Source organism: Megalobrama amblycephala, linkage group LG16, assembly GCF_018812025.1.
Source record: "Megalobrama amblycephala isolate DHTTF-2021 linkage group LG16, ASM1881202v1, whole genome shotgun sequence".
Lineage (NCBI taxonomy): Eukaryota > Metazoa > Chordata > Actinopteri > Cypriniformes > Xenocyprididae > Megalobrama > Megalobrama amblycephala.
In genome coordinates this window covers 6,782,231-7,070,588 of record NC_063059.1, presented here as the reverse complement: position 1 = coordinate 7,070,588, position 288,358 = coordinate 6,782,231, and the positions used below count along the sequence as shown (strand labels likewise).

The window sequence follows — 288,358 nt, the reverse complement described above, 5'->3', positions numbered from 1 at the left end:
AGGGGCGCCGCCAGGAATTTTAGGCCCCATGACAAAAAAATCTAATTGGGCCCCCTCTGCGCAGCTGTTGTCACCACATCTCTAGGACCTAACTGTCCCATCAAAAGCTTTACATAACTCTAATCAAAGGCTTGCAACTGTCTTGCTTCTTGTAGTTCAATACTAGTACCAGGGCTGGACTGAGGCTGATTTTCATGCCGTTAAGTAAATTTAATGCTATTAAATCCTGTCATCATTTACTCACTCTCATGTTGTTCCAAACCTGTATGACTTTCTCTCTTCTGTAAAACACAAAAGAAGATATTCTGAAGAATGTTGTCAACCAAACCATTTTGGTTAAGCTACCCTTGACTCCAATTATTTTATTTTTTGTTGTAAGGAACCCCCCATCGGCCCAAAAACGGAGTCCGACGGCGTTGGGCGAAGGTTAACGCGTGCATGCCTTTTCAGCGTCTCTGTGAAGCTCACTTAATTTCACTCGTTTAATCTGACTCCAATTTCAAATGATTCTTATTCTAAGGGTTGTGTCTCCAATTAGAAATTAATCATTTGTTATGTATTAATTTAGATATTTGATTATTCTGAGTATCTCTTATTTTCAATTATTCTTTCATTACGGACCCATATCACTTAGAAAAGTCACTTCGGCCGTTTTAGTTCTTTTCACGATCACAAACTCGCCAGTTCTGGTCTTAGTCAGAGGGTGCAGAGTTTACTAATGCATTTGAGTCGAACCGCCACATGCTTGTTCATACAAAAACACAGTTTTCTTAGTCACGATACTGCAACTTGCTAAGCCAGTTGATAAACAAAAATCAAAAGGTCCCATGATGTGCAACATGCTCCTTTCATTGAGCCTTTAGTTTTAATCCATCCTGACGCAGATTTGTGGAAATACGGACTCCAATAATCTACCGGTCATAATGATTTCAGAAGAATCCAGAGTAAATCAAATATAACATTTTATTTGTCAAGTAAAAATGGATCATGCCAATTACATTACAATTAGACAATTAGAAGCCAATTCAGAAATAATAAATGCATAACATCGATTACTCAAAGAAATGCATATATACACAGGGATGGTGTATATAACCCTTCTGTAACCAGGGTTCTGGTTACAGAAGGTCCCCCCTGACTGCTTTGCACTTTACCTTTTATACCAGACCAGAACAAAAGGGTTGTAAATATTTACTACACCAACACCTGTTTTGGGGGAGAGAGGAATGGGTTTTCACAAAAGGCACCACCCAAAAGAGGACAGAATTTTCCTAAGTTTTTAATCTTCTTCATAATACCATTGACTGCTGTGAAATTGAGACCAGTTTACCAATCGCACTGAGACAAATTAAATGATACCACACATGAAAAGGGAAAAACAATAGATACACAAGTTACATTATACATAGAATATAAATTTTCAGTGACTTGAGTCAGGGGGAAGGAGAGTTTGTGTGTGTGTGTGTGTGTGTGTGTGGGGGGGGGGGTGGTCCTATGCTATTCTTTTAAGATCTTCTCTCCAGATACACTTTATTGCTTTATTGCAGGATGCTTGATCTCAGTTTTCGTTTAGCAGGAAAATTAAGCCTTACATGTTATACAGAAAGAAAGTAATTCATGTTTGTAATGACATTAGGGTGAGTAAATTAAGACATTTTGGGTTGAACTACTCCTTTAAAACAATAACATTTTTAAAGAGTTAACACCTAATTTATGTAAGACACTGATATCTATCTTTCATGATGCTCTCATTGAAATAACATTTTACTTAGGACTATTAAAAATGTCATAAAACATATTTAAAGAAATAAAAAGCTTTGTCCTTATCCCATGGGATACAGGCTTTAGAACTGTTTTGTTATTATCCTTTAATTGCCCTTTTAACTGTAAGATCATGGTAGACAGAGCACAGGTAAAACCATGCTTCTTATTACCTTGGGTATATGGTTTCTAAAATAAATAATAAACTGTAGATTGTGTAATAAAATATTGTAAGCACAGAAAATACGAAAACAGTCTTTATGAAAGAAAGTGATTTATATTCCGCAATATTAAACATAAGTAGGCCTAATAATAGCAACATTTTTAATAAATACATTTCTGCCAAAACACCATATTTCTTCACTGGTAGTAGCTGCAAGGTAAATTACTATAAAGGTGGTGGTTTTGGATTGACAAGCTTGTAGTTGTGTGTATTGGCGTTTTCCAATTTACCTCGTCATGTCTTTACATGGTCGCAGCTGTTTTCAGCTAGATTCACCACCGAACCTGTAATGTTCCCATATCACACAACTGTTTTAAACACAATTCTGAGACAAATCTGAAAGGATCAAGGGTGCAAGGGTACATGACGGGTGGTTCCGGCCTGTTGTTTTGGACATGCTCTAGTGAGTTTGAGAGAAGAAATGATCGATTGTACAAGTATCATGCAATTCCGCTCCAGTTTATGTGTGTTGGCACAGCTGATATGGATGGATTCCTGTCGATTAGACGCCTCATTGTTCTCTTCGCACTCATCATTTGAACCTGAAATCTGCTCAAACCTGGTCAGTGACTTCCCGCTTACTCTCTCTACACACACACACACACACACACGTTCAATCAAATGCGCGCACATTAATTCATGCATCCCTTTTTATATTTAAAGCGTTTGTTTCTTTGTTTTTCCCTCTTTTTGCATCAGTTTATTTTGAAGATATATTTGTTTTGGTAAATGCTCATTACGTTTTGTTTAATGATGTAATTTTCTTTTTTTTACATGTGGGAAAAATGCAGTTTTGGGCATGCGGATGTGGAAAGAAACGTTCTTATCTGGTGACATGTTTTGGAACCTTCATTGTACTGTCATATCGTATGATTTGTGAGTGACTGAAAGAAGAGAAACTCTACTTGCTTGATAGTCACCAACTATTCAAAACTGAGTTAACGTTGTATTTAAGCTATTTCTCTTTACCAGACTCAGATGAACATTGTTGCTCCTTTCTATGCAAATTTGTCACCATGTCGGTGTTTATTATTATTATTATTATTTATTTATTTATTTATTTTTCTTTTCTTTTCTTTCTCTCTTCTTTATATAATTAAATGAAATTAACTTGAGAATTGGAGTTTGTTTATTGTAACTGGTGGCTTTAGAGCTTTCTGGGGAAATATTTAAATTTGACAGTCTTTGCTGTCTGGCGCCCGAACAAAAAAAAAATATTTGAGGTTTAAAGTGTACAGCTGGGTGTCGCCACCGTTACAAGTTTCACAAATCTGAACTCTTATAAAGCACTTCAATTGCATTTAGTTATTAGTGATAAATTCCATTACCATCAGCAGTCCACCTACTGTGAGTCTTACTGACTAAAGCAAACTGGCTTTATCTTCCAGTCATAAATACTGGTATAGCGAAGTATAACCAAAATAAGTATAATATAAGTATTACCAGCAGACAGAGAGCCGATAGATGTGATACATATCAATGAACAGTACAAAATAACATAAAAATGCAACTTACCAACATTTATTCTGTTCTTAAAACAAAACAAATAAATAAACAAACACAGCAATAAACAAAGAAATGAAAAACAATAAACATAAGAATAAATAAAAATTGCCATTACTCTATTAAAAGTAAGTGACATTTTGTTTCAGTAGAGAGTTTAATATAATGTTTTACAAAAATTTGAAAAAGTTGCACAACACTCTCTCCAGTAACTGTGATGACTTGAAACAACTTATTCAACCGGTTGATGAACAATAAGAATTTTTAGTTTGACTTCCTCTCAGTGCTAACAGCTGATCTAATCACAGTGTGACGTAATCACACAATTTTACTGTCTTTTTCTTTAGCATGAACTGAACTGAATCAACACTGAACTGACTTGTGCTGAATAATGACACTATTGTCTTTTTAGAGCTGATTTACAGCAGAATTTGAATTTGTCTTATATTGGATGAAGTTTGCATCATTGATTCAGTTATTTTTCTGTTTATGACTGTGATCAATATTATATGAAGTGCTATATAAATAATGATGACTTCACTTAACTTGTCAACAATAAAACAAGAGATCACTGGAAGAGAACAATAAAAACAATACAAATAATATGCATTATGAATGTTCATTATGAATCCATTATTATCATTTTAAATAACTCGTTGTTTGAAAGTTTATCCAAACAAGAAGTTTCTCTAGCTGTTAAACTGAATTAAGTGGGGAAATAGGTATTAGTCAAATTATCTCTAGTTCAGCCTTTGGTCCATGTCTGTCAGATTTGAAGTCATCTACATGATAGTTTAAATAGATTTATTCATTTAAAATTGAGCATAGGAAGAAAATAACTGTACCATATCCCCAAATGACCATTCATGCTGAAGGGAAGAAGGAAAAAATGCATAAAAGGGTTAAGATGACAAGAAGAAATAAAACATGCTTCTATATTAAATTACCTTCAGCTTCCACCAGTAACCGTCCATCTTTTTTTGGTCCTTTCTGAATGTGCAGGTCATCACCCATCCGCTCTACAGCAGCACCACATTCACCAATGACATTGCGTTGTTGAAACTTGCGTCTCCAGTTGTCTTCACTCCCCGTATCTCTCCTGTATGTCTGGCTCCATCAACCATCAACATCCTGCCTGGAACCCGCTGCTTCACCACTGGATGGGGCAGAACTGCCATCACATGTAAGCTGCCTGTTAGACATGGACAAATTGTAAAAATTACTCTTGTATATTATTATTTTTTTTCCCTTCACATGAATTTGAACAGCCTTTCTGATGTTTCCTTCTCTTTTGTCAGCGAGTCTTCCAATCCTGCAGCAGACAGGTCTACCCATCATGAGTCCTGCTGTGTGCAGGCAGATCTGGGGTCAGAGCAGAATCACTGATGCCATGATCTGTGCTGGAGCCTCTGGATCCTCATCTTGCCAGGTATATGAAGACGGACCAAGACAAAAACATTCCCATATCAATGTTGCTGCTGTTTCAATCTCAAATGTGTGTTTGTGTCTGTGTGTTTCCCACAGGGTGATTCTGGTGGTCCTCTGGTGTGTGAGAGTAACGGAGTCTGGAGTCTGGTGGGGTCTGTGTCCTGGGGCACCAGCATTTGTAGCACTGCTTACCCAGTAGTATACGCCCGCATCTCCCAACTGCGCTCCTGGATCGACAAGACTATCGCTTCCAACTAGAGCGCCGGTCTGAGCATTTACCCTTCAAAGGAGGCAAAAGCAGATTTTAATCATTAATCTGTATTACAGTTGGTCTTTGATGGTATTTTGTTTATGACTTTTTGTCTTGTGTCAGTCTGGGCTCCAGTGACCTGTCTGTTATGTGACTGTTTTTTTTTTTAGCTTCATGTTACATGTTACGGTTTTATACAAATATTGACAAATTTGCAATAAAATGAAATTAATACAATAAATTGAAATGAGGAGTGTAATCATTTGTCTGAATTTAAAACATAAATTTCCATAATCCACATACAGTACTGCAAACAAAATTAAATGTTTTCATTTAATGTAAGTAGTTTTAAAATATATATTTAATTTGCAATTAAAAAAAAAACAAAACAAAAAAAAAACAACAAGGAACAAATGACAGACAACAATGTTGCAATATTTGGTTATCAGATGTTCTCACCTGTACAGACAAATTATTTGCCAAAGGTAATGAAATGCAGATGATGTTCTCTCACCACCAAACATACTTGATAAAGCCACAAAAATTCCTTCTGATCACATGATGTTGATGTTGAAAATTTACTTTGGTATTTACTTTTGTATACATGTCCAGATGACACAGATCAATCAGTTTAATTTCTCTATCCATGGTGCTGAAACCTGTGTGATGTCTTGTATCATTCAGAAGCCAAAGAGATCCAGATATAAACTGGAGAGAAACCTGTTGAAAAGGTTCCATTAGAATGTGACAAACATGTTCCATATTCTTATTCAGACAGTCACTAAAATTTAAATCACAGCACAAGTCATGCTGTCTTATGTAATGCTAAATAATTCTGATTGCTAACAGATTTAGCTGAACTTTTATGAGCTCAACTTTTATGACTGTCTGTTATTCTACTGTTAGTGGATGACTTAGTAATACTCTGTTTTTCAGATTTATAAAATTAGCTTATGGCATAGTGTATCGTCATTTATAAATGACAAAGAGAAAATTGCATTTAAAATACAATAATAATATTTAAAAAAAAAAAAAAAAAAAAAAAAAACACTTTAGTTTTATTGTGACATCCCCTTCAGCCAATAAAATTAAAATATATGTGTCGTGTGCTTCACATTTTTGACAACAAGGATGTGAAGGAGACATGAGCACGTGTTACTGTAGGTCACATGCTGCCAAGGCTTCATTGTGAGAACATTTTAGACTAGGAAATACATATAAATTCAATTCTTCATCCAAATGTGTTTTCTAAAGTTTTTGATCATTTGTAATGCACATTTTGTAAATTCATTAACTCAAATTCCAAAAATTCTGTGTTATGCATAAATGACAAAGTCATTTGAGGGGATAGATTTGTTTCTATATAGCTGCTCTATTGTTCATTACTGGCCGTCAGTATAATAGTCTTTTCGCTTGTGTTTTAGGTTGATGTTAGTAAGTTTTATAGAAGACAGAGAGGAAACGCTGTACCTTTTCCAGAAAGTATTGATGATAGTGATGGCAGTGCATCAGAAAATAAGGTTGTAATAAGAAAGGAAGAAGTTGAAGATGGAGGAGGATAGAAGCAGTGAGGGTGATGGCAGAGATGAAGAATATAAGCCATAGATTGTTGTGAAAGTCAAGATATTTGGTACATTTTCCTATGCCAGTTTGGAAGATGTGATCCAGAGGTCAGGAAAGATGTCACTGCCTACTGGCCTCACTGCACTGACAAACAAATGCTCCTAAAATGATGACTAAACAGGTCAAAATCGAGCTTCATGTGGAAAGTGTGGGCTACACTGAAAAAGAAGAGTCTTGTTGATTTTCACTTGTGCTATAATCATTGATTTGGACAAGAAAGAAAAAAAAAATGTTAAAGATTGTTTTAGGTTTTTTTGAATCACTAAGATAAGGTTTCACTATTTTCCAGCCAGTGAAGTTGCATCTGAATTTGTGTCAAGTTTTTGACATTTTCACATGCAAGTTCCAAATGAAATATGGTAGCACAAGATGAAATGGAATCTTATTAAAGCTTTTTAATGTTTTTTTGTTTGTTTGTTTGTTTGTTTTGTTTTGTTTTTGTTTGTTTGTTTGTAATATCCAACCTCAGTAGAAGAAAATGTGTTTTGCAATACAACATGAAAATAATAAGTACTTATTTCTGATGTAAGTACATAGTAGTTAAAGACACGTAATATAAAGTGTGATCAAATTTTAATAAAATACAAAGAGGCATAAGGAATACAAAATCAGCCATAAAATGAGCAAGATATCATGCACAACTAGACTGTACAGTAATTATACAGATTATTAATGTTTATTATAAACTTTTACATAAGGATCAAGTTTACAAATCTTAGCAACAAATCAAAACAAGAATTAGAACGTGTTTGGAACAAGATGAGCCAGATTATCTTGCTGTTTTTTTTGTTTTTTGTTTTTTTTGTTTCCCCCCACAGTTCTGGTAATTGTATTAATGTTTTAAAAGCAGTTTTCCTTTTTCTAAGCAGACATATTTTCTGTCAATTTTTCAGAAGTGTGATTGAATGAAACAACGAAGGAGGCTTTTTCACATTTCTCAGGGGTTATGTAAAACATCTCACATATTCTATATGTTTAGGCTTCATTTGGAATTTGATTTAGCTGAAATAATGAGTTTCACAAATCTGAACTCTTATAAAGCACTTCAGTTGCATTTAGTTATTAGTGATAAATTCCATTACCATCAGAGTCTTACTGACTAAAGCAAACTGGCTTTATCTTCCAGTCATAAATACTGTATAGCGAAGTATAACCAAAATAAGTATAATATAAGTATTGCCAGTGGACAGAGAGCCAATAGATGTGATACATATCAATGATCAGTACAAAATGACCTATTTCATGAGTTCATGTGCCCATATAATCTTAGCGTAAGTAGTAAAGAGATTTGGCTTGCTGTCTGCTATAGAGGGGCTTGGAAAGGATGTTCTACTCGAGCTCCGATTGCCCCCTATAATAGGCAAAAAATAGTACAAAAGGAGGAGAAGGGGAGGAGGAGGGATGCCGAAAGAACTAACAACAGGAAGAGGTAAGATGCTGGTTTTATACCTTGGTATCAATTGGAAGATTAGATGGACGTACTCCTCCCGAAATTACGTTTATTAACTTCACAAATGCAACTTGCCAACAATTATTCTGTTTTTAAAACAAGACAAATAAATAAACAAACAAACAAACATACCAATAAAGAAAGAAATGAAAAAACAAAAAAAAACAAAAAAACATGGATAAATAAAAATTGCCATTACTGTATTAAACGTATGTGACAATTATTATTATTATTATTATTATTATTATCAGCAGAGAGTTTAATATAATATTTTCCAAGTAAATGTAAGGGAAGTTGCAGAGAAACACACAGTTGCACAACTCTCTCCGGTAACTGTGATGACTTGAAACTTATTCAACCGGTTGATGAACAATAAGAATTTTTAGTTTGACTTCCTCTCAGTTCTAACAGCTGATCTAATCACAGTGTGACGTAATCACACAATTTTACTTTCTTTCTCTTCAGCATCACTGCCTTAAATGTCTTGCCAGGTTGATTAAGGAATTTGTAACCGGTCAAAAACTTCATATTAATTTACTGTGAGTAAATACTATTTTTATTATTCACTTCACTTACGGAGACACTTTACATTCAATAAAGAAAAGCTCACAACAAACATCCACAAAAACTCTTTCCCATCAAAAAAATTTCACAACAATGACAGAGGAAGTATGATGCTTTTCAAAGGAACAGTCGTCATAAACACCTTCAGGTGCAGATGCAGATTGTCTCCAGCGATAACAGATGTCAACATTCCTCAGCTCTCAGGTCATTTGAGCTGCTGGGATGGACCTCGATCACTTCCCAGATTTAGCAGCTGCTGTAAATGATATAAAAGCAAGAGAGAGCACCTACAGATACAACAGTGAGACATCACAAGCTCATCATGATCTTCACCATCACCTGCCTTGCCCTGGTGGCCTCTGCTCTGGGTAAGTGTCTTCTTTAGAAGTTTGCAAGAAAATTGATGGGTGAATATATATATATATATATATATATATATATATATATATATATATATATATATTTACAAATTACAAAACCTAAATAAAGAGCTTCATTCTTGTGTCATGAACTTCTGTTCTTCATCAACAGGTTGTGGAGTGCCGGCGATTAAGCCACAGACGATTGGCAGCAGGATTGTGAACGGACAGAATGCCATCTCTGGTTCTTGGCCCTGGCAGGTCTCTCTCCAGGTAACTGTGTATTGGCCAGCTTTTATCATGCATTTGCTTGATTTGTTCAAAGAGTATATGTCATGTTTTCAATGCTTTTACCTCTGAAACAGCTACCCAACGGATTCCACTTCTGCGGTGGATCCCTGATCAACCAGAACTGGGTTCTCACTGCTGCTCACTGCGCTGTCACGTAAGAGTCTTCAATCTGACAAACGTTACATAAAATAGCGTTTAATAGATGCTGTTGCTCTTGTCTTTTTACAGTTAGTTTTGTCTTTATCTCTCTCTTTTTAGCGTCGGCTATCATCGTGTCATTCTTGGAGAACATGATCGTGGCTCCAATGTTGAACCCATCCAGGTCAAACTTGTTTCCAAGGTAAAAATGTTGAATGATTTCAGAAATTAATATCAAAATGGGAGATCAACTCATATATTTAAGTGTTCAATAACTGAACACTTTTTAATTGTTGCTTAATTTCTGCTTTTTCACACAACTGAATTGAACTGAATCAACACTGAACTGACTTGAGCTGAATAAAGACACTATTGTCTTTTTAGAGCTGATTTACAGCAGAATTTGAATTTGTCTTATATTGGATGAAGTTTGCATCATTGATTCAATTATTTTTCTGTTTATGACTGTGATCAATATTACATGAAGTGCTATATAAATAATGGTGACTTCACTTAACTTGACAATAATAAAACAAGAGATCACTGGAAGAGAACAATAAAAACAATACAAATAATATGCATTATGAATGTTCATTATGAATCCATTATTATCATTTTAAATAACTCGTTGTTTGAAAGTTTTTCCAAACAAGAAGTTTCTCTAGCTGTTAAATTGAATTAAGTGGGGAAATAGGTATTAGTCAAATTATCTCTAGTTCAGCTTTTGGTCCAGCTTTGAAGTCATCTACATGATAGTTTAAATAGATTTATGCATTTAAAATTGAGCATAGGAAAGAAAATAACTGTACCATATTCCCAAATGACCATTCATGCTGAAGGGAAGAAGGAAAACATGCATAAAAGAGTTAAGATGACAAGAAGAATAAAATATGCTTCTATATTAAATTACCTTCAGCTTCCACCAGTAACCATCCATCTTTTTTGGTCCTTTCTGAATGTGCAGGTCATCACCCATCCGCTCTACAGCAGCACCACATTCACCAATGACATTGCGTTGTTGAAACTTGCGTCTCCAGTTGTCTTCACTCCCCGTATCTCTCCTGTATGTCTGGCTCCATCAACCATCAACATCCTGCCTGGAACCCGCTGCTTCACCACAGGATGGGGCAGAACTGCCATCACATGTAAGCTGCCTGTTAGACATGGACAAATTGTAAAAAATACTCTTGTATATAATTATTTTTTTTTCCCTTCACATGAATTTGAACAGCCTTTCTGATGTTTCTTTCTCTTTTTTCAGCGAGTCCTATGATCCTGCAGCAGACAGGTCTGCCCATCATGAGTCCTGCTGTGTGCAGGCAGATCTGGGGTCAGAGCAGAATCACTGATGCCATGATCTGTGCTGGAGCCTCTGGATCCTCATCTTGCCAGGTATATGAAGACGGATCAAGACAAAAACATTCCCATATCAATGTTGCTGCTGTTTCAATCTCAAATGTGTGTTTGTGTCTGTGTGTTTCCCACAGGGTGATTCTGGTGGTCCTCTGGTGTGTGAGAGTAACGGAGTCTGGAGTCTGGTGGGGTCTGTGTCCTGGGGCACCAGCATTTGTAGCACTGCTTACCCAGTAGTATACGCCCGCATCTCCCAACTGCGCTCCTGGATCGACAAGACTATCACTTCCAACTAGAGCGCCGGTCTGAGCATTTACCCTTCAAAGGAGGCAAAAGCAGATTTTAATCATTAATCTGTATTACAGTTGGTCTTTGATGATATTTTGTTTATGACATTTTGTCTTGTGTCAGTCTGGGTTCCAGTGACCTGTCTGTTATGTTACTGTCTTTTTTTTTTAGCTTCATGTTACATGTTACGGTTTTATACAAATATTGACAAATTTTCAATAAAATGAAATGAATACAATAAATTGAAATGAGGAGTGTAATCATTTGTCTGAACTTAAATTACCATAATCCACATACAGTACTACAAACAAAATGAAATGTTTTGCTTTAATGTAAGTAGTTTTAAAATTTATATTTAATTTGCAATTTAAAAAAAAAAAGTTCCACTTTCACAGGAACAAATGACAGACAACAATGTTGCAATATTTGGTTATCAGATGTTCTCACCTGTACAGACAAATTATTTGCCAAAGGTAATGAAATGCAGATGATGTTCTCTCAACACCAAACATACTTGATAAAGCCACAAAAATTCCTTCTGATCACATGATGTTGATGTTGAAAATTGACTTTGGTATTTACTTTTGTATACATGTCCAGATGACACAGATCAATCTGTTTAATTTCTCTATCCATGGTGCTGAAACCTGTGTGATGTCTTGTATCATTCAGAAGCCAAAGAGATCCAGATACAAACTGGAGTGAAACCTGTTGAAAAGGTTCCATTAGAATGTGACAAACATGTTCCATATTCTTATTCAGACAGTCACTAAAATTTAAATCACAGCACAAGTCATGCTGTCTTATGTAATGCTAAATAATTCTGATTGCTAACAGATTTAGCTGAACTTTTATGAGCTCAACTTTTATGACTGTCTGTTATTCTACTGTAAGTGGATGACTTAGTAATACTCTGTTTTTCAGATTTATAAAATTAGCTTATGGCATAGTGTATCGTCATTTATAAATGACAAAGAGAAAATTGCATTTAAAATACAATAATAATATTTAAAAAAAAAAAAAAAAAACACTTTAGTGTTATTGTGACATCCCCTTCAGCCAATAAAATTAAAATCTATGTGTCGTGTGCTTCACATTTTTGACAACAAGGATGTGAAGGAGACATGAGCATGTGTTACTGTAGGTCACATGCTGCCAAGGCTTCATTGTGAGATCATTTTAGACTAGGAAATACATATAAATTCTGTAAATTCTGTGTGTTATGCATAAATGACAAAGTCCTTTGAGGGGATAGATTTTTCTAGCTGCTCTATTGTTCATTACTGGCCGTCAGTATAATAGTCTTTTTGCTTGTGTTTTAGGTTGATGTTAGTAAGTTTTACAGAAGACAGAGAGGAAAAACTGTATATTTTCCAGAAAGTATTGATAATAGTGATGGCAGTGCATCAGAAAATAAGGTTGCAGTAAGAAAGGAAGAAGTTGAAGATGGAGGAGGATAGAAGCAGTGAGGGTGATGGCAGAGATGAAGAATATAAACCATAGATTGTTGTGAAAGTCAAGATATTTGGTACATTTTCCTATGCCAGTTTGGAAGATGTGATCCATACTACAACCAGAGGTCAGGAAAGATGTCACTGCCTACTGGCCTCACTGCACTGACAAACAAATGCTCCTAAAATGATGACTAAACAGGTCAAAATCGAGCTTCATGTGGAAAGTGTGGGCTACACTGAAAAAGAAGAGTCTTGTTGATTTTCACTTGTGCTACAATCATTGATTTGTACAGGAAAGAAAAAAATGTTAAAGATTGTTTTAGGTTTTTTTGAATCAATAAGATAAGGTTTCACTATTTTCCAGATAGTGAAGTTGCATCTGAATTTGTGTCAATTTTTTTGACATTTTCACATGCAAGTTCCAAATGAAATATGGTAGCACAAGATTAAATGGAACATTATTAAAGCTTTTTAATGTTTTTTGAAACACTTAGACCTTTTCACTACTTATCAGATAAATGCATTTGAATGAGTGTGAAGTTTCAGAAAATTTGCCAAAAATAACTTACCCTAATAGGACAATGTCAGTTATAAATGATGAAATCCTCAAAAAAGATCAAATGTCCGATGCAGGAAATTAATTTTGGAAAACGATTTTAGCCTTAAATATATGTAAATTATAAGGTAATTGATTTTTTTCTAACTGTGATTTCAAAATTAGTCCCATAGAGGGTAAGATTCAAAAAGATTTTTAGGGGAGACAAAAGGATTTTGCAATTTTACAGATACGTGACCATTGTCAACAGTATAAAATGACTTTGATGGGGGGGGGGGGGGGGAATTACATTCTGATTAGCTTTGTTTAAAGTCAAACTGTTAATTTTGATGTACAGAATGAGCAGAAGCTGGAACATTATGACAGTAAATAAAGATATGTAAAGTTTGGCGTCTCCACTGGTGACAGAAACTCAATTATTTCCAGCAAGCTGCAGTGTTTTTAATTAAGTTCCTTCCTTGAGAATCTTCCTCATACAAAACCATATCATCCTTCTTTTCAAAGCTAAACATTTAAAGACGTGTAACATGTGAGGACATCATTGTTGTCTTGCATTGTTTTCACAGAACATCAATGAATAATAGATGGAACTGATTAAAACTGAAACTAAAACCACTTTTAGCTGCACATGTATTTTAAGATTAATGATCTGTGAGGAGCTCGAAATAATTAGGCTATTATATTTTGTGCCATGTGAAATAAAACAGTAGTTTTGTGTAGACTTGCAAACTGTTCTTCACTGTCATTGATGTCAACAGTTACAATTATACACAGACAGACTCAAACACACTGATCGCTGACTCCATCAGGTTTAAAATAATGTAACTTGAGAGCACTTTATATTAGGTGTCTTTAACTACCATACTAATATTTAAATTAATCATTTGATAGAATGCACTTATTGTATACATGTTTTTATTTTATAAAAAAAAATCCTGCATATAAGCATATCAATAAATACATTATTGACCCTTCCCCTACCTCTTAACTCACCCAGGTTTAACTACCAATACCACCAAACCAGATCCTAACCTTACCGGTATCCAACCTCAGTAGAAGAAAATGTGTTTTTCAATAAAACAACAACATAAGAACATTTTACTTATTTTCGATGCAAGTACATAGACCAATTTTATAAAATAAAGAGGCATAAGGAATACAAATATCAACCATAAAATGAGCAAGATATCATGCACAACTAAAATGTACAGTAATTATACTGTTACAGGACAGAGGATATTGGAGACAACAGGAAACTGGTAGGTGGTGTTTATTGGACAACAGCAGAAACAAACAGTGAAGCAGGTGAGCGAGATTGCAGATGAAGTCTTGTGCTGGTGATACTGGGTTGATGGATACAGTCCTTAGAGTTGCAGAAATGATAAATGGGAGACACATACTCACAAAACCTACAGGAACACAGGGAACAAAGGAGACAAAGGAGACGTTGGAGATAACATTAGGGTCCTTTTGCAGAACGAGAACAGACAGTGAACTGAAGTGAGTGAGAGTGGACTGAGCTGAGCTGTGGTGATGAGGAGATGACTTGCAGGTGTGGGTGATGGCTGAGTGGTGGAGTGAGTGCAGGTGTGAACCAGGGAGGATCATGGGAAATGGAGTCCGGGAATGACTGGAACTGTGACATATACAGATTATTAATGTTTATTATAAACTTTTACATAATGATCAATTAAAAAAAAAAATACCCTGCCACTTCTGGCAACTCATGAACTTTAAGAAAGGAAGTTTACAAATCTTATCAACAAATCAAGAGCAGAATCAGAACATGTTTGGAACAAGATGAGCCAGATTATCGTGCTTTTTTTCACAGTTCACAGACTTATATAACTTGTAACTTCTCTTGTATATTATACTATCTCTGTCTGCTCCATCTGGTTGATCATGTGTTGTATACTGACTATATACTTGTATACATTTGTGTTCATGTTATCTATCAACTTTATGTAAAGCGTCCTTGGATCATTGAAAGGCAGAATATAAATAAAATGTTTTATTATTATTATCATGGTAATTGTCTAAATGTCTAAATGTTCTAAAAGCAGTTTTCCTTTTTCTAAGCAGACATATTTTCTATCACTTTCTCAGAAGTGTGATTGAATGAAACAATGAAGGAGGCTTTTTCACATGTTTCTCAGTGATTATGTAAAATATCTCACAAATTCTACATGTTTAATCTTTATTTGGATTTTGATTTAGCTGAAATCATAATGAGTTTGTAGCAGAGCAGCGGGTAATCCTGTTTTCGTTTTCCTGTAATGGAGGCATGTTAATAAGGAGCGCAGCATATAAAAAGAGGAAAATAGTGCACCTAGGAGGCGTTGTTCCTGGTATCCTGCACGGAAGGTAACGCGATGACGTGTGAGGCAATGAGTGACGTACGTGACGGGTGGTTCCGGCCTGTTGTTTTGGACATGCTCTAGTGAGTTTGAGAGAAGAAATGATCGATTGTACAAGTATCATGCAATTCCGCTTCAGTTTATGTGTGTTGGCACAGCTGATATGGATGGATTCCTGTCGATTAGACGCCTCATTGTTCTCTTCGCACTCATCATTTGAACCTGAAATCTGCTCAAACCTGGTCAGTGACTTCCCGCTTGCTCTCTAGACAAACACACACACACACACACACACACACACACACACACACGTTCAATCAAATGCGCGCACATTAATTCATGCATCCCTTTTTATATTTAAAGCGTTTGTTTCTTTGTTTTTCCCTCTTTTTGCATCAGTTTATTTTGAAGATATATTTGTTTTGGTAAATGCTCATTACGTTTTGTTTAATGACGTAATTTTCTTTTCTTTACATGTGGGAAAATACAGTTTTGGGCATGCGGATGTGGAAAGAAATGTTCTTATCTGGTGACATGTTTTGGAACTTTCATTGTACTGTCATATCGTATGATTTGTGAGTGACTGAAAGAAGAGAAACTCTACGTGCTTGATAGTCACAACTATTCAAAACTGAGTTAACATTGTATTTAAGCTGTTTCTCTTTACCGGACTCAGATGAACATTGTTGCTCCTTTCTATGCAAATTTGTCACCATGTCGGTGTTTATTATTATTATTATTATTATTATTTATTTGTTTTTTTTTTCTTTTCTTTTTTTTTCTTTCTCTCTTCTTTATATAATTAAATGAAATTAACTTGAGAATTGGAGTTTGTTTATTGTAACTGGTGGCTTTAGAGCTATCTGGGGAAATATTTAAATTTGACAGTCTTTGCTGTCTGGCGCCCGAACAAAAAAATATATTTGAGGTTTAAAGTGTACAGCTGGGTGTCGCCACCGTTACAGAAGTGGCGCCCGAACAGGGACCTAAAACCTTAAATTCAAAGAGACTTTATGTAACAATGTTCGTAAGTAAGGAGGGAAGAGGACAGGGTCGGCAGGTGACTACTGGCTGTTTATTGACACCAAAATAATAAAGTCACAAAAACAGTGCAAACAGGCACCAAAAACAATCAACTTAATCGTCAGACTTCACTCCAGCAGCAGACAGACATCCAGGAGTGGGGAAACAGCCAGTAGTCCTTCTCTCTCTCGCCGGCTCCTGTTTCTCCTGGCGTTAAATACTCTCTCCACGCCAATTACTGAAACAAGAGACAGGTGTTTAATATTTGCGTCTAATCCACTCAGACACCGCGCGTCTCCTCCCTCTCTCTCCCGCTGCAGACTCCGCTGAACCACGCCCCCCCTGCCACACTTTACTTGATCGAACTCGGAGGATTCAAACATTTGTTTTTGTTTTTTTTCCCTTTGCCTTTACTTGCATTTCTATTTTGAATTGTATTTCATGTTATTTTCTTGCTGAAGTGTTTGTGAAAAAAAAAAAAAAAAAAAAAAAAAAAAAACTTTGCTGGTGATAAAATAAGCATTTACTGGGTCAATCTTTGTGCTGAACGTAACTGTTGTTGTATACCTTCTGCCATCCTTTAAAAAAATATTGTAATTTGTTTTGCTTTGTTGTTTTGGTGCCCCTGTTGCAAAGGAATTGGCCCATACATATTAGACATCATTCACTGATTTTATTTTTCTTTTTGCATTACATTACTGATTTACTGATTTTACACACACTACAAAATGGCCACTACCCCACTTTCTCCATCAGCTTCTGTGGTCATTGATCCGCCAGACATAGCAACTCCGGTCTGGCCGCCTCCACAACCCAGACTTCCAACTCATGTTCCCAACTTCCAATCTACACCCACACAGTTCAGCAGTCCCCAACCAAGGTCTCAGGTGCACTTTGCCACCATGTCTCCAGGTGTCACTGCTCCGCTCCACCCGGATCCAATGCAACTTTGCACATCTTCTGAAGCCACATCGCCTTCCTTAGTGTCACAGCGTGGACTGCCTGGATATCTTCCCACACCTGGAAGAGAAATTTATCAGCTCACTTCTCATGTACAAGGGAACTGGGATTATTTGTTTAGTTGTTTGAAACGGCAGGATAAAGCTGTGAAAGAACTTACCCAAGAAGTTACAAAAACCACGTCCTTGCATGATGCTCAGTTAGTAACCCTGTCTGCAAAAATGGAGTCTAACCATCAGTATTTGCTGAACAGGATAACTTCACACAAACGTGATGAAGAAGAAAGCACAGATCAACTGATTAAAGCCACGAAGACAATGGTCACGGGAGAGCTCCAGAAAAGTGAAAGTACTTTAATTTCAGAAGTTCGTTTTATGATTGAACAAGCTCAACTTGAGTTGCAGAAGGACATTCGAGCGGCACAGGACAGCTCTCAAAAGGACTGTCAACAGTTGTCCAAAGGGATTAAAGACTGTAGCACTCAACTGAATGCTTTGAGCAACCACTTCAAAGACCTGCAACTGGAAATGGGTAATTATTTCAAATCATCCAAAAAAGAAGTGGCTGATCAGCTAACTGGTGAATCAGTACCTCCACCAACTGCTCCATCTTCATTTTCACCATCAGTGTCTCCATCTCTAGTGCACCAGTCACCTGCTGTTAAGAGTGACCATTTAAAGCTAACTTTTCCAACCTTTGAAAGCTCATCTGATGATTCTGATCCACTGTTATACTTAACACGCTGTCAGGATTTCTTGGCCTTGCACCCCTTAGATGACATTGATATTCTGGCCACCTTCCGTACTGTTCTTTATGGCACTGCTCATGATTGGTGGGAGGTTGCTCGAACTTCTATTACCTCCTGGAGTGAATTTAAAGCTGCTTTCCTTTCAGCTTTCCTTTCCGAAGACTATGAAGATGAGCTAGCAGAGCGAGTTCGAACCAAAACACAGGGAGAAAAGGAATAAATCAGAGATTTTGCTTTCACTTATAGAGCTTTATGTAAACGTTGGAAACCCACTCTGGCAGAGAGCGAGTTGGTGAAAATGATTCTCAAGAACATCAAACCTTACCTCGCAAGTCAACTCCGTAGTCGGGTAAGCACAGTGGATGAGTTGGTGAAATTGGGCCTTCAGCTGGAAAAAGATCATGCACAACAGTTGTATTATGAAGGACGTTTAACCTCCTCTACTCCACAGAGATCTACCTCTAATCGACCTGCTGAAAAACCTCCAGTCCAGTGTTGGAGATGTAAGGGACTACACCCTCCTGGAAACTGTCCGCTCTATTCCACCCTTCAGTCTATGCATCCTTCTGGTCAGCATCTACCCACTGGAAACAAGCGGTTTACTCAACCTCAAAAGTCAGGGGGACCACCTTCTAATAATGCCATGTCTATTACTTTTTCTTCACAGACACCCACCAAGTTTGAAATGTTCACTCCCACTGCTTCCAACCAGTGTGTCTTCCTGCCACAACAGTTAGTCGTACCCATTACTATTGAATTCTGGACAGGAAAGGCCATCATAGATACGGAGCAAGCTACACTCTTCTACACTCATTGGCAGATTATTTTGCTTGTTTTAAGGAAAAACGTGCTTAATTTTGATTTATTTTTCCTGAAAACAAGAAAATAATTTGTACTTGTCAAGAAAATGCTTCTTGATTTAAGAACTTTAAGATATTTTGACTAGAAACAAGACAAAAACTCTAAGTAAGAACAGCATTTTTTGCAGTGTAATCGCTAATTGCCCATCAGTTTACTCTGGGCAATGTATGGTAACAGTTTTTTGTTTTGTTTAGGAATCTGAAACTGCTGTCTTTGTTATGCATGGCTATAGTGATTGTGTTATCAGCATGCTCACGTTTTTTTTTTTTTTTTTTTCTCTACAGATGTGACAATGAAAATATCCAAGCACCTGTTCCACAGAGAGCTAAGGCAAACAACAGGCAATCCACTCTGTCATGGAAAACACAGACGGATGTTGATATGGTTCCACATACGCTGCGATTCCTGCCCGCCCGTGAAACTGGACCACAACTGAGCTCTGCTGAGTCACATTCTCCAATGAGTCTGTTCAAACTCTTTTTTTCGGAAAGAGTCCATCAGATGGATTCGGGATGGACCTCTTGTATTTGTGAAGTGGATGGACACACAAGAGGTATCTGTCTGTTCTACCATCCATTCTGCTCATTCAGGAGACTCTGTGCAGAGGAGGGTGAAATCACAAGGAACATGGAGGACAAAGACATTTCCATGTCCTGCACCTGTGACTGCATACAACAAACACATGGGGGGCGCTGACCTGTCTGATCAGCTGATTCAGTACTGCACAAAACCATGAAGTGGTACAGAAAGATCTTTCTGCACTTCTTGGATATTGCTGCTACCAACTCTTTCATTCTGCACAAAGAGCTACATGGTAACATGTCCCATAAAGAGTTCATGGAGCAACCTGTCACAGAGCTCTGTAGTGTGTCACAGAAAGCAGCACCAAAACGGACCAGCAGTGACCATGTACCAGTTCCCGGAGCTGAGCTGACCTCCGATGGCAGGAATGTTGCAACGGTTGGTCGCCAGAACTGTGTGCATTGCAAAGAAGTGCGTGGCAAAAAACAACTAACACCTTGGAAATGCCAGGCATGTGGTGTTCACTTATGTCTTCAGTTGAACAGGAACTGTTTTCAAGAGTGGAACAAAGATGAGTGACTGTGTTCAGATGTGTGCGCTCTGTTGACCACCGCACCACTGACCATTGAGCTGGCAAAGAACATAACTGTCCCTGTCCCCTCCATCCTGGACATTTTTCCTGCATGAGCAGCTCTTACAGCTCTTACAATGGGCCAAACCACCCATCCTAGACTGTAGATTGTCTTCCACTAAATGTTATTTTATGGTAAAAATATAGTTTGTGTGTTACATAGGTATAAGTAGAATTATATAGGTTATATATTTCTTTGTTTCATGCACTACACTACCAGTCAAAAGTTTGTACACATTTTTAATTTTTTGAAAGTCTCTTATGCTTATCATGCTCAATAAAGCTGAATTTTCAGCATCATTACTTCAGTCTCCAATGTCACATTATTTATTCAGGCTGCCTCACAGCATTCCACTTTGATGGGCCGTTAGCCACTGGGGGAGTGTCCTTTGTCTCCCCTGGTGTGAATCACATAAATATTCATGGCCATCACCACTCCCACGCATACAGCAGTGCTGACACAAAAACTGACTTAGAAAATTCAAATCATTATATTGTTGTTTGTGTTAAAGTGTTCAGAATAATCTTTACATAATTGCGTAGTAAAAATTCTAGCCTACAAGCTTGATAACTCAAAAGTCTTATGAACAACTATTCAGAATATGTTTTATGGCCTTATTGCAAGGAGATTTTTTTTCCCCCAAAACTTACTAACCACACATAATCTTTATTTTTTTTAAAATGCAAACATGTATATCTATATTGCTCACATATTATTGTAGCAGAGTTTGTGCTGAATACAGCAAAATTACATGTTGGGCAATAGTATGATATAAGTAGCTGAAATAAGCACAAATGTCAGAGCATGTCAAAACATCTCAAGGGCCCCAGAATCACTCAGACCTCTGGGGGTTAAGAGGGAAAATATGCTTCGTTTACATTGACGACATCATTATATACTCGCCCTCCCTGACACAGCATTTCCATGACCTCCAAACTGTCTTGTCCCGACTACAGTCTGCAGGCTTGATAATTAATCTGAAAAAAAAGCATTTTTTGTCTCCAAGACATGTGGTTAGTGTCAGAGCCATCTCGGCAGATTCCAGCAAAGTCGAAGCTATTAGAACTTATCCTGTGCCTAAGAATCTAAAAGAAGTTCAACGTTTTCTTGGGTTAGCAGGGTGGTATCACCGCTTCGTACCTCATTTTTCCCAGATTGCTGACCCTATCAGTGCCTTAAAGAAAAAAGGACATAAATTTGAGTGGACACTCCAGTGCCAGCAAGCCTTCGAACAGTTAAAAGCCTGTCTGACTTCGCCACCTATCCTGGGTCACCCTGATCTCAAATGCCCACATTGTATACACAGATGCCAGTGATACTGGATTAGGAGCCGTGCTAACCCAGCGGAAAGAACCAAGTCAGGAAGAGGTAATTGCTTATGCTAGTCGGGCCTTAACCAAAGCCGAAATTCATTACTCTACCACTGAAAAAGAATGCCTCGCTATGGTCTGGGCTTTAGAGAAGTGGCAACATTATCTAGAACCAAAACTGTTCACCATTGTTACTGACCATTCAGCACTGCAGTGGGTGATGAATTCCACCAGGACAACAAGCCGTCTAATCCGCTGGGCTCTTCGCTTACAAAAATTTGACTTTGTGGTAGAGTACCGAAAAGGCAAACTTAACGTTGCACCAGATGCTTTGTCTCGGATGCATGTCAAGCCAGAATGCTGCTTGTTCTCTACCTGCAAAGATAATCTGGAACTGCCCGTTTCTCTCGATGTCCTCTGGGAAGAATAGCACCAGGACCCTGAGATCACAAAAATTTTTCAGTCAATGGCAGAAACTGACTATGCTTTGAAGGATAAATATGAAGTGGTAGAGGACAAATTATATCACATCACTCACCTGTCTGAAAGCCAAGCCCATTACCGAGTGTACGTTCCCCGTAGCTTGGTTCCTCTTGCTCTTCAGTACTATCACTCGCATCCGTTAAGTGGTCACATGGGAATCTACAAAACATACAAGAGGTTACACAATGTTGCTTACTGGCCTGGAATGTGGAAAAAAAAAAAACCTGCGGGAAAAATTCAGCAAGTTACCACCACACAACCAAATCACATGATTGGTGTTGACATTATGGGACCCTTACCTCGTAGTACTCACCAGCACGAATATCTTCTTGTCTTTGTAGATTACTACTCACGGTGGGTTGAGATGTTTCCTATGCGGAATGCTACAGCACAAACCATTGCGGATCTCCTCCGAAAAGAAGTTCTAACCCGATGGGGGGTTCCTGATTTCCTCTTGTCAGATCGTGGATCTCAGTTTGTGTCAGCTGTCTTCAAAGAAATGTGTGCAAAATGGAGTGTGACTCAAAGGATGACTACTGCTTATCACCCTCAAACAAACATGACAGAATGTGTGAATCGTACCCTCAAGCAAATGATCTCTGCATATGTTGATGATAACCATAAAAAATGGGACCAACACTTACCAGAACTGAGGTTTGCAATTAACTCAGCTGTCCAAGAATCTATTGGAATGTCACGCGCCGAACTCCACCTAGGTAGGAAATTGTATGGACCAATGGATAAGCTGCTGCTGCAAGGCTCCAACCTTTGTCCCACCGAACCTTCATACGATCTGGTGAAACACCTGAATCAACTAAAATCAAGAGCGAAGGAGTGCTGTAAGAAAGCTCAGTTACGACAACTCAGGAGTTACAACAAAAATAGGAAAAGGACCGTGTATGGGTGAGGAATTTCCCACAGTCTAGTGCAGTTCACAGTTTCAGTGCCAAACTATCTTTTTCGGTGCTTTCTGAATGTGCAGGTCATCACCCATCCGCTCTACAGCACCAACACATTCACCAATGACATTGCTTTGCTGAAACTTGCGTCTCCAGTTGTCTTCACTCCCCGTATCTCTCCTGTATGTCTGGCTCCATCAACCATCAACATCCTGCCTGGAACCCGCTGCTTCACCACTGGATGGGGCAGAACTGCCATCACAAGTAAGTCGCCTCTTAGACGAGGACAAATTTTAAAAATTACTCTTGTATATTATTATCTTTTGCCCTTTACATGAATTTGAACAGCTTTTCTGATGTTTCCTTCTCTTTTTTCAGCGAGTCCTATGATCCTGCAGCAGACAGGTCTGCCCATCATGAGTCCTGCTGTGTGCAGGCAGATCTGGGGTCAGAGCAGAATCACTGATGCCATGATCTGTGCTGGAGCTTCTGGATCCTCATCTTGCCATGTATATAAAGACAGATCAAGACAAACACATTCCCATATTAATGTTGCTGCTGTTTCAATCTCAAATGTGTGTTTGTGTCTGTGTGTTTCCCACAGGGTGATTCTGGTGGTCCTCTGGTGTGTGAGAGTAAAGGAGTCTGGAGTCTGGTGGGGTCTGTGTCCTGGGGCACCAGCACTTGTAGCACTGTTTACCCAGTAATATACGCCCGCATCTCCCAACTGCGCTCCTGGATCGACAAGACTATCGCTTCCAACTAGAGCGCCAGTCTGAGCATTTACCCTTCAAAGGAGGCAAAAATAGATTTTAATCATTAATCTGTATTACAGTTAGTCTTTGTTCAAGGTCTTTTTGATTATGACTTTTGGTCTTGTTTCAGTCTGGGCTCCAGTCACCTGTCTGTTATGTTACTGTTTTGTTTTAGCTTCGTGTTACGTTACAGTTTTATACAAATATTGACAAATGTTCAATAAAATGAAATGTTTAAAATAAATTGAAATTTACCATGATCCACATACAGTACTGAAAACAAAATGAAATGTTTCCCTTTAATGTAAGTAGTTTTAAATAATGCTAAATAATTCTGACTGCAGATTTAGCTGCACTTTTATGAGCTCTACTTTTATGACTGTCTGTTATTCTACTGTAAGTGGATGACTTAGTAATACTATTTTTATTCTATGATTTATAAAATTAGCTTATGGCATAGTGTATCGTCATTTATAAATGACAAAGAGAAAATTGCATTTAAAATACGATAATAATATTCTACACAAAAAAAAAAAAAAAAAATATTATCATATGACATCCTCTTCAGCCAATAAAATTAAAATCGATGTGTCATGTGCTTCACATTTTTGACAACAAGGATGTGAAGGAGACATGAGCACGTGTTACTGTAGGTCACATGCTGCCAAGGCTTTATTGTGAGTTCATTTTAGACTAAGAAATACATATAAATTCAATTGTTCATCCAAATGTGTTTTCTAAAGTCTTTGATCATTTGTAATGCACATTTTGTAAATTCAATAATGCATAAATGAGTCTTGTTGATTTTCACTTGTGCTACAGTTATTGATTTGGACAAGAAAGAAAAAAATTTAAAGATTGTTTTAAAGTTTTTTTTTTTTTTTTTTTTTTTTTTTTTTGAAACACTAAGACAAGGTTTCACTATTGTTAAGGCAGTGAAGTTGCATCTGAATTTGTGTCAAGTTTGACATTTTCACATGCAAGCTCCAAATGAAATATGGTAGCACAAGATGAAATGTAACGTTATCAAAGCTTTTTAATGTTTTTTGTTTTGTTTTGTTTTTTAAACACTAAGACCTTTTCACTACTTTTCAGATAGTAAAAATGCATTTGAATGAGTGTGAAGTTTCAGGCAATTTGCCCAAAATAATTTACACTAATAGGACAATGTCAGTTATAAATGACGAGATCCTAAAAAAAAGGTCAAAGGTCAGATGTAAAAAATTAATTTTAGAAAACGATTTTTGCCTTAAATATATGTAAATTATAAAGTCATTGATTTTTTCTAATTATGATTTCAGAATTAGTCCCATAGAGGGATAGGTTCAAAAAGATTTTTAGGGGGGACAAAAGGATTTATCAATTTTACAGACAAGGACCATTGTCAATAATATACAGTGGTGCTCAGAATTATTGGCACCCTTGGTAAATATGATCAAAGATGACTGTAAAAATAAATCTGCATTGTTTATCCTTTTGATCTTTTAATTCATAAAATGAGTAAAAATCTAACCTTTCATTGAAGGAAATAATCACATTATGAAATAAATGTTTTTCTCCAAAACATGTTGCCCACAATTATTAGCACCCCTAGAATTTTTTATGAGTAAAATATCTCTGAAGTATATTCCATTCATATTTACATTTTTAGCACACCAGGGTGATCATAAACATGAAATTGTCCAGCCATGATTTCCTGTTCCACAGGAGTATAACATGAGGAAACACAAAGGCCAAATTCCCTTAATCATTCATCACAATGAGTAAAACCAAAGAATATAGTTATGATGTGCAGCAAAAGATTGCTGAGCTTCACAATATAGAAATAGCTGTAAGAAATAGCTAAAGCATTGAAAATCCCCATTTCCACTATCAGGGCAATAATTAAGAAGTTCCAATTAACTAAAGATGTTACAAATCTGCCTGGAAGAGGACATGTGTCTAAATTGTCCTAATGTGCGGTGAGGAGGAGAGTTTGAGTGGCCAAAGACTTTCCAAGGATCACAGTTGGAGAATTGCAGAGATTAGTTGAGTCTTGAGTCTCAGAAAGCAATAATAAAAAAAAAAAAATATCAAACAGCACCTACATCCCCACAAGTTGTTCAGGAGGTTTTCAAGAAAAATCCTCTGCTCTCATCCAGAAACAATCTCCAGTATATTAAGTTGTCAGACATGATTGGAACTTCAAATGGGACCGGCTTCTATGGTCAGATGAAACTAAAAAAAAAAAAAAGAGCTTTTTGGCAGCAAACCCACCAGATGGGTTTGGTGCACACATGGATATAAAGTACCCTTATGTCCACGGTTAAATATACTGCTGGATCTTTAATGTTGTGGGCCTATTTTTCTGCTGGAAGTCCTGGACATCTTGTTCAGATATATGGTATCATGGATTCTACCAAATATCAACAGATAAAAAATCAAAACCTGACCGCTTCTGCTAGAAATCCTATAATCAGCCATGGTTGGATCTTCCATCAGGACAATGATCCAAAACAAACATCAGAACCAACACAAAAATGTGTCACTAAGCACAAAATGAAGCTTCTGCCATGGTCTTCCCAGTTCCTTGACCTGAGCCCTAAAGAAAATGAGTGAAGTGAACTGAAGAGAAGAGAAGAAGCACCAACATGGAGCCGGGAATCTGAAGGTTCTGGAGAGATTCTGCATGAAGGAATGTTCTCTGATCTCTTGTCAGGTGTTCTCCAAACTCATCAGGCATTATAGAAGACGAATCAGAACTGTTTTCTTGGCAAAAGGAGGTTGCAAAAACTATTGAATAAAAGGGTGCCAATAAATGTGGCCAACGTGTTTTGGATATAAACATTATTTCATAATGTGACTTTCCCCCCACTTTCAATTCTTTTTCTTCAATGAAAGGTTAGATTTTTGCTAATTTATGAATTAAAGATCAAAAGGATAAACAATGCAGATTTATTTTTACAACAATCTTTGATCATATTTACCAAGGGTGCCAATAATTCTGACCACCACTGTGAAATGCCTTTGAGGGGGAAAATTACATTTTGATTAGCTTTGTTTAAAGTCAAACTGTTCATTTTGATGTACAGAATGAGCAGAAGCTGGAACATTATGACATTAAATAAAGATATGTAAAGTTTGGTGTCTCCACAGGTAACAGAAACTCAATGATGTCCAGCAAGCTTCAATGTATTTAATTAATTAATTTAATTCTGTGTAGACTTGCAAACTGAACATGAAGTCAAGTCATTGTCATTTATATAGCGCTTTTCACAATACATATTGTTTCAAAGCAGCTTCACAGTGACAATAGGAAAATTCTTATAGAGCTAAAGTTTTGGATTGAATCACTTCCGTTGTAAAAATTGGTAATTACTACTTTAGGGGCCGCCTAATTTCCTACTGAAAACTGAATACATTTAATGCATTCTTGCCGTTCATTTACGTGTTTAGTCTATAGGTTTTGCGTGTTTTTTTTGTTTTTTTTTAAAAAAGTGATATTTGCCAAATTACTTTACTGGTCAGCATAATACAGAAAAATTAGTTGTGTCCGCGGATCTATGCGAACTGGAAAACATTTTGATAACGTTTTATCTATACATAGGGAAAGGAAAGGTAAATGGGCCTTCGCAGGGGATAGATTAGTTGAAACGTCAGGGCTGTGTTATCATCATGTCTAGATGCAGGTCCTTCATCTCAGCTGGATACGGCCTGGATCTGGCAGGCTGCGGCAAACCTCAGGATAAACAGAGAGAGACTAATATTAGCGTAGACGCCATTCTCCTTATGATGTAGCGAGTAGAGATGAACAAGATTTTGACCAGAATGTATCCAGAAACGGAAACTGAATCAGATTTAATCGTTTTGAACAGAAACGCTCATTTGAAATGGCCATTAACCGGTTAATAACGTTATTTTTTTGTTCTGTTTAATATTTTGATTTGGCAGTCAACCAATCACGAATTCAAATAGTACAGCCTATGCAAATGTGACGCTGATGCATCCAACGTGAGTGAAATGCCCGCGCTCACGCTCTAAAGTGAGATGCCCGCGCTGACATGCTCAGGCTCAGCTGTCAAGTCATCATAGGTTAGGTAAGTTACAATGGCAATGCCCTGGCATTACATAGGGAAAGGAAAGGGAAATGGGCCTTCGCAGGGGATAGATTAGTTGAAACGTCAGGGCTGTGTTATCATCATGTCTAGATGCAGGTCCTTCATCTCATCTGGATACGGCCTGGATCTGGCAGGCTGCAGCAAACCTCAGGATAAACAGAGAGAGACTAATATTAGCGTAGACGCCATTCTCCTTATGATGTAGCGAGCAGAGATGTTCCGATACCCCTTTTCCATTCCCGATACCGATTCCGATACCTGAGCTCAGGGTATCGGCCGATACCGAGTACTGATCCGATACCTGGGTGCAGGGCTCTGAACCGGTTCAAAGAACGAAAAACGAAAACCGGAAACGAACGAGATTTTGACCAGAACGTATCCAGAAACGGAAACTGAATCAGATTTAATCGTTTTGAACAGAAACGCTCATTTGAAATGGCCATTAACCGGTTAATAACGTTATTTTTTTGTTCTGTTTAATATTTTGATTTGGCAGTCAACCAATCACGAATTCAAATAGTACAGCCTATGCAAATGTGACGCTGATGCATCCAACGTGAGTGAAATGCCCACGCTCACGCTCTAAAGTGAGATGCCCGCGCTGACATGCTCAGGCTCAGCTGTCAAGTCATCATAGGTTAGGTAAGTTACAATGGCAATGCCCTGGCATTAGTTTTTCCAATGATATGTCACCATTAAGGCCTACATTTAAGTGAAAATTAATGTCAAGTAGGCTAATATGCAGCTTGTTGTGCATTTTGAAACCAACGAAAATTACAGGATATCTAGAACATGAATTCACACAACGCCACATCACGCACATGCAGCGGTTCGGTGAACGGAGAAAACAGAATAAATCTGTAGGCTTACATAACACATATACAATAAAAGGGAATATTTAGGCCTATAGGCTACGCAAAATATTTCACCATATAATTAGGTCTACATATTAACAAATCGAAAGTGGTTCATTGTGGCGCACTCCAACGATCTAGGAAAGGAAACAGACATTCTTCTTGTTTTTGTTATTTAAATGTCTTTTGTAAATGTATGAATTATGTCTGGCTTTTAAATTACGACCATAAACCATAAATTACGGAGTACAGTTTAGGGAAAAAAAACGTTCCAGTGGTCGCGCCGGGGCCTCATGTGCGCACACACAAATTCTTGCATTGCTTACTTGATATCGCAGCTGTTAAATATTAAAATAAAATACAATTAACCAAACATATAAAACTTTAAACTGCTCAATTCAATTCTGTAATACATTCTGCCATCCTGGGACCACCGCCTGACTGTGCTGTTGTGAAGGATGTTGTCGATAATGCGAGTGAAGTACAAAGCTTACATAATAAATAGCCTAATAGTTTAGCATTCGTCTCGAAAATGGAAACAGTGCCGAATGAGAAAGGAAGGCTTCAGATTCACTTTAAATGAATTCATTTAGCATCTTATTTAGTTTTATTTCTAATAAATAACTCTGTTTTTCACTTCTTCACTGCTCTAAACAGTGGTTGCTTATGGCAACACAGCACAACTTCCTGTGTTTGCATTCTGAGCCATGAAGAAGAATCGATTTACAATTTGCTGCGTTAAGCAAAGATAGCGGGCACAACTAGATGTTGTTTAAGAAAATGGTATCGGATCGGTACAGGAGTTTAATTACTCGCCGATACCGATGCTAGAATTTTTTCTGGTATCGGTGGTATTTCCGATACTAGTATCGGAATCGGAACAACCCTAGTAGCGAGTACATCAGGTGTTATGGGAAGTGTTCCCGGTTCCTGCTGACCTAATCTATGCAGCCTAACAATTTACATGATTTGAATTATAGAAGTAGATAATGGTTTATGTGTATCCAAGTTTAAACAGATGTGTTTTTAGTCTAGACTTATACTGATAGAGTGTGTCTGCTTCCCGAACAGTGATAGGAAGACTGTTCCAAAGTTTAGGTGCTAAATAGGAAAAGCATCTACTGCCTGCAGTTGATTTTGATATTCTAGGTATTATCAACTGTTCAGAATTCTGAGATCGCAATACACGTATTGGACTATAATGCATTAAGAGCTCACGCAGGTACTGGGGAGCTAAACCATTTAGTACTTTATAGGTAAAGATTTTAAAATCTATACTATGTTTAATAGGGAACCAATGCAGTGTTGAGAGAACCAGGCTAATATGGTCATACTTTCTGGTTCTAGTAAGAACTCTAGCAGCTGTGTTTTGGACCAGCTGTAGTTTGTTTAACAGGCGAGCAGAACAACCACTCAGTAGAGCGTTACAGTAATCTAGCCTTGAGGTCATAAACTCATGAACTAACTGTTCCGCATTTGTCATTGAGAGCATATGTCATAGGTTAGATATATTTCTAAGATGGAAGAATGCGGTTTTACAGATGCTAGAAACATGGCTTTCAAGTGAAAGATTGGTATCAAAGAGCACACCCAAGTTCCTAACTGACAACAAAGACTTAACAGAGCAGCCATCAAGTGTTAGACAGTATTCTAGGTTATTGCGTGAAGAAGTCTTTGATCCAAAAATTATAATCTCTGTATTTTTCTGAATTTAGTAGTAAGAAATTACAGGTCATCCACTGGTCATCAATTTATGTCAGCTATGCATTCTTTTAATTTTGTGAATTGGTAAGTTTCATCAGGGCGCGAAATATAGAGCAGTGAAAACTAACGCTATGCTTCCTAATGATATCTCCCAAGGGTAGCATTTACAGAATGAAAAGCAAATGTCCTAGTACTGAGCCTTGCGGTACTCCGTATTGAACTTGTGATCGATATGACATCTCTTTGTTTACTACTACAAACTGATAACGGTCAGATAAGTAAGATTTGAACCATGCCAATGCAAATCCACTAATGCCAACATAATTTTAAAGTCTGTTCAAAAGAATATTGTAGTCGATAGTGTCAAAAGCAGCCCTGAGATCTAGGAACACTAATAAAGAGATACAACCACGATCTGATGATTAGAGCAAATCATTTGTAACTCTAATGAGAGCATTCTCAGTACTATGGTACGTTCTAAATCCTCACTGTAATCCCTCACGTATACCATTGCTTTCTAAAAAGGAACATAGTTGTGATGAAACTGCCTTTTCTAGTATTTTTGACAGAAAAGGTAGATTCAAGATCAGCCTAACTAATTAATAACTAATAACTAACTAGATTAACTAATTCTCTAGGATCAAGTTGTGTTTTTTTAATAAGAGGTTTAATAATAGCAGGCTTAAAAGTTTTCAGTATGTATCCTAGTGATAAAGATTAATTAATGATATTAAGAAGAGGATCTATGACCTCTGGAAGCATCTCTTTCAATAGCTTAGTTGGCATAGGGTCTAACAAACATGTTGTTGATTTAGATGATTTAATAAGTTTAGAGAATTCTTCCTCCCCTATAGCAACGAATGAATGGAATTTTTCCTCAGGGACACTACAGTGCACTGTCTGACGCGATACTGTAGTAGATGGTTGCATGGTTATAATTTTCTCTCTAATACTGTCAATCTTACAAGTGAAGAAGTTCATAAAGTCATTACTGCTGTGCTGTTTGGAAACATCAGAAGTCGAAGCTCCTTTTCTCGTTAATTTAGCCACTGTATCAAATAAATACCTAGGGTTGTGTTTGTTTTCTTCTAAGAGATTTGAAAAATAAGTAGATCTAGCATTTTTTAAGGCCTTTCTGTACTCAATCATTCTTTCTCTCCATGAAATGCAAAAAACTTCTAGTTTTGTTTTCTTCCAGCTGCGCTCCATTTTTTTGGCAGCTCTCTTGAGAGCCCGAGTGTGCACGTTGTACCACGCCGTTGTATCAGTTTCCTTAATCTTCTTTTAGTGCAGAGGAGCAACTGCATCTAATGTTCTGGAAAAGACAGAGTCAATAGTTCCCTTTCGAGAACAGTCTCTCGACATGGCGTCAGAAGCTGACGCATTGGGGACTCCCTTCTCTCCTAATCCTTCCTGAAATCCTATTGCACAATGCCAGTGAAGTTGCAACTCTCACTGGCCAATGCCAGCCAAGACGGCGAAGGGGGGCGGTACCCGCCACTATATAATGTGCCGTCCTGGCGGCATAAGCTCAGAATCTTCCTTTTCACGATCAACGGATTACGATTTAGACTACAAGACAGCTGTGGAGAAGACGCGAGTAGACGGATTACCCTCTTGGCGTTCCAGCATGTCTAACGTTTGCACGCTGTGTTCGGGGCCCATCGAGGCTCCGGACACCCACGAGTACTGCATTCTGTGCCTGGGACTCGCCCATGCAGAAGCAGCACTCGCCGGGTCGGGCTGCCCGCACTGCGAGGATCTCCCAGTGCGGGTGCTGAGGACTCGGAGGAGCATCGCCCTTGGTGAATGTCCTAGGCAACGTCCCACTGCCGCCGATGAGTCGCTGGTGGGACAGCCGCATAGGGGCGATGACGGGGGAATGAGGTGTGATTCACCACCTGTTTACTTCACCGAAGAGAGTCTTCGACCCGCCCCCGGCACGTCGGAGATGGTTTTGTTCGGCACGGCGAGGGATGACGATCCCGACGAGGCCATGTCCCTAACGGCGTCCGAGAAGGACTGGACAGACCACCTCCTGGAGGAGCGCTCTGAGCCGGAGGAGCAGGTGGCGTTTCAAGACGAGCTCGTCAGGATTCTTACTAGGGCCGTGAGTGATCTCGGTCTGGAATGGGATTCCCCCGACGAGCCAGCGAAGAGCAAACTGGATTCTTGGTTCCTTCACTTGGGCCGCCGAGCCGCCGCTCCAAGGAAGCGAGCCCCTTTCTTTCCAGACCTGCACGAGGAGGTCGCTAGGACCTGGGCCGCGCCCCACTCGGCTCGCGCCCACGCCAGCGGCTCGGAGATATTCACCAAAGTTGATGGCACTGAAGCCCGTGGTTATACGTGCATTCCGCCAGTCGAGGAATCTATCGCAGCGCACCTCTGCCCCTCGTCAGTTTCCCAGAAAGCAGGCGCTATGTTGCCGTCAAGACCCTGCCGTATGACCGCGCATATCGCTGAAAAGGCGTACGCCGCTTCAGGTGAAGCAGTTTCAGCACTTCACACGATGCCGGTGCTTCAGGTTTTCCAGGCTCAGCTCCTGAAAACTCTGGACGAGGGTGAGGCGGACCCCGAGGCGTTTAAGGATCTGCGCGCTGCGACTGATTTTGCCCTGAAGGCAACGAAGAAAACGGCCCAGGCGATCGGACGAAGCATGGGCTTCATGGTTGTGCTCCACCGTCATTTGTGGCTGACTCTTACAGAATTAAAGGATGCAGACAGGAAGGCGCTGCTCAACGCTCCTTTATCTCCCTCCGGCCTCTTTGGGGACGCCATGGAAGCGATTGCAGAGCGTTTCTCTGAAGCGCAAAAGCGTTCCAGGGCGATGAGTCATTTCCTCCCACGCCGGGCGCCCACGCCGCCTCCAGCGCGCAGCAGATCTTCTTCTGCTTCAAACAGGCCGCTGAAGCGAGTTACCTCTGCTCCCGCCCCTTCGGCGCCGGACCCGGAGCCTGCTGCACGCACCAAAACACCCTGGCAGAGACCGCCGAAGTCGAGTCACGGCTTTAAGAAAGGTGGCCGCCCCAGGACTGCTCCTAGTTCTTCGGAGCAGAAACCTCGTTCCTGACGGGAGAGTGCAGAGGAGGAGGGCGCTGAGCGGCGAACCCGCTGCGAAGCGTCCGAGGTGTTCTCAGGAAGTCCCCTTGGCAGTTGCAGGTGACTACGAGAATGTTTCTGTTGTTCATGGTCAAAATGTAATAAAGGCTGTTACAACCTCGCAAAAAGAGCTTTTTTCTCCTCCTCTAGCAACGGCAGCTTCTCGCACTCTATGCTCAGGCGAGTTGCTGCAGATACAATCGGGCTCGCAGCTCCCCCGTGTAATCGGCGACGCTCGCGCTCTGTTGGTGAATGTAGGTCCTCCGCCGCAGCGGAGCACCCGTGTCAATTCTCACGTACACAATTCGCCGCCTCTTAAAGCGCCCATTTGTCAAGAGAGCTGTCAGCGCACTACCCCAGTTTACAGCGGCATTGTCCAGAATACAGAAGGCGGGGCGCCCCGTCCTCTGTGCCAATTTGCAAGCGCTTGGCGGGCTGTTCCGGGTATTTCGGATTGGGTGCGGAACGTAATAGAGAACGGCTATACTTTACAGTTTCGGCGCAGACCGCTCCGTTTCAATGGCGTGGTTATGTCGACAGTGCCGGCTCACAACAAGTCAGTGCTGAGGCAAGAAGTTCTCAATCTCCTCGCAAAGCGCGCGATAGAAGTGGTCCCGCCAAGAGAGAGAGAGCGGGTTCTACAGCCGCTATTTTGTCGTTCCAAAGAAAGGCGGTGGCCTCCGTCCAACAGCGGCGCAGACATGCTGTCGAGGGACGGGATCCCTCAAGGAGAATGGAGATTGAACCCCGGGACAGTGAGACTGATCTGGGAACAATTCAGGAAGGCGGAAGTGGACTTATTCGTGACGGAGGAGAACATGCATTGTCCTCTGTTCTTTTCTCTGTCGCGGTCTCCCCTGGGAGGGGATGCACTGACGATGCCATGGCCGAATGCTCGCCTTTATGCATTTCCCCCGATGAAGATTTTGTCACAAGTGCTGCACAAGATCAGGGAGGAGAAAGCGTCGGTGCTTCTAATCGCCCCGTACTGGCCGAACAGACCGTGGTTTCCCGATCTGCTAGAACTGTTAACGGCTCCCCCGTGGATGATTCCACTGAGACGAGACCTCCTGTCGCAAGCGGGCGGGTCAATTTGGCACCCCAACCCCGAATGGTGGAAACTTCATGTGTGGGTAGTGCAAGGGAGCCGCTAGATCCGAGCGTTCTGTCCCGCCGTGTTATGGACACGATTACAGAGGCGCGAGCCCCTTCTACAAGGCGCCTGTACGCTTCTAAATGGGCAGTATTTGTGAAATGGTGCGAACTGAATGGTCTCGAACCGGGAAACTGTCCCGTCTCAGGCATTCTGGATTTCTTACAACAGCGGTTGGACGGCGGCAGTATGCCTTCCACTCTTAAAGTCTATGTGGCAGCTATTTCAGCTTTTCATGCCGTTATCGATGGGCGGACACGATCTAGTGGTAAAATTTTTGAGGGATGCAAGACGACTAAGACCCTCTCGCCCCCCCACGGTGCCGTCATGGGATTTAGCTCTTGTACTCGAAGCGTTGACGCGGCCGCCTTTTGAGCCGCTCATGTCAGTCGGCTTAAAGGAGCTCTCACTTAAAACCGCGCTGCTACTCGCCCTCGCTTCAGTAAAACGCGTGGGGGATTTGCAAGCGCTTTCTATTAACGCTGATTGCTTGCAGTTTGGGCCAGATGATTGTAACGTCACACTCAAACCGAGGTTGGGCTACGTGCCTAAATCGCTGTCAACGCCGTTCAGAGCACAAGTGATAACTCTTTCGGCTTTCACCCAGGAGTCAGCGGATAACGCCCCTCATCAGGAGTTATGCCCAGTGCGAGCTTTGCGAGTTTACATTGACCGCACGGCTCAGTTCAGGCTCTCTGAGCAGCTGTTTGTCTGTTTCGGCAGCAGTACCAAAGGACGTCCCGTCTCTAAGCAGCGGCTATCGCATTGGGTGGTTGATGCGATCACTTTGGCCTATTCTAACCAAGGAATGGAATGGCCTATCGGCATCAGAGCGCATTCAACGAGGGCGATTGCATCCTCGTGGGCATGGACTAAAGGCGTCACCATCAAAGACATTTGTATGGCGGCGGGCTGGTCGTCGCAGAATACCTTCGCCAGGTTTTACAATTTGGACGTGTGTTCTCTAGCCTCACAAGTCCTGGCGTTGAATACAACTCGTATTCTACCTGCAGTTCCCACCCACTAGCTGAGGCTGGTGGTTTCAACTAGGTCGTATAAGTGAATCTGGGGCGGAGCCAGCGCCACACCCAGTCTGTGGCACTCTCCCCTTCATATCGGCAGAGCGAGCTGTATGATGCACGATGTTGCCTCGTACGTTACGCCACCATAAACGGCCTGGAATATGGGACACAGTGCCAGCAATTCGTCTATGTCCTCGCAATGAGCACGGGCTCGCTGATGAATTCTCTCATGTTATACCGTCGCCAGCAGCAGCAGCTGCTCGTTGACTGTATGTTCTTATTGCTGTGCCCGGCCTGGCCGCCCACTTGCTTCATTACCCTGTATGTAGCCTGTATATTATTCTTGAATGCATACGATGTTACATGGGTAAATACGTTATAAGCATTTCGTAGGTGTGTACTTTGGGGATTATTTTTTTATTAATTTATATAGCATTATATAGTGGCGGGTACCGCCCCCCTTCGCCGTCTTGGCTGGCATTGGTCAGTGAGAGTTGCAAATTCACTGGCGTTGTGCAATAGGATTTCAGGAAGGATTAGGAGAGAAGGTCAGCTTCTGACGCCATGTCTCGTTCCCGTCTCTCAGGGAACCGAGGTTACCTTAGTAACCGGAGACATTTCTGTTGCAACATTGAGGTCTTCTAAGCTGTCTGGTGTGCTAAGGTGAGGAAACTGATAGGAAAATTATTTATTAAGCAATCTTTAGTGGTAGAAGTGATGGTTCTACCATATTTATGGCTGGGTGGCGGTTTTACAGCCTTGGCTAAATGTAGTATACATGAGACTAAATAATGATCTGAGATGTCATCGCTCTACTGCAGAATTTCAACGGCATCAATATCGATTCCATGTGACAATATTAGATCTAAAGTATGATTACGACAATGAGTGGGTCCTGACACATGTTGTCTAACTCCAATAGAGTTTAGAATGTCTATAAATGCCAATCCGAATGCATCTTTTGTAGTTTGTTTGTTTTTTGTTTGTTTGTTTTCGGAAATCCTGCATAGTGCACCTTTAAAGTCAGCATGAAATAGTAATTTACCTTATTTTCTAAACAAAAGTTATTGATCTTATTGCAAACTATTAATGTATACATTTCTTTGTTTCTTTTTATCTTGTCATTCTTAATCAAAATGACATAACTCAATAAGCCAGACTTCTATATATCAAATATAGAAGAAAAGATCAATCACTTACTTTAGTTTAAATGGATAGTTTGCCCAAAAATTAAAATTCTGTCATTATTTGCTCATCCTTACATCATTCTTAAACTGTGTGTCTTCTGTGGAAGACAAAACACATTGAGAAAATTTGGGGTCTAAAACAACTCTGAACCAAACTGACTTGCACATTTCATTTTATGGAAAAAATATTTGTCAAAACATCTTGTCCTGTATTCTACACAGAAGACAGACCAAAGTGTCATGTCGTTCCAAACCCGTAAGACCTTCGTTCATCTTCGGAACACAAATTAAGATATTTTTGATGAAATTCGAGATCTTTCTGATTACCCTATACACCGCAACATCATAAATGTCAAGGCCAAGAAAGGTACTAAAGACACCATAAAAATAGTCCATGTGACTACAGATGTTCAACCTTAATGTTGTGAAGTGACGAGAATACTTTTTGTGTGCAAAGGCAAAACAAAATAACGACTTTATTAAACAACTTCTCTTCCCTGTCAGTCTCCTATGCTGTTGACATAGTAAACACAGTGTGGCACTTCCGGGTTCTACGTCAGAACAGCAGCTTATTATTGGCCAACACTGTACACATGAGCCCCACAATGCATATCTACATGGATACTAAAATCACCAACAAAAAGGAATTTATCTGCAGCCAGTACTAACTCCGATAAAAAAAATCAGCAAATTCTTTGATAAAGTCTGTATGGTGCCCTGGTGGCCTGTATATAAGGAATTATATTTGAACAACTTTTGAGTAATACTGAAGATATTACTATAAATTACAGCAACACCTCCCCCTTTGCCTTTCTGATGAGGATTGTGTCGATAATCATAACCTTGAGGACTAGACTCATTTAAAGTAATGTAATCATCTGGTTTTAGCCAGTTCTGTCAAACACAACAAATCTAGATTATTGTCTGTGATAATATTTAAAATAAGTGCTTTTGAAGAAAGGGATCTAATATTCAGCAACCCAAGCTTTATTATTTGTTTATCAGTATTATTTCTGTTTTTTATTTGTTGAACCTCAATTAAATTTTTACCCTTAAATGGGTTTGGAAGTATTTTGTATTAACTAATTCGGGGTACAGACACAGTCTCTATGTGATAATATCTAGGTGAAAGAGTTTCTGTGTTGGGATTTATCTGACTTCTGTGATGTGAGACGGCTAGCAGACGGTCGGTTTAGCCAGTATGTCTGCTTCCTGACCTGGGCCCCAGTTTGTTTCAGCTCTAAGAATATGTGCCATATTACTAGAGAGAAGAGCAGCCCCATCCCAGGAGGGATGAATACCATCTCTTTTCAACAGGTCAGGTCTGCCCCAAAAACTTTTTAAATTGTCTATGAATCCTATATTATTCTATATTATTGATACAATGCACTTATTGTATACACATTTTTACATTATACTTATATTAAAAAAAAAAAAAAAAAAAAAAAATCCTGCATGTAAGTTGTCATAGTTTCACTCAGATTGGACAGTCCCTTATCCTGACTCTAATCCTCCACCTGAGCCTCCTCCATTCATCTGCCGGCACGGGGTCACACCTTTCCGGGAGGGGGCATACTGTCACAGTTTCACTCAGTTTGGACTTAGTTTTCCTGCTTGCACCATTTCCCGCCACTAGGTTGTTGTCATGGTTTTTGATTTGAGTCATCACTGTAAGCTGTGTGTCATTAATCACCTCGTTTGCACATGTATTTAAGGTCCCTTGTTTCTGTTCACCATTGTCAGGTATCGTCCGTGTTACGAGTATGTGTGAAGCTCTTGGATTTACCTTTGGATTTATTAAAGACTGCATTCTCTCTTCATCATCGTGTTTGTATCTGATGTTTAACACAGCGTGTGTGACAGAATACCCGACCTAAAGTGATTTGCAGTGTGTTTTTGTGTTTTGTCTTTTGCGCGTGTCTTTTGTAGTGATGGGAAAACAAGGCTTTCTGAAGCATCTGAGACTCTCAATAAAATTGTGCCGAAAAACGGTTCATTACTCTAAGTTTTTAACACAGTATGCATTAGCGACATCTGATGGTCAGACTTGTTTTCTCCACCATATCTAAATAATCACGGAGCAGATCTACAGTTTGAAAAAGCACGTGACCAAAGCTTCGGAAGTCCGTGACATATGGAATCACTCTGGTCTTGAATCGGTTCTGTCTAATCTGATCTAATCTCATCTAAATCAATTTGTGACAATGAGACCACCACCCGTGTCATGTGTAACCTGGTCAACGTATTCACATATTGATCAATAATATAAAATATACAATGATGTGATCATAACTGATATGAGTAGTTAAAAAACATCTCAGGTTATGTATGTAACCATAGTTCCCCGAGAAAGGGAACGAGATGCTGCGTCTGATAGGATCACTTTGGGAACGCCCCCAGCATGATTGCATCTGATGCACGTCTGTCAACTAGTCCAATGGCGAGAGTGAATGTAACGGGCGGGTGACATCACGACCAGGAAAGGATAAATACACATCCGGCCAGACTGGCTTCAACTTCAATTGCCGAAGCAAATCGATCACAGGGATGCAGGAAGTATGGCAACTTGACGCAGTGTCTCGTTCCCTTTCTCAGGGAACTATGGTTACATACGTAACCTGAGACAATCCCTTTCGAGGGAATTCGCGCTGCGTATGATAGGATCGCAGGGCGACCTCTGTTGTGCTGAGGAACATTGGTCAGAACCTTAGGGATATAACCCGGTTTAGGGTAAAGGAACGCTTTGACCATCCCTGGTGCAAATTCAAGGCATGTAGCTAGGCCCTTAAGGTCTCCTACTCACTTAAGAGAAGAAATGGCAAGAAGTAAAACAATCTTCAGTGTCAGAAGCTTTTTCTGAGACGGATTCAAGTGGCTCAAACAGATCTGTAGATAAACCTTCTAAAACAATAGCCAAATCCCAAGCAGGGAATCTAGTGCTTGTTGCAGGCTTCAGCCTCTGGGTGCTATGAAGGAAACAAGTCATCAATGGGTTTTTCCCCACAGTGGTACCATCCACAGGGGCACGGTAAGCAGGGATAGAAGAAACGTACACTTTTAGTGTAGATATGGTTAAACCGGATGAGAAACGACTTTGTAAGAACTCTAGTACTGAACCGATAACCAAAGTGGACAGTGCGTCGTATCCTGCTTTGCTACTGTTCGGACACTCTTGCTTACAGCTCTGTGCTTTGCTCTATTGCTTTTATATTTTATCTCGTAATTTTAACTACAGCAAATCAGCACAGTGCTCAAACGACAAATCTTGGCACCAACAACTTTTTAACTGGAAGACTGCTACAAAAAAGGGAAATTTTTATCCGACCAGCCTCCCACTGACAGCAGCCATCAGCTTACATTCCGGTGTAAGGACTTAGCCTATTTATTAGCTCAATTTAATTGTTACAGGGAATAAGAATTGAATCAACTGTAAATGATTCACTGTAAATGATTCAGAATTAATATTTAACACTTCATCAATTATTCGTCCAGCGAAAATTGAGGTTAGAGTATTTGACCAATTCTGGATAAAATATTATTCTGCGGCCAACAGTAACAATATTTTATTATGATTATTGTTATTATTGTAATTATTATATTATAAGCAAGAGGTAACTTTGATCTTTGAGTTTAAGACAGTAATTTGATACACAGCACAAGAAACTCGTATATGTGAAAATCAAAACAAGATTTATTGACTACTTCTAATGATTACAGGAAACTAAGGCTAAACACACACACACACACACACACATACATACATGCACACACATTCGCGGAGTTGATGAGTTATGAAAAGTCCCAAGTTCAGTGCTAACTTAACTCATAACCTGAGGAAAATCACAAAAGCAGAGCTTTGGCTTGATTCTTTAGGTTTAAAGGAGTTTCACCAGTTTCCAGCAAGAGAGAGAGAAGTTTGCTTGTACCTGCGTTTGCTGTGACAGCTGAGGTAGTCGGGTTGTTCCGTGACTCGTGTACAGTGGAATCCCGTTCTGGATTGGCTGTCTTTCAGGTGACGTCTTCTCGGGAAAGCCCTGTGGGTTGCGCGGAAGCTTTGAAGGATGCTGCTGGCTGAGCGTCTGGCTTGAGCGGCTCTCTTCTTGGGAGACTTTGGTCAGATATTTCACGAAGTGTTTTGGAGTCTGGATGTGACGGCTGTCGAATGATCAGCGGCGCAGCTCGTGGTTGAAGTCGGGTGTTCGATGGAAAATCAGCCCCGGTCAATCAGTTATCAATGACCCATGCGACTTTTCCGCCGTGGTCAAAGTAGCGGTGTTTCGGCTACCGGCTTCTGACCGATTTCGAGCGATTTCTGACCGACTTCTGGCCTTTTCTGACTTCCAGCTTCTGACCCTGACCTTATTTCATATTTCTCAACTGACTGCCTTGTTCGGACAGCATAGTTTTAAAGGAGCAGTTCTGGCTCCATCCTTCAGATGCGATCCTCCAATGAGACGTTGCTACGGAGATTAGACACGCCTCGTCTATTGTCTATTGATCACATCGCGTGATCTCTGCAGAACATTCTCCTGTTTTATTAACAACTTTATAAAGTTTCTTAATATTTTCCTGATACTGAATTTCAATGTTTCATTCACACAGAATTACAGAGAATTATAAATTCTGCATTTAGAGCTCAAACACGACCCACTTCTTACACACATATTACTAGACTGACCTAATTAAAACAATGATTATAAGAGAAAGACGATGCATACAGGACTACAAACATATAAAGCATTGACTCCAACATATTAGTAATCACATCATAGCAAATGTTATTCTGGATATAGTTAATACTTTAAGTAATCGACAATTGTCCCTTTTGAGATTCAAGATTGAGTCCTAAGCATAGTTTAACTTTGACCGGAGTCATGGGTGACCGGGTCACGATGGACGGCCACACAAGGGAGGTATTGATAGGACAGATTTGTCTTTAAATCCGTTGATGGGTGTTTTCCTGTTCCGTCCGATAATACAAGAGGGTTTTGTGAGAGAATCAATAGATTTAATGTGATCAGATCCACGTGATGGGTTCTGATTAGTTTATTGCTGATGAGCAAAGAAGTCCTTTAGACAGAGTCCTTTGTTAAAAGAAGTCACGTCATCACTTCTGTAAAAGCTAGGTTTTTCCTGTCAGGAAATGGATCTTTTGGACCAAATGAAGCTTTGTTCAATCATGCCTCTGGCTGATAAAGTCATTTGGTAACGTCTGTCGAACGAGTCCCTACACCGGAGAAGGGAAAACACAGCTGCCTACATCCAAAAGGATTAGAAAAAATATGCCTCTTCTGGTTGAAGAATCTACCTGCTGCACAAACTGCCACAGACTTCTACAAAGGATTGCAGTTCTTGAAGCAAAGTTACTTGCGGGACCAGAGGTGGGTAGTAACGAAGTAAATTTACTTTGTTACATTTACTTGAGTAGTTTTTTGGAAAATTTGTACTTTTACTTGAGTACATTTGTAATGAAAAATCTGTAATTTTACTTAGCTACATTTGGCGACGTTCCCCTCGTTACTTTATTTTAAATGCAATACTGTACATGTTAAGAAATGCGTAGTTTATTCTAAGCACGCTGTCTCTTTTCATGAATGATGTCCCATTCACAAATTAATCGCTCTTTTGAATCGATTCTGTTCAAAGACTTGATCAAACAAGTTGGCAAAACTGACTAAATTGGTTCGCGAATCAGTTTGAATGATTTGTTCAGTTCCTGTATGCGCTGAATCGTCTGAAGCGGTTTCTCACTCGGAGCGTGGCAGTGGACCTACAGTCAATCAAAAGCAAATCTGCAAATGCATCAATTGTTTGCCAGCGACGAAGATCTTTATTAGTTGAACTGCGTATGCTGTCTGTGAACAATTCCACACAGGTATTGATTTCATTTGATTTCAATTCATAGTTCGCTTTGGGAAACGCACCCCTGGAGAAGGTTAGGTTATATATTGAGAGTGGATAGATCAGGGTCATCTTTTAACTGTGTGGCAAACTGATCTGCATTTGTCATGAAATTACTTAAATGCAATTTATTTTAATATAACATAATATATAATTACAACTTATTTATTGTTTTAAAAAAATATATATTATACTCTGGCCTCTCCCTGTTAATGTTTGTTATTTTATTGCATTAGTATTTTAATTTTATATAATTAAATAATTACCAAATTCAGTAAATTTTAATGGATTAACCAAACTTATTTATTGTTTTAAAAAATATATTATGCTCTGGCCTTAAATCTCAGTAATGGATTTAAATTAATTAATTTTAAATGGATTAAACAATCAAAACATACAAACAAAAAAGAATGAAGAAATCACCAAAGTCAATATATAGTTTTTAGACCTAACATTTTGCCACATTCTCTTTTTTGTTTTGTTTAATATATTAAAATTAAATGAATTTGGTAATTATTTAATTCATAAAATCATACAATCAGTAACTGTCCCATTTAACAATGTTTTGTAGGGACGGCACCCAAAATTATCAATTAATTCACTCCATAATCAGTATCATGTAACAATGTTTCAAATCTACATGTAAATGCTGTGTGACTTTTACGTGTTTTAATCATGGTTTTAATGTGCGTGCGCGTGATCATTCGAGTCGCATTTGAACTGGAGCGGAGAAAGTTGCCATGGAAACGGCGTGGCACCTCTCAACTGACAAGCAGCGAACCCCATCTCTCACTGTCGTTTTCACTACTTTCAGGTAAGTTTAGTCCCTATAATTACACAAATAGTACATAAAATATTCCTGACACTTTCTTTAATGTAAATGACTGGCTTCCGTTGAATATTTACTTTATATAAATGGTTTAGTGTCTTCGAAAAAGTTCGTTAGCATCTCAACCGTTAGGCTAACGTTAACTATAAGAGGTTAACTATAGACGTGAACTCGTTTAAGTTTGGGCTTTTAATCATATATCTTATGTGTAGATGAGAGATTTTGATAGATTTGTAAAGGTTTTGCTGGTAAGCTAATTAATGTAACCTAAAAGTATGCACTGTACCGTTAATCGGTGACGTCACGAATATAGGCCCTACAGAAGAACATGGTACTGTTTTCTGTGGTATATTGCTCAATGATTTTACATGGGTTTCACATTAAGTTACAGGTGTACATGGGGTGTAACATACAGGTTTGTCTGAGCTCAACTAAAATATGAGTAAAAGTGCAAAGAGGATTTGTGACTGTCACAAATAGTTTAGAGCCAATCACTGTAAAGCACTACACCTACAGTACAAAAGTGTGACACTTAAAGCCTCCATTCTGCAGTTCAACTTCTGGAAATGAAATTATATATATATATATATAAAATTTCTTTAAGTCTTTAAAAATATATTTTAGTAGTTTTTGATAACCAGTTAATTACATGAACTACTTGTCTTAATACTTATACATACATATAGGTCTACTTAATTTAACAAACAAGCTAATATTGCTTTGGTAAAATGTTTTTTTTTTTTTTTTGTAGTTCTTGTACATGTAGTTCTGTATTTCATATACATTTCCCTTTGGAACCCAGACTCGCACCAGGACCGGCTAATTGTACAATTTATGCTGGCGTGATTGTGGCCCTATTCTGGCAGTGTCGGCTCAGTTTCGGCACCCAAACTCGCGCCGGGACCGGCTAATTGTACAATTTATGCTGGCGTGATTGTGGCCCTATGCCGGCAGTGTCGGCTCAGTTTCGGCACCCGGACTCGGGCCAGTGTACTCGGGCCGATTCTGGCACGTCATTCATTCCCGTGTTTCACAAGAGTCCGGCAACCGCATCTGGGCCGAGTTATTTCTTCTGGCTTGCCGGTTCTGGGCCATTATTGGCCCACATCTTTTTGGCTACCTGGGTATTTAATATTTGAATCACAGCTTATATAGTGTTTTGACATCGACAACCCAAGTGCATTTTACCTCAAACTTGCGACTAGTTAACTTGCTGCAGTAGCAATCGCTTCTCGTGTCGACATTAACACGCTGACAAAGTTATATTCAGAATTAAAAATATTTTTATACCACTTTTTAATGTGTGTTTGTGTAAAGGTGTTCACGAGATACCAACCTTTCACGAACTTGCTCAACGTCGAACACTCGTTCTCATGGAGACGCGCTGTGCACTGACGGGAGGGGCTGTGTGTGCGCGCGCGTGTATGTGAGAGACGCAGGGAAAGGAAATGCAGCTGAACAATATTTGCTCTATGAAAGACATTGATAAAGACGAAAACTAAGGACATTTAATCTATAATTTTATTTTATTTTAGTTAGTTTTGCCAAACACACATTACAGTTTTAGTTAGTTATCGTTTTTTTGTAATGCCTCGTTTTTATTTTATTTCAGTTAACGACAATGTTTTTTCCCACCTAGTTTTCGTTTTTTCGTTCGTTTTCATTAACGATTATAACCTTGGTTCTTATTAATCAAATAGATGTAGTTATGTATTTCATATACATTTCCCTTTGGAAGCCTTTGGACCTGTGCCAGGAATGGCTAATTGTACAATTTATGCTGGCGTGATTGTGGCCCTATTCCGGCAGTGTCGGCTCAGTTTCAGCACCCAGACTTGTGCCGGGACCGGCTAATTGTACAATTTATGCTGGCGTGATTGTGGCCCTATTCCGGCAGTGTCGGCTCATTTTCGGCACCCGGACTCGGGCCAGTGTACTCGGGCCGATTCTGGCGCGTCATTCATTCCCGTGTTTCACAAGAGTCCGGCAACCGCATCTGGGCCGAGCTATTTCTTCTGGCTTGCCGGTTCTGGGCCATTATTGGCCCACATCTTTTTGGCTACCTGGGTAATGTTATGTCATTTGTTTACTCTTACACTGAATGTTTGCTGCTTCAATCCAAATGTGTTTGCATAGTTCACCCAAAATGAAAATTAATGTGAGAAAAAAATCAAGTTTACAGAGTTTTAGTGTCACTGAAGGTAAACCTGCATTGCTCATGGTGGTTAACGTTACCTCTCTTAACGTGCTCTTGCTGAATGGCAAGGATTGCAGTATGGACTATTGTACCTTTTGTATGTTTTCAGTTTTTTTTTTTTTTAACTGTATTTTATTTTTTATAACGAACAAGCTGCGATGTCACATTTCCGCTGCTGTGTTGTGTGTGTGTGAGGCGCGGGCGCGATCAAACAGCTGTCTTTGCAGGGGACTTGCCTCATCGTCATGGCAACGGTTCGTAGTCAGGTCAGATTACGTCAGAGTTGGTTGCCGTTTGTAACATGTTCATTCTGGTGAAAACCGACCCAGACCAACGCCAACACGGTATCACACCGATCCAACAAACTCCAACAGACGAGTTTGTTGCCGTTTGTCGGCGTTTGTCGTGCGGTGTGAATTGGCCTTTACACTGAATGTTTGCTGCTTCAATCCAGACGAGTAGGCTATTGTAAATTTAGTATAGGGTGTGAAAATTGTACAGCTGTGGTATTTGTATAGGGTGTGAATTCTGTATAGAAGATGTGTAGATTTTTGGTAGATTTTTTGGCAATTTTGTGGTGTCACACACACACTAAAAAAATTGAAAAGCTGTATTTAAAGTTTTTTTTTTTTTTTTTGTTATTTGTCATGTTCTTTTCTCAGATTGAGCTACCTGACAATCTGACAGAAATGTCTTGTTGTGGCTCAAAAATGGGTTGAATAGGCTACATGTGGTTCATGTATATCTTCTTTAGTCTGTTGGCTCTTTAGGTTTTTTACTGGCACACGTCACTTACACATTTTGCACTTACTGCGGAGTGTTGAGACTGTTTACATATTTGTGCCCATATGTACATTTTATGTACTGGTTTTATTTTTTAATGAATATTTTCTAAAATTATATGATGTTTTTGTTGAGTTATTATTACACAATACTTTTTCTGACCTTTTTGAATCTTGCCCCTGACAAATAACCCAAATTACAAAAAAAGACTAAAACTAACACTAAAACTAATAAAACTAAACTAAAACTAAGCATTTTCAAAAAATAAAAACTAAACTAAACTAGCAAACCCACTTTAAAAACTAATTAAAACTAAACTGAATTTGAAAACAAAAAGTCAAAATGAAATAAAAATAAAAACTAATGAAAAATGCAAAACTATAATAACCTTGATAAGAACTACAATAAACATTTTACCAAAGCAATATTAGCTTGTTTGCTAAATTATGTAGACCTATATATACGTATAAGTATTAAGACAAGTAGGTCATGTAATTAACTGGTTATCAAAAACTACTAAAATATATTTTTAAAGACTTAAAGAAATTATATATATATATATATATATATATATATATATATATATATATATATATATATACAGGTCCTTCTCAAAAATTAGCATATTGTGATAAAAGTTCATTATTTTCCATAATGTAATGATAAAAATTAAACTTTCATATATTTTAGATTCATTGCACACCAACTGAAATATTTCAGGTCTTTTATTGTTTTAATACTGATGATTTTGGCATACAGCTCATGAAAACCCAAAATTCCTATCTCAAAAAATTAGCATATTTGATCCGACCAATAAAAGAAAAGTGTTTTTAATACAAAAAAAGTCAACCTTCAAATAATTATGTTCAGTTATGCACTCAATACTTGGTCGGGAATCCTTTTGCAGAAATGACTGCTTCAATGCGGTGTGGCATGGAGGCAATCAGCCTGTGGCACTGCTGAGGTGTTATGGAGGCCCAGGATGCTTCGATAGCGGCCTTAAGCTCATCCAGAGTGTTGGGTCTTGCGTCTCTCAACTTTCTCTTCACAATATCCCACAGATTCTCTATGGGGTTCAGGTCAGGAGAGTTGGCAGGCCAATTGAGCACAGTAATACCATGGTCAGTAAACCATTTACCAGTGGTTTTGGCACTGTGAGCAGGTGCCAGGTCGTGCTGAAAAACGAAATCTTCATCTCCATAAAGCTTTTCAGCAGATGGAAGCATGAAGTGCTCCAAAATCTCCTGATAGCTAGCTGCATTGACCCTGCCCTTGATAAAACACAGTGGACCAACACCAGCAGCTGACATGGCACCCCAGACCATCACTGACTGGGGGTACTTGACACTGGACTTCAGGCATTTTGGCATTTCCTTCTCCCCAGTCTTCCTCCAGACTCTGGCACCTTGATTTCCGAATGACATGCAAAACTGAGCAACAGTCCAGTGCTGCTTCTCTGTAGCCCAGGTCAGGCGCTTCTGCCGCTGTTTCTGGTTCAAAAGTGGCTTGACCTGGGGAATGCGGCACCTGTAGCCCATTTCCTGCACACGCCTGTGCACGGTGGCTCTGGATGTTTCTACTCCAGACTCAGTCCACTGCTTCCGCAGGTCCCCAAGGTCTGGAATCGGTCCTTCTCCACAATCTTCCTCAGGGTCCGGTCATCTCTTCTCGTTGTGCAGCGTTTTTTGCCACACTTTTTCCTTCCCACAGACTTCCCACTGAGGTGCCTTGATACAGCACTCTGGGAACAGCCTATTCGTTCAGAAATTTCTTTCTGTGTCTTACCCTCTCGCTTGAGGGTGTCAATGATGGCCTTCTGGTCGGCAGTCTTACCCATGATTGCGGTTTTGAGTAATGAACCAGGCAGGGAGTTTTTAAAATCCTCAGGAATCTTTTGCAGGTGTTTAGAGTTAATTAGTTGATTCAGATGATTAGGTTAATAGCTCGTTTAGAGAACCTTTTCATGATATGCTAATTTTTTGAGATAGGAATTTTGGGTTTTCATGAGCTGTATGCCAAAATCATCAGTATTAAAACAATAAAAGACCTGAAATATTTCAGTTGGTGTGCAATGAATCTAAAATATATGAAAGTTTAATTTTTATCATTACATTATGGAAAATAATGAACCTTTATCACAATATGCTAATTTTTTGAGAAGGACCTGTATATATATATATAAACTTACTATGCAAATATTTTTCATTTCAAGAAGTTGAACTGCAGAATGGAGGCTTTAAGTGTCACACTTTTGTACTGTAGGTGTAGTGCTTTACAGTGATTGGCTCTAAACTATTTGTGACAGTCACAAATCCTCTTTGGAGATACTTCAACTCACATTTTAGATGAGCTCAGACAAACCTGTATGTTACACCCCATGTACACCTGTAACTTCATGTGAAACTCATGTAAAATCATTGAGCAATAAACCACAGAAAACAGTACCATGTTCTTCTGTAGGGCCTATAGCCATGTTTCCCAAAATGAAAACAATTAACTAATTCAAATTGAGCTTTTATTTCATTTCAAAATATGCACTGAAAATTGAGTGTTTAAAACATACAAAAGCAAATATTAAAATTACACACGAAGAAAAAAAAAAAACCTCAGATGTATAGGGTGTGTGTTTTTGGGTGCCATCACCTTGTTAGCTGGGGCAGTTACTGATTGTATGATTTTATTAATTAAATAAATTCAGTTAATTTTAATAGATTAAACAAAGCAAAAAAGAGAATGTGGCAAAACGTTATACAGCTTTAAAAACTATATATTGACTTTGGTGATTTCTTCATTCTTTTTTGTTTGTATGTTTTGATTGTTTAATCCATTAAAATCCATTACTGAATTTGGTAATTATTTAATAAAGTTAAAATACTAATGCAATAAAATAACAAACATTAACAGGGAGAGGCCAGAGCATAATATATATTTTTTTAAAACGATAAATAAGTTTTTAATTATGTATTATGTTATAATAAAACATATTGCATTTCAGTAATTTCATGACAAATGCAGATCAGTTTGCCACTTTGAAAAGGTATAGCCTCGATGTCCCAGTCCCTGATCTATCCACTCTCAATACACAACCTAACCATCTCCAGGTCTGTAATGGCAATATCGTATGCAAAATGAGGCCAGCACTATGGCCCATAATTGGCCTGAATGTGCCTAATGTGCCATTTGTCAACCACAATCGGGCCAGATCCACACAACCAAAGCCTGGCCAAATCTGGCAACCATTACTGGGCCAGAGCTGGCTCACTTCTGGCATGCCGGCGCCAGTACACAGCCGAGTGAGCCGACACTCAGCCGCAATTGGCCCGATTCCGCTGGCTACCTGGGGTGCTTCAATGTGATGACATAAAAAAGACAGCGTATTGCAAAATAATGGCAAGAAAACACGTCTTTCAATAAGCTGCATGACGGTTGCACACGCTCGCAGCTTGCCCAACGTAGTCAGCTTCATTAACAAATGACTCAAACCGGTTCTTTGGGAGTCAAAAACACAGCGCAGCCAAGTTCACTTACGAATTGTTTTCCATTTGTTCATGAATCGGAAAATTACTGCTTCTCAGCTAACTCAGAAGTCCTCGAATTTTCGTAATTTTTTGCGAGCTGATTCACCGACCGCCCGCTCAGCTTTCATCATGGATAAAGGTATTTTTGTCATCCGACGAAACGGTATCATGAAATCAATAAGATCCCGATCACAGAAACTAGTTAGGTAAGAATCTAAATGTATTTTAGCTTTTCTCGATTGCTAACACATTATAAGTGATTCAGTTGGCCCAGTTTCCCAAACCATTCGTTCAGTTCTCAAAACAAAGACACATTTCTCAAAGCGTTTAACAATGACAACATTAGGTAGCAAAACTGATGACACACACCTGTTAAAATCTGAGAGAGAGCTGAATTAATAATTTACAGGGGTTTTAAACTTACACAGTACCAGTACTTTAGATGAGGGAAATTTCACTATGTACAGTAAACTGTAGCACATTGTACACCCTCAAACTTGTGATTGTCAACTTTCTCTGTAGCCATTTGTTATACTGTATTTTGCAGAACTGAGAAATGACTGTCTTGTGTCAGAAGACCAATACACTGCTATAGTACCTTATATACTGTAATAAAATTTGGCCAAATGTGCAGAGGATGCTGAATTTAGTTTTACTGTAATTGACAGTATACTGTATTGTGGTGCATACCAAGTTCATACATATCTACTGCCAGATCAATTTACAATAGTAAAATGAAAAAAAAGAAAGAAAAAAATAATTGCTGTATTTTACTGTATCTGTAAATTTATTTTTGTATAGTGTAGTAGACAGTGAGCTGCAAAATAATTCCTGAATCCCAGTAAGTGGTATTTTTGTTACAGTGTTACATGAATTGATCTCACTAGTGTTCACTGGGCAGTGCAGTAGTCTGTGTATTTGTTAAGTTTTGTGTGTCATCTGAGGCCAAAGTTTGATTTTGTCAGACAAGAATAAGTTTTTGACTAAAACATTTTATTTTGACCTGGAAGTTTGAGGTTTGTACAAGTTGGTGCATAGTTTTGAGATTGTGTTTATAGTTGTGAGAAAATGTTGAATTGTTTCATTTCAACTAGATTAAAAAGTTTGAAAGACAAATTTATGCTGGCTTGTCATAAAGCCAACTTAAAGTCTTGTTTAAAAAACATAAATAGTTTGGTCAGTTAGGTCAGAATATAGATGTTCTGGGTGATTGCTAAAGTGTTGCTAGGTGGTTGCTAGGAGATTCTGTTGCTAGGCTCTTGCTGCAGTTGCTGGGGTGTTGCTAGAGTATGTAGTTGATAGGCTGTTCTGGGTGAACACACACAGACATTCCCACCTCTGTTAATAACAGAAACTCAAAAATTGTTTGCAAAAAACAAGTTTTTGTTGTTCTTTAACTTGCACTAAAACATGTGATTTATGCCATCAAAGTAACCTGTGTAATATATTAATAAAACTGCTCATCTCCTTTAGTGATACAAGGTCAGACTCATTTTAAATCTGTTGATGTTTTTCATATAGTGCCTTTACTTGGTGCCATGATGGATATTCAAATCTTGTTATTTATTTTGGTAATGCAATGTTTGTAAACACAATTGTGTATGTCAGGCCATAAATCTCCAAAAACTATGCATGGGCGCTTGCTTTGGTGTTGCCACCCCTCACAGACCTCATGTCACCCCTTTGCCACCCTATAAATAATTTTCTAGATCTGCCCCTGACGAGATGTCCAAACTGTGTGCACTTCATTCACGAGGTGAGGCGGATTTATGAGGTTTGACCATAGACTGTAAACAAACTGACAGTTTAAGGATCCAATGGTGTTACGGGGATTTAGCACAAGCTCTTTAAAATCCTTTTCATTCGTTAAATATTTGTAAAAACCCACATACAAGCGTAAAGGGTGACCTATATCATTTTTTTTTTAAATATTAAAACAAAAATTAGGAAATATAGATATAGGCTACAAGCTGTAGCATTTATTTATTGTTTTTTTTGTTTTGTTTTTTTTTGGCATTTTGGTAATTATCCACGGTACACAACAACCGTCATGGGCATAGTAGTGCTTTATGTTTGACTGAACAATTGTGTTTATTTGTTGTTCAATAAATATTATTTTATATAAATATGTCCATTAGTGTGTGATATGGATTGAATGAAAGTTACATTAATACGCCATTAGATGGCGGCAACACTTTATAGGTGAATGAGTCAGTGAGGCACAAGAGACTTTTAAATTGAAAGGAACTTTTGCAAAGGAAGTTGTTTTAGTGCTGTGGTCAAATGACAAATACAAGATCGCTTTCCTCAGCGGACATTCAAACGGATTTTTATAATGGATATAATAGTATGGACGTCGACTTGAAGAATGAATGTTATGCAATATATCAGACAGGTAATAGCCTACTCTCAGGCGATCTCTCTCTATCTCTCTCTCTCTAATACTGTACAAAATTCAATGAAGCTACTCAACGTTCCTTCGTTACTAGTTCTAAAGTGACGTTTTAGAATTAGTAATGGAGGCTTGGTCCAACTGTCAACTTGAGATTTGAATCCGTGGCGAAAGGAAGTAGTGCTGCACAAAAGAGGGTTTTAAAGACACTCCGTTGTTCTTCTTATTTATTTACACACTCGTGCCGTCGAACTGTTGTATAAACGCAATATCACACTCGTAGCCATGCGATATGGCTGTATATCAGCACGCTGTGATTAATCACAGCCGTGCTGATATACAGCCATATCGCACAGCTATTTGTGTGATATTGCTCATATATATATATATATATATATACAAAGTAAATTCATTGAATACTTTTTTACTCTTACTCAAGTAACTATTAGGATTATTACTTTCACTTTTACTTTGAGTAAATATTTCTATAAGTACTTGTACTTTTACTTGAGTACAGTTTTTGGATACTCTACCCACCTCTGTGTGGGACTACCAAACGGAACACACAACAGAGCTTCGTCATGGACGTCCTCAGCACACAGCCGGTGAGTCCCATGAATCTAATGCTCCTAAACAGGCCATACTGAGTGCCGTAACTGATCAACATAGTAATCGATGGCACAAACAGGGAGCGAGACCCAAAGGCACTCGAGACGTCAGATTGTCACGAGTATCACATATTGCAGTAGCATCCTCTACCCCAAACACTAGCTCCCTACCACCGCAAATACATCTGGAGAACAGATTTGAATTGTTAATGAATGTGGATGAGGAATCTCCAGACGTGATGAATGTGGATGAGGAATCCTCAAACATGATCGGACACAGATCAAATCAGCCAGCAGCTAACACCGATGCTAACTGCCGCTCTGCAAATCGACTAATCAGCAAATCGACTAAATCTGCAAATCGACTAATCATCCATGTCGGGAAGAATGATATTCAAAAAGAGCAGTCAGAACTCCTTAAAAGGGATTTCAATTAACTTTTTGAAATGCTTAGAAAACTAAAAGTTCAGTCATTCATCAGTGGACCACTCCCAGCAAGAGGAACAAATCGATTTACACGGTTGCTTGGGCTTAAACATCCGCTCACTTAAAAATAAATTAAAATAAATAAAATAATACTTCTAGTCAATGACTTAATAATCACAAACAACCTAGATTTTATGCTTCTAAATGAAACATGGCTTGAAGACAGTTGCAGTGCAACAATCCTGAATGAAACAGCCCCTCCTAACTTTACTTTTATGAGTGTCTGCAGAGCTGTTAGGAGAGGTGGAGGTGTAGCTGCTCTATTTAAAGATGTCTATCAATGCAAGCAAGTGTCATTTGGTGATTACTTGTCTTTCGAATACTTGGGTATTGTGTTAAAAGGTGCTCCTCACATTCTACTTATAATTATTTACAGGCCTCCAAAATACTCTCCATCCTTTGTGGAGGACTTTACAGAACTGTTATCAGCAATTTCCTTAGAGTTTGACTGTTTTGCTATTACTGGGGACTTTAACATCCACATAGAAAAAGCAAAATCCAATATGACAAAAGAAATCCTAACAGTTTTGAATACTTTTGATTTGATTCAGTACATGGACCCACACACAATTGTGGACACACTCTAGATTTAATTATCAGTAAGGGTCTAAACATTTCATCAATTGTCATTAAGGATGTAGCACTATCTGATAATTTCTGTATTTTCTTTGATATATTGATCTCTCCTAATGTTGAAGCTAGATCTATCTCGGTCAAAAAGCGATGCTTAAATGAGAATACTAGTGTACTGTTTATGAAGGCTATATCTTTAACACCAAGCATATCTGCAGACTCTGTTGATTTTCTCCTTGATTCTTTTAACTCAAAAGTACAGAAAGTTATTGATAACATTGCTCCTGTGAAAGTCAGGAAGAAGAGTGGCAGACAAAAAGCACCATGGAGAAACTCAACAGTAGTGCAAAATATGAAAAGACAATGCAGAAAAGCTGAGCGCATGTGGCGAAAGACAAAACTTGAAATCCACTATAACATCTATAAAGATAACCTTCATGCTTTCAATGTGGAACTAGGCAAAGCTAGACAGACCTTCTTCTCAAATATTATAAACGGAAACTTAAACAACACCCACACTCTTTTTGCTACTGTAGAGAGACTAACAAACCCCCCAAGTCAGATTCCCAGTGAAATGCTGTTAGACAACAAATGCTGTGAGTTTGCTTCCTTCTTCATTGAGAAAATTAATAATATCAGAAAGGCAATCAGCACATCCTTGAGCTGCACTGGGGTAAAACAGATCAGATCACAACCTCAGAAAGTAGCTATTATGTCTGATTTTAAAGCAATTAATAGTAACATTTTGGAAGATACAGTACAGCACCTTAAAACATCAACCTGCGCCCTTGACACACTTCCCACATCTTTTTTCAAAAGCGTGTTTAACTGTTTAGAAGCAGATCTCCTAGAAGTGGTAAACGCCTCACTTCTCTCTGGGTCTTTTCCAAAATTCCTGAAAACTGCAGTTGTTAAGCCCCTCCTGAAAAAGAGCAGTCTGGATAACACCATATTGAGCAACTACAGACCAATCTCAAATTTTCCTTTCATAGGCAAGATCATTGAAAAAGTTGTTTTCAATCAGCTGAACAAATTCTTATGCTTGAATGGATTCTTTGACAACTTTCAATCGGGTTTCCGACTGCATCACAGTACAGAGACAGCACTCATAAAGATAATAAATGATATTCGCCTAAACAATGAGAAAAGAACAAATTGCATATCACAGCTATGCAGATGACACCCAGATTTACCTAGCCCTATCACCTAACGACTACAGCCCCATTGACCCCCTGTGCCAATGCATTGATGACATTAAAAATTGGATGCCTAAACTTCCTTCAGTTAAACAAAGACAAAACTGAAGTCATTGCGTTTGGAAACAAAGATGAAGTTCTCAAAGTGAACACATACCTTCACTCTAGGGGTCAAACAACTAAAAATCAAGTCAGGAATCTTGGTGTGTGTGGCGAGGGGGGCGTGGTTTAGCGGGGTCTGCAACAGGAGGGAGCGTCTGGGGATGTGCGGTGATTGAACGGGTTGAATGTAAATCACAAACACCTGTTTCTCGTTCCAGTAATTGGCGTGGAGACAGGATAAAACGCCAGGAGAAGCAGGAGCGGGTGAGAGAGAGAGGGTCTGCTGACAGTCACACTAAGTGAGCCGTGCTCATCTGCTGGAGTGAAGCCCGTCCTCGGATGTGGAATTATTGAACTTTTTGTTTATGTGTTTGATATTTTTTCTGGCGAGAATAAAGACTGTCAGCAGCCAAAGCCGATCCCTGTCCTCTTCCTTCCCACCACACAAGAACCTTTACCACACTGGTGCCGAAACCCGGGAAGGAAGACGGAAGCCGCCGCCATGCAGGCAAACCCCGCCGCTGGAACGCCGTTTGCGGACCTCATTGCATCCCTTGCGGCCCTTCATCAAGAGCAACATCGGGCCCTGCTAGATCTCCGACATGATCAGGAGCGCCGCTTCGAGGCGATCGTCCAGGGCCAGCAGGAGGACCGTGAGAGGTTCCGGAGCTGGATAGACCGGGAGGTTCCCGCAGAGACCAGCGCGGCAGCTGCTGGCCCCTTCCAGCTGCCACTGCAGAAGATGGGCCCGCAAGATGACCCGGAGGCCTTCCTGGACCTGTTTGAAAAGTCTGCTGAGGTGTCAGGTTGGCCCCGGGACCAGTGGCCCATGCTTTCGGGCGAGTCGCAGGTGGCAGCACAGCAGCTGCCCATCCAGAACCTCCTGGTCTTCAACGACCTCAAGAGGGCCATCCTACAGCGGGTCGGCCGCTCCCCCGAACAGCATCGTCAGCGGTTCCGGTCTTTGGAGCTGGGGGAGGCGGGCCGGCCCTTCGTGTTGGCCCAACAGCTCCGGGACTCGTGCCGCAAATGGCTGATGGCCGACGGAGGCGACGTGGAGCAGATGATCGATCGCGTGGTGCTGGAACAGTTCACCACTCGGCTCCCGAAGAAGACCGCCGAGTGGGTCCAGTGCCACCGGCCCACGTCGCTGGATTCGGCCATCCAATTGGCGGAGGACCACTTGGTGGCGTGCCCAGGGGTCGGCGAACCCCTGCCATCTGTCTCTCTCTCTCCCTCTCTTCCTCCCCTCTCTCTCTCGAGACCTGTCCCTCTACCTAGGTCCCGTCCGCCCGGCCCGCCTCGTGTTCCGCCCCGGGGGCGGGGTGGAACGGATTCTCGGCAGTTCGTGGCGCCAAGAGCCCCGCCCCGGGGGGCGGGACTGTCCACCGCCGGGCAGGACCCCGCGCCTGCTTCTCCCCTCTCTCCACGCCAATCATTCGGCCCGTTCTCCGCCACTGGAGCGGCGGGCAGGTCTGGGCCGGCCTGTTGGCCTTGCGGGGACCCGGATCACTTCATAGACCGATGTCCAGTGATGGAGGTGGGGACATTGATCCGGGTCCCGGACGACCTGCAGGTCGCCCCCGGTCAAGCTGGTCAGTACCAGATACCAGTGAGTATCAAGGGGGTACATATCAGGCTTTGGTGGACTCAGGTTGTAACCAAACCTCCGTGCATCAAAGCCTGATTTCATCCGGGGCATTGGATACAGGCCGCATGGTTAAGGTACGGTGTGTGCACGGGGATATCGCGAGTTATCCGTTGGTGTCAGTCGGGATTCTATTTAGGGGTCAAAAGCATAGTGTGGAGGTGGCAGTTAATCCGCACCTCCGGCACCCGATAATTTTGGGGACGAATTGGCCCGCATTTAATAAATTATTGGGACATTTATGTTCGGGTGCCTCTTGGAGTAAATGTGCGCGGGGAAGGGAAGTGCGAGTGCAGGCGGGGGAGACTGACCGGGGACCAGTGGTGACTGCCTCAGGGGAACAGAGCGGGATCGGGAGACCCAGATTTACCTATCACGATGACACGCTGAAAAATGCGTTTGAGAGGGTCAGCACGATCGACGGTCAGCCTCTCCAGCCTGGACGACCACTGACTTATCCCTATTTTGCGATTATTAAAGATAGGTTGTATCGAGTGACCCAAGACACTCAGTCAAAAGAGGATACAACCCAGTTATTAGTACCAAAGAGCCGCAGGGAAATGCTTTTCCATGCGGCTCACTCTAACCCAATGGCTGGACACTTAGGACAAACAGCGACACTAAATCGCCTCATGGCCCGATTCTTTTGGCCGGGCATTCACGAGAACGTGCGCAGGTGGTGCGCGTCTTGTCGTGAATGTCAGCTGGTAAATCCTCCGGCCACTCCAAAAGCGCCTTTGCGCCCCCTTCCATTAATGCAGGTCCCCTTCGAACGAATTGGCATGGACCTCATTGGGCCATTAGAGCGATCAGCGAGAGGGCATCGTTTTGCATTAGTCATTGTGGATTATGCAACACGATATCCAGAAGCAGTGGCTCTCCGCAACATTTCCGCTAAGAGTGTTGCGGACGCCCTCTTCAGTTTTATCTCCCGAGTGGGGATTCCGAAAGAAATCCTCACTGATCAAGGCACGGCGTTTATGTCACGTACGCTACGCGAACTGTACGAATTATTGGGCATTAAATCGATTCGAACCAGCGTCTTTCACCCACAAACGGACGGGTTGGTCGAACGTTTTAATCGCACGCTTAAATCCATGATTCGTAAGTTCGTTCAAGAAGACGCCAAAAATTGGGATAAATGGTTGGAACCCCTGTTGTTCGCTGTGCGAGAGGTCCCGCAAGCCTCCACGGGGTTTTCCCCCTTTGAGCTTCTCTTTGGGCGCCACCCTCGCGGGGTGTTGGATGTCCTAAGAGAGTCTTGGGAGGACGGACCATCTCAATCGAAAAATGAAATTCAGTATGTGCTGGACTTGAGAACAAAACTCCACACTTTGGGGCGGCTGTCTATGGAGAATTTGTTACAAGGCCAGGACAGACAGTGCCGGTTGTATGACAGGGGAACTAATCTGCGTAAATTTGCACCGGGAGAGAAAGTACTCGTATTACTCCCCACGTCAAGCTCAAAATTACTGGCGAAGTGGCAAGGACCATTCGAGGTCACACGGCAAGTTGGTGATCTCGATTATGAAGTAATACGGTCCGATAGGAGAGGGGCACGTCAAATTTATCACCTCAACCTCCTGAAAAAGTGGAGTGAGGCGGAGTCAGTGATGCTGGCGACGGTGATTAGCGGAGAGGATGATCTCGGGCCAGAGGCGAATGTAAAAAAACAGTCCCTCGCTCTGGCCCCGGGGGGAGATCACCTTTCGCCCTCACAGCTCACTGATGTTTCCAAATTACAGGCTGAGTTTGCCGACGTGTTCTCTCCCCTACCGGGCCGTACTGACCTCATTCATCACCACATCGAGACAGAGCCGGGCGTGGTGATTCGCAGCCGGCCGTATAGGTTACCTGAACACAAAAAAAAAGTGGTTCAGGCAGAATTAGAGGCAATGCTTGAAATGGGGGTAATAAAGGAATCCAGCAGTAACTGGGCGAGCCCGATAGTTTTGGTTCCCAAAACGGACGGCTCAGTGCGGTTCTGTGTGGATTATCGCAAGGTGAATGCAGTGTCGAAATTCGACGCGTATCCAATGCCGCGTGTGGACGAATTGCTTGACCGGCTTGGTACAGCTCGCTTTTATTCGACACTGGACTTAACGAAAGGGTATTGGCAGATCCCCTTGTCTCCATTATCCAAAGAAAAGACCGCTTTCACGACGCCGTTTGGATTACACCAATTCGTTACGCTTCCGTTCGGGCTGTTCGGGGCACCGGCTACCTTTCAGCGACTCATGGATAAAATTCTCCGGCCCCATGGTGCATATGCGGCTGCCTATCTAGATTATATCATTATCTATAGTAATGACTGGCAGCGCCATATGCAGCATTTAAGGGCCGTCCTGAGATCGCTGAGAGGAGCTGGGCTCACGGCCAACCTGAAGAAGTGTGCAATTGGGCGCGTGGAGGTAAGGTATCTGGGCTTCCACTTGGGGCATGGGCAGGTGCGTCCCCAAATTGACAAGACAGCAGCGATTGCGACCTGTCCGCGCCCCAAGACCAAAAAGGAGGTTAGACAGTTCCTCGGGCTGGCGGGATATTATAGGAGGTTTGTACCTAATTATTCGGCCCTCACCAGCTCGTTGACTGATCTAACTAAAAAGGATGCACCAGATACGGTCCAGTGGACGGAGCTGTGCCAGCAGGCCTTTACCCAGGTAAAGGCTGCTTTATGTGGCGGGCCGTTACTTCATTCCCCTGATTTCTCTCTCCCCTTTTTGTTGCAGACAGACGCGTCGGACAGGGGGCTGGGTGCGGTCCTGTCCCAGGAGATAGAGGGTGAGGAGCGGCCGGTGCTGTACATTAGCCGCAAGCTCTCCAAGAGAGAAGCTAAGTACAGCACCGTGGAGAAAGAGTGTTTAGCCATCAGGTGGGCCGTCCTCACCCTCCGCTATTATCTCCTGGGGCGGGAGTTCACCCTCTGTTCGGACCATGCCCCTCTGCAGTGGCTCCACCGCATGAAGGACACCAACGCGCGGATCACTCGTTGGTATCTCGCTTTACAGCCTTTTAAATTCAAGGTGATTCACAGGCCGGGTGTTCAGATGGCTGTGGCCGACTTCCTCTCCAGAAATGGGGGGGGGGGGGCTGCAGGCCGGACGGCTCCCCGGCCTGAGTCGGGCGGTGGGGGTATGTGGCGAGGGGGGCGTGGTTTAGCGGGGTCTGCAACAGGAGGGAGCGTCTGGGGATGTGCGGTGATTGAACGGGTTGAATGTAAATCACAAACACCTGTTTCTCGTTCCAGTAATTGGCGTGGAGACAGGATAAAACGCCAGGAGAAGCAGGAGCGGGTGAGAGAGAGAGGGTCTGCTGACAGTCACACTAAGTGAGCCGTGCTCATCTGCTGGAGTGAAGCCCGTCCTCGGATGTGGAATTATTGAGTGTGCGTTGCACCGACTTTTTGTTTATGTGTTTGATATTTTTTCTGGCGAGAATAAAGACTGTCAGCAGCCAAAGCCGATCCCTGTCCTCTTCCTTCCCACCACACAAGAACCTTTACCACAGTGTGATTTTGGAGTCAGACCTGAGTTTCAATAGCCATGTAAAGACAATAACTAAATCAGCATATTATCATCTCAAAAATATTGCAAGAATTAGATGTTTTGTCTCCAATCAAGACTTAGAGAAACTTGTTCATGCTTTCATCACCAGCATTTCATTATTGCAATGGGCTCCTCACTGGCCTTCCAAAAAAGACCTTAAGACAGCTGCAGCTCGTACAAAACGCTGCTGCCAGGATTCTGAGCAGAACCAGAAAATATGAACAGATCACGCCAGTCCTCAGGTCCTTGCACTGGCTTCCAGTTGCATTTAGAATTGATTTTAAAGTACTGTTACTTGTTTATAAATCACTCAATGGCCTAGGACATCAATACATTGCAGATATGCTCACAGAATATAAACAGATCAATAGGATCACATCAGTTAGAAATACCAACGGTTCACTCAAAGCAAGGAGATTCTGTTTTAGCTGTTATGCCAGCCGCAGCTGGATACAGCTTCCAGAAAAGATCAGGTGTGCTCCAACAGTAGCCACATTCAAATCAAGACTCAAAACACATCTTTTTACCTATGCATTTGCTGACTGAGCACTGTGCTGTGTCCGAACTGTTTGTACTTTATTTTATACACACTATCTTTTTATTAGTTCAACTCTTTTTCTTATTTTTTTATTTATTTCATTTTTAATGCATTTTATGATTTTTTTTAATGTATTTTTATGTATCTTTTTATTTTCTGACATTTAATGCATTTTATGCTGTCTGGTTGAAAGAGCTGGGAGAATTAGAAAATAAGTTTTTTTTTAGTTATCCCTGGATGCAGCTCTGTGACCATTTTTTTTAGCTGTATAGTGTTAATCCAGGAATATTTGTCTGTAAGGGTACTGTTTTTTTTTTTTTCCATCAATCTCTTTATTGAATTTTAACATGAAATAGAACAAACAAAACTCCCCTTCACACATATATATATAAAAAAGAAAAGAATATATAATAATAATAATAATACAAAGACCAAAACATCAAGAATCAACAAAAATAAACAATGACAGACAACATAATAATTAAAAAAAAACAAAACAAAAAAAAAGCTTTAGCTGTGAGTAACGGTCCAAAGGGCTACTGCCCATTCATTTGCAGCAAAAATGCGGGTCACTAAGTTTACTGAGGATTATCTGGAAAGGTCAACTTCCCAACATATTCAAAAAAGGGGTCCCACGTCTTAAAAAATTTTCTTTGAGAGCCCCTTAACAAATGTCTAATTTTTTCGAGTTTGGCGAAGTACAGAACATCCCTAATCCAGTGAATATGCGATGGAGGTGTAGGAGACTTCCAATTCAAAAGTATCAAACGCCTTGCTAACAAACTAACAAAGGCTATGAACATCTTGAACTCTGCAGACAACGGTATTGTGACCGGAGTTACCCCGAAAAGTGCAGTGATAGCATCATCCACTATTCTCTTCCCTGTGACCTCACTCAAAGAATCAAAAATATTTTGCCAATAGGTTGTTAAAACAGGGCAAGACCAAAACATATGTATATGTGTTGCTGCTGCCTGGTGACATCGGTCACAAGTCGGGTCAATGTTATTAAACATCTTAGCGAGCCTGGTTTTAGTTAAATGAGTACGGTGTAAAATTTTACATTGGATCAGTCCATGTTTGGCGCAAACCGAGGAGTGGTGTACCTTGTCAAGAACATTCCCCCACATATCATCACTAAATGCAATCCCTAGATCCTCCTCCCATAGCGCTTTAATTGACGACAAAGAAACCAATCTAAGTGAGTGGATCTGAGCATAAATAAATGAAATCATACCCTTCAAAGCGGGCGCTGGTTTTAAAAAAATATCAAGGGATGTGTCAGAGGGCATAGAAGGAAACTGAGGGAACCTATGAGAAACAAAATTACGAATCTGCAAGTACCTAAAAAAGTGTTGATTTGGGAGGGAAAATTTTTTGGGACAACTGTTCAAATGAGGCAAAAGTGTTATCAATGTAGAGATCCTTAAATATTTTAATGCCCATATTAGACCAAATCTCAAATGCACGATCAATTAACGATGGAGGAAAGGAGTGATTAGCTGTTATTGGTGCCAAAGTAGAATATGTTTGAAGGCCAAAGGAACGTCTAAACTGATTCCAAATCTTTACAGTTGTCTTAATAATGACATTTTTAGTGTAATTTTTTATAGGTGATTTAATAGGTGAATGAGCCAAAGCTGAGAGTGAAACAGGTTTGCAGGAAAAATGCTCCATTCCCAACCAAACTGACGATAATAACTGTAAACCAGAATGTAACCAAAACTGAATTATTTTGAGATGAGCCGCCCAGTAATAAAACTTAAAGTTGGGTAGGGCCATTCCCCCTAGCTTCTTTGGGCTCTGTAAATATTGTTTACGTAATCTTGGTGGCCTCCCACTCCAAACAAAATCCGAAATAATGGCGTCTAATTTACGAAAAAAGGTTTGCGGAAGGAAAATTGGTACACACTGAAACAAGTATAGAAACCTGGGAAGGACATTCATCTTAATACTATTAATCCGAGCTGCTAGAGATAAGTTCAGCACTGACCAACGATTAAAGCTACTTTGTACTTGAGACAGAAGAGTAATGAAATTAGCGCGATAAAGATCCATGAATTTAGCAGTAACTTGAATCCCAAGATATCTTAACTCGTGCTGAGCAACTTTAAATGGCAGGGTGTGAAGTGGGTATTCACGTGCCGCCTTATTAAGAGGAAGCAGCTCACTCTTTCCTAAATTTAGCTTGTAACCAGATATGGCTCCAAAAGAACCAAAAACAGAAAGTGCAGCTGGGACTGACACAGAGAAGTCAGTAATGAATAAAAGAAGATCGTCTGCATATAGAGACACTTTCTGTTCTTGCCCACAACTCACAATACCTTTAATATGTGGGTCAGCACGAAGCGCAATAGAAAGAGGCTCAATTGCCACAGCGAATAAAAGAGGACTTAAGGGACACCCTTGCCGCGTTGAACGATAAAGAGGAAAGTAAGAGGACTGATTATTATTTGTCCTAACTGACGCCAAAGGAGATGAGTATAAAAGCTTCACCCAAGAAATGAAATTTTCCTTAAAGCCGAATTTCCCCAAAGTATGAAATAAGTATGCCCATTCCACACGATCGAAGGCCTTCTCCGCGTCTAACGATATAATTGCTTGCGGTGAGGTTGTTGACGGAAGATTATAAATAGTATTAAAAAGCCTTCTCAAATTGAAAAAAGAGTGCCTATTTTTAACAAACCCCGTTTGATCAGGAGAAATGATATCTGGAAGAACAGTTTCCAAACGAAGAGCAAGCATTTTGGATAAAATTTTGAAATCAACATTCAATAAACTAATTGGTCTATACGAAGAGCAACTAAGAGGGTCCTTGTCCTTCTTCAAAATAAGAGAAATCGAAGCCTGATTAAGCGTAGGGGGAAGTTTAGCCGTCAGAAAAGATTCATTAAACATATCAATCAGAACTGGAGCTAGTTTATTTTGAAAGCATCTGTAAAACTCTACAGGAAAGCCGTCTGGCCCTGGGCATTTGCCAGACTGCATCGCTTTAAGAGCACCCGAAAGTTCTTGGGCAGTTATTGGGATTTCTAATTGATCTGCCATGTCCGAATTAACCTGAGGGATTTCTAAATGGGAGAGGAAGCCATCAAAATCACACTTTTCCACATTTGTCTCTGATGTATATAATGAGGCATAATAAGCTCTAAATACATCATTTATTTTTTCTGGGTCTATCGTAGTGCCTGAAGATGTGGCAATTTCCGGAATCTGATGAGAGGAGATAGTCTGCCGTAATTGGTGTGCCAACATTCTACCAGCTTTGTCCCCCTGTTCAAAGTATGTACTGCTAGTCTTAAGTAACAGCTCAACAGCACGGTCCGCAGCCAATGTATTAAATTCTGACTGAGCTGTGAGGCGTTCCTTATACAACTCAGGAGTTGGAGAAGTGGCTAACGCTGCGTCCAATTGGGCAATGCGATTGGTTAGAGTGACCACTATCTCCCTCCTCCGCCTTCTATCATAATTCACGTAAGAGATTATTTGACCTCTAATGTAAGCTTTCAACGTCTCCCATAAGACAGACGCAGACACATCTGGGGTCCTGTTTGTACTCAAAAACAAATCAATTTGGCTGGATATCATATCAACAAATTTTTCGTCTGACAGTAAGCGCGTATTAAGACGCCAAGGGTAGTGTGATCGAACCAAGCCTTTAAACCTAATGTTGAGTACAACAGGGGAATGGTCTGAGATAACCATTGGTTCATATGAGCAAGAGGTAGAAGTGAGACATGGAAGAAATCTATTATCCAATAAGAGATAATCAATCCGAGTAAATGTACGATGCACAGGAGAGAAAAAGGAAAATGCTTTACTTGTAGGGTTAAAGAAACGCCAAGGATCTGAAATTGAAAAATTCACCATAAAGTCTTTTATAACTTTAGCCGAATTTGAAAGTGTTGCCGCTTTATTAGAGGAACGGTCAAGATCTGGGTTCAACCAACAATTAAAGTCCCCACCTAAAATGAGTAAGTGGGAGGACATGTCCGGAAGGGCAGAAAAAAGTTTCTTGAAAAACTCAGCATCATCCCAGTTTGGGGCATATACATTAACAAAAATCAGTTGGGTGCCGTATAAACTACCTGTAATAATCAAATATCTACCATTAGGATCAGACACCACTTTAGAACAAACAAAAGGAATTGATTTATGAAATAAAATGGCGACTCCCCTAGACTTGCTATAAAATGAAGAGAAATAGGACTGACCCACCCACCTACTTCTAATTTGAAAATGAGGAGTAGATTTTAAGTGTGTCTCTTGAAGATAAACAATCTGTGCTCCTAAGTTTTTGAGATGATTTAATACCTTAGTGCGTTTCACAGGGGAGTTCAGGCCTTTACAATTCCAGGACACCAGTTTGAGATCACCTCCATCAGTACTTAGGTTTACACTCGATTGGGCCATTCACCAAAAATAGGGCAGAAAAAGAATGTCAAGAAAAATGACAAATAAACCGTCAACACAGCTGAGTAAACTGGTAAAATAATTACAAAACCAATACAATAAAACCTTGGAAACACATGACAACCACAACAAAAATAGAACACAAACCTCCCCATCCCACCACACCACCCCATTGTTAGCATCTCCCCAAATGAGATACACACAAACCCAAACCTAACTAAAGGCACAGAACGCTCCATAATAGCTCTACGCTAAAAAAAGAATAGTGCTACCTGAAAGAAAATTGACTTAATAAATAAAGCTGAACAAATGTACCTATAGAGTAGTAAAGGTCACATACTCCAAATTAAGCCAGACAAATTGCTCTCGATACATTCAATGAAACCAAAACAACATAGCTTTTTACTGTTTAAGTATTAACAACTTATTCACCCAAAAAAAAAAAAAAAAAAAAAAAAAAAAAAAAAATTAAATTATATATGTATATACATATACATACACATAGCCATAAACAGCCGTAGATAACCCAGGGCCAGTATTACAGAACAAATGACCTAATACTATCTACCTGCAAGCATTAGACTGATCCTGTCATCACAATGTCCACTCTACTTACAGTTCTTTTTAACAAAGTCACTGGCCAAAGAGGGGTCTTCAAAACGCCACGAAGTGCCATCCGGCATAGTGATCTTAAGTGTGGCGGGGTATAGAAGCCCAAACTTGACCTCCGGAAAGGAGCGCAGACTGCGTTTCACCGCAGAAAAGGCAGAACGCTTCTTGGCAACAGAGGATGTAAAGTCTGGGAACACAGAGATCCGTTTGTCCTTGTAAAGGAGTGGAGAAGACTCGCCTGCTCGTCGTAGAATCGTGTTACGAACATGGAAAAAATGCACCCGCACGATAAAAGCCCGAGGTTGGGATCCGGCCGCTGGTTCGTTCCGCAGAGAGCGGTGAGCACGATCAAGTAGCGTTTTTTCTTCCAGTTCTAGTAGGTCCTGTAGCAAACCTGCAATAAAGTCAGTAGGACGAGGTCCTTCCATTCCCTCCGGTACACCAACCACACGAATATTATTTCTTCGAGATCTGCTTTCCAAGTCTTCGCACTTATCATCCAGACGAATCACCTGAGCGGATAACTTGGTGACGGTAGCCTCGAGTTCAATTATACGGGAGCTATGGTCGTTAGCAGCCTGCTCGAGATCTCGCACTGCTGCTTCATGAGAGTCTACTAATCGCTGAAGTGGTTCAATTGAAGCTTTCAATTCTCCTCTAACGGACGAGATCTCGGAGTGCAATCCAACAGCAACCGTGTCCATTTTAGAGAAAAGATCGTTCTTAAGCGCGTCCATCATGGCTTGTATTCTAGCATCCAAAGTGCTAGCCGCGCTGCTCTCCTGATCCGGTGTTTCGGAATCAAGCGGAGGCGGTGTTTTGCGGCCTCCTCTTTGGGTGTCCTGTTTCTGTCGAGTGTTTTTCATCTTGTAATGCCTCAGGTGAAATAATTAGTAAAAACTGTCTTCTAACTACAGTAAAAGCAATCGCAAAAAGTTATATTGAAAAAGGTACAACAAAATTAATATAAAAGTCAATTTCCCTCGGAGCTAGTGGAGGACACGTCTACTCTTCACCCTGCGCCATAGCGCCCCAGGGTACTGTTTAAATGCACAGCTGCCTGACAAATATTTTTATTTTTTTTAGAGTTATCCCTGGACGCAGCTCCATATAGACTCAGTCCAGGAAGATTTGTCTGCAGAGTTAGTCCAGGAAGATTTTTCTGTAAGGGTAATGTTTAAACATACAGCTACCTGACAAATATTTTAGTTATCCCTGGATGCAGCTTTGTTTAGAGTTAGTCCAGGAAGATTTGTCAGTAAGGCTACTGTTTAAACGCACAGCTACCTGACAAATATAAACAGTTATCCCTCTGCATGAGGAAGATCCATTTCCACTCTGACGGACAACAAAAAACTCCCTGAAACTTTCTAACTCTTCCATCCAGATAGCTAAATTCTCTGATTTTACTGTTATTTCTATTTCTTATGTGTTCCATTATTATGTATTTGGTTCTTCTTTATGTAAAGCACTTTGAATTACCATTGTGTATGAAATGTGCTACACAAATAAAATTGCCTTGCCTTGCCTTACAAACAGATCCACTTCCGCTTAACCATAAATCTCCCATATGAGCTTCACCACCTCTGGGTGAAGTCTCCATTCCCCTGGCCTCAGCCCCCTGTCTCGACAGGATGTCTGCTCTTATATTCTGGGTCCCTGGAATATAGATTGCTCTCAAGGAAAGCATCTTCCCCAGAGACCACAGGATGATCTGGTGCGCTAGTTTGCAGAGTGGGCGCAAACGCAGACCCCCCTGTCGATTTATATATGAAACCACCGATGTGTTGTGTGTCCAGACAAGCACATGATGTCCCCTCAAGTCTGGGAGGAAAAAATTTCAATGCATTTATGTGCCATGAAAGATGATGACTCCTCCAAAGACCTTGAGCTGAGCTGCCTTCCATTACCGCTCCCCAGCCTGTGAGAGAAGCGTCCGTAGTGAGAGTGACTCGACGACATTGAGCTCCTAACACTGGGCCCTGAGACAGGAACCAAATTTTCTCTTTCATATGACCAAGGCGTGGAGACATCGCTGTGTGATCTTGATCATACGAAGTGGGTTTCCCCTTGGGAAAAACCCTTTGGTCTTGAGCCACCACTGCAAGGGTCTCATGTACAGCAGGCCAAAAGCTATCACATTGGACGCAGCTGCCATCAGACCCAACAGTCTCTGAAACTGTTTTACAGTGACTGGCCTTGCTTTAGTTCTTTTATGGCAGCACCAAAACTGAATTTTGTAACCCCTTTCTATAATCTGCATGACCCAACATGTGATATTTGGAAGAGATTTCCATTCTGCCAGAAAATCTACTAAGGGAACCAGCCTCTCGAGGCTGGCCTCTGGTGTATTGAGAACACATGTTTCATGTAATTTTATCCTCCTCAGAGGATGCGAATGTGACGCAGTGTCTTGTGAGCTCTGCATCACTAATTCGCTGCGCCCCAAGGCACCATGGGTGGCGGGGTTGGCAGAACGGCTCCCTGAGGGCCACGAGGTGGGACGGGCACCCGTGTGGGGCTGCCCTCAGGAGTCTGACCCCTCTGGCTTCAGGATTTTTTCTGTGCAGCCTTCTTGGCCTGAAGCAAGACCCTCAGGTCTGCCTTTGGCTTCGAAGGCTTGGGCTGAGAGTGCCGTCCCAGCCCACTGTATCTCTGAGGTGGAGCACGAGAAGCAACACTCTCTTTTTGTTGCGCTCTATATGAGGAGCTATACGGCTGGGGCTACTCACGCCCAGCAACCTCAGAGGATGGATGGCGGCTCGGAAGATATTTCTTGAACACCTCCGCTTGCTTTTTTGACTCTTGAAACATGTAGACGACTGAGTTGACAGCATCGCCGAACAGGCCAGTTGGTGCAACCGGGGCGTCGAGGAGAAAGGCCCTGTCTTTCTCTTTAATATCAGACAGATTGAGCCACAGGTGTCTCTTGGTGTCTTCCATGATCTAGCTAACTCATCATGTAAATCAGGGTAGAAAGGAAGGCCCCTTGGTGGAGATGATTTATTAGATGGAAGGAAACGCTCATCTAACTTGCTTTTGGGATGAGCGCCCTGTTTCTCTGCTGGCCATTCAATATTTAACTTTGACACAGCACGAGTAATCATTTCCACCAGCTCCTCATATTCTGGGGAAAGAGATGGTGAGTCTTTTCCCCCAATATCGACGCTCAGCACATCCACCTCCTCAGAACTGGAGTGCTGAAACGACGAGCCCTCTCCCTGGGCGGAAGAAGCTTGCTTCCGACACCAGAGAGGGGGAGATGGATCTACCAGGTGAGGGCTGAGAAAGAACACTCATGCTCGTCTCAAGCCCCGCTGATAAATCCATTTGCGAACCCCATGACATCTCTCTCCGTGCTGCCTCAGCAGCAGTGGGTCCAGAGCCATGAGGAAAGGGAGAGGCGGGAGCGGAGCGTTCTAGAGGAAGCATCTCAAAATGCTCACATTCAGCCCCCTCGAAGGTTGAAAGAGCATGCTCCGCTCCCAAACACATGACACATAAATTGTATGTATCTATCCCCACCAGTAAGGAATCGGGGGCAAGGAGGAGCACACGGTTTAAATGCCTGGTTCACCATAATAGTGTGAAAGATATTGAGCTGTACTATATCAGGACAGACAACAAAAAATAAGACAGACAGTTTCACACAGATCGCTTTGCTGAGGCAGAAAAGCTGAAGCTGGATGTGTATTTATCCTTTCCTGGTCATGACGTCACTCGCCCGTGATGTTCACTCTCGTCATTGAACGTCTAGGTTACTAGTGTAACCCCCGTTCCCAGAAGGAGGGAACGGAGACGTTACGTCGATACTGACGTAATGGCGAGACCCCATTACGTCAGTATCAACGTAACGTCGAACGTGACTGACTGAATGGGAACTAGCTGACAGACGTGCATCATACACAATGACGCTGGGGGCATTCCCAAAGCGATTCTATTGGTTTTATTTCTTGTCAGTTTCCTCTTCAGTTCCCAACCATTTCTACCACCCAGTCATCACTGTCTCCCATCATCCCCTCTGTTCCACCTCAGAGGTACGGTTACACCGCTGGACTGCTGGGAGTCACCTCTTCCTGGGCTTCGGGGGCCTGTGGCCTCTGTGCGCTCCACTCCACTTCGACCCAACGCCCTGACTCCTACACCTGCGCTCCTTCCACCCTCAATGTCAGCAGTGACCATCGGGCATTCTGCCTTGCTGGACTCCCTCTGTACGTCGGCTCCGCCTCGGTCGGACATCGCACCACCTTCGCCACGGAGTAACGGGCCGTTCACTGCCCTCCGGCCCTCTACCCCTTCGGCTGCGGCTAGCTCCGACCTCTCTCAGGCTCCACCTCCGCCCTCGGTCGCTCCAGCTCAACATCAGCCCTCGAGATCTCTGCTTTCACCTCAGGGGTTCGTCGCTGCGGCTCCGTCGCAGTTGTCGAGGTCACCAATGTCCTGTTGCGTCATCGGCTATCTGACTACACGCGGGGCTTTACCTCCTACGTCGACATCGCCTCCTGCCATCGCCATGATGTCATTCAGCTGTCTTCCTCCATGACTCCTCCCTCCTGCGATGCCGCCGTGGAGCACAGCCCTGGTTGTGCACAGGGGTACCATGCCCCTGTTCAAGGCTGGATCACACCACCTGCACCACCCTGGAGTTTTCATTCAATCCCTTTCCCGGACTCTTGTCCTCTACCTGAGCCTCCTCCATTCATCTGCTGGCACGAGGTCGCGCCTTTCCGGGAGGGGGCATACTGTCACAGTTTCACTCAGTTTGGACTTTGTTTTCCTGCTTGCACCATTTCCCATTTCCATGTTACGAGTGTGTTTGAAGCACTTGTTTGGATTTATTAAAGACTCTTCATTATCGTGTTCGTATCTGATCTTTAATACAGCGTGTGTGACATATGTAAATCAATAAATACATTGTTGACCCTTCCCCTACCTCTTAACTCACCCTTAAACCTACCAATACCACCAAACTGGTCCCTAACCTTACCCGTATCCAACCTCAGTAGAAGAAAATGTGTTTTGCAATACAACATGAACACAATAAGTACATTGTACTTATTTTTGATGTAAGTACATAGTAGTTAAAGACACCTAATATAAAGTGTGACCAAGACTTCCGGTTGGAGCGGCGCCATGTAAAGACGTAGAGTTGTTGAGCTCCTCACAAGCAACTTCGTTTTATATAGCTCTTATTTTATGCTCTAGCATCCTAAAGCTGCCTTTGCGTGTTATTAAGGGCTTAACAATCGGTTTGAATCCAGTTTGAACCACTTTTGAAGCGAAATGAATTAGAGCCGGAGTAACTGCAGAGATGCAGAATCTGCTGCTAACAGTAATGCTAATGTCGAACTCCAAACTACTTCAAAGAAAGACGCAGCGAGCGACAACTATGTGGTTCTCCAAGCAATTAATTCACTCAAAGAGGACCTGATTGCGAAAATCGAAGAAAACGCTGCTGCTCAATCAGCTGAACTCTGCAGCCAAGTTGACCAGCTCCGGACCGAGTTACGCAATTTCGTGAAGCGTGTGTCAATGCCAGAGTGGAAGCAGCGGAGGAACGGGTGACCGGATTGGAGTCCGCGATGGGGGGATATTCGGACTCCATTACTACCCTTGAGAAGGAGTTTACTGTTATGAAAAAGAAGTTGGCCGTACTGAAAGAACGGAGTGAGGATCTGGAGGCGAGGTCACGCCGCTCAAACATTCACATTACAGGAGTAAAGGAGGGTCGAGAGCACGGCAAACGGATAACTGAGTTTGTGGCCGGTCTTTTGAAAGAGGCCCTCAACCTCGAGAAAACCCCACTCTTAGACCGAGCTCATCGCACCCTTCGCAGCAGACCAACTGACGACAATGAACCACCGCGCGCCTTTGTGGTGAGGTGTCATTATTTCTCTGAAAAAGAGGACATTCTGAAGAAAGCCATAGAAATGAAGTTAGTCACTACAGCCCACGGCGATCGAATACGGATCCTTCCTGATTTCACCCAGACGGTGAGCAAGCAGTGAGCAGCTTTCAATAAGGTGAGGAGTTTACTCCGCAACTGTGAAGGGGTTCGCTTTGGGCTGAGATACCCTGCAGTTTTGAGGATCACGACACGGGATGGAAAAGAGACAAGCTTCAAGGACCCAGTAAAAGCTAAAGATTTCATTTTGAAGAACCTGACTTGTAAGGACAAGTGACGATCGTGCATACACCATGCTGTCGGTTGGCTAAACATGAGCATCGGGTTAATGACTGTGTAGTTCAAGTTTAAATGCAGGTTATGTTACATTATTATGGTTACCCAATGTTAAATATTACTCTTAATTTTATCTTAAGGTTTGCGTATTATTTACTCTAAGTTTATATTCAGTCCTGGGTTACCAGTCGACGTTAAATGCTATAGTTAAGGGACACTACAAGCGAATGCATGTTTAAACATCGGCGTTTTAACTGCGGCTCAATGTATGCTAAGGATTTTGGTTTAAAGAGCCTGGCCGGCAGATGTACAGGTGATCAGCAGCCACGTGGCTAATGAAGATGGATGAGGAGGCACCGTTGCTTTGGTTACATTTAATACCAAATGCAAAACGGACAACTTTAACTGAATGACACTACTTCTAATACATTACCATTTTGTTCGTTTTTCTAATTATACTTGTAATATATGTTCAAGGTTATTATTTTCTGGGGTTCAGCTTTGAAAGTTTAACTACTAAGAGCCTTATAATGTTCTTTTTCTAAGTGAGTGCTCACATGGTAAGCTATTTGGGAGTAGGGTTAACTGGAAGAAGTTGCGGTTTCAAAGGAGTTAATAATATAATTTTGGTCAATGTCAGTCTTTTGTATTGTTGTGTATAATCATGCATATGTCGTCTGTGTGTTTAGGGACCCCTCACGTTGTTGTTTTTTTTTCTTCTTTTTTTTTTCTACCTTTTATTTTTCTTTCTTTCTTCACAAAACCATGGCCTTCTTAATACTGCTGATGAGCCAAAGGAGTCCTCTGGTGCAATTTCTGAGTACTTTATGCGATGACTTTCAGTAACATAGGTGGAGCTGAAACGAGGCTGGTCAGTTGGAATGTACGGGGGCTAAATCACCCAGTGAAACGGAACCAGGTATTCACCCACCTTAACAAACTGAAATCTGACATAGTATATTTACAAGAGACTCATTTGTTGAACAAGGACCATGCTAAACTTCACAGAGGAGGCTTTACACAAATATACCATTCTAATTTTAATAGTAAGAGTAGGGGGGTTGCTGTTATTATACATAGGAACGTACAGTTTGCTGTGGAGGCCACTGTGATGGATAAAAATGGCCGATATGTAATAATTCAAGGAAAACTATTTAACATGCCTGTGGTCCTGGCCAATGTGTATGCACCTAACTGGGATAATGTACAGTTTTTTAGTGATCTCTTTTCACTTTTACCCAATCTTGACACATATAATTTAATTTTAGGAGGAGATCTGAACTGTGTCTTACGCCCAACTCTGGATCGCTGTAGTTCCACGATTATTGTAGAAAGTAAATCAGCACAATGCATCAATTCATTTCTCCAGACATATGGTGTAAGTGACCCCTGGAGATTTAAGTATCCATCATCAAAACAGTTTTCTTTTTATTCACCGGTACATAAAACGTATTCCAGGATTGATTATTTTCTGTTGGACAGGAAACTACTTCCCCTAATGACAAAAGTCACGAGTATGACAGCATAGTTATTTCGGATCATAGTCCAATACTACTAAAGCTTCGTTTCCCAGGTAATGTAATCCCTCAGCGTATATGGTGCTTAAACTCAAGGCTTCTGGCAGATGATGATTTTGTTAAATTCATAGATGCTCAAATTGACTTCTTTCTCGAGACAAATGAATCCCCAGAGATAAGTTATAGTATTTTATGGGATTCTTTGAAAGCATTTGTGAGGGGGCAAATTATCTCATATCAAGCTAGTGCAAATAAAAAGAAATCAAAGCGGATTACATAAATAATAAATAAAATAAATACAATTGATCAATCACATTCTACATTGTCTTCTGATGACCTGCATAAGGAGAGACTCCTGTTACAAGCCGAATTTGATTCTCTGACTAGCGAGCACGCAGAAGATCTTTACTTGAAATCACGTCAGATTTATTATGAACATGGCGAGCGGGCTGGCAGGTTTTTGTGTTATCAATTGAAACAATCTGCAGCAGCAGGTTTTATTCCGGCAATTGGAGACAGTGAGGATAACATTATTACAGACCAGCAGGGTATTAATGATCAGTTTAAATCATTCTATGAGGCTCTATATACTTCTAAGGTGAATGACACTGAGCAAATAGAAGAGTTTTTCAACAACTTAGAGTTGCCATCAATTGATGAATCTGACAAATCCGCTCTGGAAGGCAATATAACGATTCTTGAGATTGACAGTGCAATTAAGAAACTAAAATCTGGAAAAGCGCCAGGCCCTGATGGCTACCCGGCCGAGTTTTATAAGAAATTTTCTGCCAAATTAACGCCTCTATTGAGTAAAGTATTTGAGGAGGTCCTTGATTCAAAGTCTCTTCCCCCGTCCATGATGCAGGCAACCATATCAGTCCTTCTTAAAAAGGATAAAGACCCACTTAAGTGTGAATCTTACCGCCCGATCAGTTTACTTTGCTGTGACTATAAGATCCTGACCAAGGTGCTGGCAACCAGAATAGAGCCAGTCATGAGTAAGATAATTCATCCTGATCAGACTAGCTTTATCGCTGGCAGACAGTTATCTAGTAATCTCCATCGTATATTTAATGTGATCTATTCACCCAAGGATAATACTATTCCAGAGATCCTAATATCCTTAGATGCTCATAAGGCGTTTGATAGAATTGAATATGATTATTTGTTTACAACACTTAGAAGGTTTGGCTTCGGTCCCATGTTCTGTTCATGGATCAAAATTCTATATACCAGGCCTCAAGCATTTATTCGAACAAATAATATAATATCTAAATGCTTTTCGCTTTCTAGGGGGACAAGGCAGGGATGCCCTCTGTCCCCCCTGCTTTTTGATGTAGCTATTGAAGCCCTTGCAATTATGCTAAGGAATACAGCTGGTTTGACTGGAATACAAAGGGAGGGACACATGCATAAACTTCTGCTCTATGCGGACGATCTCCTCCTCTTTTTGTCTATTCCAAATTGCTCTATACCGATTGCTCTTTCAATTATTTCAGATTTTGGGAGTGTTTTGGGATATAAAATTAATTTAACAAAGAGTCTTCTTTTCCCTATTAATGAAAGAGCACATCAAATGTCATTCCAATCTTTTCCATTTTCAGTAAGTCTCGACAAATTCCCCTATTTAGGTGTGAGTGAAACACGCAGGTATAAGGATCTATTCAATAGTCATTTTAAACCAGCATTAGACAAAGCTAAAAAGGACATGGTACGATGGTCAACCCTACCCTTATCTCTGGCTGGAAGGATAAATTCCATTAAAATGACAATTTTACCAAGGTTCCTATTTTTATTTCAGACAGTGCCAGTCTTTATTCCTAAATCATTTTTTAAGGATCTGAGTAATTGTATTTCTATGTTTGTTTGGGATAAAAAAAAATTCCCTGCATAAGGAAAGAATATCTGGAAAGGAAGAAGGAGGAGGGTGGATTGGCAATGCCAAATTTTTTGTATTATTACTGGGCAGCTAACCTTCATAAACTGACATTCTGGCTCTCTGATACGTCGAGTGATGAAGCTCCAGTTTGGTCACTTATGGAGCAACACGCATGTAACCCAGTATCATTGCATTCTCTGCTTTGTGCCCCAATACCCCTAAGCAAATGTTATTTGACGAATAACCCAATTATTCGTGGATCACTCAAAATATGGTCGCAGTTCAGACTTCACTTTAATAGTAAACAGGCTTTACCCTCTGCACCCATCCTATCGAACCCTATGTTTCCTCCCTCCCTTATAGATTCTGCATTTCAGTTATAGTCTAGAAATGGAGTCAAGCGTGTTAAGGACCTTTTCAAAGACGGCATGTTTATTTCATTTCAGCAGTTAAAAATAGATTTTGAGATCCCTCAATCCAATTTCTTTAGATTTACAAGAGTTTTGTCAACATTTCTCTCCTTCTTTGAACAAACCGAGCTGGATAGATGATCTTTAAACTCTTAGGGGTATGGTGTCTATCCTGTATGAGAACATCCAAAGAACTGCTTCCCCATCTCTCGATCGTATAAGGAGGCAATGGGAGGAGGAATTGGGATTGGAAATCTTAGATTCAGCTTGGCAGTGGGCAATAAAATTAGTGCACTCATTTTCAGTATGTATTAGACATGGGCTCTTGCAGTTTAAGGTGCTTCATAGGCTCCATCTGTCTAAGAGTAAGTTGGCTAAAATGTATCCAGGGTTAGACTCAAGTGCCCCAGTGCCACCCATACACACACACACACACACTTATTTATGTTATTTATTTATTTTATTAAATCTTTATTATTTATTTATTATTATTATTATTATTTTCTTCTTTTTGTTGCAGCCCTTTTTATCTTACTTTGGGTGTGTCTGTCCCCCCCTCCCCACCCCCCCCCACACACACACACACACACACTTATTCATGTTATTTATTTATTTTATTAAATCTTTATTATTTATTTATTATTATTATTATTATTTTCTTCTTTTTGGGTGTGTCTGTGTGGGTATGTGTTAGGATGTGGAATATGTATGTAGATCTGTATTAATGTTGTATGTATCTCTGTGTGGTAGTATCTGTTGCATAAGGAAAATCAATAAAAATATTGATATAATAATAAAGTGTGACCAATTTTAATAAAATCAAAAGAGGCATAAGGAATACAAAATCAGCCATAAGGTGAGCAAGATATCATGCACAACTAGACTGTACAATAATTATACAGATTATTAACATTTATTATAAACTTTTACATAACGATCAAGTTTACAAATCTTAGCAACAAATCAAAACAAGAATCGGAACGTGTTTGGAACAAGATGAGCCAGATTATCTTGCTGTTTTTTTTTTTTTTTTTTTCACGGTTCACAGAGTTATGGTAATTGTATAAATGTTTTAAAAGCAGTTTTCCTTTTTCCAAGCAGACATATTTTCTTTCGCTTTCTCAGAAGTGTGATTGAATGAAACAATGAAGGAGGCTTTTCACATGTTTCTCAGTGGTTATGTAAACTATCTCATTCTATATGTTTAGGCTTTATTTGGGTTTTAATTTAGCTTTTATAAAGCAAACCTGCTTTATTCTTCCGAAGTATAAATAAATAAGTGATCAGTACAAAATGACCTATAAATGCAACTTGCGATAGATGTGGTATATATAAGTGATCAGTACAAAATGAGCAATTAATGCAACTTGCCAACAATTATTCTGTTCTTAAAAAAAAAAAAAAAAAAAAAAAAAACATGCCAATAATCAACTAAATGAAATAATAATAAAAAAAACATTAGAATAAATAAAAATTGCCATTACTGTATTAAACATATTTATTTTTATTTTGTATCAGTAGAGAGTTTAATATAATGCTTTCCAAAAAGTAAATGTAAGTGAAGTGGCAGAAAAACACACTCTCTCCGGTAACTGTGATGACTTGAAACAACTTATTCAACCAGCTGATTAACAATAAGAATTTTCTTCCTCCTCCTCTCAGCTCTAATAGCTGATCTAATCACAGTGTAATGTAATCACATAATTTCACTCTCTTTCTCTTCAGCATCACTGGCTTAAACAACTTGCCAGGTTGATTAGGGAATTTGCAGCAGGTCAAAAACTTCATGGTAAAGCCACTAATTTACGGTAAGTATTTCAGAAATACTATTTTTATTATTCACTTCACTTACGGAAACACTTTACATACAATGAAGAAAACCTCACACAACAAACAACCACAAAAACTCTTTCCCATCAGAAAAATTTCACAACAATGACAGAGGAAGTATGATGCTTTTCAAAGAAACAGTCGTCATAAACACCTTCAGAAGGTGCAGATGCAGATTGTCTCCAGCGATAACAGATCTCAACATTCCTCAGCTCTCAGGTCATTTGAGCTGCTGGGATGGACCTCAATCACTGCCCAGATTTAGCAGCTGCTGTAAATGATATAAAAGCAAGAGAGAGCACCTACAGATACAACAGTGAGACATCACAAGCTCATCTACATCATGATCTTCACCATCACCTGCCTTGCCCTGGTGGCCTCTGCTCTGGGTAAGTGTCTTCTTTAGAAGTTTGCAAGAAAAGTGATGGGTGATTATATATATTTACAAAATGCAAAACCTAAATAAAGAGCTTCATTCTTGTGTCATGAACTTCTGTTCTTTATCAACAGGTTGTGGAGTGCCGGCGATTAAACCACAGACGATTGGCAGCAGGATTGTGAACGGACAGAATGCCATCTCTGGTTCTTGGCCCTGGCAGGTCTCTCTCCAGGTAACTGTGTATTGGTCAGCTTTTATTATGCATTTGACTGATTTGTTCAAAGAGTATATGTCATGTTTTCAATGCTTTTACCTCTGAAACAGCTACCCAACGGATTCCACTTCTGCGGTGGATCTCTCATCAACCAGAATTGGGTTCTCACTGCTGCTCACTGTGGTGTCGTGTAAGAGTCTTCGATCTGACAAACGTCACATTCAATAGTTCTTAATAGAAGCTGTTGCTCTTTACTATTTACAGTTAGTTTTGTCTTTATCTCTCTGTTTTTAGGGCCGGCTATCATCATGTCATTCTTGGAGAACATGATCGTGGCTCCAATGTTGAACCCATCCAAGTCAAACTCGTTTCCAAGGTAAAAATGTTGAAAGATTTCAGAGATGAATATCAAAATGAGAGATCAACTCATGCTATTTATTTAAGTGTTCAATAACTGAACGCTTTTTAATTTTTGCTTCATTTCTGCTTTTCCCACAACTGTTCACTGGAGTAGAACAATAAAAACAATAGAAATAAGATGCATTACAAATGTTCATTATGAATCTATTATTATCATTTTAAATAACTTGTTGTTTGAACATTTATCCAAACAAGAAGTTTTTTTAGCTGTTAAATTGAATGAAGTGGGGAAATAAGTATTACTAAAATTATCCTAATTCAGCTTTTGGTCCATGTCTGTCAGCTTTGAAGTCATCTACATGCTAGTTTTCTCCTAAAACTTGCCCAAACTGTTTTAAGCATTTAAAGTTGAGCATAGGAAAGCAAACAACTGTACCATATTCCCAAATGACCATTCATGCTGAAGGGAAGGAGGAAAAAATGCATAAAAGTGTTAAGACAATGAGAACAAATAAAACATGCTTATAATAGATTACCTTCTATAAAGTCAGCTTCCACCAGTAACCATCCATCTTTTTTGGTCCTTTCTGAATGTGCAGGTCATCACCCATCCGCTCTACAGCAGCACGACATTCAACAATGACATTGCGTTGCTGAAGCTTGCATCTCCAGTTGTATTCATTCCCCGTATCTCTCCTGTATGTCTGGCTCCATCAACTATCAACATCCTGCCTGGAACACGCTGCTTCACCACTGGATGGGGCAGAACTGCCACCACATGTAAGTCGCCTGTTGAAGTTGCCGAATTGCAAAAAATTACTTATCTGTCATTTCTGATATTTTCTTCTCTTTTTTCAGTGAGTCCTCTAACCCTACAGCAAACAGGTCTGCCCATCATGAGTCCTGCTGTGTGCAGGCTGATCTGGGGTCAGAGCAGAATCACTGATGCCATGATCTGTGCTGGAGCCTCTGGATCCTCATCTTGCCAGGTATATGAAGACAGATCAAGACAAACACATTCCCATATCAAATTTGCTGCTGTTTCAATCTCAAATGTGTGTTTTTGTCTGTGTGTTTCCCACAGGGTGATTCTGGTGGTCCTCTGGTGTGTGAGAGTAACGGAGTCTGGACTCTGGTGGGGTCTGTGTCCTGGGGCACCAGCACTTGTAACAGTCTTTACCCAGTAGTATACGCCCGCATCTCCCAACTGCGCTCCTGGATCGACAAGACTATCGCTTCCAACTAGAACACCAGTCTGAGCATTTACCCTTCAAAGGAGGCAAAAGTAGATTTTAATCATTAATCTGTATTGCAGTTGGTCCTTGTTGATGTTTTGTTTGTTTGTTTGTTTGTTTATGAATTTTGGTCTTGTGTCAGTCTGGGCTCCAGTGACCTGTCTGTTATATTACTGTTTTGTTTTTATATCATGTAACATGTTATGGTTTTATAGAAATAATGAAAGTTTGTCAATAAAATGAAATAAATGTAATGAAGAGAGTAATCATTTATTTGAACTTAAAACATGTTACTATAACAAAATATAGTACTGCAAACAAATTTAAATATAAAATGTTTTCCTTTAAAATAAGTAGTTTTAAAATATATATTTAAATTGCAATTAAAAAAAAACAGTAATCCACTTTCACAGGAACAAATAACAGACAACAGTGTTCAGACAACAAATATTTGCAAAAGGTTATGAAATGCATAACATTGACAAAGACAGCCACAAAAATTCCTTCTGATCACATGATCATGTTGAAAATCTTCTTTGGTATTCACTTTGTAGACATGTAGACACCTCTATCCATGGTGCTGAAACCTGTGTGATGTCTTGTATCAGAAGCCAAAGAGACCCAGATACATCAGAAACCTGTTGATAAGGTTCCATTAGAATGTGACAAACACTGGCTACGTTTACATTCACCAATTTTCATTAATCCGAATGAACTGAATCCGATTGCAGATCTGTTTACATGTACTCTAAACATTGTAATCTGATTCAAATATCCGTTTATATGTGTTTTATATACATTCCGATCAAAACTTTTGTGCATGCGCTCTGCATATGTGACGTCATATCAATCACACTTGCGGTAACCTGGGTTGCGTCAACAGACAATGATTATGTATCGACGATAGCCAGAGATATTGTCAAAAGCATCAAATCTTGGCAATTGCCTATTGAGAGGATTTGGTATTTCCAATTATTGTAGGCCTGTTACATTCTTCTAGTCTATTGTTATAACCATTAGGTTCGGCTTCTTTTATTATTAAATGAATATTATACTACGTGCTGTGAAGATAATAAAAGATTAGGCTATTAGCTATCTTTGAAAATGTTTTAAACTGTTTTTTTTTAGGTCTATTACACAATGAATTATATGCCTATAATTAAAATTATTAAAAAGGCTATAATATTTCCTAACACCGCAGTCATCAATGAAAATTAAGCACAGCTTTACATGGTAAAATTAAGCGTTTACATGGTAATTTTTTGCTGTTGGATTGGATTAGAAAAGGAATAAACCACCCCTTCCAATCCGATCGAAATTTCATTCGGATCAAGCTCAATCGGATCGATTAAGGTGTTTACATGAACGTCTTTCAATCCGATTGAGCCGTCAATCCGATTACAAATAGATTATTTGAGTGCATGTAAACATAACCAATGTTCCATATTCTTATTCAGACAATCATCTCAGATTACACATGTAACCATGATTCCCTGAGAACAGGGAACAAGATGCTCCGTCAAAAGCACTAGGGGAGCACCTCCACGTGAACTGGTGTCTGAAACACTTATCAAATCCCGACACTATCATATTGACCAGCGACTACCGTAATGGTGCATACAGTGTGACAGTACATAAGGTGCGCCTAGATAACGTGTCATCCGCTTAACATCTGAAGGGTGTGTAGGTGTTGTAAAACACAGGGTCGACAAAATGGAAGATGCAATTAAGGCCTTGTTGACCAGTCAGGCCAAACAGAGGGAGGAGCTAAGGAGCCCTTAGTGAGGCAGTTACGACCAAGTGCCAAGTCATGTCCAAACCCAGAGCCATGCTAGACCCAGGGCGGATCCTCACTAAGCAGACTCCAGAGGATGATGTGGAAGCCTACTTGGAAGTATTTGAAAAGACAGAAATCAGAGAGAAGGGGCCTGAATAAGATTGGGGTGCACTGTTGGCACCGTTTTTGACTGGGGAGGCCTAGAGGGCCTGTTAAGATCTGGCTATTAGAGATGCAGCTGATTATGGGAAGTTAAAGAAGGCCATCTTGGCCCATTATGGGCATAGCCTCCCTGCTCGTGCCCAGCGTTTTCATACATGGACTTTTGATCCAAACCAGCCAGTGAGACCTCAGATAGCCACCTTGACCGTTGCATTCGTTCCCTGCCAGCTGAGGCCAAGCGCTATGCTGTGCAAACAAGCCCCACTGATGTTGAGACTCTGATAGCGCTGTTGGAAAACCACCAAGTGACAATTTGAGGTAATGAAAGTTAATCGTCAGGATCCGCCCAGAATGGGCCGCCCCAGCACTAGAGGAGGGAGGCCACTGAAGAACCAGAATGATTCTCAGGTGACAAGGTCCGTAACACCAGCCCAGCGCCTGAACCAATCTCCCTGGCCATCCCTCAGCAACCAGAGCCCACAAAGGTTTTACTCATGTGGACAGGAAGGTCACCTCTCCTGGAGCTGCCCAGGAAAAGAAGAATCCATGCCCTCAGCAGACTCAGGTAGTAAGGCTTGCCACTATAGAACAACCTGTTGGACGCGCCAGGGGTCAACAGCTCCCCACATCCCTGTGAGACTGGCCAACTGAGACACAGAAGCCCTACTAGATTCAGGAAGTATGGTTACCTTAGTTCAGCCAGAATTTGCACTGGGCCAGAAATGTCCCCCCATTGTGGTGTCTTGCATTCATGGAGATCAGAAAAGTTACCCCACAGAGATGGTAACTCCCAGAGGAGTATGCACTTTCAAAGCTGGGGTGGTTGACTGCCTGCCAGTACCAGTCCTGGTAGGTAGGGACTGCCCAGTGTATGAGTGATACTGGCCTCTAGTCAACCGAAACCCCCCTGGAAGGCCTAAAAGTCAAGTAAAGCCAAGCTTCAAGAAACCCCAGCTCCTCCGGGCTTTTGCAGCACCCTCAGACCTGGAATCAGAGAGTGAATCAGTAATCCGCTGACAACCAGTTACTAGAGGGGGTAAGTGAACTAACCTATCCTCATTTTGCTGTTAAAAATACCTTACTATACCGGGTCATTAAGATTGAAGAAGAGGTTGTTGCACAGCTGTTGGTACCTAAACCCTATATCTCCAGAGTATTGTACTTGGCTCACTCCCACCTCCTGGGTGCCCACCTGGGTACAGAAAAACATATGAATGAATACTGAGGAGGTTTAAGATTATTGTAGACAGTGTGCAACCTGCCAGAAGACCAGCCCCACGGTAAACTATTGCAACCCATTGATTCCTTTACCCATTATCGATGTCCCCTTTCACAGAATTGCCATGGACATCCTGGGGCCACTGCCCAAATCTAGCAAGGGCCATCGATACCTGTTTCATGTCCAAAGTCCTGAAAGAGATGTGTAAACTGTTAAAGGTGAGCCAGATTTGTACCTCTACTTATCATCTTCAAACAGACGGCTTGGTTGAGATGTTTAATCAGACCTTAAATCAAATGTTGAGGAAACTGATTGAGGTGCATGGGAAAAACTGGGATTAGTTGCTGCCCTATGTTCTATTCTCCATTAAGGAAGTTCCACAGAGCTCCACAGGATTTTCACCGTTCAAACTTCTCTACGGACGAAGGCCCAGGGGGTTGATGGATATTGTCAAATAGGTTTGGGAGAACCAACCATCGCCACATCGCTCAGTGGTGGAACATGTGGAGCAGATGCACCAACGGATGACTCAGGTATGGCCAATTGTTAGAGAGCACATGTAACAGGCTCAAGAGGCCCAAGCACGAATCTACAACAGGAGGGCCCAACTAAGAGAGTTTCAACCAGGAGAAAAGGTCATGGTTTTGGTCCTCACCCACGAATACAAGTTTCTTGCCAACTGGCATGGGCCGTATGAAGTGGTTGTACGAGTAGGTCCAGTGAATTATAAGGTGAGGCAGCCCAGTCGGTGAAGGGTCCTCCAGACCTATCATGTGAATTTACTCAAGAAGTGGTGTGACCCAGAACGATGTCTACTCTCCACCCTGTCATCCGAAGTCTCCTCCCAAGTACCCATGGAAGTGGAAATGGGAGCCCAACTGACCCCAAACCAGAAACAAGACCTCCAGGAGTTGGAAATGTATTCTCTCTACTTCCAGGTCGGACCACAGTGGTGTACCATGACATAGTCACAGAACCTGGTAAAAAAAAAAAAAAGACTGAAGCCCTATCGCATTCCAGAAGCCCGAAGAGAAGCAATCCATGAGGAAGTAAGGAAGATGTTAGACTTAAACATCATTGAGGAGTCCAACAGTGCATGGTCAAGTCCAATTGTTTGGTCCCCAAGCCTGATGGCAGTGTAAGATTTTGTAATGATTTTAGAAAATTAAATGAAATATCATGCTTTGATGCTTATCCTATGCCCAGAGTTGATGAACTCATCGAGCGCCTGGGGCCAGCCCATTTTATATCTACCCTGGACCTGACTAAGGGGTACTGGCAGGTCCCCTTAACTCTTTCCCCACCAAACACAGAATTTTCCGGGTTTTATGAAAAAACACTTCCCCACCAAACACAGAATTTTCCGGGTATCCGTGTTTTAGGTGGTATATGGTAAGGAAGACCTGTGCGCATGCTCTGAAAGAGTACGGAACTTTTTGATCAAATAAACCGACTGTGATCGAGAATGTAGGTCAAAATATCTGACGGACATATGAAGAGGTATACGGCTGATCAAGTACTGGAGGTGTTGATGGACTCGGAGTCCGATCACTCCTTATTTGATCATTCTGAATCTGATCGGGACGAAGTAGTCAGTGAGAGAGATGCACATTTTGTCACAGAAAGTTCTAGTCATGGACGAGCAGCAGATAGATTGTTCACCCGTCGATCTGGACAAAGACAAAGTTCACCTGTGTGTCAAAGAGTGGACAGTGACAGTTCAGACTGTGATACTTCGGACAGTGAGTGGACGCATTCAAGGCCAATATCTCATTCGTCATTCCCAGGTGGCAGAACGCGTAGAGGTAAGACAAGATAAGAAAATATATGAGAAAGTGTTCTATCTTTATGCACATGTAATGCACAATGTTGGATAATATATATATATATATATATATATATATATATATATATATCTGTGTGTGTGTGTGTGTGTTTGTGTATCTATGTCTTTTTATTAAAAGTAATTCAAATTCATAATTATTTACAGGTAGAACACAGCGAGGCAGAGGCAGAGGCCGAATGCATTAATTACATCAACATGGTGCTGCTGGTGACCAAAAAGCAACCCCCAACCAGAGGATGCAGAGTTTGTGTACGTAAGGGGTTGCGGAAGGAGACCTTGTTCTACTGCAAAAGTTGTGGCGTCCCCTTACATCCTGGGAAATGTTACTCTGTGTACCACTCAAAAGCAAATTACAGTGCCTAAATTTAATATATTTTAGGTTTATTTATAATTATAATTTATTTTGGAAGGTTTTATATATGATGGAAACGACATCTGAATGTATTCTGCTTGAAAATGCACTTGTTTGATAAAAATGCCTTTTTCTAAGCTTTTTGTCCAGAATGTTGTTTTTAACAAAACCTATCTATGTTCAGGTGGCAATAATAAAAGAAAAAAAAGGTTTTTTTTTTTTGTTTAAAAGCAGAGGCTCAGATCTTTATTTCGGTGTGATATGTAGCATGTTCATATATTCATAGAACAAAATATTCTGTGGGCCATTAAAGTTTAGCGAAAATCGTCAAAAACCCTGGCGGTGACTGGCAACTTTAAAAAAAAAAATGCTGGCGGGGAAAGAGTTAACAGACCAGGCTAAAGAAAAGACTGCATTATCCACTCCTGAGGGGCTATTTCAGTACCGGGTTCTACCGTTTGGGGTCCATGGGGCACCCCCGACTTTCCAGAGAATGATGGACATGATCCTTCGACCCCATCAGGAATATGCAGCGGCCTACCTTGATGACATCGTAGTTCACAGTGCTGACTGGTCTTCCTACCTGAAAAGACTGAATGCTGTTCTAAAGGCCCTCCGGGAGGCAGGGTTAACAGCCAACCCCACAAAATGTAAGTTGGGATTGGAAAAAGCTGAATATCTTGGTTTCACCATAGGACGTGGTAATGTGAGGCCTCAGAAACGAAAGACAGATACAATTTCCCAGTGGCCTAGACCAGTAACCAAGAAACAAGTAAAAACATTCCTGGGTTTGGTTGGATATTACCGGCAATTTATCCCAAACTTTGCAACCCTTGCAGCCCCCCTGCATGACCTGACCAAAAACCACCTCCCTCACGATGTTGTCTGGTCTGCCGTTGCGGAAATGCCCTTTTCCTCTCTTAAGCTAGCCCTGGGTGGAAATCCGGTGTCGATAACCCCAGAATTCCAACAGCCTTTCATCGTCCCAACTGATGCCTCCGAAACGGGCTTAGGAGCAGTCCTCTCACAGCTGAGTAAGTTGGTCACCGTGATTTTGCCAAGTAAGACATGTTCCTGTAACAACATTCCTGTCCGAAAATTTAGTCCTAACCCTATTCCTACCCCTAAACCTAATCCAACCCATAACTTATCCCTAAAATCAGAGGGGGAAAATATATGAATAACACTGATCTAGAAGCACCTAACCCTGGTTGCAAGCCTAAACTTGACATAAATGGTAAACTTGTACCTCAAATCTGATTGATTGGTTGATTGGAATGTTGTTCCTGGATCAACAAAGATGTTGTACATGTAACATGTCGTACTTGGTGAAATCACATTCACCATTGTAAGATACTCAAAGTTGCGAGCCGCAGTGGTGACGGCAGTAGCGTGTAAGTGTTTTGCTTAACTCCCTCGGGTCGGCGGTCACGCCGGCGTGATCACCGCGGTTTTTTTCTAACCAGTGTGAAAGAGACTCAAAATACTCTGTCAATGTTGCACATACAATTAAGAGTTAGACACCATTTTAATCTGTGGAATGTCTTCTTTTATTTGTGTACACTCAGAGTAAAAACAAAATGTTGTGCTTTTTGTAAAATAAAGAAAACTAACATGATGCGTGATCTCTCGTCTCCCTCTGAACGAACTCCAATCTGATAGTTCTCAGAAAATTAACTGTAACTTAAATCTTGTAAGTCAAATCGAAAACAAATATTCTGTGTTTATGTAATCTGTATGAAAAGAGAGCCATGTCAAAGTCCGTGATTCAGCTCATTATCCGCTAATGCGGCCACGCCCATGGAGAGAGCGCTATTCAGACGCAAATTCAGTCAATACATGCATACATCGTCTCAATCGAGTATTTATTGTCTTGAAAAGTGTTTTGAATAGCCATAGTTAGCGATCTCTGGCCTCTGTTAGTTCGGTTAGTTCCTGGATTGCCTATTCTTCTTTAGCAGGCATTTGTGGACAAAAGGGGCAGAGCGCCCTCCGGCTGCAAGTATGAATTGAAAACACAGTATCCAGCGCTCATAGTAATGACAATAAATCCTGAATAAATATTACTCCTCTGTATAGAAAATTGACAAACATGAGAATCCATCAATATTTCTCCAAATGTGCATGCTTTTAAGCTAAAAGCCTGTATGAAATTCCATAGAGGTAACATAATTGTTCAGACACTTTGCATCACAGAAATACATTATATTTTAAAGAATATAATAGAATACCATTATTTTAAATTGTAATAATATTTCACAGTATTGCTGTTTTTTCTGTATGTTTGATTTACACCATGAGATTTGAGACATGATCAACAGAGGGTTTTTTCACAGCCTACCTGTCTGAAAGGCCTCATTATTTATGCAGGTCATTAGAGCTCTTTATGCGATTCTTTTGTCTTCTCAGGTGAGAATCACTCATTATTCATGATGATTCATGCCTCCACGCATACTGTGTTTCTTGACCAAAGATGTTTTAGAAAATTTCAATCTCTCTATTGTTTTATATGAACAAGCAGGCAGCATAATTTTTACCTCATTTTGAAGCAAAAACTCTAGTCTACAACCTCAAATACCCAGAAGTCTTGTGAACAAAGATTTAATATATATTTTTTGGCTTTATTTCAGTGACTTAAGTTTTTTGTTTTTTCAATAACCACGCATAAACGTTATTCCTTCAAAAACACAAACATGTACATACATGTTCCTCACATATTATTGTAGCCTAGTTTGTGCTGAATACAGTGTAATGACACTTTTTCCATTAATATGTTTATGAACAACTGAAAAAAGCACAAATGTCAGGGCATGTCAAAACTTCTCCAGGGCCCTAAAAATCCTCAGACCCCTGAGGGTTAATATCTGTTGTGGTCAGTTGCTTCGTTTATTATTTGCTGCTAGGAACGATTAATTTGTATCTGTGCCTGTCCTATTTTCTACCTTGACTATTATTGTATTTAATTGTACTTGTTAGAAATAACAGCCGTGCTTTGCAGAGTTTATTGGTGTTATTGCTTGTTTTTCACACTTAAACGCTGTGTTGTTGTAGCATTAGTTTCGATTTGACCCATTCACGGGCTTTAGGCTTTGCAGTGCTAATTTTCAAGGCGGGCTTAGCTGTCTTCAATCACGTGTTATTAAGCAGTATATTATTGCGTGTGCGCGCTGTCGTGGAAGCGTCAGCGGGAGCGTTCAGCCTCCTCGTGTGAAGACCGACTCGGGTAAAGACCTGCGACTCTACCTGCACGACTCCACCGAGCAACGACACCGGTAGGCACTTAAGTTTCTTCATTTCCTTATCCTCAGCATGTGCTTTCAACACATTCCTGTTGTCTCTCGGCAACGCTCCACTAACCCACGTAAAAGGCAGCGCAATGTTTCTAACCTGCGCCCTATTTACTCGTCTTCGAATACTAACACTCCTCTCTCTGTCTCTGTGGGTCTATGGAATTGTCAGTCAGCAGTTAACAAAGCTGACTTCATTCCAGCCTTTGCTACTAATTCTTCTCTCAATATCTTGGGCTTGACTGAGACCTGGATTCGTCCAGAAGACTCAGCAACCCCTGCTGCTCTCTCTAACAACTTCACTTTCTCTCATACCCCTTGCCAGTCTGGGAGGGGTGGGGGCACAGGTCTTCTCATTTCTGACAATTGGAAATATTCGGCTCATTCCTCTCTTTGCAATAACAATTCATTTGAGTTTCATGCATTTACAATCTCAATTCCTGTCAAAATTCATATTGTAGTAATTTATCGCCCCCCAGGCCAACTGGGTACCTTTGTAGAGGAACTGGACATGCTGCTGTCCTCATTCCCAGAGGATGGCAGCCCACTTGTAGTTTTTGGCGATTTCAACATTCATCTAGAGAAGCCTTATGCTTCAGAATTTCTCTCTCTTGTAGCCTCATTCGATCTCAGTCAGCTCAACACCACAAGTACACACAAATCTGGCAACCAGCTTGACCTCATTTACACACGCAACTGCATCACTGACAACATTTTGGTAAAACCTCTGCACATCTCCAATCATTTCTTCATTACTTTTAATCTACAACTCCCCATTTGTCCACCACCAACCCCTCTACCAGTTACCTTCAGACGAAACCTGTGCTCTCTTTCTTCTTCTCATCTTTCCTCTGCTGTTTCATCCTTCCCTCACCCACACAATTCTCATCTCTGGATGTGAATACAGCAACAGACACTTTATGTTCCACCTTAACTTCATCTCTTGATAGTATCTGTCCTCTGTCATCCAGGCCTGCACATGCTACTCCCTCTAATCCCTGGTTATCTGATGTTCTTCGTAAACATCGGACCAAACTCAGGGCTGCAGAGAGGAAATGGCACAAATCAAAAGACCAATCTGACCTAGGTAGCTACCAATCTCTGCTCTCATCATTTTATGCTGAAATTCATGGTGGTACTTCTTCCTATTTCCACAACAAAATCAACAGCGCTTCTAACACACGCACACTTTTCAAAACATTCAACTCTCTTCTCTGCCCCCCTCCACCACCACCCACCTCATCCCTAACTGCTGATAATTTTGCTAATTTGTTCACTGACAAAACATCTACCATCAGCAGTGAGTTCTCCGCTCCACACACACAGGAACTCAGACCAACCACACACACAGCCACACACCTCCTCTCTTCATTCTCCCCCCTCACTGAGACAGAAGTATCCAAACTTCTCCTCTCCAGCCATCCCACCACCTGCCCTCTAGATCCCATCCCCTCACATCTTCTACAAGCCATCGCTCCTACACTTTTACCAGCACTTACACACATTATCAACACATCTCTCCTCACTGGCACTTTCCCTAACACATTCAAGCAGGCTCGGGTAACCCCACTGCTTAAAACACCCACATTAAACACGTCTCTTGTAGACAGCTACAGACCAAGGTTATTATAGTTTTGCATTTTTCATTAGTTTTTATTTTTATTTCGTTTTGACTTTTTGTTTTCAAATTCAGTTTAGTTTTAATTAGTTTTTAAAGTGGGTTTGCTAGTTTAGTTTAGTTTTTATTTTTTGAAAATGCTTAGTTTAGTTTAGTTTTTATTAGTTTTAGTGTTAGTTTTAGTCTTTTTTTGTAATCTGGGTTATTTGTCGGGGGCAAGATTCAAAAAGGTCAGAAAAAGTATTGTGTAATAATAACATAAACATCAAACAACAAAAACATCATACAATTTTAGAAAATATTCATTCAAAAATAAAACCAGTACATAAAATGTACATACAGGTCCTTCTCAAAAAATTAGCATATTGTGATAAAGTTCATTATTTTCCATAATGTAATGATAAAAATTAAACTTTCATATATTTTAGATTCATTGCACACCAACTGAAATATTTCAGGTCTTTTATTGTTTTAATACTGATGATTTTGGCATACAGCTCATGAAAACCCAAAATTCCTATCTCAAAAAATTAGCATATTTCATCCGACCAATAAAAGAAAAGTGTTTTTAATACAAAAAAAGTCAACCTTCAAATAATTATGTTCAGTTATGCACTCAATACTTGGTCGGGAATCCTTTTGCAGAAATGACTGCTTCAATGCGGCGTGGCATGGAGGCAATCAGCCTGTGGCACTGCTGAGGTGTTATGGAGGCCCAGGATGCTTCGATAGCGGCCTTAAGCTCATCCAGAGTGTTGGGTCTTGCGTCTCTCAACTTTCTCTTCACAATATCCCACAGACTCTCTATGGGGTTCAGGTCAGGAGACTTGGCAGGCCAATTGAGCACAGTAATACCATGGTCAGTAAACCATTTACCAGTGGTTTTGGCACTGTGAGCAGGTGCCAGGTCGTGCTGAAAAACGAAATCTTCATCTCCATAAAGCTTTTCAGCAGATGGAAGCATGAAGTGCTCCAAAATCTCCTGATAGCTAGCTGCATTGACCCTGCCCTTGATAAAACACAGTGGACCAACACCAGCAGCTGACATGCCACCCCAGACCATCACTGACTGTGGGTACTTGACACTGGACTTCAGGCATTTTGACATTTCCTTCTCCCCAGTCTTCCTCCAGACTCTGGCACCTTGATTTCCGAATGACATGCAAAACTGAGCAATAGTCCAGTGCTGCTTCTCTGTAGCCCAGGTCAGGCGCTTCTGCCGCTGTTTCTGGTTCAAAAGTGGCTTGACCTGGGGAATACGGCACCTGTAGCCCATTTCCTGCACACGGTGGCTCTGGATGTTTCTACTCCAGACTCAGTCCACTGCTTCCGCAGGTCCCCCAAGGTCTGGAATCGGTCCTTCTCCACAATCTTCCTCAGGGTCCGGTCACCTCTTCTCGTGCAGCATTTTTTGCCACACTTTTTCCTTCCCACAGACTTCCCACTGAGGTGCCTTGACACAGCACTCTGGGAACAGCCTATTCGTTCAGAAATTTCTTTCTCTCGCTTGAGGGTGTCAATGATGGCCTTCTGGACAGCAGTCAGGTCGGCAGTCTTACCCATGATTGCGGTTTTGAGTAATGAACCAGGCTGGGAGTTTTTAAAAGCCTCAGGAATCTTTTGCAGGTGTTTAGAGTTAATTAGTTGATTCAGATGATTAGGTTAATAGCTCGTTTAGAGAACCTTTTTCATGATATGCTAATTTTTTAAGAGAGGTAACGTTAATGCGTGTATGTGAGAGACGCAAGGAAAGGAAATGCTGCTGAACGTCATTTGCTCTATGAAAGACATTGATAAAGACGAAAACTAAGGACATTTAATCTATAATTTTATTTTATTTTAGTTAGTTTTGCCAAACACACATTACAGTTTTAGTTAGTTATCGTTTTTTTGTAATGCCTCGTTTTTATTTTATTTCAGTTAACGACAATGTTTTTTCCCACCTAGTTTTCGTTTTTTCGTTCGTTTTCGTTAACGATTATAACCTTGCTACAGACCTGTTTCTCTCCTACCATTCATAGCAAAAACACTTGAACGAGTTGTTTTTCAACCAGGTGTCATATTTCCTCTCACAGAGCAACCAATTGGATGTCAATCAATCTGGTTTCAAGAGTGGCCACTCGACTGAGACTGCACTGCTGTCAGTCACTGAATCCTTGCAGATTGCAAAAGCTAATTCCAAATCATCAGTTCTCATTCTGCTCGATCTATATGCTGCCTTTGACACAGTGAATCATCAGATTCTTCTGTCCACCCTCGCATCACTGGGCATCACAGGTACTCCACTTCTCTGGTTTGAATCCTATCTCACAGGAAGGTCTTTCAGGGTTGCCTGGAGAGGGGAGGTATCCAAAGCTCATCAACTGACCACAGGGGTTCCTCAGGGTTCAGTTATTGGACCCCTCCTCTTCTCCATTTACACTACATCACTTGGTCCCATCATTCAGGCACATAGTTTCTCCTACCATTGCTATGCTGATGACACACAACTCTTCCTTTCATTCCAACAAGATGATCCCACAGTAGCTGCACGAATCTCAAGCTGTCTGGCGGACATCTCGGCATGGATGAAAGAACATCAGCTCAACCTGCCTAATACTGAGCTTCTCGTCTTCCCTGCCAATCCAACTCTAAATCATGACTTCAGCATCCAGCTAGGTACATCCTCAATTACCCCAAGTTGATGACCAACTGACCTTCAAGGACCACATTGCTAAGACAGCTCGGTCATGCAGATTTGCACTTTACAATATCAGGAAAATCAGGCCCTTCCTAACAGAGCATGCAACTCAACTTCTGGTCCAGGCCCTGGTCATTTCTAGGCTTGATTACTGCAATGCTCTTCTGGCTGGACTGCCATCATGCACAATCAAGCCTCTACAAATTATTCAGAATGCTGCAGCACGTCTCGTCTTTAACAATCCCAAAAGAGCCCACATCACACCTCTCTTCATCTCTCTGCACTGGCTACCACTTGCTGCTCGGATCAAATTTAAGGCGTTGACGCTTGCTTACAGATCTACCACAGGCTCAGCACCCTCCTACTTCCACTCACTCTTACGAGTCTACACTCCTACCAGAAGCCTGCGCTCATTAAAGGAGCGAAGGCTTGTGGTACCCTCACAGAGAGGCAGGAAATCACTCTCCAGAACATTCTCGTTCACTGTTCCTTGCTGGTGGAACAATCTTCCTGCCTCCATCAGGAATGCAGAATCCTTGGCAATATTCAAAAGACAGCTGAAAACTCATCTCTTTGGTGAGCACTTAACCTCATCTTAAAAAAAAAAAATATTCCTATCCTTTCACTTCCTCTAATCCTTCTCTTTTGTAGTTTATGATACTCTGAGCACTGCCTAAACATGGTATTGTATTGTAAGCACTTCTTGTCAAATGAATAAATGTAAATGTCAAAAAACGAACATTATTATTCTACCGTGGAGAAAGAGTGCTTGGCCATTAAGTGGGCCCTGAAAAATCTGTGATATTACCTGCTGGGGAGAGAATTCACCCTTGTTACTGACCTTTAAAATGGATGTCCACTGCTAAGGACTCTAATGCTCGAGTCACCCGTTGGTTCCTGGATCTACAGGACTTCTGCTTCAGAGTGGAGCATCTTGGCAGTTATTTATCTAGTGACTGTAGCACGGATCAAGATATTCAATATAGGATCAGGCAGGCTGCATTGGCATTCAGGAGACTGAGGAAAAGAGTGTTCAGCAACACTAATTTGCAACTACACACAGAGATTGCTGTTTATTGGGCAATCTGCCTCACCACTCTCCTGTATGTTTGTGAAACATGGACTATCTGTGCTCGACATCTGAAAATATTGGAATCTTTTCACATTAGATGCCTGCAGCGCATCCTCAAAGTGGCATGGCAAGATCGAGTGCCACATATTTAGATCCTGCAAAAAACTAACTGTTGGAGTATAGAAGCAACCTTAATGCTCCACCAACTTAGATGGCTTGGGCATGTTGTGAGAATGCCAACAAGTCGCCTCCCACGTAAGGTACTGTACGGTCAACTACATGACCGCCTGGCTACTGATCTGTTGCAGGACAGTAGATGTGATTTTGCGGGACACGTGAGACAGATAAACTATTATGCTATGTAAATATTGATTTACATTTGTTGGCAAACTTGGCATATGCGCCGATTAATGTTTCTGCTGGTGGGTGCCCACACTATAATGTTGATCTTATGGCAACATTAAATCCCGGAGAGAAGACAATTTTAGATTCACGGCTGCACATGCAGGAGGACAAAGTTTGAGCGCACAGATGTAATATCTGAGCGAGAGCGCGTGCGCGCACGTCCAGTTTTGTGCGGGAAGGGAATCCGCCTGTGAGCGGAGAGATTCCTGCTCACGTATTTGATGCGCTCTTGTGATACAATAATGCACTCTCGACATTTTTCATTATAATAACGCCATGGAACACGCATTAAATGAACTATTAACGCGAGAAGAAAGTCATGTCTAAACGTCACAATTTTGTATTGGTTAAAACAAATGGAGAAAATCTCATTTTTCTGTAGGTGCTCGACCATTTCCGTGGGTGGCGCTTTATCGCCGCCGTCCGTTGGAAATATTTAACATCAAGATGGATGATTACATGCTTTAAATCATCGATTTAGGCAGCTTTGAACAGCTCTTGAGGTTCTTATCCAGTATATGAGATAAAATTCTTGCTGGTGTAGTTGTGTTTACCGACTTTGATGAGGCCCGCTCTTATCCCTGTGTGTTGGTTGGTTATTTTCACAGCTAGAATATGATGGCTGCACAAATAGATTTTTAAATGCTAGTTACAGTTTTTATTATATTTTTTACTGTGGTATTGTAATTTCAGGGATGAAAAAAAAAATTACAGACATAAATTAAATGTGGGACATTACTTAAGTCTTGCGGGATGCGGGACAAAGCTCCCAATTTCGGGACTGTCCCGCAAAATGCGGGACGGGTGGTCACCCTAGTGTAACAAGCACCACTTTAATTTACGGCCAGCAATATCATACTTACCCTGTAACTACATGAAACAAAAGCATATTTCCCCATGTATTAAAAAAGATTGCAATAGTTCTTTCTACTTGCCTTGAAACAACATAATCAGTGCACTTTCTCACTAAATTGCTCCCAAAAGTAAGATTGTTGTCTATCATTATATTATAAGTAGCCCGTAGTTCTAAAATACTTACAGTATAAATAATTCTTTATTTTCCTGGTTGTTACCCCTTTATTCCCCAGACTTTACATATTGTTCCCCTATACTTACACATACTTACTGTATAGGTACACTATAATTATCGAAAGTTATGCTGATTCGTTGTAATTACGCAGTACTTTCTGGGCTGTAATCTAAAGCGTTACCTTATGTTTTAAAATTAATTGCATGCCATTTATCAACACAAGCCATCCAGCATTTAATATGATATTCTAAAATCGATCTATCTTACTGCAGTGTGCAACAGTGTCTCACAGCAGCCACCAAGCGAACGCACAGTGTAATGCTATAACATCATTTTCAACACACTCCAATGTATCTAATAATAAACAGAGCTGTGTTACCTCATACTCATGACTGGAAAAGCGGAAGCGGCGCTGGCGACTGTGTCATAATAAAAGTTCCGCTGCTCATGAGGCATGTGTTGCGCAATCGCTCCAGCAGCCTCGTTCAGCTCCCACAACACTCAGTCCTGCTCTGCTTCATACTACAGTAACGTTAATAATCGCATCCATGAACATGAGTTCTTCCCGACTCCAATCCCTATTCTTTTGCACTGTCTGTTGAGGTGGAGACTACATGTCCCAAGATTCCGCTCTAAAACTTGGCGTCATCAAGCTACGCCTTTGTTTTGAATAGGCTTCTAGCGACCTCTAACGGACAAAATTATTACATATTGTACCTTTAAGCAGTCTATGTAAATGTGTCTAAAATCCAAGATGGAGCTCCTGTGCCACCTCTGCAGTGCAAATATTTTTGATGATTTATTTGGAAGGTAACTGCCTGATTGGGTCTTATTGTTCTAACTGAATTTATTGTTTAATATTTAAAAACAAATTTTCTATTTTAATTTAAGAAATTGACGAAATATGATACATACATTTAATAAGATTAGAAAAAAAATGCTCTTAGGAGGAGGACAAGTAGATGGTGCAGGGATGGTGAGAACAGGCAGACGATATCATGGAGGAGTAGATGGAGGCAGTAACCATGGGGGAGATGTGCAAAGAGGCCAGATGGTGCAGCCCCAGAGCACGACCAGGACGACAGCCCATGATGAACTTGAGGGAGGTAGGAGCCATGGCTTGGCAGGTGACGTCCTGGCAATAATTGACGGTTTATGGACGCAATATCCATAATTACATATTTTTCAGGTCCGGTCCTCTGTCACATAGTGTTGCAGGAAGACAGATAATGAGGAAGATATATAAGATGTACAGGTGCTGGTCATATAATTAGAATATCATCAAAAAGTTGATTTATTTCACTAATTCCATTCAAAAAGTGAAACTTGTATATTATATTCATTCATTACACACAGACTGATATATTTCAAATGTTTATTTCTTTTAATTTTGATGATTATAACTGACAACTAAGGAAAATCCCAAATTCAGTATCTCAGAAAATTAGAATATTACTTAAGACCAATACAAAGAAAGGATTTTTAGAAATCTTGGCCAACTGCAAAGTATGAACATGAAAAGTATGAGCATGTACAGCACTCAATACTTAGTTGGGGCTTCTTTTGCCTGAATTACTGCAGCAATGCGGCGTGGCATGGAGTCGATCAGTCTGTGGCACTGCTCAGGTGTTATGAGAGCCCAGGTTGCTCTGATATTGGCCTTCAGCTCTTCTGCATTGTTGGGTCTGGCATATCGCATCTTCCTCTTCACAATACCCCATAGATTTTCTATGGGGTTAAGGTCAGGCGAGTTTGCTGGCCAATTAAGAACAGGGATACCATGGTCCTTAAACCAGGTACTGGTAGCTTTGGCACTGTGTGCAGGTGCCAAGTCCTGTTGGAAAATGAAATCTGCATCTCCATAAAGTTGGTCAGCAGCAGGAAGCATGAAGTGCTCTAAAACTTCCTGGTATACGGCTGCGTTGACCTTGGACCTCAGAAAACACAGTGGACCAACACCAGCAGATGACATGGCATCCCAAACCATCACTGACTGTGGAAACTTTACACTGGACCTCAAGCAACAGGGATTGTGTGCCTCTCCTCTCTTCCTCCAGACTCAGGGACCCTGATTTCTAAAGGAAATGCAAAATTTACTTTCATCAGATAACATAAATTTGGACCACTCAGCAGCAGTCCAGTCCTTTTTGTCTTTAGACGCTTCTGACGCTGTCTGTTGTTCAAGAGTGGCTTGACCCAAGGAATGCGACAGCTGAAAACCATGTCTTGCATATGTCTGTGCGTAGTGGTTCTTGAAGCACTGACTCCAGCTGCAGTCCACTCTTTGTGAATCACCCCCACATTTTTGAATGGGTTTTGTTTAACAATCCTCTCCAGGGTGCGGTTATCCCTATTGCTTGTACACATTTTTCTACCACATCTTTTCCTTCCCTTCGCCTCTCTATTAATGTGCTTGGACACAGAGCTCTGTGAACAGCCAGCCTCTTTTGCAATGACGTTTTGTGTCTTGCCCTCCTTGTGCAAGGTGTCAATGGTCAGCAGTCTTCCCCATGATTGTGTAGCCTACAGAACTAGACTGAGAGACCATTTAAAGGCCTTTGCAGGTGTTTGGGGTTAATTAGCTGATTAGAGTGTGGCACCAGGTGTCTTCTAAATTGAAACTTTTCACAATATTCTAATTTTCTGAGATACTGAATTTGGGATTTTCCTTAGTTGTCAATTATAATCATCAAAATTAAAAGAAATAAACATTTGAAATATATCAGTCTGTGTGTAATGAATTAATATAATATACAAGTTTCACTTTTTGAATGGAATTAGTGAAATAAATCAACTTTTTGATGATATTCTAATTATATGACCAGCACCTGTACAGGTCCTTCTCAAAAAATTAGCATATTGTGATAAAGATCATTATTTTCCATAATGTAATGATAAAAATTAAACTTTCATATATTTTAGATTCATTGCACACCAACTGAAATATGTCAGGTCTTTTATTGTTTTAATACTGATGATTTTGGCATACAGCTCATGAAAACCCAAAATTCCTATCTCAAAAAATTAGCATATTTCATCCGACCAATAAAAGAAAAGTGTTTTTAATACAAAAAAAGTCAACCTTCAAATAATTATGTTCAGTTATGCACTCAATACTTGGTCGGGAATCCTTTTGCAGAAATGACCGCTTCAATGCGGCGTGGCATGGAGGCAATCAGCCTGTGGCACTGCTGGGGTGTTATGGAGGCCCAGGATACTTCGATAGCGGCCTTAAGCTCATCCAGAGTGTTGGGTCTTGCGTCTCTCAACTTTCTCTTCACAATATCCCACAGATTCTCTATGGGGTTCAGGTCAGGAGAGTTGGCAGGCCAATTGAGCACAGTAATACCATGGTCAGTAAACCATTTACCAGTGGTTTTGGCACTGTGAGCAGGTGCCAGGTCGTGCTGAAAAACGAAATCTTCATCTCCATAAAGCTTTTCAGCAGATGGAAGCATGAAGTGCTCCAAAATCTCCTGATAGCTGGCTGCATTGACCCTGCCCTTGATAAAACACAGTGGACCAACACCAGCAGCTGACATGGCACCCCAGACCATCACTAACTGTGGGTACTTGACACTGGACTTCAGGCATTTTGGCATTTCCTTCTCCCCAGTCTTCCTCCAGACTCTGGCACCTTGATTTCCGAATGACATGCAAAACTGAGCAACAGTCCAGTGCTGCTTCTCTGTAGCCCAGGTCAGGCGCTTCTGCCGCTGTTTCTGGTTCAAAAGTGGCTTGACCTGGGGAATGCGGCACCTGTAGCCCATTTCCTGCACACACCTGTGCACGGTGGCTCTGGATGTTTCTACTCCAGACTCAGTCCACTGCTTCCGCAGGTCCCCCAAGGTCTGGAATCGTCCTTCTCCACAATCTTCCTCAGGGTCCGGTCACCTCTTCTCGTTGTGCAGCGTTTTTTGCCACACTTTTTCCTTCCCACAGACTTCCCACTGAGGTGCCTTGATACAGCACTCTGGGAACAGCCTATTCGTTCAGAAATTTCTTTCTGTGTCTTACCCTCTCGCTTGAGGGTGTCAATGATGGCCTTCTGGTCGGCAGTCTTACCCATGATTGCGGTTTTGAGTAATGAACCAGGCTGGGAGTTTTTAAAAGCCTCAGGAATCTTTTGCAGGTGTTTAGAGTTAATTAGTTGATTCAGATGATTAGGTTAATAGCTCGTTTAGAGAACCTTTTCATGATATGCTAATTTTTTGAGATAGGAATTTTGGGTTTTCATGAGCTGTATGCCAAAATCATCAGTATTAAAACAATAAAAGACCTGAAATATTTCAGTTGGTGTGCAATGAATCTAAAATATATGAAAGTTTAATTTTTATCATTACATTATGGAAAATAATGAACTTTATCACAATATGCTAATTTTTTGAGAAGGACCTGTATATAAGATGTATAAAGGGGGTCATGAACTGCATTGTTTTATTGTTTTATAATGTTTCCTGGGGTGCACTTATAATAATATAAGATAAAAAATATAATAAAAAAAGTCATAATTTAGAAATAAGAGACATTTTTCCTACCTGATTTTAGCCCTCCTATTTGAACGCTCTGTTTTAAGGGGCATGTCTGCTGTGAGACTTCAGTGTAAATGCCCACTGCTGTGATTGGCTAACATCTTTCCATTTGACATAGCTAAGTATTACTCTCTCAAAAATGTTTAGCATGTTTTACAATTACAGCTCTCAAGGTTAACTAATTGTGAAAAGTGTTGCATTACATTTAGATCTATGGCATTATATTTAGATAGTAGCATGAAAGGTTGCAGTGATGAGCAAGTAACCAATCACAGACATGTTGTTGAGCACATGAAAGAAGTAATCTTGTCATTGCAACTCAATTTCTGAACACTAACGAATGCGTAACTAACAGTGCAAACGCATTGTAACCAAGAAATTCATTGAATTTGGCACGTTTCCAGAACTCAGTCATTGATAAACTCACACTGTTTGACTGACAGCTCCAGTGTGCGCTGTTTGATTGACAGCTCCAGCAATTGCAAATGGAGTGTTCTTAGCTTTATTTACAGTCAGGTCCATAAATATTGGGACATTGACACAATTCTAATCTTTTTGGCTCTATACACCACCACAATGGGTTTGAAACGAAACAAACAAGATGTGATTTAACTGCAGACTTTCAGCTTTAATTTGAGGGTATTTACATCCAAATCAGGTGTTTGGTGTTCTTAGCTTTAATTTAATCACAGTTTAAATAACAGATTATTTTGATCCTACTAGACAAACAACGTGAAGTTGACCGTTTAGTCACTGGTTTAAATTACTGATACATAGACATTTGACTGTACATGAATCATCATATCAGATCAGGCATTAGAATTAACACAGTTACTTACATGTTGTTGCATTACTGTCGAGTCCATATCATAAAAGTTTGTTTGCAAAGCCTGCACTGAAATGCGATTGATTTACCAAAGAATCCACATGTACTGAATACAAATAAATAAAGCTCAACTGAGACATTCACATTGTTGAAAATAAATAACCATATTCCTAGCATTAGGGTCCTTTGAAAGGTAATGCTATTTTCACTAACATGCCAGTGGGCAGGGCTAACGTTGCAATGATGAAGTATCATCAATCCCCCGAGCAGCGAGGGCTCTCCGACAGCATGTCTCTCCTTCCTCCCGGGTTTCAGCACCAATGTAATGCAGTTTGTATATATACAGGAAGAAGGAGGCAAGAACCGGCAAACGTTTACCACTTTATACAAAATAAACACACAACAAAACAAAAGTAAAATGCCGGCAGTCCCTCACAGCCAACTGCCGGCCATACAAACATAATAAAACATAACGTAAAGTCCAGGCCTGGTCCTCTCTCATCCTTCACTGTTGTCGCTCCTCCTTTTATGCTTCCGGAGCTCCACCATGAGAGATACAAGACCGGTGCCAAGCGCAGGTGATGCTCTAGCAATCACACCCCGACCTCGCGCCATTCCCTCACAGCTCTCGCCCCGCCCTGCTTGTCACAAGGTTATTTGGTCAACTATCACTAGAATTAAAGCCCTGTGCAAAATATTGTTGCTCATTTAGAGCTGCAAATTTAGATTGTTAACAAGGTGCCTCTCAGAGCAGACTACACTACACTACTATTGGTCAGCTTCTTCTAACCAGTTGCATAATAATCAATTAAAAAAAAAAAAAAAAAACAGGCTGTCAGTTTTGATAACTCAACTAAATAATGTTGAGTCATGTTGGCAACAAATCAAGCTGTATCAAAATCAGATCAAATATGTGATAAAAATAAATTAGCCACATCATTTAGTTGTTTTTGATGGTTTGAAAAAAAGAACTAATGTGATAGATGTGATAAATATCTAAATTCTTTAGCAAAAAGTTTTCCTCTTACTTGCTCAGACGTGTGATTGAACGAAACAATGAAGTAGGGGTTTTCACAGGTTTCTCAGTGGTTAAGTACGTCATGTATTGTATTGTGTATTGTGAGGAAGTTTAAAAAGCCTTTATTGTCTTTCCCTGCATTGTGAACAAACTGAACCAAATATACAGGTGCTGGTCATATAATTAGAATATCGTGAAAAAGTTCTTTTTTTTTTTATTGTAAATTATTTTAAAAAAATGAAACTTTCATATATTCTAGATTCCCTACATGTAAAGTAAAACATTTCCAAAGTTTTTTTTTTTTTTTTGATTAGAGCGTACAGCTAATGAAAGTCCAAAATCCAGTATCTCAAAATATTAGAATGTTTACATTTTGAGTTTCATTAAATGGCCATCCCTACAGTATAAATTCCAGGTATCTCTTGTTCTTTGAAACCACACTAATGGGGAAGACTGCTGACATGGCAATGGTCCAGGAGACAATCATTGACAGCCTCCACAAAGAGAGTAAGTCACAGATGGTCATTACTGAATGTGGTGGCTGTTTACAGAGTGATTTATCAAAGAATATTAAATGCAAAGTTGACTAGAAGGAAGAAATTGGTTAGGCAAAGGTGCAGGCACAAGCAACAGGGATGACCACAAGCTTGAGAATACTGTCAAGTAAAGCCGATTCTAACACTTGGGAGAGCTTCACAATGAGTCAAATGAAGCCGGAGTCAGCGCATCAAGAGTCACCACACTTAGACATCTTCAGGAAAAGGACTACCAAGCCACTTCTGAAACAGAAACAACATCAGAAGCATCTTACCTGGGCTAAGGAGAAAAATAACTGGACAGTGAACAGTGGTCGAAAGTCCTCTTTTCAGATAAAAGTAAATTTTGCATTTCATGTTGAAATCATGGTCCCAGAGTCTGAAGGAAGACTAGAGAGGCACAGAATCCAAGCTGCTTGAAGTCTAGTGTGAAGTTTCTGAAGTTAGTAATGATTTGGGGGGCCGTGACATCTGATGGTGTTGGTCCATTGTGTTTTATCAAGTGCAAAGTCAATGCAGCCATCTTCCAGGAGATTTTGGAGCACTTTATGCTTCCATCTGCTGACAAGCTTTATGGAGATGCTGATTTCCTTTTCCAGCAGGACTTTAGCACCTGCCCACAGTGCAAAAACCACTTCCAAGTGGTTTGCTGACCATGATATTACTGTGCTTTATTGGCCAGCCAACATGCCTGACCCCTGAATCTATGGGATATTTTCAAGAGAAAGACGAGAAACAGTCGACCCAACAATATATAGATGATCTGAAGGCTCAATAGTGCCCCAGCAGTGCCACAGGCTGATCACTTCCATGCCACACTTCACTGATGCTGTAATTTGTGCTAGGAGCAAGTCATTTGCTGTATAATGTGCTGCCGACCAAGTATTGAGTGTACAAATGAACATACTTTAAAGAACTTGAACTTTTCTGTTTTGAAAATTTTGATTGATCTTAGGAAATATTCTAATATTTTGAGATACAGCTCATGAAAGTCCAAAATCCAGTACGCTCTAATCATCAAAATTTAAAAAAAAAAAAAAACCTTTTGAAATGTTTTACTTTACATGTAGGGAATCTAGAATATATGAAAGTTTCATTTTTTTAAATAATTTACAATAAAAAAATGAACTTTTTCACAATATTCTAATTATATGACCAGCACCTGTATTGTACACATTATAATGTTAACAACTTTAATATCAAAATAAAGCCAAAACAGCTAGCATTTAATTCAGCTTGAATCACAAAGATTTTGGTTACATTTTATTTTGATAGTCCACTTTAGACTTAAGTAATTTTGCAAGTACATGTCAACTAACTGTCTAGTAGAATGTTAGGTTAGGGTTAGATGTTAGAGTTTGGGTAAGTAGAATAAGTTACATGTACTTGCAAGTTGCAAAGTTACTTATAGTCAGTCTGATATCTGGGGACCATCAAAATAGTGTTAGAAGATATTAAAGGGATAGTTCACCCAAACATGAAAATTGTGTCATCACTTACTCACCCTTAAGTTGTTCCAAACCTGAGGTTTTTGTTGTTGTTCTGTTGAACACACAAAAAAAGATATTTTAAAGAATGTTGGTAACCAAACAGTTGACGGTAGGATGTCAATGGCTACCGTCAACTGTATGGTTAACAACATTCTTTAAAATATCTTCTTTTGTATTCAACAGAGCAAAGAAACTCATCCAGCTTTTGAACAACACGCGAGTGAGTAAATGATGACAGAATTTTTTTTTATTTTTGGGTGAACTATCCCTTTTAAGCAGTCTACTAATACTCTAATGACTGGTAGTTGACATGTAGTTGCAAAGTTACTTGAATGCCTAAATGCCTAATGCCTAACTGTCGAAATAAAGTGTTACCTGATATTTAAACATTTGAAATCTTATAAAATTGACTAAGACCCATCAAACTTTTGCAAAGTTGCATCAAACTGGCTTTATCTTCCACTCATAAATATGACATGTAGATTATGACATGACATGTAGAGCTCTCATAACTGATATAATCATAGTGTAACATAATCCCATGATTTCACTCCCTCTTCAGTATCACTAGCTTGAGCGGCATGCAAGTTTGAATATGGGATTAGTTAACATCACAGATTTAATGGGAAAACAGCTAATTTACTGCAAGTTTGCTGAAACACTTTTAGGAAGAACTTCATTAAGGAAGCACTTTGCATGAAAATGAACAAAATTTCACAACAATAGCAACAACAAAACCTTCCCACTCAAAACATTTGATAACATACAATGACAGAGTTGAAGTCACGATGCCTGTCAAGGAAATAGACAGAAGTCATAAACCCCTTCAAACAATAGAGAATTCATCTTCTTTGCACATACGACAGTTTAAACAATGGAGATGCAGATTGTCTCCAGCAGTGAACATTCCCGAGCTATGAGCTCATTGGAGCTGCTGGGATGGACCATGATCACATCCCACAATTAATAGATGCTGTAAATGATATAAAAGCAAGAGAGAGCACCTACAGAAACAACAGTGAGACATCACAAGCTCATCTACATCATGTTCTTCACCATCATCTGCCTTGCCCTGGTGGCCTCTGCTCTGGGTAAGTGTCTTCTTCAGAAGTTTGCAAGAAAAGTGATGGGTGATTATATATATATATACACAAAATGCAAAACCTAAATAAAGAGCTTCATTCTTGTGTCATGAACTTCTGTTCTTTATCAACAGGTTGTGGAGTGCCGGCGATTAAGCCACAGACGATTGGCAGCAGGATTGTGAATGGACAGAATGCCATCTCTGGTTCTTGGCCCTGGCAGGTCTCTCTCCAGGTAACTGTGTATTGGTCGGGTTTTATCATGCATTTGCCTAATTTATTCAAAGAGTATATGTCATGTTTTCAATGCTTTTACCTCTGAAACAGCAAACCAACGGATTCCACTTCTGCGGTGGATCCCTGATCAACCAGAACTGGGTTCTCACTGCTGCTCACTGCGGTGTCAGGTAAGAGTCTTCAATCTGACAAATTTCACATACAATAGTTCTTAATAGATGCTGTTGCTCTTTTCTATTTACAGTTAGTTTTGTCTTTCTCTCTCTTTTTTTAGGGTTGGCAATCATCGTGTCATTCTTGGAGAACATGATCGTGGCTCCAATGTTGAACCCATCCAGGTCAAACTAGTGTCCAAGGTAACAATATTTAATGAACTTACTGGAACAGATGACACTGAAAAAAAGAGATCAGTTGAGTTTGCTTTTTTATGATCAATATAGATTACATAACAAATAGATTATTTATGCTATTTCTAAGTATCCAATTGATAAGCCATTTTTAGTTATTTTACTCTGTTCTTTGGTTTGGACATTATCTAACAATTATCGTACATATTTTTCATTTGTGATTTAATTATTTTTATTTAAAAAGTTAAACAGTGGTGTTTTTAATTGGTGAACCCGATATAAAAAAAATGGAAAAGCTCTATTAAGTTGAAAAGTGTAAAAATTGGTAAAAACAATATAGGTCAACATCTCTCTTTCTAATCAAAGATTTTATGTCATCTGTACTGTATGCTATTGTACTGCTAAAACTTGCCTTTACACATTTTTTTTTTTTTTTTTTTTTTTTTTGCTATTACATTTTTTCACATACACAACACAGCACAAGAAAGAAAACATCCAAACTTCTGATATAGGTATAAGAAAATGCTTACATCTTAGTTTACTTATAAAGTCAGCTTTCAATATTAACCATTCATCCTTATCTGTATATGCAGGTCATCACCCATCCGCTCTACAGCAGCACAACATTGAACAATGACATTGCGTTGCTGAAGCTTGCGTCTCCAGTTGTCTTCACTCCCCGTATCTCTCCTGTATGTCTGGCTCCATCAACCATCAACATCCTGCCTGGAACCCGCTGCTTCACCACTGGATGGGGCAGAACTGCCACCACATGTAAGTCGCCTCTTAGACAAGGACAAATTGTAAAAAATTACTGATCTGTCCTTTCTGATGTCTTCCTCTCTTTTGTCAGCGAGTCCTCGGATCCTGCAGCAGACAGGTCTGCCCATCATGAGTCCTGCTGTGTGCAGGCAGATCTGGGGTCAGAACAGAATCACTAATGCCATGATCTGTGCTGGAGCCTCTGGATCCTCATCTTGCCAGGTATATGAAAGACAGATCAAGACAAACACATTCCCATATCAACTTTGCTGCTGTTTCAATCTCAAACGTGTGTTTGTGTCTGGGTTTCCCACAGGGTGATTCTGGTGGTCCTCTGGTGTGTGAGAGATCAGGGGTCTGGACTCTGGTGGGGTCTGTGTCCTGGGGCGCCAGGACTTGTGACACCAGTTCCCCTGCAGTCTACGCCCGCATCTCCCAACTGCGCTCCTGGATCGACAGGACTATCGCTTCCAACTAGAGTGCCAGTCTGAATATTTCTTGAATATTTCTAAGTCTGGACTTCTGATTACTTGTCTTTGACTTCATACTGTTTCCCCATTTCAGCTGTACAAATAATGAAAATGTGTCAATAAATGAGACGAAAAAAAATGGAATAAATAAAAAAAATGTAATGAAGAATGTTGCAAAGTGTAATTAATGATCTGAACTTAAAATGTTATAGGAATATGTCGTCATGATCCACATAAAGTAAATCAGCAAAATGACAAAATAATATACTCCTTTATATTAAAGCATTTTAAAGTAATAATATAAAACAACTCCACTTTCACAATGACAGAAACTGATACAACTAAGACATAGTCTCTTTTAAAGAAATGTTCTCACATGTAATTATTTGCCTTATCAATGATGTTCTCTTACCACCAAACCTAAAAGCATGAAGATTGATGAAAACTCAAAAAAATCTTTCTGATCATTTAAAAAACCATGTTATGATGCAAATCCGTCCTCTATCCATAGTGTTGTAACACATGTGGCTTGTTGCTTCAACAGCCAAGGAAAGTTAAATATTGCATGCATTTTTTTGTACTTAAAGGTGACCTATTATGCCACTTTTGACAAGATGTAATATAATTTTAATATAATTACCCCGATTTGGGTGTGAGCAAAAACGAGCTGTTTTTGTGGGTGGGTTGCTTTAAATGCAAATGAGCTCCCAAGCTTGCTCGTCATGCCAATACAGATGCATACATAATGCAGAATCTCACATAGCAAATATGGATCATTACAAACTGTTCTTGATGCAGCATATAACATATGGCAAGTATTTTGTGGATGTTTGCTAAAATTTGATTCTGAATGGGTTTGATAGTGTACTGCACGGCTAACATGGCTAAAGTTACACAGTGCTGGAGAGACTCAATTAAGAATGAAGATGCGTTTATGAATTAAACAGACTACATGCGTGTTTTTGTGTTAAAAATGAAAGTAACGAAATGGCTCTGGTCTCTGTGAATACAGTAAGAAACAATGGTAACTTAAGCCACATTTAATAGTACATTAGCAACTTGCTAACAAAACACATTCAGGTAGCCAATTTACAAACATCACAAAATAAATATATATGAAATTGGATCAGCTGGTATCGATCTATCTTTGAGAATCAACTTCTGTGCAAATCCTGTTTTACTGACCCTCGTGTGTAGCATTCTAGTTTTAATGACTTACGGTCACAGGCATCTTTGTTGATCCTGGAACAACATTCCAATCAGCCAATCAGATTTGAAGGACAAGTTTACAGTTTATGTCAAGTTTAGGCTTGCAACCAGGATTAGGTTGCTTCTACATCAGTGTTATTCACCTATCTTTCCTCTCTGATTTTAGAGGATAAGTTATGGGTAGGATTAGGTTTAGGGGTAGGAATAGGGTTAAGACTAAAATTTTCAGAACTGGAATGTTGTTCCAGGATCAACAAAATATGTTGATCCAGGAACATATCTTTCTTGGCAAAATCACATTGACCAATGACTTACACATACTGGTATATGAATTTATCTGGCCACATTCCCTTCATAAATAAAATTACACCACTGCGTCCTTAGTAGCTCAGATGCCAGGTGTTTATGGAGACTTGTAGGTTTGCTATTATAGCCATTAACAGATCAGTGATAATGTTTACATAACTGAGACATATCACAAGCTCAGGGACGGTCGTTCTTGAGTGCTGCTGTCCTGCAGGAGATTTTGCTTTGACACAACTCACCTTCCTTCATGTAGGTTTAGTAATCCTGAAGACATTCAAGTGTGTTTGATCAGCGTTGTAGCTAAACTTCAGGACAGCTGCTACTGCAGCTGCACTCCAGGACCAGTGTTACTCATCACTTGCAAAAACAATAGGCAGCGCCGTGGGTGGAAACATACAGATTCAGGGGGCGGTAATATTATAATAAGACCCTCTACCTACGTCACATAGGGAGCAAAATCAGAACGGCTCAAATTTTCACATGCTTGCAGAGAAAGGTTTACCAAAACAAAGTTACTGGGTTGTCCTTTTTTACATTTGATGTGCTAATAGATGCACCAGTGATATGATTATAGCACTTAAACATGGGAAAAATCAGCTTTTCATGATATGACCCCTTTAATTTGCTCCTTTAAATTCATAATCTGTATCCTTTTGTACATTCTTGCTCTCCTAGTATAATGATGATCTGCGTGCAATAAAGGCATCCTGTCATAAAATGGAGCATAGGTGGTGTCTGTCTGGTTCGACTTAATAACCAGGCCTGGCAAGACCACTTACATAAATATAAGGCTGAAATTGTATCAGCCAGGTTTGATTATTTTTTTACAGATAATTGTCAATAATCAAAGAAATTCTAGACAACCGTTACATTCCATTAACAAACTCTCTAATGTCCCTGCTTCAACTCACCTTTGTAATAAGTTTCTTTAGTCCCTCTCACCAAGATTGATAATGCTTGTAAATGCTACTCATCCTTCATCTGCTTCTCCTCTAAATATTTCAGATTTTTCTGGCACTCAAATTTCTCCACACTAGGACTTTCATTCTCTTAGTAATGAGGTTTCACATAATGAAAGCTGCTGATCCACAATTGATCCTATACCAACTGTTACCAATACCAATATTGTCTGTTTCAATCATGCTTTGCTTCCTTGTGTCCTGTTGTTTTGGGGTATTATAAATGACTCTCCTGTGCACTGGTGTTGTGCCATCATCATTAACAAATTTCTGCTGTTACCCCTGTACCAAAAAAAAAAAAAAAAAAGAACATGGACTTAGATAATCTTAAAGGTGCTGTAGAACGTCTTTTTAAAAGATATAATATCAAGTCTAAGGTGTCCCCTGAATGTGTCTGTGAAGTTTGAGCTCAAAATACCCCATAGATTTTTTTTAATTAATTTTTTTAACTGCCTATTTTGGGGCATCATTAAATATGAGCCGATTTAGGCTGCAGGCTCCTTTAAATGCTCACGCTCTCCCGCCCACGGAGCTCGCGCTTGCCTTTAAACGGTGCATAAACAAAGTTCACACAGCTAATATAACCCTCAAAATGGATCTTTACAAAGTGTTCGTCATGCAGCATGTCTAATCATTTGATTCTGAATGAGTTTGAGGCTATGCTCCGTGGCTAACGGCTAACATTACTACACTGTTGGAGAGATTTATAAAGAATGAAGTTGTGTTTATGAATTATACAGACTGTGCAAGTGTTTTTAAAAATGAAAATAACGACAGTCTTGTCTCCGTGAATACAGTAAGAAACGATGGTAACTTTAACCACATTTAACAGTATAGCAACATGCTAACGAAACATTTAGAAAGACAATTTACAAATATCACTAAAAATATCATGATATCATGGATCAATGTCAGTTATTATTGCTCCATCTGCCATTTATTCGCTGTTGTCCTTGCTTGCTTACCTAGTCTGATGATTCAGCTGTGCCACATCCCGATGTTCCTGCCCTTGTCTAATGCTTGAACATGGGCTGGCATATGCAAATATTGGGGGTGTACACCCCGACTGTTACGTAACAGTCAGGTGTTATGTTGAGATTCGTCCTGTTCGTCGGAGGTCTTTTAAACAAATGAGATTTATATAAGAAGGAGGAAACAACAGTGTTTGAGACTCACTGTATGTCATTTCCATGTACTGAACTCTTGTTATTTAACTATGCCAAGATAAATTCAATTTTTTATTCTAGAGGGCACCTTTAATATATTTTTGTCCCATTTCCAATCTTTATTCAATCTATGATCTTCATCTAATCTACCCATTCAAATCTATATTCAAAACCCAATGATAATGTGGCTGTGGCTGTGGCCTTTCTTTCTCAATGTATTTCTGAGATTTTTAAAAAATTGGATGTATCCACCAACATAAAGCTGGGTTATTAACCTTATGTGGATGGCTCTAAAATTTGGGGGTGATATTTGATGCTAATTTAACATTTGATCCTGATGTTAGAATACTGTCAAAACATCTTTTTTCATCTTAGAAATATTGCAAGGCTAAGTTGATTAACATTTTTGTACTTCCCCACATTGATGCTGGCTGGTGTTTCAAAAGCTACCCTAAATAAATTACAGTTTGTGCAAAATCCTGTTGGTAGAATCCTGACTAGGAACAGGACAATATCACTCCTGTTGTGGAGTACTTACACTGGCTCCCTGTCAGGTTTCATGTTGATTTAAAAAAAAAATCTCATGCCTACCTAAGGCTTTGCATAGTTTGGTTCCTCAATCTTTGTTAGAGCTTATAACCCCCTACACCCCAACACGTGATCTCCGCATCTCCAAAACAGGTCTTTTAACTGTTCCGACAACTTGCGCACCTCCGAAATAAACACAAGAGATGTGCATTGAGGACTGCGCATTCGCTTGATCCAGCCTGAAAAATACATTTTTTTTTTTTTTTTTTTTTGTCATGATTCGAGCATTTAGAAACAAAATTTATGAGACAGTTGTTGTCAGATTTCATTGGTGATTTCAAATATGAAATTTAATCGAAAGCTTGGCAAACAGCTTTGGACAATTTTATGTTTCCCCATTCAGAGAGATAGGAGCTGCACTTGCATGCCCGAAAGGCATTTCAAAGATGACCGCCGAGTGAAATGACTTGTCTTAAAGGGACTTTGATATATCCACATATAATAAATGAGGCAAGGGTGTAGAGTTACATTCAAGCCATTTAAAAACATGAAGATATTTTTATTTTTTCCACAGGAAAAAAATGTTTAAATGTGTCATTTTGGTGATCAAAGATGAGTTTTAAGGGATAAATTTATTGACTACAGGGGAACTTTAAAACTCACTTTTGTAGGGTAGCTTTTATTTGATTACTCATCATGACACATTGAAAATGTTTTCTTAGAATGCAGTAAAGATGGCTGCTCAATCTGTTTAGTCAGTAAATGTTTGCTAAAGCCACAGTACAAAACGTATGTAGTGCTGAATAATTCTGATTGCTAATAGATAACAGATGAGCTCCACTTGTTTAATTAATTTTACTGAACGAGTTAAAAAGCCTCATTCTGATGAATGTCAGTTAATCTACTTTAAAAGAGAAATTACTTGGGAACTAAAACTGTAATTTTTTAGATATACAAGAATTTACAAAAGATTGTAAGAAAAGATATTTTTACTTACAATTTTAGGAAAAGTATTTTTGGAATTTTACTGACTGACAAGTATATGCAGTGTTGGGGAAAGTTACTTTTAAAAATAATGAGTTACAACATTGCATTGCTCCCTAAAAATATAACTAATTGTGTTACTTAGTTACTGGGCTGGGCCTGCTTGTTCAATTTTTAATAACAAAAATACAAACTTTACATTTTTGACAAATATAAAGGCCCACACCAAAATTGAAATGAATAAGCCTCAGGCTGAAGTAAATGCAAATTCATGCCTGTACAGTAGAGGGCACAACTCAAACAAATTTTCAGCTGTGCTGCCATTCTGGATGAAGAAGAATAGGACACAAGAAAGGAAAGTTCAACACTTTTCAGCAATAAAAACAAAACAAGTAATTTTTGCTTATTAGTATGGTTGAGTTGGATCATCAAAGATCAGCAGCAAAGACATTGATTTAAAAAAAGTAAGAATACAGTATATTTGTGTTATTCAACATAGAATATTACACAAATGCACTAATTAAATAGGCCTGATTTTGGATTTCACTGTTTTTTATTCATCTTGAGGAATACTGAATCTGTTTTGTGCAAGTGAAATAAGTAATTGCATGTTCACATTTAGTCTAGAACTACAATACTCATTGTGTCTCACAGAGCACACAACACTTCTGCACTTACTCCCCAGGAGAGGCGTCGGCCAATACATGTGAAAACAAAGGTAACTTGCGTGTAACACAGTTCGTATATATATGGGAAGAAGGAGGCGGGAACCGGCGAACATTTAACAAACTTTAATACCAAAATAAACAAATACAAAACGAAAGTAATGCCGGCAGACCCTCACGCGACGTCTGCCGGCCACACAGAACATAATAAGACATAAAATAAATTCCAGGCCTGGTCGTTTCTCGTCCTTCACTGTCGTCGCTCCTCCTTTTAGGCTTCCGGAGCTCTTCCGTGAGAGACTCAAGGCCGGTGCGCCTCCCAGGTGGGGCTTATTAACTCTCACACCACCGGCCTCGCGCCGTTCCCTCACGGCTCTCGCCTGCCTTGGTCGCCACATACCACATACCCCCACCGCCCCTCGCAGGCCGGGGGGGAGTAAGCGCAGTCGCGGGAGTACCCCCCAGCTGCGAGGGGCGATGGGGGTATGTGGCGGCGGCCGCAGCACCTGGGGGTAAGGACAGACGAGACGAAGAGAAAGGAGATGGAAACAAGGGGAGCGACAGGATGAGAGAGGGGAAAGAGAGAAAAGAAAAAAAAAAATTCTGGGTCCGGTTCCCAAACACACTGCCGCTCGGTCCTCAGCCTGCCGAGAGGCTCTTCCTCGCAGGTTCCATGCGATGGCACTGGACGCTCGGTGGACAGGCCCGAATCCTCGACCGCCTCCTGACAGGCCGGTGATGGCTCCTCTGGTTGAGGGCAGCCGGCAGCGAGTCCGCCGTCCCCTGCTCCTCCCTTTCATGGCGGATGGTAGCAGGCTCCGGCCCACGGCAGACGACGGCACTCCTCCGCTCCCTCCAGGACGGCAGCCACCCCACCTCGTCCCAGGAGCACGGTATCCGGGTCTCCGTCCCACCTTTCACAAGGCTCCAGTACCACCGCCTCAGGGCAGCCTCTCGCGGTCTTCACTCCCGCACTGCCCGAACTCCGCAGCACCGCGATCCCCCTCAGCAGCGAGGGCTCTCCGAGCAGCATGTCCCTCCTTCCTCCCAGGTTTCGGCACCAATGTAACACAGTTCGTATATACGGGAAGAAGGAGGTGGGAACCGGCGAAACATTTAACTAAACTTTAATACCAAAATAAACAAATACAAAATGAAAGTAATGCCGGCAGACCCTCGCGGACATCTGCCGGCCACACAAACATAATAAAACATGAAATAATAGTCCAGGCCTGGTCCTCTCTCGTCCTTCACTGTCGTCGCTCCTCCTTTTATGCTTCCGGAGCTCCTCTGTGAGAGACTCCCAGGTGGGGCTCATTAACTCTCGCGCCACCGGCCTGCGCCATTCCCTCACGGCTCTCGCCCGCCTTGGTCGCCACATTGCGTTATTTTTGAAAAGTAATCAGTATTGTTTGTAAATTTAAAAGTAATGTGTTACTCTACTAGTTACTCAAAAAAAAGTAATCTGATTATGTAACTCGCGTTACTTGTAATGCATTACCCCCAACATGGACCATATGACAAAATTAAACAGAAAAATAAAATAATAAAAAGTTAACTATCTATAATGAAAATAATAAAATATATATGTTAGGCCCACCAAAAATATTGAGTGATAATGTTCTTGTTTGTTTTTTAACTAATATCAAATCTATTTTAATTAAAAAAAAAAAAATGTTAATTGAAATAAACCTGAAATAAAATGAAAATGTAAATATAAATATTAGATGAAAAGCTTAATGATGATAAAAATGTGATGATTAAAAATGATGATTAAAAATGTTGCTTTGGCAACTAAATAAAATAAGTTGTAGTTGAAGTACTAAAAGTACTAAAAACTAAAACTGATATGAAAATTAAAGCTAAACAGTAACATAAAAAAAAAAAAACATAACATAAAAAATGACTAAAATTAACTAAATTACTAAAACTAAAATGTGTTTTTAGTATTTTTTAACTAAAATTAAAATGAAAAATAAATATAAATGCAAATGCTAATTTAAAATATTAATAAACTTCATAAAAGTATATAAATAATACTACTTTAAACTTTGTAGTCTTTTCCAGCAACCATATATTCTTTGTCATATCCAGAAAGAGGCAATAACTTCATTTTATGTTCCATTGTATGTATTAGTCCACAAACTGACTAATGGAAAAATTCCTTCTGCCCAAAAACAATGGTGCTGACTAGAAGGAAATCTCAACCGTGAAACACATACAGTCTGAGAACAATTAACTGTTGCTTAATCCTGGTATTCAGGGTTAAGATTTACTTACAACGCGACAGTCTGGCAGATCCGGTTCTTGGCCAGTTATGTAGACCTTTGTCAATTTTGGTGATGCATGTTTTGGTGATTTATGACCTGGCTATGATTTTATGACATTACTGGTTTCAGTTGCACAAATAGTGAATCTGCACACACACACACACACACACACACACACACACACACACACACACACATAGATAAAAATAAAACTGACAAGACTACAAGAACAATGTCACTAGAGTGCACTGAACTGAACTGAACTGAACTATACTTGTGGCTTTCTGAAAGATAAGCAGCAGCTAGTGAGGCTGGGAAAACCCACATCCAGGACCCTCACTATCAGCACTGGCGCTCCTCACTCAGGGTTGTGTTCTCTTGCCACTGCTCTTCTCCCTCTACACAAATGACTGCACTTCAAAAGACCCATCTGTCAAGCTCCTGATGTTTGCAGACAACACCACTGCAGAGAGGATTATTGGTGCCCCCCTGCTCACCCTCCAGGACCTGTACTCTTCCAGAGTGAGGAAAAGTGCAGGTAAAACCTTCACAGACTCCACTCATCCTGGCCATAATCTATCTGAACTGTTGCATCTGGACGGCACTTCAGATAACTAGGCACTAGAACATCTAGGCACAGGAACAGCTTCTTCCACAAGCCATTTCCCTACTTCAGCTCTTAAATGCCTCCCAAGGCAAATACCTGTAAGTGCAACACCTCACTGCTTAGTGCAATATCTATGTAAATTTAGTTGATATTACTCATAATAGTGTAATTTTCATAATCTACACGTTTATTATGACTAAATCTATACATTTCTACTTTTTTATTCTTAAATGTATCACTATATTTCTTGTTGTTGTATTTGTATTTGTGCAATGGAAGCTTCAGTACTAAGAAAAAAATGCATTGTGTGTACAAGCACCCTTGGCAATAAAGCTCTTTCTGACTTGTATTTATAACTCTCATTTTCTCTCTTCTCCTGATCATCCACTAGAGGTCAGTAATAATCTATTAAGAGACCTTGAGTTTGGCAGGTGTGAGGCAAACATTTTCTTCAAAAGTAACAATACAGTAGCAAGAAAAAAATAGCAATAAATATTAATACTGTTTACCATAATTATTTAGTATAAATAACAAATGAAATATATATTTTTAACATATAACAATACAACAAATGTTTGCCTTCACTTCATTTTATAATGCAAAAGATTTCACAAGTTCACTTGCCCATTCAGTCTGAATGGTTAAAGGTAAAACAAATGTGGCTTGCTGTCCTTGAAGGAGGCTCGAACCCGAGGCTCGGCTTGAGCTCAGAGTTAAACCAACCTATAACAGTACTGCGTAGAGGGAGAATAAGAGAGATAGAGGAGTGTGTGTGTCTGCGTATATATGCACATATACACCATCAGGGGTCTTATAGAGTCCATGCCTCGGCAGGGTCGGTGCTGTTTTAGAAGCATATTATATATGTGTGTGTGACTGGTCATATATATATATATATATATATATATATATATATATATATATATATACAGTACAGTCCAAAAGTTTGGAACCACTAAGATTTTTAATGTTTTTAAAAGAAGTTTCATCTGCTCACCAAGGCTACATTTATTTAATTAAAAATACAGTAAAAACAGTAATATTGTGAAATATTATTACAATTTAAAATAACTGTTTTCTATTTGAATATATTTCACAAAGTAATTTATTCCTGTGATGCAAAGCTGAATTTTCAGCATCATTACTCCAGTCTTCAGTGTCACATGATCCTTCAGAAATCATTCTAATATGCTGATCTGCTGCTCAAGAAACATTTAATGTGTACAATTGTACAAAATATTTGTGTACAATATTTTTTTTCAGGATTATTTGATGAATAGAAAGTTCAAAAGAACAGTGTTTATCTGAAATCTAATCTTTTGTAACATTATAAATGTCTTTACTGCCACTTTTGATTGATTTAATGCATCCTTGCTGAATAAAAGTATTCATTTCTTTAATTTCTTTTAAAAAGAAATAAAAATAAAAATTCTTACTGACCCCAAACTTTTGAACGGTAGTGTATAATGCTACAGAAGCTTTGTATTTCAGATAAATGCTGTTCTTTTGAACTTTCTATTCATCAAGGAATCCTGAAAAAAAAAGTACACAACTGTTTTCAACATTGAAAATAATCATAAATGTTTATTGAGCAGCAAATCAGCATATTAGAATGATTTCTGAAGGATCATGTGACACTGAAGACTGGAGTAACGATGCTGAAAATTCAGCTTTGCATCACAGGAATAAATTACTTTGTCAAATATATTTAAATAGTACACAGTTATTTTAAATTGTAATAATATTTCACAATATTACTGTTTTTTACTGTATTTTTAATTAAATAAATGTAGCCTTGGTGAGCAGACGAAACTTCTTTTAAAAACATTAAAAATCTTAGTGGTTCCAAACCAGACTGTACTGTATATATATATATATATATATATATATATATATATATATATATATATATGTGCTGTTGTTCCTTCGCATGCTTCTAAAACAGCACCGACCTTGCCGAGGCATAGACTCTATAAGACCCCTGAAGGTGTCCAAGGTGGAGCTGCCATGGATTGAACTTGTTGGTCCAGCACATCACAAATGCTCAACTGGATTAAGATCTGGGGAATCTGTAGGCCAAAGCAACACCTTAAATCATGTTCCTCCTACCATTCCTGAACAATGTGTGCAGTGTGGCAGGGTGCATTATCCTGCTGAAAAAGTCCACTTCCACCAGGGAACACCATTGTCATGAAGCAGTTTATCTGGTCTGCAACAATGTTTAGGTAGGCCGCATGTGTCAAATTCATATAGTCAGACTCAGGGTTTCCCAGAAGAACATTGCCCAGAGCATCACACTCCTTCCATCAGCTTCCACCCATTGTAGATGCTTTCAGCAGTGGACAGGGGTCATCATAGCACTCTGATTGGTCTGCGGCTACGCAGCCACATACACAGCAGATTGTGTTATGACATTTCTCCCATAACCATAATTAAATCTGTTAATCTTCTGATTGGTCAGTTTGAATGTCTCACATTTGGGTTTCAGTCACACAGTCAGCAGCCATATCACCCTGTAGCCCAAGACTGGTTGCCCACTGAAGCTAAGCAGGGCTGAGCCTGGTTAGTACCTGGATGGGAGACCTCCTGGGAAAACCAGGTAGCTGCTGGAAGAGGTGTTAGTGAGGCCAGCAGGGGGTGCTCACCCTGTGGTCTGTGTGGGTCCTAACGCCCCAGTATAGTGATGGGGACACTGTACTGAAACAAGCACCGTCCTTCGGATGAGACGTTAAACCGAGGTCCTGACTCTCTGTGGTCATTAAAAATCCCATGGCACTTCTCGTAAAGAGTAGGGGTGTAACCCCGGTGTCCTGGCCAAATTCCCTCCATAGGCCGATACCAATCATGGCCTCCTAATAATCCCCATCCATTGAATTGGCTCTTTCACTCGCTCTCCTCTCCACCTTCAGCTGGTGTGTGGTGAGCGCACTGGCGCCGTTGTACTGTGGCTGCCGTCGCATCATCCAAGTGGATGCTGCACACTGGTGGTGGATGAGGAGAGACCCCTGATATGATTGTAAAGCGCTTTGGGTGTACAGTAGTACATATGAAAGCGCTATATAAATGCCTCATTCATTCATTCATTCATTCACATGGTCAAGGAACGGATAAAAGAAGATTGTAACTGTTGCTCTGGTCTCTTTTTCTTGGGCTCTTCTTTTCTCTGCTCTTTTTACTGGCTCTATTTGTATTCATGCCCATTTCTCCTGTATCCAACACCTTGATTATGAGAATTGATTTATTTCCTACCATCTAATCTACGTTGTCCATAATATGCGGCCTTGTTAGGAGATAATCAACAATATTCGCTTCACCTGTGACTGGTCATAATATTCATCATTTTAAATATATATATATATATATATATATATATATATATATATACACACACACACACACACACTTTTTACATAAAAAAAAAACAAAAACAATTTAGTAAGATTTATAAGCTGTTTTCCTCAAGGGGACCAAAACATAAGGAATTTTCTTAACAAATATATTTATTTTGTGATAATACATTTGTTACATCAGACAAACCAATACACAACCACAATGTATTAAAGAACACATCTGATAGACCATTGAAACAATTTATTTTCTATTCATAAAAGTTTTCAAACACCCCAGTGACTTTCTCTAAAGTCACTTCTCAATTTTTGCATTACATAATTATAAGGTTCTTTCTGCATTCTGAGCAGGTTTGAGATATTCAGCTTCAAAGTTTTTGCATCCCATATTCCTTTGTAGATAGGACCTTTTTGTTTTCTAAAAAAAGTCTCAAAATGTACACAACTTAAAAAAAAAAAAAAATCACATCAAATAATGTAAATAAGTTACAGAATAAGAATATGCAAATAACTTAATTTTGAAAAAAAAGAAGAAAAAAAAAACAGCATGATTACTTAAAAAAATAGCTTATACTCAAGACAAAACCACAACTCAGACAATAATTTAAGGCACTCTTGCACATTGCTTCATGGAATGTAAATTTCCACCAAATGGTAGCTAGTATTTTTTTTTTTAAATAAATTTATAGGGTTACTATCTGTTGTGTTTATGCTGTACGAGTAAGGTGCAGATAAAGGCCAGGACATGCATTATTTACACGCATTATTATATTAACAGAAAACTTTACTCTCCATTTCTTAGGCACAGAACATGAGCACTAGCTCGTCAGTAACATGCGCATAGTCAAAATCCCTAGATCTAATTGGCAGATGGAGCAACCAATAGGGCATATATTGATTCAGACATGTGATTGGCTTTTGCCTAAACACCAGAACACTACACTATCCACCTTTTATAGAAAATAAAACTGAATGATATGCCAAATTATATGGTATTGTGTTAGCAGAGCTATGTGGGCTGAAAAGGGTGTTTCACTTGACACCTCACCTTCACACGGTCACAGAGTCAGATACACCCTTAGCACCCACCAAGAGTGTGTGGGTGATAAGTAAAGCCTCCACGCTCTTTTGTCTCCGAACTGCCCACTGTAGATGGATGTGACCTGAGTCCCAGACTCTCTCGCTCTCTTGGAACCAATGATGGACAGATGGAATTTTGGAAGGCTCACCTGACCAGGGAATCAGGGGCGGTTGGTAGCCGAGTATACACTGGAAAGTTATTAGTCCTGTGGTGGCTAGACACAGAGAGTTCTGTTCATAATCAGCCTATGGGAGGAAACGGCTCTAGCTGTCTTGGCAATCATGACAATATGACCGCAGGTATAACCTGATCTGTTCTGCTCAGTCTGGCTGTTGGACTGCGGGCGTTACCCAGATGACAGGCTTGCCATGACTCTGAGAAGTTGGAAAAGGCTCCCCATACTCTGGGATAAATTGGACCACGGTCGGAGATGATAGATCTGGAGATGATAGATCCGGAGGCGGTAGATCCTTCTCCTATTTGGCACCTAAACTCTGGAACAATCTTCCTAGCATTGTTCGGGAAGCAGACACAGTCTGTCAGTTTAAATCTAGACTAAAAACACATCTCTTTAACCTGGCATACACATAACACATTATCAATTTATATTTTCAAATCCGTTAAAGGATTATTAGGCTGCATAAATTAGGTCAGCCGGAACCGGGAACACTTCCTATAACACCAGATGTACTCGTTACATCAGAAGAAGAATGGCATCTACGCTAATATTAGTCTTTCTATTGATCCCGAGGTTTACCGTAGTCAACCGGATCCGGGCCGTATCCAGATGAGACCGAGACACAACCACAATGCAGCCCTGAAGTATCAGCAGAGATCGAGTCAGCTAGATCATCCATTGTAAAGGCCTCATCGACATGACAGCCAGTAGCACAGTTCCTCAACAAACCGTCCATACCGGAATGATGAATATGATCCTCAACCGGATGGAACTGGAATAAATACTTTGAATGTTGCGATCCTATCAGACTTATGATAGCAACCTGAATCGTAACAAAGCACTGCTCGCCAGAGGAGAACTGGCCCCCTGACTAAGCCTGGTTTCTCCCAAGGTTTTTTTCTCCATTTTAACACCTATTTGCCACCTGTTTGCCACCTGATGTCACCTGTTGGAGTTTGGGTTCCTTGCCGCTGTCGCCTTTGGCTTGCTTAGTTGGGGACACTTGACATTTGACTTGACATTCAATATTCAACAGTATTCTTGACATTTATTCAACATTGCTTTTCATCTGCCTGCATTGACACTAGCTGCTGTGCAGCCAAAATTATATACCAGTTATCACTGTAAAGCTGCTTTGACACAATCTGCATTGTAAAAAGCGCTATATAAATAAAGGTGACTTGGCTTGACTTGATGATATCCTCGGGTATCCCAAAGTGACAGAAGAGTTGCTGGAAGAGGGTTTTGGCCATTTCTGGGGCAGTAGGTGGCCCTCTCAGAAAAATTTATTTACAAGCCTTTATGAAGCAGCCAGCAATGAAGAGGACACAGGTGTGGAAGTCAGAGGGGTGTAGATCAATAAAGAAGTCAATTCCTAATTGAGACCAGGGTCGACTCGGGACAGGTACCAATTTACCCCCAGGAAGATGGCGCGGGACTTTTGAGATGGCACAGACTGAGCATCCTTGAACATATCGGGAGACTTCCTGGGCCATATTGGGCCGCCAGTAGTGGTTGTTGATAAGCAAAGGGGTCATCTGGCTGCCTGGGTGTCCAGAGCCCAGTGATGTATGTACTGAGCCCATAAGGGACAGAAGAAAGCAAGTTGGTACATAGGTCCATCCCTCTGGACCTCCCGGCTTCCACGATTTGGTTATCGACGGACCACTGGATGGGACTGACAATGATGGCTGGAGGGAGAATGGGTTCCAGATGAGTAGTAGTGGTCACTGGATTGCATATATACGGGATAGAGTGTCAGCCTTCTGGTTCTTGTCAACAGGTCGGTAAGTTACAGTGATGCTGAATCAAGTGAAGAACAGGGCACAGGGAGCTTGATGAGTGTTCAGTCTCGGAGGTACTCTAGATTACGGTGGTCCATGACCACTTCAAATGGGTGTTTGGCTCCCTCCAGCCAGTGTCACCACTCCTCTAATGCCAGTTTGATGGCGAGCAGTTTGCGGTTGACTATGTCGTTGTTGCGCTCCACCAGAGACAGTTTCTTTAAATAGAAGGCGCATGGATGGAGTTTGCAGGCTCATCTTGCCGCTGAGATAGGACAGCTCCTACCCTGGTGATGGAAGCGTCCACCTTGATGATGAAGGGGGGTTGCAAGGGTAGGAGCTGTGCAGAAGGCTTTCTTTAGCTGTTTGAAGCAGTGGCTTCAGTGTTCCAGGACACAGACTTGGGCCCACTGCACAGCAAGGAGGTGAGTGGCGAACTGATCTTGCTGAAGTTATTGATGAATCTCCTGTAGAAGTTGGCAAACCCAAAAAAGGGCTGCAGCTCCTTGATGGATGATGACTGTGACCAGCTCTCAACTGCCTTTACCATCCTCTGGTCCATCTGGATGCCATGTTGGTCGATGACGTAACCAAGGAAGTGAACGGTGTCATGGTGGAACTCACACTTTTCGAGCTTGTCGAGACATTGACAAAACAATGGAGGAACCCTATGGAATTACATTTGTGCCACAATTCCGCGCGCAAGATCATTTTTTGAGCGCGCAAAAGGGCATTTCGTATGCGCGTGAACTGAGTTTTGCGGAGAAATGTTCGTCTCGATAAATAAAGTTTTTTGAGCGAATGAAAATCAATTTTGCATTTAAAAGAAATTTATTTGTATGTGCGCAGATGTTCTCTTTCACGTGTGCAACATTTCACTTGCTTGCTCTCCTCATAACCACACTGAGTGCTCTCAATCGCTGATGGCTCACGTGCTCAACACAACAGAGCATTACAATGTGCCACAATTCCAGCCAATCAGAGATGAGGCTGCTAAATTCTGATTGGCTGGCTTGACAAGGATGGATAGTATGCACATTGGGATGCAGGCTTGATCTCCCTCACTGCAAAAAAATAAAAATAAATAAATAAATAAAATAAAAATGTAGGTAACAATGACATATGCAAATATAATAGTAAGTTTGTGGGTCACACACCCAAGATTTATACTATTATATTTGCATACATGTCATTGTTACCCACATAATTAGATTTTTTTTTTTTTTTTTTTTTTTTTTGGCACAGGGAGATCAAGCCTGCATCCCAATGTGCATACTATCCATCCTAAATAGTGTGAAGTATTTTGATAATTACTTTACTGTTATTACATTGCATTTCTGCATTTATTTGATATGTTTTATTTTAAAATATAATATTAACTAATTAAAAGGGCAAAAGTCTGTCCATCTTCATTTCTGAAAGCATGTAACATTGGAGACCCCCGCTCAGTCACTTTTAAATTCCACTAATTACATAACATGCAGTTCAGTAAGAAGTTAACTAACTTACCAGTTAATTGACTATATTCATGGCTACTTCCTGGTTGTGGTTAAGCCAGCTCAGGCATTTCTGGTGAACTGTTAGATGTTCATTCTGTAGTCTCTGTACATCGACACAAAACCATCAATGATTGACTTTTTAATGTTATATTCATATTTTAATGCAGTTATCACATATACCTAATTTTTATTGTTTTGTTGATTGCAATAAAGACAAAGCTATTGGGACCGTTTAAAAATGACATGTCTGTAATTAGACATGCACACACGCACATAATTTTCCAGCACTTCTTATTTTTAATGTGATGACCACAAACATTACTTGTTCATCCTTCTGTGATTGTCCCCATTGTAAAAACTGAACGTTTCAAAGTGTAGAAAATTCAACGTTTGATAAACTCATTTTAAAATAAAAAAAACAATAATTACCACTTTAACCAGCAGGTGGCGGCAGAGTAGCATTTATTTGCGCATATATTTCACTTTGTTTTTTTGTTTTTTTAATATTAAAGGTCCCGTTTTTCGTGTTTTTTTGAAGCTTTGATTGTGTTTATAGTGTGCAATATAACATGTGTTCATGTTTCGCGTGTAAAAAAACACAGTATTTTTCACATAATTTACTTATCTGTATACTGCTGTTTCCACTGTCATAAAAACGGGCTGATGACTTCCTTGTTCTATGAAGTCCCTCCTTCAGAAATACGTAACGAGTTCTGATTGTGCCAGCGGTTCCTGTGTTGTGATTCGACAGCAGTTTAGCGCATCTTGCCCGGAAAGGTCACGCCTCTTACCATAACGTGGAGATGCACGCGCTCAGTGTTATTGTAAACATGTCTTTAATTTTACCCTATCAATTTGAGCCGGAATCAGACCCGGTGATTGGACAGCAGGATGAAAATAACAGCGTTTCGACGACATGGCGACAAACACACTCTACAAACGCAACTCTTGTGTATTCCTGTGGGCGGAGGTTAGTCAAAAAACTGTTTTAGTGACATCATTAAAGAAGGAAGTAGAGGGATGTAGTCCAAACTGGCCGTTCGATGTAGGCGACTTCTGTTAAATAAAATATCTCGCTTGGCATTGAACTTTGAGCTTTAAAATTTTACAGATTTTATTTATACTCTAACAACAACATTACACACTAACTAAAGTTTGAAACATGGGATCACAAAGAACGGGACCTTTAAATTATAAACATTAATATTAAACATTATAAAATAACTAGGTTTAAAAATACATTTTGTCAATATGGAGTATTAAGTACTCATAAAATTTTAAAAATTTTTAACAATAACTTTTCATGTGAATGAATTAGGCTACACAACAGCTGTCAGTCAGTGCAGCACAAGATCAATGATTTCAGCACACTTTTTACGTTTTTACAAAACCATATGTAAAAAGTAAAAACACACATTTTATTCAATTAATCTAACACAATATTTAATTTTTGATGCTTTTTTTTTTCTTACACAAAAGTGTGAAAACTGATGGTCGAATTGAATTTAGCCGAGGAGGAACACTGAGGTACGTCTTTATTTATTTATTTATTTTTTATCATTTCTTATGTTTGAATAACTAAATTAATGCTATGACTATTTAAGTGACTATATTCTGATTATAAAGTATTACTGATGCTCAACACACCAGCAAATGACATCTCACTGGATGTTTTCGAGCAGGCTTATTATTGCGGAAGTTTTAAAGAACGCTCCATTGTATATAGTCAGTTGAGGTGTGGGGAAACACTGGGACATGCCTTTATGTAATAATACGATATGATTTTGATTAAAATAAATAAATAAATAAATAAATAAATAAATAAATAAATAAATAAATAAATAATCTACTTCGAGTAGTAGACATTTGAATTTGAAAATAAATAGTATCAAAGACTTTATACAGACCTAAAGGGACTTTGATAGTGTTCAAGCCATTGAACAAACGCCTCTTCCACCATGTATTTTTCCTCTTCCTCTTTCGGTAAAGCAGGGAGTCTTGTGATTGGTTGTCAAGCCAGCCAATCAGAATTTAGCAGCCTCATCTCTGATTGGCTGGAATTGTGGCACATTGTAACGCTCTGTTGTGTTGAGCACGTGAGCCATCAGCGATTGAGAGCACTCAGTGTGGGTATGAAGAGCAAGCAAGTGAAACGTTGCACACGCGAAAGAGAACATCGCGCACATCCAAATAAACTTCTTTTAAATGCAAAATTGATTTTCGTTCACTCAAAATATTTTTATTTGCAAGATGAACATTTCTCCGCAAAACTCAGTTCACGCGCATACGAAATGCCCTTTTGCGCGCTCAAAATATGATCTTGCGCGCGCAGAATTGTGGCACAAATGTAATTCCATAGAACCCCCAGGACACCTCTTTCATGAATCCCTGGAATATGGAGGGTAAGTTGGACAGCCCATATGCCATACTCCATACTCATAGTGGCCTGATTGTGTGATGAATGCCATTTTACATTCATCACCCTCACATATCCGGACAAAGTTATAGGCATTTATATTCCGCCATTTTAGAGTGAAAGCGACTCGGCAGTCCACTAGCCTCTTGCTGTTGCTATGGCAATATCAGCTGCTTTGTTTAAAAAAAAAAAAAAAAAATTATACATTAAAGCTGAAATCCAACCTGAATGATGACAACACATAATAATATACAATCACTAGACTAGTGATCATCAATTCAACAGTTTATTTTACAGACTTTGTAACAACTTACGGAAAAAGCATAACTGATGTTGCTTCAGTTACGCTTGTTTTCTGTTATAAGTTGAATACAGAAGGCGTGGAATGTAGAGTAAGCATTTTGAATTGCGAAAGGTGTTACGCTTTCTTCGTAAGTTGAATACGGAAGGTGGTCTGGCAGAAGCTAGTTATTTTACTTTATAATGTGTTAAATATGGATCTTTTTCTTAGACAAATGCATCACTTTGCTTCAGAAGGTCTTTATTAACCCCACATAGCCGTGTGGAGTAGGTTTATGATGGATGGATGCACTTTTTTTTCTAGAATTTACGATGACATCAATACGTGCAAGCTGATTCAAGCGGCTAGACAGCTTGTTTGTGGTAATGGCAAAAGGAAAGATTTGTGACTGGACTGAAACATATCCTTTTATTGAAACTGGTGCTTTGCTGTGCCAAGAGACATTTCGAAACATTCTACCGGTTACTTTATAGGACCTTTATGTCCTATAAATGTGTTGTAACTATATATGATAATTCACGCAGCTTTCAGTGGTCGGGACTGTTGCCATTATTAAAAATTAACATGAATGAATGAGAAAGTAAAGAGTTGGGATGTGCTTAATATTAAAAAAAACAACAACTTAAAACCATGAAAGAGAACTGAATCCGCTACTGACAGGATGTTTCTGTGCGCGTGCTCCGAGTGGAACATGGACAAGCATAGTAGCCTTTGTCTTCGGTTGCTAAACAGCCAAAGCTCTGCACAATTAATTCTATATTGAAACTTGTTATTTATTGTTTGTTGCATATTTGTGTTGTATATGGACCTAATAAAGTCACTATTATTAAAGTGTTATTGTCCTCCAAAAAAAACGACCTATATTTACGTTTTAAAGTCATGCACCCTCTAGCTGGCATAAAAATAATGACAGTGTTGCGTGTTACGCCAAAACTCTGAGATGTTTCCCATTTGGCAAATTTTATGCTCCACCTCATCAAACGGTGTGCTCCAAATGCCAACTGGATGCATCCAAGTTTTCCCTAAGATGAAGCAATGTCGTCAGGTCAGAGCATTGTCATAGTCAACTGGTACATTACTGTCGATATAGTCAGCCAAAAAAAATTAAAAGAGAAAAAGAGAAGCTAAATGGTTAAGCAAATCGAATAGCTAATAGAAAAAGGAAAAACACTGCGGAAATGCAAATGGTTAATTGAATTGCCCTTTTTAATAGATGATTAGAACCTACATTTGTAATTCAATTTCTGAATTCAATTAATTATTTCTCTTTTTAAATTGCATTTTTAAATACAATTTGAAATTCCAATATTTATTTATGAATTCATAAATGTATTTTTAAATGATGTATTTATTGAGTGTTTTATGTCGTTTTTAGTAAATCGCTTTTTAATTTGATCCATTTATTGATGGAATAATATCTCATTTATAAATTATTTTTATAATTACTGCTTTCATTGCCCATTAAAAATAAAATGATTAATTACTTTGCAATTTAATTTATTTATTTTTAGATTAATTCATTAATTTGTAAACACATTTATTAATGCACATTTTTATTTTACAATTAGTTATTAATTAATGATATGCTTTATTATTATTTCCATGACACTTGTGACTCCTCCATACTTACATGGTTGGAGGACTTATATATTTATTTTTTATATTTCCACATAGATTTGTGAGAGCATGTGAACCTAGTCATTTATGTTCATATGTCAAAAACAACTGTGGTAAATGTGGCGCTTGTGTGTATGATGTAAATTTTGGGTGAACGTGCAGGGAAATACCTTCAGTCTAACCACAACTTTGGGAGACACTACTGTACATTCAGTGAGCTCTTCTTAAGCAGGTTAGGTGTGGTGAGTGCTGGCGTTTCTAAGGAACACGAAACTTAACATTACAGCCTTGGAGTGGGTGGGTGGGGGCGTTTCATGCAAAAAAAAAAATAGTTATTTCAAAACGAACTATTTTCTACAGAAAAATCCACATGTTCACCCCTCAGCTTAGCTTAGTGAAATCACAGCCACAATTCAAATCTGTATAGACAATCGTTTCACACAATTTAGAGTCCGACCTCAAAGAAAGACAGTAAATGACACAATGGAATCCATTTTGAGACGTTATGATTTTAACCTTACAAACGGTTTGACGTAGATGCGACCAGTGACAAAGATGTGTCAGTGGACAGCATTACTCACCCCAGGGGCTACTCTTTCCACTTGTATATACTGGGGCAGCCCCCCTAAAACCATACTGACACTGATAGCCCACTATGGGATTGTAGTAGTCTATTGTTTAATCCTCTGGGCTGTAGGATTAGTCATGGGGTGAATGACCTGTACATTTAGAAAATTCTGTCTGATTCTGTCTGAAGCTGATAATTAACATGGTGTGGCTGATAACGAATATTATATTTTATTAGTAGTAATATTACTACTATATTACATATTGGTTAACCAGTTGTTTTCATTTATTTTGTCTAAATAATTTTAAAAATAAAACACTAAAACTGTTGATTGTTTTAATAGCACAAATTAATTTAGGCATTACAACAGTATTAAATATTAAATATCGACCGAAACCCCCCAAAAAAAAATAATAATAATTAATATATAATATATATATATATATATATATTGCCAATAACTGTTACAGATATATATTGTCCATCCCTAATAGAAACATACTAATATTAAAGGGATAGTTCCCCCAAAAATGAAAATTCTGTCATAATTTACTCACCCTCAAGTTGTTCCAAACTGCTGATGGTAGCCATTGACTTCCATAGTATGGAACAAACTACTATGGCAGTCAATGGTTACCCTCAACTGTATATTCTTCAAAATATTTTCTTTTGTGTTCAGCAGAAGAAAGAAATTCATACAGGTTCGGAACAACTTGAGGGTGTCACGGTGCACACAAGAACAAGATGGTAAGATCCAAGTGCAGTGATGTTTATTAAAGGGAACTCCAAACACGTAATCCAAGGAACAGGCAAGGGTCAAAATCACAGAAACAGTCCACAAAATGGCGATATGCGGCAAATCTCCAGAAGTCTAAAATCCGTAGCCCTTCCATCTCACATTGAGGCAGAGGATCGTCAAGGCAGCAATTAAAGAAATCCTTTAAAGCTGCATCATTGTACCCCAGCCCCACCGCCATCGTCCAAAAGACCTTGGCGAAGCATCCTACCTCCCAGCCGTCCTGACGTTGGGCCGTCAAAGCCCGAACTTGAGCCATCCGCTCCCTCATGGTGGCTGGCGGAGGAATCCGGAAGCTCATGCTGCTGGATCTGTTGTCTGGTGGTTTGTTCTGTCACGGTGCACACAAGAACAAGATGGTAAGATCCAAGTGCAGTGATGTTTATTAAAGGGAACTCCAAACACGTAATCCAAGGAACAGGCAAGGGTCAAAATCACAGAAACAGTCCACAAAACAAAAGGCCAGAGAAACAAACGGTGCACGTAACAAATACAACAAACCACAACTGAGGACAGAAACAACTGAGATTAAATAGACAGACACTGATTACAAAATACATGACAGCTGGGTGTAATGATGTGATAAATGGATAATGAGTCCGGCAGTGCGTTATGGGTAGTGTAGTCAATGGGGTGAAAACAGTCCAGGATGGAGTGCCCTCAAGTGGCTAATTCGGGCACTCTCACTGACGGTCGTGACAGAGGGTGAGTAAATGATGACAGAATTTTCAGTTTTGGATGAACTATCCGTTTAAAAATATTATGTTTTGCAAGGTACTCATTGGGATGGATGGATAGATGCATGAATAAATAAATAAATATAAATTTTACACACACATATATATATATAGAGAGAGAGAGAGTGACAGATATAGTGGCTCAGGCTACCAAGATTAATTAGCAACATAGGCCTGTATGGGAATGGAGCCCTCTCTCTACCTTTATCAAGCCTTGTGGAGGTAACGGAGATGACACTTAAAGAGTCTTGTGACCCCTTTATAAGAGACGCTGCACCGACCCTAGCAACTGGAAGGAAATGGGATCCAGCTTCGGCAGCAGTAGAAGCGAAGGCGGCCCTTAGACACTGGGACATTGTGAGGCAAGTCCAACATGGCAGGGGGGATTTGGTTTGGGAACAACACCACCCAAATGGCAAAAAGGTACACCATGTGAACGCGACACCTGGTGGTGGAGGAGGTGCGCCTCCAGTAGGAATCAGCCAGATGTGCCAGAGCTGTCTTACAAGCCCAGCAAGGCAGCTGGATGAGGTGGGATGGCCTAGAGCAATGTAAAATCACGTGGAGCGATATGTGGAACATGGAAACGAACAGGTTAAGTTTCATCGTCAGGGCCACATATGATGTGCTGTCCTCTCCAACAAATCTTCATCTTTGGTATGGAGAGGATTCAGCCTGTCACCAGTGGCAAAAAGCCAAGGAAAATTGTGGTTTGAACATTCTTGGCTACATGGCTCACACTTTCCAGTTAGTTGTACACAAAGGAGTTCTGAGCCAGTGCAGCATTTCTGACTGTAGGCGATAGGGAGAAAGACAGTTGGACACTTCAAACATTCTCATCTTGCCATGTCCCAACTCGGAGAGATACAGACAGCGCTAGTATTGTCAAAAAAGATGCTCCAACAAGACACTCTGACACGTTGGAACAGGACATTTTATATGATGTCCAGTTTGTTAGCGCAGAACCGGGCACTTGGTGCCTATGGGGCAGAATACGAGCTCCCCGCATTATTCAGCGCGTACCAGTGGGGCCTTATTGAAAATACAGTAACACTCCTTGCACCTTTCGAAGAACTGATGAGAGAAATAAGTACACGCAATGACTTCAGTCTCTGTTGAGGCTCTGAAACGTTTACTGAACAAGAGTCTTATTACAGATAGCGGAGTGAAGATGACAAAATCTACTCTGCTGGAGGCTACGAAGCTGCGGTTTAACAACATACACCAAGCCTTTGGCAATGATCTTGGACCTAAGGTATAAAGATAGCTTTTTTGATCAAGCCGCTAAACAACGAGCAACAGAAATGCTGCTGAGACAACTGAACAAGATGACAGCACCGGAAAATAACGCAGAGAAAGAGAGAAACGAGACAGAGTCCCCTTTCAAAAAGAGACGCACAGAAAGCGACAAAGGCGTAACATCCCTGCTTGACATGTATGGTGAAATTCTTGAAGAAAACATGACCAAGGAACATCAGCCCACTGCAGTATTGGAAAAGCAATATGTCCCATTTTCCAGCCCTGGCCCAAGATGTACACAAATACCCGTTAGCTCCCTGTACAAGTATAGACAGTGAACTCTTCTCAGTGGCATCAAATGTGATTTATTAAAAGAGAAACAGACTTATGTGTGAGAAAGCCGCAAATGCTTCTCTTTGTTAAAAATTAAGAAATCTGTTCTAAGTTGGCTACATTTAGTAAAAGATTATTGGAAAAGAAAGATCTAGATATTTCCTTGCATTTTCCTTGTTTTCTGCAGTTTTTAAAATAAAAGCAGTTGTTCACTGTATTTGTTTGCCTTTTGTTTTTGTAATCAGGCTTATATCAAGATTTGTATTTATCGGCCAATAAATCGGTTATTGGCTTCCAAATATAAAGAGTTATCAGTTATCGGTATAGGCCAAAATGTCCATATCAGTGCATCCATGACGTCCCAGCTGACCTTGTAAACATTCCTTGTTTTACTGTAATTGATTTAACAGATAATATTATTTGAAAAGGGGGGAAAATTGTCTTTTAAAATCTTGCCAGTAGTTAATACAGTCATTTTATATTGTTTATCATTAATGTAATAAACTCAAGGACAACAATATAGCGAAAGCTGTTTCATTTTATATTAGCCTATAGCCATCCCATTTCAGCAATAAAGCATGTGGTGTGTGGGGTTGAGACAGACTGTTTCAACAATTAACTTTATTTTTTGCTGTTGAACATAACCCTGTCTAGTATATGTTTAAAACTAATTTCAACATGTCAGCTAACATCAGAAGACAACTGTTTCACAGGTATCATTATATGCCTCGAAGACAAAAAAAGTCATTCAGTCATGTTTTACATTATAGTACCACACACACACACACACACACACACACACACACACACACACACACAAAAGACCCTAAATATTCATGCTTCATTAATAGTGCAGTCCAGGTTTCAGATGTAGGCATTTCACTTTCAAACTAAACAGGAACTGCATGCACTGTTCAGCACATCCTTTGACCTGAAGATGAGGCCACGCCATAGACAACCTCAAAATACAGTGTGTAAAAAGAAAGGTTCAATTCAGCATGAAATGGAAAAATCGCATTTTAGTCGTCACAGTTCCCGTACACCACTATTGCTGACAAGTAACCAAGTTGATCTCCATTGGCCTCTACATACATCTCACTGCTGCAAACCCACAAATTACAGAGAATTTCATGATAAACCACGACTGGAGAGTTCCCCGTTCAAGATTCATTCATGACACATTCAGTGCTCACTTATTTTCTCCTTCTCTGTCTCTCTCTCGTTCTCACTCTACGTTTCTCTCAACCACAACTCTTGACATTCGTTGCTCTTCTGACTAGCCTGTGTTTACGGAGATCAGTCTGGTGTCAAGTTGTGGTAAATACAAACTGCTTGTCATTCATGCATTTTGTGTAAATCCTAGTCATCTTGATAGCTGTTCTTGTTCAAAGTAAACTACCATAGACTTTTATTCAATTTTGTTCCAGTCATACTAACCTGCCTGATTAGGATTCAATTTTTTAATATATTGTGCAAATAAAGCATGTAATTAAAAAGCATTAAACTAATCACATGCACTGTGATCAGGCTTGTCATATAAATATAAATTTAGCTCAATAATCATTTTAAGACCATTCACTGTGGCTGGAAGTTGCATTTCTTCATATATCTTCTCAGGAAGCTTGTCACGCTGAAAGGGGGTGTACATAAAGGTTTCTGAGAACTGATGACCCACGGCAGACTTGTTGTAGTTAGGTTTCATTAGGACCCTTGGAAAGGTAGTCTTCACATATTTAACATATATGCATGCATTTGCTATGACTCAGACTTAGAAGATGACAATTTGATTGGTTCCTTTCAGTCTCTTATACGGTTCTTGCAAACTGCAGTGTTTTAGAATGTTGTGATCTGTTGAGTCAAACTGGACTCTGTTCTCACCCTACAGCTTCCGAGCATTTTAAACAGTGGCCCACTTAGTTTAACTTTTGAGGTATCGTTGACCTGCTAATGTGGTCTCCTTTTAAGGTCTTACAGCTAACAGCAAATGCCAAAATGGTAAATGTTTAATTAGCTAACTACTTGCCCTATGAAATTTTGTACATCAACTACCAAAAAAGTGTGACACTTTCATGCTTGAAAATAAAGATTCATAATCAGTTATATCATTAGTCAGACTGTACTATCCATTTAATTTCATTTATTTTATTTATTTTTTAATGCAAATGCTAGTAAATTTTTACATTTACTGGGGGAAAAATTAGTTGCTCTTGTCTGTGAAAAACTTACTGTAAGTGTATAGTGGATGTTGTCAGTGTTTTATGCAGTTGCTCATGTGTTCTGGGTGGTTGCCAAGTCAAAACAGTCCACCCTCCAAGTCTTTATTATATTCTTCTCCCTAGCCCTCAAAGACTCAAATGATATATATATTTGACATTTTAGTAATAATGAGCTTTATTTTCTATAGAGCCTTTAAATGTACATCTCAAAGCCAGATTGCAAAGGCTCAAAGAGATTGTTCTCAGTTAAATGAGAAATTTACTGAGAAGCAACAACTCGCTCCAAAATTTTAGCAAGAAAGAAGAGATTAGATATGGGACGGAAATTACTAAGGTTCTCATAGTCAATAGTTGTCTTTTTAGGTACCGGGGTAATGGCAGCCGTTTTAAAAGCTGTCTAGTAAAGAAGTGGCTGCTTGCATTTTAGAGACCTCCGCTAAAAGAGAATATGCGTCAAGAGTACAGAATTTTGAAGAAAAAAAAAAAAAAAAAAAAAAAAAAAAAAAAAAAAAAAGTACCAGAATAAAAAGGAATATTAACAGCAGAAGAAGACAATTGTTACAGAGGCTGGAGAGGCGGCTGAGGCTGGAGAGGCTGGCTCGGCGGCTGAGGCTGGAGAGGCTGGAGAGGCTGGCTCGGCGGCTGAGGCTGGAGAGGCTGGAGAGGCTGGCTCGGCGGCTGAGGCTGGAGAGGCTGGCTCGGCGGCTGAGGCTGGAGAGGCTGGCTCGGCGGCTGAGGCTGGAGAGGCTGGCTCGGCGGCTGAGGCTGGAGAGGCTGGCTCGGCGGCTGAGGCTGGAGAGGCTGGCTCGGCGGCTGAGGCTGGAGAGGCTGGCTCGGCGGCTGAGGCTGGAGAGGCTGGCTCGGCGGCTGAGGCTGGAGAGGCTGGCTCGGCGGCTGAGGCTGGAGAGGCTGGCTCGGCGGCTGAGGCTGGAGAGGCTGGCTCGGCGGCTGAGGCTGGAGAGGCTGGCTCGGCGGCTGAGGCTGGAGAGGCTGGCTCGGCGGCTGAGGCTGGAGAGGCTGGCTCGGCGGCTGAGGCTGGAGAGGCTGGCTCGGCGGCTGAGGCTGGAGAGGCTGGCTCGGCGGCTGAGGCTGGAGAGGCTGGCTCGGCGGCTGAGGCTGGAGAGGCTGGCTCGGCGGCTGAGGCTGGAGAGGCTGGCTCGGCGGCTGAGGCTGGAGAGGCTGGCTCGGCGGCGGCGGCGGCGGCTGGAGCAGAGGGCTCGGCGGTGGCTGGAAGAGGGGTCCAATCCATCCCCTCGTATACAATTAAAATCCCCACAGGGACTGGAGAAATGGGCTCGCAGGAGACTGGAGAAACGGGCTCGCAGGAGACTGGAGAAACGGGCTCGCAGGAGACTGGAGAAACGGGCTCGCAGGAGACTGGAGAAACGGGCTCGCAGGAGACTGGAGAAACGGGCTCGCAGGAGACTGGAGAAACGGGCTCGCAGGAGACTGGAGAGGGTTTGTCCTTCCTCTTCCTCCTCTTGGTCCGCCCGGACATATCAGAGGGGTGTGGCTCAGATATAGTGTAGGGGAAAAGCTCACTGGAGGAGTATGTGGAGGAAGAGGGAGACGGACGAACTGGCCAGGCCACCCGTGTTTCTGGGGGGACTGGACGAGATGAACACAGATTTTCCTGAACCTCTTGGACAACGAATTCGGAGCCGTTTAAATACAAAATTAAATTTATAGTATCAGTTAAGGAAACATAATCGTCAGGTTCACAAAAGCGGATTGTGTCCTCGTCCAGTCCATCCAGAAACAGGGCGATCAAATGAGCATCCGACCAGTTCGTCAAACAAGCCAACTCAACAAACTCCTCCACATACCTCTCCAGCGAACGTCCATACTGGAGGAGCCCAACAAGACGAATCCGCCGCCGACATTTGTGTGGGAGGCATGGGAGAAGCTGGAGCCTGGGAGTTGACGAATAAGCCCATACTTGTTGTGGATCACCGGCGGTTGGGTCCGTTCTTCTGTTACAGCTGGTGTATGTTGGAGAGATGAAGCATACATGGAGATCCACAATAATAGGTTTAATAACAACGAAAGGAGATAAACTACATACACGTAAGCTTAACATAAACAGAGAACAGGACAGGGAGTGAAGGGAGTGGGTCCATTATAAAGGTAGTGCTGATGAGGGAGTCCAGGTGACGATGATCTGTAATGATGGGGAGATGATGAGGGAAGTGAGTGCAGGTGTGGAGAACAGGAGGATAATGGGAGATGGAGTCCGGGGAACAAGGGATCTGTGACAACAATGAAGCAAAAGCACAAAAACCTACGTACATTTTCAACTTTGGTGCCAAAGAAATCCAGGAACTTATTACAGAGATGATCAGAAGCAGTAGCATGAGAGACGATTCAGCAAATTGTTAATAGAATTAAAAAGTTGTCTTGAATTTCCTTCATTGTCATTAATCATTTTAGAAAAATAATCAGATCTGGCAGAAACAATTCCAGCCTTATATTCTTGTAAGCAGTCTTTCCATGTTTGGTGATGAACAGTCAGACCTGAGAGACGCCACCTATGCTCCATTTTACGGCAAGATGTCTTCATCATACGCAAATCCTCATTATACCAAGGAGCAGGATGTACAAATGAAACAGAACGTGTCTTTTGCAAATAGGTCCAGGCCAGATAAGAGAACAGAATTTAACATAGAAACCTTTGCCTCTAGAGGATCAGATGGAGAGAAACTACTTAATGAAGAGTCAATAAAAACAGAAAAGTCAGAAGGGTCAACTGATCTAGATTTCTGGTAGGCCTATGTCAAAATACAAGAGGAGGCAGTGTTGGCAACAGGTATGTGCATATCAAAAAAGATTGTCAGATGATCAGACAACCCTAAGTCAATAGTAGACAAATGAGACATAAAAGATCCATTAGATATCACAAGGTCTAAAATATGTCCTTTGTTATGTGTAATACAGTCAACAGACTGATTCAAATCAAAGCACTCCAGCAAAGACAAGAAGTCCTTTGTTAATGCATCCATCTGGATGTTAAAATCTCCCCCCCAAAAAAGAGTTCACATATATGACAGCAGATCCACAAACAAGTCTTTAAATAAAAAGTCTTTATTTGATTTAGGAGGCTGGTAGACTGTAGCTATGGCAGTTGAGTGACATTCAGAAACCATCAAAACTAGACATTCAAATGAAGAAAACATAGGAACAGCTATGAGGTCTTAGATTGTATTGCTGGTTGTACAATACAATAATGCCACCAACTCTGCCAGTGGATCGGTGGGAGATCAAATAACCCATAGCCAGCAGGAGTAAGTTCGTTAAAAAGAAGACCGTCTGATTGTTTGTGCCATGTTTCGACTAGACTTAAAAGGTCAAGTTTTTCCTTCCAAAATGATGTCAGATAAAGTCACAGCTTTGACAGAGCAAGCATTAAAAAAACGCAGATTTCAACAGGCGCGGGGACTCCCATGAATGCTCTTTGTATGTATGCGCAGAGAAGTTGTTGTAGTTAATCCCAGCAGGTCTATACACCAGCCTTTGAGGCTTACGAAGAAATGCAGGATAGGAAACATCATCAGATGATGAATATATAAACCTACGCCTTGAGGAGCGATGTAAGTAGCGCTTACACCAGAGTATACCAACATCTCCACAGTTAGCATAGGTATCAAGTGCCAAATAATAGTTCCGTTTTAATTTCAACAGTTGGCAAGCAGTGTACCTTAGAGCCATGCAGGAGGAATCCACACTAGTAGCAACCTCACAGACATTGTAAGTACTGAGCAGGGCAATGGGAGAGTTGGTTCCAGCAGCAGATGCTCAGAATTAGGAACAATAAACCAACAGGTGAAACATAATGCCACATCTCAATACAATAAAAAGAAAGATTCATCAATCTTCAAATGCTCCAAAACTGTTGTCACACAGTAGCATTGATAATTAAAACAAACAAACAAAGCGGGAAATGCTCCAGCATTACCTTTCAAACCCATGGGCAAACATGTAAAGCCTAGAAAAGAAAACATTATGTTTCTATTAGTATTTTTTTTTATTTCTTTTTTTTTTTTCACATGAGAACAATTTATCCGGTAACACTTTAGAATCTCACGCTATGAAGCATTAGTTAAGCATTAGTAAATAGTTAATTCATCATTTATAAAACATTAATAGACATTAGTAAGCCATTTATAAATACAGCTATAAATGCTTTGTTCTTGATTTATAAGCATATCTATAATGAGTTTAATAATTGTATTTTCATACTTTATTAATGATCAATTTATCATTTCTAAATTATGTATTACATTATTCACAAACCAGTAATTTAGGAGTTGTCAGTGGTTCATAAGATCATTTAGGAAGTGTAAGTAAATGATTAATAAAATATTTAAATGTACATTTATGCATCTTATTATTTAGACCAGGGGTCCCCAAACTTGTTCCTGGAGGGCCGGTGTCCTTCAGAGTGTTATCTCCAACTTGCATCAGCACGCCTTCCTGGAAGTTTCTAGTATGCTTAGTAGGACCTTAATTAGCTGCTTCAGGTGTGTATGATTAGGGTTGGAGCTAAACTCTGCAGAGACACCGGCCCTTCAGGAGCAGGAATGGTGACCCCTGATTTAGACATATAGTATTAGTTACTCAGTGTGTTAATAAATGCTTTATTAACATATTCCTAGTGTCAAAACTACCTCGGTACTAACTTTAAAACATTAGAGAACAGCAGTGCAGAAGATCACTGAACCTTTAAATCTCATTTATGAAAGCTTTACAAAGCATAAATAGTCATCACTTTAGATGAGCTCACAAAAATAGTTAACTGACTACTTCTAAATGTTTTATAACTACCTGAATGAATCATGAATTGCAGTAGGAATATGTGTTAATAAAGCATTTATTAACACACTAAGTAACTATTACTATGTGTCTAAATAATATGTATAAATGAATGTTTAAATAGTTTACTAATCATTTACTTACACTTACTAAATGAACTACTGACAACTCCTAAATAACTGGTTTGTAAATAATGTAATACTTAATTTAGAAATGATAAATTGATTATTAATAAAGTATGAAAATACAATTATTAAACACATTATAGATATGCTTATAAATCAAGAATAAAGCAATTATAGCTGTATTTATAAACTACTTACTAATGTCTATTAATGCTTTATAAGTCATGAAATAACTATTAACTAATGCTTAACTAATGCTTCATAGTGTGCAGTTATTATAAAGTGTTACAATTTATGCAGGTAATGTGCAAGATGCACAGGCAAGTTTTGTTTCCCCTTTCACCCAGTGTTGTAAAATTGACATTGCAAGCTCAAAATCTAATATGATTAAAGCATTCAATAGTACCTTAATATCTGCATGATCTAGACATGCATTATATATGCAAAAGTTTTGGGACGCCTGCCTTTACGTGCAAATGAACTTTAATGACATCCCATTCTTAATCCGTAGGGTTTAATAACAGCTTCAACTCTTCTGGGAAGGCTTTCCACAAGGTTTAGGAGTGTGTTTATGGGAATTTTTGACCATTCTTCTAGAAGCGCATTTGTGAGGTCAGACAGTGATGTTGGCAAGAAGGCCTGGCTCGCAGTCTCCACTCTAATTCATCCCAAAGGTGTTCTATCAGGTTGAGGTCAGGACTCTGTGCAGGTCAGTCAAGGTCCTCCACACCAAACTCGCTCATCCATGTCTTTATGGACCTTGCTTTGTGCACTGGTGTGCAGTCATGTTGGAACATCCCCAAACTGTTTCCACAAAGCATGAAAGCATGAAATTGTCCAAAATGTCTTGGTATGCTGTTCCTTTCACTGGAACTAAGGGGCCAAGCCCAAGCCCTTAAACACAACCCCACACCATAATCCCCCTCCACCAGTGGCGGCGTGCTTTACACCACTGCATCCGACACTTTGCATTGCACTTGGTGATGTAAGGCTTGGATGCAGCTGCTCGGCCATGGAAACCCATTCCATGAAGCTCTCTACACACTTGTTCTTGAGCTAATCTGAAGGCCACACAAAGTTTGGAGATCTGTAGCTATTGACTCTGCAGAAAGTTGGTGACTTCTGCGCACTGTGCGTTTCAGCATGCGCTGACCCCACTCTGTGATTTTATATGGCCTACCACTACATGGCTGAGTTGCTGTTGTTCCCAATTGCGTCCACTTTTTAAGATACCACTAACAGTTGACCGTGGAATATTTTGTAGTGAGGAAATTTCATGAATGGACTCATTGCACATGTAGCAACCTATCACAGTACCAAGCTTGAATTCACTGAGCTCCTGAGAGCGACCCATTCTTTCACAAATGTTTGTAGAAGCAGTCTGCATGCCTAGGTGCTTGATTTTATACACCTGTGGCCATGGAAGTGATTGGAACACCTGAATTCAATGATTTGGAGGAGTGTCCCAATATTTTTGGCAATATAGTGTATTACTAATCATATAAAAAAAATATTTTAGGTATTTTACTTACGTGAATGTTGATTTATCCAGTCCAGTAAAACATGATGATGTGCTTCAAGGCAAGCTCTTGGGTTGTGTGAGTTCATGACCAGGTAAACAGGCCTATTCACCAAATATTCCATCCAATAGCATTGCAAGGCTGAACAATAGGAACTAATAGTTGTGTAAATGTGGTTTTAGAAAGATAAAACATCTGCAGGTTTATTTTAGAAGAGCTAAAATTTATGTTATAATATTACAACAGTGGGACTTATAGGGCTAGATATGACTGAAGTCCCCTTAAAATCATAAAGAAATGGAAGTAGCGAAAAAAAGTTATTCCTTAATATTGTGATGTACATCCAAGTGTAATGGATAAAAAAAAAAAAAAAAAGGAGAAAAAAGTAGGACAGGGCTTGATTCTAACCATCTAACCACCTAATTGGAGTTTGAATTGCGCAAAAAAATCAATGCGAGCTTGCAGTCAGTTGTAAGAAGGGTGGGTTTTAAGTGACTGGAAAAGTATGTCACAAGAGAGAAAGTCTGACATTTGACCACAAAATTGAGATATTACAAATTACAAGGTCAAAGTAAATTTTAGAAAATGAAACCCACATTGATGTATCATTCACATTAAGGTCTATAACATTAGCATTTGCAAAATAGACAGTGAATTTTAATTTCATGTTGACCATAAATGTCTAAGAGATTTCAGTTTTGTTGACGAGGTAAAGAAAAACTATTTAAGCCTTAGCAAGCACCACTAATGAATGGATTAGCTTGGAGATTTGTCAAAATTTGAATCTATCATCCTTTCATTTAATTAGAAAAAGGAAAGAAAGATATAAGCAATACCAAACACCAGTAACCATTTCAATCCTTTCAAGGCGTCCAGACAGAAACAAACAAGTCAGAGAGCAAGGAGCTCAAAACCAGGAGTTAAAGGGTTAGTTCACCCAAAAATGAAAATTCTGTCATTTATTACTCACCCTCATGCCGTTTCACACCCGTAAGAGCTTCATTAATCTTCCGAACACAAATTAAGATATTTTAGTTGAAATCCGAAGGCTCAGTGAGGCCTCCATAGGGAGCAATGACACTTCCTCTCTCAAGATCCATAAAAGTACTAAAAACATATTTAAATCAGTTCATGTGAGTACAGTGGCTCAATATTAATATTATAAAGCAACGAGAATATTTTTGGAGCACCAAAAAAAACAAAATAATGACTTATTTAGTGATGGCCTATTTCAAAACACAGCTTCATGAAGCTTTGGAGCATTATGAATCAGTGTGTCAAATCTGCTGTTCGGAGCGCCAGAGTCACGTGATTACAGCCGTTGGCAGTGTGACACGCGATCTGAATCATGATTCGACACACTGATTCATTTGCGCTCTGATGCTTCCTGAAGCAGTGTTTTGAAATCGGCCATCACTAAATAAGTTGTTATTTTGTTTTTTTGGCGCTCCAAAAATATTCTTGTTGCTTTATAATATTAATATTGAACCACTGTACTCACATGAACCGATTGAAATATGTTTTTAGTACCTTTATGGATATTGATAGAGGAAGTGTCACTGCTCCCTATGAAGGACTAAATTTTTTATTTATTTTTGGTCTGGACCAAATGGACCAAATGAACCAAATGAACCAAACTACAAGTGTGAACGCACCCTTAGAGAATAAACAATCATCTTTTTTAGGTTCACTCAACATTTATATATGCAGATATACATTTGAAAAAAAATAATAATAATAATTCAAATGTTCACTTGACTTGTGCACAAGTAGCTCAGCAAATAATACGGACAATTACACATGGTGTCTGCACAGTTTCCTTCAGTTCATGGTGAGCTCGTCATTTATTGGCCTTTGCAATCATCTTGCTGACATTTTTAATATCAAGTATTAAGTAAACTAAAAATAGGAACCTTACTGGACCACTCTGGGTTTAAATATACATTGTACATTTAATCCATTTTTCATTGTTTAGACCACTGCTAACCCTATCTCTAGAGGACTTTGCTCACTTTGCCTGTTTGTTCTCACTTTAATTTTGCATGCACACACACACTAAACCACAAATGTAATCACACATACACGTTCACAGATGATACATTCTTTTTCAAAGTGACTCAGCTGCATACGGGGTCGTGGTCAAAATCACAAGTGTGTAGGTATCAATATGTGTGTAGGCATCAATACATATGTTGATGTCCGTGTGAGATCTGTAAACTGTGGCTTTTGATATTAATGTCAAACCCTTTAACTTACTTTAATAGGTGGTCTCTGCTCTCTGATTGTAAATACAATGACATTTAAACGCATTATGCACACTACCCTCTTGTTTAAACCATAAACGTTTGCTAATCAAGTTATGTGCTGGCAGTGGTTTTGGTAAGGCTAGTCTCAGAACAGTCAGTTTTCCTGGTTGTGTATCACCATGTTTAAATTTGTCATGCTTAAAGTTACAGACACGTTGTCATTATTTATAAATAACCCTACTGTACAAACAATGATACCTCAAACTGTGCAGGTTGCTATTATTGATAAGATCTTATCATAAGATAAAATTTACTGAACATTAAAAGAGGAACCAATACCTAGGAACAAGACTAACATATGACTTAGGGGTTGGGCTTTTTATGACAACCACATAGCAACAAACTAAAATAACCCAGAATACCTTTGCAACTGCATACCTATGTGTTCTAGCATCACCAAAGAGCTCTGCACAAGCAATTATCACTCTTTATTCTTTAGAAAATTTAGTTTTAATATTTTGTCATTTTAACTCAAGAGTAATTTTGGATCTAAATTAGGCTACTCAGCCAGCCCAATATAGATATAGTAGGTTGAAGTGTTCCACTGCATTAATCAGACCACCCTCATGCAGTTTTTTTCTCATTAACTCTGGTAAGTTAACTAGGTCATTTAGTATGCACGGAAATGCATAAACCTCTTTAACTGGTGTAATCATATTTGTTGGGTAATTCTTTCAAAAACATTTACTTAAAAAACAAACAAGCAAAAAAAAATGTTACTTTTTATATACATCTTAAAAAATGAATCCTCTTTGCAAATAAATAAATAAATAAATAAATAAATAAATAAATAATCAATGTATGGATTTTACTTCAAGTGCAAAATCAAAGAACTATGAAATATACTTGTGCCCTCTTTGTCATATTTTTGTAGTAACTGTACTGGTTAAAGCTTCCATTACATCATCTTTGTGGGCACAACATAGATGGTGAATGACATTACTTGGCCTCATTTCCTGTTAAAAGGACATTTTCCTTAAAATAATCTCACCTGACACCTTTATTGACCCATTGGAGATTTGTGGCTTTTAGTCCATCTTTCAGCTTTGAGGCTACCTACAGGTCCTGGTCATATAATTAGAATATTATCAAAAAGTTGATTTATTTCACTAATTCCATTCAAAAAGTGAAACTTGTATATTATATTCATTAATTACATACAGACTGATATATTTCAAATGTTTATATCTTTTAATTATGATTATAACTGACAACTAAGGAAAATCCCAAATTCAGTATCTCAGAAAATTAGAATATTACTTAAGACCAATACAAAGAAGGGATTTTTAGAAATCTTGGCCAACTGAAAAGTATGAACATGAAAAGTATGAGCATGTACAGCACTCAGTACTTAGTTGGGGCTCCTTTTGCCTGAATTACTGCAGCAATGTGGCGTGGCATGGAGTCGATCAGTCTGTGGCACTGCTCAGGTGTTATGAGAGCCCAGGTTGCTCTGATAGTGGCCTTCAGCTCTTCTGCATTGTTGGGTCTGGCATATCGCATCTTCCTCTTCACAATACCCCATAGATTTTCTATGGGGTTAAGGTCAGGCGAGTTTGCTGGCCAATTAAGAACAGGAATAACGTGGTCCTTAAACCAGGTACTGGTAGCTTTGGCACTGTGTGCAGGTGCCAAGTCCTGTTGGAAAATGAAATCTGCATCTCCATAAAGTTGGTCAGCAGCAGGAAGCATGAAGTGCTCTAAAACTTCCTGGTATATGGCTGCGTTGACCTTGGACCTCAGAAAACACAGTGGACCAACACCAGCAGATGACATGGCACCCCAAACAATCACTGACTGTGGAAACTTTACACTGGACCTCAAGCAACGTGGATTGTGTCCTCTCTTCCTCCAGACTCTGGGACCCTGCTTTCCAAAGGAAATGCAAAATTTACTTTCATCAGAGAACATAACTTTGGACCACTCAGCATCAGTCCAGTCCTTTTTGTCTTTAGCCCAGGCAAGACACTTCTGACACTGTCTGTTGTTCCAGAGTGGCTTGACACAAGGAATGTGACAGCTGAAACCCATGTCTTGCTTACGTCTGTGCGTAGTGGTTCTTGAAGCACTGACTCCAGCTGCAGTCCACTCTTTGTGAATCTCCCCCACATTTTTGAATGGGTTTTGTTTCACAATCCTCTCCAGGGTGCGGTTATCCCTATTGCTTGCACACTTTTTTCTACCACATCTTTTCCTTCCCTTCGCCTCTCTATTAATGTGCTTGGACACAGAGCTCTGTGAACAGCCAGCCTCTTTTGCAATGACCTTTTGTGTCTTGCCCTCCTTGTGCAAGGTGTCAATGGTCATCTTTTGGACAACTGTCAAGTCAGCAGTCTTCCCCATGATTGTGTAGCCTACAGAACTAGACTGAGAGACCATTTAAAGGCCTTTGCAGGTGTTTTGAGTTAATTAGCTGATTAGAGTGTGGCACCAAGTGTCTTCAATATTGAACCTTTTCACAATATTCTAATATTCTGAGATACTGAATTTGGGATTTTCCTTAGTTGTCAGTTATAATCATCAAAATTAAAAGAAATAAACATTTGAAATATATCAGTCTGTGTGTAATGAATGAATATAATATACAAGTTTCACTTTTTGAATGGAATTAGTGAAATAAATCAACTTTTTGATGATATTCTAATTATATGACCAGCACCTGTATACCTATCCTGTCAAAGAAAGCAGTCAGGGAAAAATATAAAATGTCACACTTTTAAAAGCACTCAGGAAAAGCTCACTTGCCAATCTTCTACTATAAAATAAAGAAATATATTTGCATTTAAATGTTGTTTGACAAAAAAAAAAAAAAAAAAGTTAGAATACACAGTAGAGCTGCACGACTAATCGTTAAAAGATGTCTATTAAACCTTTGACAAGTATGACATTAACAAACATATAAATCTGTGTCGGCGCTGCCGCAGATCCAGAGAGAGCAGCTGACATGTATAGGTATAAAACAACTTCACAAACAAGTATTTTAACCACACAGTATTATTATTCCACATCAGTATTATTTCAATTATTGTTACAATAATTCAAAATATCACAGAACTACTGGGATAAATGTTTATAGTTCGAATATAATCACTTATGTCTATGGTGTCGATCATAATAGAGTAAATCACCTTTTGCAAGTAACTTGCCGCTTAAAATAACGAATGCATCAATTACATCATTACACCAGCAGGTGGCGACCAGTGAATTTAAATACGTATCGTCATTGAAACATTCATTCAAGAGATTCGTTCAAAAATGCTGATTCATCTAGTAATGAAACAAGTGAAGTCTATGATTGAGTCATTGAATCATTCATTCAATCTGATTATTTTTTTTAAATTCATATTAATTAAATGTTTTAAATAGACTGCAGCAATTTGCATTTTGTCAGAATCTGTAGTAAATTACATGTGATTTTGTTCACTTGTATATTCAGAATTGTCAGAGAATGGTGATCTCTATTTTAAACCAAAAAAAAAAAAACTCAATTTATCCAGACTCGTGCAGCTTTACCATCAACGGATAAATATTGTCAAAGACTATAGACACACAAAGACGGTTAAAGGGTTAGTTCACTCAAAAATGAAAATTCTGTCATTTATTACTTACCCTCATGCCGTTCCACACCCGTAAGACCTTCATTAATCTTTGAAACACATATTAAGATATTTTGGTTGAAATTTGATGGCTTCGTGAGGCCTGCATAGGGAGCAATGACATTTCCTCTCTCAAGATCCATTAATGTACTAAAAACACATCTAAAACAGTTCATGTGAGTACAGTGGTTCAATATTAATATTATAAAGCGACAAGAATATTTTGAAATATTTCGAATATTATAGTTTTGAAATCAGCCATCACTATATAAGTCGTTATTATTTTTTTTTTTTTTGCCGCACCAAAAATATTCTCGTCGCTTTATAATATTAATATTGAACCACTGTACTCACATGAACTGACTTGGATGTGTTTTTAGTACCTTTATCGATCTTGAGAGAGGACATGTCATTGGTGGCTATGGAGGCCTCACGGAGCTATCGGATTTCAACTAAACTAAACCTAACACTCGCGCTTAGGACTGCACATGCGCATTGGCTCGTCTAGCCTAAAAAATAAGCTATTTGAGCATAAGAAACAACATTTAAGGAACAGTTCATGTCAGATGTTGTTGCTGATTTGAAATATGTAATTTAATTTCAAGTTCGCCAAGCAGTTTTTGAGATTTCAGGATACCCCCATTCAGATAGACAGGACTTGCCCAGAGGTATTGCAAATATGGCCGCCAAGTGAACAGACTTTCTTGAAAGGGACTTTGATATTGTCCCAGAATGGTGTAGTTACAGCATCCACCAGCAGGGACTAACCAGGCCAACACTGACCCTAGCTATTGTCACCAAATGTTATAGCTAGTAGGGATGGATGGATGGATGGATGGATTTTTTTCGTCACTTCCGGGGGTAGCTTTATCCTTTTTAGCCACAACATTTGGAAGGGGACTTTCTATGACCTGGTTTCACAGACAGGCCCTAGATTAAGCCAGGATTAGTCCTTAGTTTAATTAGGAAATTTATGTAGCCAGTGCAAGTAGCTTTCAGTTAAAACAGCTCAAACATTCATTTTAGTCTAGGACTATGCTTAAGCTTTGTCTGTGAAACCAGGGGGTAAATGTATTTTCTCAAATTCCTGTTTCAATAGGAATTACACCAGCAAAGTGTTGCTTCACAAGCAGTGACAAAACTGTGCTTGTGAAGCCAAGGGTCTTTAATGCTTGCTAGTAAATTATGACAGATTTTCAATTGTTTCACCTCGAACAGATCATTGTAAATTAACACAAATTGAGCATGATGAATAAATCTAATATTCAGAGAGACAGAGACAGAGGCAGACCCCCAGTGCAAACACATCTAAAATAAGTAACCTTAGCGGTGGGGATACCCTTCTTTCAAAAACACATCAGAGAAGGAGAGGAGTAGAGGGTGTCTTCAAGGTGATTTAGGTTCCCTGAGGGGTTTCAGTCATTGTAGAACAGTTTCATTGTGCATCACCGTGTTCATGTGCCTGTGAGAAACCGTTGCATACAGTATGCAAAACTTGACATTTCTTTCAAAGGGTGGGGGGAGTCAGTCTGGAAATTACTGGACCATTAAATCTGCAACTGCTAAACGCGCTACCAGCACAGCCCCCAGCACATACAGTACACCCCAAACTGTTGGCATCTAGAGCTTAAAAATGACAGTTATTTCACTCAGAAAACTTAGCCTTTTAAAAGTATATACTGTTTGTGAAAAGTTATAAACCTGTTGTTGGCTTACAAGCTACTTCTCTCAGTTGTGGTTTCATCAAGTAAGTGTTTCCAGAACCTGAGAGTACCCGAGAGAAACCAGATATAAACCGAAAGTGGGCTGTCAAATCTTAATTTCAGTATATGTTCATAATTAACATAACTGAGCGAATCTAATGTCCATTTGCTTAGAATTAAATAACCTATACAGTGAACCCTGAACGCATATCTACAAAAAGAGCTTTAAAACCTCCTCTGCACCAAAGCAGCTGTGAACAATCGGTACACGGGCGCTGTTATTGGTGTACAATGAGTGGGAGAAGAAGAAATTCCCATTCACACCAAGAACGATACCAAGAAGTAAACTATAACTATATAACTATATTAGCATCCATCCCCCAATTGACAATAGCATTTATAAGCGCACTGCAGTAATCCACAAGCTCTTAAAACTCAGTGGTTCTTGACTGGCTGTCAATGTTTTTATTGTTCATCAGAGGAAAAATAAATAAATAAAAAAACATTAGTTCTGGAAGTGATCCCAACAATATTTTTATTCTGTATCATTATAGAATATATGTAGACTTCCCTATTCTCACAAAATTAGAACCACTGTTCTAAAGGGATAGTTCACAAAAAATGAAAATTCTTACTTACCTTGTCACCTCATTACAAGCCTCAGAAAAAAACAAAACATAAAATAAGTCCATACAATGGACTTATACAATGGTTTGTGCATGGATTTGCAATTATCCCTTACCTGAAATTACAAAACATGAACAGCACATGAGATGCCGATGCTCACGCACGCACATGGCAAACATATTACAACAAATGCGCATGCACCTATCACCCATGACCCATAGCTGTTAATGTGCACTTATCAGAACTTGTCTATGCCTTATTATATATGCAATGAATTATTCCTTTAACACCTGTGACAAAAACATTCTATACAATAATAGACATGGGAACACATGGAATGAAATTATAATTAACCCTTAAATGCATGACTGTTTCGCCAATCATTCTTACATATTCGGGTCTTTATCGACCCGTATCTATAACACGGAAGGATCTTCAAATAAACTCCTCTGATATTAGAGTAACAATTACAGAAGAATAAAACAAATCGTATTTTGTTACCTTTTGGAGCTTGAAAGGGCTCCGTTTGAGCAGATGTTTTATGCCATCATCACTGTCCTCGTCAGAGCTCATTTTCCAGTACATTCAGCAAACAATGGGCTAGTTTTATGTTTGAGGTCATGAATATGAGCCCATTCGCAATCTCAAACATATTCTCAGAACTATATAATTTTCAACATCTTCAAAATCAATATTTCGATCGCTAACAGCTTCACCAGATCCATCCAGTGACAGTTACAGTCATAGTTGTTTGCGTTCAGTACTCGCTCTGCAGTAAATCGCTGAGCCATTTCATGTTTCTCTTATTATTTCGTTTTCTGTCTAAATGAGTCGTCACTTCAGCATTGTGTATCAGACATTGCCACCTTGTGGAATAAAGGTGAATTGCACTTATTCTGTCATCTAAGATTCAATTATTGTTGTGCAGAAAAAATATATGTACACTCATACACACCTCGGGTCGTTTGCGACCCTATACAATTTTTACAAAAAATGAATACAAAAATAGGCATTCTTTTATAATTTTATGATTTTTTTTTCTTGTTATATTCTTTATAATGAATTGATTGAGAAATACCAAGAAGGTTGATGTCTAACTTTAAAAAATGAACGAGGAGGAGGGTAGTGAATGATGTCCCGGGTCACTAAAGACCCGAGGTTTGCATTTAAGGGTTAAAGATAAAAAATAAAGATTATTCTGGGTGTTGTACACAGACTTACACAGGTGGTGGGGGGGGGGGGTCTCATATTATGCACTATATTCTTTACCAACCTACATTCAGCGTCAGTGAGTCTTCATGCTTGTTCGAGATGCATCGACCAGCCTATGACATCAAAGTAGTGGAGTCGTATGCAAGGAGTCGTATGCTCTCCAATCGCTCTCGCAGTACTTTGATGTCATAAGCCGATTGGTCCGATGCATCTCGAACAACAAGCCTTTTCTCTTACATTTCATTCACGGTTGCCGTTCTTTGAAAATAGCATGCTTGGACTGTATATTATAGGGAGATGAGAAGGTCTGTATCTCTTACCATTGGAGAAAGCATAACGGCTAACTTAATCACGTGCGGCACCTCTCAGCCTATTGTGTAATGGCAGTGACATCAGTGCCCGCCGTTCAAAACTCCTTTCCTGCGTAATGCCACAGCCGGAGCCTTAGCATTAGCCAATACGTTTTTTTGGCTAAATGTTGCAGGCTTGCCTTCCAGTGGCTTTTACACAACATTTATTGTTCTATCTGTTAAACAGTAATGCGGCACATTTACTCTTGGTAATGCGTAAATGAGTCCTACCTGTCGCAAAATTCCCTAGTCTGACCTTCTCTTAAAAAAAATACATTTTTATCAAGCTAAAATCTACATATAGTTCCCAACAAAAGTATTGTTTAGTGTAAAACATGCTGAAGATTAGCGAACAGGCTGTCGATTAATTGATTAGCTATTTCCCCACAAATGTTGTTTAATCTGCATAGTGAAGCCTCTCATCCATTGACATCCATTCAAAAAACGGCCTCTGGTCTCCTTCCCTGCGTACCGCCAGAGGCGGAGCGTTAGCATTAGCTGTTACGCTTTTTTGGCTAAAGGTTGCAGGCTTGCCTTCCAGCTGCTTTGGCTTGGATACGCTTAGCATTGACCCCAAACACAATTGGTTCTCCTGTGTCACGTGACATGACGACCACTACATGACTCGTTTAAAAAACGTGACCGCAAATTTTTTTTTGAGAGCAAAGTCAGACAGAAAGATTATCATTCAACGATGACTCAAACGTGAGCAACTGTGGTTGTGGTTTTATTTATTTATATAATCTAATAATTATCTATTGGCACTTTCAGGTTCTGCAGAGATTATAATTCTGACAGTGACCTCTGGGGGCCCCATAACACCATCAGAAAGACAGAGAAGCTCCATGACTACGTAAGGAAGGAAATACCACATTTTAATGATAGTTTCCGTTATAATTTGAAGTATTGCACATAAGCTGATAAAGATCTGCAGCCTCCACTGCAGTGACTGATAAGATGATTTCACTTAATCTGCACACCTTCACTTTCATTTTTTTTTTCTTCTTTTTTTTTTTTTTCTCTCCATGGAATTGTTCTTATCTTGTGGGTTGAGTTTCTTTTGAGCCCATGGCATTTATTTTGCAAAATGATTATATCATCATTGTGGGTACTGGAAGATGCATGTGTGCACTGATGCATATTCAGAGGGCTGAGATGATAGAAGAGGTAAATCTTCAATAGTTTTTTGTGAGTTTCACTTGTGGCCAGAGTGACAGCTACCTCTGCACATGACCTTTCCTTTCGTGTTAAACTGGCTGTTTTCCATAACATATTTTGTGATTATAGTATGGAACATGGGAAAGAGTGGGCAGTTGCACAAAAAAAAGGCCACAAAAAAGTGTGAAATTAAGGCAAACCAGTTAGTAAATAGTAAGTAAATAATGTTTGCACTATTCTGTTCTATTCACTTTTATTAAGCTTATTGATCTAGTCCAGTCTTATTAGACTGTGAAAAAAAGTATAGAACTTGCTTTGAAACAATTTTCACTCAGAAACTGCTAGAAAATTCTTAATTATTCATTAAATAATTACAAAGAAAGAGTAACACATTGAATTAAATATTCAATTTTGAAGTAGAAACACTGAAATGGTATTTCTTGTAAAACATACTCCAATAATCTTTGTTTTATTTACAACTTGGATTTTTTTTTTTTTTTTTTACAGTGAGTTAGGTATCAGTTGCAGTAGTTTCATGCCCCCATCATACAGTCAAACCAAAACTTATTCAGACATTTTTGATATTTTTGATATATTGTTTCTAGTGTGTGCAGGACACTATAGTTCATTTATGTAAGTGAGGATAGCAAAATAAAGTAAACTGTGACATATTATACCCAAAAATTCTTCATACAGTGGACTACCAGTAAAATTGATAAAAATTTTGAACCAAAAATTATTCAGACACTTTGACCTGATCATGTTTTGCTTAAGTGTTATCTGACATAATTAAGATCATTTTTTCTGACACAATTTAACTTTGAGATCTTGTCATATTTTATTACCATTTAAACTATAGTGAATAAACTGCATTAATGAATGAAATGTTCAAGGTGTCTGAATAAATTTTGGTTTGACTATATATGTCTTAATGTATCGGATAAAATATTAAACACAATTTAGAAATATGGAAATCATATTAGCTTTGTTGGTCCCACTTTATATTAAGTGGCCTTAACTACTATGTACTTACATTTAAATTAATCATTTGATACAATGCACTTATTGTGTATATACATGTTTTTACATTGTACTTATATTTTGAAAACACCTGCATGTAATTACATCTGTAATTAATTTCTGTAATTACATTTATAATTACACTGTTGACCCATCCCTTACACCTTACCCCTACCCTTAAACCTACCCATACCACCAAACCTGTCCCTAACCTTACCCGTATCCACCTCAATGGCAGCAAAAGTGTTTTGCAATTCAATATGAAACCAAAAAGTACATGTACTTATTTTTTGATGTAAGTACATAGTACTTAAGGCCACCTAATATAAAGTGGGACGCTTTGTTCTATGACAGTATCACTATAAACAGGTTTGAGCAGATATTTCCGGGTGCTATTGACATGAAAACATATCAAACATGAAAACTTATCAAAATGTTTATTTCCCTTGACATATCATAATTAATTAACTTTCTGAGCTTGACCAGGTCATATTTCTGCAGCTATCAGGAAAAGTTTTGATGGACATATAAGTCAACAGCACAGATGCACATGATTTCTAGAAAAAAAATGGTGAAAGAAAGGAAGAAAAAAAAGGCTAAAGACCAATCACAGATGTTTGAGGTGAAAGGGGAGGGGCTGGCTAGAGTTTAGAGGTGGCCTTGCTATATCTCACCCACATGTAGGCTTCCACTGGTCGATGACATCTCTGGTTGAGGTCGCAATGCTTGTTAATGTCTCTCTGTTGGCTTGCTCACGGCAGGACGCAGCCTCCACCTTGAGCGCATAGGTACGTCTTTGAAAGTTTCTGTGAGTCAGGCTCTTCTTCTTTTCCATCGTCTAGTGTAGCTGTTTCTCATCTTGCCTGCTGTCTCTCTACATCTTCCCCTCCCCCATCACCAAGTGCTGTGCTTTCTATATCTGGAAAAACATCTTTTGATTACAAAAGCATCCGTGCAAGTGTCTGATTGTGTGTTGAGGTCTTTTCTGACTGCAGGCCCGGAGAGGATGTGTCACTGCAGACAGGTTTTCCCCTGTTACTCATGGGCCTCTTTCTCTCGCTGTGTCTCTTTATGTTGGTCTGACCGATGCACTTTTGCAGTTATCACCCGCATTTGAGTGTGTGTTGTTCAATCTATAGGTGCCTTCTTCACTGGTGGGTTGATAGTGCTCATAGATTGTTGTGGCCTGGGCTAATGTCTGTTGTTAGACAGTAGTTGAGACATCTGATGTACTGTAGTTTCGTACAATGAAAGGAAGGGTTCGGTTTGGTGATGGGACAGAGTGTAACTTGCGTGTCACATTCAGACATTCACAGGCCTGTACGGCAGGTAAGTCAATTGCTCATTGCACTACCGCAGAATTTGCAGTCATTTTAGGCAATTGCAATCGCAATTACACAGAATTTTCCTCAGTTTCATTCTTCTCATTCTCACGCTCAAATGAGAATTCAACTGCGCTAGGGCTTTAGAAGAAGGCGAAGACAGTATAGGAACTGGTGAGGTATCGTTCGCTGTGACAGTCTTTGTTTAGCGCACTATAGCTGAGCATAAATTGTAAAGCAGATTGGTCTTAGAAATAATTTAGCAAAAGCACAATAAGTGTTTCCATATGCATTTTATTTAGCGTTGCTAATTGTATTATAGTCATAAACATAAACCGTCTAAACTTGTGGTCGATTTCTTGGTAGCTGCTAGAGTGATCACGATCGTTGTAGAAAATACAGTAAATGCAGTAATGCATGAAGCAATTAATTAATTTTTTGACTATTTTAGATTTAAAATTTACTACAGTACATAACTAGATCATTTTTTGCCAAAACAACTTGGATTAAAACTGTTTTAGTGATTTATGAAAAGCAAAAGCTTTAAGCAAGGCTGGTAGTTTTGGCAATTTGAGATTCAATTTTTGCATGTCTAAACACTAACTGCGATACTGTACGCTGTGTAATGTAGCTTTACAGGTAATATGACTCACTTATATTACAACACACTAGACTATTAATATTGTATCATAATATATGACTCAGACAAATGCTAATGCTACAAATAAAGCTGCAAAGGATCACAAAAGAAGTAATTTCAGTTTTTTTAGCCGATCATATTCTCCGTTAAACGTACCGTTCACCCAAAAATGAAATGTCTGTAGTCATTTACTCACACCTTCATGTCATCCCAAACTTGTATGACTTTTGAAAAATGTCTCTGTGATTTGAAAGCTCAATGCGCTTTGACGCCAATTTTCTTTAACGAACCGAAAGAAAATAATTCATACAGGTTTGGAACGACGTAAAAGTTAAGTAAATTATGACAATTTTCTTTTTTTTGTGAACTATCCCTTTAAGTAGGCCAACTTGGTTCCAGAACACCTCATTTGTGTTAATGAGCTTTGTAAGCTGCGCATTTTGAGTCCCATCAGTTAATTTGGACAGTTGTGAAAAATAAGTATCTGCACACTCCTGTTTGGTAAATGTTTTACAATATTAATGTTGAGTTGTTTCGGTTGTTTTCTCATGCTTTGCAGGGTGTGTGTGTGGTGTGTCTCACTTTTAGCCAGTTTAGCATCAATTCTAGTAATTAGAACATTGAGCATCGTCATCTCAGTACAATATGTTCCACACAATCCGTCACCGTTGCCTCTGCGCTGAGGGGGAGTGATCGTATCGGGAGTGATCGGGTATTCGATAATCTTTAACTTTCTTTTGTGCGCAATTGTGAGATTGAAGACAAAAAACAGACAATAGGTCATGTGAATATTTCGCGATTGAGCTACTTGCATCTCGAAACCTTGTACGTCTCAATGATGAAATCCAAAACTGCCCATTATTCCAAAACGGTCATGTTGTTTGGAGTGTCTTTCTTTGCACGCACTACAGGATTGAATATTGAAATCTTTTTTCACCATGTCCGCATAAATTTCTGTGCAATTGTGAGGAATTAGCACACATCTGCGATGTAGGCCTACTGTAATCAAACGCTCCACCAGACACCACATCACACTGCTACTACAGTAGATGCATATCTAAACCGACCTACTGTATGGCTTTGATACTGTTGTTGTTGATCAAACAAACTTGAACTCTTACGAGTCTCAGCGTACCGGCATTAGTCAGAGTTTCACATTCTGAAGAGGTCTGTGGCTTCATCGCAAAGCTTCATAACAGAATTTCAAAGGTGATGCAAAATTCGAAAGGCCCTTGTCGCTTTACATGACCAGACATGTCCGCCTCCGCTCTGTGCCATATACCCAGACAATGCAATTCTAGTTCATGGGTGAATGTATTGTGAGATAGAAATGATTAAACATTGCTAGAGTTTCATTTTGTGAATTAGTTTGTCTGACTGATTGCTGAAAGTAGATTAGAGATGTTGTGACGCTGATGAGTTCAGGAAAAAAAAACTCGATTCTCCTGAATATGTCTTTCACAATCTCTGAAATTAAGTTTTATTTTCCTCTTCGGGCTTATCTATGTTTCACTCTTTCTTTCGGTCTGTTTGTCTGTCTGAAAACCAAACTCTTTTGTATGAAAACATTTTAACCTTTTAATCCTTTGGTGCTTGTAAAATGGCAATGATACTGGTTAGGACTAAACTATCTTCTTGTCCTCTACATGACAGTTGAATGTCGAAAGATTGATATGATTTTTATACTCTACCATGTGCCCTCAAATGATTGGACAAGAATAGCTACGACAAAACGGTTCATTTGATTTTAGCAAACTAAAAAAAAAAAAACTAATTGGTGGTCTTTTGCGGCTTGATTTGGACTATTAATGATCTATTTTTTCACATATCCAAACAATGCATATTAAAGCCGGATACATAAATAAACTGATTAATGAATATATAATAACCAGGTCAACCTGACAAGTCAATAAATAAATACATAAATAACTGAAAGCCAGTAAATAAATTGAGTTTGTATCAGAGAGATGGGTCTAAAAAATAAAAAATAAAAATTAAATACTCATTATCAGTTGCACTCATGATCAGTTGTACTTCATAATGAATAACCAATCTAATTAAAAAAAAAAAAAATAATTTATTAATTGCACTCATGATCAGTTGTACTTAATTATCAATAAACAATCTAATTTAAAAATAATTTATTAATTGCACTCATGATCAGTTGTACTTAATTATTAATATACAATCAAATTTTTTAAATATTTTTTTTCATTTATTAATGGCACTCATGATCAGCTGAACTTAATTCTCAATAAATAATCTCTTTTTTTAAATATTTTTTCATTAATTACACTCATGATCAGTTGTACTTAATTATCAATAAACAATCTATTTTTAATTTTTTTTTTTCATTTATTAATTGCACTCATTATCAGTTGTACTTAATTATCAATAATCTATTTTTTAATTTTGTATTTATTTATTAATTTCACTCATGATCAGTTGTACTTAATTATCAATAAACAATCTACTATTTAAAAATATTTCTTCAGCATTTTTAAATTATTATTATTTGTAATAGGCCTATGTAGTTTTATATCATTAGCATTTTAATTATTTTCTAATAAAGTACCATATTTTGTTGTAGGGTATATATTTTGTTGTACGGTATATTATATAATCCACTAATTTCTGATATTTTTAATGAGAGAACTTTTTTTTCTCTTTCTGTTCTCTTTCACACCGTCTAAGATTCCTTGACAAACCTAAACAAGTTTCCCTTGACAAACTTAACCTCTATTTTTTTCCCCCTTCCAAAGGCTGACATGAGATTTCACAGCACGACATCAAACCCGATCATCTCACTTCAGCAACACCTTTCACTCTTTGAAGATGATCCGCATTCATAACCCTCACCACGTGCCGTTTCTGCATCAGACGGAGCAGCTCCGCCAGGCAGGGACTCTTTGTGACACGCTTCTCACCGTGGAGGGCCTTTCATTTAAAGCCCACGCTCTGATCCTAGCGCTGGCGAGCAAACGTCTCAAGCGTCAGTTAACAAACCAGCACGGTCCAGGTCCAGGGTACTGCTGCACTATAGAAAGCGTCTCTCCCCACACCCTCAAGCAAATCTTAGACTATGTGTACAGCGAATCGGTGGATGTGCCCAAAGATGACCTGGAAGAGCTGCTGAGGGGTGCCGAGTACCTGGAAGTGGAGTCTTTGGTGGAACAGTGCCAAGCACAACTTAGTAGTCCAGATTCCCCTACTAAGACGGACACAAAAGTGGTAAAGTCACTCCAAGATGACAAAACATACAAGCACACCGAGTTGTTGTCCAAAAGAAGCCATCCTACGGATAAAGACAACCTCAGTTGTTCTTTAGAAGAAGAATGTTCTTCCACCGATAAACACCACAAGAGGTCGGTCCATGATCCACACAAGAAAAGCTGTTCTCCTGTATCTCCTCAGCCTCCCATCTTCTCCAGAGAATCCATCATCTCCTCCAGCACCCCATCTCCATCCCCTCGCTTCTGTTGGCCCCCGGTCAGCCCGTCTCGTAGCATGGTGTTAAACTGTAGAGAAATTATGACCATCCACTCCCTCCGAGCGTACCCGTACCCCACACCCATATACCCCATCCTGCACCGCTCCCTCCAGCCACAGGTCTCCTCCTCACTTATGGGTTACACGGGGTTGCTTCACCCCTATCACCCTCTCATACATTCTCCTCCGCTGACTCAAGACAGTCCCTTCGTTTCGGGTCTAAAAGGAAAGAACGCCTCTATCAGTACAGCTTTAACAGAGTCCGTGTCAGAAAGTCAAGAGAGGTAAGAAACGCGTAGATGAACCTTAAAAATGTTATGATAAAATATCCAACCCTGTGAAATTGAGTTTAAAAAAAAGGCAAGTCATCTAGAATAGCTACAGTTCATTTGAGTTTGGCAAATTAGATTAAAAAAAAAAAATGGTTAATTGATAGTCATTTTTTGCTTGATTTGGACTATTAATGATATATATATATATATATATATATATATATATATATATATATATATATATATATATATATATATATATATATATATATATATATATATATATCCAATTGATGAATCAATAAATCAAAGAATAAATAAATAGATAAATAACTAAAAGCCAATAAATAAACTGAGTTTGTTTAGCATTTTTTAAATTAATCAGAGATGGTTTAAAAAAAAAAATATAAATATTACTATTTGTACTTATCATTTGAACTTAATTATCAATAAATATCAATGTATGTACTTTTCAAGCAAAATATTTTGCAAAAACTTTTGGTTTTAAATGGTGAAACACTATTGTTCACATTGAGATGCTTGCTATTTAATGCAATGATATTCATATGTATAATGGGTGGCTTAAAGGGAAAGTTCACCTAAAAATGAAACTTCTGTCATCATTTACTCACTCTCATGTCATTGTAAACCTGTATGACTTTCTTTTTTCCCCCCCTGTGGAACATCTCGTATATATTTTGATATTTGAATATTTATTTGTCCGTACAATAGAAACTATTTGGATACCAACATCTTTCCAAATATATTCCGTAGAAGAAATTATACAGTTTTGTAATGACATGAAGGTGAGTAAATAAAAGAAAATTCATTTTGGGTGACCTTTCTCATTTAAGTATTCCAAACATTTTGGGCTGTCTTTATATCTGAACATTAAACATTCATTAACATTTAAACTTTAATAAACTATATATATATATTGAATTTTGACCTTTAGTAGTCCAGTGTCCATAGTCTTTTTCAAAGAGAAGTCCAGGGTTATAAGACATCCAGGTATTTTCAGCATGATGAAAGTTCTCTCCTTTTTTCTTTTTTTTTATAACGATATTTTCGGCAGGAAGCCACATTATAGTCAGCTAATTTCAGCAGAACACCATTAGCCTGGTAAACACATTTTTCACCAATGCATCAACACATTTACAGTCATAACCAAAGCAAACACCACAAAATATGACCTTGCTTTACTTTAACTTTAAAAAAAGGAATGATTGGTTACACTTTATTTACAGTGCCGTAGTTACTCAAATAAGTACTTAGTACTATTGATTAACTACATGTACTTACTATAGAGTTACCGTTAGGGTTGGTTTAGGGTTAGTTCCTTGTAATTATGCATAATTTACTGTTATTACTATAGTAAGTACATTGTAGTAACATGTAACGACGGCACTGTAAAATAAAGTGTTACCGAATGGTTTGCTACTAAGCAATACTATACTAATTTTGGAACTGAAGTCATTGAAGATGATCACGATTGCTCGAAATTTACTTTTATCCTGATTTTTAAATATAAAATTCAAAAGTATGTTTATAAAATATTTCGATTGAGTTCACTTGTTGACTGCTTTTTCCTTCAACATCCACTCCAACCATCCATCATCAAAAATAGTTTTTGTTTAAAAATTGTATCTATTTGCATTGTATATATCTACAATAGTATTCTATAAAATGTCTTTCGATCAAAACATTTTGGAGTTGAGAATCTAATTCAATCAAGCATGTCAAACTTTTCACGGGTAGTGTATCTGTACTTTCCAACAGACACATTTTCCCCAACCAGCCCCCTGTTCCACCTACATGAATTTGTCTACAGGCTCCATTAAAATGAGGGGAACTAATAACAGCCTGTGGTTTAGTGGCAGTGGAATTACAGTTCAATAAAGACAATTATGGATAGAGTTGAGATATATTATTGTAATGAAACACTTTAAGGGTACGAAGAAAAATATTTTTATGATGCCTTTATCCGTAACTTGAAGTGTATGATGTATATAGGTGAACTTGTGGTCGTAAAGATCTGTCAGTCTCTATTTTAAGTGTTTGAGCCCGTTTAAAAGCACAGAACCATGTGCACTAAATACTGGATATGTCGGTGGAATGTTTTGGAAAACAATACTTACTATCAAGGCCGAAACTGAGGGGAGCCCCCCAATTGTCCCCGACTTTACAAACAGCAAACATGAAAGTCGGCTATCTCCACCCTCAGAGCAGGATGTTCTATTTCAGGTTCATTTTTAGCCAAGGTCTGTTCCACTCCCTAATTTGCCACACACACAAACAGGTGCCCCATTCAGACAGAGATCTTTATGCTTGTTTTGCTCATTGTGAGTGTAAAATTGAAACTTTCTTTCTTTCTTTCTTTCTTTCTTTCTTTCTTTCTTTCTTTCTTTCTTTCTTTCTTATCTATGCATGCACATAGAGAGAAACAGTACAAACCACCCACTCACCAGTTCATCAAGTTTCATGAATAAACGAATAAACATCTAGAATAATATACATTTCTGACAGCCTTGATGATGCTTAAGGTAAAAGGGTCACTTCATGTATTTTGGATAGCATATTTATTATTATTTGGGCTCTCAATATTTGAATCAGATATAAAATCAAATGATCTTTTCTTCGTACTGTAGATGCGCTGCAGGTTGCTTTACTCTGGCAGAGGAAACCATTGTCGGCTTGCTTTGTTTCCTGCTACCTGAGAGCAAAACCTTTGTTCATGTGTGTTTTAGACAGGAGGTGATGTAAGTTTAAATTGATCTTCTTAATCGCTTGATAATACAGGTTTGAAATGCGTTTGAATGGCATTTTGCCAACTTCTGTCTACACGTGTGGGGCTACAGAATGCCTGCGCTGTATATCAAGTTTTGTCCGTAAATTTCCTCTTCATATTCTTCTTCACACCTACTTATTTCTTATTATATTTACACTTCATCAGGTGCAAATTAGTTTTAGTAAAATAAAGAAGTAGTAAAGAAAGTCTAGACATATTTATATTTATCTAATGACCTACTTTCAAATATTTAAGCATTAAGTATTTAGATCTAAAGGTTAAGATCATGAGGAACAAATTTAGTCATGTCTTTTAACACTTTTAACTGACACAAATGTGATAGCACACTAAACCTAACAGAGGGTAACACCTTGATAGCGTGTGGGTTTCTCACTGACCTTTACCTGCAGGTTAGAATTAGCCGTGGTCTTGCTAAAACACCACAGTGTGTGGAAATGTAGCTCTAGAAGTGCTACTGAATCAGCAGGTGTTAGCTGACCAGATCGACAAGTGGTTCAAAAAATACCAGCGGAAAATGCAGTGACTCAGTTTGAAGTTATTTGTTGATGATGAATAAAGTCCTAAAAGCTAATGTCTATACTAATTATGCATGGAAAATGTGGACTTATTTGAATAAGCATTAACATGACAACATTTTCCACAGGAAGCCAAAGGTTCAAGAGGACAGGGAGATATGCTGCAGACACTGCGGTAAGCCGGCCCTGGAAAACCCCTGGAGGCCAACCACTGGGTCATCAACCTCAGGTAATATGCTGTATAAATGCACAAATTAATCTAGAATAATTGTATGCACTCTTATCTGCACAGAATAAAGAAGGCATATACTCGTGCAGAAGCTTGCAGAAACACCAACTGGGTGGCAGTAAGTTGCAGATTTTGCCTTGGATGCATTGACATTTTACGTAGTTCAGAGGAATGGATGCCCGCAACAGGATGTAAATGTTGTGTATCTCTCAAAGAGCTAAAAGCAATCTAAAGTAGAGATGGTGGCCGTTGCCTCCCTTCCTCTGACAGCAGTAAAAGAAAGGATAGTAGATGGTGGGAAAAAAAGCGTCTTTTGAAATGCAAAATTCATGCATCTATCAGTTGAACTTGATTTCTGTAAAATCTTTCGGTAACACTTTACTTGAAGGGGTGTGCATAAGACTGACATGACACCTTCATAATCATGACATGACACATGTCATGAATATGAAGGAGGTTTTATGAATGTATATGACAACTGTCATTAAGTGTCATTCGCTCAGTTATGTCATTTTTAATGCAAAGATGACATTGTTTGAGATGTCCGAGTTATGACAACTTGACATAAACCAATACATCGTAACCTGTCAGTGTCTTTGTCATGACAACTTGACATCATTTAGCTTTATGGGATAACATTACATTAAACTGTCATGAGGTTGGTTTTGACAATGGCTGTCATGAGGCCATTATAATAGTGTCATGAATATGTATCTTGAGCTCAAGTACAGTGGTATAAATTGAACTTGTCATTAAAATGTCATTAAGTGACAATACTCTGACAAATAATTTTATAACAGCGTCATGACTATTTTTCATTTCATGTTTTTTTTGTTTTTGTTTTTTTTTTTTTTAAGTTTCCACCAACAGAAGGTCAGATAATAGACAATTTCATATTTCTTAAAAAAAGATAAAATAATGGTAACACTTTATTTTAGGGTCTTTTAACTAGTTGCTTATTACTATTAGCATTCATATGGCTAAAATATTGGCTGTTTATTAGTACTTATAAAGCACATATTAATGCCTTATTCTGCATGATCTTATTCTACATTCTTAATCCTACCCAATACCTAAACTTAACAATTAACTATAATAAGCAGTAAATTAAGAGTTTATTGAAGGAAAAGTCATAGTTAATCGTTTATATATGTGTTCCCTATACTGAAGTGTTACCAAAATAATGTCATGTAATGTTAACCCATAAAGCTAAGTAGTTTTTTTTAAGTTTGATAATTAATCTGCTATGTCATGTTTATGACAGGTTATGATGTTTTGCTAATGTCAAGTTGTCATGACAAAGACACTGACAGGTTATGATGTATTGGTTTATGTCAAGTTGTCGTAACAAAGACATCTCAAACAATGTCATCTTTGCATTAAAAATGACATAATTGAGCGAATGACATTTAATGACAGTTGTCATAAACATGCATAAAACCTCCTTCATATTCATGACACGTGTCATGTCAAGATTATGAAGGTGTCATGTCAGTTTTATGCACACCCCTTCAAGTAAAGTGTTACCAATCTTTCAGCCAGGATTTCCCATGAAATGGTTATTTAATTTTATTTTACATTTAAATGTACATTTATGCATTTAACAGATGCTTTTATCCAAAACGACTATGATATAGGAACGAATGCAATTCATCACAAGTCCAACAATATTTATATTTATAGTGAATGCAAGGTTTGTTCACTCTTAGAAGGAAATGTTCTAAATAGAACCTTAAAGTGTTCTGTCAGGTGCTTATATATATATATATATAAAAGTGTCTCCTAGCATCTAGCATTATAAATGAGTTAATATGCTAAAATGACTTTGTAGAACACATACAGTGGCATTAGAAATTATTTGGGCACATAAAATCGGCATGAAACAAAAGTTGTGATAGTCTATTTTCCCTATTGTGCCATATATCCAAGTGAAACAGCTTTTGTAGGGTGGGACTTGATTTTGTCCATGGGGAAATGATTGGATGGTTGTTTGCTAATAGGTGGGTTCAACTATGCAGACCGATTTGTGTATGACATCAAAGTACCTCGAGAGTGATTCAAAAGCATACAGAGCCATTTGCTCTCTAATCCCTCAGAACTGCGAAAGCGATTAGAGAGCAAACGGCTCTGTATGCTTTCAAATCACTCCCGAGGTACTTTGATGACATACATCAATCGTTCTGTGCAGTCGAACCCACCTATTAGCAAACAACAACAATTGCGGTCTGTTTATAAACACTACATTTAAATTTGACCCCTCCTCACAGGCAGAACACTGGCAGAAGCGCAAACCCTCTCCCCTGCCCTGTGGGAAGATCAGTGATTAGCTATTTTGAAAATATTGTGTTTGTCATGCATAAATAGCATTTTTGTGTATATGAAAGAACAGTTACACTAGGCTCTTCAGTCTAGCCATCTTCAGTCTAGCACGCTAATAATTACACGTCATCATAAAAACATAATTACAATGCATAATAATCTGAATCGAGTTGCAGATATCATTGTGATTGGCTAGGGTGACACACTTGCTGCATGTCCAAAGGTTGCAGACCAGAAATGTCCCGAGCACAGGAATTCAAGAAGAAAAGAAGAAATTACAGGCGAAGGACAATAGCTATGTTTCCATCCACCCATTTTTATGGGATATCGCATTTTAAAAAAATAATAATAATAACACTTGGAAACACCAAGGTGCACATAAAAACATATGCGTTTGCAGTTGATGAGTTGATTGCAGCATCTCAAATGTTGGCTTGATCATTCTGAAATGCCTAAGCCAAAGTCTGTCATCAGAATGATTTGGTACAGCGTCTCACACGATTGCATTCCCAAACACCAGGCATCCAAACGCAAGATAACACAACAGCTTTTATTGCGTTTCATCTGCGCTCTGAGATGCAAGTAATTTATGATGTAGGAAAAAAGAGCCACAATGGCTTGCCCAATTACGGCAACTTATATTACTACAGTACATTGTGCCAATTTCCAAGGAAGTGACGATTTTGTTCTCTTGAACAAATGGGATGGAAACAACGCTTTATTCGCAAATGTTTTATGTGCAATGCTGGGGAAGATAACTTTTAAAAGTAATGCACTAAATATTGCATTACTCCATAAAAAAGTAACTAATTGCGTTACTTAGTTACTTTTTATGGAAAATAGTGCATTACATTACTTTTTCTCATCTGGGCTAGGCTTGCTTGTTTGTTTTTCATAATAAAACATACATTTTGGCAAATGTAAAGAAACTTTAACAACAAAAGTTATATAAATAAGTCTCAGCCTGAAGGAAATGTAAATTCATGCCTGAACACTAGAAGGCGCTGCTCAAACAGATCTTTCAGCTGTGCTGATGAAAATAGGAAACAGGAGAAGAAAGTTTAGCTCTCTTACTTAAAGGTGCAGTATGTAATAATTCTGTCCGCTAGAGGTCGCTAGAGGCCTATTCAAAACAATGGCGTAGCTTGATGACGCCAAGTTTGAGAGCGGAATCTTGTGGTCTTCACCTCAACGGATGGTGCAAAAGAATAGGGATAGGTCTCGGGAAGAAATCATGTTCATGGATGCGATTATTAACGTTACTGTAGTATGAAGCAAGTGTTGTGGGAGCTGAACGAGGCCACTGGAGCGATTGAGCAACACACGCCTCACGAGCAGCAGAACTTTTATTATAACACAGTCACCGGCGCTGCTTCCGCTATTCCGGTCATGAGTATGAGGTAACACAGCTCTGTTTATCATATTAGATACATTTGAGTGTGTACTCTGTGCGTTCATTCGGCGGCTGCTGTGGCTTGTGTTCAAACAAAATAAAACCGGAGGGTAACGTGGGTATGGCGCAATTGACAGGCGACTCCTCACACGTCCTGGAGCCTTGGTTAAAATTGCAATTTTCTCACGATTTACAAATAGTTGGAAACATTTGGGATATTGTAAGTACTCAAGTGAACAAAATATATAACACTGGTTTAGTGGTTTTTGGATATTTTACTGCAAAATTCTTACATATTGCACCTTTAAGCAATAAAAAAATTGAAACAAATGTGATCTAAATGTTTATCTTATCCAAAGTCATTTTTGCTTATTATTATCGCTGAATTGGATCATCGAAACGTCAGCAGCAAAGACATTGGTTAATAAAGTGAGATTAAATACGTAAAGTATAGTTGTGTTATTTGACATTTCAGGTTTGCATAATGTTCTGAGTTTGCATTTGACTGTTATTCATTTTGAGGAATACTGAATGTGTTTTTGTGAGATGAGTAGCTGCCTGCTCATATTTAGTCTAGAACTACAATAACCTTCATGTTCACACACAACGCCTCTGCACTTACTCCTGATTTCTCTCAACATGGCGACTGGAGAGCTGTTAGTCAACACATGGGAAATCAAAGTAACTTGTGTTACTTATTTGGAAAAGTAACTCAGATATTTTGCTGTAAATTTAAAAGTAATGTGTTACTTTACTAGTTACTTTGAAAAAAGTAATCTGATTAATCTAAAAAGTAACATGTGTTACCTCCAGCACTAATTATTTAAAAAGTCACAAATCAAAACTTTTTTTTTTTTTTTTTATTAAATATAAAGATATATAACATATAATATAAATATCTCACTTGCAAAAAAACTGGTTCAGTATTTCATCGAAATCAGAATATTATGTAAACCTGCAATAATTAAATGTTAAATAATACAAATATACTTTATGTATTTAATCTCACTTTATTAAAGGGTTAGTTCACTCAAAAATGAAAAATTATGTCATTAATGACTCACCCTCATGTCGTTCCACACCCGTAAGACCTTTGTTCATCTTCAGAACACAAATTAAGATATTTTTGATGAAATCCGAGAGTTTTCTGATCTTCGTATATACAGCAACGTCAAACCAATTTCAAGGCCCAGAAAGGTAGTAAAGACATCGTTAAAATAGTCCATGTGACTGCAGTGGTTCAACCTTAATGTTATGAAGTGACGAGAATACTTTTTGTGGTCAAAAACAAAACAAAAATAATGACTTTATTCAACAAATTCGTCTCTCCCCGTCTCTCCTCTGCTACTCTATTTTCATTGCAGCTTCCAGGTTCTATGTCCGGCTAACGCTGTTCACGTGAGCAGCACGACACGTGTGCGATGCTGATGCAGGAGCAGGCCAATAATGAGCCAGGGTTCGAACGTAAACACGGAAATGCAGCACTGCTTAACAGACTGACAGGGAAGAGGAAAAACTGCTGAATAAAGTTGTTATTTTTGTTTTGTTTTTGCGCACAAAAACTGTTCTCGTCGCTTCATAAGATTAAGGTTGAAAAACTGTTGTCACGTTGACTATTTTAACAATGTTTTTATTACTATTTTTTTGGACACCGGATGTTATAATTTCATTGTTTTCATAAGGATATAGGATAAAAAAGCCTATCAGATTTCATCAAAATATCTTAATTTGTGTTCCAAAGATGAGCGAAGGTCTTATGGTTGTGGAACGACATGAGGGTGAGTAATTAATGACATAAATTTCATTTTTGGGTGAACTAACCCTTTAACTAACATCTTTGCTGCTGACCTTTGATGATCCAATTCAGCCATACTAATAAGCAAAAATTACTTTAGTTAAACATCACATTTGTTTCTTTTTTATATTATTCAATATGTATATATTTTTAATTGCTAAAGAGAGTTGAACTTTCTTCAACTGTGTTCTATTCTTTTGGCCCTGCCCAGATGAGAAAACATAAAGCAAAAGTAATGTAATGCATTACTTTTCATAAAAAGTAACACAATTAGTTACTTTTTAGGGAGTAACTCAATGTTGTAACACAAGTAACTTTCCCCAACACTGCAATTAATACACTTGCTTTTATAATGCATTGATAAAGATTACTTGATAAAGTATTCAGAATTAATACAAAAAGTATTCAGACTTATCAGACATTATTGCAGTGAGCTACTCCTGTGGTTAATCTGCTAAGACAAATGTGTGAACTTGAAGGGAAATTACTTCATATATCTGTTTAAAAAAATATATCACATTGACAAGTTGGTTAAATGTTAGTTGAAAGTAAAGTTGAAACTAAGTTAGTTCTGAGAAACGCTCTTGCATCATTTGTTTTCAAATGCAGCTTGGAAGCTAATGCATTGTAAGTGACTAAACTGTCCAAATATTTTTTAGAAGTCACTGTGAAGTCAAAATAGTGGCTGTGCTTTGTCCTAGTTCACATAGAGTTCTCATTGTACAAAGACAGAACCAAATGACCCCTTACCTGCTAAACCGGGGTGTAAAGCTGTGCGCGAGAGAAAACTGTGGCTTCTGAATCGTGGTGCATCAGCACAGTCCTGTGGTTGGTTGGCTCTGTGCTCCATGGTGGTTTGTATACAGTACAAAAAGAGAAGTGTTGACTTGTTCTTTTTTTCATCCAAATTGGGGTTAGAGCGCTTTTTATGTGTGCGAGCATGTGTGCACGTCGGAGCTTTTTGGGGTGAGAATGATAGTAACACATGGTGTCTTTAAGAAACTATGTGATTTCGACTGTATTTAGTATATCAACTACATGTTTTTAGTTTAAAATATACATAAATGTATATTTCTATGAATTAAAAGGTGAAGTGGATATTTTAGGTAATGCAGCTTTTTTACACCTTGTAGCTTTTTTGCAATTAACCGAAATTGTCCTTTTTTATCATAGTCTAATGTAGTCTCTTATTTATTAGCAATTGTTTGTCTAATAACTATTAATTATTTAGTTTTAAGTAGTTTTTAGAAGAAAAGCATGTCAATATTTCACATTTCCTTCAACTTCCATGAAAATATTTGTTGCGTGACCTACAAATGTGCTTCATATGACTCATTCAACTTGACAACATTAGGTTACGCCTACTCAAATAATTTTGAAGTCATTTTACGGGACCAGCTGCACAGTTTTCGAATTATCCAGATGGGTTTTGGTTTTATTAAAATAATTCGGTCTGGCACATCGTATGATGTCACCTATTCAAACAGCAAACTTGTGCTGTAAAGGCGCAAGTTTCTGCAGTCGTTTTATGTTACTGTGCTGCATCCTGGGGTATGTGGGAATGCGTGGGTGTTTATATGTGTGAATACAATGTCTGTCATGTGCACGTATGTTTGCTTTTGTTTCACACATGACTTTTGTGTTTGATTTTTTTTTCAGCATTCTCTGAACTATAAGCTTACACAACCTTGCAAGTGTCCATATGATTATCACAAATGCTGTCTTCGTGAATATAAAGACAGAAAGTGTTAACCATGCTTTTTTTCACACTTTGAGCTGTACAGGGGAGGATGTGGTGTGTGTATGTATATATGAGTGTGTGTGTGTGTGGACAGGGAGAGCAATAAACTAGGCCGCACACCAAGTTGCCACAGGATGTGTTTATCTAAAATTGGGCCCCTCGGCTGCGCACTACCAATGCTCAGATGTCACTTTATTTTTGACCATAAATCACTTTAAATCTTGCTCTTTTTACGCTTGATATAAAATAAACAAAAGATTGGATTATTATTTGAACAGAATTTAAATTCATGTTTCCGATGAAGATTTCTTAGCAAGAAGCCATTTTTTAGAAAACTTGTCGTGTTTTGTGTGTGTGTTTGTGTATTTTCAACTAGTCTCCTCAAATCAGACATTACAATGTCAAGAATGTCATTATTTCTCTCAATCATCGTTCATACAGTTAATACCAATGATTTCTATTATGTTTAACCGAACAACATAAATTAATGTTTATGAACAACAACTATATATAGTGAGGTCCTCGTTGTTTTTTCCTCCCTTCATTTAAACATGGAAATTAGAGAAAAGAAAACAAAAATGCACCTAAATCAAATTTGCCAAAGTCTGATAGTAGTACCAATGAAAACATATTTTGCATCTTCTAATTTAATATGTGATATTATCATCACAGCAGTTACACTAAACAGAACTTGAGCTGCTTGCACATTCGCTGGCTTGAGATGAAAATTAATAAGAAATACTTATGAAATGTACAGAAGCCTTGAAAGGCCATACATTATTCTTGTAAGAAAGTTGTGCATCATATTTCCCTGGCTAGCTGCAAACCATTTAATCAGTTTCTTTCAAACATTGTGCAGACATCTCAATTTGCTGGAAATGAGATTGACCACATGTTCAGAATCACTATAGTATCGATAACGCTGATAAAGCTGTGGTCTTCTCAAGTTATATATAAAGTCAGATTTCCTTACGTTCAGTGAAACACACAAGATGCTCAACCTGGAAATCTTCATGCAACATCAGAGGGACCGACCAAATCGCCTACTAAGAAATGTCTAAATGGTAATGTTTGTATTAAATTAGAAAATGCAATATATTTGTATATATTTTTATTATTATAAATGTTTTACGTGATTTTTGTTTTCTGTAATAAACCAGCTAAATTATTTTGGTAACACTTTACAATAAGGTTCCATTTGTTAATGTTAGTTAATGTATCATTACAGTGCTTATTAAACGTTGTTAACGTTAGTTAATAAAATATACAATTATTCATTGTTACAGTAGTTCATATTAGCTCCTCGGATCCATTAAATAATATTAACAGATGCAACTTTTGATTTTAATAATGTATTAGTACATGTTGAAATTATTTGCTTTTTCATTGTTTGTTCATTTTAACTAATGTAGTGTAATGTTAACAAATGGAGCCTTTTTTAAATGTGTTACCATTATTTTTATTATTAAGTCTCCTTTCACTTTCGCACGTGGTTAACTGGTGTTTTTAACAGGATGGAACAATCATTGCAAGCAGCGCGTTAGACAACACTCGGACAAATTTAAACACATTTGAGCAGATATGAGGGGCCAAAGAGCTGACCAACTTCAGACCAAAATAACCCTGCTTTCGCTTCAAGTGCTGAAACTGTTTTTGCCTCAGTGACCATGATATGTTGAGAGTTTTAGTCAATAGGTCGCCATTTCTGTCCTATAAGAACACGCGTAGACAACAAGCATATCTTTGAACTAAAAACTTACACTACCATTCAAGTTTGGGGTCAGTAAGATTTTTGGGTAACACTTTATTTTACAGTTACACATGTTACATGTAGTTACTGTAGTAATAACTATAAATTATGTATAATTACATGCAACTAACCCTAAACCAAACCCTCACCCTAACCCTATAGTAAGTACATGTAGTTAACTGTAAACACTCAGTACATAAATGTATAATTACACTGTAATACTGACACCTTAAATTAAAGTGTAACCAATTTCTGTTTGTTTGTTTGTTTTGAAAGAAATTAATACTTTTATTCAGAAAGGATGTCTTAAATTGTTCAAAAGCAACAGTTAAGACATTTATAATGTTACAAAAGATTTCGTTTTCAAACAAATGCTGTTCTTTTGAACTTTCTATTAATAAAAAAATCCTGAAAAAGGTAAGCTTTCATAAAAATATTAAATTGTTTTTTAAGAAGAAATGTTTCTTGAGCAGCAAATCAGCATATTTGAATGATTTCTGAAGGATCATGTGACACTTAAGACTGAGTGATGCTGAAAATTCAGCTGTCATCACATGAATACATTGTAATAATATTTCATAATATTACTGTTTTTACCTTATTTTTATCATATAAATGCAGCCTTGGTGAGCAGAAGAGACTTCGTTCAAAAACATTTAAAACATCTTGCCGACCACAAACTTTTGAATAGTAGTGTAAGTTTTGATTAAGTGCTAAAAAAAAAAAAAAAAAAAAGGTAAATGGACTCTGAAGATTATATGTAAACTGAGCCACATATGACTGTTCAAACCTCTTTGCCTGTGGTTTTCTTCTGAAATGAAACTGCATTAAAAAGATTGTCCACTGATAACAGAGAAGTGTTCTATTTCTAGTCCTCTTGTTCACCAGTTATTCACTTACTGTTGTTATGTTATCACCCGTTGGTAGGTTCGGGGGATATGGCGTTCAGGTGTAAGTTCTGTGGCCGAGGTGGACGGGACAGGCGATCTCTGCGCTCACTCAGGAGGGGCGTCGGGGGAGAGAAACCTTACCAGTGCAAACAGTGTAGCAAGAGGTTCAGCCTTAAACACCAGCTGGACACACATCTCCGAGTCCACACAGGTACATCCAACCCTATACCCATGAGCAGAGCTGCAAAGTTTGAGCTCCAGCCTGGATGTTTCTAGTGATCCTGAACACTTGAAGACTGGCTGGTTCAGGTGTGTTTAATTAGGGCTGGAGCTGAACTTTGATGGAAGGTGGCACTATAGCAGCAGGATTGGACAAACCGCATTTAGATAAAGATTTCACTTTCTGAGAAATCGAACATTGTGTTTCACTGTATCAAGATTAGATCTGTAATCTGAATCAGTGTTATTTTAGTAGCATCGAGATGATAGGTTTAGGTTTTTATTTTTGTATTTTCTGTCTTCATTTTCATACTTTTCATTTTAATTAACAATAACAGTTTATATTTAATTCATTTCAGGTTAGGGACATCATGAACATCATGTTAAAATGAAACCTTCAGCTCAGTTCTTTCTCCTCGTCTCTCTTCCAGGTGAAAAACCTTTTGAGTGTCGGCTGTGTGGCCAACGTTCTCGTGACTATTCGGCTATGATCAAGCACCTGCGCACTCACGGCGGCGCCACACCCTACCAGTGCACCCTGTGTCTGGAGTTTTGTAGCAGCCTGGCAGCCATGCAGAAACACCTGAAGAATCACCCCACGCAGGACTTCCCTCCGGACTGGAGCCTGAACAGCACATACCTGTACAACTGCCACACTTGACCATGCAAATACTGGACATTTGAGTCCAGGGGGATACATTGTGTAGATATGGAACATTTAATACAGTTTTGTTATTTTTAATACTTTTAAGAATCTATTTTGAAGTCATTTTACAAATATCATAATATATATTTAAGTTACATACAAGGGACATTTATGCCAATGATGGATGTTTTCTTTGAAGACGTCTAGTTAGGTGAACATTGCACCCACCAATTAAGATAAAGTAGAGTGTAATTTGCCAATGCTTATTTTCGCTGTGAAGTATCACAATAGCATACAAAATACATGTTTATTTATTGAGCTGGTGAAATCTGAAACATTTATCTAAGCACTCACTATGTGATCTAGTTACACACTGTATACAATCTTTTAATAAAAGCATTATGATTAAAACAGAAAGAATTTGTCGAGTTTGTGGCTTTTTTTCATGTGTCCATGTCTGGAAGTATGCAAAATATCCTAAATTAATGCATATGAATAGTAGACAGTAGGTCTGTATTTTGAATAAATACTGTATATAGTTCAGTCTTGAAGCTTTTCTGAGCAGCTGATTGTTCTCTTAAAGCTATCTATGTATTTATTTCCGTTCTGAACCAGAACAACTCAGCGTGCAGCGTGCCGTGGGATTTTTCCTAGCCCTCCTCCTTCCCCAGCACCACCTGTCTAAATCTGCTAGGGGATTCTCCCTACTTTCCTCGCAGCAGCTCACATTCTATTCACTGTATATATGTGCATGTTTCGGCAGAAGCCTTAAAAGGTTAGTTCACCCAAACATGCAAATTCTGTCATTGATTACTCATCCTCATGTCGTTCCAAACCCGTAAGACCTTTGTTAATTTTTGGAACACAAATTAAGATATTTTTAATGAAATCCGATGGCTCAGTGAGGCCTCTATTGACAGCAAGATAATTAACACTTTCAGATGCCCAGAAAGCTACTAAAGACATATTTAAAACAGTTCATGTGACTACAGTGGTTCAACCTTAATGTTATAAAGCAACTAAAATACTTTTTGTGCACCCAAAAAAACAAAATAAAGACTTTTCAACAATATCTAGTGATGGGTAATTTCAAAACACTGCTTCATGAAGCTTCGAAGCTTTACGAATCTTTTGTTTCGAATCAGTGGTTCGGAGCGCGTATCAAACTGCCAAAGTCACATGAACTATGGACATTTTGAAACACTTATGACTTAACGAAGCCTCGTTTACTGAAATCATGTGATTTAGGTGCTCCGAACCACTGATTTGAAACAAAAGATTTGTAAAGCTTCGAAGCTTCATGAAGCAGTGTTTTGAAATCACCCATCACTGGATATTGTTGAAAAGTTATTTTGTTTTGCGCACAAAAAGTATTCTCGTCGCTTCATAACATTAAGGTTGACCCACTGTAATCACATTAACTGTTCTAAATATGTTTTTAGTAGCTTTCTGGGCATCTGAAAGTGTTAAAGTTTTCTCAATCGATTTGACATATTTCTCCAAACTCGGATCACTGTTCTCAAAACAGTTAACACAGTGATCTGGACACTTTGTAATTGTCATATTATCAGATGCACTCGGTGTGTTTTTAATAGACCCCAAACTAATATATCTGCTTGATTAATAATACACACAACACAGGAAATTCAGTTTTCCTATCTGTTTACACATTTGTCATAATTGCATTATGTCATAGGGGAAATATAAAAGGGAAAGTATGCATAGAGCAAGAAAATTTGCAAGAAAAGAGGGAAATAAAGAGGTGTAAATGTAAAGGTGGTGGTGTGGGTAGAGGAAGGGATGTAATGAGAAGGAAATGAAGAGTGGAACATATAGAAGGAGATTATACTGTATATGAGGAGAGAGGAGGAAGGAAAAAAAGGAGGATTGGCGAAGAGCTGAGTACAGTGGAGGGCACTGGTGTAGTGGAAAGAGCAAGAGAAATTGTAAGAAATTGTAAGAAGACATGGACATAGTGAAAGTGGACAGCAGGGTGGAAGGGGTGGGAGGAGAGGTGGATTTCAAATGAAATCAGAATTACCCTAATTCAGTGGTATGGGGGGGTTTTGGATTCAGCACCCAAATTTTATTTTTGTTTATAAGAAATTCAAGATAAAATACTTTGGCATAAATGTTCCAACACATTTTATAAATATCTGTAGTTTTAAAGTTGTTGAGATAATTGAAAAACTTTTGCTCAGCAATTTGTATATTATCAAATCTCAGGGTGGCACAACTGCAAATATTTTACTGTCAACTGACAAGGTAATAAAGTTAAGCCTGATACTGTATTGCAACATCCAGAGGACCCAATAGATCATTGTGGCAGAGTGAAAAGGGTTGTAGATATCTCTGAAATACTGATAAAAACAGCTAATTTCATGTGTGGGTATACTGTATTTAAAAATATTTGGTTGTACCACCTGACAAAAAAAAAAAAAAAACTTAAAGGGTTAGTTCACCCAAAAATGAAAATTCTGTCATTTATTACTCACCCTCATGCTGTTCCACACCCGTAAGACCTTCGTTAATCTTTAGAACACAAATTAAGATATTTTTGTTGAAATCCGATGGCTCAGTGAGGCCTGCATAGATCCATTAATGTACTATAAACATATTTATATCAGTTCATGTGAGTACAGTGATTCAATATTTATATTATAGAGCAACAAAACTATTTTTGGTGCACCAAAAAAAACAAAATAACGACTTATATAGTGATGGCAGATTTCAAAACACTGCTTCAGGAAGCATCGGAGCATTATGAATCAGCATGTCGAATCAGTGGTTCACCAAAGTCACGTGATTTCAGCAGTTTGACGCGTGATCCGAATCATGATTCGACACGCTGATTCATTACACTCTGATGCAGTGTTTTGAAATCGGCCATCACTAAATAAGTCGTTATTTTTTATTTTTTTTTGGTGCACCAAAAAATTCTTGTTGCTTTATAATATTAATATTGCACCACTGTACTCACATGAACTCATTTAAATATGTTTTTAGTACATTTATTGATCTTGAGAGAGGAAATGTCATTACTGGCTATGGAGGCCTCACCGAGCCATCGGATTTCAACAAAAATATCTTAATTTGTGTTCTGAAGATGAACAAAGGTCTTAGGGGTGGAGCACGACATGAGGGTGAGTAATTAATGACATTATTTTCAGTTTTGGGTGAACTAACCCTTTAAACACTTTGAAATGTTATGTAACAACTGAAACTTGTTTAAACACATTGTTCATGACTCAAAAATATGCATCAGTTTTTAAATACTTTTTAAAAAATACCATTTTGAAGCTTTATTTGCTCAAAGACCCATATAACAAAACCTGTTGGAAAAACATTACAATAAACCTGTATTCTCGTTAGTGTATTTGTACATCTACAACTGAAAATGTTCTAAAATCAATAGATAATACGCCTGTAGTTTTGATGTTAGTATTTACTTTTAATAAATGTAGAAAAAAATGCAGTGCTTTATTTTGCAGTAAAGTTGAACTTTGGCTAAGGTAAGAGTGTGTTTAGATCACTGTGATAACTGTTTTGAGAGCAGGTACATTACTTTGGAGAAATTTGTCAAATTGATTGAAAAAAACTGTAATTATCTTGCTGTCAGTGCAGGCCTCACTGAGCCATCAGATTTCATCAAAAAAAATCCTAATTTGTGTTCCGAAGTTGAACAAAGGTTTTACGGGTGTGGAACGACATGAGGGTGAGTAATAAATTACAAGATTTTAATTTTTGGGTGAACTAACCCTCTAACTCATGCCAGCAGCAGTGTAGCAGATGCCAGTAGTAAACTTAGGTACATTCCATTCTTATCAATAAATGCTGTTTATATCAATTCCAAGAGTCATGATTGAAATAAATTAATAGTTTTTGCTTTCTGCACTTATAACTATTATTGTAAAGAAGATGAATTAACACAAAATTTCTATCCTTGCTGGAATTCAAATAAAAATTTCTCATTTACAACAATTATGACAGGTTTTAAAATAAAAAGCTTCTAGTAAATTATCAATAAAACTGCCGTAAGAGCAGAGGTTTTAATGGCCATTAAAGGGTTAGTTCACCCAAAAATGAAAATTCTGTCATTTATTACTCACCGTCACGTTGTTCCACACCCGTAAGACCTTTGTTCATCTTCAGAACACAAATTAAGATATTTTAGTTGAAATCCAATGGCTCCTTGAGGCCTGTATAGGGAGCAATGACATTTCCTCTCTCAAGATCCATAAAGGTACTAAAAACATATTTAAATCAGTTCATGTGAGTACAGTGGTTCAATATTAATATTATAAAGTGACGAGAATATTTTTGGTGCTCCAAAAAAACCCAAAATAATGACTTATATTGTGATGGCCGATTTCAAAACACTGCTTCAGGAAGCTTCGGGGCATAATGAATCAGTGTGACGAATCAGCGATTCGGAGCGCCAAAGTCATGTGATTTCAGCAGTTTAGCGGTTTGACACGCAATCCAAATCATGATTCGATACACTGATTCATTACGCTCTGAAGCTTCCTGAAGCAGTGTTTTGAAATCGGCCATCACTAAATAAGTCATTATTTTGTTTTTTTGGCACACCAAAAATTATTCTCGGCGCTTTATAATATTAATATTGAACCACTGTACTCACATGAACTGATTTAAATATGTTTTTAGTACCTTTATGGATCTTGAGAGAGGAAATGTCATTGCTGGCTATGGAGGCCTCACGGAGCCATCAGATTTCAACTAAAATATCTTAATTTGTGTTCCGAAGATCAACGAAGGTCTTACGGGTGTGGAACGGCATGAGGGTGAGTAATAAATGACATAATTTTCATTTTTGGGTGAACTAACCCTTTAATGGTGAAAATGCTTAATGGTGTAGTTGCGGTATCAACCAGCAGGGGCTGTAGAGCAGGTCAAATAATGCACAGAAAGAAGTTAGTCTCTCAACTGGCAAAACATTGCTGTGTGGTGGCAACGGTGGGTGGAATGTGACCTCTTTGTTGGCGACGAGAATCTTTACCATTAGAACCCCACCTTGATGATTATCATAGCTTACTGCAAATATGTACATCAAAAAATAACCAAACATTTCACCAACAATATGGAAATATTTTTCAAGTGTTAAACAATATACTGGAACAATGTTTTGTGTGTGTGTGTGTGTGTGTGTGTGCTTGTGTGTAAAATATATTTATTTATTCTGTTTAAATCAGCATAGACAAGAATTTCTAGAAAAATATTACATACTTATTTGTGGAAACTATTGGTCTCCTCCACACTATTACATTTATCCTTTTTCTTTTTTCTTTTCTTAATGTACAGTTTATAAACTTAATTTAGGTCACTATAGTCATGAGAAGGATTGTTACCAATAATTACAGTCTGCAGATTTTGGGCAGTCAGAGTTGACAGATTTCAAGAAAATCGTATATGGCACAGACTATTTTATCATTCGTACGTGATTTTTTCTTCAGAAAACTTCATAAGAATCCATTAGAATACTAGAACTTTGGGTAACATGCTATCAAGGTTGTCTCAAAATTATGAACAAATGTTCTTATCTGGTCTTTAATAATATCAAAACATTATCACAATTTTTTTTTATTTAGCCTGTACAACATGATTCATTCAGATGGTTCAGAAAACATTCAAAGACAACATTTTCATAATACTTGGAAATAATAATTCCAAAATGATAAAACAGATTCCTTAATGTTTTCATAACCAAGAAAAACGTTTTGAAGGTTCTGAGAATATTCCGAAATAACGTTTTCATAATGTAATGGGAAGCGTTAGCTAAAAGTCACGTGGTAAAATTTGGAATTCTCTCAGAAAATTCAGAGCCTACAAGTTGCAAGAGGACGTCAAACCTTTTTACTGGTCAGAATCTGGTAATTGTGGTAATTTCGACCTGGCATGAACTATAGTGGAGCGTTACAATCGCACTCATAACAACTACAAAGAATCGCATTCGTTGACTTCTGACGCTCGCTCCTCCTGGATGTTGTGGATAGGGAAAGTACATGCTCCTGGTGGTTTCACGGTGTCGTCTTCTTGGTCGTCCACACCCAATTTCCAGTTAATACTCTCTTTGAGAGATTCCTGGAGTTCTACTCCCACTTGCAAATTCTGTAGGTGGTGCGCATCTTGCGCGCTGCACGGCGGAAGAGGCACCGGATATGTTCTGTGGAACCGTCTCAGGTCGACTCGAAACGCCCCTTTCTCCAATGTCATGCACGGCTCAAAGCGGGCTCCCCATTCGATCTCAGACTCAATGTAGGACGTCTTTGCTTGGCACATCATTCCTGTCAAAACAAAGTTGTCAAACGATCTGAGAAAGCATTATGTCTTATTATAGTAACGTTAAGTTTAACCACAAGATGGCACTATATCGCAATAAATCACATCACTGGAGCTGAGTCTCCACTTCAGTAGATTAGATTTTATTTAATGTTTGAGAATCTCATGATTATTTAATTAATTTATTTTAAATCATTAAATTGTAACACTCTCATGATAATTCATCATACATCCATCCACCCAAAATTCTCATTTGCTGTAACCAGTAATTGTTGACTAAAACTACTGAAATAAAGCTGAAATAAAATATCAAGATTAGATGAAGCTTTAAAAAACAAAAATAAACAAATAAGTTGAAGTTTAAAGGAACACTCCAAGAGTTTCAATATTTTTCCTATTTAAAACTTGACTCTTCTGTTGTTACATCATGTACCAAGACCGACGGAAAATGAAAAGTTGCGATTTTCTAGGCCGTTTTTCTAGATCCTTGATTATTACGCCAGAATGAGAGTATAGTTCCTAGCCATATCGGCCTAGAAAATCACAACTTTTCATTTTCCGTCAGTCTTAGTACACGATGTAACTACAGAAGAGTCAAGTTTTAAATAGGAAAAATATTGAAACTCTTTAGTTATTTTTGAGCAAGATGCTAACGGTCTAATCAGATTCAATGAACTATGCTAAGCTATGCTAAAAGTGGTACCGCCAAACCCGGAGATCGGCTGAATGGATTTGAAAACAGTAAAACTCAACTGTTTAACTCTAGGGGAGTTGGAAATTGAGCCTATTTTCAAAAAAAAGTGGAGTGTTCCTTTAAGTAAAACTAATAAAAAGGTAACAAAATTACTAAAACTGAAATGAAAGCTTAGAAATATAAAAATAAAAGTTAATTTAAAATAGTAATACATACTCTAATAGTACATAAATACTAAAATACAAATACTACTATTTACTTTACCACTACCCAAATATGTTCTTGACAGGTTTCTGTAAGATTCACAAATGTGCTAATTGGCAATGTTTCATTTTTGTAACATTTAATTTGTTGTTCCTATACTATAGCGCTTTAATAATTTGCTTGGTTTCAAACTCCCCACTTGCTCAACTTCTCTGTGGGCTATATGTTTGTAAAGACACCTGTGGCTTCCACAATGCCCTCCAAGATGACAATAATCTCAAACTGTTGCTTCCTCAGCTGCTCCGGCCCAAGTTCCCAGAAAGGACTGCTGGAATCAATGGTGTGTTGGATGACCTGTGGCTCCACCAGAAACAGACGGTCAGAGCCGCTCTCATAGCCCAGGTCGATCTCAGACTGCTCCAGCGGGAGGAATTCCCCTTCTGACGTCTGCCGAGACTTGATGAGTTTAGCACGCACTTTGGCATCCACCATGTGGCTCTCACGCAGGTCGCCAAGTCGGAACATAAGGCAGAGACGGTCATCACGGTTGGCCACAACACAAGTCCGACTGAAAAGAAGCGTTTCGGCGCGTTTCTTGGGCCGTGAAATCTTGACGAACATGCAGCCCACCATGAGGGCATCGATCATGGATCCCACAATGCACTGTGCCATGACCAAAAACACACCTTCGTAGCAGCGTGGCGAGACTGTGCGCGCGCCATAACCAATAGTCCTCTGTGTTTCCACCGAGAAGAGCAGCGCTGACACAAATCCATCTACGTTGGGGTAGCACACGTCAGTGTCAGCAGGAACTTCAAGATCTCCACGCAGGAATGCATTTAGAGAATAAAGCCCTGCGAATATAAACCATGTGACTGCATAGCACATCATGAACACGAAGAGAAACCATCTATACTGAAGGTCCACAAATGAAGTGAAGATGTCAGCCAGGAAGCGTTCTCTCTCGGCCATGTATGCCAAGTCTACACGACACTTCCCATCTTTGGAGACGTAGCGGCACTGCTCGCGAAGCTCCGGGGGGTAAGTAGGAGTCTGCGCGCTCTCGTTCTCGATTAGCTTGTTGCGTGCTTTAGAACTGCACTCCACATCCCGTACAGGAGTGCCGAGGGCACTGCGGGATGGGGTGCTGCACAGAGGGCTAGTGCATTGGCTTGCCATGTTGGGAACGCTAAGAGCATGACGGCAGCATGGACGAACGCTCGCCTCACGTAAGGAGCAACGCCTCATCATCTCCAGCTCAGCCTCGGTGGGGGCGCAGATAGAGGTTCTCTGGTCGCGGACATACCCACGCTGTGGGCTGTATGGCAAATCTGTGGTGCTCTTGTGGCGGCGCATGGACACGCATGGTTTGGAAGCCTGGCTTGTCATGATGTCCGGCAAAGGAAGGGGATTAACACCTGTTGAATACGGTTGATTACTGCTCTGAGGGAGTATCTGGAAAAGAACATGATGACATTAATATTTTCAGTGGAAAATGTCATTGTAGCAACTTTTATTATTGTACTGGAGTTTTGAAGAATTCAGTCAAGCCTCAGAATTTTTTATATATATATACATATATATATATATATATATATATATATATATATATATACAGTACAGTCCAAAAGTTTGGAACCACTAAGATTTTTTATGTTTTTAAAAGAAGTTTCGTCTGCTCACCAAGGCTACATTTATTTAATTAAAAATACAGTAAAAAACAGTAATATTGTGAAATATTATTACAATTTAAAATAACTGTGTACTATTTAAATATATTCGTTACTCCAGTCTTCAGTGTCACATGATCCTTCAGAAATCATTCTAATATGCTGATTTGCTGCTCAATAAACATTTATGATTATTTTCAATGTTGAAAACAGTTGTGTACTTTTTTTTTCAGGATTCCTTGATGAATAGAAAGTTCAAAAGAACAGCATTTATCTGAAATATAAAGCTTCTGTAGCATTATACACTACTGTTCAAAAGTTTGGGGTCAGGTAGAATTTTTATTTTTATTTTTTTTTAAAGAAATTAAAGAAATGAATACTTTTATTCAGCAAGGATGCATTAAATCAATCAAAAGTGGCAGTAAAGACATTTATAATGTTACAAAAGATTAGATTTCAGATAAACACTGTTCTTTTGAACTTTCTATTCATCAAATAATCCTGAAAAAAAATATTGTACACAAATATTTTGTACAATTGTACACATTAAATGTTTCTTGAGCAGCAGATCAGCATATTAGAATGATTTCTGAATATCATGTGACACTGAAGACTGGAGTAACGATGCTGAAAATTCAGCTTTGCCATCACAGGAATAAATTACTTTGTGAAATATATTCAAATAGAAAAGAGTTATAAAAATAAAAATTCTTACTGACCCAAAACTTTTGAACGGTAGTGTATAATGCTACAGAAGCTAAATAAATGCTGTTCTTTTGAACTTTCTATTCATCGAGGAATCCTGAAAAAAAAGTACACAACTGTTTTCAACATTGAAAATAATCATAAATGTTTCTTGAGCAGCAAATCAGCATATTAGAATGATTTCTGAAGGATCATGTGACACTGAAGACTGGAGTAACGAATATATTTAAATAGTACACAGTTATTTTAAATTGTAATAATATTTCACAATATTACTGTTTTTTACTGTATTTTTAATTAAATAAATGTAGCCTTGGTGAGCAGACGAAACTTCTTTTAAAAACATTAAAAATCTTAGTGGTTCCAAACTTTTGGACTGTACTGTATATATTATACAAAGTTTGAATGCTGCAAAGCATGAAGAGGCTTCAACCGTGATGTGTTAACTGACATCAAAGGCTATTTATTCTCCTTAATCTTATGGCTGATTGGCAGTGTTGGGAGTAACACATTGCATGTTCTCTGACCTTGATGCTCTCTCAGTTATCTTAGTGTTAGCCTAGCCTGGTGTTTTTTCAATTGCTATTTCTAGAAAGTTCCCTCAGTGCTGCACATAGATTGCAATATTGCACTTGACTATTACGTTCTTGACCTTTTCTCGGAAAATAATGGGAGTAGTTATGTCCATCTCACAATGTGGAATCCATCTCTGCAGTCATCTCAACCATCGAATTCCAGCAGCAGGAAATAGACATATATTTTACCCACTGATTTTGTTCTCTGGCGCAAAAAAAGAAAAGAAAATTCTGTCATTATTTATATTCCAAACCTGTTTGGAACATAAATAATGACAATCTATTAACAATAATAATAATAATAATCTTTCTTTCTACAGTTTAAAAAAACGTAAATAGTTTGAAAACAAAATTGGACCCCATTGACTTTCATTTTATGAAAAAAGGATTAACACTTTACAATGCTGGTGCACTAATATTAATTCATTCTTAACTAGTGCATATTTTAATGTATGACTCATGAAGAACTAAACCATTAATTAATGATTACTGTTAATAGACATGTGCCTCAACAAGTAAAGTCATAACATAATGATACATTTGCAAATCATTAGCTAATGATTAATTAAAGCAGACAACTGGAATCTGAAGTACATGGCTTCAACTCATCGTGATAATTAACACATTAACTTACATTATTAGTTAATAAAATATGTTATTAAGGAAATAATACATCATGAAACATTTAATTAATAGCAATTAATATATTGCTTAATCTATTAATCATATAGAAACTTTATTAGTTGCTGATGCAGTAATCATTAATTAATGGTTTAGTTCTTCATTGAGTCATACATTAAAACATGATTATCTGTGCATTAGTTAAACACGAATTAATGTATATTAGTGCACCCGTATTGTAAAGTGTTACCAAAAAAGGGACATTTTTACTGAAAAATATCTTAGTTCTTTCTTTCCACAGAAGAAAGTCATGTTTGGAACAACGTGAGAGTGAGTAAATGAGTAAATGATGACAACAGCTAAAAGTGATGTTTCATTATGAGAGAGTGTTGACCCACTGTGGAAGTGTACATCTGGTGGCGTATTCCATCTCCAGGTTTGTTCAACACAACAAAGCTGGATTTAGGCTTTAGATTGTTGATTGTTGCTGGTCTGCTCCTGGCATCACCTGAGGTCCCTCTGCCATCTGTGACAGGAGCGCTTCTGTCCTGTCCACTCAGCATGATTCTGAATATGGCACTACTTTATGCTAAGGAAGTTAATCTGGTTCCAAAACCTAGCCAAAAAGAAGAGATTGTCATATGTTTCTCTATTGTATGAAATAATGTTAATGTACGTACAATTTCACTGTTTAAGTGCAATTAATTGCTAGAGAAATACTTCAATTTTACAAAATGTTTTTTTTTTTTTTTTTTTTTTTTAATAAATGTTTGTCAAATGATTTATAAAGGAAAATATATGCACTGGATGCGAACCAAGAAGGGTGGGCTCATAGGAAGCAGCCAGACAGCTCTAAGCTTCTTCATCTGCTTGATCAGCAGGATTGAGTCTTATTTCCTACCAGGAAACAGACATTAATATGCTTACATGAGCCTCCAATAACCTTTACCCTGATGACAAAGGCATACCAAAGGTTTAACTTGTGATTGCTTGCGTTTTTTAGTAGTTTTGCGGGTTTATGAACTGATAAATGCTGCTGAGGCTGCATTTTTTTTTTTTTTTTTTTTTTTTGATGATGACTGCTAAAAGGCAAAAACCTACATCAAGTAAAAATACTACCAAATTTCCACTGCAATGGTGGCACAGAAACACTTCTGAAGTGGCATTTAGGTGTCTTTACACTCAGAGGTGGGATAAATGCATTAACGCCACTGCAACTGTATACTTTGATACTACTCACTAAAAAATGTTGGGTTAATAAAATAACCCAACGTTTTTATTGTGTATAGAGGATGAGTTGGGTCACAGCCAGCATAGTTTTCTTGTTTAGCTTTTATCCAGTATTTGATCTTTACACTGAATTTTGTGCAGGCACAGAGCAACCTTAACCTGGCTGTATAAAAGATACCTTTAATCACTGCAAAAAAACAAACAAACTGTTTTGCTTAGTGTTTTTGTTTTCCATTAGAAATATCTAAAAATAAACATTTACTTTATTTTTTAGTAAAATTACTTCTGTACTTCTGTATCGTCTTGTTTTCAAAAAACGTATCAAAATTAAGCAAATTTATGCTTTAAAATATCCTCCAATGCAGTCAGACAAATCATAGGCTATTTTCCCTTTAGATGAAGTTTATTTTTCTGATCACACTGACAGACTTTTTTTCTTGTTTTAAGCTCAAAATCAATGTGATTATTCAATCAATTTGATTATTATTATTATTATTTTTTTTTTTCAGAAATCAAGACTTAAATGTACCTTGATTTAAGATTTAAAAAGAAAGACAAAAACTTGACTAAGAACTTTTGGTGCCACTTTATATTAGGTGGCCTTAACTACTATGTACTTACATTTAAATTAATAATTTGATACAATGCACTTATTGTATACATAATTTTTTTTTTTTACATTGTACTTATATTTAAAAAATTATCTGCATGTAATTACATCTGTAATTACTTTCTGTAATTACATTTATAATTAGCCTACACTGTTGACCCACTCCTTAACCCACCCTTAAACCTACCCATACCACCAAACCTGTCCTTAAACTTACCCGTATCCCACCTCAATAGCAGCAAAAGTGTTTTGCAATTCAATATGAACCCAATAAGTAGCCTACATTGTACTTTTTTATGTGGCGATAATAGTTAAGGCCACCTAATAAAGTGGAGCCGAACTTTTTTTTTTTTTTGCAGTGATCAATCAAAAACATATTCTGTGCTCCTTGACATAAAAAAAAAACAGAAAAATATGTTTGAACAATTGTCTTGTTCTGAAAAATAAAATGCAACAAAGTGTCCAAACGCGACGCCGCGATACACGATATATTTGAAAGTAACGTAACCACGGACAATTCACCACAGACAATTAAAGTAAATAAATGGGCACAAGAACGTTCAAAATGTCGACTCATTGTGAAAAAACAAGTGTATTCTATGACAAAGATTGTTTCAGTCACTCAGGATGTACTTTAATGTTTAAATTGTGTAATATTTATGAATTTTATTAGCCTAAATATCCATATATTGTGCTGCGGTGCGCTTCCCAATAGAGGCCGCACTCTCGCTCTTCTGGTTGGCTGTATTTTTCATTGATTTTGTCGCGTCTCGTTTGGACTGCTTGTCGCTACAATCTTATTGCATCGCCTTTACACGGCTCAAAAAAAAATAGAGAATTTTATGTAGGCTAACTTCTTTTTCTTATCAAAGAAAAACACACGAAGAAAGAAGTTTGTCTTACCTAAGTAGTGTGATTCCAGCAACAGCACTGGACATTGGGCAGCAGGTCTCACAAGCGAGAACTGAGAACATCCTAGATGTCTCGACTGTGGACATCAAAGTTAATCGTGATCAGCTTATCTTAATCCAGGTGTCTCAACAGACTAAAGCAGAGACAGATCAGTAATGTCATATCGCCCTTGGAATCCATATCATGAACATGATTAGCTCTCTATCAGATTATAAACTGTTTTGAGACTGAAAAACAAGATGAAAATATGATATAAGCAAAATCATTTAATGTTAATATGCTAAGAGAAAAAAATAAATCTTGTATAAAGATATTTTTAGACATTGATTTACAAGGAAGGTGATTTCCATTGCTTTATAAGTTCACAACCCACCAACTCCTCCTCCCTTTCAACTGGCATCTGGTTATACAGTCGGTCAGAGTAGTCTGCAGACATCACGTCAAGGGAACGTAGCCTACACTACATCAGCCAAATGACTTCAAAAAATTGTCCAGATGGGAATTTCTGGGATTCTATTCAGCATAATTGTCAGCTATGTGAAACTAAATATCCCATCCAAGCAGGTAAGTTTCGTCTCTTAGTCCAATAGGCTATTTACATGTAAACAGGATGAGAATTATATGTAAAGGTAATTTTCGTGGCGCAATTTGATTTCGCCCAAAGCAAATATTTTAGTCAATTATCAAAAAAGACTTTCAAATAAAACATTCGAGTTTTACTATATAAAATATTTGTGCTGTAGCCTACAAAAACAGGCTATACGCTAATAAAGTGGTTACTATTATCTACAAAACTTAGTGGTTGTAGGTTAGGCTACGTTCATAAAGATAACTCTTCTGTAAAAGGCTAGTGACCGACGAAAATGCGCACATTTATAATCGCTTTAACTTTGAAAAACCACCGAAGCATACTTGTTTGAAAAACAATTAACAATAATACATTTTACTCATAGTTCTGTTTTGACGGCAGGTTACGAATTTACTGAGAACTGCGGTTGGTCTGACGAGCAACACCAAGTCGGCGTTTCTCACACAACTTGCAGGGATGGAACATTTAACGACGGATATCACATTAAATGCCAAAACTGTCGATCTTGCTTGACGACACAGTTTATTGCATGCAGCACCACAACTGATACCATCTGCTGTAAACAAGGGTACAATTTACGTTATTATTATTATTATTATTTAACATTTAACATTTAACGTGTTTACTACTAGTTTTGTCTGTAGCCTATTGTTTTGTTGTTGTTGTTTTATCTACACTAAGATAGACTTTTTTTTTTTTTTTTTTTTTTTTTTTTTGCAGGGAGCAGGTTTTCAGTGGAAAATGCATCACTCAGCTGTTGCCGACCACAGTAATAACAGTAATAAAGATTGTTATATATACTTTTCTTCGAGTTAGCTCTCCCTTTGTCCAACAGTGTTCTCTCATCTAAAGCAGAGATATTAATTGAGCTAAAATTAAATTTTTCTTTTTTAGACTGTGATGAGAAAGACTTCCACAATAACTGACTCTGTTGGCAACTCAAGTAGGCCTGCCTCTCCAACACCCCATCAAAGTCTGCCTCAAACCCCCTCTCAAAAACCCTCTCAAAAACCCTCTCTAACCCCCTCTCAAACCTCCTCTTCTGCCATAGATTTGACAGGTATTGTTTTGCATTTGTCTTATCATACTACTGTTCAAAAGTTGAGATTTTTTTAAAATGTTTTTGAAAGAAATATACTCAGCGAGACTGCATTTGTGGTCAAAAATACCTAATTATTATTATTTTCACTGTAGTCTTCAGTGTCACATGATCTTTGAGAAATTCTAATGTAATGATTTGGAACTCAAGAAACATTTCTTATGAGTGTTGAAAACAGTTGAGCTGCTTGATCTTTTTGTGGAAACCCTGATACATGTTTCTCCAGGATTATTTAATGAATAGAAAGTTCTAAAGAACAGCATTTAGTTGAAATAGAACGTTTTTTAACAATGTAAAATTCTTTGCTGTCACTTTCGATCTCTTCAATGCATGATTGCTGAATTAAAGTATTAATTTCTTTAAAAAAATACTTACTGAACCCAAACTTTTGAACTATATAGAGTACATATTTACAGTATATCAGTATTCAGTGCTTGGTGTTGATCTGCATCTATGTCTAGTTTATATGTATCCTTTTCAGTACAAACACACACCATGAGAGAAAGAAAAATAGAATATGCCAGATTCAGTGTTAAACAAAAGCAAAATTGATGTTTGTTTGTTTTTTCTTGTGCATCTTTGCAGGGATCTATGTATTTTTAGGGATTTTATCCACTCTCACTCTGCTATGTCTGTTCTTGGTTATCAAGAGAAGGAGGACTAAACATTTCAATGAAGGTCAGTCGCAGGAAGAAACATTTGGAGGATATTCCAAAATTAAATAAATATTAATGTTTCCTGTCATGTCTTAGGCTACTCAAATATAAATGTAAATTATTACCACAAAGACTTTCATCATATTGCCAAATGCAAAATCAGTATTCATTCCACAGTTTATTCCTTACACAAACAAAGAAATAAAATAAACATGTAAACGATTGATGTAATATGATGTTAAAACGCAACTTTAAATCCTTAAAGCTGAAATGTGTGTAATTAGTTTTAGATGCTGACATACAGAGTCAAATACAAGTAATACAAGTACTTCAAGATGTGTTCTCTCAAAATATGTATATATATATAAATATATTTAATGTGGGCGAGTGTTTTGGAAACTTGTATGAAACAGCAATCCCCTTTTGTAAACCTGTTGGTGATTGCAGTGCTAGTACAGCGATTACACACTTCACAGTTTTAGGAAAAAGGAAGGTTCAATAGGGTTCAGTAGAACGCTATTGACTCAATTTTAAAGGGTTAGTTCACCCAAAAATGCTCATATCATTTCAACCCCGTAAGACCTTCATTCATCTTCAGAACACAAATCTTTTTGAAGAAATCTTGAGAGCTTTTTTCCATTGACAGCTACACAACTACCACTTTGACGCTTCAAAAGGTTCATAAAGAGATCGTAAAACTGCTCTATAAAGGCAAAAGGCAGTCACTTCATTTTTGGCTGAAAATGAGTTATTGACATTTTTGGGACGTTCAAGTAGGGCTGCACGATTAATCGGTTAATGGTTAATGGTTGCCAGATGCAAAGAGCTTAAATGCCCAAATAGAGCTTTTCCCTTTAAAGGATATGCTTTCTTGCCGGTGTTTTACTTAATCTGTGCAATCTGGCAACTCTATGCACACGCTCCCTCTAAATGCGGAAGAAGCGCTTATGATCTGAAAACAAACGTGTGCTGGAGTTTAGCGATCCCCACTGCGAAATTCTGCTTCAATGAAAGTGTCATACAGCCAGTCTTTGTTTCTTCGCAAGCCACTTGTACCATTTGTGTTACTAAATCTGCCATGATCAAACCTTCAGCGATGAATTTCAACAAATGCAATGTATCTCCACTTTACTGTTTGCAGAATGCACTTTTGCAACCTGTGTGACAATTCAATCGGGAAAATGAACATAATTTGGAATTATTGGAAATAATATTATGAGTTTCGCCATTTTATCTTTTGAAGTGTTATTAACAAAACTTAGTGAACACCATACTAATAAAGCATACTATGACAGAAAAGCAGATGAGCCCAGAATATGAACGCAACATTAATGAAGCATTTTCCTCCCATAAAGAAAACGCTTAACCTGGCTTAATGTACTAAGACAGTGACATTAAAAGACCAAACTTAGTAAACACTATACTAATAAAGCATACTATACAGAAAAATACTTAAGTAAATACTAGTGAAGCCACGTTAAGCGTTTTTCACGTTAAGCATTTTAGAATGTCCCTAGCCAGGGACGTGTATATATATATATATATATATATATATATATATATATATATATATATGCTATATCAAAAAGCATCATTCTTTGCTTTACGAATTTGTAGGGCAATCTGAATCTGTGGTTTGTCTCATTTGCAAACGAATTGTGTTGCTTTAAAATCTAATGTGAATACAGTTTACAAAGCGCTCACCAAAACCATGTGTTTTGTATTGATTTACCATCTAACGAAGTTTTCATAGTTGGTTAAATGAAGTCGGTGTGTCACCTACAGGCCTTTTGGGTGAAGTGTAGGTTGGTAAAGAACGTGCAAAATGGCCATAGCTACATTACCCTTTTTGATAGAATAATCGTGATTATGATTTTGAGCAAAATAATCATGATTATCAGTTTAACCATTATCGTGCAGCCCTACGTTCAAGACCTTTATCTTGAGGGTATCTTAAGTAAATTCCATTGTTTTCAAGAAAATAATGGGTTGTCCTAAAAGCCCAGCAGAAACCAAGGCAGAACACCGTAACACCAGTTATCGCTCTTTGCCCTTGCTTTGGAATGCTCAAATTGAGTTACTGCTATTGTTTAGAAATTGTTTAGAAGTTACTGGGTGGCCTGGATGTACGGTATCCTGCCTTTGTTTTATTGTCCATTAAAGTTTGCTGCAATTAAATTACGGTGTAGCCTGTGTCATACTGTGTCACTGAAGCACTTTTGACACAAACAATACCTGAATAAAAGTGTAGGTAAAACAAATGGCCCATTGTTCTGGAAGGAAAATGATGGTTGAGATGGCTTTGAAACTTAGTAAATTTCATTACTAAAAACATCTAATTGCCAGATTTTCAGTGAAAAAAAAAATCTTTAAAGTAATTTTTTCAGTTCCCACATTCTAGCGAGTTAATGTCTTTTGGCTTTATAGGGCAGAAGACTAATCCATATGAACTGAGTGATTTAGTCTGAAGAGACTTGATCACTTTATATAATGAACAGATTGAATTTAGGCTTTTATTTGCATATAAACATTGATCAGTGAACATAAACAGAAGCTCAACCGCGTGGGAACAAACCTCTTCCGGAAGCGCAAATGTGCTGCGTGACACACAAGAATGAACCTCATTGGTTCTTGAAGCTCAAACGTGCTGCGTAACACACGAGAATGAACCTCATTGGTTCTTGAAGCTCAAACGTGCTGCGTAACACACGAGAATGAACCTCATTGGTTCTTGAAGCTCAAATGTGCTGCGTAACACACTAGAATGAACCTCATTGGTTCTTGAAGCTCAAACGTGCTGCGTAACACACAAGAATGAACCTCATTGGATTTTGAAGCTCAAATGTTCTGCATAACACAAGAATGAACCTCATTGGTTCTTGAAGCTCAAACGTGCTGCGTAACACACTAGAATGAACCTCATTGGTTCTTGAAGCTCAAACGTGCTGCGTAACACACAAGAATGAACCTCATTGGATTTTGAAGCTCAAATGTTCTGCATAACACAAGAATGAACCTCATTGGTTCTTGAAGCTCAAACGTGCTGCGTATCACACGAGAATTAATCTCATTGGTTCTTGAAGCTCAAACGTGCTGCGTAACACACGAGAATGAACCTCATTGGTTCTTGAAGCTCAAACGTGCTGCGTAACACACGAGAATTAATCTCATTGGTTCTTGAAGCTCAAACGTGCTGCGTAACACACGAGAATGAACCTCATTGGTTCTTGAAGCTCAAACGTGCTGCGTAACACACGAGAATGAACCTCATTGGTTCTTGAAGCTCAAACGTTCTGCGTAACACACGAGAATGAACCTCATTGGTTCTTGAAGCTCAAACGTAACACACGAGAATGAACCTCATTGGTTCTTGAAGCTCAAACGTGCTGCGTAACACACTAGAATGAACCTCATTGGTTCTTGAAGCTCAAACGTGCTGTGTAACAAGAATGAAACTCATTGGTTCTTGAAGCTCAAACGTAACACACGAGAATGAACCTCATTGGTTCTTGAAGCTCAAACGTGCTGTGTAACACACGAGAATGAACCTCATTGGTTCTTAAGGTCAAACGTGCTGCGTAACACACGAGAATGAACCTCATTGGTTCTTGAAGCTTAAACGTGCTGCGTAACACACGAGAATGAACCTCATTGGTTCTTGAAGCTCAAACGTGCTGCGTAACACACGAGAATGAACCTCATTGGATTTTGAAGCTCAAATGTTCTGCATAACACAAGAACGAACCTCATTGGTTCTTGAAGCTCAAACGTGCTGCGTAACACACTAGAATGAACCTCATTGGTTCTTGAAGCTCAAACGTGCTGCGTAACACACAAGAATGAACCTCATTGGATTTTGAAGCTCAAATGTTCTGCATAACACAAGAATGAACCTCATTGGTTCTTGAAGCTCAAACGTGCTGCGTAACACACGAGAATTAATCTCATTGGTTCTTGAAGCTCAAACGTGCTGCGTAACACACGAGAATGAACCTCATTGGTTCTTGAAGCTCAAACGTGCTGCGTAACACACGAGAATGAACCTCATTGGTTCTTGAAGCTCAAACGTGCTGCGTAACACACGAGAATGAACCTCATTGGTTCTTGAAGCTCAAACGTTCTGCGTAACACACGAGAATGAACCTCATTGGTTCTTGAAGCTCAAACGTAACACACGAGAATGAACCTCATTGGTTCTTGAAGCTCAAACGTGCTGCGTAACACACGAGAATGAACCTCATTGGTTCTTGAAGCTCAAACGTGCTGTGTAACAAGAATGAAACTCATTGGTTCTTGAAGCTCAAACGTGCTGTGTAACAAGAATTAAACTCATTGGTTCTTGAAGCTCAAATGAACCTCATTGGTTCTTGAAGCTCAAACGTGCTGCGTAACACACGAGAATGAACCTCATTGGTTCTTGAAGCTCAAACGTGCTGCGTAACACACGAGAATGAACCTCATTGGTTCTTGAAACTCAAACGTGCTGCGTAACACACGAGAATGAACCTCATTGGATTTTGAAGCTCAAACGTGCTGCGTAACACGAGAATGAACCTCATTGGTTCTTGAAGCTCAAACGTGCTGCGTAACACACGAGAATGAACCTCATTGGTTCTTGAAGCTCAAACGTGCTGTGTAACAAGAATGAAACTCATTGGTTCTTGAAGCTCAAACGTTCTGCGTAACACACGAGAATGAACCTCATTGGTTCTTGAAGCTCAAACGTGCTGTGTAACAAGAATGAAACTCATTGGTTCTTGAAGCTCAAATGTTCTGCATAACACAAGAATGAACCTCACTGGTTTTTGAAGCTCAAATGTGCTGCGTAACACAAGAATGAACCTCATTGGTTCTTGAAGCTCAAACGTGCTGTGTAACACACGAGAATGAACCTCATTGGTTCTTGAAGCTCAAACGTGCTGCGTAACACACGAGAATGAACCTCATTGGTTCTTGAAGCTCAAACGTGCTGTGTAACAAGAATGAACCTCATTGGTTCTTGAAGCTCAAATGTTCTGCATAACACAAGAATGAACCTCACTGGTTTTTGAAGCTCAAACGTGCTGCGTAACACAAGAATGAACCTCATTGGTTCTTGAAGCTCAAACGTGCTGTTTAACACACGAGAATGAACCTCATTGGTTCTTGAAGCTCAAATGTTCTGCATAACACAAGAATGAACCTCACTGGTTCTCGCACAAGTCAAGCAAACATGCTTGAGCTTCCATTTACCACAACTGATGTGCGCGTTGATTAATGTATATATATGAATGAAAGACTAAATTTAATCTGTTTATAATATAAAGTGATCAAATCTCTTCAGAAAATTTAGACTAAACCACTCAATTCATTTGGATTAGTTTTACGATCTCTTTATGAACTTTTTGAAGCGTCAAGAGTGGTAGTTGCGTAGCTGTCAATGGGGGGACAGAAAGCTCTCAGATTTCATCAAAAAGATTTTAAGCTTTGTTCCGAAGATGGATGAAAGTCTTGCAGGTGTGGAAAGACATGAGGCTGAGTAATTAATGACAGAATTTCCATTTTTAGGTGAACTAACCCTTTAAAGAACCCTAATTACCAAAATAGTTCTATATAAAGATACATTATAATACTTTAATGTTTAAGGGTTTTTTGTTGTTGTTTTTTTTTAAAAAATCCACAAAATGAACCCCTAAAAAGTTCTACATATGAAGCGCCTGACAGAACACTTTAAGGTTCTATATAGAACCTCATCTTCTAAGAGTGCACATCTAAGTGTTTTTTTTTTTTTTCTTAGTATTACATTATTGCAATTACAACATTACAAAGTCTTGAGTGCTACTTTGATGGAATATGCATTGCACAAGATTAAAGGAAGGGAAAAACAAGAATTTCTCATGTTTAACAGAATTTCAACAATGTTGTAATGGAGCTGATCAGGAAAGCCTGTCCAAAAAGGAAAGATATGAACAGACCATCTCATACAACATCATCAAAGAAATTGACAATGATCACATGACTGGATCGGCGTATCTGTTAGGTGAGCATACGAAAACAAACTAACTTTGATTTGACCCTAGGTGAAACCACTCCTTTCCAGTGTTTACACAGTAAATTTCCTTTGGAGAAGGTGGGGATTTTCCATAAACACCTCCTTTGGTAACTCTATTTCGATAATCCACATTCAACTAATATTACGTAACTTTGTTAACTAGCAGTCATTACCAGTCATTCTGACTATAAGTAACTTTGCAAGTACACTTCAACTTATTCTACTAACCCTAACTCCAGCATAATAAATTAATAGGTTAGTTGACATGTAGTTGCAAAGTAGTTAATGTCTAAAGTGAACTATCAAAATAAAGTGTAATTTCATTTCTATTCATAGCTCCTGAGGTCCAGGGTAAGCCTTTGAAAACCGTGCTGAACAACCTGGATGTTCTTGAGGAGCTTGTGCTGGTATTAGACCCGGACATCTCTGGCGCTAAGAATACACGTCACCTTGCTGCTCAGTGCTCTTTTTCCTTTGCCTGGATCAATTATGCATATTCCATGAAGGATCACAAAAGTCCTCTCGTCGCTGTTTTGGAGGGTGTCGTCACCAAGAACCCAGACTGGACCGTCGGACACCTCGCTGAGCTGTTAACCACTATCGGTCGCAACGATGCCGTGGAGATTTTGGCAAAGCTCCCTGCTGGTGTTAATAATTAATGTGGTATTTTAAGAAAACAAAGCAGTATTATACTTACTTATATTGTATTTTTAACCGTGGGGCAAGCTCGGTTACAGTATACAAGAGTAAATACAAACAAGAGTTTGTTGTTAGTCGCCAACAGCACAGCAGCCACAGATAATCAATGACACTCAAACCCAGTGTTACTCACATGTGACGCAGAATCAAAGCAGCCTCCGCATCTGTTTTCAGGCCTTCAAGCTTAGCTCTCTCCAGCGCTGGAAAACATTTAACACGGGTCCTAAAGCGCTTGGCCAGTCATAAACCTTCATTCCAGTGATATTCGTTTGAGCTCTTTTGTATTGTGTCTCTCATCTCTCTTTCTGCAGTTTTTCTTCAAATCTCCCTCTTGCTCATTCTGTCTCCTCAACCATCATATGCCCTAATGCTGATTGGTTACATGTTTGTTGTTGGTGTCAGCCGACTAACTTCCAGTGTTTTTTTAAAATATGCCTTACCCCACCTTTAACACACTCTCATTGCAATTCGTGATTATTTCACACTTTGATGAAATCATAAAATAGTTTGTGTTACACTGATAAAATGATTCTATGGTGAAGTAAATACTACAGAAAAAAAAACAAAAAAACAAATGTAGTTTTTACATGAAAACGTTAGTTCAAAATTTTAAATTCTTTTTCAAGAATTGAAAAAACAAAGTAAACGCTATATTAGTACTCAATTCAAGCTTGCAGGAATGAATTTCATATCACTGATATTTAAGCTTTAAGTTTAACTTTTCAGATGCTGTTGTTCCCATTATTATTATTATTATTATTATTATTATTTTTTTTTTTTTTTTGTATTTACAAGGTTTTATCATTGCTTTTCTTGTTGGGTTTAGTAACTTGCAATTTTGTGACATCTGTGGCCGGTTGCATAAACTTAGCCTCTAGGTCAAGACTGGGACTTAAGTTCTGGTTTAATTAACTAGCAGTTAGTTAGGGCTAATCAGTCTCATCTAATCAGTTTCATATTCAGATTAGACTTTTCTACCTTTTTATGTAACTGACTTTACACAGTTATGACCAGTATTGAAGAAAAAAATTCCACAGGAGTTCATTTTCTACTTACAATGACACATTCATACTCAACAATTATCTATCGAATGTTACCGTCATTGTGTATTGTGTACCAAGTATTGAAGTCTCTGTGTTCAACTCTGTGCATTACTTCTATTATGTAGATCTGGCATCTACAGGATTCTATTGTATTATTTACATAATAAGCATACTTAAAGCATACATCTCAAAAGCATGGTTTAATTCAGTGTTATATTATGAGTAAAAAGTTAATTTAGTTCAATTTACTTAATTTAGTTAGTAGATTTTACTTAATTATATTTAATTTCACAAACAGAATTAAGTAATATTTACTTAATTTCTTTATGAACGTTAAGATCAACAGTAAGTAGATTTTACTTGATAATTACAGGTATGTTGTACCGAGCAGTAGAAGTAAAATTTACTTAAAATGTGTTATCATCAAGTAAATCCTTTTTTAAAGTTTTTTTTCAGTGTATATAGATCGTGTTATATTTTTTGCACATTTAACTCCAGTATTCAAAAACAAGTTGTAAAGCATACAATTTTTGTACATGACGTATTGTATTCTAATATCTAGAGATGTTTTGACTGAAAACAGCTTACTGGCTAACAGCATACGTACAACATAATGGGTAACAGATGGGCTGGAGTTCACGTGGAATCTATTAGAAACAAACAAGAAGGAAATCCCCCCACCCCCCTTCCTTCCTTCCTTCCTTCCTTGTAGTTTCTGAAATCTTCACTCTAATTTATCAGTCTATATGTTTAGTTTCAACAGCATGTCAATATTAAATTACTACTACAATTCCTAAAATAGTGTCCTTTAAAAAGCATTATATATATTAAATGATAGAATTGTTGGCAAACCAATATTTCAAGTTTTGACATCATAAAGTTCATTTCTTGACAGGATTTGGCCACAAGCAATATATTTAGTTATTAGTGATGCACAATTGTTGTTTTTATATGTTCATCTCAAAGACCACAATAAATCTTGAACTTTGTTCAAACATTGTACATCTTTATTAAGCAAAAACATTATAAATAAAAAAGTGCATAGAAAAATTAAACAGGTTTAGAAATATGTATACAACTATTTACAAACTTAGGGGTCATTTGTACAAGGTAGCAAAGACTTTTTTTTTTTTTATTTTTATTTTTTTAATTTTTAAGTCTTTCAACACAACGTTGTTGTTTTTTTTAAAATAACCTACACAAGAACAGACAGATTTTTCTTTTCCCAAGAAGCTCTGGGATACGTATCATCACAGGAGGTCCTGACTAGTGCTTTGCATCCTTCATTGCACACAAGCCAACTCTGCATGACAGAACAGACCAAGCAAATCTAGTTTTGCATTAGTATTACTTGACGTTGTCTGAACAGCTTGAGGTAGAATCCTTGCAAGTCTGGGGTGGTTTGATTAAAATCTGAGATCCGCTAAATTTCAGGTTCTTGATGGAGATGTCCACCTCACACAAAACGCACGAAACAAAGAAAAAGGAGGAGACGATAACATGATTTAGGCGAAGGGAACTGCTCCTTTGAGGAAGCCAAATAAAAAAAACAGACATATAAAACAAACAGCTGGCTCAAAACATCACCTTGTATAAAAGGCCACGTTGCAAGAACTCATCCTCAATGTTCAAGTTAAAAAAGGAAAGAAAATGGGGAAAAGGTTTAAAAGAACAAAAAGAAAAAAAAAAAAAAACCCTGAAGAAGACTCCGATAAGACCTTGGTCAAATACAAAAAGCACAGACCTATGGGTATAAACTCCCATAAAGACAAAAAGGAATAAATAGAACGCTCCTACAGTCCGAACAATCTTTTATACGACGAACGATGGCACCAGCTTGATTTTTCCTACATGAATATGATAAACAACTCCAAATCTTTCAAGGAAAATTAAGGTGCCGAGTGCCACCGTCTGCTGAAAAACTTTCAATAACTCTTCTATAAATATATATAGATTCTGTAAGTCAACAGTATACATGGGTCCTACATCTATAGGACACTTTAAGCAGTAAATGTAGAGCTCCAATTGTATGTGCAATTGTGGCAAAAAATTATTTTATTGCAGGAACAATCCACGACGTCATCACACCTTTAATAGCTGTGACGCAATGAGGATGCGGTTAGTCACGATTAGCTTAAGTAGTGTCCTCTACTACACGATGAAAAGAAACACCAATATACTTCTACGCTCTCCAGGCATGATTTTGTTTCGACACAAGGCTCTCAAGAGGTATAAAAAAAGCACAAACATGCTAAAACGTTGCTCTTTGAGTATTCGGAATGGGGTTTGAACACACCGTGGACATATATGGGCATATTGTTAGAAAGCAAGTCTGGTTTTGCTATTCTAGTACCGGTTTTCTAACGAGACATGAAACAGGAAGTATGTAGTTTCCCCTTTAGGACTTATGTTTGACTTAGCACCATGGAGGTCATCAAGTTTAAAAACCACCTATACAGTTCTAGACCAAAAACAGAAAGTGTTTTGAGATGCCTATAAAAATGCAATGATAAATAAATTATCGAAAAGAAAATGTTAAAAATAAAAGCCTTTGCGAAGATTCTAGGGGTTTTCAAGCGAAAAATCTGTCACGGATGAGAAGACGCTTCAACAACGTATCGGTAAAACGCAACAGAACGTGCCATGCGCAAGGAGTGGATACTGAGTTATACTGAGGGGTTTACAATGTTGTCCTGAGCAGTGCGAGTCTTTCTCAGTTAAAATAAAATCGACAGATGCAGATCTGAATTAATGCGTTCACATCATTTCATTGGTAATGTGCATGTTTTTACAAAGTATCTTCACTGCCGCTAAGCTTTTACAAACTACGTGGTCCGCACTGAAATCTCTCTCAAGCACAGAGACAATTCTGTTCAGATCTTGAGAATCCAGCACTTTAGGTTTGGCTCGAAGAAGAAAACGGACGTATGAGATTTAAAAGGTCAGTTACAGGAACAGAATGCTCTGAAATCTTGGCAGCGGCCATTTCTATTCAGCTTTTAAAAAGCATAAAACGCCTACAGGAATAATTTAAAAGTAGTCACAATTTTGCTGCAAAATATACAACAACTCTTTTGAACTGGTTATGAACTGGTTTAAAAAAAAACAAAAAAACTGCTATGACTGAGACCAGGATTCTTTTCAAAAACACTACTATTCTGATAAAACCACAAAGTGAACCACAAAGGATGCAATGTACATGAAAGGCCATGATGTTTCCACACATTACCAATCATGCGTCATCTGCTTTACTGGACTGAATGGTCTATGGGTCGGCAGGAATTATGCTTCAAGGACAATGGCTCCACAACAGCTGTTTAAAAGTTAATGGCCCTTTTAAACTAAAGGACTTTCAAATTGAAGAGGTGACTCTGTTAAGCTTTGAAACCCTCTGCTTGGACCCCCTTTACCCATCAAGCCTCGGCCCATTGTTTTTACCCGTCTAGCTCCATTGTCACAGCGACTTTTCCATCACTCATCCTCAGTTTAAGAAGCGTCGACAGCGCTTAGCTCCACAGTTGCAGCCGAGCTTGTTGCTGGCATCTTCAATGGGGAACTTGTAGTCATAGGTCAGCTCTTCTCCACGGTAGATCTTGCGCAAGGCGAAAATGACTATGTGCTTCTGACCTTCCACGTTGATGACTCGAGAGTAGCAGTTGGGTTCACAGGAGTGGTTGATGAATCGCGCTGCGTTTCCGTGCATCGTGGCATCGACGACGTCAAAGTCGTCAATGCGGAACATGTAGCATCCAATGCCCTGGTAGAAGAGCAGAGGAAAGAGTTGTGTAAGATATTCAAAGTCTGACACAAATCTAGTACAGGGTGAACCCAAAAGATGTATTTATGTAATGATAAATAAAAAAAATAAACAATATAAGTGTAAGAAATAAATAATATCGTGACCTGTGCTTGCAAAATGAGTCAGAATGTGCATGGGCTAATTGAGAGCTACGGGCAAAACAAGTGAAAAAAATTCTGGTTGAAATTGAGGTTCACACAAAAATTAGTTCATTAAGCCCTCGTCCAGCGATCCCAATGATTCAAATAGAAATTAAACGTCTAAAAGAATCTTTATTTGTACGTTTTTTGAGAGGAGTACCCTTCCTTTGTCCATGAAAAGTGCAGTTTTTCTCTGCTCGCTTCTCGACGAAGCACGCGCACAAAGACGCCTCAGACAGCGCGCGATCCTGATATACGTATATGAATTACAGTATCTTAAGATATCGGTCTTGGCGAGTATTCATGCAAACATCTGTTATGTCTTAAGTGAATGTCTGGTTAACAGTTGGGGAAAAACATCTGATGTGTAACATTATAATTAGATCCGTGTGGTAGTAGGTCTTAATATACAGGCTGTCTGTTTCAATAATGTTAATCAAACAATTGTGGAATCATGTAAAAATAAAGTTGAATATATATTTGTTCCTACAGAAATGGGTTTTGACTTGGTTTGTGCCAAATTTGGTGGCATTACAAGGGATTTTAAGGTATGGTTGCTAGGTGATTTTGTTTGAGAACCTTCAGAAAACTTTTAACTCGATTTTTCTCAAAATTGACTTTGCTGACTATCAACAATATAAATCATACATCTTTTTTTTTTTTTAATAGAGAATGTGAGAATAACAATAACTCATTTTTGAAAATTTGCTCACAGTGACTCATTTTGCCAGCACATGTCACATAATGATTATAAAGTATAATAAAAAAAAAAAAAAAAGAAATGAGGAAAAATAAAAATGTTGAATAAGAAATTAATATTTTTATTCAGCAAGGATGCATTAAATTGATCAAAACTGCCATTAAAAGACATCTATACAAGTTAATTTTAAAGGTCAAATAAATTCCGTTTCAATTCATCAAAGGAATAAAAAACATGGTTTCGATAAAAATATTATGCACCACAATGTTTCTTGAGCAGCAAAACTTCATATTAGACTGATTTCTGAAGGATCATGTGACACTGAAGACCGGAGTAATGCTGCTGAAAATTCAGCTATGATCACAGAAATAAATTACATTTTAATAGAAAACAGTTATTTTAAATTGTAATAAAGTTTCACCTAATTAATGTTTTTACTGTATTTTAAATGATATAAATGCAGGTAAAAACATATTAAAGGCAGTATGACAAACATGACAAAAATAATTTAAAAATGTATTTTTTTTGCAATACAATAAGGCTTAATTTTCTATAGGCAAAATATGAATTCTTAATTTTCTTTAGATTTTGAGCAGGATCTCTAAATTAACTAATTAAATATTTAAATTAAATATAAAATACTACTACATATAACAGAGAACGGGGGTAAAAACAGATGGATATGAATACCCAAAATGCATTCTCTTGTTTAACCTGGTGGTAATCGGCTGAGGGCCCTATTTTAACGATCTAAACGCAAAGTGTAAAGCGCACGGCGCAGGTGCACTCAGGGCGTGTCCAAATCCACTTTTGCTATTTTAACGACGGAAAAACGGTCCATTTTTGAAATGGTTTGTCCCTATTCTCTTAATGAGTAATGGGCGTAAGGTTCAATAAACCAATCAGAGGCTACGTTCACACTGCAGGCTGAAACGACCCAATTCCGATTTTTTTGCCCCTATGCGACCTGTATCTGATCTTTTCATGACAGTCTGAACGACACAGATCCGATCTTTTCAAATGTGACCCAGGCCACTTGGGTATGTGGTCCTGAATCCGATACGCATCCGATCTTTTGAAATGCGACCTCCGTCTGAACAGCCAGGCCACATGTATCCGACCCGTACGTCATTGATACGCTACAAACGTCATAATTGTGCGTTGAAGTAGGCGGGAACGAGAAGATAAACAACAACCGTGGCGGACGATTGTAATTGTGCTGGCTCCGTTGGGAAAATAACTTTAATATTGCAAAAAGAGCTCCGCTGTTGACTACACTGTTGTTGACATCCATGTTTAACGTTAGCTACTTCCGCAAACAACGAGTGACGTCGTTGACCGTTGCGTACTCTTCTGCGCATGCGGGTCACTTCTAGGTCATTTCACGTTCACACAGGAGATCACAAAAGGTCGCATTTAATTGAAAATGTGAACGGCCTTGCAAAAAAATCGAATTTTTTCAAAAAATCGGAATTGAGCATTAAGCCCTGCAGTGTGAACGTAGCCAGAGTGTCATCTCCCATTCGCTTTAAGAGCGAGATGCACTCGCGCCATGGCGGATTGCTATTTACATGGCGGAAAAGCTGAACGCTTTTCAAGCGAAGAAACCGATCTGCTCGTGCGATGAGTCAGTTAATATATATGTGTGTGTATTGGCACGATTGTTCAATTAATTAGCCAATTTCGTTCATCATTATAAGTAGTAATAGGCTGAATTGAAAATAGGTAGCCTAATTCTAATACACGCAATGACTATTCATCATTACATTTTTATATTTATGTAGCCTACACAATAATATTCTTTTACACTGTAATCCTTTTGTTTTTAATATTTGGCATGTTTGTGTGATGCGCATCCTTGTGTGTAATAAGCAAAGTCAACGCGCACTGTGGCCGCGCCCAGAGGCGCAGTTTCTACCAATGCGCTCTAACAAAAAAATATTGCGCCATTGACTTTAGACTTTAGACCAGGTTTGAGTTGGTCTATGGCGCAGTCTATTTTCAGTTCCTTAAAATAGCAATGCGCCAGCAATGCGCCTGAACACACCTCTTTTTTAGACCAGCACGCCCATGGGCGCACTAACTGGCGCAAATGCATTTACTAATTTAAGGGCGTGGCGCTGAACAGGAAAACGCGAACGGCGCCGGACGCAAACTAGCAAACACACTTGCGCTGCGCCTTGCGTCGCATTGCGCCGGGTGTATTATAGGGCCCTGAGAGTTCAAAAATAATACATCTATTTTAAAATGCCACCTTTCAACTTACCTTGCCATCGTAATACTTCTCACGCTTGTCCGTCAGAACAGAACGAATAACAATGCCTGAATACTCAATGACCATCTCCCCTGCTTCGATGTTCCGCTTGCAGAAAAGCCCTCTTCCGTGAATCGCAGACCTATGATGACAATTACAGTTACAGGGAATGTGAATTGTTTTGAATAAAAATACTGGCAACACAACCAAGAAACTGGGAGGAAAAATATTTGAAACTTAATATGCCAAAACGTTCATTCACATTAAATTATTACAAATACAACACAGCAAAAGAAGACAATGCCAAAGGGTTGCAGAATGGATTGCAAAGATAATAAGACTATTTCTGTGGAAAAAAAACACTCCACATTTATAATATAAACCACAGAGACATCATCTGAACTCCAGACCTCAGTACATCATTATAGGGATAAAAGGACTTATTTCCAGCAGATCCTAGGGCGTGTGTTTCTTAAAATGAATAACATATTTATATATTATCACGTCATCAGGGTTTTTTTTTTCTTCACAGGTTTATTATTGGGAGATCACCTGGAAACACTAGCTAAACATTTCCTTCCTGCGACTGGTGTAATCATCTCATCATATATGGTATGCTAATGCAATTTTGACTTCTGCAAAATGTAAAGACATGTTAATCTTTTTTACTGATGTTGCTCAAACGTAAAGATTAAAGAACTGAAACTATGACTCAGTTCCTCAATTGAGGGTTTAAACTGTTAACCCACCTGTAGACACCAACCGCTTCCTTAGATGTCCTCTCCAGATGTCTAAAGCGCATCGCCATAGGAAGCTCCAAACTTGTTGCACGTCTGTAAAGTGCAAATGATTTTATTCCTCACGTGAACCAAGCAACAGTTTCATAATAAATCAACCCAGAACTACAATACTGGCAGAATTAGCCAAGAAAGCAGAACTACAAGAAGCAGAAAATGTAAAAAAGGGGAAAGGAATATGAAGAGCACATTGTCATGACAAATAAAAAAACAACAGAAAAACAAAAAAAGCATTTGCACTTTAGTGCTCAGGGTAACCCTATTATAAGTGCCATTATGCTTTTTCATATATCACATTTCATCCAGTGTGTAAGTGTGTAATATAGCTGTCTCTAAATGTAAGGTGTGCAGAGTTTCAAAGATAAAGTGCATGACAAATGTCATTATTGTCTCCCAAAAGAAAGAACCGTACTTCCTGAAATGAGTCGTTAGTAATTCAACACTTTTCTGCATGAACCTACGTAGGGTTGTAACAAATTAGCATAATAATGTCTTCATTGGCTGCCCATGAACAACATCTACTTTGACCCTCAAACACTAGCTGTAGCTGAGGCCTGGAAGAGTTTGGTTTGTGTTGTCGACATGTTGAAAAGACGCCGTTTTCGGCACTGTAAAGAGCAATTCCACTTTGTATTTGTATTACTTTGTACACAAGTGCCGAAGAAGCCTCTGGAGCCGAAATTCAGATATGGTAATGAGCGTTTTCTTTCCGACATGTGTTATAAGTGATCGACCAATCACAACAGACCAATAAGAGCAGAGCAGACTCTCAGAAAGGAGGGGTTAAGAGATACTGGATCCTTTATCAAATTTGTTTCAGACACTGCGAGAAATGAGGTGTGCTGCAATGTATATTATGAGAAAATTGTTTTGAGTTTTGACCTTAGATGCTGCAAAACACAATTAGGAACCATTAAAATAGCATAATAGGGGCACTTAAAAAAAAATAATAATAATAAAAAAAAAAAAATAAATATATAAATATATATATATATATATATATATAAATTTGAAAGTAAATCAGCAAAGTGCTACATCATGCATATAGCGCTGTAGTTCTGAAAACATATTGATGTTATACTGTGAACCTGTATCAGTAAGTCTTACGTGTTTGTGCGTCACATCAGAGAAACAAAACTTTCATTCAGCAAAATTCTAACAAATTCTGACCTGGTGGATTTAAGAAGAACCTCATCTTCTTCCTCATCGTACAGGTCGGTGTCAGGAAGCTGTCTGTGCTGTGACGCCAGGAAGTTAAACATGTCAAAGGTAGACTTCCTGTGAAACAGACACCAAAGTAGGTGTGAGCAATTTCACTCAGAAAAGATCCCTTTTTTTTTTTAAGCACGCAAATGTACGTCACAGAACTTATGCTTCTAGATAAGATCACTTCTTACTCTCCAAGACAAATCTATGTCTAAACCCCTTCCCTACTGTGGTATGGTAACCAAGAAGCTCAACGCAAAACACCTACTTCTACCTTGTTGCTAGTTATTAGTCATTTAACAAACGCCTTCTTGTATAAAAGCCAATGATATAGGGACAGTCCCCCTATAGCGACTCGCACTTAAGTTCCTTATATAAAGGTACAATGTTCATCCCAGTAACTGGATTCTAGGTTGTGAACTAGGACTGTCAATCAGCTATAAAACACAATTGAAAAAAATTACACATTAAGGCAATTAATTAATCAAATGAATAGCAAATATTCACATATCAATTTGCTGGGAAAGGCCCTTAAATAAAAAAACAACAACAACAACAACAACAACAACAACAACAACAACAACAAAACAATATTTTAGTAAAAAAAAGATTACAAACTGTCTTTAGAAATCAATAAATAGTTTAAAGCTTTGTAACAAAAATAAAATACTAATAATATTATTAATAATAATAATTATTATTATCATTATTATTAAGTAGTGGTAGTATTACAATAGTATTGTGGCTGACAAGGTAATTAATCAAATGAACAGGAAATAACCAAATATCAATTTGCTGGGAAAGACCCTTATAATAATAATAATAATAATAATAATAATAATAAAATATTTAAGCAAAAATAATAATAATAATAATAAAATACTTTTATAAGTGGTATTTGTAGTAATATATTATTATTAAACAAAGTAAATTTAGAAGTCAATAAATAGTTGTTTTGTAAAAAAACAAATAATTATTATTATTTTTAGCAATGTTAAGTAGTAGTAGTAGTATATTATTGTGGCAGACAAGTTAAGCATTGAATCAATAAAAGTCACTTCAAATAAATTAATAAAAGTGGCTTTAGAAGTTGGTAAATTGTTTGTTGCCTTGTAAAATTATAATATATATATATATATATATATATATATATATATATATATATATATATATATATATATATATATATATATATATATTTTTTTTTTTTTTTTTTTAAATAATTAATTATTAATTACTATGTTACCACCACTTCATAAATAAACAGTTAAACCAGTGAATTGACCTTAGGTAGACTTCAGAGCGGGCACAGCCACTTGGGTTAACGGGCAGATCTTCCTCCTGACTGGCCTGCTTGTGGAAGCGGAAGGTGTGGCGTTGGCAGCGTTTGGCCCCCTGGAGCTGTTCCACCAGGTAGACTACGGCATCGTGTAGCATTCCCATCATACGAGCCCCGCTCAACCCCGAAAAAGTGAGCTGCCTCAGTCCAGCAACAGCACGGGCTTCCTGGACCCCCTCGATAACAGTGGTCCAAGCCACTGTTGGGAATTTTGAGAGAAAATAAATGTGAAGTTAGTAATTTTTGGTTCACAAACACATAAAAAAAAAAAAAAAAAAAAACGGCCACAATTTACATGCACACAGTACATGCATATATTTTTTTTAACTGCCAATGGCAAGCAAAAAAAACAACAACAACAGTTTCTTATTGGTCCAAATTTCTTACAACATATATACGTTTATAAGTGAAGTACTGTAATCTGATTACAGTGTTGGTCAGTGCAGTGTGAATTAGCCTTTAGATGTCTTTGATTTGATTGGCTCACTTCACTTACATCAGGTAACAGCACGGTGAACAGCAAGAGGCACACTATTATACATACTATTTAAACCACGTATTACGTAGCAGCTTCTCATTAATTTACCAGCCAAAAGGTTAATATTGACAAATAAAATAAAATATATATCCATGGGTTTCATGTGACGTCACTGTGTTTTATTGCCGCCATTTTTGTGTCTGGTCACAGCTGCACAACCTGTTTCAGTCTATGGCCACAGCAGCCACAATTACCAGAGAAAGATCAACAAAACACTCCCAGAAAGTTCACAACAAGGTTACAATATGCCTGGGATGTGTGGTGCTGTTAGCAGTTTTAACAGTCGTCAGAGAAACCCCAAACTACAATTTTATTAGATCCCAAAGGAGTTAGATGGGCAGAATTGTTGGCTTCATTCAGAAGGCACCACACCACTGGTAGCCAAACAGCAATGCACAACATTAATAACTACTGGGACACATTTACATAACATTATAATGAGAACACTACTGTAATAAAACATTGTGAAATCTCTTTGTTGTTGTTTCAGCACGTCATTGTGGGAAGAGCGCATCTACTGGAGTTAAACATTCTGATTAGCACATAACTTAGTTCAAGCTTCACTTGTGCATTTGCGTCATTTTGTGCAGATAAAAGTCGTAATATTAAATTTATGTAGTTGCCTGTAAATATCTGATAAATCTCATATAGGATGCGTTTCGTTGAGGTTAATAACCTGCAGAGGTTTATTGTACTGATGATCATCTTGCTCTCAAACAGCAACGCAAAACATTAATAACTATGCTGTCTTATTCATAATATTATAATAATTGTAAGATCAGCTTTGGCCAACCAACTTTGGAATTTTCAGAATGCTTTTAGCCTCCTGAACTGTGTATGTAAATCACGAATCGGCTCCGGACAGTCTAGGAGAGACTGTGACTTTTGGCATCTTTGTGGAACCGCTGAAGCTAAACAGAAAACCCCACTCCTCAGCTCTGGGGACTTCAAAAGAATCACCCCATGTGGGTTAAGGACCATGCGGTCGCATTCCAGACCAGCCAAACCCCAATACACACCACACACACATACACACACATACCACTTTTCCACCAAGGCAGTTTGAGTGCTGGTTCGGAGCCAGAGCCTAGTTTCAAATCAGTTCTTTGTCTTTCGACACACAAAGCACCAGCTCCGAACCAGGAAAAGTGGTTCGTAAGTAGCACCAAAACATTACTGGGCTAGAAGTAAGAACCGCTTGTGTCAGGGGCTGGGGGCGGGGTTACCGTGACCAACAAGAAACTTGTGACCGCCATTTTTGAAATAGCAGCTAATCGAGCTAATAGCAGCTCGATTGTAATCTCCGTCTATATACAAATTACGGCGAGCCGTGTTTGGATGCCGATGTAGGTTCGCAAAGCCATGATCATCAACAGTAGTGAAACATCCACGATTGTTGATAGAAGACTTGTTCGAGATGCATCGAAGCAGCGCGGACCGATTCGGCGGGTGCCGCGGATCCGTGGGAGCATTTGTACATCATACAACTTCTTGCGCTTTTGGATCGTTCTCGCGGAGCTTTGATGTCATACGCCGATCGCTATGCGCGAAGCTGATGCATCTCAAACGAGCCTGGTGTATTTGTGTTTGGCGCTGCGGTGCTAGCTTCGCTGTGAAATATGAGACGTATACAGTGACGTAAGACCTGGCTCTGTGCTGGCTCTCTAGCCCGTGGAAAGGCAAACCGGTTTTTAGAAGGCTTGTCAGTTGAACCAAATCCGAACTGGCACTAGGCACTAGCTCTGAACTAGCACCCAGTTCGTGCTGGTGGAAAGGGGGTAACAGACACACACAAACACGCATGGAGATTGTATGTACAAAATATGACTGAGCCAAAGTGTACCCGTCGTTGTATTTCAAGTTGCATGTATGTATTCCTAGTGTATAAGTTTAGCTATGACTGTAGTTGTGTTAGTTTCATTCTAAACGATAAAATTTGAGTATAAACTGTATCTCCCCTTTTATGTTTTTGCCACCTGACAAGTTTGGTTTCTTTGTAAAGCTCTCTTTATGCCTTATTCAACAATGTATGTCACATTACTGTAAAATGCATTGTTCTATTTTTAATGGTACTTCGAAGAAAAATGTACTCTGGTCTAACACTTCATAAATTATGCCAATCGAGCCGCAAGACAAGACAAAGAAAAAATTTGCCCGCCAAAATTGCACCCTTATCATTGGCTGTTTTACCCAAGGAGGCGTGTTGGCTTGTTTGTCCATAAAAGACAAGCACAAGCATTTTTCCTTTGTCTCTCGATTGTCTCTCAATTGTCCTCGTGCACGTCTCTCCCGGACGTCTCGGCGACCGCGCTTCCATCACGTGCTCCTCTCCTTCGGGACGACCATTTCCAGTGAAACAAAGTCCTCAGTTCAAATCTTCCCGCGTTAACGGAAGAAGCCAACGAACTGCAGCCACACTGAACCATCCCCTGTATCTTTTGAAACTCACCGCTTCTCTCTATCTTAGATGCGATAAGTCATACGACCTAACAAAGTGATACTGATTCTTTGCTGGCTCTCAAGGACTGTCTGTAAGTTTTGACTAGCATAGTTTTTCTAAAACAACTATTAAACTAGAACTAATCATATATGTAATTGATTACAATCCGTTGTAATTAATTCACAATATATGTGCATAATTCCCTCTTAGGTCGACATATATCATAATTAATCATGAAGCTTATTATATTTCACCCATGATTTGACCTAATTGATTAAATACCTGTAAAATCGTTACATAATTATATACACTATTGTAATAAAATGTTGTGAACTCTTTGGGCTTAGTTGCTGTGTTTCGGCGTGTTGTTACAGGAAGAACGCATCCACAACAGCTACATTATTCTGACTATGTTACTTAGTTCAAGGTCATCTGTGCGTGATTTTGTGCAAATAGTTGTAATATTTTTTTTATTTTGTATAAATATCTGAATTATCTTATAAAGGATGTATTCCATTGAGTTAACCTTCTAGCTTCAGTTTATGGGTACTCATTCTCTTCAGCTTCAGCACACGCAGTTCAAACAGCAATGATGATATTCATGATATAGATGTTCAAACAGTCATTAAAGATGTTTACTATTACTGTAATATTAAAAATGTTTCATATTTATTCAAAAACATGAATGCATTATTTTTAATAACTAGCACTTGTATTGTTCTCGTATTATTTTCATCAACATATGGTTTGATTCATTTCCTTATTTTAAATTATTTATTCCACCATGGCAAATGCATTTTGTTTTTTTATTGTCTAAATAATGTTGTTAAATGACTTGTTTGCATTTAGGTATTTTATATTATTTTTTTTAGGTATTTATAGATTTTTTGGTAACACTTACATCAGGTAACAGCACGCTGAACAGCAAGAGGCACACTATTATTTACACAATTACCAAAGAAAGATCAACTTGTATACTTTTTTTAGGTAATAGATTTTTTGGTAACACTTTCTCCGGTTTATGGCGATGAATATGAAGATATCTACCTTATTCTCGTGGGCACTACTGTAGATATGTTTTTAAGGGACAAAACACAGTTGGAGGTAATAAAATAAGGATCACAAACAATAACAGATGTTTTTTTCTAAATATCAATATTTTTCCCAAATAGTCTCATTTAGATAACATCATTGCTGTTTGAGCTGCGCTCGCTGAAGCTGAAGAGAACATGGGTCCATAAATTGAAGCGCTTTGCTAGAAGGTTAATTAACTCAACAGAACACATTCTGTATAGGATAATTCATATACATTTATACAAGGTAAACATAATATTACAACTTAAATTTGCACAAAATCATGCACGCATGAACTTGAACTAAGAAACTTGAATGTAGCTCCTGTTGTGGATTCGTTCTTCCTGTAACAACATGCTGAAAAACAGCAATTATGCCTAAATAATTCACAACATGTTATTACAATAGTGTATACAATTATAATGTTATTAATATGACAGCCAAAATCATAGTTATTAATGTTTTGTGTTGCTGTTTGAGTGCTCGCTGGAAGCAAAAGATGATCATCAGTACAATTAACCGCTGCTGTGTTAGTTGCTGTGACGGTCACAAAAATGGCGGCAGGCATACAAAGTGACGTCTTTGAATCCTACGGATATATTAATACTTCAACAGAAAGAAAACAACAAATCTACATTCTACTACTTTTTTTTCCAACCACAGGCTAAAACATGACCTCCTACCCTCAATGCTGTCTGCTTCTACACTGAAGCCGTCATCACTAGCGATCTCAAAGCGTAGGTGGGGATGGTCTCGGCTGGGGGGAATGTGCTCTTCACCGTCTGAGGGAGGCATCTCATCATCTGAACAGGACAGCATCCCTAAAAAGAATGAATATCTTTTAACATCTCATTCTTTGATCCATTGAAAGACCTTAAAGTGAACAAAATCAAATAGAATACAAACAAATTACATTTAAATTAAATTAAAATATACCTGAGTATTTGTTCCAGTCAGATAGTGCACTACGGTTAGCAGGATCCCAAGTTGCTGGCTTGTTGTTGTCTCCACCTCGAGACAATGAAAGGCGATCCCAGGGTCCAGGCCTAAAACAAAATCAATGATAGGTCACATTATAGTGGATTAGTCAGACCATTTGAGTGTCTGACATGTTCTTTCCATTGCAATAATTTAACGTCACCACTCAATCGAATGACATACATTAGTGGAAACGGTGGAACAAACTGCCCACATTAAAAAAATACTGTGGAATGTGTTATCATTACTATGAAAGCATTCAGTATTCTTTGAAATTTGAAACAGACATGTGGTGTGATGTACTGTATGTACTCAATGGATTTAGTGTTTGAAAAGCAAAATTAAAGTTAGGTTCTGCTTATATTTGACAAAAGCATTTTTACAAAATTGTAAAAAGAGACAATTCAAATTCAATTTCCATTCAATGGCTCACCTTGCACTCTCAGAGTCACTACTTCGCTCTTCATTCAGCTTGTCCAAGTCTAGAATTCCCTTGACAGTTGGGGTTTTGATGCGAACTCCATACCTGCAGAGGAAAAAAAAAAATATTCCATGCACAGTCTGAAATGACAGAATATATCTTTAAATTCGAGTCATTTTTTACTGATTCCAATTACCTGGCTGATACCGAGTTTGACTTGCGTGGTTCTTCCAATCCACTAGGGCGGCCTAGGTCCAGAAAGTCTGATTTTGATTTCTTGGTGGCAATGCGGTCAGATAGAGAGGACACTCTTTTCATTCGAACCTGCTTTGGTCGAGGTGCTGCTTCTGGTGTAGCTGGTGGGGAAGCCTTTGTCTCTGGTTCAACAAGGAGAACTTCGGGTAAAACAACTGAACTTGTTTTTGGAGTTCGCCCAACAACAGTAGTGTTACGAGGTGATGTGGGAGTAAGAATATGGGAAACAGTTTTGTTGGGATCATAATAGCCAGCCATGGCTTGGTTGATGATAGCTTGGGCACTGTCTGCTTGATTAGATGTATCTGAGGAGGTTGTTACTTGACTCATAGATTGTTTGCTAGAGGGGCCAGGTGTGCTAGCAGCCTTTGTCCTTCTAGGCGTGGAAGACTCCTTCTTAGTCCGTGTTTTTTTCACTCCATCTCCAGAAGCTTTGGCAGTCCTACGTGGTTTCTTAACATCTGGTGGTAGTGAAGCTGCTCCGTTACTACTGGTGGTAAGTAGCTGGGTGATGGTATTGGAGGTCTGTACCAATGGGGTCACAATTTGGTGGACTTGGGTTGGAACGGTGGCACCCACAACTGTGGACAAGTTCCCAGCTGCTGCAAGTGTTGCAGACAAGGCATTGCTTTGCAAGAGGCTGGCGATTTGGGTAACACAGTTAAATGAAGGGGAATGTGGAGTCGGCAGCTGGAAGGTGTTGCTTTCTGGGTTTTTGACAAAAATTTGACCAAGACGATTAACAAGTAAAACATGGGGTGTGGGATCCACATTAGGTCCACCAACTTCCTTTACAGTAAGAATAGCATGACCTGGTAATGCTTGAGTAACCAACTGTTGTTGGGGTTCAATTGTTGATCTGGGGGTTGAAAAATTGATGGAAATCGTTCGTCCTGGAGCGGTTTCTCTTTGCATAGGCATGGTGTTGTACCCATTGATGACACCTGGAGCAGTGGCTGTCTGAATGGCAGTAGGCATTGCTTGGCACTGAGCTGATGGTTGGGAAATTACGGAAGAGGATGAGGAGACTACACCAACTGCTGTAGAGCAGATAGGCTGTGGGTAAGTGGGATGCAATGGGACAGACACTGTACCCGAAACTGGCCCATAAGTCCCGAGGGGTACACCAGTGGCTGACGGCACAGACAGCATAGACTCTGGTTTCTGTGGTACATTTGTGGCGATACATGGCATTGCACCTCCAGGAACTGAAGGGGCAGGATGCCTTGGTTCAACAGGTGGGTGTAATTTGGTTCTGAAACTCTCCATGGGTGGCAAGACTGTCTTGCCCTCAGGAGTTTGGACAGGGTACAAGGAAACATTTGCAGAAGTTGCCTGATTTGGGAATGCTGCAAAAGGAACTTGCACAGAGGAATCAGAGGATAAAGGTTCAGAAGTGGATGCAGATTTGGGCAACTCTGTGAAAGGAACAGGATTTTGTTGCAGTGGAGTTTGAATTCCATTAACTTGGCCTAAATCAAGAGAACCTTCTTGCAAGTGGTTGTTTGGATAAACTGTAGAGTCATCCATAGAGGACACAAAGTGACCACTACTAGGATCCAAGTACAATTCTTTAGATTCTTGTGGGTCAACTAGAGAATCCTGGACCGGGACCAGCTCTGTAAAATGTGCATTGGGTGAAACAGGATCACACCTCTCGAGAATTAAAGGCATCTCTGGCTCAACAATTAAACTACCATAGGTAGAAAATCCAGGGTTTAAAGACTTTGTTGAAACAAAATTAGTCATAGGGTTTTGTGGGTTTACAACCACCCCAGATTGCAATGATTGCAATGTTTGAGTTAGACCAAAGGAATCTTGTTCAGCAACAGCTTTTGAGTTGGACCCCGGTTCTAACCGAAAACTAACTGATGAAATATCAGATACAGGACTTGGAAAAGTCAAACACAGCCCATTACTTGCCGTCTGTTCATGAGGTACAACGTTGAGTGATTTGTGTGGCTTTTGGGCTTGATTTGACAACACACCCTGATGATTATCATTATTAGCCACACTTGTATCACTCTCTGTCCCATCATCCACACCATCAAGTTGGGAAATATGTCTCAAAGATGGAGATGTAGGTGTCTGAGAAGCATCCCTTTGAGCCTTGCAAGTAACCACTGTGCGAGTGAAGTTGAAGTAGTTCTCCATGTCCTCATCAGAAGAACTATTACCCCAGTCTTCCCTACAAGACAATCTCTGTGTAGATAATTTGGACTTCTCTTCATTTGTCTCCCAGAAGTCATCCTGGTTGTCTTCACCTTCAACTACAATTTGTGCACTGCAGTTCATGGCTACGCCTTCATTCAGCACTGTTTCTTCAATTTCAAGCTCGGTTCTCAGCTCAGGCGCTACAGTCAGGTCTGCCTCTAAGTGGAAGGATGTGTAAGGGAAATCTCTCTCACTGTCTAGATGATTACCTTTTTGTGTACCCAAAGGGTCTCCTAATGGCAAGGCACCATTTTCTGCTGGATGCTCCTGTGGTGAGGCTATAAATTTGTGTGGAAGTTCTACAGAGTCTATCTGATTAAAATCAAAAGGCCGTGGTCTTGTGGAGAAAAGGGTGGGAGATGTGAGGGATCGGTTGGTGCAAGGGGTGCTGCCCATGCCACCTTGCCTTGTGGACTGTGAAAATAGTACTGAGGTAGAATGGGGCGTCAATATTCCAGAACCCCGGACTGAGGAAGCACTTCGACCGACAGGGCGAGCTGAGGAAGAGGTCAGCAGGTTTTCAGTAGCACCAAGGGGGAAAACTGGGGAGGTAGGCTGGGAGGTTTTAGGGTGGTGGGAACCACCTGCTCTAGATGCAATTGGGCCTGCATGGGATCCAAGAGTAGGGGAGGTCATGTGACTGCGGGTACCGCTATTTTGGGTGTGTGGGCTATGCCGTCGTGGCCTTCGAGTGTCATCCAAATCACTGATAGTCAAGATGTGGTGAGGTTTGGATGGGGCAGCTCCTGGTTAAAAAAAATAAGAAAATAATCAATGATCAAAATGCTTCATATGAATATTGTGAAGACAATACAAGTGTGCAACACTACTTTGTTAAATTGATTTTGATTACCGGGAGAAGGCAGTGGTCTGGATAGTCCTCCGGCAGGTCTTCTGTTCTGGGGGTATGAAGGGATTTTGGGGCGGGCACCAAGGTCTGGTTTGGCAAAGACAGATCCCGAGGTGGAATTTGTTTCACTGGAAGGATTTGTTGAGGACAAATCCACTTCGAGGGCTTCAGATTCTAATGGAAATATATATTGAAATTTCAATAATCAAAAACGTACAAGACATCACTTTGCAAGAACAAACATCATACAATTCTTACCTGACTGTGGGCATGGACTGTGGGCAATTGTGCAATTTTCTCCCTGATCGGGCGACTCTTCCACTGGTTTTTCCTGAACAGGTGGCCGGACCTCCGTAACACGAAACGTGTATTTGCAGCGACGAAGGGGGTTTACAGTACTCCAATACCAGCGAGAGCATCTTAAAAAGTAGAAGAAACAAAAACTCTGTTGATGTGCAGGCAAGAGGAAATGGCAAGTCTAGTAACAACATTATGCCAGGAGCAAACTCCTCAAGAAATCAAAATCTACTTACTCATAACCCACAGGGAAAAGTTTTCCATGACAGGCAGATAATTCACTCAGCTTTCCAAGCTTTTCTACTAGCAAAGAACCTAACAGTTGAAAAACGACGTTTAAAACATTGTACAAACCTCCTTGTATAATAATGCATTATATTTACACATTACAGAATTTTATTTATGTCACCTTCAAGAACAAAAATACCAACCTATCATTAAATTAATCGACTCCGGCTCCAATCCAGTCAAAAACTTTCTGCGAAGACTTATCCCTTCAAAATCCACATAAACTCTCCGAAGTACTTCGAACCCTTGACCCGTGATGATCTGGTAAAGTACAGAAAAAAAAAAAAAAAAAAAAAAAAAATTCTCTTAACTCAACTGCACAAATAAGGCCATTATTTGACTAAATTTTAACTAAATAAGCAGATATATAGCTAAATAAAATGCGATTAAACAGAAAGCTTACTTTTCCACTTATAAGGTCACGGTGCTTGTAACAGAAGACTCTTTTATCATCCTGGAAGACACAGTTGCGAAAGCGGGCACACATAAAGTGGTAGTTGCTCTGGCACGAAGTAAGGCAGCAACCTACCGTTGCCCCTGTTCGGTTACACCGTTCACAGCGCTGTAGAAGGAAAGTTGGAACATTAGCAAATCCACAAGCAAACACATTCAAGTAAACTGTTTATGTTTAAATACTGACACAGTAAATTTCTATCCAGTAACAATCCATTAAGCATCATGTTTGCTAATTAATAATTCAAGACGGTATAAAGTGTCACCAATGGATCTGTTGAACTAGGATCATATGAGATTAATAACATACCATGAGACGACCTCGTGCTACAGCACTGTGGACATGCAGAAGTGAGCCATTATCCTCCTCGAACACCTCTGCAGACCACATGGTACAGTTCACATGAGCCCATTCATTTTGCCCAAGATAGAGCAACCTCCCTGCATCCTGGGAAAAGAAATGTATAATACAAAGGGTTGCAATTTCGATTTTGGTGACAAATAATATCTTTCACAGATCAGAGTAAGACTTGAATGCTGTAATTTTATGACATGGTATCTGAAAATTACAAATTTGTAAGCACCCGTTCAAGAAGTACTGTGACAGTACCATGGTACAATGATATTATCAGATGGTAATGCCATGATACTTACATTTATGCCATGTATGCATACCATATTGATAGCTATAATGATAATGATGTAATTACTATGGTATATGACTATATTCATATACCATAGTAATTACATGGTACTTTGCATATTCCCATGCTTTGTGTCTTAAAAAACATGGTATTACCATGGTACCATCCCTAAAATCCATATTAAGACCATATTGTAGTAACAAGCTATTATGAGGTAGAACACTGTGGTGAGTTTACTGTGAGTGAATGTCTTAAAAGTACTTACACTGGCCTTTGCATCACCAAATTTTTGGCACAGAGCGCACTGTCTCTCGTCGTCTTTTGACCAACCTGTGTCCAGCTCGGTTTTAGCTGGTCGACCCTTTTTCCCTTGGAGAAAGCATCAAAATCCCAAGTTAGGATGATTTTAGCACAGCTTTCCATATGTTCAGAAACAATGGTTGCAATTGTCATTTTATACTTTTGTGTTTATTTACCTTTCATATTCATCCGTAATGCCCATTTGTCCATAAAGTGACTTTTAGGGTTATGGGCCAAAGGTGTGGACAGATCCTCCTCTTCTCCCATTTTAACATCCACATGTCTTCCAGTTGTCTTTAGGGTGCCGTCCAAAGCCTTGCTACAGCCATCTCTCTCACGCCATTGAGCATAAACATGTTCATAATTTGGCGGCATTACGGCATGTGAAAGCATCCCACTGCGGCACAAGAATGCAATTGAAGGCATGTGTGATTATCCAAAGATACAATGATGTTTTTGGAAAGAATGAGACTGGAATAAGTTTGATGACGCTTACGCTGGCAGATGTTTAGAGCGTGGATCCCATACTTTAGGGTCCTGACTGTTGAACCAACCATAAACGTCCTCTAAGAGCTGAAAAGGATTGAAATTATATAAATGCATATAAATATAAAGACAAGCTGAAGAATCACAAAAAATAAGCATCTTATGAGCATTTCTAGGCTGATATTTAGAATAGCATGCAAACATACAACTTTGTCTCATTGTTTTCAAATAATTTCATGATGAAAAATATTCATGCAATGATATATATGCGTACAAATATAAAGCCAAAGTCACTTGACAAACTGCCAAAAGATAGTTTTATCTTCTTGGAAGCAAAACTAACAGTCATATCCGCTTGATTATAAATAAATGTGTATATTTAAACAGTCCATCATTAGTCTGTTTTTCACCAAATGACCTTTGCTATTCTGACTGGTTGGGTGAAAATAACTTTGGTGTCAAATTAAAAATAACAGGAATCTGACCGTGAGATAGTACGAGCGGGCGAGGGAAGTGGGTCTTTGGTCCTCTGGTAAAATTTCCTCTTCCTCCAAGTTACTGTGAATCACCTTCACCACGTCCTCATGGAAGGATTTCTGCTTAAGAAAACCACAAATTAAATTAATATTTCTTTTTGATAGCCTGTTCATTCTTAAACCAAAACACAAAACGACCCTTGTAATTTGAGGATTAAGTTTGAGGTCGACTAGCTAACATCTGCCAACAGATACTAGCAATTAACTTGCAAGAGAAGGAATGAACGTTTATTTAATAGTTTGTTTTTTAAAATGTTGTCGTCTCAAAATTACATGTACATCTATAGCGTTCCCACTCTTTTTTGGAGGTCATTTTCCAGGACATTTCAAATTTCATTATGATGGGAATAAAAGACTATGGGATCACAGATTCACAGCCTAAAGTAATATATTTCAAAAGTCTTTAAAACTGTATAGCTTGTTTTAATTTTGTTATAATTTACTATATATTATTGACGGTATTTTTTGGAAGCACACTTTTTATATTATATCCTGAATTATGTTATAATGTATATTTATATTATATTTATAAAATATTTAATAAAATGAACCAAACAATCATAAGTAATAATTTAATGAATTATTATATAATAAACAAAGAAGATATCACAATTGCATAAATAATGCTACAAGTGTAATAATGTGTAAAAATAATTACAATATTGAACAGTAAAAAAGGACTTATACTTATATACTTTTAAAATCACCACCAGTTGGTGGCAGCAAATAACGATTTTAACGAGCGAGTCATTGGAGTCATTCTTTTAATTGATTCATTCAGCTCCGAATCCAATGTTAGCTTCACTTCCTGTTTCCTGAGATACCTTCATCTGATCGATTTTTCCAAGGCAGCATAGATGTATGCTTCGCTGCCTTTGATATCCCATAATCCTGTGCTTTCCATTCTGTGACAGTTGAGCTAAAAAAATAAAGATGGCGTCCGAAAGTTGCATTCGCTGGCCAGTTTGTGAGTAAATGTACATTTTTGACCAACATTTTCCACTTTTGATGTCATTTCTAGCGAGAAATTACTACTGTAACAATTAAATAGTTCTCATAGTTCTCACCAAAGCTCACGCCATTTTGCTGTAGATCATTAAACCGTTACACTGCCTCAGAAGTCTGTCCGAAATCAGTTTAATGAGGTGACTTCATGCATAAATGCTGAATTACAAGTCATTGCTTGATAAGGCAGAGAGGCAGTAAGTCTAGGTTTTTGGACACAGCCTTATTCATTTACTAACAAAGGAAATGACGGTCAGTATGAATGGATCATTGAATCACTTTCTCAAACAATTCATCCAAAAACGCTTTTCTGCTGCGGACAATATATTGACAATATATTGTCTAAAATGAAAGTAACTTCTTGTTTACTGAACTGTTGCAGAAAATTAATATCACATTTGCAATAAGTAGCCTACTACTATATTACCACAGATGATAAACATATAGCACACCTCAAATTTCAAACAGGACTGAGCTAAAGTCTTTGCCTAACCCTCATGTTTACCACACTAGTCTGAGTTGTGCAAGGAATTAATGAATCACTGAAATGTGTAATTTACTGTGCATCGCATCAGCGGCATTACTAATGAAAACAGTTTGTCATGGGGATGCAAGAAGTTTCAACATTTCTGAAGCTTAATAGTAAGATTTATCGCTTTCCTACCCTTTCTCAGGCTAATGCTGTTGTAGTTGTACTAATGATGTAGTTTGCTGCGCCGAGCCCTTGTGTATCCAAATAATTAGTTGCAATGCAAGTATAAATATTAACAAGCGTAGGTACCTACCTGAACTTGTTAATATTTAGGTACCTCACTGCAAACACTGGCATCATCACTATGTAAACAGCATAATTCAAAATAACTCAAAATATGTGTGAAAACTCAGCGGTTCAGAACATAACACGTTCTTTTTCCAGGACAACTGATGTTTTCTCTCATTTTCCATGTGTTTTCCAGGACGGTAAAATTGCTTTTTTTCCCAGGTTATCCAGAACATGTGGGAATCCTGATCTAGCAGTAATTGCTCATAGTCACGAACACAGCTAGTTTATTAATGATACGGGACGTCACACACTCCAAAAGCATGGTTAAGCTGCACAGTCAGATTGAACTAAGGAATGTGGACTAATTAAGTGAAAATCACTACAGTGTAGAGCAAAGAGGGAACCTTACAATCCCCATTTGATTTTGGGTCTCAAAAAGCAAACAGTGTTTTCCCTTTGTTGATCTCAGACCTAAAACAAGCACATTTTCAATAAACTGACCAAGGATGTGTACAGGCCTTCATCAAACTTCTTTCCAATAGCATGGAAGTCGCAAACAGGCAAATCTTCAACTCCAGTGTTCGGGGAACCCAGTGCAGCACACTAAAAAAAAAAAAAAAAAAAGACAAAACACTAGCACTCCATAAATAACCAAGCAATAATTAACATACATTAATTTCCTGTAAATCTTCCCACTTAGAGTAAATAAATGTCTAAATACAAAGAATAACAATACTGACATTTCTTTTTCATTGGGCTTAATTTTTTTTTTGTTTGTTTTTTTCAAGATTTATTTTTGGGGTGTTTGCCTTTATTATGACAGGACAGTGATTAGACAGGAAGGGAAGTGGGAGAGAGAGAGGGGGACTGGATCGGGAAAGGACCACAAGCTGGAACTCAAACTCAGATCACCCGAAGCGCATTGCCGCTACATGTCGGCGTGCTGCCCATGAGACCATTGGCGCCAGGGCTGGAATGTTAAAAGCAATGTAAAAGCAACTCTGTTTAGTTGTGATATCCAGAAGTTTATGTGAAAACAGACTGGTTTCATAACAAACCTAGTGAAACACTGTAATCATCTGCCAACGAAAAAGTTAAAAAAGGGATAGTTCACCCAAAAGTGAAAATTCTGTCATCATTTATTCACCCTCTGGTTGGTCCAAACCTGTATACATTACTTTATTCTGTTGAACACAAAGGAAGATATGTGGGGCACCAATGATTTCCATAGTATTTTTTTTTCAATCAATGGTGCCCCAAAGTGGCTTGGTTACAAAATATCTTCCTTTGTGTCCAGCAGAACAAAGAAATGTTTACAGGTTTGGAACAACTTTAGGGTGAGTAACTAGTGAGTAACTAGTGACTAATAGTGAACTATCCCTTTAAAGGTGCCCTAGAACCCTTTTTCACAAGATGTAATATAAGTCTAAGGTGTCCCCTGAATGTGTCTGTGAAGTTTCAGCTCAAAATACCCCATAGATTTTTTATTATTCAATTTTTTAACTGCCTATTTTGGGGCTTAATTAAAAATGTGCCGATTCAGTGCGTGTCCCCTTAAACATTGCATAAACAAAGTTCATACAGCTAATATAACCCTCAAAATGGATCTTTACAAAGTGTTCGTCATGCAGCATATCAGATCATGTGAGTATAGTATTTATTTGGATGTTTACATTTGATTCTGAATGAGTTTGAGGCTGTGCTCCGTGGCTAAAGCTAACATTACACACTGTTGGAGAGATTTATAAAGAATGAAGTTGTGTTTATGAATTATACAGACTGCAAGTGTTTAATAATGAAAATAACGACATGGCTTTGGTCTCTGTGAATACAGTAAGAAACGATGGTAACTTTAACCACATTTAACAATACATTAGCAACATGCTAACGAAACATTTAGAAAGACAATTTACAAATATCACTGAAAATATCATGATATCATGGATCATGTCAGTTATTATCGCTCCATCTGCCATTTTTCGCTATTGTCCTTGCTTGCTTACCTGCATAAAGTCTGTTGATTTGGCTGTGCTGCTGGCTACTGGCTTGTCTAATGCTTAGAACATGGGCTGGCATATGCAAAATTTGGCGGTGTACATATTAATGATCCCGACTGTTGCATCACAGTCGGTGTTATGTTGAGATTCGCCTGTTCTTCGGAGGTCTTTTGCACAAATCAAATTTACATAAGGAGGAGGAAACAATGGTGTTTGAGACTCTCTGTATGTCATTTCCATGTACTGAACTCTTGTTATTCAACTATGCCGAGGTAAATTCAATTTTCAATTCTAGGGCACCTAGAGTAAGTATTTGAAAATAATGTAACTGGTTCCCAGTGCTTCCCAAAACTCCGCACTCACTGTAAACTGAAGACGTATGAGCAAAACAGACTATAATTAAATTGTATTGTAGCCATTTCATGGTTTTTAGTTTTAATTTGATTTACAGATGCTTTGACAAATCCATAAATGTTATAATAAAATGTGGTTTTGGTGCATTATGAGAATACATTGAGGAATTTGTACACAGCTCAATAATGGCAATATTGTCTTTTTTGGAGCTGCTTTACAGCAGAATTAAATTCTGTTTGGATCACTGATACAGGGAACAATTATATAACTTTTCAGACTTTATTCACCCCAGAGCCTTTCAGGAACGTGGGAACCTTGAGCCTGGGAAGGAACATGAGAAATTCTGGAAATGTATTTTTCAAATGTTTATGTGATCCCCGCTGCTTTTTAAACAAACAACAGTATCCGGTAGCTGTAACTTTAAAAGTACAGCATACTAGGTTTAGGAGAGATCGGATACCCACCTCCTTGCAGGTGACCAGGTGCTTGGTGAGGGTGGAGCTCAGCAGGCAAGACAGCACCCTCTCTAAGCCAGTCCTCAGCTCCTGGTCGAGCAGTTCCCTCCACCCCGCTCCATTAACATCCTCTCCATCGGGCAGCTCTTGTAAGCATGGCTGACAGGAGTACACCACACTCTCAGGTAGACTCGACAAGATTTCATACAAGTCATCTGTGAGAAAAAATTTGAAGAGTCAGCCACAGAAGCAAGCAGTAGATTTCCAATTGCTGATTCAGCTTGTAAAAATTGTACAGAAATTTTCTCAAGAAAAAAAAAATATGTCTCAACGTTTCTGTATAATATTGACAGAGCCGTCTGTGACTATATTTTTTCTTCTTTAGGCAACTCCCTAAAGAAACCGCATCATTCAATAAACAAATGGTAATGATTGCTAAACATACGGGTTGAGTAATAATGCAAGAGTCTGCTTAGCACAGCACGACAAATGTGAGCTTTCTCATGTATTTCTCTTGTAAGAGAAACGAGAAACGAGAGGATTGCAAACGTTTAGGCTTAGCCTGTGAACACAGTTCAACGACCGAAATAGTGGAAGGAAACAAAAAATCTCTGCGGATACAAAGGAATGTTTTCTTTCCAGCCACAAACAAAAATGATCAATTATCCTAAATTGCACAATAAATAAGCATAAAATATTTATTTAAAAACCGATGGTATCTGGAGCTTTCTGTTTTGTGAATTTGGCAAAAAGTGTAATTGAAATACAAATAAATAAATAAATAAATAAATAGATAGATAATGATAAATTTGGATTGCATGTTAAAATGTATTATTACAATAGACAGATAAAATAGAACAAATTGAGATCAAATAAAATTAGATAAGATTACATGAAATAATAATAAATAACTAAGGTAAAATAAAATAAAATAATCCATCTGACTATCCCACTCTGCCCAGCCTTTAGCAGAAGGTACGTCTGAAGAGGTCACTCACCTGTCAGACCTTCACATTTAGCATGGACCCAGTGGTTACATGTGGAGCACTGCATCATCTGGCTATCGTAGTCATTATCTTCATAACACTTGAAGCACATGGTGCAGTAGTTACCTACACACACAGAAAATCAACTTTGTGCAGATGGGTTCGTTTTCACATTAAGAATAAATATTATAATGGTCCATTTGTAAATACGTTTCATGAGATAATGCCATCCAATTAAGATTATCTTTACAGTCAGGGCCTAAAATTAACACCAAATTGCCAAATGAAAATAAAAATCGGTGTTGACAAGTATATGAAAGAGTCAATTGACAGTTGGCCAGTAACATTTTTATCCTCACAACGTAATGTTGTGAGAACATGAATGTGAATAAACATGAACGGCACTCGAGACAGTTGACGGGCCAGCGCTGCCTCGTCACGAAAGTTTGAGCCTTGCCAATTTAAATATTCAAGCACAAGACGACGCAAAAGGGAACTCGATTCATTACTCACGCACAGCGTGGGATGTTTTCTGAAAACAAAATTCTTGGCATATCCTAATAAACACAGTAGGTTATGGCTTAAATTAATGTAAACAGTCAAGAAAGACAATGTACGAGTGTGTAAAGTATCAGTATATTGGATCCGTGCATTATTTCCGTGCAGCAGCTTAATAAACCTGCTGCTATCTGTGTCATTAATGTTAATCAAACAACAAAGGACAAAGAGAAAATCACTCACTGCTCTTGACTCAACTTTTGTAACTTTATTAATGATTATTAAAGGTGCTAAAGAGGATGTTTTGTTTTATACATTTTTGCAATATTACTTGAAACTGTCTTTACTAACTGATAAAAGACTATTTATTAGGTGCACTGAAAGGAATAATATTAATATACATCATCTGTGCACGAGGTAGGGCCTTAAAAATATCAGCCATTGGCCCTCTGACTTGTCAATCACTGCCATGACGATCCATGTGAGAGACGCGCGGCTGCGCGCTCCAGTAACTTTCCACACTCCACAGGCGCTGCATGCAATGTTTTTGTCAGGAGACAGGAGTAACAACTGCAGATTATGAGTTACCTGCGGTAAATCCGACATAATGAATCCACGGCTTTAAGTCACGCACACACTTTACGATTGTAAGGCCGATTATGAATGTAAATTGATACTTATGACTGATCGTGCTCAAACGCGTCCAGTCAGAGCCAGTTGCTTTCAGTCTGCGATTACAGTCGGTGTTCAAATTCCATGTGAAAGTATACAAATTCAGGAGCAGGAAACAATCGCTGTATGTTGAGCATAGTCAGAATGTTTTAGCTAGTCGTTAAATGTGTGCCCGGCTTAATAACACAGCGAATGCCGGTGGTAAACACTCGTGCACGAGTTTTGGGAGGCGTTCCCTCTAAATGAGCTGTGAAGGAGGGGGGTTGTTCTTACCCATGCGCTCATTTCAAAAACTCAGTCGACAAAAAGAACCTCTTTAGCACCTTTAATGAACTGCCTGTTTTTGCAAAAACAGTGTCATGACAGGTGAAAAATATTTATGGCCGGTAAATTTCCTGAAGTCACCGGCCATTGGCAGGTGTAGCAAAAAGATAGTTTTAGGCCCTGTTTATCTGTTTATACCTAAACCTACAAACTACAACCTTACACCCATTAACATATTGCTTAAGTATTATGTATAGCAAAACTACACACACACACACACACACACACACACAATATATAATATATAATTTATACACACACACATGTATACAATCAAACCAAAATTTATTGAGACACCTTGAACATTTCATTAATACAGTTTATTCACTATAGTTAAAAAAAATGGTATTAAAATATGGCAAGATCTCAGAGTTAAACTGTGTCAGAAAGAATTATTCTTAATTATGTCAGATAACACTTAAGCAAAACATGGTCAGGTCAAAGTGTCTGAATAATTTTTGGTTCCACATTTTTATCAATTTTACTGGTAGTCCACTGTATAAAGAATATTTAGGTATAATATGTCACAGTTTACTTTATTTGCTATCCTCACTTACAAAAATTAACTATAGTGTCCGGCATCCACTAGTAAAAATATATCAAAAATGTCTGAGTAATGTTTGGTTTGACTGTATATATACACAACTAACTTCACTATTTAGAGCAAACTGTTGACAAACCCTGTCACATTCTAAAATTTCAACATTTCATAAAAGCACATGAAAAACAAGAAAATACGAATGACAAAAACTAAATTCAGGAAACTCCTGCAACAGATAGCTGTTGAAACAGCTGCAGAGCATAGGCAAATGCCAAATGATGTCAGCATGTTACGCCAAGAACAAAAATACTCAAGAACTTGTATTTATAAATATTACTTTGTAGTTTGAGCTACTCTGACGGGATGGGTGACGACAAATCTAACAGAATCCAAAAGATCCTGGAATAGCTTTTTTGTTCAGACCCTACAAGTCTCACCTTGATCAAACAGCCTAGTGCAGTCAGGACACAGACCCTTGTCATGATTCCACTCAGTGTCCCAGCTCTTTCCTGGTGTCACACCACAACTCTTGCACCGGATGCATGTCATACACACCTAAAAAAAAAACATTTTCTCCATAAACTCAAACATCATCCTGAAACTGTAACGGGAAGGATTAGGTTAGGTTTGATCAAAAATGAAAAGATCTGTCATTATATACACATCCCATTATAAATATTTTATTAAATAATCACATAATAAAAGATAACAGAATGATCATTTGTGGGTGAACTGAATTTTACAATATAAACATGAATGTGTCCTTCAGAGTCTTGCGTTTGTTATTTCACCTAATCCTAACGGAAGCTGTATATTTTTTGTGGCTTGCTCTGACATTCTGATGAAAGAGCGATGTTATGGAAGACTTCAAAGCATACTGAAACTTGTAGGTCTTGCACGTCGAGGAAAGTCCCTCTGTGGACAACTTACCCAAGGCTTCTTACGTTTGTTGGGTTTGGGGTAGTTGGGACCCAGACAGGCAGGATGATAACAATTTTGACACCTTTCACACTCCAGCAGAGGCTGCAAAAACATTGACCAGATGTAACAAGACAGAAACATGTGTACACTACTGTTCAAAATTTTGAAAGTATTTTTTCCCCGAAAGAAATTATTACATTTATTCAGGAATGATGCATTATACCACTGTTTGAAGCAACCGCATGCCATATTGAAAAAAAAAAAAAAAAAACAAGCTGAAAACACTCTTCCTGAATTTTTATTATTACTTTTCTACAGCACTAAGCTTTAAATAAAAATATAAAATAAACATATGGGCTTTTTTCCTGGTTGCATTAGCACTGCCAGTAAGAACTCTGAAGTGACGTAAACTTGATGGTTAGGCGGATATTTATTTTCACGGCTCAGAGAACAGCTCAGCCAGAGCCCGTCTTGATTTGTTTAGGATCTGTTTAACAGTCCTGTCTAATATGTAAATAGATAGAACTGTTATAAAAGATAAAGTAGACATTATATGAAAAAGTATTCGCTTTTGCCAACTGGTTGATGCCCAATGTCACTAGCTGAACAGAAATGCATTATGTTTCGCTTGGTCTGCTCAAAGTCCCACTGGATTTTCTCCTTAGCATAAGGTTGTGAGGTCCATCTATCAATATTTTCCATGTTTGTAGAGTTGGTTTGTGGAGTAAATATACAGGCTGAGTACACAGCTTTTTAAAAACGGCAGGTGCTGGTGTTTTGCGTGCATTCGACCAATTATACTTAAGTCACTGGTAGTTCCTTTAGTGCTGGAGTGCTGGGTTAGACCTTTTACACTCTAAAGTAGTTGTGATTCGCCTCTCTCACAGTAACATGATCTAAACACACCTCTTATCGTGCCCTTGAACGATTACGTAATCTTGGCATATAAAGACATTTATAAGGTTATAAAAGACATTTTTCAAATACATGCTGTTCTTTTAACCTTCTATTCATCAAACAATCTAGAAAAAGTGTCACAGTCTGCACAAAAATATTAAGCAGCACAACTGTTTTCGACAACAAGAAATGTTTCTCGAGCATCAAAATCATCATATTAAGATTTCGGAAGGATCATGTGACACACTAAAGACTGGAGTAACAGCTGCAGTTCTTTTAAACTGTAATAATATTTCACATTATTACTGCTTTTACTGTATTTTTGATCAAATAAATGCAGTCTTGGTGAGCATAGGAGACTTTCAAAACCAAATAAAAAAATGATCAAAACCAGACTTTTGAACAGTAGTGCGTCACAAAATGTTCACAACAAATCTGCTCTACACACCTCAAGAAATTCAGTTAAGATCATTTCAGATTCTTATTCTTGAGTTATGACCTTTAAATTAGTGTTAAACCTTCGCAACGCAATGCAATGCGTTTGTGTAAAAAAAAAAAAAATAATAAATTACAAATTACAAAATGCTTGCGCTACTTCCTGCGCCTTCCTTATTAAACTTAGGAAAAAAAGTATAACTGACGCAATGCCAGTTTACAATTTCTTTTTAACTTGAATACAGAAGGTGGTCTGGCGGAATCTAGATATTTTACTTCATAACTCGTAGACATGTGCCGATATTCGGTAATGCGATATATCACGAAAGAATATGCATGATAATGTTATCGTGAGCACTTCAAAATACCGTAATGATGGGACAGCAGAATGCAGCGGTTACCCCGGAAACCCGCCAACAAAGCAACTGTGCTAGTGAAAATTTCAAAATGCTTCAAACAGCCATTCATTATTTGTAATCTCAATGTTGTTCATCACAGAACCAAATACTTAAAGACTTAATAGTCTATTTATTTTCAAACTTAAACATTCATATATTTTAATCTGGACCACAACATGCCCTAGTGATTAGAAATGTTCTGACGTCACATGCTTAACTCGTCATATATGTTTTGTTGTTTTTTTTACACAAACATCGCTTCACTTCAGAAGGCCTTTATTAACCCCCTGGAGCCGTGTGGAGTATCTTTATGATGGATGAATATGGATGGAGACACTTTCTTCAGCTCATACTCATTTGGTAATGCTTACTTCAATTATAAAGCTTGGATGTGTCAGGATATTTATTAATATTTCTCAGATTGTTTTCATCTGAAAGAGGAAAGTCAGATACACCTAGGATGGCTTGAGGGTGAGTAAACCTTGGGTTAATTTTCATTTGAAAGTGAACTAATCCTTTAAAGCGACAGAAGACAAAGCTTCAGTGTGCGCCAAGAACTAAAACAATATTATCATCCTCTTGTGTCAAGATCATGTTTGGGAGTGTTGCAAACTACCTTGGATTCTTTATTCTTGCAGCCACAAACACGACAGAACTTGCAGCGACGACAGCACCAGTTCTCCTTGTTTTCCTCCAGTGGACGCTCTGAAGGGTCCAAGCAGAAGCGATGGAAAGGCTCACAGCAGACTTGACAGTACAGCATCTGCACAACATAAGGTTGTCATGATGACAAAAAAAATACGTAGGATTTTCTTTTCAGGTTTTCACAATACCAGTGAAACTCACTTGGTTTTTCCAACTAAAGGCGTTTTTCATGTATCATCAGTTTCAAGTATTGAAACATTTGGCAATGTGGCAAGATAAACGAAAATGAAGTTCAAAGAAAACATTGTTAAAGTTTTGCTGAAATGAAGATCAGTCAGGACGTACCTCATGTTGGCCTTTACTGGCGCACAGCAGGCAGACGTACTGGGGCACGAGGGGTACAGATGTGAGGATGCTCAGACCTCCGGTCGCCCACACGCTCTGCACGCTACAGTCCTCCTGTGGAAAGAAACAGAGAGGAGTAAGTTACATTTTAGCACCACATAGTTCTGCTGCATGCTTTGATCATCCCCTGTTTATTACATAACAGAATCAGGTGCTGCCATCATGTGGAAAAATACTGCAGTGCTGACATCAGAACATCTGTGAAGATTACAAATAAAACAGCACTTGATTTTTATACTCAGGTTTTGTAAAGGAATATCCACCTTATTCCTACGCCCCATGATGCTTTGCGCAAAATATGGTTGTAACTTGCCTCAAGTGGCCGCTTATTCAAAACAAAGGCATAGCTTGATGACGCCATGATTTCACGGAATCATGATGGTTTTGTCTTCACGTCTACAGCCGGTGGAAAAGAATCCGACGAGACTTGGGCAGAAATCATATTCATGGATGAGCTAATGTATTTAAGATTTATTAAAATTACTGTAGTATGAAGCAGGGTGTGGCTGAAAGTACAGAGACACAGTCTGTGTCCTGGTTAAAATTGCTTATTTCTCTGGATTTAAACATTCTTGGAAACATTTGGGATAATGTGAGTACACAAGTCAACAAAATATATAATGCTGTTCTAGTGGTTTTTGGATATTTTAATCCAAAAATTGTACATATTGTGCCTTGAAAGGGTTAGTTCACCCAAAAATGAAAATTCTGTCATTAATTACTCACCGTCATGTCGTTCCACAACCGTAAGACCTTCATTCATCTTCAGAACACAAATTAAGATATTTTTGATAAAATCTGATGGCTCAGTGAGGCCTGCATTGCCAGCAAGATAATTAACACTTTCAATGGCCAGAAAGCTACTAAAGACATACTGAAAACAGTTTTTACTTTTTGTGTGCCAAAAAAAACAAAAGACAAAATAATGACTTAATTCAACAATATCTAAAGATGGGTGATTTTTGTGTTCAATTTGTGTTCCGAAGATGAACAAAGGTCGACATGAGAGTGAGTAATTAATGATATAATGTTCATTTTTGGGTGAACTAACCCTTTAAGCTGTAAACAATCGGTGAAAGCCTCGCTCTATGAACTAATCCTTTAATAACATAACCAGGGCCCGACAATAAGGACTGCCCAATGGCCCGGGGCCAGTGTGAATGACGCTCATGACAGTAGACGGAACGGTCACTTGCCCCATCGGGCCAGTGCAGTAGGGTGTGTGATATATATTGTCTATGATATTGTAATTGTTGATTTAACGATCTGATATTATCGAGTATGTCCCTCACTTTTACAAAAGACAAACAAAAAACACTCACTGAGTGCACGCATGCACAACGTGACGTGGTCTAGAAGGTTAGACTAGTGCGTGTGCATATTTAGAGTGTATGCATTCACCTCGTGATTTAGTCTATTATAATGCCTTTAAAATGCCACAGAATTCAAGATATGGGGCAAAAATGCCCCTGTATATATTTCATATTTATATAATATAATATAGTTAACCAATATTAAACAAAGAGCGCCATTTTTCTCCAAATATTAGCATGATTACAAATGTGATATTGATTTTATTCAGCGTAAAGTTTAATGAACAAGAACTTAATATCAAGTGACTTACATTTTAGACACCAAATCGTCTGTTTCGCTGTATTTCGCCAACGAAAATCCACAAAATTTTGCGTCTCTGAGCAACACTTCCTGAATGAATTAGCTGCTTGAATGAATCGGTTGAATCTCAATGATTCGCTCATTAACAGTGATTCGCTGCCACCTGCTGGCAGGTTTAATTTCACATTTAAAGTGTCTTCATTTTTTTTTTTTTTTAACAATTTCAAATAACAGGATTTAACGTTTTATATTTTCAACATTAAAAATATTTTTATGCATCTGTAACTGCTCTCGACTGATTAACTTTAATAAAGTTGAATATATTCTATAGTTATACATTAGATTACAATTTCTGTACCTGAAAATCTCCTGTTTAAACCTACATGAAAAACTTTTTTTTGGCAGGGCAATTAAAAAGTTGAACCACTGGCCCGACTGGGCCAGTAGCTTAGCATTGAGCCCTGGGGCATATTCTTTGTACGTCGCTAACTCAGTTAGCTGGATTTGACTGATGGCGATTTGGCATGATCTTGGATTGTTCGGTTCTTCGAACGCTCATCTGGACTTGCTGTCATAGCAACAGGTCCGTAAGCTCAAACCTGCTCGGGAGCAGGCTTATTTCATGTAAACAGGATTAGATTACATCTTTTTAAGCGGAGGTGATGCTTAAAGTCTGTCCCAGCCACTGCTACTTTCCCACAAGAGTACCCTAATGTAAACCAGGGACAATAATAATGATTTAAAAATAAATGTGCAAATAATACTATAATGCCGTGTAGTGTCATAATATAGACACCGACAGTTTTACTCTTTTAGAGATTCATTTGTGAGGGAATAATTACGTAATAATTTTTATTGGAGTCTTACACACATGATGTAACGATGTCTATGCCGTACATGCATTTGTGCATTTGAACCGCGATAGATATTATGGGAGTGGCTTGATGAAGCGCAGGAGATGCAGATAACTTGATCTTGACCCTTAAGAAACTTTAATTAATGCTGTCAAATATGCTTCAAAGGTAAATTAGTTGCTAATTACAACATTGAAATAAAAAATTGCCTGTACAAATACTAGAAATTGTGAATATAGCCTAAACAATTGGGTAATCATGTAAAAAAAAATAGTGCACATTTCATTTATCTATTATAACATTTATGTCGTTCTTCTGTCATTTATTCGCTTGGCTGTTTCCTTATAAATGTCTAGAAATTCATCAAGTTTTGCGTCAGGTGTCTTTTCTCATTCTATGATGTCATTACGTTGCCGTCTTGACTCCAGCCAATCGCTGCATTGCTGATCGTGGTTTCGTGTATCGATACATCTGCCCTTTTCATGGAACACGAGAACACGCAGACAACTTAATCCAGATATTTTAATCCAATCTGCAAATTCGTTTGAAGAACCAAATTAGCCAGAGTTCAGTTATCACGATTAGAAGATCTGGCATCTGTCAAATCATCTCAGATGTATTAAGCGAGGTACGAAGAATATGCCCCTGGTAACAGTTGTTTTTTTGTTGTTGTTGATTTTTTTTTAAACTGGGTACAATGAGATGACATTATTCTACTCACCCTTCAAACACTGAACATTAAAAGGACATTTAAAAGTGTAAAAGCATCAACAAGGTACTTTCAACAGACCATGAATAACCTTAAAAGCACGATTCTTTCCACAACAATAACAGACGGGTTAAATATGACTGTAGTAATATATATATATATATATATATATATATATATATATATATATATATATATATATATATATATATATATCTGTATTATGTAGCATACGTTGCCTTAATCAAAAATGTTCATTAACAGCATTGCGATTATTCGTGCATTCCAGTGAATTATTAATGGGATATATGGTAAATTACATCTGGAGAGCAGACCACAAATGAGCAGTATATGTTGTCCTTTTTCATATTATTATAGCAGAATGCAAATGGAAAAATGAAAGTAATCATGAGGAAAAGAATGCAGGGACTAAAAAGAGCTCTTGCCATAGATATTCTTGTTAAATTGACAGCTCGTTCAGTAAAACTGATAAAAACTGATTTGAAATGATTCGTTTCTGTCTTTTTGAATTGGAAGTTCCCCAAACTGGAAGTGCCACCCACAATTCAAAACACAGTAGGCTCATCAGGAATACGGTGGATAGATATCTACCTTAAAATCAACACGGATCTTATGCGTGGGTTCTGCAGGTTCCTGTTCCCTCTCTGCGAAACCATTGGCCAGGGCTGCAAGGACACTGGGTGGCGTCTGTTCCTGAGGGCTCTGCAAACAAAGGAACAATAGAAGTTGCTTTCGATGACATTTTGGCTGAATGAGGACAGGACTCTTCCGATATCAGCAACATGAATACCTTCTCAACTTTCCGTTTGATGGGAGGAACCTTGTGGAAGCCAGGTCGGCGATGGCGCACTCCCTCGTCAAAGGCGTCCCCAATAAAGTCGTCAAATGACACATAATCTGTGGTGCATTTCATACAAACAGAACTGTGACTTTCAGAGCAATAATGCAAGTAAATAATTGTGAAACAAATGAGATTCTGGTTTCAATTCCACTTTTCAAATAAACGGAACCAGTTATGAATAAAATAGTTTGTAGACTCCTGATCACTAAGATCTAACCTGAGTTGCGAGAGCCAGGAGTTCTCCTGCGAGCTGGGGAGGTGGAATTTGAAGCTCCTATCCAGTCAAAATCGGAGTCATAATCCAACAGGTCACAGTAGGAACGTGGTTTTACGTGTCGCCGCGGCTGCTTCCGCACAGATGGACTGTCGCCTAGAGAGGGTGGAAACGTCTGGCTGATTCCATCGCCACCCTCGCATTCCTCATTACTTGAGTAACCCACACTTATCGAGGTGCGCCGCTTCTTTCCATGCCCTGAAAATGATTTTTACCAGACATTTATACCAGACATACAGAGAAAATACACACAGGACTTCATTTTGTATGCTGGGTTTCACTCTAAAACATGTTCTTACCCTTTTGAAGCTTGCCACTTAGCCTCAAGGCCTTCCTTTCTTCAACCTGATCACATCTCTTGTATCTTTAAAAAAATAAATAAAATAATAATAATAAGAAAGAGTGATTTAATTTGGACAGGACTGCGTTGATTCCAAGTTCGAAAAATATGAGGACCTTGAATCAGACAAAAGCAAGAAAATTGTTGCAGAAAATGTTAAAACAGGGGCATAACATTTTGTACAGGTCAAAAACTAACAAAATAAAACACATGGGTTTAAAAACATAATTTTCAAGATGGTTCCCTGTACATCAGGCAACAAAAATGACATTATTTTGTGAATTAATTAGAATGGTTACATTTGTAAACACCTTGATTACTGCAACGATTAATAACTGCATTTTTTGTCAAGTAATTTGGTATTTCCTTTGAACACATTTTTACCTGTATGCATGGTGGATGTTGTAATTTTTAAACTAAAACAATTAGAAAGAGTTTTTTGTGAATTGAAATTAAGCTGAAATAAAATAAAATATAAATATTAGATGAAAAACTTAAACCTTGCCAAAGAAACCTAAATGAAAATTATAAATGTTGCCTTGGATATTAACTGAACTTTGTGTACTAAAACTGAAATGAAAATAAGTTAAAGCAAAGCAAAAAAAAAAAAAAAAAAAGCACAACTAAATTGAAAACTCTATATATATATATATATATATATATATATATATATATATATATATATATATATATATATATATATATATATATATATATATAGCTCATTTTAAATATTTATACTATAATAGCATTTAATAAATTCTAAAATAAAACTGGTTGTTGTAAAAAGTAATTATTTTTCCTTTTAAAACTGTAATTTTTTTTTTATAAATATTAATTGTTACAAAATTTAAAGGGTCCTACTTTAAAGATGCATTATGTAATATTGACAGCTAGTGTTTGAAATGGGTACTGCAGTCCAAATTCAAAATATTGGAGGGTGTTGGTTCCCCCACAGGTTGCCAGATTGAGGACACACAACAGGGGCATATTCTTCGTACCTCGCTTAATACATCTGAGATGATTTGACAGATGCCAGATCTTCTAATCGTGATAACTGAACTCTGGCTAATTTGGTTCTTCAAACGAATTTGCAGATTGGATTAAAATATCTGGATTAAGTTGTCTGCGTGTTCTCGTGTTCCATGAAAAGGGCAGATGTATCGATACACGAAACCACGATCAGCAATGCAGCGATTGGCTGGAGTCAAGACGGCAACGTAATGACATCATAGAATGAGAAAAGACACCTGACGAAAAACTTGACGAATTTCTAGACATTTATAAGGAAACAGCCAAGCGAATAAATGACAGAAGAACGACATAAATGTTATAATAGATAAATGAAATGTGCACTATTTTTTTTTTTTTTTTACATGATTACCCAATTGTTTAGGCTATATTCACAATTTCTAATATTTGTACAGGCAATTTTTTATTTCAATGTTGTAATTAGTAACTAATTTACATTTGAAGCATATTTGACAGCATTAATTAAAGTTTCTTAAGGGTCAAGATCAAGTTATCTGCATCTCCTGCGCTTCATCAAGCCACTCCCATAATATCTGTCGCGGTTCAAATGCACAAATGCATGTACGGCATAGACATCTGTACATCATGTGTGTAAGACTCCAAAAAAAATTATTACGTAATTATTCCCTCACGAATGAATCTCTCAAAGAGTAAAACTGTCGGTGTCTATATTATGACACTACACGGCATTATAGTATTATTTGCAAATTTATTTTTAAATCATATTGTCCCTGGTTTACATTAGGGTACTCTTGTGGGAAAGTAGCAGAGGCTGGGACAGACTTTAAGCATCACCTCCGCTTAAAAAGATGCAATCTAATCCTGTTTACATGAAATAAGCCTGCTCCCGAGCAGGTTTGAGCTTACGGACCTGTTGCTATGACAGCAAGTCCAGATGAGCGTCGAAGAACCAAACAATCCAAGATCATGCCAAATCGCCATCAGTCAAATCCAGCTAACTGAGTTAGCGACGTACGAAGAATATGCCCCAGGAGTGCAGCTGACAATGGAAGGTGACGAGCCTTAAACTGTTGATCAGCTAATGTATATGCATTTTAATATGCCTCTAATCATATTAAATTTGGTCCATTTTTTAGATGGATTCTGAGGCTTTTTAGGTCAGGTAGAATCTGCAATCTCTGACCCAGTTCGTTTACTGGCTTCCATGGCAGCAATACGCTTTTTCCACTAAATGGCAACCCGGGGTGTAGAAATAACATTGGGTGAATTGGCAGTGGGCAGGATAACGCTTACCAAAACAAAAAACAGTCATTCAGACACAGAACACACATTTTAAAGTAGAATAACTGGCTGTAGAAACAAGTATGTGAACTTAGAATCTTTCCTAAATATCTACAAACATACTATGGTATTTTCAACCTTTAGTACAGTCAAAGAAAATTACATACAGTACTTTTAAAGGATTAGTTCACTTTTATATCCATATCCAAATATCCATATGTAACAAGTTATGAAGTAATACATCTAGCTTCCGCCAGAACGCCTTCTGTATTCAAATTACAAAAAAAAACAGAACTGGCATAACTGACAACTGACATAGCGTAAGCTTTCTGAACTGCAAGTTTTACACTTTCTTCGTACATTGAATATAGAAGGCGGTCTGGCGGAAGCTAGATATTTTACTTCATAACTTGTTAAAAATTTTTTTACACAAACCAGAGCTTCGCTTCAAAAGGCCTCTATTAATGACCCTGAGCCGTGTGGAATATGTTTATGATGGATGATGTAGATGGAGAAGCTTTCTTCAGCTCATACCTGTTGATCCTCGCTCACTGCCATTATAAAGCTCGGATGCGTCAGGATATTTATTAATTTTTTTCCGATTGTGTTTATCAGAAAGAAGAAAGTCAAATACACCTAGGATGGCTTGAAGGCGAGTAAATCTTGGGGTAATTTTCATTTGAAAGTGAACTAATCCTTTAATGTAAAGAGAGAAAAAAAGCGGTTTTCTCCAATGAACTACAGTGCCTGAAAGGACTATACTATGAACTGAGTGTCAAGTAGCCTGGGTAAAATAACATGAACTAGCATACTTACACACAGCACTGGCGTTTTGTGTTGGGGCCACCAAACTTGGGTTTGTCCAAGCAGTTGATGCACCTGCCACAGTCCTCCTCATGCAGGCAACCTTTACACTCCCCACACCGTCGGGACCGGTTCCCAAAAAAATGAGATCTACCACGGCGAAACTTTGGTGTCCTGTGTTCTTGTAATACAGGGCTTTCAGGGTCAGAGTGAGACTCGACTCCTACAACAGTGACAGAAAATGTCAAAACACAGCCTTGATACATAATTAACAAAAGGTATCAGATACTGTTATCAAATTTGAGTTAGTTAACTGCCATGTTAACTGCACATTATCAAGCATCATAAACTATCAATATTGTAGAAAATACTGGTAGAAACATCTAAAATAATGATTTTACTAGCAAAACTTTCAGTAACTGAGGTATATTATGGGATCCTCTCTAGGGTTCTAGGGTTTATTCTTCAAGTGACGGTACCTTTTTCTGCAGGTGAAGGGGATATGTCCGATCTCTCGTGCAGGGGAAGCGCACTAAGTCGAGGGATGTCATCGGGGATCATGGCACGAGGCTGACCCAAAACCACAGCTGCAGCTCTGCATACGTGTTTAATGCGAGGCCCCCCTCTAGCAGGTTCCTTGTGGAGAGATTTGTAAAGTATAAAAACAAATGCGCTGAACAAATTCTGTTCTATCGCACTGATTTGACTGGCATCATATTTGCCAAATTGATGTTGATTACAATTAGCATGTGCACATATTTACTATGTGACAACCTAGTCACCTACAGACCTAGTAAAATCTTAAAAGAACATGAACAGAATTCCTGACAGAATTTCTATTATATTTTTAGTACCAATGCCAAAGTATAATGAGGTAAAATAAGAATAAAATAGATTCTAGCGCATTTACTGAAATTCTAAAGAAAATAAAACTGTTTATTCAGTAGAATTCTTTTTTGATCTCGGTTTAAAAAAAAAAAAAAAAAAAAAAAAAAAAAAAGGAAAAACCTGATACCTGCTCTGGAGAAGCATCAGTCTTGTTGGGACAGGCATTTTCAAGCCGTTCTTTCGGTTTGCGTCTCTGTCTCTTTGTTGCAGTAATTCTACCCTCTGGCAAAAGCTACCAAAATGTGAAAACAGATTAAAACAACATTGGTATCACTTTATTTTACAGTCCTGCTCCCAAGTACATACAATGTACTTATTACATTTATTACAATAACTGGGTAATAACTAGGTACTAACCCTGTTAAATTAATTCTGTTATGATAAACAAATATAAAAAAAGAAAAAAGAGAAAGCAGCAAGAAATCTACATGTCTATAAATATTAAATGGATAGTTCACCCAAAAATGAAAATTTGATGTTTATCCGTTTACCCCCAGGGCATCCAAGATGTAGGTGACTTTGTTTCTTCAGTAGAACACAAATTATGATTTTTAACTCCAACCGTTGCCATCTGTCAGTCAAATAATGTGAGTGGATGGGAACTTCTACTATAAGAGTAAATAAAACTTGCATAGACAAGTCCAAATTAAACCCTGTGGCTCGTGAACACCACTATTTCCAACTGCGTTCAGCACTCGTTTAGTGAGGTCTGATCGCGCTCTGACAATGGCAGTGATGTCTCGCGCATATACTTCAATGAGAGCGAGACATCACTGCCGCTGTCAGAGCGTGATCAGACCTTACTAAATGAGTGCTGAACGCAGTTGGACATAGTGGTGTTCACGAGCCACAGGGTTTAATTTGGACTTGTCTATGCAAGTTTTATTTACTCTTATAGTAGAAGTTCCCATCCACTCGCATTTTTTGACTGACAGACGGCAACGGTTGGAGTTTACAATCATCATTAGTGTTCTACTGAAGAAACAAAGTCACCTACATCTTGGATGCGCTGGGGGTAAGCAGATAAACATCAAATTTTCATTTTTGGGTGAACTATCCCTTTAAGTTACAAATAAGTCAAATAATTGATTTAAGGCTTTAAAATAATTTACAGTTTTTTTTTTTTGTTTTTTTTTTTTTAATGTATACAAGTAGTGACCTATTTCTATTTTAAAATGAGTAAAATTAGTTTTTTTCCTCCCGATTTACATTTGTGGATAAAGAATTTTCCATATATAATGAGTAAATTTAAAATATACCAAATCAAAGTCACCAGTATTATCATATAAAAAAAAAAAAAAAAAAAAAAAAAAAAAAAATATCATCTTTTACTTTGAGTTGTAATTCAATGTTAGTACTATTTTTCTCAAACAAAGCCAGATCACACCAAAGTATTTCTGTATAAATTTATACAATCGATCATACATACATTTCAGGTCAATATCTTTCAGTATCTTTTACAGGATAAATACGATGAACAGATAAATGGACTTACCCCAGATGATTTCAGTTGTTTCTGCTGATCTATTTTGATGAGCTGAACCTTGGCTTTCTTGAGGAGGTTAAACATGCGCTTGTTGGCTCCTGTAAGGCGAGGGCGCTGGGTGGTATTTTTCTCCTCAGTGTCAACAGCATGTTTCTGAGTGTCCTCAGAAACTAGTTCTTCTGATTCTGTGAGATGCATCTTATCAAAGTCTGAGAAAAAAAAAAAAAAATGGCTGGACACGTTAAGACCAAAATACTGTCAAGTAGTACTTTTTAACAAGCCTTGAATTTAACATGAAATAGTATTATTTGACATAAAATACTCAATGGTTGTAGAAAACGTTATTACACAAACTGCATTAATTCAACTGTTAACTAACAGGAACATTTTAGAAAGACAAATTCTTTGGAATAATGCGAACTGATGATTCATTTATAATGAGACCAGGAACATGTATTACAAGATTCCATTCTGATTTCAAGTGTACTTTGAAACAGTCAACATTTATTAATAATTAAAGGTTTAGATAAAATCTTTGCCTACCTTTGCATTTATTGGGAAGAGAGATGTCTGTATGAATGGAAAACTCATCTGGCAGGTCATCCTCTTGGATGTCTTTTGCCTGGTGTTGTGCCAGCAACTTGGCACTCAGAGCTCGGACACAGATGGAGACTTTGCGAACAACCCCAGGGGTGTTGAGATCCTCAATCTTGAGTTTTGCTTTTTCCTTCTTCATGTCTCTGAGAGACTTTATTAGACTGGCCCCTTCTTCCAACTCCTTCTTCTGTGTCTTGGCAGGGGATGATTCAACTTTGCCTACTTTGTCCTTTGGGGTCTTTTTACGCTTGAGAGGCTCTGTTTGAGTTTAAGCTTTTTGTATAACCTAAATTTTGATGTTTGCGCTTTGAATTTAGTGGATTTTTTCTTCTTTTGGACGGGATCAATAAACGGGTCCACTGTAAAATCTTTGGCAGATAGCAAGGTCTCCAACTCCTTGTCAAGATCTTCATCGAAGGTATACACATCGTCACTGGCCGGCTCCAGCACTCCCCATTTGAAACCCGGATCTCTGAGCAGCGATCGCCTTTTCCCAGGCTGCTTCTCCTCACTGAAGATCTCAGCGTCATCAGGTGATTTAGGTTTTGATTCCCATGTGGAAGACAAATCAAGATCAGTTTCACTCACTTCATCTTCATCCTGAGACTGAAGGGATCCAGGTTCACCGCTTTCATTGGGATCAGGTTTCTTTGATTTTGTTTGCAGGCCAAGCTTCTTTTGGGAGTTCTTGCGAGGAAGATCTGACATACCAAGATCATCCATGAACCTCTTTGGCGTTTTGATAACCCGAGAGGATCGGGCACTAACAACTGGCATTATGAAATGTCTGATGGTTTTCACAAACTTCGTTTTGCTGCGTTGGATGTCTTGATCTTGGTCCATTTTCACATTCACAGAATCCTTGTCTGCCTGATCGGAAAGTTGATCTCCGCTGGTGTTCTCAACCTGCTTGGATAAGAGCTTAGCTTTTTTGCGTCTACTCTCTAATGACTGAAGACTTGAAATCTGTTTCCTCTTGTACTTTGTTGAGAATATACCAACTAGTTTAGACTCTCCTACTTCAGACCCCGTTATTGGTGGGCAATCATCACTAACCTCAACCAACTTCTTCTTTTGCAATTTTGGATTTCTTATTCGCCGTCCAATCAAAGACTTTCTTCTACGTTTGACCCGTTTTATTTGCCTGTGTGAGGGACGTGGTACCTGTGGGTGATCTCTCACAGAAGGCTCTAAAACTAGAACCTCTTCAGGTTCGATTGATGCTGTCTCAAGTTTTATCTCTGGCTGGGGTTCTGTCCCAAGATAAGGACTGGTTGGAGGCGATTCAACAGTTTGTTCGATGACCTGAGATTCGGCTGCTTCAGGTAATGGTTCTGCAGCTGGTGGAATGGACCTTTTACCTTTTTTCTGCTTAACTTCACTTAAATGCTTTTTTGGTTTGGATTCTACAGGTGCTGGCACTGCTGCTGGAGATACTGGCGATTCCTCCACCTGAGATTCGGTTTCAGTTGCAATTTCAGAAGCAGGGTTTTCTTGAGATGCACTCAATTTGCACTTTCGCCTGCACTTTCTTCTGTAAATTGTCCAGTGATTGCGTCTTGTACGTTTCTTTCGAGCAGTGTTTTGACATAGCTTGTTCCTTAATTTGGGGGCAGGAGTGGTAGCAGTAATTTCCAACACATTCTCACTCTTTTCTGAATGCTGATGGTCTTCGACTTTTGCAGGTTCTTTTGTTTCAGGTGAAGTTGTAACTTGCTGAATTAAAAAGGACTGCTTTAGACTGTTGTTTTTACCTGGTGAGGAGACAACTTTGATTTGAAGTGGTGGAACGGTATCGCTACTGATGAGATCTTCAGGGTCCGTTTGAGTGGCCTCATCTGGATGTGCTTCAGTTGCAATTGACTCTGACCTTTCAAGAACCTCCTCTTTTTCCTTTCCTAAGGTCTCCTCACCCTTCTCAATGGCCACTGGGTTCTCTGGGCTTTTGGGAAATACATCACTGGCAGTGTTCTCTTTGTTTTGCGACTCCTGCAAAGAGCTAGCTTCCAAGGTATTAGAAGGAGAGGATGTGGATTCTGCTTCTGTAGAAACATCTACTTCCTCATCACATTTAGAAGGAGGCTCTGCCTCTGTGCTGGGGCTTTCGTCTGCTTTGCTTGGACTCTCTTGGACTTGAGAATCTTGGGATTTGATTTCTTGCATTTTGTTGAGGTCATCTTGGACTTGGGAAGTTTTGCTTTCTTGGGTTTTGCTTGGATTCTCTTGGATGCGAGAATCTTTGCTTTTGCTTTTCACCAGTGTAAGAGTCCACACAAACTTGCAACGTTTCTTGCGAGACCGGGCTTTGGGGTTTCGTATTCTGGTCAGTTTCAAACCTGGAATTCCGACAAAATCATTGTCAAAAGCGAGTTTTTGAGGATCATCAGCTGAGTGGCCAAGATCTTTTGCTGATGGTGAATGAGGCTCCTGATTCCTTTCAGATTCTTTACGATTTTTCTTCTTCTTTTTCTTTTTTTTCTTCTTTGAGGTGACCTGGATTCATCAATTGTTGAGACTTCCAACAGCGACTCTGCTAAACTCTGGTTTCCAGATTCCTGTGGAACATTTGAGGACCTTCTGTGTTGTCTCCTAATCACAAGCTTATTTACCTCAGATGCCTCTTGTGCTGACTTATCATCGGGTGTTGGCTCCTTACTTTCATTGGGAGGTGGATTTTGAGACCTTCGGGTTGATTTCCTCAGCTTCAGTTTTTGGTCATTGGTCTCATTTTTAGGATCTGTTTGTGGAGTGGATTCTAATTTCTTGTCAGCAGATCTTCCTCGCCTTCTAGTACAAACCTCCTGCTTTGCCTCAACAGCACTGCATTCACTGGCTGGTACGTTTCTCTTTAATTTCACATGAGCATTTGAGATTTGGGAACACTGACTCTCTGTAACTTCAGATTTGATTTCTTTCTGTTTTTTACCAGATTTACGTTGGACTGTAACTACTGTCTTTTTGGCCACCAACTTGATTGTGATCCTTGGTGTTGATTGGGTCTCCTGTTTTGTTGACCCCTTTTTCTCCTGGTGGGCTTGTCTGATCCTCCATCACCACCACCACCACCACCACCACCACCATCATCATCTACTGATGTGTCCTTTAGAGACTCTTGACTGTGTAGTTGCTGAACAGAACCTGAATCATTTTGAGGATCTTTTGAACCTGTGCTTTCCACTAAAGGAGAGACTGGAAGAACCAGCCTTTGACGTATCCTCCTTGACGACTTTGCTGAAGCACGATCACCTGAAACAGACCATTCAAGATGGAATTAAGTTCATCTACAATTTAATTATATTCATTCCACAGTGGTAAATTACAGTCAAGTGATTCAAACATGTAAGTCACAAGCTCCAGTGACAATCAAGTGGAGACTGAAATAATAACATGTATCTTTTGAATGAGCTATGCCAACACTGTTTGTTCTGGAGTCCTTGAAGTGATGCTCTATTGTACAAGATGAAAAATTACTAAAATGACTGGTGTTTTTTTTTTTTTTTTTTTACTTAAAACGTATGGGATAACTTTAAGGTAAAAAGCTATACACACACAGACTTTGAGATTTTCTGAATTATTTGCATTTGAAGCCACACTTACGTTTACATGGATTTCGTCCAGCCCGAACCGGGGCACTCACATTTTCATTTTGAACTTCAAACCCTTTGAATTCAGCTCCCTGAAAGTCAAAAAAAAAAAAATAGAAGCAAACTTAAACACATTTGAATTTAATGTGTAACTTGTTTCAAGTGTACATTTTACTTGTTTGTTGTCTTTGCAATCCTCTGTTGGTTTACATCATCATTTACTGTGATATAGTACACATTACATAAATGCACTACAGTTCTAAAGTTTGGGGTCAGTAAGACGTTTGGGATTTTTTAAAAAGAAACAAATACTTTTATTCAGCAAGGGCGCATTAAATTGATCAAACATGACAGTAAAAAGCTGTTCTTTCTATTCATCAAAGAAAAAAAAAGTATCACAGTTTCAACACTGTGTTCAACACTGATAATAATAATAATAAAAAAAAAATGTGTTTCTTGAGCAACAAATCAGCATTTAAAAATGATTTCTGAAGGATCATGTGGACAGTGTAGACTGAAATAATGGCTGATGAATATTCAGGTTTGCTATCAAAAGAATAAAGTACATTTTAAAATATATTAAAATAGAAATTGATTATTTTAAATTGTTACTGTTTTACTGTATTTTTGTTCAAATAAATGCAGCATTGCTGAGCATAAAAGACTTCTTTCAAAAACATAAAAAAAATCTTACAGAGCTCAAACTTTTTAACGGTAATGTATATGAAAATATCAGTTAAAAAAAAAAAAGACATTCAAATGTATAAATTTGCATTTTCAAAATGTTGCTGAGGCTTTAAAACAGGTAGCCTAGTACATATTTTTAAGAGACCACTGCACATATATACCTTTTTTAGATGTTATTCATAAAGGCTTTGTGACACTTTTCTGCATAAATGAGCATAGTATGATAGGTTAATGTCTCGTTTAAGATTCATCTGGTCAATAATGTACTGAATATAAACAGAAACCTACAACAAAGTAATGCAATTTCTGTGTTTGACAAAGATTTAAGGCCTTATTAGAATTAGGCCTTACAAGTGTTAAAACACTGAACTGTAGAAGACATACCTTTCTTGTTTCACACTTCACAGAACACTGTTCATGCTCAAAAACAAAGAAAGAACTGAACCGAAACAACTATTCTGTTGTGTGAAACAACGCAACTGGAACAACTTCACTGTTAACCACCCTAGTGAACTTAAAAATAACTGATTAATTATTTAGTATTAAGAAAAAGCCCTCAGGTAAAGTACTGTTCACTTATACATAATCTCTGTCATTTTAACGTCGATTTGAAACATAAAAAATGTGTTTTGATAAGTTTACATGCATGATCAAATACTCTATGCTGACCAATATCACATCCTATACACAATGCAGACAGTGACCCTTCAAACTTGTAAAATCCGCACACATAGCTTCAAGTTTACAGAAGCTGTTAACCGAAAACCGAAACTGTAAACTTCACAGAAGTTAATACACAGACAAAGGCCGTGTATCTATTTTTATATGAGGCAAGTGTTAGAGCGTCTTCAAGCCTTCAAAGTCCACAAAACTTTGACCTTGATCATTCAATTTTTTTTTTTTTTTCATTTCAGTTGCATCGCATGTTTCTGCTCAGAGAACACAACACAAGTAACCATAGCACATTTCCATGCCAATGATACATGACGCATCGGTGAAACAAGTGCACCAGGAAGAAAAAGCTGCATACAGGATTCCCATGCACCTTTGACCAATGAATTCATATGACTTCTCTCACAGCTCAAGATTACTGGATAAGGACTTTTAAAAAACGTATTCATACAGTGCACTCACAAAGTGCAGTTTCTGGCTAATGAAATATTTTAAAGTCAAGCACAACTATTAAAACTAGTACACACATTTCCATGACTTTAACAGGTGTGCAAATCACAGTTTTACAAATCATATTAAGTCCAGGTTTTCAATTATCGTGGAAACCCTGTACATAAAACTGAGAGTGTCATAACACCACATGGTGTGCAATCAGTCATCATCAAATACATCAATCAAATTAAATTGATAAACTGAAACAGTTACTACACTCTCTACAACTATGACTAGATCACAAACTTTTTTTTAAAAAGTTCATGCAAAATTTTCAACATTTATGTTAATATGATATAGCTATATTCTTTTAAAAACATAACAGGTTTGTCAATTTTGTCATTTATTTAGTAACCTTGTGCACGAGGTCATGACGCTACAGAAAAAAAAAAAAACACCTACATTGCTACAAATGTACAGTTTTTAATAATCAGTTGTCTACTGTACAAAACCATAGTAACGTTTAAGATTGACACCTGACACACCTAACTAAATATATATATGAATGTGTGATAAAGTTCACATCGGAACAGGACGATGACGTCATTATGAGAATTTATGGAATATTAAGGTTACGCTGGTAATAAAGGTAACAATTAGATATACCATAACCAGGGAAGTGTTTTTAATAAAATATTATACCTAAAATCTACATATATTAAACCTAAAATCTACAAATACACTTATCTACAAATATTATAACTAAAATTTACATGTATTAGGCCTAAAAACTACAAATATTTCATCTAGAAATATTATAACTAAAATTTATATATATTAGGCCTCTGGACAATAAATATTTTTAAGCTTTTTTTGGCCCAATTCTCATGTGTGGACTTTTATGCTTTTTGATCTTGGAGTTTTTTTGGATCTACGCACCACCAGAAGTTTTGTGTACGAAGTATTCCTTTAGACTGTGATCTGTCTGCTTTTCCAGTCTCCCTATACAGTCAAACCAAAATTTATTGAGACACCTTGAACATTTCATCTATTAATACAGTTTATTCACTATATAAAATATGACAAGAGTTAAACTGTGTTAAACTGTGTCAGAAAACATTAATCTTAATTATGTCAGATAACACTTAAGCAAAACATGGACAGGTCAAAGTGTCTGAATAATTTTTGGTTCCACATTTTTATCAAATTTACTGGTAGTCCACTGTATGAAGAATATTTGGGTATAATATGTCACAGTTTACTTTATTTTGCTATCCTTCGCTTACAAAAATGAACTATAGTGTCCTGCACCCACTAGTAAAAAATATAGCAAAAATGATGTCTAGTGTCTGAATAATTTTTGATGTGACTGTATTAGGCCTAAAATCTACAAATAGTATAACTAAAATCTACATTTTTAAAAAACGTGCATTTACACCATTAGTTGTGAATACACATGGGAATATAGAAACACTGACTAGGAACAAACTAATATGCATCATAATGTAAAAATAAGATGCAAATGAAATGAGCAATAAAATAAATTCACTGGATTTTGTCTGATGTGATGAGAACAAATCCCACAAAGCGTAACTAAAAGTTTGTGTCAGCTTTTGTATTGACAAAGTCACTGTTTCCACCTATATATTCATTGACTATCGTGGAATGACCTTATAGGCATCAAAGTAACATTGTTCTTCACTGCAGGTGATCCAGCACTGAATGAGCTCTTATCAGCAATCTGTCACAAGAATCAAGTCCAGCAAACTGGGTGTTGCAACTGGTGCATGCATAGGGGGGAAAAAAGACCATATGCATGTGCAAAAGAGGATCAGCAAACGCATACAGTGGTGTTTATAAGCAACACCTACAGCTGTGTGAAATTAAATAAATAAAAAAATCAAACTGCATGATCTCTGACTCTCATTCTGCTATGAGCTACAATGCTACAGTTATTGCCCCCCTCCCCCTCCGTGTTTTAATGTAACGCTATACGGCAGTCAATGCGCTCGCGCTACTTGTATTCTTATTCCTTCCTATGAAACACGGTCACGCAAAGGCAAGCGCACACTGGTGCATTTGAATACGACAGTGAAAAACGACAGTTTGAGCCATGCACTCACCTCTTCGCTTCCACTCGAGCTGTATCCAGCCTCTCCCAGGCTCTTGTAGCTCGCCTCTAGCCCGAGAAGGCGCAAGTGAGACTGGTCCTCGTTCAGCGCGAGCACCAGGCAGGTGGGCCTCGGGCCTCCGTTGGAGGAGATCTCGTCTAGATCTGTCCCAGAGCGGCCGAGCTGCCATCGCTTCTCCGAACGCAAACGGCTCCGTGACGACCAAGGCCGACCGGGGAAGCGACCCCGCGCCGCGCCCATACCGCCTGCGCCCACAACGGCAGCCGCGGTTGCTGATCCGCATCCCGCTGCCGCCATCATCGCATCAACAACAACACCGATAGACAGAAACTCAGGCTGCGAGAAGAGGGAAAGCGCTGATGGGAGGGGGGTGGACGCGCGGTGCACTATGGGACGTGTAGGCTGGGAATGAAGCGTACTTCCACAACATCTGCACTGAACTGTCAAGACAAATATTGAATATACATTAGGCTATATATACATTGAATATATCATTGTGTTTATATATATATATATATATATATATATATATATATATATATATATATATATATATATATATATATTTATATATTATCATTTCAAAATATATTATATAAAATTGGATGTAAGTTTGATACATACAAACTCATTTTTTTATTAAAATGCATAATATATTTATAATTATTATTTCATATTTAATAATTGATAATTATTTAAATCAAATAAAACTGTAGACTTATTTGGAATATTTATGTTTCTATAGGTCAGAAGTAAGACCTTGTTTTTTTTTTTTTAGTGTGGCAAATAATATAGTTAATTTCATTCATTTGTTATGACATTTCAGTGATTTAAACCATTTGAATAGATAAAATGAACAAAAAAGCATTCATGCTTACATCTATTGTGTTGTATCAGGTTAAAATCATTTTCCATAAATTTTATATAATACATACATCCATACATCTAGTAAAAAAAAAAAAAAATGTATGGATTTCACAATAAGCAGACTGTTCATGTACAGTTGCATTATTGTGGTGCAAAAATAACTAATATAGCCAGGGTTGCCAGGTTTTCACACCAAAACCTGCCTAATTGCGCCTCAAAACTAGCCCAATCGCATTTCAAGGGGGTCCCACGGTAAAAATTGCGTTCCAGGGTAAAATATGCGTTTTTGGCGTGGGATCCCCTGGTAAAATTCGCATTCCAGGGTCTAAATATCACGTCCATTTGGGGTCGATTTAACCCGCGGACATGAAAAACAACCCGCAGCAACAGTGTAAAAGTAGGCCAATTGGACTTGGCAACACTGAATATAGCCTTGTATTTAAATATTAAATACAAATTTAAATATAGTATTGATTAAGATTATTATTAGTTGGTATTTATTTACATCATTATTTATATCAGCTTTTCTGACTTAAAGACTTCATTTTGTATTGATTTTTTTCACAATGGATTCATTAATACGCATCAGGTGCATCGTAGGATTACGAAAAAACGCATGCGAAAATTTCAGACTCAGTGTGCAAAGGCAGCCTATTTTTTTTTTTTTTTTTTTTTTGGTCATTATTCTTTATTTTTGTCTTTTTTTTTTTGTCTTTTGAATTTGGGGTGAAATGCGACCCGGACATGTTTTTTGTGACATTCTCCAATTACGCTATTAGACCAAAGGGTTAAATACTGTACAACCCATGATGAATTCCAGTCACGCGCCTCACGCCTGTCCTAGAAAACTCCAATACCCATCATGCATCGCCGCAGAGTGACGTCACGTCATAGTTTTCATCAGGAAGCGGAACCATAAAAGTTGTTTCCCCCGCGCCTTTGTTGTGTTAAACCCTTCGTTTTCTCATCTGAGCTCGACTGTTAAGGTATTCCACCTAACTTTATAAAAACAAACGATCAGTTTAAGGATTTAGAGAAGACAGTCTGACGTATGCAATCGGTTATTGTTTGCTCGCAGTCCAGTAATGCTGTTTTGACTGAGGTGTAGGTTAGATGGATTTTCATCTTATTGCTGTGATTATTTTGACTGTTTTTCCAAGCAGTGTCCTTATTGTATTCTTGATTAGATGGTTTGATTATATGACAAAGCTGTGGCGATGCTTTAATGCATGATGTTTCACAGTAATCTCAATTTCCGTGTAGCTGTAGCAATCATGTGAATCACTGTGTTATGGCAGTACTGTCTAGAGTAGGCAGATGGCAGCAATGTTTTAGGATATTGATCAGATATCTGTGGCTGGATGTTATCAACAAACTCTTTTCTTCACAGAAAACCCATCACCACAACAACAAATACCGACTCCACCATGAATCTTGAACGTATTCCCAATGAGGAGAAGCTTAGTCTCTGCAGAAGATACTATCTAGGTATGTTGTGACAAGGAGATATCATGACACCTTTCGATATGTTTTGTGTACAAGTGTTGTTGTTTTCAATGCGCTAAATTTTTCCTCAGGTGGTTTTGCATTCCTCCCCTTTCTCTGGCTGGTTAATGTGATGTGGTTTTTCAAAGAGGCCTTTTTAAAACCTGCGTATACCGAACAACCACAGATCAAATCCTGTGAGTATGTGACAGAATGCATGTCATGAGTCACACTTTTTCACAAGACTTTGTGTTTACCACACTTTTGCGGGTGATATTCTTCCTTACAACTCTTCCCACAACCTGTTTTAAAATGTCTCTTTAAAAAAGTCTAAATTCAGATATTAAGTCTGATCTGCAAAAACCTTCAGAGGATATTCACATTGCAGAGACAAACGGGCCGATGGATGCTGTTCCCTTGCTGGAATTCTTGAGCCGAGTTTGTGTAAACTCAAGTGTGTTTATATGCAAGATCGTGATACTTTTATGGGCATATTTTGGGTCCAGGAGTTACTTGTGTTCATCAATCGCTTGTATTAATGTAATGCTATATTTAAGCAATAAGGTTTAAGAAATAGCTGTTGCTTTTATTGAACTACTATATAGTGAATAATAACTGATAAAATGTAATGAAAGTTGCCAAATGCATGTAAATAACACAATATTTCATTAAAATTTTTTTTTTTTTTTGAAAGCCAGCTGAGTTGGCCTTAATGGACAGTTTGCAGTGTATTACACAGGTGAATAGGTAATTTGCCTAATGGCTTTTATTAAATAATGTGCAAATATTTGTGCATATTTTTATATGGAACTGTTTATTGAACCTTTAGACAAAATATAAAACAAACCTAAAAAGATCATATAGCATGATTATTTATATATATATATATATATATATATATATATATATATATATATATATATATATATAATGAGAGAGATAGATAGATATATATAGATATATAGATATAGATAGATAGGAGGGGAAAAAATACCCCAGAGGTCCAAACTGATAAAAATATGCAATTTGTTGCTGTTGTTGATATTTATATGGCCAAAAATTAAGATTCTGAAATTAAGATTCTTAACAGTATAGCAGGCTACTTACAAATATAGCTGTCACTCTATATCTCCCAATAATATGTCTTAGTAAGATAATATGATAAGCACCGATACTAAATTAATCTGCCGATAACAATATCCGATTATTCAGAATGATATCGGCCGATGCCGATAGTTTGATTTTTCTTAACGCAAAAAAATAATGCTCCCAAAATAATGTTGCAAACTATACAGGGAACCCTCTCATTTGGTACACTATACTATTAGAGGTTACAATTAACAACAGAGGTATTGTATTTAGCTGTTATTTATTTTCAGATATAATAATTACACTCAAATAAAAACTAAAATGTTTGTATAAAACAATGTAGTTTTCATAAGCAAATATATATATATATATATATATATATATATATATATATATATATATATATATATACTATACCTCTAATAGTATAGTGTATCAAATGAGAGGGTTCCCTGTATAGTGTGTATATATATATATATATATATATATATATATATATATATATATATATATATATATATATATATATATATATATATAAACACTAGAGAGGAGCTTATTTACTGTTAATTGTATGTTTGAATAAATTTGCCATGAAGATTTGCTTATGAAAACTACTTGTTTTATACAAACATTTCAGTCAAAACGCCATTTGTTTGAATTTCATGATAAAATGGACAGAATTTGAAAACTCAGACTTTGATTTTTATCATAAGCAACAAAGCACAAAGGTCTTTGTGATCATTGGATGGGAGGCACTACAAATAATGTTTGATGTAGCAAAAAACTAAACAAAACGCAGACCTGGCAACCCTGGTTTGAACTGTGGGTAATTCATAGGGTCAAATAGAGCCTGTTTTAACGTCGCTATTTTTTTAAACTGTTAATGCGTTATTGTCACGTTAACTGAATTCAACATGAGATTTTCTTCACATACAGTATGAGTTGCAGTTTTTTTTTGCACATTTTTCGCATCCTTTGATTGACAGGATATAATCGGCCCTGATCATTGGCTGTTTTTAAACAATCAATAGTGGTTATAATAACCTTTAACGGCAGATGCCGATTGTTGGCCGATACAGCGGTGCATCTCTAAGAAATATACAAATAAACATTCCTCAAAAACCTGTATCATATTTGATACTCGTATTTGAAGATGATATATGGATATTCAAGTAAACTTAAGTTGCGTCAGTCCAGTGTTCATCTTGAAATATCACAAACAATATAAATATAATAGTTAAAGATTTCACAGCAAAAAGACACGTGAACCACGACCTGAATGTTTTTAGAATTACACTAAGAGTCCTTTTATGTGCTAAGAAAAAAGTATAAATTGTCAATCAGTGGCCAGAAGGCATGTAGAAGATTGTGTATTTTTTCAGCAGTTCATAATTTAGAGGTATATCAGATATGATATAGTAGGTTTTATAAGGTTAAAAACAATTACCCATGACTAATAGAGTTCACAGCTCACTGTGCTGTCGTTGATGTGACTGGTGTATAAGCGTTTCAGTGTTTGACATCTAAGATGTAATGTATACCGCTTCTTCTGCCCTCGACAGATGTAAAGAAGTCAGCTCTGGGGCTCTTACTGTGGGTGGCCGTGCTGACGACATGGATCACCATATTCCAGCATTTCAGAGCCCGGTGGGGTGAGGTGGGAGATTACCTCTCCTTCACCATTCCACTCGGCTCAGCCTGATCAGACGGCGCTGCTTTACAATACCTCTGTTTTTTTATTTACTCTGTTTTTCTCCTCCCATCGACATGATGCTCCTTGGCTAATTTGACCACTGTTGTCGCATAGAAGATAAACTGGATCTGTCTGGGAGTTGTGGTATTTTGTGAACTGATGAAATCGTTTGTTGATTGAGTGAGATAATACCGACACGGATGCACCATGCTAAAGCGCAAGAGTTCATTTCCAGCACTACTACTACTATTATTACCTGTTCCTTCTTCTTTTTTTTTTTTTAGTTTTAGCTGAGATGTTTATTTTGTTATATTTGAGAACACATTCATATTATCATCTCTGACCTCTGTCGATGCATTGAAAAGAATGTATGACAAAAATAATCTCTGGACCAGGCAGGTTCATCCAAAATAATGTCTTTGAACTATATTTTGGAAGTTGATATGAAATATAATTTTATTGTTCTCAAAGAAACAGGCCATTTGTTTTGTTTGTTTTTCAGCTATATTCTAATCATTTGTATGGACTGTAAGAACCACATATTTTGTCCATAAATTAAAATCTTGTTTTGCACAATTTTAAATAAAATATGAGAATGTCCTGCAGTGTCACTGTCTTTATCGTGTATGAAAAACAGAAATATATGAAAATATAGAAAAACTATTTAAATATAAATATTGTAATTTTTTTTTAATCTAGTGGTGAAAAGGGAGGTTTTTAAAATAAGTTAAAATGTACTTTTTTTTGTCTAAGTAATCTAATATTACTTTAAACAGTAATTGTAATTTTTTTCAGTAGGCTACCTCATTAATTGAGAGACTAAATGCAATATTTGTATTTTAAACATTTGACACATGGGAACAGGGGTGTAGTTTGTGGGGGGATGGGGGGGATGGGGGGGATGTAACCCCCCCCCAATATTCAAATCCATCAGTTACAACCCCCCCAATACAATACAACCATACCAACGTTCAACCCCCCCCCCAAAGTTGAAACCAAATCTACGCCCTTGCATGGGAAGAAATGTTCACTAGAGCTAAAATATAGAATTTTCTTAGTACAAATGGATGTAAATTTAACCTAAAACTGAAAATACATGTACATTTATCAGCCACATTTGACATTTTTAGAGCTTGTTGTGAGTGGAAAACGAAAGCATCAAATGGCCAAGAGGGTTCTAGCAAAATCCACATGATGAACAATTTCCCTTGTTCTCTTTCTTACTAATCAACACAGCTTGCAATCATTTTAAACCCACTGCATACCAGACTCTGTAATATTGACGCATGAAGCCTCTGTCTCATGTGTAACCCCTTACAGGCGCCTATTATGAAATTCGATGCTAAGCCCCTCGTGGATCTTCATGGGTGCTGTTTTTAGTCACCTATAGCCTGTGCATGGACAGAAAGTTCTGCTTCTGCTACCAGCGGATGGCAACAGCAGAAGGACATGTTATCCTCAACCCCAATGACTTGCACTCCTGCCAGTACATTGGTCATGTTAAATCCAAAGCCCAGAAAGTACCTGTCATGAGCCACGTGTGGTCATTAGACATTTGATGAATGTCCTTAGAAATGAGTTGTGAATTATTCTGTTGTTGGAGGTCAACAGTAGGACAATGTGTTTAGTGTGACATAATATGAATCCATTCCTTGACAGGACATTTAACCTTTGAACAGACATGTCAAAATGTGTAGATTTTTCTCCCATAATTCACCAGCAGGCCCAAATCTCTTTGCATCCTTAGCTCTGGAATTTTTTAATAGATGTGTTTACGTTTTACTTGATAAACAAACTGATAGTGATATGGCATCATGCACTTAGGAATCCCTGCCAGCCACATTTCTCATTAACACCAAGACAGAAAATGCCATGACTGGCAGCGGGTGAGTGTGCCTGATCAGTGTTGCAGAATACTACATTTTCAGGTTCTGGAATAGAGCCTCAAGTTAAATTACTTCAATACTGCTTGAATAAAAGTAACATTATTTACATTATAATTTCAGGTTTCAATTTCTTTACAGAAGCTTGTGCGCGTGCTAAGGAGAAAATGACTGCCTACACCGAGCAGACAAACAACAACAATGGTGAAACCGCTTTCACAAGGCTAGTTTTGAGTCAAAAGTATAATTAGATAAATGTGTGTTATCTACAGCAGTGTTTGATTTTCGACGTTTTAAAATAATTTCTGTCACGAATTTGTCTCCACACGACCGAATTGTAATGGCGCTCCTCGCAAACATTATAAAAAGACAATTTTTTTATATATATACTTTCAAAATATAAATGTGCAATAAAGTAAAATAAATAAATAACTAAAAATAATAATGACAATACTTATCTTTTATCGATACGAAAACGCGTTCGAGCAGCTCGAGCGACCGTCGTTATTTTATTTATTTATTATTATTATTATTATTATTATTATTTTTTTTTTTTGTGGTTACTTAGTGATTGAAAACTAAATGTAGGCTATATATACTGATATGGGGGGAAAAAATCATATGCCTACTTTTAAGACCCCTCTTTTTCCTTTCTGACCCTCACATGCTGTGTCATGTGGATAAATATGACTGCGCGGTTTGTACTCTTTATTTATAGCCGGACACTTCACCATTACGCATAACGACCATTTGACATTGAATAGTCGCACATTTAGTTTTTGAATGTCTCACTTTGCTTAATATAAAATAGCCTAGGTGATGACAGAGACGGCAACCATTTGAACGAAGACCATCGTGTTCCCCATCGAATCATTACATAAGGTGGATATCAGTGTGCTTTCATTATGGGAATAAGGGGAGGGGTTACAGCATTCCACAACAAATGCAGCTTTAAAAGACATTTGGCATATCTCAGATCTCTGACAGCACCATCAATTCACTTATTTATGGCATTTGTTTAGAGGAAGAGCTCATGTGAAGGGGCGGTGTTCAAGACTATATAAACCTCCTCCTAACATGAGGAGCAACAGTTTTCCTGCTTTCTTTTCCCAGAGTTGCGCAAGACAGACTCTCATTATAATAACCGAGCAGTCATACACTCTGAAGCATTATTAGTCTATTTGGTGGTTGTTTTTCCTCATTCATCCTAAAAGAATGGACTTCGACTTGCCTCCTTCACTCCCGGTGAGTGGTATCCCATGGGACAGGGTTCTCCCGCCGCTGTTCCCCCGTTTGAATGGGACGATTGGACCTTACTCATGGACCCCGACTGAATTTTTAATCCCGGTTTCCGAACACACGGGAGCAGCACAGGTAATCATGTTTCTTATAAAAATTCACCACGGTAACCGTTTCTGCAATAGTTAAATCTGAAGTTGTTATTGTCACACACAACTGTCATAAAAACACACAAAAAAAATAATATTTTATTAAATAATAAAAATGAATACATTGAAATGCGTTTTACAGTAACTAGATAAATTAATATACATTTACAAAACAACATTATGTTGACAGATATACTACTTTTTGATAAATTGCTCTCTGTAAGCATTTAAAGTAAACAATTAGGCTATTTATATAATTTATTTTAAGAATTTAAATAATTAGTAACAGAAGGAGAAGTGGTAATAATATAAAGCTATAAAGTCTATAAAAAATAAGTATGTTTTGTTACAAGAAATTCCAAAATTTGCATGAAAAATAAATAAATTTTCTCTGCAATGTTAAAAATGTATTAGCAATTAATTAAATTCACTTTCTCCTCAGGTTACCTGTGATCACAACGGATTTACTGTGCAAGTTGATGTGAAACACTTCACCCCCGAGGAGCTGCTGGTTAAAGTGATTGGAGATTATGTTGTGGTTGAGGGAAAACATGAACAAAAAAAGGTGAGATACCTAGCAAGTTCTTTTTTCCCCCCTCCTTTGTAACACTGACTTATTAAAATGCATTAGGGATTATCAGATGTTACCCCAGCAATAAAACACTTTGTACTAGACATCTGAGACATGACTTTTAAGAGCATGAAAGGTGATATACGTGTTCGTTCAATCCTAGGATGGTTCAGGACTGGTGACACGTCAGTTTAACCGGCGATACCGGATCCCAAATGGAGTGGACATCATGGCACTGGAATCAGCCATGTCACCGGAAGGAATGCTAGTAATCTCAGCACCTCTGACACAAGGAGACAATTCCAGACTGTTAAGTCACACCGGACCATGACGGACCACACACACACACACACACACACACACACACAGTTTCATGTTTGGATTCTTTGCTCTCTTAACACGTTAATGCAAGGCACTTAAAGCGCTCATCTTCTCAGTTTCTCACATAATGCAATAGTAAAGACCAAAACAGACTCCTCTCACTCCCTCTTGTGGCGGTGGACTACTCAAATCAACAGCATTAAATATTTGATTCCAAGCCAAAAAGAAGATTGTATCACATTTTCTGTGCACTTGCTGTCGGTTTAGCGCACAGCCTGCAAGTGTCCGCACATTAACAGGATCCCCTGATCCAAAGCTCATACACCGTCAAACATACAAACCCATTGAATCACATATCACACTCCCTCTCTAACAAGATTGCACAGACTATTCAGTTAATGTTGATAGGCTATGTTGGGATTGTACATATTTTTAAATTGAAATAATTGTTATTTTGTTCATCTAATATTTGTGTGATGTACAGTTTGAATATCAATAAATATAATATAATACACTTGATTATTTGCAAAGGTCTTTATTTAGAAATACATTCAAACATTTTTGAATCCACAACATAAAACAGCATAAATAAATAGCAGCAAAAATAAACATGATAATGTGTTTGACATATGTTGCATCTTTGGCGTATTAAATGTGTGCCTCAGAGCTGCTGGAGCCTCATGTCAACCTCGCTGGAAAATAAAACAAAAATTGATCAAGTCACAGAAATTCACAAATTGTGGACAAATTATGTCTAACCGGAGTTGGGGAAAGTTACTCTTAAAAGTAATGCATTACAATATAGCACTATTCCCTAAAACAGTAGCTAGTTGCGTTTCTTAGTTATGGAAATTAATGCGATACATTACTTTTACGTTACATTTTCTCAGCTGTGCTTGCTTGTTTGTTTTTAATAAAAAAAAAAAAAAAAAAGATCTATTTTTGGCAAATGTAAAGGCCGTTTCACACCAAAGGCCCTATTTTAATGATCTAAGCGCATGGTCTTAATAGTGTATTATATTATATTATTAAAGTGCACAGGGCAAGTGCACGTAGGGCATGTCCAAATCCTCTTTTGCTGGTTTAACGATGGGAAAAATGGTCGGCGAGTCCGGCGCATGGTCTACAATGGTTGTCCCTAGTCTCTTGATTAGTAATGGGTGTGTTTTGGGTGTAAAGTGCAATAAATCTATCAGAGTTAAGGGGAATCTCCCATTCCCTTTAAAAGCCAGTTGCACTCGTACCATGGCCGATTCGCTATTTACATAGATTTAGACCAGGTTTCAGTTGATATAGCAACGTGCCAACAATGTGCCTGAAAAACACTTCGTTTTCAGACCAGCACGCCCATGGGCGCACAAATGGGCGCAAATGCATTTGCGTCACGCCTGGCGCCGCATTGTGTCAGGTGTATGATAGGGCCCCAAAAGTGAAATGAATAAGCTTCAGGCTGGAGGAAATGCAAATTCAGTAACAGAGGGCGCAGCTTGCGTGCAACCATTATGAATTGCAGAAGAATAGGAAAAGAAAGTAAAAGAAACACAAATGTGTACCTGAAGTAATTTTCGCTTATTAGTTTGGTTGAATAGTTCATTGAAGGTCAGCAGCAAAGACATTGGTTAGTAAAGTGAGATTAAATACATAAAGCACATTTGTGTAATTTAAAGGTGGTAATTTGAACACCGACTGTAATCGCAGACTGAAAGCAACTGACTGGACGCGTTTGAGCGCAATCAGTCATAAGTATCAATTTACATTCATAATCGGCCTTAAAAGTTAGCCGCGCACACACTAGTGGATCTTATGTCGGACTCACCTCGTAATCTGCATTGTTACTCCTGTCTCCTGACAAAAACATTGCATGCGGCGCATGTAGTGTTGAAAGTTACTAGAGCGCGCAGCCGCGCGTTTACAAGGAACGTATGGCAGTGATTAACAGAGGACCAATAGCGCATGTCTCTCAAATGGCTGTACAAGAGAGGGCCAATCGTTTACGCGATGAACGCGTAAACGCTTGGCTGATGTTTTTAAGGCCTTTCAGTGCACCTAATAAATAGTCTTTTATCCCTTAATAAAGACAGTTTCAAGTAATATTGCAAAAATGTATAAACAAAACATCCTCTTTACCACCTTTAACATATGGAGAGCTGTCGTTGGTGCAGGGAAAACAAAGTAACTTGCGTTACTTATTTAAAAAACTAAACTGTTTTTGTAAATGTAAAAGTAATGCATTACTTTACTAGTTACTTGAAAAAGTAATCTGTTTACATAATTAACTTTTACATAAATTAACATAAATAACTTTTAACGTGCTACCCCCAACACTGTGTCTAACAGATAAAGTGTAGATATTCTCACCCAAGTTTTTCCTTCACCCATTTCCTCTGCTGTCTGAGGACTTGCAACAAAGGATCGTCTTCAAACTCCTGCCCATCTGAGTCTGTTATGTAAAATATGTGATATCAGGAAAGAGTGAAAAAAACTTGTTTCTCTAGTTATAATACACATATACACTTCAATAGTTTCTAGGTCAGTACAATTTTTTTAAAGATGACATGACAGTAAGGACTGTTTCATTGTTACAAATATAAATGCTGTTCTTTTAAACATTTTTATTCATCAAAGAATCATGGAAAAAAAAAAGAACATCACGGTTTCCACATATATAAATAAATATAAAAATATTAAGCAGCAGAAACTTGTTTTCAACAGTGATAATAGAATTATAATAGAATGTTTCTCGAGCATCAAATCAACACTGCAGACTGGAGTGACGATGTTAGCAATTCAGCTTAGCCATCACAGGAATTTAATTAAATTATAAAATATATTAAAATAGAAAACAGATATTTTACATTATTACTGTTTTATTGTATTTCTGGACGCGTAAATGCAGCACTTGATCAGTCATAAGTATCAATTTACATTCATAATCGGCCTTACAATCGTTAAGTGTGTGCGCGGCTTTAGAGTAAAATATAGTTTGTTTGTTAGTAAAATAGGTTTTTTTTTTTTTTACATATTTAAAATAAAACAAACAATTTGAAAAAAAAAAAAAGACCTTCTAAATTGTACAATATTTTGTTATTTTCTGACATAAACAATGTACTATCATTCGTATAAGTTCAATCTACATTGCATTCTGTTCTAAGCACACTCTGAAGGGTCAGTCATGCTATTTATAACAGGTTCAGGCTAAAACACTCAACCCTTACTTGACCTGTTAAATACACGTTTTCATACAGTTTTACAGCTAGTGCATGAGGTCGTCCTACCTTCTGCGTCCTTCATGAGTTGATCTATGACCTCCAAAGGTTGCTGCGCACCAGAACAAGAGGCAACAGGGGATTGTGGGGGTGGAGGTGGGGTATATGTTGGGGAATCTGAAGAATTTTGGAGTTTGGGAATCTGTCTCGGCAAAAAGCACCTCAGAGACAACCTGTCAATGTCAAGGACAGTGTATTACAATTTGTTAGACTGTTTCACAAGAAAATAAGTGATAATCTACAGTTACGCCTGAATGCATCGATTTACGGCGAAAACATAACCTCTGACGCAATGCATGACGCAGGATGTAGGAGTACTGTAAGCTTAGACACCTCTCATGGTTCAAACAAATAGGGCTGGGCAACAAACTCAAGCTCCATTTTTTTCTCTTTAAAAATTCTCATTTTAGACTTCTAATTTGTGACCGGTGTTTTGATTTTCTCTATCTTCTGTGCTTTCATGTTCGTCATTGCGTCATGCGTCGACTCTTCCGCAGCAAATCGATGAGTATGGCTGTCTGCCTAACGCCAGTTATTATAGTTAATAAAGTTTTAAATATGGATATTTTTCTTACAAAACTCATCGCTTCACTTCAGAAGGCCTTTATTAACCCCCTGGAGATGTATGGATTATATTCATGATGGATGGATGCACGTTTTTGGGCTTCAAAATCTCACTTCCCCTTCACTACCATTATAAAGCTTGGAAAAGCGAGAATATTATTTAATAAATCTCCTATTGTGTTCGTTTGAAAGAAGATATATATGTCATATATACCTAGGATGGCTTGAGGGTGAGTAAATCATGGGATCATTTTCATTTTTGGGTGAACCATTCCTTTAATTCAAAATGAACATTTAACCCTTTTGCATTCACTCAATCGCTTACAAACTAAAAGATCATGTCTCAACAACTTCAAAAACTTGTAATGCATCACAAAAAAAGCACACAAACCTGCCCCAAAGCATTGTGTATAGGTGAGGGTGGTGGTGCTCGATTTCCAGACGGTCCTCCTCGTGTCGAACTTTGACCCTCTTCCTGCCACCTGCTTTTTACAATCGGCTCCTCTGGTTTGCGATTGACTCCTTCATGACCCCTAGAATTTCTGACCCTCACTGGAATGCTGCCTCGCTCGCCTTCATGTCTAGAAATGCAAGAAAATCATTTGCACAAGTTTAATATTAAACATTAATATTACAATTACTTGGTCACAGTCTGTTTAGGACAATTATGTAAAACATCTAAAATACCTTTCAGATTTCTTCTTTCGGCTTAAAGGTGCCATCTTCTTCTCACGTCTCTCGTTTTCAGTCTGTCTTTTGACTACAGTGACTTCCTTCTCCTGAATTGCCGGCCACCGGTCCTCTGTGCTATCAGAAGTCTGTGGAGATGGAGAAGAGGACCTCTGCATTCTGCTGTGCTTTTCTGTGGTTTCTGGGATGCCGACGTGTGTTCTGATTTGCTTGTGATGTTGTGGTTGGACAGAAGAGGTTTCCAGATTCTTTTTGACAGTCTTCCTGGAGCGCTGGGGAAGGGGTTTGGGTTGGATATCGGGGTCTGGTTGCTCCCGGGTGACATCAGGCTGGAGTCTGGAGATGCTAGGGCTTGAAATAGGAAGAGCAGACTCAGGGACTGGAGGATCGAGGCTAGCGAAGGTGACCGGAGTGAATGAGAGATTAGCTCTCTGATGAGGTGTGCTGTTTAAAGTGCTACGTTGTGCCTTTTAAAAGGAAACAGAAGAAAAATGTATTTGTTAAAAATGTTTTCAAATCTGCATAAAGTAAATGTGAAAACCTGAAACTGATGGGTTCCATTTAGGAACAAAAACAATGTTAAATAAATGCAGTTTATTTAAACTTTAAAACAATTCCCATGTGTTATTGTTTATACGTCAAGGCAGTGCATCAAATGAAATGTTATTATTATGGCACACATTTATCTGGTGGATGTAATTTAAGAAAATGTTTAAAACATTACAAATTAATGTGTCATATCATACACAAATATTTCCCAAAAATATTAATATGTTTAAATATCACTTTTATGTTAATTATATTATATTCTATTCCATTCAAAAGATTTGTTTTAATACTTTTATTCAGCATGGACACATTAAATTGATCAAAAGTGACAGAAAATATATTTATAATGTTACAAAATATTTATATTTCAAATAAATGTTGTTCTTTTCTATTCCTCAAAGATTCCTGAAAAAAAAAAATGTAGCAGTTTCCACAATAATATAAGCAGCAAAACTGTTTTCAACACTGAAAATAAAAAAATATGTTTCTTGAGCAGCAAATCAGCATATTAGAATGATTTCTGAAGGATCATGTGACACTGAAGACTGGAGTAATGATGCTGAAAATACAGCTTTGATCAAATGTATTTTAAATGGTATATTATATTAGGTGCAATCTTGAATTATTATATTATATTATATTATATTATATTATATTATATTATATTATATTATATTATATTATATTATATTATATTATATTATATTATATTATATTATCTGGCAAAGAACCGCAATATCCAAAAATGTTTTTAAACATTTGACTTTTGGGTACATATTACATATTATACATACACAAGAAGTAACTCTGATGTGCACTGAGGCATTAGTTCACCTGGTTTGTTCCTACAGTGTGTGACAGAGGTCTATGGAGAACAGAATTGTGGGAAGGGGCCTCCTGAAGCCATTGTCTGGCCTGTTCCATCTTCCTCCTCAGACGCCACTGAAACAGGATGTCATCTTCGCGACGGACACCTGACCCCTCAGAACCAACTGCTGGAGGAAAAAACATTCCCTCACGCAAACTTGGCTCTAAAACCCCTTAAAGAGAGAGAAACAAACAAACAAACAAAGAGCTCTAAAGCACTTTTATTACACTAATATAAATACCTAGCAGGCCAAAAAGGCAATTATACCCTTTTTCTGTTTGTTTTTAGTTAACTGAGCAAGTCTGCAAAACCACTTCTTCTTTTTTTCTGCATTTGTGGTAAGAGGTGCATTTTAATCTGATAAGGATGTGTTTTTGAAATCATCAACACACAGATGTTCTGAAAAAGATAAATAGGATGTGGCATGTCACATAACATACACTAAATATGTTGATGTTTTTTGTGCGTTACAACTGTTACTTACTATTGGTTGAGCCCATTAAGGTGGACACGACAGGTCTTCGGACCGGCTCGTCAGTGCTTACGGGGGAGGAGAAATCAGAGCAGCCCAGACCCTCAGAGCTGATGGGCACGGAGCCAATGCTGAAGGAATGCTCACTGAAAACACATGGATTAAATGTCATGTAAACTATTCAAAGCTAATTACTCTGAAGTGAAATCCCAAGGTGGAATAATGCAACAACCAATATACAGTACTTCATTGCTGTGAGGTTAAAGAAAATTCATCAACCAATCAGAATCAGGAATTCAACCATGATATGGAGTGAATGAAATTCCTTGTAGTATTAATTCTTAGTTAAGACTTTTAACTTTTTAATAAAGCAACATGAAAGACCATCTTGTTACTAAAAACACTATAACATTATAAAATGTCTTTATTGTCAATTTCACAGCTGCTTTTTAGATGAATTTAACTTATTTCATATTGATGAACTTTATACAGTTACTGAACAGAACTAAAACAACACTGAACAGATCTCAGCTAAACAAATCAACGATGACACTATTTTTTCTTTTCAGAGCTGCTTTACAGCAGAATTAAACTCTGTTTGCATTACTGAATCATTATTTTCCTGTTTATCACTGTAAATATGCTTTGAAACTATCTGTATTGTATAAAGCGCTACATAAATAAAGGTGACTTGACTTTTGATCAATTTATTGTGTGCTTGCTGAATATAGGTAATAAAACTCACTTGATTGTGAAACTCCTGTATAGACTTTCACACTTGAACATTCAGTACTGACATTGGCAGGAAACTAAACATGTTGGTGGTTATTTATCACTTGCAAAATGACATTTCCCCTCTTGAGTGAGTGTGTGTTTACAGTATGTGTGGTGAGGGGCTCACCTCCTCTGCAGTAAACTGTTGGCCCGTTCCTGTAGCTGCAGTATCTCTGGTTCTGCTTGGTCACACTGCGATGATTCAGATAATGACTGGTAGAAAATTTGTTTTGGAGATTACAGGAATAAATAACATTTCAAAATATATAATAATATTTTAATTTTAATAATAATAATAATATATATATATATATATATATATATATATATATATATATATATACACACACACACACACACACACACCACCATACAAAAGTTTGGGATCAGTAATATTTTTAAAGGGTTAGTTCACCCAAAAATGAAAATTTTGTCATTAATTACTCACCCTCATGCCGTTCTACACCTGTAAGACCTTTGTTAATCTTCGGAACACAAATTAAGATATTTTAGTTGAAATCCGATGGCTCAGTGAGGCCTGCATAGACAGCAATGACATTTCCTCTCTCAAGATCCATAAAGGTACTAAAAACATATTTAAATCAGTTCATGTGAGTACAGTGGTTCAATATTAATATTATAAAGCGACGAGAATATTTTTGGTGCGCCAAAAAAAAAAAAAAAAAAAGGACTTATATAGTGATGGCCGATTTCAAAACACTGCTTCAGGAAGCTTCAGGAAGCTTCGGAGCATTATGAATTAGCGTTATGAATCAGCTGTTCAGAGCGCCAAAGTCACATGATTTCAGCAGTTTGGCAGTTTGACACGCGATCCGAATCATGATTCGATACGCTGATTCATTTATGCTCCGATGCTTCCTGAAGCAGTGTTTTGAAATCGGCCATCCCTAAATAAGTTGTTATTTAGTTTTTTTTTTGGTGCACCAAAAATATTCTCTGCGCTTTATAATATTAATATTGAACCACTGTACTCACATGAACTGATTTAAATATGTTTTTAGTACCTTTATGGATCTTGAGAGAGGAAGTGTCATTGCTGGCTATGCAGGCCTCACGGAGCCATCAGGATTTCAACAAAAATATCTTAATTTCCAAAAATTAATGAAGGTCTTACGGGTGTGGAATGACATGAGGGTAAGTAATATATATATATATATATATATTTTTTTTTTTTTTCATTTTTGGGTGAACTAACCCTTTAAAAAGTATCTTATGCTCACCAAGGCTGCATTTATTTGAAATTTTATATCCAAAATACAGTATAACATTATTTAATATTGTGACATATTACAATTTAAAATAACTTCATATTTTAATATATTTTAAAATGTAAATCAGATCATTCCTGAAGGATTAAGATAATGTCTTGAAAGAAATGTGGTGGAAATCTATTAGATTATCAACAATTCTAATAATGTCACCAGTAATAACAGTCACTATATGTCAGTGCTTTATGACCAGGTACTGACATTTAGGGACAGCCTGGGATATTTTCCATCAGGCATGCTGAGGACAAGACCATGAGTGCCATCCTGCAACTCAAAACAGGGAATCTGTGCCAAGGGTTGCATAACAACTCTCTGCTGTGGGGAATTTATAAATACATAACGTTTGATGCTGAACAGACACTGCTTTATATTAAGTGGTTTGATTATGTCTAAGTGAGTTCTTCTTCCTTTAATGCTGAGGCATTCTAGAGCCGTTTACATTATTGCAACATGAAAGACAGGAAGTTCAACAAACCATTACAATCCTGTCCTGTGTATATATACACATACACACACCTACAAAGTACTGTTTAAATGTTTTGGGTCTGTAAAATTTTTAATGTGTTTGAAAGATGTATCTTATGCTCACCAAGGCTGTATTTATTTGATTAAAAATACAGTAAAAACAGTATGACATATCATTACAATTTAAAATAACTGTTCAAAAAGAACAGCATTTATTTGAAATAAAAATCTTTTGTAACATTTTAAATGTCTTCACTGTCACTTTTGATCAATTTAATGCATCTTTTGCTGATTTTCCAGCTACCACCACTAGATGGCAACAATCATCCACCATACTGCATAACTCTGGCAACATGAGACAAAATATCTAGCATTCCTCTCATTTACTTTATAAACACAATTCAAATGCAACTGCATCATATATAAGACCTACATCAATATAAGCAATATAACAAACTGAAAATTATTTGGTGTTCTCTTTAACATATGGCCAAAATGACTTCAGCTCTTTCAGGCAAATCAGTTGGTCAAATTTATGCAAAACGTACCAGCATACTGAGGTCAAGCATGTGTCTAGCTGAAGACAGTGTGGTTTCATCATGCAGTGGCTGTGAGACTGGGCTCTGGAAGCTGGCAGGGTCATCGTTCAGGAGATCTAAACACAGGATATACACACACGAAAAAGACTAAGTACAAAGGAAAAGTGTGATCTGAAATTCTTTATATTATCAACCCAAACTAAAAATGACAGATGTATTATTAAAAGTAGTACATTCATGACTCAGTGAACTGGGTCAACACACCTCTGATATGATTCTCTGATGTTTGTGTTGGTGTTGAAGTGGATGGAGGGGATGTGGACATCCACCAAAACGGCTGATCATCTCTTCCCTCAGTTGCCTGAAGCCGTCTTTCCTCTCGACTCTGAGGCTTTCCAAAACGGAAGCGTTCAATATACCTTGAAGGGTTTAATTGCAAGAAGGATGTCATATAATGAACAAGCAACAATACATTCTTTCATTGTAAACATAAAGGCTGCATTAAGGTATATAATTTTTTATTAATTCATGCAATCAAATTGAAAGCTAGCACCATGCTCTGTGTTTGAGCTACAGGAACACTTCTGTGGCAGGAAAGGCTCTTGCTGTATGGTACATGCCCACTACCCACTGTGATGCCATATACATCTGTAATCATTTCATCAAGTCTGTTAATGGTCCTTATCAGTACAGCAAATCAATCTATTAATGTAGTATCAGGGTTTGCTGTCTGGAATAAAACCAACAATCTGTCAGCAACACTGAGAAGACATACCAAGATCAAGACTCGGCTTGTCCCAGTGCATTAACAGCTCAAACATGGGTAAGAAATGAATATGGGTATTATTCATGTTTTTTTTAAACACCTCTCAGAATGTAGTAAATGTACAAAATATATTTAAAAATATAACCTATAACTGCTGGAGTGACAGCATCGTAATGTTAGACTGAATTGCATTTGGTCTTCTTTATTCAATCTGTTTGCTTTCTGTATTGCATCTAAAGGCCCATTCACACCAATAGACGTCAACAGCCACTTCGTCAGGGTTTTGTCAGGATCAGTGTGTTACCCGTCAGAGACTGTTGGCGTCTGTCAAAGCTTGTTTTCGCCGTCTGAACACGCTGAATTGGATTTAGAATGTTTGATAAGTGAGGTGCTGTAATCTGGTGACTGTCGCCGTTGGTCTGCGTCTGTCAGTGCAGTGTGAATTGGTCTTTTTCCACAATTACACTGTATAAACATTAAAGGGATAGTCCACCCTAAAATGAAATGAAGTCATTATTTACTCACCCTGGTTTTGTTTAATGCTGTATGCCCCTCTTTCTTTTTCAGACCACAAAAGGAGAATTTAAAAAAAAATGTCCAACTTGTGCTCATCCATATAAAGGCAGTAAATAGCGACCAGTATCAAGCTTTAATATGGACGAGCATGAAAGGTTTTTTTTTTTTTTTTTTTTTTTTAATTCTCCATTTGTGATCCGAAAAAGAAAAAGGGCATTGGACATCAGAATAACACCAGGGTGAGTGAATAATGACTACAATTTTCATTTTATGGTGAACTATAAAAGTCTTGAGTTTAGTCCTGCTAATAAGTGCATTTTTCAATATTTAGCTTGTTTTTAAAACTCAGTCAGTTAGCCAATTTTGTGACATTGCTTTGATTCACAATTCACTCATTTTTCACAATTTGTTATATCTTCTCACTAAAAATTAAGTGATGAAGTGACTGATTTCCACAGTAATGGCCACATAAAGTGTGAGGACAATGCCAAAAATGTTTTGCCAAGACAAAATATTTCTTTAAAGATGAAATCAAACAGCAGAAATAATGTGAGGTCCTGTAGTTTAATATCCTTCTGGCAGTTTATGGAAAAGAAAGTTTTGGGGTTTTTTTGTTTTTGTTTTTTGCTTTTCCTGTTGATGCGTTTCAATTGTTTAATTGATCAAGATTTGAAAACAACAACAACAACAAAAAGTTTTATTTTAGGTTTTTATATCCAAAATTTTAGGAAAATGTGATTTTGGTGTTTGGTACCGCATGGAAAAATTATGTTGCACATGAAACATCACAATGTTAAGATGATGCGAAACAGACCCAGAAGCAGCCCTCACTTGTCTTCTCTCTTTTTTCTTTGTGTAGAAAACACAAGTTTTGGACCTGAAAACTTGACCGGAGGCACAACAAACAATACCACTATGCAGCCTATGGAGTGCTTTGCGATCTTTTTAATATGCATTTTCATTGCTACCTTCATTGTTGGTTTCATTGGAAATGGGCTTGTCATATTTCTGACTGGCTGCAGAATGAAGACGACAGTCAACTCTATTTGGTTTCTCAACTTGGCGATTGCAGACTTCATCTTCATATTATCCATGATGATATTACCTTTTATTGTCAACTTTTCATCCTTAATGTACGTTATCTCCATGGTGATATCACTGAACCAGTTTGCTAGCATTTATTTTCTTGTAGTGATCAGTCTGGACCGATGTCTGTGCACAACAATGGTTGTTTGGGCTCAAAATAACCGAACTGTACTGAGAGCCAGGATCATCTGCGTGATTGTGTGGGTTTTATCCATCAGCTGCAGCATCCCTTTCTTCGTGAATGAGTTTCCTACTACATTTCTGGTCACATATGAATTTTTTGTAGGCTTTCTCATCCCCTTCCTGATCATTGCATCTTCACACATTGCTGTTGGAGTACGAATCAAACGCCTCAGAATAGGGAAGCAGCACAGGTCGTACCGGGTCATTATCGCTATCATCCTGACTTTTTTCATATGTTGCTTTCCATACCATGTTTGCATTTTTTTTGTAATAAAAATGGATAACTGGGGTGCCAGTGATGAAGTATTTCTGACAGCATTTGTGTTCAGTCACTATCTGGTTTTTCTAAACAGCTGTCTGAACCCCATTCTCTATGTGTTCATGTGTGATGAATATAAGAAGAAGCTGAAACAGTCTCTGCTGCTGGTGTTGGAGACAGCGTTTTCTGAAGAACATCTGATCTTTAAAGGAAGGCAGATACAAAAGGACGAGCAGAACACAAAAAACACCTTTGAATTGTTAGATATGTAGAAAAACTAAATGATTGTGACCACCATAACTATCAGTTTCAGTTCTGTGCCTCAGTTTTCTCTTGTTTCTGTTAGTCTTTGTAGGTTACAAACTGTTTGATTACGTGGTCACATGGTGTTTCATGTTTCTTTGATTGGTTTGTTTTGTCTATTTCAGCCCTGTTTTTCTTTCAGTTCATTGTAAGTTCTGCTTCACTTTGTTCAAGTTTGTTATTCTCTGTTTCTTTTGTTAATAAAATACAGACTGCTGCATTTAGATCTGTTTCTCCTCATTGCAACCAAATTGTGACAATTGACCTTTTTCACAGACTGTGATGACGTTTTAACGGTCATCAGCATTGTAAATCCTGCAAAGTTTTTTTTATATTTTCTTTTTTTTTTTTTATTATGTATAATATGTATAACTCTATACTTTGTATTATATTACCTTTGCATCAAATTACAAAAAAAAAAAAAAAAAAAAAAATAGTTAATGCTGCACTGAGAATACAATGACTGTGGAAGTGACAGTAAAATCGACATCTTTCTCTCTTCTGTTGTCAGTCTCTCTATATTTTTTTCCTCTTTTTGAAAGTTGTGAAAACGTGTGGCAGTTTTCTTTTGCTATTTGAGCAAATGCGAACACAAATATATTTAATGAAGCCTCTCATTCATCGCTATAGAAGTTTATCCAACTATGACGACTGAGAAACCCCGGAAATGTGAAAAGGGTCAATGCTATTTAGATTTTTATACAAAAACATTCATTAATATGTGTAATTTGTGCATATGTAATATAAAAACAAACGAGACTGCTGCAAAATTCATAGAAAGTTACATTCAGCCAATGTTGGGAGAGGAATTTTTATTTATTTATTTATTTTATTTTTTTTGCATATCAACATGCATATCCATTATTTGAGGCCTAACATAATATTTATTTTTAGGCCTAACATCACATTAGTAAGGCCGTTGTATGCAGAGCGGTAAGGAAAGTATGCCTCTTTCTGAGAATTTCAGATGAGTTTCTCAGGATTGCAGGTCAGTGGTGTAGAAATCGGTTTAAATGAGGCTAATCTAATAAATGATGTTTAGTTAAAGGTGCTGTATGCGATTTCTCAGATTCGTTGTTGAACACTGTTGATATTTGAAATCAACCCAAACAAACCCACCCCTTTAAACTCAAACTCCAATCCTAACCACCCTTCTCCGAGTCAGTCTCGAACCCTGGCACGATCGCCGCTGGCTTGTGAGCCGAATGATGATGCTAAACACCTCATTCTCTAGCGGTTTTCAGTATGTAGTGGTTTAACTGCACAACTCTATCTGGCCGCTGTCACACACGCAATGTGATAGTGGGTGTCTGTTTATCACAGCTGATGCACAAAAAATGCTTCACGAACGAGGTTGAACGAATGACAAGGAAGCACAAAAAATGAATGTACAGTACACAAGAGTAAATACAAACGAGAATGCGTTGTTAGTCGCAAACAGCACAGCAGCTCCAGATAATCAATGACACCCAGCGTAAGCGTTACTCACATGTGGAGCAGAATCAAAGCAGCCTCTGCGTCTGTTTTCAGGCCTTCACGTTTAGCTCTCTCCAGCGCTGGAAAGCTTTTCTAATATAAATGCGGGTCCTAAAGCGCTTTCCCAGTCATAAACCTTCAGTGATATTATTTTGAGCTCTTTTTTGTATTGTGCCCCATCTCTCATTCTCGTTTTTTTTTCCATTCTTATTTTCAAATCTCTTTCTTGCTCAGGTTCAGATTTCAAATGCATGGTTTACTGCATAGAAAATGGTGTGAAATTACCTTATTTTTGACAACAAAGTCCAGTTCTAGATGTAAAAAACTCATTCATTTTCTTGATAGAGAAACTGTTTTTTAATAATGTTTAAACAGACTTAACATGACCAAGATTTTTTAAATGTTTTTTTAAAAAAAAAGAAGTCTCGTATGCTCACCAAGGCTATATTTATTTAATCAAAAATACAGTAAAATCAGTAATAATGTTAAATATTATTACAATTTAAAATAGATGTTTTCTATTGTAATATATTCCTGTGATCAAAGCTGAATTTTCAGCATCATTACTTCAGTCTTCAGTGTCACATGATCCTTCTGAAATCATTCTAATATGATGATTTTCTGCTCAAGAAACATTTACTATTATTATAAAACGGTTGTGCTGCTTCATATTTTTGTGGGAAGCTTGATACATTTTTTCATTATAAATGTCTTTAATGCCACTTTCAAGTTTAATGTATCCCTGCTGAATAAAACAATTTCTGAAGTAAAAAAAAAAACAAAAAAACAAAAAAAACTTTTGAATGGGTGTGTATATTGGACATTTTGGCAATAATTATATAGAGTATTTTATACTCCAATCAATTCTAGTCATTAGTTGTATATTATTGTTGCTTCCTGGGATTGGTAGTTCAGATCAGCCTCATAAAAGTATATATACAGATTTGTTTTCTGATTTTCAAATATTATTTTGCTTCAAATCAAAGTTTTATTTATAATCAAAGAGAGATTTCTCTTACTTTGCAAGAACTGTGGGTTCCTTTGCCCCCGTTGTCACTGGTGAAACCATGTTTCTCATGGCTTGCATCTGAGCTTCAGAGCAAGGAGAAGCGTTAGTGTTGTCTGTGGAGCAGCTCAGGTCAGTAGAAGGCCAAGACTCTGAGAAGCTCAGCTGGCGTTCAGTAGTCGAAGGAGGGCAGAGCAGGACACTACGTGATCTTTCATGAATATCCTGGTCTTCCGTCTCAATGGTGATGTCTGAGTAGGAGGATCTGGAGGACTGGGTGGCTCAGCAAACCGGACAGGACTCAAGGCCTGCAATGTGCAATGCAAAAAAGACAACATCGGCATGTGCTTTTGTAAGTTAAAGCCATTGAATATTTGCAGTATATATATATATAAGGTTTTTTTTTTTTTTGTACAAGAAGCCATCACACTCGGATATACATCAAAAGCACAAATACAAATACATAAAAAACTGACAGGTATGAAAGCGAGACTGTGAGAGATAGACTTACCATGTTTTCAATGGTACCCACTGTTAAAAGCTGTATAAAGTTTCTAGATCACTTATAATTTTCCACAGCTCATGTTGTCTGGAGGTTTTTTTTTTTTTTTGTCTACTGAAATTCCTTGGAAATATATTTTGCACTGTTTCATCCTCAGAACAATCCAAAAACACATTAAATTACATTGCAACCCACTGAAGAGATGTATGTCACAGTCTCACTTTCATTCTCATTAGAAATCAAAGATGGCGTTGCTAAGAATAAGGTCTATAGGGAAGAAAAGACTATCACAACTTCTGTTTCATGTTGACTTAAAGGTGCTCTAAGTGATGTCATGCGTTTTTAGGCCAAAACATTTTTTGTCACATACAGCAAACATCTCCTCACTATCCGCTAGCTGCCTGTCCCCTGAACACACTGTAAAAAAACGCAGTATCTGTAGTCGCCACAAGCTCCAAAAACGGCAACAAAAACTACCTGGTGCAGCCTGGACCACAAAACATAATAAACATGCTCCAGCCAATAACCGACAAAAATGATTTTAAATGCGCGTTCATGACTGTTTCAGGAAGCACGGAGGGGAGGGGGAGGAGGAGGAGGAGGGAGGGTCTAGCTAGCCTCTGTTTTGTTTGACAACACTTCGAACGTCAACAGGGAGTTACTCCACCCAGGATCGCTTAGAGCACCTTTAAAGGTACAATATGTAATAATTTTGTCCGCTAGAGGTCGCTAGAGGCCTATTCAAAACAAAGGCGTAGCTTGATGACGCCAAGTTTGAGCGCGGAATCTTGGGAGATGTGGTCTCCATCTCAACGGACAGTGCAAAAGAATAGGGATAGGACCTGGGAAGAAATCATGTTAATGGATGCGATTATTAACGTTACTGTAGTATGAAGCAGAGCAGGACTGAGTGTTGTTGGAGCTGAACGAGGCCACTGGAGCGAACACACGCCTCATGAGCAGCAGAACTTTTATTATGACACAGTCACCGGCGCCGCTTCCGCTTTTTCGGTCATGAGTATGATGTAACGCAGCTCTGTTTATCATATTAGATACATTTGAGTGTGTTGAAAATTATGTTATAACGTTACTCTGTGCGTTCGCTCAGCGGCTGCTGCGAGACACTTGTTGCACACTGCAGTAAGATAGATCGATTTTAGAATATCATATTAAATGCTGGATGGCTTGTGTTGATAAATGGCATGCAATTAATTTTAAAACATATTGTGTGATGGAGAAAATGCTGTATTACTGTTACTAAAAATAAAGCTGCATCTGATTATGCTATGTTAGCTACTTGACAAAATAGTGTTTTTCTCTGAGGCATGGTAAAGCATGGTACACACAAAAAAAATCAAGAAAATTAGATTTAAACAATAAGACTAAACATGTTGAGCTATATAACAACAATTCATTTTCCGTCTATAAATATATCAAAACAGTTGTTCCCTTGTCTATTAAAACATGTAAATATAAAGGCGTCTTTGTTGTTTCCATGGTTTCTATAAAATAAAACCGGAAACCGAGGGTAACGCGGGTATGACGCAATTGACAGGCGACTCCTCACACGTCCCGGAGCCTTGGTTAAAATTGCAATTTTCTCACGATTTACAAATAGTTGGAAACATTTGGGATATTGTAAGTACTCAAGATATATAACACTTTTGGATATTTTACTGCAAAAATATTACATATTGCACCTTTAAATGCAGTTCAGGTGACTCTTGAATATAAATCTAGTTTTCTACTTACTGAATAGTGCACAGTATATAGTGCATACTGCCTAATGCCTACTATTTAAAACACAGTATGTGAAACACAATTCACTATCCAATGATGAATGTTTCAAGAAGTAATACTCTTCCATATAGTCATTTTTTATTTTAAAATGAATTGTTTAACATTCAAAATGCACATGCTGTGTACATTATACAGATGGTAGTATGCTATTCCACGTGTTTGCCAATTGTAATCTACAAGCACTGTATCCAATGTAATGTAAATACACTTCTCTCACCAGCCTTCTTTGTTGCTTTGGGATTTTTCTGGATCTAGAGGGGCTGTAGTGGCTCCTGGACAAAGGAGGATCTGGAGGAAATGGATTCTGTCTTGTGAACACAGCTCCACCGCTAAGAGAAGTGACAAAATGTTTTACATCAACCTGATATAACGTTAATCCAGATTAATCTGAGAGTCTGACAGCATTTGACATCCAACCCACCTTGATCTCATAGTTTTCATGCAAACCTGTTCTGCTCAATAAAAACAAAGAACGCAAGTGGAGTTTCATCATACTGTAGGATTTCCATGAATATCTAAATAAAGACACAGTTTGGTGAAACTACATTATGATCCGGTGTTTATGTTGCACGAGCGTCAACTGTATCTTAACCGTCGCGTGAGTACATTACTAGGGGATTAAACGGTCATTTAGCTCCGTATTTAGTCAGATATACGCTATTTAAAATCTTAAAAACAATACATATCAGAATATAAACACAAACTCATTGCAAATTTGTTGTATGTTTGATTTTACTCAAGAAAGTATCTCCGCTTACTTTTCGAATTGTGTGGCCGTGTTGAATCCTGGGATATGTAGTCAGAAAACTATTGTTTACATTGTTGTCGAAGACAGTTGACCAACCAACCAAGTTTAGTATTTTGTGATCGACAGCCATTTGAACCAATAAGAGCGATGCACTCTCATCTCATGCAGCCAATGAGGAGCCAGGAATCTCATTGCGCGCGGAAGAGGAAAGTCGGATTGTGACAGACAGAAGCGGCTCATGTCTCTCAGCTAAGGATTGAAAGGTGAATAACGTGTTGTTTTGTATTTATAAAGTATTTCCACGTACCCAAATTATATTATTTACAGTATTATGTTTTTGTTAATGCCTTTGTGAAGTCGGTGAATTGATTAAATGCCGTTAATCAGGGATTTGAGTGGTTTTCTAGCTAGCTAACGACAACTGTTTATATCACTGTAGCTGATTAGCAAAATAATACTATCGTTGTATTATTATCGTTATTCATGACCACTGTGATTCCCCTATTTCAAACATTTCCTTTGATTTAAATTTGTAACACACACAATATATATTTATATGCCCTCATATATATCAAATTGCAGCACATCCACTTAATTTTATATTAATTTCATTGCAATTTAATTTAACCCACTTCATTTATATTAGTTGTAAGTAGCAAATCACTGATCCTCATCCTCTGGATGATTTTACAGGTAAAAAAACAAAAACCTGTTGTGTGAGGATCACTCTGTCTGAGGACACAATGCTTCACTGTAAAATCAAGACTGAAAAAACGGGTGAGGATGCAATCAAGAGCTTCTTGTTACATTTCTGTTTTAGTGTGTGAAGAGTCACTGAAAAATTGATTTTATGTGGTAAAAATGGTTTTTTTCAGATGCTGGGGCTCGAAACCGCCTTGATACAGTATTGCAAGGTCTGGTTGAGAGGAGCGACAGTGAGAGGTTAGTGCATTAATGTGCCTTGAGCATTGAAAGCTAGACTGTAATAATGAAGCTGCAAATGGACCTCAGGCAATTAAAGTGCATTAGTGACGAGTCCACTTTTATAGATTGTCAATTATTCAGAATGTCTAGTAACTTATACTTATCATATTACACAATGTACTCCCACAAACATTATCTGTTGTGTCCTTTTTTAACATTAGTGATTGCATTGTATTTGAGCAATGGAACAGCTGCAAAGTTTGTTCTGACTGTGCTGAACCTGCACTTCCTTTAACAGTAACTGTGTCCCAAAGGTTTAGTTCACTTTCAAATAAAATTTTCTTGATAATTTAATCACCCCCATGTCATCCAAGATGTTCATGTCTTTCTTTCGTCAGTCGAAAATAAATTAAGGTTTTTGATGAAAACGTTCCAGGATTATTCTCCTTATAATGGACTTCAATGGCCTCCAAACGGTTGAAGGTCAAAATTACAGTTTCAGTGCAGCTTCAAAGGGCTTTAAACGATACCAGACGAGGAATAAGGGTCTTATCTAGTGAAATGATCGGTCATTTTTGAAAAAAATACAACTGTATATGCTTTATAAACACAAATGATCGCCTTGAACGTACTTCTGGTTTCCGTATTCTTCAGAACGCTTATGATTTATGTCCTAAGCCTTTCCTACTCTACTTACGGAACGAACGCGTCGGCAGTTTATTTTTTTCCATCAGTAGAATTAAGTTTCGCTAGATAAGACCCTTATTCCTCGTCTGGTATCGTTTAAAGCCCTTTGAAGCTGCGCTGAAACTGTCATTTTGACCTTCAACAGTGCATTGAAGTCCATTATAAGGAGAATAATCCTGGAATGTTTTCATCAAAAACCTTAATTTCTTTTCGACTGAAGAAAGAAAGACATGAACACCTTGGATGACATGGGGGTGAGTAAATTATCAGGAAAATTTTATTTGAAAGTGAACTAATCCTTTAACAACTAACCAGGTGTGACATATTAATATCGTTCTGTAAACTAATCTGTCTGATAAGTGCATGATTGATGTATGATATAGCCTACATCTGTTTCACACTCAAATTGATTCTATTTGAAACCTGGTGCGTTTGCGTTCATCTTACATCATCACAGACATGCAAGGCGCATGACAGAAAACAATGTGGGTCAATAAATTGTGCTTTTTTTGTCCCACTTTATATTAAGGGCCTTAACTACTATGTACTTACATCAAAAATAGGTACAATGTACTTATTGGGTTCATATTGAATTGCAAATCACTTTTGCTGCTATTTTGGTGGGGTACGGATAAGGTTAGGGAAAGCTTTGGTGGTATGGGTAGGTTTAAGGGTAGGTTTAAGGGTAGGGGTCAACAGTGTAATTATAAATGCAATTACAGAAATTAATTACAGATGTAATTACATGCAGGTGTTTTTAAACTATAAATACAATGTAAAAACATGTATCTACACAAGTGCATTGCATCAAATGACTAATTTAAATGTAAGTACATACTAGTTAAGGCCACTTAATATAAAGTGGGACCTTTTTTTTTTTTTTATTAATGTGTCCTGTTTTGAACTAAACTGCCAGTGTGAAAGCCCACTAGGGGGCACCGGGAACAATCATGCCCGGGCTCGGACCGTGGCAAACGAGCCCAGTGTGAAAGAACCCTAAGAAACGGCTCAACAGCGCTCAAAATGCTAGGGGGAAATGCTGGTATAGTCACATTTTAAAAATTTCAGTAACGACTTGGTACTCCAGTCAGAAGCCTTGCCATTTTAGAGAAACTCTGACCCAGTCAGTTGCCATAACAATTTGGTCCATGTCAAAGTCTCTCAGATCTTTATTCCTGCTCATTTATCCTGAATCCAACTAGCTGATTACGAGAATTGTTTGTTTTTTTACCGTCTAATCTATCCAGACCTTAATATATGGCCTTGTTAGGAGATGATTCTTCACTTGTGACTGGTCATAATGTAAAATGTAAGCACCCAGCTCTAATCTGCTAAATGCAACTGGAAGTGATTAGGTAGTCTGGATTCTCTAAACATATGACCATTTATGGTGTCTCAAAGGTTTTGTTTCCACTGAACTCGGAAAAATACTTAGTATTCTATTGATTAATTTCTTTGTTGCAATCCATTTATATTTCAGCTGTATGAATAATTACTAACCCTGATGGTCTGAGATCATTTATTGCTGTAATTATATTTCCAGAAATACACTTAGCATGTGTAGTGATCACCAGCAGAAATGCTTTAATGTGTTCTCTGAAAACTTTGCAAAGTATTCCAATAAATAATCAGGAATAGGAAATTGTGTCTGAGTAATTATTGCCATGCGAAAGGCAGATTAAGAAGCAGTTTTTTGGGAGGGAATTGGCATCTGTACAATCCTCTTTTTCCTTCCTTTCCTGCACAGGGAGCAGAATGAAGAGGATTCTGGTAAAATGGTGGCAGACCCTTTGAGCAAGTATGCACATGGATTTTTACGTTACTGCAGAAAACTCTATTTTTCCTGACAATCATATGTAATGAAATTTAAATGCCCTTTTTTTTTTTTTATTCTTTTTTATTTCCTTTCTCTTTTACAGGGATTTGTCACCTTCTTCTGCAGGGAAAAGGCAAGGAAAATCGTCTAACCTTTATTTAATGGTTAAAAAATGTGTTGTTGTTTTTTTTTCTTTTTAATCAAAGGAATTGTATTTTTTACCAAACAGCCACTATTGCCCCTTTAAAGGGTTAGTTCACCCAAAAATGAAAATAATAATGTCATTTATTACTCACCCTCATCCCGTTCCACACCCGTAAGACCTTCGTTGATCTTCGGAACACAAATTAAGATATTTTTGTTGAAATCTGATGACTCAGTGAGGCCTGCAATGACATTTCCTCTCTCAAGATCCGCTAATGTACTAAAAACATATTTAAATCAGTTCATGTGAGCACAGTGGTTCAATATTAATATTATAAAGCAACGAGAATATTTTTGGTGTGGCAAAAAAACTAAATGACTTATATAGTGATGGCCAATTTCAAAACTGCTTCAGGAAGCTTCGGTGCATAATGAATCAGTGTATCGAATCTGCTGTTCGGAGCACCAAAGTCACGTGATTTCATCAGTTTGACTGTTTGACACGCGATCCAAATCATGATTCGACACAGAAGAATCATAACGCTCCGAAGCTTCCTGAAGCAGTGTTTTGAAATCGGCCATCACTATATAAGTCTTTATTTTATTTTTTTGTCGCACCAAAAATATTCTCGCCACTTTATAATATTAATATTGAACCACTGTACTCGCATGAACTGATTTAAATATGTTTTTAGTACATTAATGGATCTTGAGAGAGGAAGTGGCATTGCTCCCTATGCAGGCCTCACGGAGCCATCGGATTTCAACAAAAATATCTTAATTTGTGTTCTGAAGATGAATGAAGGTCTTACAGGTGTAGAACGACATTGAGTTTTTTGGGTGAACTAACCCTTTAAGATCAAAGATTGTTTTAAGATCTCTTAGTTCTTCAACCTTTGAGAGTGCTTTGTAAATATTTACAAAACAGCACATGTTTATTTCTTAATGGTTTGGTAGTGGTTACTGATAGATCCTCTTTTTGCCTTTCACAGGCCATCATCACGATTCCCACAACACAGAAGGAAAAAGCGTAAAGAAATGGATGATGGTCTGGCAGAAACCAACCAGCACAAACAAAGTAAGAGCTACATCACAAAAATCTACACTTTATCTACTGCTCTCAATTTTGGGAAATTAACACGGAGTAACAGCCGAACTAGGGTATTTTTATTTTTTTTCACATTGGCAAGTATTTTTCCTTATCTACTAGCTGTTGTGGTAGGCAGCTACTCACTTTTCTTTATTTTAAAATTGTGTGTATATCGGTGGTGTGCGGTCCATATAAGCTGCGAATGCACTGCATACCCAAGCGATTTGTGGACTCGCTGATTAACATTATAAATTACTAGTAATTCCCTTGTTTGAGGCATACCATAAATCCTACATGATAAAATGTTGGTAATGCATATGTAACTGTCCGTAATTTATTTATTTGCCAAACGATGATAATTTTCTTTAAATCTGCCAGTCCATGCAGATCTACAGTATCTTTTGCACCGTCACTCTGTTGTAATGTATTGTCATCATTGCCCCGTGTTCTCATTGGTTTGCTGTAATGGGCGATATGATCAAAATCTTATATCTTATAAACATGAATGAACATCTGAAGGTATCTTGGAAGATACAGTACAACTTACTGAAACATATAATATCTTGTGTCCACAGCTTGTTAGTTCTCCAGAGAAATGAACTCTTTCGCTAAATATATGCACTATATTAGCCTATATACTCACTATATTTTACTTAACTTGTTAGTGGTTTCTTTATTATTTAATGTATGTTTAAATAAATCTTGTCATGAAAATGAGAGAGAGTAAGGCAAAGTGTATCTTACAAGTAACATGTTTTAGCATTTCTGAGAAACACTGTTGGGTTTTCATATCAGTGAACATTCTGTGGTGGCTTGAGTGAGTTTTTATCTTTGAAGAATTAAATGGAATTTGAGTTTTTTTTAGTCTTCGTCTCATAAAAGCCATTTCCTGTTTTCTTACGTGCTTCACATCTCATCTTCTCCATCAGATGCGTATATTATCAAGTTATTTGACCGCAGTGTGGACTTGGCTCAGTTCAGCACCACCACGCCGCTCTATCCCATTTGTCGGGCGTGGATGAGAAACAACCCCTCTATGCGAGAGAGAACTGCGCCTAGCCCCCCTCACAGCTCCGGGGAGGACGAGGTCACACACAACATTCACTTCACAATGATTTTAAATACTCACCCTGTTCAGATCATTAACTTCCCTGAATAACACATTTCAGTCTATAACTGCATTGGGAAATCTTGTGTTGGTTTTCAAAGATGGGTGTGTTTCAGGTTAAATACAAGTTAAACTCTCTGAAAGTTTGCCACTGAAAATAGCAAACAAACAACAGTAATGTACAGTGGACGACATTAAATCAAAGCTTATATTTTTGTTGGCGCACTTAAATTATGCACTAAAAATGTTTGTTTATAATGTTTAATGTTGTCTAAGTCATCTTTTTGACTTGGGATTATTTTTCTTGGTGAATGAACTGTTTGTATAATTCTGGCAATAAACTTCCTTCCAACAGAATTCCCACGATCCAAGAAAAAACAGCGAATTCCAAAGTTTGATTTCGAGACAGTTTCTCCAATCAATGTGCATTTTTCAGATCATTGGGTCAAAAGTCAAGTAAAGGACCCCTGATGGTTACATCAAGCACTCTTACATATGGCTGATTTAATTTTTATTCTGGTGCTTGTTGCACTAAAGACTTCCTTTGCAAGTGCATCACTATAAAACCATTTATAATTTTTTTACAAAATCATTATCTTTGTAAATCAGACAGCTTTTTTTTTTTTTTTGTATTTAACTTGGCTAATTTTTTTTATTAAAAGTGCGGTTGGTTCACCTCATTCTTCTCTAGTTGAAGTTTGTCCTTGGAGCAAGAAGAATTAAAAAGGCATGTCTTGGCCCACTGCAGCATAATATCTTATATAACAGTACAGTAACCTTTTAATCATAAAGTTATCATCAAAGCTAAATTGTTGTTGTTGTTGTTAATAATGCTGCAACATCCGGCTTCACTTTCCCTTCTGAATTCAATTACCCAGTGGAGAGATAAATTCATGCTTTTCCTTTTGAATTTCACTGGAATGATTCTTTCACCAGTAAGGATTGTCCTTGGCTTCGCTCCTTTAAAACATGGAGTAATTTATGCCACAACAAACTTCACAATTGAGGGAAATTGCTCTTTGATTTTTATTCTTTCAGATGACTGACATGCTGAATGGCAAAGGACAGAATGTGTACAGGCTTCCTCCACCTGTTTCCTGTCCAGTAGGTTCAGCTGGTGAACCTGTTAATCTCAGAATTCCACCTGTAGAGAAGCCTGCAGAGAGCCAGGTAGGCTATGGAAACTGTTGTGCTGTACATGGTGTACAAGAAACTCTGTGAACCGCTAAATGACAGGAGATAAAGTCAAACACTTCTGCTTAACTTTTAACCAATGTTTTTTAGGAATATGATAAGTAAACCTGTTTGCATACAGAATTGACTGGTCTTGCCATCATTTGAGAGGACCTATTATGCTTTTTTTTTTTACATTTTCAACTTTCTTTAGTGTGTAATGTTGCTGTTTGAGCATGAAAAAGGTCTGCAGTTACAAAGTCACTCCAAAGGGAGTTATTCTCTATATTCAGAACTCCCTGAAACACCTCAATTGTAGTCTTGAGTTTTGTACACATCACAGTATTCCTCATTTAAATAATTCCCACCCAAGGCATATGCAAAATAAATGGAGTAAGGCCTGGGAAACGCAGCCCTAGGTGAGTTACATTCAGTGTTTCCCACAGGATTTTGTGAGACTGTGGTGGGTGGACATCGGTCCCTCTAGGGGGGGTCCGGGGGCATGCCCCCTCGTGGGAAAATTTTGTACGTTTTAAATTTAAATGCATAAATCTGGTGCGTTCTGAGAGCAAAATTTAAGTGACTAGATCAATGAAGAAACTTGTTCTCTTGTAAACAATTTTGTGCTTTAAAAGTAATTTATTTATTGGTGATGGTAGGGCACATTAGTCACGTACACAACATATAGTAGGCTAAATGATAGTTCATAAGTGGTCAAACATGTAGAGTATACATTTAAACCGTTAAAAATATTTAGCAAAAGAGGTTACCTTTGTTGAATTAATTTATTAGTGGGGGCCTGTATCCATACATCTGTATTTGTGCAACTAATGGTCACTCTTTGACAATCCAGAATGCACGAAACACACTACTTCATTATAGAGAAAAACAACAAATGATTAAAAATATATAATCATAAGCTGACCAATAAATAAATAAATAAAAACTAGGTGACTATATTAATTAGCAGCAAAAATTATGCTGGCCTAATTCTTGAAAAAAACTTTGCACAGTAATTTTATAAAATCCAAATGTTAATAAAAGGTTTAAAATTACTATTTGTATTACGAAATGAAAAAAAAAAATAATATATTTAGATTTATATTTATATGTAAAAATTATATGTATTTATATTAATGTAAGATTAAAAGACATTTATTTTAAATGTATTGTGCAGATTTTTAATGGGGAAACAAGCTATAGATACGACAGAACAAAATAGGCTATTAATAATCGTTCAATGTGCAAAACCATGATAATATGAAACGCTTCAAAACAGCAGCACAAACCGCTTATGCGCATCCCGGGTGCAGAATGATGCGCTTGAAGCAATATGGAATCGCAGTGCGCAGTTGCGCTGCGCATTGAAAAGTTCACGGCACAAAGAGAATCCCTGTGTATATCTACATCTAAGTTAACAGTTTATTAATCATATGTTTCTTCTCACTTTTAAATTCCAGTTATTGTGCGTGTGACGCGAATTCATAGTCCTTGTGTTGTGCGATCTAACAGACATCCTGTAGCCAGTATGATGACATCATTCAGAAACAGCAATAAACTCCAGCAAGATAAAGTCATTTTATGCAAATCCACAGTCCTTTATCTACATATCAAGTATTATAATGGGAATATATTATATTGGAGAGTTTTACCGTGCGTGCTGCTGACTGCTGTTACCGAACACTACGCGCTGTGATAATGATTACAAATAACAAAATCAAGACCCTCCGGAAAAATCCAGCTAAAACCAGCCTAAGCTGGTTAGGCTGGTTTTAGCTGGTCTCCCAGCCTGGTCATAGCTGGTTTTAGAGGGGTTTTGACCAGCTTAAACCAGCTGAACACCTGCTAACCCAGGCTGGGAGACCAGCTTGACCAACTAAGCCAGGCTGGGAGACAAGCTAAAACCAGCTACTTCCAGCTTAAACCAGCTAAGACCAGTCAACCATCTTAGGCTGGTTTTAGCTGGATTTTTTCAGCAGGGGACTTTGTAAAAGGGCATTACAGGTCCTCTTTAAAGTTTGCAATGCTCAAATATTGCTAAATTGTGTGCTTCATGTGGCCATATCCATTTGTGATTTTGGTATTTGCAAGATCTTCTTTTTCTTTTTCAGTCCGTAGACACTGCAGCAGGCACCTCACCACTTATCTTCAGTCATATCAAACGCTGGAAGAAAATTAGACAGAAGTAAAACTCATCATTCATTCACTTCCTCTTCTTTTATGGGGAATGGGAGGGTATTTACAAATGAAATCGTGCATATGTTCTTTATCATTGTTTTGCATCTGTTTTAGGTGGAAGGAGGCTTCAAGCAAGAACCAGCTGAGATACAGCGAGAGCATAAAAATCCTTAAGGAAATGTATGAACGTTAGTTCACATGCATCCCTAGAGCATCTGCAGAAAATCTGTTTAAGTAATTAAACAAAAATGTCCTGGCATGAAGCCTTCAAGAAGAGTGAAATAGATGTAACCAAAATGTTGAATTGAGAGCTCAACTAAAATATGTCTAAATGATTTTGTAATTTTTTTTTTCTTTAAATACAAAAACAAACAAACATGGATTTTGAATAAAAATACATTTCTGAAATTTTATTTGATGCATTTATTAAATACATTGAATTAATTCATTTACATGCTTTTAAAGTGAACAAAATAGCTAAAGGTACAGAGAAGTGGCGTATATGTTGCAAAGCAAATTGTGAGTGTGATTTTCTCAGTCTTGTGTGCTCCTGGCATCTGTTAGGTGTGGATGGTGCATTTTGTCTGCTTTTTGACCCTGAAGTTCAGATGCTCTTCAGTAAAAGTCTTCAGCTCTAAAAATTCAAATGTTCCCAGAAACGTAGCAGGAAACACATTCACGAAGAAAGGGATGATGCAGCTGATGGATAAAACCCACACAATCACGCAGATGATCCTGGCTCTCAGTACAGTTTGGTTATTTTGAGACCAAACAACCATTGTTGTGCACAGACATCGGCCCAGACTGATGACTAAAAGAAAATAAATGCTAGCAAACATGTTTAGTGTTATCATCATGGAGAGAACGTTATACATTAAGGATGTGCACAATGAAAAGTAGCAAATGAAAATTTGTATGATTAAGGACAATATAAAGATGAAGTCTGCAATCGCCAAGTTGAGAAACCAAATAGAGTTGACTGTCGTCTTCATTCTGCAGCCAGTCAGAAATATGACAAGCCCATTTCCTATGAAACCAACTACAAATGTAGTGAAAATGCATATAAAAAAAGTGTGTAATGTTGCTGTTTGAGCATGAAAAAGGTCTGCAGTTACAAAGTCACTCCAAAGGGAGTTATTCTCTATATTCGGAACTCCCTGAAACACCTCAATTGTAGTCCTGAGTTTTGTACACATCACAGTATTCCTCATTTAAATAATTCCCACCCAAGGCATATGCAAAATAAATGGAGTGAGGCCTGGGTAGCATTTCCCAAAATCATCGTAAGCCTAAGTTGATCATAGCTCCATTGGTGTCGATGATTTCTACGATCAACTAAGGCTCACGATGCTTTTGGGAAACGCAGCCCTAGTTGAGTTACATTCAGTGTTTCCCACAGGATTTTGTGAGACTGTGGTGGGTGGACATCGGTCCCTCTAGGGGGGTCCGGGGGCATGCCCCCCCGTGGGAATATTTTGTACGTTTTAAATTTAAATGCATAAATCTGGTGCGTTCTGAGAGCAAAATTTAAGTGATTAGATCAATGAAGAAACTTGTTCTCTTGTAAACAATTTTGTGCTTTAAAAGTAATTTATTTATTGGTGATGGTAGGGCACATTAGTCACGTACACAACATATAGTAGGCTAAATGATAGTTCATAAGTGGTCAAACATGTAGAGTATACATTTAAACCGTTAAAAATATTTAGCAAAAGAGGTTACCTTTGTTGAATTAATTTATTAGTGGGGGCCTGTATCCATACATCTGTATTTGTGCAACTAATGGTCACTCTTTGACAATCCAGAATGCACTAAACACACTACTTCATTATAGAGAAAAACAACAAATGATTAAAAATATATAATCATAAGCTGACCAATAAATAAATAAATAAAAACTAGGTGACTATATTATTCAGCAGCAAAAATTATGCTGGCCTAATTCTTGAAAAAAACTTTGCACAGTAATTTTATAAAATCCAAATGTTAATAAAAAGTTTAAAATTACTATTTGTATTACGAAATGAAAAAATAATAATAATAATTTAGATTTATATTTATATGTAAAAATTATATGTATTTATATTAATGTAAGATTAAAAGACATTTATTTTAAATGTATTGTGCAGATTTTTAATGGGGCAACAAGCTATAGATACGACAGAACAAAATAGGCTATTAATAATCGTTCAATGTGCAAAACCATGATAATATGAAACGCTTCAAAACAGCAGCACAAACCGCTTATGCGCATCCCGGGTGCAGAATGATGTGCTTGAAGCAATATGGAATCGCAGTGCGCAGTTGCGCTGCGCATTGAAAAGTTCACGGCACAAAGAGAATCCCTGTGTATATCTACATCTAAGTTAACAGTTTATTAATCATATGTTTCTTCTCACTTTTAAATTCCAGTTATCGTGCGTGTGACGCGAATTCATAGTCCTTGTGTTGTGGATCTAACAGACATCCTGTAGCCAGTATGATGACATCATTCAGAAACAGCAATAAACTCCAGCAAGATAAAGTCATTTTATGCAAATCCACAGTCCTTTATCTACATATCAAGTATTATAATGGGAATATATTATATTGGAGAGTTTTACCGTGCGTGCTGCTGACTGCTGTTACCGAACACTACGCGCTGTGATAATGATTACAAATAACAAAATCAAGACCCTCCGGAAAAATCCAGCTAAAACCAGCCTAAGCTGGTTAGGCTGGTTTTAGCTGGTCTCCCAGCCTGGTCATAGCTGGTTTTAGAGGGGTTTTGACCAGCTTAAACCAGCTGAACACCTGCTAACCCAGGCTGGGAGACCAGCTTGACCAACTAAGCCAGGCTGGGAGACAAGCTAAAACCAGCTACTTCCAGCTTAAACCAGCTAAGACCAGTCAACCATCTTAGGCTGGTTTTAGCTGGATTTTTCAGCAGGGGACTTTGTAAAAGGGCATTACAGGTCCTCTTTAAAGTTTGCAATGCTCAAATATTGCTAAATTGTGTGCTTCATGTGGCCATATCCATTTGTGATTTTGGTATTTGCAAGATCTTCTTTTTCCTTTTCAGTCCATAGACACTGCAGCAGGCACCTCACCACTTATCTTCAGTCATATCAAACGCTGGAAGAAAATTAGACAGAAGTAAAACTCATCATTCATTCACTTCCTCTTCTTTTATGGGGAATGGGAGGGTATTTACAAATGAAATCGTGCATATGTTCTTTATCATTGTTTTGCATCTGTTTTAGGTGGAAGGAGGCTTCAAGCAAGAACCAGCTGAGATACAGCGAGAGCATAAAAATCCTTAAGGAAATGTATGAACGTTAGTTCACATGCATCCCTAGAGCATCTGCAGAAAATCTGTTTAAGTAATTAAACAAAAATGTCCTGGCATGAAGCCTTCAAGAAGAGTGAAATAGATGTAACCAAAATGTTGAATTGAGAGCTCAACTAAAATATGTCTAAATGATTTTGTAATTTTTTTTTTCTTTAAATACAAAAACAAACAAACATGGATTTTGAATAAAAATACATTTCTGAAATTTTATTTGATGCATTTATTAAATACATTGAATTAATTCATTTACATGCTTTTAAAGTGAACAAAATAGCTAAAGGTACAGAGAAGTGGCGTATATGTTGCAAAGCAAATTGTGAGTGTGATTTTCTCAGTCTTGTGTGCTCCTGGCATCTGTTAGGTGTGGATGGTGCATTTTGTCTGCTTTTTGACCCTGAAGTTCAGATGCTCTTCAGTAAAAGTCTTCAGCTCTAAAAATTCAAATGTTCCCAGAAACGTAGCAGGAAACACATTCACGAAGAAAGGGATGATGCAGCTGATGGATAAAACCCACACAATCACGCAGATGATCCTGGCTCTCAGTACAGTTCGGTTATTTTGAGACCAAACAACCATCCATGTGCACAGACATCGGCCCAGACTGATGACTAAAAGAAAATAAATGCTAGCAAACATGTTTAGTGTTATCACCATGGAGAGAACGTTATACATTAAGGATGTGCACAATGAAAAGTAGCAAATGAAAATTTGTATGATTAAGGACAATATAAAGATGAAGTCTGCAATCGCCAAGTTGAGAAACCAAATAGAGTTGACTGTCGTCTTCATTCTGCAGCCAGTCAGAAATATGACAAGCCCATTTCCAATGAAACCAACTACAAATGTGGCAGTGAAAATGCATATATAAAAGATCCCAAAGCATAAGAACTTAGGCTGCATAATTTGTTGTGCCTCCAGTCAAGTTTTCAGGTCCAAAACTTGTGGCTTCTACGTAACGAAAAAAAGAAAGAAAAAACTGGTGAGGGCTGCTTTTGGGTCTTTATCGGATGCATAATCTTAACATTGTGGTGTTTCATGTGCAACATAATTTTTTGCATGCAATTTCACACAC

The 288,358-nt window shown here is 38.3% G+C and overlaps 16 protein-coding genes and 1 pseudogene across 25 annotated transcripts; 13 read left to right on the top strand and 4 right to left on the bottom strand.

The window, feature by feature from the left end:
* Positions 1-1,894: 1,894 nt before the first annotated feature.
* Positions 1,895-5,372, top strand: LOC125248227 (chymotrypsin B-like). The gene is made up of 4 exons (XM_048159956.1): positions 1,895-1,912; positions 4,490-4,670; positions 4,786-4,916; positions 5,012-5,372. The coding sequence occupies exons 1-4, from the start codon at positions 1,895-1,897 to the stop codon at positions 5,171-5,173; spliced, it is 492 nt and encodes a 163-aa protein (XP_048015913.1). The 3' UTR covers positions 5,174-5,372.
* A 3,639-nt stretch (positions 5,373-9,011) lies between these two features.
* On the top strand, positions 9,012-11,458 carry LOC125249564 (chymotrypsin-like protease CTRL-1). The gene is made up of 7 exons (XM_048161879.1): positions 9,012-9,170; positions 9,334-9,434; positions 9,527-9,606; positions 9,711-9,792; positions 10,555-10,735; positions 10,852-10,982; positions 11,078-11,458. Exons 1-7 carry the CDS (start codon positions 9,125-9,127, stop codon positions 11,237-11,239), a joined length of 783 nt encoding a protein of 260 aa, XP_048017836.1. The 5' UTR covers positions 9,012-9,124; the 3' UTR covers positions 11,240-11,458.
* An 11,415-nt stretch (positions 11,459-22,873) lies between these two features.
* Positions 22,874-24,240, top strand: LOC125248226 (chymotrypsin B-like). The gene is made up of 4 exons (XM_048159954.1): positions 22,874-22,976; positions 23,064-23,300; positions 23,415-23,545; positions 23,641-24,240. Exons 1-4 carry the CDS (start codon positions 22,874-22,876, stop codon positions 23,800-23,802), a joined length of 633 nt encoding a protein of 210 aa, XP_048015911.1. The 3' UTR covers positions 23,803-24,240.
* A 19,315-nt stretch (positions 24,241-43,555) lies between these two features.
* Positions 43,556-80,507, top strand: LOC125249041 (chymotrypsin-like protease CTRL-1). 3 transcript variants are annotated; one of them, XM_048161230.1, is made up of 9 exons: positions 43,556-43,622; positions 77,961-78,043; positions 78,278-78,454; positions 78,576-78,676; positions 78,769-78,848; positions 78,953-79,034; positions 79,618-79,798; positions 79,877-80,007; positions 80,103-80,507. In XM_048161230.1, exons 3-9 carry the CDS (start codon positions 78,409-78,411, stop codon positions 80,262-80,264), a joined length of 783 nt encoding a protein of 260 aa, XP_048017187.1. In that variant the 5' UTR covers positions 43,556-43,622; positions 77,961-78,043; positions 78,278-78,408; the 3' UTR covers positions 80,265-80,507. The 3 variants fall into 3 exon arrangements, with proteins under 3 accessions (XP_048017187.1, XP_048017185.1, XP_048017186.1); XM_048161228.1 differs by having other exon boundaries at positions 78,156-78,454; XM_048161229.1 differs by lacking the exon at positions 43,556-43,622 and having other exon boundaries at positions 77,686-78,043; positions 78,156-78,454.
* On the top strand, positions 55,606-60,636 carry LOC125249040 (neurotrophin receptor-interacting factor homolog). The gene is made up of 2 exons (XM_048161227.1): positions 55,606-57,104; positions 60,388-60,636. The coding sequence occupies exons 1-2, from the start codon at positions 55,995-55,997 to the stop codon at positions 60,388-60,390; spliced, it is 1,113 nt and encodes a 370-aa protein (XP_048017184.1). The 5' UTR covers positions 55,606-55,994; the 3' UTR covers positions 60,391-60,636.
* A 23,882-nt stretch (positions 80,508-104,389) lies between the features above and the next one.
* On the top strand, positions 104,390-107,123 carry LOC125249042 (chymotrypsin-like protease CTRL-1). Its single transcript, XM_048161231.1, has 7 exons — positions 104,390-105,194; positions 105,320-105,420; positions 105,513-105,592; positions 105,697-105,778; positions 106,363-106,543; positions 106,623-106,753; positions 106,848-107,123. Exons 1-7 carry the CDS (start codon positions 105,149-105,151, stop codon positions 107,007-107,009), a joined length of 783 nt encoding a protein of 260 aa, XP_048017188.1. The 5' UTR covers positions 104,390-105,148; the 3' UTR covers positions 107,010-107,123.
* Positions 107,124-118,190: 11,067 nt separating this feature from the next.
* LOC125249843 lies at positions 118,191-118,307 on the top strand (annotated as a pseudogene).
* Positions 118,308-140,292: 21,985 nt separating this feature from the next.
* Positions 140,293-172,679, top strand: zbtb32 (zinc finger and BTB domain containing 32). Of its 3 annotated transcripts, XM_048161467.1 has the most exons (6): positions 140,293-140,355; positions 150,827-150,908; positions 156,958-157,968; positions 161,409-161,509; positions 171,435-171,608; positions 172,048-172,679. In XM_048161467.1, exons 3-6 carry the CDS (start codon positions 157,031-157,033, stop codon positions 172,275-172,277), a joined length of 1,443 nt encoding a protein of 480 aa, XP_048017424.1. In that variant the 5' UTR covers positions 140,293-140,355; positions 150,827-150,908; positions 156,958-157,030; the 3' UTR covers positions 172,278-172,679. The 3 variants fall into 3 exon arrangements, with proteins under 3 accessions (XP_048017424.1, XP_048017422.1, XP_048017423.1); XM_048161465.1 differs by lacking the exons at positions 140,293-140,355; positions 150,827-150,908 and adding an exon at positions 152,900-153,021; XM_048161466.1 differs by lacking the exons at positions 140,293-140,355; positions 150,827-150,908 and adding an exon at positions 153,238-153,562.
* Positions 172,680-177,068: 4,389 nt separating this feature from the next.
* LOC125249190 (G protein-activated inward rectifier potassium channel 3-like) lies at positions 177,069-186,125 on the bottom strand. Of its 2 annotated transcripts, none has more exons than XM_048161423.1 (4): positions 183,430-183,564; positions 182,488-182,615; positions 179,700-180,915; positions 177,069-178,567 (listed from the first exon to the last, which is right to left on the bottom strand). In XM_048161423.1, the coding sequence occupies exons 2-4, from the start codon at positions 182,521-182,523 to the stop codon at positions 178,218-178,220; spliced, it is 1,602 nt and encodes a 533-aa protein (XP_048017380.1). In that variant the 5' UTR covers positions 182,524-182,615; positions 183,430-183,564; the 3' UTR covers positions 177,069-178,217. The 2 variants fall into 2 exon arrangements, with proteins under 2 accessions (XP_048017380.1, XP_048017379.1); XM_048161422.1 differs by lacking the exon at positions 182,488-182,615 and adding an exon at positions 185,775-186,125 and having other exon boundaries at positions 177,071-178,567; positions 183,430-183,647.
* Positions 186,126-186,162: 37 nt separating this feature from the next.
* Positions 186,163-195,024, top strand: igflr1 (IGF-like family receptor 1). 2 transcript variants are annotated; one of them, XM_048161425.1, is made up of 7 exons: positions 186,163-186,347; positions 186,754-186,940; positions 187,093-187,141; positions 187,267-187,432; positions 188,057-188,149; positions 194,015-194,146; positions 194,495-195,024. In XM_048161425.1, the coding sequence occupies exons 1-7, from the start codon at positions 186,257-186,259 to the stop codon at positions 194,815-194,817; spliced, it is 1,041 nt and encodes a 346-aa protein (XP_048017382.1). In that variant the 5' UTR covers positions 186,163-186,256; the 3' UTR covers positions 194,818-195,024. The 2 variants fall into 2 exon arrangements, with proteins under 2 accessions (XP_048017382.1, XP_048017381.1); XM_048161424.1 differs by having other exon boundaries at positions 186,164-186,347; positions 187,093-187,150.
* Positions 195,025-196,885: 1,861 nt separating this feature from the next.
* On the bottom strand, positions 196,886-242,305 carry LOC125248738 (histone-lysine N-methyltransferase 2B-like). The gene is given in 36 exon segments (XM_048160842.1): positions 196,886-199,657; positions 202,806-202,935; positions 203,543-203,626; positions 204,761-204,868; positions 206,082-206,334; positions 210,871-211,008; positions 211,124-211,233; positions 211,599-211,691; positions 211,783-214,801; positions 214,909-215,079; positions 215,164-215,324; positions 215,439-215,517; positions 215,634-215,751; positions 215,894-216,052; positions 216,254-216,391; positions 216,853-216,956; positions 217,064-217,284; positions 217,384-217,460; positions 217,859-217,969; positions 220,179-220,280; positions 222,493-222,698; positions 223,482-223,595; positions 225,942-226,059; positions 226,435-226,527; positions 228,772-228,918; positions 229,146-229,259; positions 232,995-233,105; positions 233,194-233,300; positions 233,462-233,716; positions 233,818-233,882; positions 236,949-237,159; positions 237,416-237,572; positions 237,952-238,056; positions 239,320-239,519; positions 239,854-240,165; positions 240,168-242,305. Coding segments are annotated over 36 exon segments (9,870 nt in total). The 5' UTR covers positions 242,071-242,305; the 3' UTR covers positions 196,886-199,381.
* Positions 242,306-242,359: 54 nt separating this feature from the next.
* LOC125248739 lies at positions 242,360-247,819 on the bottom strand. Its single transcript, XM_048160843.1, has 3 exons — positions 247,406-247,819; positions 243,505-243,583; positions 242,360-243,153 (listed from the first exon to the last, which is right to left on the bottom strand). The coding sequence occupies exons 1-3, from the start codon at positions 247,712-247,714 to the stop codon at positions 242,855-242,857; spliced, it is 687 nt and encodes a 228-aa protein (XP_048016800.1). The 5' UTR covers positions 247,715-247,819; the 3' UTR covers positions 242,360-242,854.
* Positions 247,820-249,101: 1,282 nt separating this feature from the next.
* Positions 249,102-253,151, top strand: psenen (presenilin enhancer, gamma-secretase subunit). Of its 2 annotated transcripts, none has more exons than XM_048159888.1 (4): positions 249,102-249,389; positions 249,672-249,769; positions 249,859-249,963; positions 252,421-253,151. In XM_048159888.1, the coding sequence occupies exons 2-4, from the start codon at positions 249,709-249,711 to the stop codon at positions 252,558-252,560; spliced, it is 306 nt and encodes a 101-aa protein (XP_048015845.1). In that variant the 5' UTR covers positions 249,102-249,389; positions 249,672-249,708; the 3' UTR covers positions 252,561-253,151. The 2 variants fall into 2 exon arrangements, with proteins under 2 accessions (XP_048015845.1, XP_048015843.1); XM_048159886.1 differs by having other exon boundaries at positions 249,105-249,267.
* Positions 253,152-255,467: 2,316 nt separating this feature from the next.
* hspb6 (heat shock protein, alpha-crystallin-related, b6) lies at positions 255,468-257,233 on the top strand. Its single transcript, XM_048159885.1, has 3 exons — positions 255,468-255,808; positions 256,265-256,387; positions 256,557-257,233. Exons 1-3 carry the CDS (start codon positions 255,650-255,652, stop codon positions 256,722-256,724), a joined length of 450 nt encoding a protein of 149 aa, XP_048015842.1. The 5' UTR covers positions 255,468-255,649; the 3' UTR covers positions 256,725-257,233.
* On the bottom strand, positions 257,234-274,925 carry proser3 (proline and serine rich 3). The gene is given in 16 exon segments (XM_048159880.1): positions 257,234-257,406; positions 259,073-259,154; positions 259,990-260,117; positions 260,119-260,153; positions 260,936-261,125; positions 261,232-261,701; positions 262,618-262,823; positions 263,136-263,269; positions 264,025-264,110; positions 266,200-266,306; positions 266,455-266,609; positions 271,799-272,021; positions 272,024-272,093; positions 274,305-274,416; positions 274,509-274,539; positions 274,846-274,925. Coding segments are annotated over 15 exon segments (2,049 nt in total). The 5' UTR covers positions 274,529-274,539; positions 274,846-274,925; the 3' UTR covers positions 257,234-257,375.
* On the top strand, positions 268,054-270,170 carry LOC125248183 (C3a anaphylatoxin chemotactic receptor-like). Its single transcript, XM_048159881.1, has one exon. The coding sequence runs from the start codon at positions 268,241-268,243 to the stop codon at positions 269,270-269,272; it is 1,032 nt and encodes a 343-aa protein (XP_048015838.1). The 5' UTR covers positions 268,054-268,240; the 3' UTR covers positions 269,273-270,170.
* A 48-nt stretch (positions 274,926-274,973) lies between the features above and the next one.
* On the top strand, positions 274,974-287,494 carry lin37 (lin-37 DREAM MuvB core complex component). Of its 3 annotated transcripts, none has more exons than XM_048159883.1 (10): positions 274,974-275,098; positions 275,529-275,612; positions 275,711-275,777; positions 278,194-278,244; positions 278,366-278,395; positions 279,399-279,484; positions 280,426-280,583; positions 281,643-281,774; positions 287,017-287,090; positions 287,198-287,494. In XM_048159883.1, the coding sequence occupies exons 2-10, from the start codon at positions 275,579-275,581 to the stop codon at positions 287,274-287,276; spliced, it is 711 nt and encodes a 236-aa protein (XP_048015840.1). In that variant the 5' UTR covers positions 274,974-275,098; positions 275,529-275,578; the 3' UTR covers positions 287,277-287,494. The 3 variants fall into 3 exon arrangements, with proteins under 3 accessions (XP_048015840.1, XP_048015839.1, XP_048015841.1); XM_048159882.1 differs by lacking the exons at positions 287,017-287,090; positions 287,198-287,494 and adding exons at positions 283,889-283,962; positions 284,070-284,366; XM_048159884.1 differs by lacking the exons at positions 287,017-287,090; positions 287,198-287,494 and adding exons at positions 283,889-283,962; positions 284,070-284,366 and having other exon boundaries at positions 275,043-275,102; positions 275,531-275,612.
* Positions 287,495-288,358: the final 864 nt, after the last annotated feature.

Bases quoted from the DNA above. Each gene is read 5' to 3' on its own strand.
- lin37 (XM_048159883.1), top strand. From the start codon at position 275,579: ATGCTTCACTGTAAAATCAAGACTGAAAAAACGG. The intron at 280,584-281,642 runs GTCACACACAAC...TTATTCTTTCAG, and splicing joins ACAGCTCCGGGGAGGACGAG to ATGACTGACATGCTGAATGG. The intron at 281,775-287,016 runs GTAGGCTATGGA...TTTCCTTTTCAG, and splicing joins AGAAGCCTGCAGAGAGCCAG to TCCATAGACACTGCAGCAGG.
- LOC125249042 (XM_048161231.1), top strand. From the start codon at position 105,149: ATGTTCTTCACCATCATCTGCCTTGCCCTGGTGGCCTCTGCTCTGG. The intron at 106,544-106,622 runs GTAAGTCGCCTC...CTCTTTTGTCAG, and splicing joins GGGCAGAACTGCCACCACAT to CGAGTCCTCGGATCCTGCAG. The intron at 106,754-106,847 runs GTATATGAAAGA...GGTTTCCCACAG, and splicing joins CTGGATCCTCATCTTGCCAG to GGTGATTCTGGTGGTCCTCT.
- igflr1 (XM_048161424.1), top strand. From the start codon at position 186,257: ATGACTTCAAAAAATTGTCCAGATGGGAATTTCTGGGATTCTATTCAG. The intron at 186,941-187,092 runs GTACAATTTACG...TTTTTTTTGCAG, and splicing joins ACCATCTGCTGTAAACAAGG to GGAGCAGGTTTTCAGTGGAA. The intron at 188,150-194,014 runs GTCAGTCGCAGG...CATGTTTAACAG, and splicing joins GACTAAACATTTCAATGAAG to AATTTCAACAATGTTGTAAT.
- LOC125248227 (XM_048159956.1), top strand. The intron at 4,671-4,785 runs GTAAGCTGCCTG...CTCTTTTGTCAG, and splicing joins GGGCAGAACTGCCATCACAT to CGAGTCTTCCAATCCTGCAG. The intron at 4,917-5,011 runs GTATATGAAGAC...TGTTTCCCACAG, and splicing joins CTGGATCCTCATCTTGCCAG to GGTGATTCTGGTGGTCCTCT.
- LOC125248183 (XM_048159881.1), top strand. From the start codon at position 268,241: ATGTTGCACATGAAACATCACAATGTTAAGATGATGCGAAACAGACCC.
- psenen (XM_048159888.1), top strand. From the start codon at position 249,709: ATGAATCTTGAACGTATTCCCAATGAGGAGAAGCTTAGTCTCTGCAGA. The intron at 249,770-249,858 runs GTATGTTGTGAC...ATTTTTCCTCAG, and splicing joins CTGCAGAAGATACTATCTAG to GTGGTTTTGCATTCCTCCCC. The intron at 249,964-252,420 runs GTGAGTATGTGA...TGCCCTCGACAG, and splicing joins ACAACCACAGATCAAATCCT to ATGTAAAGAAGTCAGCTCTG.
- LOC125248739 (XM_048160843.1), bottom strand. From the start codon at position 247,714: ATGATGGCGGCAGCGGGATGCGGATCAGCAACCGCGGCTGCCGTTGTG. The intron at 243,584-247,405 runs GTGAGTGCATGG...TTTGACTTTCAG, and splicing joins GCTCGAGTGGAAGCGAAGAG to GGAGCTGAATTCAAAGGGTT. The intron at 243,154-243,504 runs GTAAGTGTGGCT...GGTCTGTTTCAG, and splicing joins TGGACGAAATCCATGTAAAC to GTGATCGTGCTTCAGCAAAG.
- hspb6 (XM_048159885.1), top strand. From the start codon at position 255,650: ATGGACTTCGACTTGCCTCCTTCACTCCCGGTGAGTGGTATCCCATGG. The intron at 255,809-256,264 runs GTAATCATGTTT...CTTTCTCCTCAG, and splicing joins AACACACGGGAGCAGCACAG to GTTACCTGTGATCACAACGG. The intron at 256,388-256,556 runs GTGAGATACCTA...GTTCAATCCTAG, and splicing joins GAAAACATGAACAAAAAAAG to GATGGTTCAGGACTGGTGAC.
- LOC125249564 (XM_048161879.1), top strand. From the start codon at position 9,125: ATGATCTTCACCATCACCTGCCTTGCCCTGGTGGCCTCTGCTCTGG. The intron at 9,607-9,710 runs GTAAGAGTCTTC...CTCTCTTTTTAG, and splicing joins GCTGCTCACTGCGCTGTCAC to CGTCGGCTATCATCGTGTCA. The intron at 10,736-10,851 runs GTAAGCTGCCTG...CTCTTTTTTCAG, and splicing joins GGGCAGAACTGCCATCACAT to CGAGTCCTATGATCCTGCAG.
- zbtb32 (XM_048161467.1), top strand. From the start codon at position 157,031: ATGATCCGCATTCATAACCCTCACCACGTGCCGTTTCTGCATCAGACG. The intron at 161,510-171,434 runs GTAATATGCTGT...ACCCGTTGGTAG, and splicing joins CACTGGGTCATCAACCTCAG to GTTCGGGGGATATGGCGTTC. The intron at 171,609-172,047 runs GTACATCCAACC...TCTCTCTTCCAG, and splicing joins ACATCTCCGAGTCCACACAG to GTGAAAAACCTTTTGAGTGT.
- LOC125249040 (XM_048161227.1), top strand. From the start codon at position 55,995: ATGCAGGCAAACCCCGCCGCTGGAACGCCGTTTGCGGACCTCATTGCA.
- LOC125249041 (XM_048161230.1), top strand. From the start codon at position 78,409: ATGATCTTCACCATCACCTGCCTTGCCCTGGTGGCCTCTGCTCTGG. The intron at 79,799-79,876 runs GTAAGTCGCCTG...CTCTTTTTTCAG, and splicing joins GGGCAGAACTGCCACCACAT to TGAGTCCTCTAACCCTACAG. The intron at 80,008-80,102 runs GTATATGAAGAC...TGTTTCCCACAG, and splicing joins CTGGATCCTCATCTTGCCAG to GGTGATTCTGGTGGTCCTCT.
- LOC125249190 (XM_048161422.1), bottom strand. From the start codon at position 183,594: ATGCTGAGTGGACAGGACAGAAGCGCTCCTGTCACAGATGGCAGAGGG. The intron at 180,916-183,429 runs GTGGGTCAACAC...GTTCTTTTCCAG, and splicing joins ACCAGATGTACACTTCCACA to ATACTCCCTCAGAGCAGTAA. The intron at 178,568-179,699 runs GTGTCTTTACAA...TTGTTTTGACAG, and splicing joins GGGCATTGTGGAAGCCACAG to GAATGATGTGCCAAGCAAAG.
- LOC125248226 (XM_048159954.1), top strand. From the start codon at position 22,874: ATGGATAAGCTGCTGCTGCAAGGCTCCAACCTTTGTCCCACCGAACCT. The intron at 23,301-23,414 runs GTAAGTCGCCTC...CTCTTTTTTCAG, and splicing joins GGGCAGAACTGCCATCACAA to CGAGTCCTATGATCCTGCAG. The intron at 23,546-23,640 runs GTATATAAAGAC...TGTTTCCCACAG, and splicing joins CTGGATCCTCATCTTGCCAT to GGTGATTCTGGTGGTCCTCT.